The sequence below is a fragment of the Carettochelys insculpta genome, chromosome 29, assembly GCF_033958435.1.
Source record: "Carettochelys insculpta isolate YL-2023 chromosome 29, ASM3395843v1, whole genome shotgun sequence".
NCBI classification, from domain to species: Eukaryota; Metazoa; Chordata; order Testudines; family Carettochelyidae; genus Carettochelys; species Carettochelys insculpta.
The window spans coordinates 16,497,607-16,763,044 of NC_134165.1; the positions used below are offsets into that span (position 1 = coordinate 16,497,607).

At 47.4% G+C, this 265,438-nt stretch overlaps 5 protein-coding genes across 12 annotated transcripts; 1 reads left to right on the top strand and 4 right to left on the bottom strand.

Annotated features, from left to right (window-relative positions):
* The first annotated feature begins 5,295 nt into the window (after positions 1 to 5,295).
* CERS5 (ceramide synthase 5) lies at positions 5,296 to 61,165 on the top strand. Of its 2 annotated transcripts, XM_074980209.1 has the most exons (11): positions 5,311 to 5,513; positions 18,873 to 18,978; positions 26,344 to 26,474; positions 30,415 to 30,472; positions 31,361 to 31,411; positions 38,578 to 38,670; positions 49,349 to 49,477; positions 49,790 to 49,896; positions 53,489 to 53,645; positions 57,554 to 57,657; positions 59,773 to 59,933. In XM_074980209.1, the coding sequence occupies exons 1-11, from the start codon at positions 5,311 to 5,313 to the stop codon at positions 59,798 to 59,800; spliced, it is 1,167 nt and encodes a 388-aa protein (XP_074836310.1). In that variant the 3' UTR covers positions 59,801 to 59,933. The 2 variants fall into 2 exon arrangements, with proteins under 2 accessions (XP_074836311.1, XP_074836310.1); XM_074980210.1 differs by lacking the exon at positions 57,554 to 57,657 and having other exon boundaries at positions 5,296 to 5,513; positions 59,773 to 61,165.
* Positions 61,166 to 61,306: 141 nt separating this feature from the next.
* On the bottom strand, positions 61,307 to 62,171 carry COX14 (cytochrome c oxidase assembly factor COX14). 2 transcript variants are annotated; one of them, XM_074980211.1, is made up of 2 exons: positions 62,055 to 62,171; positions 61,307 to 61,949 (listed from the first exon to the last, which is right to left on the bottom strand). In XM_074980211.1, the coding sequence occupies exon 2, from the start codon at positions 61,939 to 61,941 to the stop codon at positions 61,762 to 61,764; it is 180 nt and encodes a 59-aa protein (XP_074836312.1). In that variant the 5' UTR covers positions 61,942 to 61,949; positions 62,055 to 62,171; the 3' UTR covers positions 61,307 to 61,761. The 2 variants fall into 2 exon arrangements, with proteins under 2 accessions (XP_074836312.1, XP_074836313.1); XM_074980212.1 differs by having other exon boundaries at positions 62,060 to 62,170.
* A 7,974-nt stretch (positions 62,172 to 70,145) lies between these two features.
* GPD1 (glycerol-3-phosphate dehydrogenase 1) lies at positions 70,146 to 80,854 on the bottom strand. 3 transcript variants are annotated; one of them, XM_074980428.1, is made up of 9 exons: positions 80,736 to 80,854; positions 80,113 to 80,290; positions 78,285 to 78,425; positions 77,669 to 77,807; positions 76,519 to 76,572; positions 73,314 to 73,426; positions 72,676 to 72,909; positions 72,111 to 72,217; positions 70,146 to 70,467 (listed from the first exon to the last, which is right to left on the bottom strand). In XM_074980428.1, exons 1-9 carry the CDS (start codon positions 80,840 to 80,842, stop codon positions 70,371 to 70,373), a joined length of 1,170 nt encoding a protein of 389 aa, XP_074836529.1. In that variant the 5' UTR covers positions 80,843 to 80,854; the 3' UTR covers positions 70,146 to 70,370. The 3 variants fall into 3 exon arrangements, with proteins under 3 accessions (XP_074836529.1, XP_074836531.1, XP_074836530.1); XM_074980430.1 differs by having other exon boundaries at positions 72,061 to 72,217; XM_074980429.1 differs by lacking the exon at positions 76,519 to 76,572.
* Positions 80,855 to 82,331: 1,477 nt separating this feature from the next.
* SMARCD1 (SWI/SNF related BAF chromatin remodeling complex subunit D1) lies at positions 82,332 to 96,137 on the bottom strand. 3 transcript variants are annotated; one of them, XM_074980424.1, is made up of 13 exons: positions 95,955 to 96,137; positions 94,665 to 94,852; positions 93,491 to 93,533; positions 93,264 to 93,386; positions 92,822 to 92,944; positions 91,469 to 91,585; positions 88,912 to 89,013; positions 88,624 to 88,785; positions 88,376 to 88,473; positions 87,546 to 87,681; positions 86,361 to 86,483; positions 85,957 to 86,058; positions 82,332 to 84,769 (listed from the first exon to the last, which is right to left on the bottom strand). In XM_074980424.1, exons 1-13 carry the CDS (start codon positions 96,108 to 96,110, stop codon positions 84,716 to 84,718), a joined length of 1,527 nt encoding a protein of 508 aa, XP_074836525.1. In that variant the 5' UTR covers positions 96,111 to 96,137; the 3' UTR covers positions 82,332 to 84,715. The 3 variants fall into 3 exon arrangements, with proteins under 3 accessions (XP_074836525.1, XP_074836527.1, XP_074836528.1); XM_074980426.1 differs by lacking the exon at positions 92,822 to 92,944; XM_074980427.1 differs by lacking the exon at positions 95,955 to 96,137 and having other exon boundaries at positions 82,333 to 84,769; positions 93,491 to 93,588; positions 94,665 to 94,797.
* Positions 96,138 to 106,798: 10,661 nt separating this feature from the next.
* On the bottom strand, positions 106,799 to 205,081 carry ASIC1 (acid sensing ion channel subunit 1). 2 transcript variants are annotated; one of them, XM_074979855.1, is made up of 11 exons: positions 204,717 to 205,081; positions 200,490 to 200,685; positions 116,620 to 116,770; positions 114,430 to 114,557; positions 111,983 to 112,133; positions 111,396 to 111,452; positions 110,287 to 110,440; positions 109,910 to 110,001; positions 108,799 to 108,878; positions 108,166 to 108,270; positions 106,799 to 106,903 (listed from the first exon to the last, which is right to left on the bottom strand). In XM_074979855.1, exons 1-11 carry the CDS (start codon positions 205,079 to 205,081, stop codon positions 106,799 to 106,801), a joined length of 1,584 nt encoding a protein of 527 aa, XP_074835956.1. The 2 variants fall into 2 exon arrangements, with proteins under 2 accessions (XP_074835956.1, XP_074835955.1); XM_074979854.1 differs by lacking the exons at positions 200,490 to 200,685; positions 204,717 to 205,081 and adding an exon at positions 126,244 to 126,870.
* Positions 205,082 to 265,438: the final 60,357 nt, after the last annotated feature.

Below are 265,438 nucleotides of genomic sequence, written 5' to 3' on the forward strand. Positions count from 1 at the left end.
GTACGTTCGTCTTCTTTAGGCTGATGGTAAGCCCAAAGTCCTTGCACGCTTTGGAGAACCGATCCAGCAGTTTTTGAAGCTGGTCTTCTGTGTGAGACACTACAGCAGCATCGTCTGCGAACAGCATGTCTCTGATGAGGACTTCTCGCACCTTAGTCTTAGCTTTCAGCCTTGCAAGGTTCAACAGTTTCCCATCAGATCTTGTGTGCAGCAAGATGCCCTCTGTGGAAGATCCAAAGGCATGCTTCAGGAGGAGTGCGAAGAAGATCCCGAACATTGTCGGAGCAAGCACGCATCCTTGTTTGACGCCGCTCCTGATTCTGAAAGCATCCAATAATGCTCTGTCATATTGGATGATTCCTCTCATGTTTTCGTGGAACGACTGGATCATCTTGAGTAACCGTGGAGGACAGCCTATCTTGTGGAGCAGCTTGAACAGACCATCCCTGCTGACCAAGTCAAAAGCCTTGGTCAAGTCAATGAAGGCTATGTAGAGTGGCTTTCTCTGCTCCCTGCACTTCTCCTCCAGCTGCCTTAGAGAGAAGACCATGTCAACGGTAGACCTCTCTGCGCGGAATCCGCACTGCGATTCGGGGTACACCCTCTCAGCAATCTTCTGGAGTCTGCCAAGGATGACGCGAGTGAACAGTTTACCAGTGACGCTTAGGAGGGAGATTCCACAGTAATTGTTGCAGTCGCTTCTGTCTCCTTTGTTCTTATACAATGTTACAATGTTAGCGTCACGCATATCCTGTGGAACCTCACCCTCTTTCCAGCACAGGCACAGTAGCTCATGCAGGGGTTCCAGGAGTGTGTCCGCGGCACATTTGATTACCTCTGGTGGTATACCATCCTGACCAGGGGCCTTTCCTGCTGCAATGCTGTCGATGGCTCTCTTCAGTTCATCCACAGTTGGTTCTTGATCCAGTTCATCCATTACTGGTAGGAGCTCGACGGCATCGAGGGCTGCGTCAACCACAACATTCTCGCGTGAGTACAGCTCGGAGTAGTGCTCAACCCATCGCTCCATCTGTTTGGATGGCACCTCTGAAATCTGATCTTAAGATATGAAAGTATCTATTAGCTTACTACTAACTGAGAAAACAACTGCTATCCAAGGTATAGAACACAAACAAATGAGCTGTTAAAGAGATGGTGTTTAATCCATAACCAGGAACACTAAATTGTTTAAATACAGGTACACCTCAACTATGAAAAAGAGGGCAGTTATTTTAGGAAGAATGCTGGTTTGATGTGGCACATTTCTCATGTTCATGTGCATAAAAATAGCCAAGTGTCATGTCAACAGATACAATTTCTACAGTCAATGCAATTATTTTATCTTATTTATGTATGTAGGTATTTTATATAGAAAATGGAATTTCTGTCCCAACCGATGATAACTTTCAAATTAGTTCTGATTAGGAAAGCAGTGGAGGTACAGTAATGGGTCTGAGGTGGAGAGAAAATGTTCCATAACTGCACATTTATTTTAGCTACTATTGCTTTTACAGAAAGGTAGAGTTTAAATGTCACAGTTTGAAAGAATGCAGTCTGGCTGAGCTCATTCCTTGTCCTCTTCAACAAAAGAGCAGAAATGTATCACTTTAAAGACTAATAAAATGATTTATTCAGTTATGAGCGTTTGTGGGACAGAATAAATCATTACTGAATAAATAAATTTGTGAAGGTTTTAACGTGCTACATTTCTGCTCTTTTGTTGGAGTAAAGACTAACACAGCGATTTGTTACTTTTCCTCTTCAGTAATCACTCATGTTTTCTTCCTGGAGTTGTGCTCTGAATTTAAATGGCCTAGATTTTCCTCTCACTATGGGTATGTCTACACCGGTAGATGTAAAGTGCTGGCATTGACAATGCTGTTCCTAAAGTGCTTCAGGAAACATGCTGTACATTCCTACTGTCAGCTGCCAGTGAAGTAGCGTGGCTACCCTTGGAGTGGCATTTGGAGCAGTGCTCTAGAGGCAGCTGTCTCACAGAGCCTCTTTTCCTCTTGTATCACTGAGGACTGTGGGAAGGGAAGGGGAGTGTTTGTGGGGCACCCTGTTTCCCAGTGCCCCATGGTGCATTGTTTCACATCTCAGCAACCCTTGGGCTTCTATTTGCGTGTGGTGCTATCTTTCAATGGCTTTCGTGCTGAACGCTGTCTCCTTGGTCTGCAAGATAGGAACCTGAACTTTCGAAGTAAATGCTGATGTCTCACTTATGTCATGAATGGCAGTTGTTATTCCTTAAGCTATAAAGTGATGGGAAGTCCAATATTGATCTTGCCACTCATTATAGCTACAATGAGATGTCTTCTTATGTTCAGGGATGTGCTGATCACAGTGGAAAGCCAGTCTGGGGCTCAAGAAAGCAGCACTGAGTGGTGGGATCCCATCATCACCCAATGGCTGTAGAACTTTCAGATGAGGAAAGCTACTTTCATGGTATTGTGTGATGAGCTTGTCCTTGCACTGCAGCATGAGGACATGAGAATGACAACTGCACTGCCAGGGCAGAAGTGCATGGCAATATCACAAGAGAAACAGACTACTCCACACAGCTAACGATCAATTGCTTGGAGTGGGATGGTCAACTACTTGACCTGTGTTGAAGGAATTATGCAGGGCCATCAATTGCATCATGCTCCAAAAGACTGTCTTGGGGCAATGTGTGTGAAATTGTGAATGTGTGCCAATTAGGGACAAGATTAGGACCAAAATATGCTGGAAGGGATAGGAGTACGCAGGGCGAACAGTTTCAGCTTCACAGCAGCAGAGGAGACATACAGTTGCAGAGCTGCTCTGTTTGCACCATTAGAAATGGCTGGAGTGTGTTAATTTGGTGCTCCATGATGTTTGTCTCTACTCCTTTGGTTATTTTTTCAGTAGTAGCAGCCTTCCGCATAACAGCAAGTGAAAGGTGCTTTCTTTTCCAAGGCTGCTTCCTTGCTCTTGGCAGCTGTTCAGTGAAGGGTGTGATCCCCAGGTTACATCTGTGAAGGCAAAATGCAACATTTGGAGACACCATTTAACACTAGATAGAGCACAAACAACCAATTTTAAATATATACCTGTCATGAGCAGACGTCCCAGGCTGAACACTGATAAAATATTAGGTGCCCTAAAAGGTAAGATACCATGGAGGTAGGGGAATTCATGGCTGCAGGGTCTTGGTGTAGTCTGGGCATAGGTGTCTTGGGCAGAGACAACACTATGGAGTCCTTTCCACAGGCTGTGTTCATCTCTGCAGATCTCACTGCTGCAGGTAAACAAAGGTGGGTCCTCTGCAAGATTGCAGGTTCCATCCTCCCCTATACAGGGCTTGCCTGTGTGCAACAATGGTCTCCTCCCACTGTAGCACAAAGGCATGGGATTGTTACCCTTAGTGGAACAAGAAACAAAGCAGCTATACCACAGTACTTGTGGAAGCAGATTGCCCAGTATCTGCATGAGTTTTGATGAGATCTGTAGGGTCAAAGTGAGAATCCATCACCACACTGTTCTACCGCTGACTCGGCCTGTGTCAGTACTAACACCATACCAACCCCCACCCCCACAACAATTCACTTCAGAGCTTCCAAAAAGCAAAGCCACTAACCAGGGGCATCCTCTGCTGTTTGTGCTTCACCCTTGTTTAACTGTTCTGATTGTCTAGCCTCTGCCACGGTAGAATATAGCTCCTGACTGCATGCAGTTGGGAGCTCACAGCCAGAGATTGATTGCATCCACATCACCCTCAACCACACTTTCCTCTTCCTTGCTCAGTCCACCCTAGGATGGAATCTGAGTCCCCAAAATAGCCACAGGAGTCTTTAGACTGGAGATGGGGTCCCCCCCCAGTATCTCATCCAGCTCTTAGTAGAAGTGGCAGGTCATGTGCACAATACCAGAGCCATGGTTTGGTTCCCATGCCTTGTAGCAGGTATTCCATAGCTCCTTCACTTTGCTCCTACACTGTAGTGCATCTCTTTTGATCATGCATTTTGATAACTGCCTGTAAACAGAATTCCTATGTCACAAGCACAGCTGAGATGGAGCCCCTCTCCCAATGCTGTTGAGGTCCAGCATCTTGGCATTGCTACAAGACAGGGATCACCTAACATAGGGTGAAGGCATGGTCACCTAGAAAGATGCACCAAGAATGCTCTATGGGTGGCCAATCAAACAGGAAAAGGACTTCCAAAACTCCTAAGGAAAGGGTGGGTTGCTTGGCAGTATAGCTGAAACCCATGAACAGAGAGGTGAGAACAGACAGCGTAGGACAGGGAGCAGAGGTGTCTCACAGCATTGTAGTACACAATGGCATCCATATTGGCATCCAAGTGCTGCAGCCACTGCACAGAAAGCTCTACACTGCTCGTTTAGGTTAATGCAGATCAGATCACGGCAAATGTGGACCTAATTTGCACTAAGTGCACTGCCACTGTGTAGGCCACAGGAATTACAGCTCTGGGGCTGATTTACTGTGCTGTAACCAGTCAGTACAGCTAAGGCCTTAGGTTTCCTCAAAGGACCACTCAGATCACACTACTGCCTTCTTGGGACAGGTATGGAGTGGCTGGACTTCCAGGAGAGGGAATAGAGCCTTCGTGCTCTCTCCTTGCGCTGCTGCCTGCTCAGGGTGGAGCAGGATCCACCTGAGACAATTCCTAACAGCCCTGCGCTGCTCTCTGAACAGGTGCATAGGGACAAGCTTAAGCACGAGCCACTGAAAGGCATTTGCTCTCTAGTCTACGAGCGCCCCGGGAAGCTGCCCCAAGCCCACTCGTCATCCTCGCGCCTGATCGCAGGACTCCGGAAACTGAGGTAAAACAAACGCCCGCGGGCGCGCGCCTGAGAAGTGAGGCGGGAAGAGCCCGGGCGGCTGTGCAAGAAGCCGGTAGATGAGAGCTGAGAAAGGACATAACAGCGATGGCGCCCAGGGCGACTCGTACAGCTGACGGCTCCCCGCCCCGCAGTCGCTGCTTTCGCGGCAATCTTGTACTAACCCTCCCCCACCCCAGAAGACGAAACGAGGCTGGGCGGGCTTTTCAACCCTGCGCGCCGGCACCAGTCATGTGACGTCGGCACGGGCACGGACGCCTCTGAGGCTCAGGAGAAGCAGCAATTGGCTGGTGTGGCTCCCGGAAGAGGCTGCTGCCTTGAGGGCGCACGCGTGGGAGTCCGTCACACTCTGGTGCGGCGGCTGTGGGCGTGGCACTTAGAGGGGCGTGTCTGAGCACCGCCTACCGCCCTAGCCCGTTAGCGGCGGTTGCTGCTGCTGCTATTGCCGCCTAGGGGCGGGTGGGGGGAGGCAGGCGGCGGAAGATGGCGGCGGCCGTGGCGGCGCTGCTCTCGGCCTGGTTCTGGAACGAGCGCTTCTGGCTGCCGCATAACGTGACCTGGGCGGACTTGGCAGGGGAGCCGGGCCCGGAGGGGGGCAGTGGCACCGAGTACCCCCGGGCTAGGCACGTCCTCTCCGCCTTCCCGCTGGCGCTAGGCATCTTCACCGTCAGGCTGCTGTTCGAGCGGTGAGAGCGGGGCCGCGCCCGGGATCCCTTCCCAGCGCCCGGGGCTAGAGTGGGCCGCCCGGGGCGGGGCTGGGGAACCGTTCTCTGGAGTAGCCCGGGGGGTGGAGCTGGGGACCACTCTCCCGAGCTCAGGAGCCTCTCCCCGCACCTAGGAACAGGCCTGGTGACCGCTCTCGAGGCATTTCCAGGGATTTGAGCTCGAGTCCTTTTCCAGCCCCCTCTCTTGGAACCTGCTGGGTCTGGGGACCACACTTTGTAGCATCCCCGAGCCTAGGAGCTGAAGTATTCCCCTCTTCCCAGTACTTTAGGCATCCTTGGGGGTATCCCCTGTGGCTTGAGCTCAAGCCCTTCTCCAGCCCTTCTCATGTTACTTCCTGGAACCTGCTGGGGCAAGGATGGGGATTGCTCTCCAGAGTATCTCCAGGGACCTCAGCTACCATCCCCCAGTACTCCCTATTGACAAGGCTGATGTCAGCTCTTTGGGTCTTCCCAGAGACTGGAGCTGGGCATGCCCAAGGCACCTCAGAGCCCCTTGGAACATATCTGGGGACTCAAGCTGAGGAGCCTTCTCTTTGCCACCTCTCCCCCACCCCTAGCACCCTGGACATCACCTTGGGATAAGCTGGGTACTGCTTACTGCTCTCTGGAGCTTTTTATCTCCACCTCCCCATCCAAGACCTGCACCCTGTCCATCTCTGGGGGTCAGGGATGGAAACTACTTTCCTGTAGCAACCCCTGGGGTCTAGAGCTGAGGAGTCAGGCCCCCTCCCTCAGGAACCTCTTAGAGGCAGGGACAGCTTTATAGAGCATCCCTGGGGACTGGAGCTGAGGAACTGGCTCCACCCATGCACATCTTCCCATGGGTAGAGGGATGGGAAGAATTCTCCAGCACCCCACAGAGCAGTGTTCCTAGACTTAAAACATTCACATACCCTTTTGGGACTTTGGCCTTATCAATGTATCCCCTCTCCCAGTACTATCCCAGTGCTTATTTCCTGATTTTTAGTAATTTCTTTCATGCGCGGTACCCTTTGAGATCCTTTTGTGTGCTACTGGTGGTATGTGTACCATGCTTGGGGAAACACACAAAGCTAGTCAGGAAGACCTTTCCAGAGCCCACACATTCCCCATTAAACTCATGTTGAGCTCATGCTTCCAAATCCTCTGGATCAAAGACCTGGGTCCTTAAAAGTTGTATTTCAAAGAATGGAAGAGGAATCTCTAGATGTCATACCTGAGGAAATCTACCCATCAGTAAGGTTCAGACAGTAATACCTGTGAGGTACAGGGAGATCTTCAGCTATATGGTACTATATAAACCTTATTTGTGTGTGAATGATTACCTTCTGACCAGACAGTTCATGACCAGTGCTTTCTGCAGTTCAGAAATACTGTTATGAGTCTGAGCAGCCATAGAGGGTGACTGATATCCACTGGAAAAATATAGCATAGGCAACAGCAGGTCAAGCTTCCCCTATTCTGCTGTTCCAGTGTACCTCAAATGTGAACTCAGGCTTCATTCAGTCCTGGGCCACTTTTCTCAGACTGCCAATCAGGGAGCCAGGTAGGCAGTCCAAACTGTGGGACTAGTTTTTGTGAGGCGGGACACCTATCCACTAGAAACTGATGGACACCCACCAAACTCACTTTGAATGTGTCACCAAATAGCCTTTAGATCGTTATGGCTATGTCTACACAGCAAAAAAAAAAAAGAGAGAGAGAGAGAGAGAGAGAGAGAGACCAGGTGCATCCAGTTCATTGCTGCCTGGGTCGACTGACTCAGACTCCTCTGTGGGTCTAAAAATAGCTGGATTAACTTGTTGGAGCTTATTCTGGAGCCCAGCTCTGAAACCCAGTGTGTTTGAGGGTGGAGGGGGGCAGGTCTGAGAGTGTGGCCCCCAGCTTCAGGCCAAATGTCAACTTTTCTATTTTTAATTCTGCTGCTTGAGCCCTATGAGCCTGAGTCAGGTGACACAGGTTCTGAGTCTTGCCGCTTTGTGGTTTTTGTTTTTCTTTGTTTGTTTTTCTTTTTTTTGCTATGTAGATGTGCCCCGCACTTTTGATCATTGACAACATGGCCTCAGTTTGTGGTGGTGTCCTTTAGCCCTTTTAGTCTCTCGTTAAAATATCTGTATGCTGAGGGTGGCTCTTTTTGCAGCATCCATATACACAGCATGTGTGTGTTTGGAATAGTTTCCTGTTTTCACTACTACTTTTATAGTTTTCATATTTTGAACAGATGTAGTTTTGATCCTCGTGTTTATAAAGGGCTTACTCTGACACTTGTAAAGACAAATTAAGATGCTTAATGATCTCTTCATACTGATGTCTAGGAGTTGGAGCTGCCAAGTTAGAGGTTTGGGAGACACTGGAGAAAATGTTCAGTCCATGCTTGCTAATAAAACAGATTGAAATTGAGTGGTGATATCTCTGGATTCTTAAATATTCTTGTAAATTATTGTGGATATGCACAGTACTTTTTTTTTGGTTCATCTTTGTGAACTTGCCATTTTTGAAATACCTCCCAGATTGAAAAGTATCAGAGGGGTACCCACGTTAGTCTGTATCTGCAAAAACAACAAGAAGTCCTGTGGCACATTACAGATTAACATATTTTGGAGCATAAGGTTTCGTGGGCAAAAGACCTGCTTCGTCACAAAAGCTTATGCTCCAAAATACCTGTTAGTCTATAAGGTGCCACAGGACTTCTTGTTGTACTTCTCAGATTTTGATTATTCTGTTACATTCAGTTCAGAGTTGGATGTGGGGCTTGTGGGATTTAATTCAAAACCATCTGTGCAAAAAAGTGTCTGCACGTCTCGGTTTGTAGTCTTAGGGGTAGCCACGTTAGTCTGTATCTGCAAAAACAACAAGAAGTCCTGTGGCACCTTAATGACTAACAAATTTATTAGATAATGAGCTTTCATGGGTAAGACCAAGTTCTTCAGATTGGAGTAGATAATAAGAATCCAGTGTTTAGATAGCAAGAAAAAGGGGACGGAAGAAGGGCAAAAGGCAGGAGGAATCACCAGTCATTAATGGGGCCAGTGGAAGAAGTAAATTAAGGCTCTGTCTACATTACCAGATACATTTGATTTTATAACACTGGGTTTTATAAATTCGATTTTGAGTATCCTCACTTCCCCACAGAGTCCAGTTAGTGCTTCCACACTGAATGGTCAAACATCAACTGTTGCAGGGGTGCATTGTGGGAACCTATCCTACAGTTCCCTCAGCCCTGCATTCTGCACCCTCCCCCTGGGCCCTGCTGCTCCCCGGCTGCCTGGTTCCTGGGTCCTCCCAGCTTGGGGGAGCCAGGAAACTGACCAGCACTGCTGCACCTCGCTTGCTGGAGCCGGGAGCCAGGTGCAGCAGTGCTGGTCAGTTTCCTGGCTCCCACAAGTGGTGGGGAGTCAGGACCCAGGTGCAGCAGCGCCTCTCAGCCTCTGGAGGCTAATGAATTCAATTCAAATACATGGTACTTCCACACAAGCCTTCATTCAAACTTTTAAATTTGAACTTGACACTACACCTAGCCATGATATCTATATTAGTGCTCCCTAAACAGAGTTAATGGTATTTACAGTGAAGACAGTCACTTGATACAATCAAGCTAACTGCCCTACATTTGGATTTATCTGATAGTGTAGACATAGCCGAAGTGAGATGTGTGCCATTCATGTGAATATCAAAGGTGGGAAAACTAACACTTGTCCCATGGAAGCTCATCACCTAATAAATTATTTAGTTAGTCTTTAAAGTGCCACTGGACTACTTCTTTGTTTTGATAGTATATAGCATGGCTATCTGTCTGTTATTGCCCTTGTAATGTATAAGATAATTGATATTTATGTTAAGTCCAAGGTTAAATGTGTCAAATTTGCAAATGAATTCCAATTCAGATGTCTCTCTCTATAATCTTGTGGTAAAATCCTTTTGTAGAAAAATGGCTACTTTAAAATCCTTTATTGAATGTCCAGACAGGTTAAAGTGTTCCCCTATGAGTTTGAGTATTCCAGTTCCTGAAGTTGGATTTATGTTCATTCATCCTTTGGTGCAGAGACAGACCAGTTTGTCCAATTTACATGGCAGAGGGGCATTGATGGCACATACATTAGTGGATGTGAAGGTGTATAAGGCCCTGATTACATCGCTGATGTGGTTAGGTCCAGTGATGTTGTCTCTAGTATAGATATGTGGACAGAGCAGGCAATGGGGTTTGTTACAATGATAGGTTCCTGGGTTAGTGTTTCTGTGGTATATGTGTGGATGCTAGTGAGTATTTTCTTGAGGTTATTTGGCTGCCTGTAGGAGAGAACAGGCCTGTCACCCAAGGCCTGTGAGAGAGAGTGATCGTGTTCCAATATAGGTTGTAGATTGTCAATGATGCACTGGAGGGATTTAAGATGAGGGCTATAGGTGGTTACAAATGGTGTTATTTTCCTTCTCAGTGCATGATTTAGGGTATGGATAATTGTTTTTACCACTTGGCCTGGACAACTGTGGCTTCTTCCCCACAGTTACTAATAGTGAAACTGCTGTATAGAGGTTAATACTGTTTAGCAATTCTCTTGTTAATTCTCAAAACTTATTGCTGCAGCTCTTTCTCTAGATCTAAGAAACTGAGAACTATAGGTGTAAACACAAAACATGAAAGCATAGAATATTATTCATATTAGTGTCAACTGCTTGAAGAAAGTGAAATAAACTGAACAGTATCTTAAAGTAATTTTTGAGATAACATCCAGTTAAGAAGGTTAAGACATTAAAAAAAAAAATCACACACTGCACTGTTGTGGTATGAAGCTTTCTCTCTGAAGGATGTGGGGAGTTTGCCCAATACCATTTACTCTATAAGGCCTGAGGCTTAGTCATTTCTCTTGATGAATGTTTTATGTACAGTAAATCTTAGTTAAGGTTGCATGAAAATAAAATGGGGATATTACATAACACTAGAAAATGTACTGCCAGGAGCAGCTTTGAATTAGCAGAGAAATGCACAACATGATCTAGGGCTTTTCCATCTCTGAAGTCTTGACATCCAGATGTGTTGGTGGTTCAGGAAAGCACTCTGAAAATTCAATTATCTTTTATTTCAATGCCTGTAAAGATAAAAGAATTGAAATTATAAAATAATCCAGGATACTTTATTTTGACAAGTAAAATGCAATTGCTTGCTGCTGTCCTGCGCTTAAATGTTTTGGGTGCTTTGTTCATCATTGCATCTGACCAAGGTTAATGATAAAAAGTGATTAGCTCTGACACAGTTTCAGTATAAAACTCACCAGAGGTAGAACAAATAGATGATTTGCCCCTCTTGTCTGCTACTTTGTTAAACTTCTCCTAGTTCCAAGAAAATAATTGCATCCGATGTTTCATCTTGGTGATTGGGGACTTGCATATCGCTTAAGAAACATTGGAATCTCTCTCTTCTCATCACAGATTGATTAGTCATAAATAATAGACTTCAAATTGTTCTTTCTTCTCATCTGGTACATGAGTTCCCTGATTGTATCTGTTGTACAGCTAAATGCAGGTCAGATTTTATGCACAGGTGACATGTAAAGGGGCGTTTAACACTTGCTCTTTCGGAAACAGCAAAGGGGAACTAACCAGGTCATTATCTGAAGAAGTGGGTCTGTCCCATGAAAGCTCATGACCTGATACATGATAGTCTTTCTGGTGCTCCCAGGACTGCCTTTTTTTTTTCTGCCCCCACCCCAGTTGTCTTTGATTCTTTCAGTAAATAGTTTGACAGGAGAAGACTGACTAGTGGTAGTTTCTCTGTGTAACAAGGGCAATGTCTCTCCAGGCATAACCCCAGGGTTCTGTGGAGTTAAATTAAGGGTTCCGCAGTCAGGAGTCAGCAACCTGCAGTTCCAGATTTGTGGCTCCGCTGCTGCTGCAGACTCCTCTGCAGCTCACTGCTTGCTGCTGGTGGTAGGGGAGTCAGATGGGTCCTGCATTGGGCCCTCGGGACTACAGTCGAAGGAGCACGGGTAGGCTTGTCCCCCATACTAGGTGAGGTATTTGGGTGGGTTTGGGGCTGAGAGGGGTTAAGCCTAAGGGTGGGGGGTGGGTTTGTGGAATGGGTGGGTAAAGCTTGGAGGTAGGAGCAGTTATGGGGGCTGAGGGTTGAGATGGGTAAAGCCTGGAGATGGGGTGAGTTTGGAGGCCTGGGGCGTGGAGCCTGGGAGTGGAATTCCATACAGTTTTCAAGTTTAAAAGGGTTCTCTGGCCAAATAAAATTGGGAAACACTGACCTACACTAAGGAACAAACAATGGCAAGAAATTGTGTAACAGAGATATTGCAAGTGTCAAGATGGAATCCCTCCTCTTCCCATGTACCATACTGAATAATTGGCTCGGACATATTACTTTTGGGGAAAAGTGCAAAACATTGTAACTTTCCTTTGAAGCATCGGTTATTAGCTGCTTGATAATTGGCAGAGACACAGAGTACCAGATTTGATGATCTAGTACAGCAGCTTCTGTTGTAACACTTTTCATCCTTTCTGTAATTTTTTGAGTTATATTTCCTGACTTTGTGGCACATCTGCATGTGAGAACTTTTCTGTATCTTTAATGAATGTTCTCATATCACTATCCAACCGTGGAGCAGGTTTATTTTGTATTTTGCAAAAGCATGTTGTGATCCTGATACCTGGCTTGCTTTCATTGGGTAACCCTTGGTCCTTGTACTTCAAAGGGGTAAATAAAACTGCCTTACTCACTTTCTTTACACCACTGATAATTTTATAGACCTCTATTTAATCCCCTCTTGGTAGTCTCTTTTTTAAGATAGAGTCACGGTCTTTAATTGCTCCTCACAGAAGTTGTTCCATTCTCTGATAATTTTTGTTACCCTTTCTGCACTTTTTGCTATCTTTTTTTAAATGGGGTGACCAGAACAGCAGTCATTATTCAAGGTATGGGCATACCATGGCTTTTTACAGTGTCTTGCTGATATTTACTGTCCTATCTATCCCTTTTATTATCCTTCCTAAATGGTTTCAGAGAATATTCACAGTGATTCCAAGAACTCTCTTTTTTCAGCAAATGGCTAATTCAGACCCCTATTATTAGTATAGCTGGATCTGTTTTCCAGTGTATATAACTTTGCATTTATCAACCCTTTTCCTCCTCCCAACTCACTCTGAACATGTCATAAACATTCACATTTATCTAATAAAATCCCATTGTGCACATGCTACCTTCCAGGCCTTGGGAATTATTAAATCAAATGGCTTCCTTGACACAAAATTGGCAGTAACACTGATGACTCAGAGCTTGAACTGTATTTCTGCAGTTCTTTAGCTTTTCTCTTTGTGGTTTTCTGCTTCCTCCTCTTGTTCCCCCATTAGGTCCTCAGCATGATGAGGAAGTGTTGATTTTCTTCCTTGAACAGTGTTACGGCAACACACAGGTTTGTGCTCTAACTGCATGTCATCTTGATGCAGAGAGCAGTTTAGGAAGAAATCTGTAAATCTTTGACTCTGAACAGGGAAGGATCTCCAGGGAACTGGGGGACCTGCAATGTATTCTTCTTATGATTTGCTTACAGTAATTAAAGCCATCTAAACTCACAGGTGCTTTTTAGTTTCTCCAGGGAACTGAGAGGGATCTGCAATGAATGCATTCTTGTTTGTCTAAGAAACCTCGCTGGACTTTTGATTCGTATGAAGCAGAGTTGAAAATAACATCTTGTCAATTACTTACATGTCTAATAGCATGAGCGTGTGAAGGAGAGAGGTTGCACAGAGGCTCAGTCTTTTATCTTAAGAATGCTGAAAGGTGCATTTGTCATACATTTTATAAACTAAGGAAGGTGTTTTTGTGTGTTTGTCTTTTCTTCCAAGCTGGGATGGGTACTCAGCAAACAAAATAAAATGTTACTCTGTGGGGGGACTGGATATGGGAAGTAGAGCTCTCCAGACAAGATATTTGTGATCTTCAAGAAGAAGACATCACTCAGTCTTCCCAACCTTCTGCTGTCCCCATTTTCTGCTTTGTTTGTCCATCTGGCAGACCAGGAGAGTCATTAACTGTAAAAGGCCATGTTGATCTCTTCCCCCTTCCCCCATTCTGTCCTAGTTCTAAAATCCATAGTACGTGGGTTGCTCTGCTTTGATCTAGCCTGCATTCACCTTGTGATATGCCTCCTGTAGCGTTGGGGGATGCCTACACTCAATGTAAGATAGCAGACCCTGGATTTGCTAACATTGTCCTTGAGCAGCAACTCTCATTTGTAACCCAAATTAGGAGGAGTGAAATCCTGCATGCTAATGAGGATGTCCAGCATATCCCCTCTGGGCTGCAAGCATCCATGTACTAGGCTTCCTACTACCCTCTCAAAATATTGTGTCTCTAGCCTTTTATTTGAGGGAAAGCTTCAGTGTTCAGTGGATGAAGGTAATCAGCCTGTGGGACTGTGTAATATTTTTAATGAACTCTCCGAGATTAATCTAGTGGGGCTGCATCTACACTGCAGAGCAATGGAGTTTGAGCCTTGGACACCAGCTTGACTCAGGCTCAGACCTTCCACTCCTGTGGAGGGTCTGAGAGCTGGATTTGCATGATTCATGCATAGATGGAAGGAGAGTAATCTCTGAGGGGTAGCCATGTTAGTTCGTGTTTTCACAAAACAAAGCAACCAGTCCTGTAGCACCTTAAAGACTAACAGTTTTATTTATAAGGTAGTGAGCTTTCATGGGAAAGACCCACTTCTTCAGATTCTGGAGCAGAACTGAGCGAACTGAGGAATCAATTAAATATGAAAATTTAAAAAGAATGGAGGGAAGGGAGAGGAAGAAGGAGGGGAATTTTCTTGAGGTTGGGTTCCTGTCTGTAGGAAAGAAGAGGCATGTCATCCAGGGCCTGTGAGAGTGAGGGATCATGTTCCAGTATAGGTTGCAGATTGTCAATAATACACTGGAGGCATGCAGGAAAGAGTAGCAGTCAGTGGGTTTCAGGTATAAAGTGGTATTAATTTGACCATCCATGATTTGTGCTGTAGTGTCCAGGAAATGAATCTCTCATGCAGAATGATCAGGGGTAAGGTGGGATGCAAATAGTCCTCATTTTAAACCCCTCCAGTAGCCACACACCATACTATAGAAATACCAACCCTGGAACCTTTCCATGCAACACATCCATTTGCCAGCTCTATCCGCATAGCTACACTAGAGTCACCATCACAGGACCTGACAATGTAATTAACGCTATCAGGGATTCATATTCTTGCACTTCCACTAATGTGATATGTGCCAGCAGTGCCTCCTGCCATGTACATTGGACAAAATGGACAGTTCCTACACCAAATAATAATGGATGCAAATCAGACATTAGCACTTTAACCTGGCAGGATGTTCCATAAATGACTTTAAGGCTTGGGTGTTACTATAAGGAGATTTTAACACCAGATTACAAAGTAGGGGTGCGTCTGAGTTGGAATTCATTTGCAAGTTTGATGCCTTTCTTTGAGGACCCAACAAGGATCTCAGTTATCTTATGCCTTACAAGGACAATTTCCTCACCTTTGATATTCTCAAGGATGGCCACATCCCACTTAATTTAACTCTTCCCAGGATTCTCTCTCACCCTCTCCTCCTCTCCCCCCTTTTAATTTTTATATTTAGCTGAGTCCTCTCAGTTCTCTCTGTTTTCTTGCAGTTCTGTTCCACAATCTGAAGAAGTGAGTATTTCCCAAGAAAGCTCATTACCTAATAAATAGAATTGTTTGTCTTTACGGTGCTACAGAACTGCTTGCTTTGTTTTATGGAAGGGAAGGTTAGATTTAAGCATGAGTTCCAGTCCTAGGCTTACGTGCACTGTAGACAAACCCTTAGGATGAGACACAGTAATAGTTGTTCAGAGACTTTTTCACATGCTGAAACTTCAGGTTCCTGGAATGCTTTCCTGTCCTAGTTTTGAACAAGTGACTTTTAAGTTTCCCTGTCTCTGAGGCGAAGTTAATGATAGTTAGTATGCTTTGTAATGTACTTTGAAATCCTCTAATGAAAAGGGCTGTTCAGGTTCAAAGTATGAAGATCATTGCAGTTCAGACATTTTACACTTGTGTTCTGCAGTGACCTGTTGTTGATACCATAGGTTTAGTTTATTGCAGGTGATTTTATGGTACTTATAATATACAGTTTGCTGCCATTTGCCAACAATAAGTGCATTTTACAGTAGTGATAACCCAATTCACAAGTATAGATTTGTGATGTTTAACCTAAAATCCATTGCATTTTTCTCTCTATAGTGAGAGCTGATTGTGTACTAGATTTATTGTTTTTTTTGTTCAGCATTCAAAGCAATTATGTTCAAAAGAGAAAAAAGTAATTCAGCTGAGAGAATTTCTGTGGGTTATAAGCAGATATGAGTTGTTGGGAATGGTGGGCAACAGTGTTCCTGTAAGATGAGCACTTGGTTGCCCATCCAAGAGAGATTCAGGTGTTTGCTGTCCAGTTGTTTAGCAAAGTGCCTATAGTCATAGGTGTGTGTATCTAGTGATGGTGGTGCCCATAACAAAAATTATTCTGCACATGGATGGTAAAACACTAGAGGGAGCGCTGTTGGGCAGGAGGACTGAGGACACTTCTAAAACATTTAGTTTTGATCTTTCACTCTCTCTCCATGTGACAATGAATTTACTGAGTCCTCACCCCCACCTAATATATGACAGCTGTGCAACACAGTTGACAACGTGATGAGTACCCACAAACTGGAACACTGCCATTGAATAACTAGTGATATTCGGTATCCAACTTGAGGTACCTTAACAAATTTGCGGAATGTGCTGAGCTCCTGTCCTTTGATAATCAGCTACCTTAAGTGTTTCCAAATGTGTGCACAAGACACTTCTAAAAGATCTAATTTGAGTATCCCTGGATCAAAACTCTTTAATGTATATGAGGCCTATACACATTAGGGCTTTAAAAAAGTGTCAAATTAAAATCAGTCTCCACCTTCACAGGCACCCATTTGAAGGAACACAGGCCCAGCATTGTTAATGCCTTAAACTCATGAGCAGACAAACTACTAGCTTTTGAGCAAATTGCAAGTGCTGGAGGTGCCTTGCTGAGAGCTCTAATCCAATCTTGAAGCCAAGTGGTGCTGTCACAAGGCTGTGAATGGCATATAGTACTAAATTGTGCATTTGAGAATCCACTCTTGGTGCCCAGGGAATTTTGAAGTGACACCAAGATTTTTTTCAGCTTGCTCCCACCATGTCAAAGTCTGAACATACAAACCTGTTCTCTTTTTCTTGAAAACCTCTGTCCAATAGCAAGATTATTTGTTTTTTCCAGGGTTGAGCACAACATATCCAACTGGCAAAACAGAAACTGTACTTGGAGCCATAATAATGTATTGTTAGACTGCTGATATATAAAAGTAGACATATTATAGATGTGTATCAAACATGCCCACTTTGGACAGGAAATTGCTAGCAACAGCCATGTTGGAAGATTGTTCTGGTTGAAGACGATGTTGTTAGCAGAGTTGTTAAAACATATTGTACAGACAGAGCCCACATGCACACTCTCAAAGGTGATGATGAATTGTTCTACAGGTATCACTGAGTGTCCTTCTTGTTTGTTAGACACAGCCTGCCTCTGCTGCGGTCTGTGCCCCATTTGCTAGTGTTTTCCTATCCATGTGCATTTTATGCACTCTGCTTTCCTGTACTACTGCTCTGTAGGCTTTCCGTGTGCTTGTCTGAGCAAGCCAAGGTCTGTTATAGTCATAGCCTTGGGCAACTTTTTATTCTAAATAGCCTTCTTACCATTTTTTCCTCAAATCAGCTCTTTTCCCTAGAGGACGGGTGGGGGGAGGACGGGAAAAACTTTTGTCAAAGAAGTCAGCTATCCAAGAATATCCTGGTACGCAGTTTTGGTAATAAAACAGTTTTGGGAGTGATATTTTTAAGGTTGGTAGCTGTATTATTTTATGTCCCAAAAGATTATTTTTACCCTTTTTGTGCATTTTTTTATGAGGAGGTAGTTAGTAATTTAATGGTTTGATTTCCTCCCCCCACCCCCTGTTGCATCAGATCTTTTAAAGCAATTCTAACACAATAGTGGTGAAGATATATAAGGGACCTGGGTAAGATTAAAACTAATATTTGTCTACACAAAATAAGCTTCCTTTCCTATCCAGCCAGGTTATTGCTTTCTACTTTTAAAAATACTCTGAATTTTTGTTTTAACTAACCAAATCTGTGTGCTTATAGACAAACTGAGGAGTCAACATATTTAATCTTAGCTTTGGGTTAGTTCTAATCAAGGATTTACATACAGATTACCACAATGAATAAAAACATTGGGAATCTTAAAGTTCCATATATATGCTATATAGCCACAATGAGAACTAGCTTGTTGTTGCTCTAACATTTCTTCATCCCACTGAAGAGGACAGCTGGAGAGTGATCAGATCAGAGAGTTGGTATGTTCAAGTAAGAACCACTGAGGTTCTTTTCTTAAGAATATGATATAGATCATGACTTCTCTGCTGGGGCTATTCTAAACCGTAACTCAGCTGCTGCTTGTTTTCTTGTTCTATTATATTGTCTTACTAAAATAGTGTTAAAATTTTAAATCATACAGTAATGATCTGATTGAAGCCTACACAGGCTTTGGAATTCAAACACTGGTATGCGTGAGTATTGTAAGGGGTCTGGGCATATGCATTGTAACACTAAGGCCCAGTTCCTACCAGTGGCTTAGACTGCACATTGACCAAGAAAGAACCAACTTTAAAGCAACAAGACTTTCCTTTCTTCTTTTTAAATTCCGGCTGTTGAGATGACTATGATATTATTTCTTTGGAGAAATTGAAGAAGGTAGGACTGTACTAACTAGACTAGCTATCCTTTGTCACAATATCTGGTAGTCGATTTCCTGAGAGATTATATAAAAGGTCATACCAGGAGAGTTTCTCAAGATAGATCATGAGATTAGTTGATGATTGATGCTAGTTTAAAAAACAAAACAAAACAGGGGAAGTGCTTTCTTACAGGAGTTCCTGGAGTACCAACTCTTGCATGCAATCTTTCCACAGGTTTTGCTTTCCTTACCTTCCTGTCCTCTTTAGTTAATTTTTTAGATAATCAAGTAATTTTTGGCTCTCTTCCTCTTTACTAAATGCAACTCATGCATGGTGTAAAGCAAATGTTCAGCGTTTATCATGCATTTCAGGAGCTAGAAATCTATTCACAGTATCTTCTGGCAGCCAGAAAACCCTCCAAAATCTGTGCTTTTTGTAAAAATGCATTAATTTTGCATATTATGTCAATTTAAATTAAAGATCAAAACTTTAAAATTTCTGCTCAAACACACTTACTTTTGGACTTTCAGGTTTATTGCCAAACCATGTGCCATAAAACTTGGCATTCAGGACAGTGGACCTCACAGAGCTCAGCCCAATGCAATTCTAGAGAAAGTGTTTACATCCATCACTAAGGTAAGTTGCTGTTCAGGTTCTGCAAGAGGTTGAGGCAAGTAAATGAGAACTGGGCCTCTTTTCTTTTGTCGCCTTAGGGAAATGCACTTCATAGCTTACATAATTCTCTGAGTGATGGGAATTCTACATTTTTCACTCTGTCTTTGGAAACTACCACTCTCTTCCTTGGGAATCAGTCTGGTGCTGGTCTTGCTGGTCAGTCAACAGATGCCTTTTCCAGATTACTTCTGTAGTGACAAGCTATCAAGTTTAAAGTCACAGAAGTCTAGTTGTACAAAGAAAGCAGTTCGGTCATAAATGCTAACAGAAAAGTCCTATTGAAGGATAGACCATGAAGGTTAACAATAGATTTGCTTCTAATTATTCTACTCAGCTACTCTTTCATTTCAATATTGCCTGTTGTGCTGTTTCACTATTGAATGACTGACTGCTGGGTGATTTTAAATCAAGGTGATTTAAATTATTAATTGTTATTTAAATAACCAAAACAGTAATTGATTTTAAATCAAGTTTCCCACTGATACAGCTTCACATTTCTTCAAACAATGGTGCAAATCTGATCACTAAATCGTGAATTTACAGCTCGGTACTCATTTTACAACATCTAAGAGAATATTCTTAGTGTAATTTTTTTAAACAGAACTTGATTTTTATTAATTTATGAAATTAGGACACAATACTCATTACCTGTATCAAGCTGCAAGTGCAGCAGCTGTACATTAGACATGGTAAGAACTAAATCGTACACACAAACACAATAGCGCTTGTGTTTATTAAATTAAATCTTAGCTATTTCACATTTGCAGTTGCAGCAGTCTTCCAAGTTGCTGGCTGATGGCTGTCCTTAAACTTTTTTCAGTTTTCAAATTTTATTAACTTTGACAAGTCCCTAGAACACTATGTTCTGAGGGAAACTTGCAAATGGCAGAGATGCTTAATGACTTCTTTGTTTTGGTCTTCACCGAGAAGTCTGAAGAAGGAATGCCTAACACAGTGAGTGCCAGTGGGAAAGAGGTAGGTTTAGAAGATAAAAGGAAAAAAAGAGCAAGTTAAAAATCACTTAGGAAAGTTAGATGTCTGCAAGTCACCAGAACCTGATGAAATGCACCCTAGAATACTCAAGGAGCTGATGGAGGAGGTATCTGAGCCATTAGCTATCATCTTTGGAAAATCATGGGAGACAGGATAGATTCCAGAAGACTGGAAAAAGGCAAATGTATTGCCCATCTATGAAAAGGAGAATTAAGAACAACGCAGGAAACTACAGACCAGTCGGTTTAACTTCTGTGTCAGGAAAGAACAGAAAAAGTAATTAAGGAAATCATCTGCAAACACTTGGAAGGTGGTAAGGTGATAGGGAACAGCCAGCATGGATTTGCAAAGAACAAATCATGTCAAACCAATCTCATAACTTTCTTTGATAGGATAACGAGCCTTATGCATAAGGGAGAAGTGGTGGATATGGTATTCCTAGACTTTAGTAGTACTTTAGTAGAGCTTTAGACTTTTGTACCCTGGGATGGATGGTATCCCTGCTGAAATTTTCAATGTGGCAGGACCAGTGTCACTTGAAGCCTTTCACAACATCTCGATCATCATCTGGGAAGAAGACGACATGCCCAAAGACTTTAAGGATGCCACAGTCATCTCGCTCTTCAAGAACAAGGGCAAGAGAGCTGACTGTGGAAATTACGGGAGCATCTCCCTTCTCTGTACTGCTGGGAAGATCTTGACTCGAGTCATCCTTTACCATCTGATCACCAGCATCTCAAAGGAGAACCTACCAGAGGCACAGTGTGGTTTTCGCCCAGGCGGCAGCACCATTGACATGACCTTTGCTGTTCGTCAGGTCCAGGAAAAGTGCATAGAGCAGAACTTGGATCTGTATGCCATCTTTATAGACCTGACCAAGGTGTTTGACACGAAGAGAAGCCCTGTGGATTATCCTGTCAAAACTTGGCTTTCTGAGAAGATTCATTAACCTCATATGCCTGTTCCACGATTACATGACTGGCTTTGTTCTTTCAAATGGCGAGTCCTTGGGTCCATTTGAGATACCCAATGGTGTGAAGCAAGGGTGCATGCTGGCCCCAGTGTTGTTCAACCTCTTTTCCACATGCGTCCTCAGCCATGCAGTTAGGGACCTGGACCATGGAGTCTACATAAAATACAGACTTGATGGGTCACTTTTTGACCTTCGTTGTCTGAATGCTAAAACCAAGACGCTTGAGAGGCTCATCCTTGAAGCCCTTTTTGCAGATGACTGTGCACTTATGGCACACAAGGAATCTGATCTCCAGCTCATTGTCAACAAGTTTGCTGATGCCACTCACCTCTTTGGTTTCACCATCAGCCTAGGAAAGACTGAGGTACTGTTTCAACCTGCTCCAGTATCTGCTGCTCTCCCTGCTTCAGTCTTTGTTGAACGAACAGAGTTAAACACAGTAGTGGAGTTCAAGTACCTTGGCAGTGTGATAGCCAATGATGGCTCCCTTGACAAAGAAATCAATGCCAGAATCTGCCAAGCCAACTGGGCTCTAGGACGTCTGAGAGCGTGAGTGTTGAATCAGCACAGTATCCGACAGTCCACTAAACTGAAAATGTACAAGGCTGTAGTCCTGACCAGTCTCCTGTATGCCTGTGAAACCTGGACCTTGTATAGAAAACATATAAAACTGCTGGAGCGCTTCCACACACGCAGCCTGAGGTCAATACTGCGCATTCGATGACAGGACAGAGTTACGAACCTGGAAGTCCTGGACAGAGCAGGAACCACGAGCGTCGAAGCCATGATTCCGAAAGCCCAGCTTCACTGGACAGGGCATGTCATATGAATGGAGGAGTCAAGAATCCCTAAGCAACTCCTCTACAGTGAACTCTCCCAGGGCAAAAGGAATCAAGATAAGCCTTGCAAGAGGTATAAGGACTGCGTGAAGGCCAACATTGCTCGTGCTGGTTCAAAACCAGGTCAACTAGAGCAACATGCAAAAGATCGAACAGGCTGGCGTGCTCTCGTACGACATGCATATGACAACTTTGAAGATGAACGATATGTATGCCTCACTGGTGCTCGTGAGAAGAAAAAAGCAATAGCAGCAGCTGCACCACTAGAGCCAGAACAGTTCCCTTGCCACACTGTGAACGCCCATGCTGTTCAAAGCTTGGACTCCTCAGCCACATGCGAGTCCACAATCGATGAGGCTGTGCAAGCTCAAGACGTCATTGTCAGACATGACAGACTACCTAGAGTAAGGCATTTGATATGGTCTCGCATGATATTCTTATCAATAAACTAGGCAAATACAACTTAGATGGGGCTACTATAAGGTGGGTGCAAAACTGGCTGGATAACTGTACTCGGAGAGTAGTTATTAATGGTTCTCAATCCTGCTGGAAAGGTGTAACGAGTGGGGTTCCACAGGATCTGTACTGGGACCAGTTCTGTTCGGTATCTTCATCAACAATTTAGATATTGGCAAAGAAAGTACACTTATTAAGTTTGCAGGTGATACCAAGCTAGGAGGGGTTGCAACTGCTTTGGAGGATAGGGTCAAAATTCAAAATGATCTGGACAAATTGGATAAATGGTCTGAAGTAAACAGGATGAAGTTTAATAAAGACAAATGCAAAGTGCTCCACTTAGGAAGGAACAATCAGTTTCACACATACAGAATGGGAAGAGATTGTTTAAGAAGGAGTATGGCAGAAAGGGATCTGGAGGTTATAGTGGACCACAAGTTAAATATGAGTCACCAGTGTGATGCTGTCACAAAAAAAGCAAACATGACTCTGGGATGCATTAATAGGTGTGTTGTGAACAAGATATGAGAAGTCACTCTTCTGCTCTACTCTGCGCTGCTTAGGCCTCAGTTGGAGTATTGTGTCCCATTCTGGGTGCCACATTTCAAGAAGGATGTGGAGAAATTAGAGAGGGTCCAGAAAAGAGCAACAAGAATGATCAAACGTCTAGAGAACGTGACCTATGAAGAAGAAGAAAAGCTGAAAGAATTGGGCTTGTTTAGTTTGGGGGAAAAAAAGAAGATTAAGCGGGGACATGATAGTGGTTTTCAGGTATCTAAAAGGGAGTCATAAGGAGGAGGGAGAAAACTTGTTCTTCTTGACCTCTGAGGATAGAACAAGAAGCAGTGGGCTTAAACTGCCGCAAGGGAGGTTTAGGTTGGACATTAGGAAAAAGTTCCTAACTGTCAGGGTGGCCAAACACTGAATAAATTGCCTAGGGAGGCTGTGGAATCTCCATTGCTGGAGATATTTAAGAACAGGTTAGATAAATGTCTGTCAGGGATGGTCTAGACAGTACTTGGTCCTGCCATGAGGGCAGGGGGCTGGACTCGATGACCTCTTAAAGTCCCTTCCAGTCTTAGCATTCTATGATTCTATGTGTACAATGTCCTTAAAATTTCTACAACTAGCTCTCATCTTCCCCGCTGCCACTGTCATTTTGATGCAGATCTGATTCTAAGTTACCAAAAAAGCTAAGACTGTGCTTACAGTGTGCTTATTTTGGAGTAAGCCTCTTTGAAAACAAGGGTAAGAGGAGGTTTCTTTGGGACAGCTGAGCTATGCTGAAATAAAATAGGGAATAGATATGTGGCATCACTGTTATGGTATATAGCCATGATAGTCCAAAATAAGGCACAATGTATTATGTAATATCAAATTAGAAAATGATACTCCATGGGAACTGGCAATTCTAGATTTCTCTTTCTGCAACTTTCTGTACTTAAGACTTGTGTGATGGATTCTAAATCTAACTAACTAACTAACCAAGCCATAAAGATTTGCTTAGCTAGACTTTTTTCTAGCAACATCCAACATAGCAAACAGCTTGGGAATTTACTTATTAAATCACACTTAAAATAAAAGACATAGAATCTTGAAGAATGATACATGTCAGGGATGGTCTAGAAAGTGCTTGGTCCTGCCATGAGGGCAGGGGGCTGGACTCAATGGCCTCTTGAGGTCCCTTCCAGTCCTACTCTTCTATGATTCTACATTGCAAAGTTGATGCACGTTGTTCTTCAGACATACCCACATCATTTTCTGTCAATAAGTAGTTTTTCTTATGATTCATTTTTTCAGCTAGACTGTGCATCATATTCTTGCACTGCTTACACGTATCATGTTTTCTTTTTTTACCCCGGAAACAAATTTCTTCAAAATATTCCTGGACAGGGTCTCTCATACCCCCAGAAGCCACGACAGTTTTCCTATGACAAAAGTGTAGGGAAATATAGGAAGCTGTGTGTGAGTGGAATAATGTCTTCCCTTTTGATTTGTAGAACATGCATTGTTCCTTTCTATGCTGCCTCTGTTCTTTCCTATATATTGTCTTTGTCATTAGAGGGCATCTTACCTAAAACTGCTGTGCTCGGCGTACAGATCTACCATCACATAAGCAGAGAACAAAAACAATCTTACACTGTCTGTCTTTGTGCATGTTAGTCTGCAGCAGCAATTGAAATTGAATGCCCAGAACTTTTAAGAAGCAAGAGCTGGTTCTGAGGCTGAAGAGACTAGAGCCTCTGATTCATTTTTAGGAGGCAGTAAGTGTAGGTGTAGCATATTTGTGATAAGATTTAATTGTAACTTATTTTAGATAAGAAGTATTATATTTTATTGATGATTTTAAAAATTATGAAAAATACAATTTAAATAAAATGTTTTTTTTTATTTTAATAACTGATTTTTATTCACCCTGGAATCCTGTAAGTTGTCCATCACTTGTTGAATACTGACTGTTAAGATGATAATGATAAAATCACAGAATTCCATGTAAGGAAATACATATATGTTCAAATATGGTAGCACTGCTAGCTGTTCTGCAAGAAAATCTTCTTAGTACAATGGTAGACCTTAGAGTGTCCCAATAAAAACTAGTCTCATTAGAGCTTAACATTGGGTGTCTTAACATCTGAAGTTGCTGTTGAGTAGAAGGAGATTTGTGGTTTGCCAGTGTTAAGGAGGGAGTTCGTTTATGGCTGTCCTTGAAAGTAATGTTTAGAATGAAACATGCAGCTATGGGGAGAAGGGGAAGGACTATGCTGTTCAGAACTTAAACACAACGTTGTTTGCCTGGTCTGCTATAGCTGTTACTTAGTATTGGATTAGAACTGGAGAATCAGCATGAAGAATGACATTGATGTGGAAAAACTTACCACCTCTTCTGAAACTAGGGTTCTATTGAAAAGAAGCCTTATGACTTTTAGTGGACTGCAGATGCACCCCCAATGCATAAATCTCCTTTTCAGGTAGCACAAGTCCCTAAAGCCTAGGTGAAAGGGCAAATATAGATGTGATGGAATTGCAGGAAGAGGACAGTAGTTATCATACTTGGCCATTAGAAAAAAAAGATTTTTTTTTCTGTCATTCGGATTATGTTGAACAATTTGTGGGGGTCCTTTTGCTGGTGCAGCACTATGCATATCAGTCTGGTTTTGTTAGTAAACTTGACTTGTGAAACTTGTTGATCATCTTTCATGTTTGTGGTAGTTCCCTGGCAGAACTTATTAAAAAGACTATATTAATTTGACCTGCCTCAGCAGTAGTCATTTGTAAAGGTTTGGTTAATGTTGTCTGCTTTTCTGTATTGACTCATGACACTATTAAAAAAAAAAAAAAAATCTGTGCCAGTAAAGTCCCCAGTCAGGCACTAGGCTATTCAGTATCACATTTTACAAATGAGAGAGGTGTTATATTTGTGAAATTATTAAAAAGAGCAATCTGTAGAAATGTCAACATCTGTGTATTATGCATGTGGAATTCATGAATACACAGGGCTCAGATTTGTCCCATTTTTATTTCAAATCAAGAGAAGTTGTCATGTCTTGACTGTCTACTCCTGCTACTCCGAGAGGATTCAGTTCTAATCATTCATACCAATGGACTGCTCAAGTTTCTATGCAGATTTCTCCTGACAGACCAGACCAGCTTGCAGAAAACCTCCCTGTCTCATGTTGTGGAATTCTAGTTAGCTGGTAAATTGTTTCCTAGATATCAGTGTTACTGTTCTTTGATGACAATGAGTAAATAGGGGAGGAAACATTGAATCCTCTTATTTTAAATGTATCTGAATTCTTGTTATGGTGGGTAATGTATCTGAAGGTTAAATATGATTTTTTTAAGTGGAAAATATTCAGCAGGATACTCCTACAATTGAATTTTTAGCAGATTATACCTTGCCTAGCATGATTTTTTTTTTTTTGTTGTGTCTATATCTCAATTTTGCGATTGGTCATGATTTAGAGGAGAAATTTCTCAGATGGAAGATTGGGGAGAGAAGGCAAACTCTCTCTGTGGAAGGCTGGGGAGGTGGAAAAGTCTGACTTTTGTTTCATTTCTTCTCAGTATCCAGATGGAAGAAGGTTAGAAGGTTTGTCTAAGCAGCTAGACTGGGATGTTCGAAAGATCCAGCGCTGGTTTCGCCATCGCAGGAACCAGGACAAACCCACCACACTCACTAAGTTTTGTGAGAGCATGTAGGTTTGTGCAGAGACCAAAATATGGCCTCAGTTCAAGCTCCAGCTGTGCAATTACATGTTAATTGACATTTTTGAATATATAATGTAATTTGGTGTCTTTTGGTATTTCAGGAAATATAAAAATGCATGTAGATTTCCTTGTGCCAGGGCATGGTGTTCAAGGGGAGTTTGGTCGTGTGTTGTGCCGCCCTCCCCCATTTGTCTGTCTTCACATGTCACTGAACCCCCATTCTAAGTTATCTTCCTTTCAAGCAAACATGTCCATGTGTAATCCAAAGTCCAAAAAACTCCTATCCTGTGGGTCCTGTGCTCAACTGTTTCCTGGAATTCCACTGCCTTTACCTGGCTCTGCTGTCAAGTAGTGTTCTGCCCAATTCAAGTCTTTCTGAGGCCTCTAGCCTCCAGCAGTCATAGAATCATAGCATCACAGAGCTGGAAGGGACCTCAAGAGGTCATCGAGTCCAGCCCCCTGCCCCAAGGATGATCAACTCCATCTAAGTCATCCCAGCCATGACCATGTCAAGCCAAGACTTAAAAACCTCCAGGGATGGAGATTCCTCCACCACCACCTCCCTAGGCTACACATTCCAGTGCTTCACCACTCTCCTGCTGAAGTAGTTTTTCCTAATATCCAACCTATTCCTCTCCTTCTGTAACTTCAGACCGTTACCCCTTGCTCTGCTGTCTGTCACCACTGAGAACAGTTTCTCTCCATCCCTTTTAGAGCACCCCTTTAGGAAGTTGAAGGCAGCTATTAAATCACCCCTCTGTCTTCTCTTCTGCAAACTAACCAAGGCCAGTTTCTGGCATGTCAGCCCTTCCCAGGAGATCCCCTTTCCTGTCTGTTCCCTGCAGCTTCTCTCTAGAGCAAACTCTTCAGCTAGTCACCCAGGCCTTATTACCTGGTCTTCTTTCGTCCCACCCTCTCTTGCTGACAAGTAACTAATTACTGCCCAGATGGAGTGACTGTGCCTAACTGGCTTTTAACTCTTTCTCACATATGGTATGGGTTCACAAGGAATAAAATGCCAACCTAATAGGTTTCCACCCAGACCAATAAAGGGACCATCGGAATGGCTGTCACATACTGTCATATCAGTTGATATGTGTGCCATGAGAAATCTGAACAGTTCTATAGAAACACTTTTGGTCTTGATGGCTAATAATCCCTTTCTAAAAGAGGCTTGCCTAGTGGACCATTTCTCATGTAAATGGTAACACTTTGTGTGTTCAGTTGAGTAACCCCCACTCAAGACAAGGGTGAGCTGTCTGGACTGTCGGGTTTCCTCGACTAGACTCTTTCCTAAACTGACTTCATGGCTCAGGCAGTGGCACATGCTGCACAGACATATTATGGATTCTTCTTTTGCTCGTTGCTTCTTTCTGCCCAAATACTTGCATCAATCTCTGTTGCTGTAGTTTTTCAACACCTTTCCCTGCTCCATCTGCTGTGGTTTCTCTCTTCCCCCAGTCACTTCCTTAATATCCTCATGTCATTCTTCCACAATATGCCCTCTCTTCTCTTTGCAAGTGAAGGTTTGTATACTTATAGGCACCAGATAAGATGGTCAGACAGGAATGGGAGGAGGACTTCTCCATATCTGTCTTAATTGGCTTGCAAGTGTAGTTGGAAACATATTATGTGTAGCAGGGCATCTGTGTGCCTACTGTCATAGTTCAGGAATGCTGCGCCTATATGTCTCCTTAGTTGCCTAAATGTGACACCCATTGTGAGGCGTCTGGTCCACTAGCCATGCCTTTCCTGGGTGGAGATCCTTATCTGTCTCTGCCTTGACCAGAGTATTTATAGGGTGAACAAGAAGGCTGAGAAGTTCCCAGCCTTCTCTTGTGGGTTTTTTTTCCTCCTCCCAGCCTAAGCAGGCCTGCTTAGTTTGTTCCTTGATAGGTGGTTCACAGTGTAATTATGGACAGTTATAAGTTACCATATAGGACTTCCTGTGCAAGTCTGTGTAATTCTTACAGTAAAAGCAAAGAGAGAAGATATTAAAACCAATAAAATGACCTATAGTCATTCTAATAAGTTTACCAGAGATCAACCCAACTGGCTTCAACCTGGTCTCAGGCAGGGGAGTCCTTCAGACCCCAGAAGATTCTCTTTTGTGTTCATAAATTCAACAGCTCTGAGTCAGAACTAGCATTCAGTTTCATGGTGCCCCAGTAGGCCAAGTTCTTCCAACCTTTCTCTAGGAATTGGAGTCTTCTGTGTCCCAGAGGTCCTGTCCACCTTCTGGATCGCAAGCAACATCCCAAGTCAGTTTCACTTAGGCTTTTTATTGGAAAATCTGTGTTTTGTCCACTTGGTCCTGGAGATCCAGGTGGGGTCTTTAACCTGTCCTCCTGTAACAAAGGATCTTCAGACAAAAGGTCACTTTTCTCAGGGTAGAGCCTCAAATGCTGAGTCTGTAGGTGAGGGTGTGCAACCCCCTTCTCACCAGTACAGTGAGGTCTCAGAGTACGCGAACTCAGAGTGCGCGACCCCGCTCTGACACATCTGACCCTGACACCCTCCACCCCGGCCCTGTTTAAATGACCTGCAAGCGGCTCTGGTTCAAGCCGCCCCTGCCGCCCCACAGGGCTCCAGCTCAACTCCCCTACTGGCTCACAAGCCACCCTCCCCCAACCTGCATGCCTCTGGCGTTGACCCCCTCCGCTGGCTTACAAAGCTGCCCGACTGCCTGCTCTCCCGCCCGTCCACCCTGCACGGCTCCAGCGTGACCCCCGTGCCAGCTCACAAGCCACACACACCCCCCTCCACCCCTTGCAGCTCCGGTGCGACCCACCCCACGTGGCTCCAGTGTGACCCACCCCCACCCCGCCGGTTCTCATGCTGCCCGGCTGCCTGCCCCTCACAGCTCTGACACGACCCCCCTACCGGCTCAGAAGCTACCTGCCTGCCCGCCTGCCCTCCCCTTGCGGCTCCAGTGTGACCCCCTCCCCACCCCCAGCTGGCTCACAAGCTGCTTGCCTGCTCCGCGTGGCTCCGGTGCAATCCCCCCTGCCGGCTCACCACCCAGGCACGACTCTGGTTCTGGCTCAACTCTCCACCCCCGGCAGCCCAGCTTACCACCTGTGCTCAGCTCCACCCCTCACGCCTCTGCAGCCCTAACCCACCCCACGCTTAGCTCACCCCCTCCCGCCCGCCTCCCATAGCCCCAACCCACTGCCAGGCTTAACCCTCCCCAACTGCCCCACCCAGGCCAGGACTTACCTTTCAGCTGCTTCCCTAGCTACAGAACATGTGTTCTGCCGGGGAAAAAAGCCAGACCTGAACTTGCACGAAATCCAGATTTACGTGAGGTGTGTGGAACAGAACCCTTGCATACTCTGGGACTTTACTGTACCTCTTAGCAATTCTTCCCACACGTTGTCCAAGGGAGTCATATGTGGTTCCTAACTCTTGCCAGAGATTGTATTAGTGAGCCCCTAAAACTGTTGCATACAGTTCCACACTAACACCTACATAATTTCATTTTTAATACAGTGGGCTCCAAAGTATTCTCTTAATTCAATAATGTTAATCTTTATTTCCATAAGGTTTGTCCAGGCTGCTGTCATCTTGCACTAGATGACAATGATTTCTTCAGAGTTGTTGCCTTTGCATTTGTACAAACTAACATGAATAACTTGGTATTAAACTTCATCTGTATTTCCAAAGCAGTCTGTAGAGTTTTTGGAACTATGCTGTTTGTATGATTCTTATACAAATATTTTTATTTTAATGGACAGATATTCCAAAATGCAATATCAGTCAGTTTGCTATGTATGAAGGATACATTAGTGGGTGACAACTCTGCTTCTGTAGCTGGCAGATTTGGTTCCATTTAGACTTATTCCACATTTTGCTACACAAATAACTGTACAATGCTCATTTAATTTCAGACATTTAATTTTTTCCCTTTCTTGTTTCCATTCCCAGGTGGAGGTTTACATTTTATTTAAGTATATTTTCTTATGGATTCAAATTTATCTGGTCGGTGAGTTTAGTTTTGTGTATTTTTTTTTCTTTCACTGCTTGCTCCAATTGTCATGATATGGGGAGTTCAGTAGCCTCAGGATGGTCTTTTGCTTCCTAGTCAGGACCCTTAGGCATTTTCATTTTGAGTCATGTCTTCACAAAACAGGAAACATTGTCAGAAATCCTAGAAGACTCTCTCTTCTGATGCCAGAAGTGAATGGGCATATCCACGTTAAGCAAACTCTTTCTCACTTGCAAAGACACAGATCCATCTCTCTAGGCTCTCCTTGTACTGACCTCTACAAAGCTCTACATTTCACCTTTAAATGTTTATGTGCACAGTGACATGTTTTTGCATGTGGTGGTGGGGGGAGGTTTTCATTCAGGGGTGAAAGTAGATGCTGGGACTTACTGGTGCACTCTGCGCTGGGCCTGGCATCCTTAGCAAGGGGCACTGTCTCTGGGTCCCCAGAAGGGGCAGGACTATCACCCCCAGCCAGTTCTCTGGGGCTGCAGGAGTACAAGTTGGGAGCCTGGGACTCTGGTGTTGATTTGAAGAACCTGTGCTCCTGGGCACTACCACAGCATCTGGGAGCTGTGGGCTCTTTCAGATCCTGGGCCCTTGGGCAACTGCCCTCTTCCTCGCCACCCCTTCCATCAGCACCTTGGCCAGTGCTTTGCAGCCAACAGGGGAGCAAGAAGTTGGCTGCATGTGCTGCACTGATCCCATTTCACCTCTGTTTTCATCTCTGAAACCCCAGAGTAGATATTGCTTGGACTAAAGAATCAAGGTGAAGACCTTTTGAAATAGTATTGTGGTAGGGATGGAGTGCTTTAATTGGCCAAGCACATAGCATATCAGGAGAAAAATGCTGGGAGAATAATCCTCTTGTTCTTTTCACTCTAGTCACCCTGGTTTTGGGACACACGACAATGCTGGTACAACTACCCTTTTCAGGTGAGATAGATATTATTTACTAAACTGAAAATAAAACACAGTTAGGCAAAGCAATTATAATGCCACAGCTGCTGAGATATGATGATGGTATTGAATCTTGTTTGGAATAACATTCAAAAAAGAACTAGGCTATGAGCCCAGGGTGAGCAGGGATGGTGTTGCTAGTTTCTGCTTGCCAGAAGCTGGGAATGGGATGGATCACTTGATTCCTTTTTCTGTTCATTCCTTCTGGGACACCTGGTATTGGCTACTGTCAGAAGACAGGATCTTGGGCTGACCCAGTATGGCCATTCTGATGTGTGATTCTCCTTTTTTCTGAAATCCCTCAGTTTTGAGAACTGAGGCCTTTTCATGACTCCCTGGTTATTCCAAGTGAATGGTGTCAGACTGGAGTTTGAGAGATCTAAATGCTTCTTATTGTCCAGAGAGCAGAGGCAGTACAGGCTGCAACAACGTAAACTCCAATCAGTGAGTCACTGCTCTGTTCAGGAAACTTCCCCTCTGAGTGTGGGGGTGGAGTTCTCCCCTGGCCCGGGCAGTTCTTGGCTTGTGAACTGAAACTGCCCACAAGGGAGTAGATTGTGAGGTGGTATTTTTCATGGTGTACACACTAGATTGATCACTAATTTGCGTTTTAAAGCAAATGTCCCTGTCTGGTATTTTGATTATTTAAAGTAAAGCAATTTTGCAAATGTAATTATACCAATCACTATAAATTCTTCTTCGAGTGTCCCTGTGGGTGCTCCACATTAGGTGTCGGGCTCGCCCGGCGCCGCAGATCGGATCTTCCAAGCACTTTCTGCCGGACCGCGCATGCTCCAGCGCGCGCCGCTCCCTTGCGCGCTCCTGGCCACGTGTGCGACTCGGTCCCCGCCAGTTCCTGTTAACCGCCGCCGGCTGCAGACGGAATCCGACTAGGCTACGGCCAAGTTAGCGTATTCAATGGTTTTAGCTGTTTTCTTTAAAGTTTTCAAGTTCTTAGTTTATTGTTAAGTTAGCCAGTTGTTATTTTCAAAAAAAAAAAAAACAAGAAACAACAAGCGGGACGGAATTCAGTCCAGTCCTAGTAACAAGCGGAGCATTGGAGGCCAGGAGCCTAGGGCCATTAGCCCTCCTGCCGCGGCAGGCTATCCGAGAGGGGGAAAACAGCACAGAGAAGGTGCTAAGTACCCCATTAACAACTAAAAGACTCACCAACAATGTCCTCTTCAGGATTCAAGAAATGTGAGTCTTGCCAAGAGGCAATGCCAGCGTCTGATGGGCACAGTCACTGTATAAGGTGCCTTGGGGAGTCCCATGTCACGCAGAAATGCTCCTTCTGTGCAAAATTAAAAGCCAGAGCAAGGAAGGACAGGGAGATGCAGCTTAAAATGCTGCTATTCGACAAGGCCCTCCAGCCAGATATGCTGGAGCGGCCGCAGCAGGAGGGACCCTCCGGGGCCCATAAAAGGAAAGCTGCCTCCCTCACTCCATCAGTGCAAAAACGGAGGAAAGTCTCCCCAACCCGATCCCTGCCGGCAGCAACAGCGAGTGGGACAGGAGGAGCGCACAGCCCCCAGCCGCAGCAACAGCTGATCGGCGGTGGCACGAAGAGCCACGTGGAGGCGGCTCAGCCTCCAATGATCAAACAGTCGCCCTGCACCGCAGGCAGGGCGGCGGCTAAACAAGCGCCGGTGGCAGCGGCACCGACCACCGGGGAACCGGCGGTGCAGAGCGCACAGGCACGCAGCCTGCAGGCACCGGAGGACGCCGCCCGTGCGGCACTGCCCATGAGCGTGCCGAGTGCGGCGCGGACGGGGCCGAGATCCCCTGCACGTCAGGGGGCAGAGCCACCCCCTCAAGGGAGGGGGAAGGCTGCACAGAAAACAAGGCACCGCAGCCCCTCTCCAGACAGGGCTGCAGAGTTGCTTTCTCTCAGCCCTCCAGAGTTGCTTTCTCTCAGCCCTCCGCTCATGCTGCAGACTCCAACTAGAAGGCAGGGGTCCCCCCTAGCCTACCCGGAGCCCCCGTCTCCATTTTTACAACCAGCCTCGCCCTGGCTGGGACCACCTTCACCCTTCTTGGGGTTTGAGCCACTGGAGTACTATCACAAATCGCTCTCTCCAGTGTCCCAGGTTTCTCGACGATCTCGCTCCCCCAGACGCAGGGGGTATGCACCAAGGGAGTGGTCCAGGTCACCTTCCCAAGAACAGTGCCCATGCTGCCATGGTCGTCCCTATCACGCAGGGCATAGACACCACCAGCAGTCTACCAGGGAAAGATCTCCACAGACTGTCCCGTATACCTGCAGGCAATCGCGAACGGGGACAGAGACTCAAGTATCTCAGGGGGAACTGGTTATGGAACCCCGAGATTTTCCCTTGCAAGCTTCCAGCGAGCGGATGTACCATCACCAACAGGAACCGGAAGAGTCCAGAGAGGCATATCCTAGTGGTTCCTCGCTCTCCTCCCTGGACGAGGCTACGGCCCCGGGGGACGTCCATCCTCTGGATGATCTCAAACAGTTTCAAGAGCTGTTTAAAAGGGCGGCCTTCACGTAAGGCATCCAGACAGCAGAGGTGCAAGAGAAACACCATAAGCTCCTCAAAAATCTGAGACCTCCGGCCTCCTCCAAAATAGCAATATCGCTTGACGAAGCACTCTTGGAGTCTGCCATATCACTATGATATGGCAGACCCCTGTGACTATTCCGCCTGTCCACAAGAGAGCGGACAAGAAATACTTCGTGCCGGCGAAGGGCATGGAGTTCCTGTTCAGCCACCCACAACCAAATTCCTTGGTGGTAGAGTCGTTGCAACAAAGATCAAAGACATCTCAATTCAAGACAGGGGGAACAGACAAAGATGCCAGGAAGCTAGAGCTGTTCGGCAGAAAGGTCTACTCCTCCTCCACACTACTGTTGCGAATGGCAAATTACGCATCTAGCGAACTACAATTTTGACAACTACACTAGGTTAACCTCCCTCATGGACTCGCTTCCAGAGGACAAGAAACCGGTGTTCAAGGCCATCGTGCAAGAAGGCTACGCGGCCTCGAGGACAGGAGTTCAGATCGCCCTGGATGTTGCAGACACAGCAGCACGCTCCACAGCTATGGCAGTGGTGATGCGAAGGGAGTCCTGGCTCCAGACTTCGGGTATACCGAGGGATCTGCAGGCAAAGATCGTCGATCTTCCCTTCAACTCGCAGAAGCTGTTTGCTGAATCAACTGACTCGGTCCTTCATTCCAGTAAAGATTCAAGAGCCACACTTAGAACCCTGGGGATTTACACCCCTCCATACAGAAAGAAAAAGTACTACCCTCAACAAAGACGGTACCAGTACCAGCAACGGTGTCCCCAGTACCACAGGGGTTACGAGCAAGGGCGACATCAACAGCACCAGCAGTACAGAACTCCCAGGTGACGTTCCCAACAGAGCCGTGCGTCCTCGGGGCAGGGCCAAAGGCCACAAGTTTGACACACAGATCCAGGGCTGCGCCATCACTACCATCGCACAAGGTCATCCAAAGCGGTTATTCCACCATCGCCTCCGACCATTCTACGACCAGTGGCAAAGGATCACCACAGACAAATGGGTGCTGGAGATCATAGCCACGGGGTACGCCATCCCTTTCCAGTCGCTCCCACCGCCACGACCTCCACCCAGGCCCCACCTCCAGGAGGCCTCCCACGTAGCGAGGCTCAAGCAGGAGGTAGACCATCTCATGCTCATAGGGGCAGTGGAAAGAGTGCCGGAGCAACTGCAAGGGAAAGGGTTCTACTCGAGGTACTTCCTCATGGAGAAAAAGACAGGAGGCTGGATGCCCATCTTAGATCTTCGAGGCCTCAACCGGTACCTGCGCAAGCAACGCTTTCGGATGATCACAATCGCCTCCATCCTTACGGCACTAGACGATGGAGATTGGTTCGCAGCCCTCGACTTACAAGATGTGTATTTTCACATAACTATCCATCCGGCTCACCGGCGATTCCTCCGGTTCATGGTAGACAAAGAACATTTTCAATACAAGGTCCTACAGTTTGGCCTCTCCTCAGCCCCCAGAGTCTTCACCAAGACCTTGGCAGTGGTGTCAGCCTACCTGCACAGACGGGGTATTTATATTCCCGTATCTGGACGACTGCCTACTCAAAGGGGCCTTGAAGGAGGAGGTACTACGCATGAGACGCGTCACAGCAGGCACGTTCTCTTCGCTCGGCCTGGTTATCAATCTGGCAAAATCAAAGATAGACCCCACACAGGACATAGAGTTCATAGGGGCACGCATAAATTCTATTACAGCGAGAGTGTATCTACCAGAGACACGCTTTCGGGCTGTCGGCTCCCTCGTGCAAGTCATCACCTTCAGCCCTACGGTGCCTATTCTGACGTGCTTACAGCTGCTGGGCCACATGGCAGCAGCGACGTTCGTAGTACAGAATGCCAGGTTACACATGTGCAGCATGCAGCACTGGCTGGCGAGCGTATACAAACCGGCAGCACACACCGTTCACAGGGTGGTGTCGCCCACAACAGAGGTGCGCAAATCCCTGCAATGGTGGGTAAACCCCAAGAACTTGCTAACAGGGGTACCCTTCCACCAACCACAAATATCGGTTTTTCTTACTACAGATGCCTCCCTCATAGGGTGGGGAGCACACATGGGTGAAGAGGTGACGCAAGGGCTGTGGTCCTCCACGGAGCAGTCACTGCTCATAAATACACTGGAGCTCAGAGCAGTGTTCAACTCCTGCAGGCACTTTCGAGATCATATACAAGGCAAAGTAGTCGGGATCAGTACAGACAATACCTCCACCATGTTTTATATAAATCGGCAAGGAGGAGCTCGGTCCCGTGCCTTATGTGCGGAAGCAGTCCGGTTGTGGAACTGGTGCATCGCCAACAATATAACCTTGAAAGCCTCGTACTTACCAGGCGCTCACAATGTGAAGGCAGACCAGCTGATTAGGCGTTTTGCACTCACGCACGAGTGGCAGATCCGTCCTGACCTGCTACGACCGATTTTTCACGCATGGGGTTTTCCCCAGATAGACCTGTTTGCTACTCAACACAACAAGAAGTGCCCACGATTCTGCTCCAGGGCAGGACTGGGATGGGGGTCCCTGGGGGACGCATTCGCGATCTCCTGGAGGGGCCCCGTGCTTTACGCTTTTCCTCCCACAGTGCTGATCCACAAAGTCTTGCAGAAAGCCAGGAGGGAAGGAGCCCGAATGATCCTGATAGTCCCAATGTGGGATTGACAGCAATGGTTCCCCCTACTCCTGCGCATGTTGGACCGTCCACCGATGCCCCTTCCGGTGGCGCTGGATCTGCTCACGCAAGCTCAGGGGTCCATAGTGCATCCGCACCCCCAAGGCCTGCGACTACAAGCGTGGTTAATCCATGGCTCAGCTCCCTAGAGAGCACATGTACGGACGAAGTGCAACAAGTCCTAGAAAGTAGCAGGAGGACTTCCACCAGGAAGACCTACAAGCAGAAATGGACTCGCTTCACGGCATGGTGTTCTACCAAACAGCTAGCCCCCCTTTCGGTGCCTATACCTGTAATATTAGAGTATTTACTGGACCTCAAGAGAGGAGGACTCTCACTATCCTCGTTAAAGGTTCACCTTGCCGCCATTTCGGCGTTCAGACACGAAGAGGAAGGGCACACGGTGTTCACCCATCCCATGGTTACCAGGTTCCTCAAAGGGTTGGTAAACCTATACCCCCCTCGGAAACTGCTTCCACCTTCGTGGAACTTGGACCTGGTGCTTAATGCGCTAACGGGACCACCGTTCGAGCCTTTGGCCATGGTTTCCCTCCGCCTCCTTACGATACAGATGACCTTTCTTCTCGCAATCATGTCAGCTCGCAGGGTGAGCAAGCTTGCGGCAGTTATGGCAACGCCACCCTGCACTGTTTTTTCCAAGGAGGCGGTAACCATACGGCTGCATCCAGCCTTTGTTCCTAAAGTTTCTTCTGAGTTTCATATTAACGAACCTATTGTTTTACCCTCGTTTTATCCAAAGCCTCATAACTCTAACAAAGAGGCGCGCCTACACCTCCTGGACGTGAGGAGGGCGCTAGCCTTCTATATAGACAGGACCAAGTCCTTCCGCAAAAAGGAAAGACTCCTAGTCTCTCTCGCTCCCAAATCGAAAGGAGAAGGTCTCTTTGCAGAGAATCTCGAAGCACATCGTATCCTGCATAAAAATGTGCTACGAACTCAAAAAGACTCCTTTACTGGCCACGCCCAGGGCTCATTCCACTAGGGCATTGGCGGCATCAACAGCCTTTTTCAAGGGCGTTGCGCTAAAAGACATTTGCAGAGCGGCGACCTGGTCATCCTATGACACCTTCGCCAAACATTACGCCCTTCACAGGGTATTCCAAGAGGATACCCGTCTCTCGACAGTGGTCCTCTCGGGGACAAGCTGCACATAATTCGATTACCCACCTCCTATCTTGGGTTACTGCTGGGTAGTCACCTAATGTAGAGCACCCATGGGGACACTCGAAGAAGAAAGAAAGGTTACTCACCGTAGTAACGGTGGTTCTTCGAGATGTGTCCTCGTGGGTGCTCCACTACCCGCCCATCCTCCCCGCTTCGGATCTCTGTTTAGTGTTTTGCAGGAGCATCCGAGGCGGTTGGTCAAGGAACTGGCGGGGACCGGATCGCGCATATGGCCAGGAGCGCGCAAGGGAGCGGCGCGCACCAGCGCATGCGCGGTCCGGCAGAAACTGCTTGGAAGATCCGATCTGCGGCGCCGGGCGAGCCCGACACCTAATGTGGAGCACCCACAGGGACACATCTCGAAGAACCACCGTTACTACGGTGAGTAACCTTTCTTTGCCTTTTCTTTTTGCCCTTCATTCAGCTCAAATAATCATAGACAGCCAATCAGGTTCCCTTCCTTGTTCTTCTACTCCAAAAGGAGATCACAGGTCTTAAGCTGTAAACACGGAAAGGGAATTTTACTCTTTTAAAAATAAATGTATATAGACATTTGTTGATTTAAACGTTTTTTTGTAAAAATATATAAATGTGAGACCTTACCACCTCCACTCTTTGAGCAGGCTGGGGCCACAGGAGAGGTGGATTGGTTTTTAGGGTTGGGGGAAAGTCTTATAATACACATTTTGGACTACTTTGCCTTTTAATCAAGTTTTCCTTTATTTTTTCCAGCCCCTCACATCCAGTCTTTACTATTATTATATCATGGAGCTGGCCTTCTATTGGTCTCTCATGTTTTCTCAGTTTACAGACATAAAACGAAAGGTAAGAGAAGCCAGAATTTCACTAAACACATGACCAGACAGGTCTTACAAAGTAATTGTCTTGCTGGTTAGTAAAAAATGCTGAAATATAGCTATAACTGCCTTTTGCTATCACTCATCTCTTTACATTCCATCTCCTTTTGCAGACTATACACGGGGAGACCTTCAGAGACAATCCTGATAAGCAACTAGGGCAGCACATTCCTACCTCCCTACAAAGGGAAGAGGGGAAACCAATTAGCATATCCCAATAGAACAGTTGATTCAATCTTTGTATAAAAAAATCTTTTAGTTATGATACTACAGAAAAGTATAGGAAAAAATTACCTAACCATTGACCAGATTTTCAAAAGGGTAGAAAACAGTTTTTTAGTTTTTGCAAAATAAAGATTGATAGTTCGTTATTCTTTAGAGAATGTAGCATCCAGCTGTGGCTGAGCTAGCCTACCTCTTGTGCTACAGCGAATTATGCTCTCAGTCTCTGAGCATTACAAGAAAAAGCCCCATTCTTCAAGAGTTACTTAGATGTGTAGGAACCTGAGTCCCACTGAAAGTATCATAGGTACTGCTGAAGAGGTTGAGTGCCAACCTGGAGTTTCACTCATAACTGTAGTCTTTTAAAGTTTTGGTTTTGGGCTTTTACTTTGAGATCTGGCTGTAAGTAAATAGATTGCAGTTTGTTGTGTAGAAATGATCTGTGATGTGACAAGACTGTTTCTCAGCATCCAAGCTAGCCAGAACACTAATTTGTGATTATCAGTGTGAAATGTGATATCTAAAGGGATGCTATCCATTTGAAATTAATGACTTCTAAAATGAACGTTTCCTGTTGCGAATAACTCTGTTTGAGTTTTAATATCATCTAGTCTACTTCTGGCTGCTAATAATAATTAGTCTTTGCATGGCACACAATGAAGATGTGCTGGTCAGGTTCACATTTTGTCCAGTCAGTTTCACTTACCATTGTTATTTCTTAAGTAGCATTTTGGGCCTAGTCACTTAAACTGAGAATGGACTGACCAGTCTCTGTTCAGACTGTGCTAACAAAGTCCCTATCAGACACTTTGCTGGGAGGGCCAGAAGCTTCATCTGACAATGGGGGTGAAAGGAGAGAAATCAAGCACTTGCTGATGGGGTATTATAAGGAGGGAGACAGAACCTAGGGGACTAGGCTTGGTATTGTGGAGGAAGGAGGTTGCTACAGATGGGTATTTTGAGAGGAGAGAGTGTTCTTTCTGCTGCTATTTTGGCTTTTTTGCCCTGGGTAGAGACTGACTCTCCAGCTATCTGCAGCATTGCCTAGAAAAGTTTCCTGGAACAGCTTAGCAGATAGGGAAACTTAATTAAAAAACTTGCATTGGATATTACTGGACTTAAGCAAGATCATAGGATGTTATCATGGGACTTGCTAAAAGACTCATCCTGTAACTATACTCCCCACCTCAGATGAGGAGGTTAGATGCAGCTGTGAAAAAGATGTGCCAAAAGAGCCCCATCCAAAGTGAAATGGGTTTCTTTCCATCACAGCTCAGTTGATAACATTAATCTGAGTGGCTCGGAATCTGCATGATTTCATTCACAGTTGGGTTGCATCTTCTCTGTGAGACCTACACTACACTAGGAGCATTTTGAGCAGATCTAGAGAAGTAGTTATTCCCCTCTATTTGGCACTGGTGAGGTCACATCTTGAATATTGTGTCCAGTTTTGGGCCCCCCAGTATAAAAAGGATGTGGATTTGCTGGAGCAGGTTCAGCGGAGGGTAACAAAAGTGATTAAGGGGCTGGAGCACAAGATCTATGAGGATAGGCTGAGGGATTTGGGCTTGTTTAGTTTGCAGAAGAGAAGACTTAGGGGTGATTTAATAGCAGTCTTCAACTTCCTGAAGGGGAGCTCTAACGAGGAGGGTGAGAAACTGTTCTCAGTGGTGTCAGATGGCAGAACAAGGAGTAATGGTCTGAAATTGAAGAGGGAGAGTTATAGGTTAGATATTAGGAAAAACTACTTCACCAAGCGGGTGGTGAAGCATTGGAATGCGTTACCTAGAGAGGCGGTGGATTCTCCATCGCTTGAGGTTTTTAAGTCCCAGCTGGACAAGGTCCTGGCTGTGATGACTTAGTGGGGGTTGATCCTCGATGACTAGATGACCTCCTGAGGTCCCTTCCAGCCTTATGATTCTGTGAGGTAAAATTGAATTTCAAGGCTTTAGCTTGATATTAAAACATGACTGTCTTCATACGTAATACTGTTAACTCGATTTAGTGAACCATAATGCTGATTACAGAATATTGATATTACGGGACGGGTATAGCATCTATCTCGAATCAAGGCGAATGTGGAAGCACCATGTCCTTAATTCAAATTTGTTAGCCTACAGAAGTGTCCCATATGTATCCCACAAAGCTATGCAATGACCCACTAAGTGTGGCTGCTTTGTTGTGCACTGCTGTCAGGTGTGCAGGAAGTCAAAGTAAGCCCTTGAAGTTTGGATTGAATTTGAATGAAAATTTGAATTGGAATTTAGCAGCCCAGCCCTGCAAATAAAAATGGTATCCATTATGAAAATATCCCTTTGCCCATCGCATTGCACTGCATAGGTAGCAATTATCAGTAGCCCTGTACTGCAGTCATGAGCACTCAAGATGGCGATCTGACTAGTGCTTCTCAGGCGCAAAAGAGAGCCCCAGCGTGGACCCACCAGGAGATTCTGGATCTCACTGCCATTTGGGGAGACCAATCAGGGATGAAGAGACTTTGGGTGGCCAAGAGAAATGCGGCCATCTATGAGCAGAAGACATGCAAGATGGCAGCCCAAGGTTACTCCCAGGACTCTGTGCAATGCTGGGTGAAGGTGAAAGAACTCCGGCAGCCCTATCAAAAAGTCCAGGACGCCAAACAGCAGTCGGGGCAGCTCCATGGACCTGCTGCTGCTATCAACAGCTCCACATGCTTATGGGGAACAACCCCACCACAGAGCCCAAACTGAATTACGATACTTGTGGAGGCTCCGGTATGGATTCTGGGTTCAGCCCGAAGGAACAGCATGGACCAGAGGAGGAAGGGAGCAATGAGCAGGGGACAGAGGAAGTTGTTCCAGACAGCCCTGAACTCTTCACCATAGACCTGGAACTGGGCCCCTCCACGCCAGTCCCCAAGCCCTTTGGAGCAAGCGGTTCTGGTGAGTCTTTATTCTGCGTGCTAGAAGCAGGTTGGGGGTGGGTATAGCTATAGGGTTTAGCGTAGGTATAGGTTTGCTAGCTGTGCTTCTGGGCCCCTCAGAACAGCATGTTAAATTCTTGGGATGGAGCGCTTCTCCTTTTTGGAGGTCTCCTCAAAGGCCTCTTCCAGGCAATCTTGTATTTTTTCATGAGATTCTTGGGCAGGGCCTGACTTCTTGTGGCTTCCACAGTAGCACACCTTGGCTCGCCAGGCAGCCAAATAGCAATCTGGTGTCATGACACCACACAGCATTTTAGCAAATTTTCCAGGCTTTTGGTCACACAGCAGGAGTAGCTGCTGTTTCTCCATATCTTCTGTAGCAACCTGTGGAAGTATGGGAATTGGCTTTTTTTTTTTTTTAAACATGCTTCCTGCCCCTTTACATTGGCTTGCAGCAGCTGGTGGGCGCTTTGTTCCCCACCCCACAGTGCAGTTTGTAGGCTCTGTGGGGGTTCTTTCACACTCACATGCACCCATGTCATATGGCTACTGGGCTCTGCTGGCCATTTCCCCTCCCATGTCACTTACCAAGCACCATTTGTTTTCATTTCTCAGGAATCTCCTCCCATGTCTCTTTATATCCAGCCTTCCTTTAGGTATTTTTTTCCTTTACATTATCTTTTATTGTGCATTGAAGCCCCATACACAGCCGTCCGTTTGTCACTGACACAGGATGCCTAGTGGCTGCCCCTGCTTTGCATACCTTCTCATTCCCACCAGAATAGGACAATTGCTTTAACTTACCATGTCCACAAAGCAGTGTGCTGGAGAAGAGATGGCAAGTGCGGTATTGTGAAGTGCACACTTACATCCCATCCTTAACCCATGTGTCCTTCAGAAGTATACTTTCAGTGATCGTATACAGAAAGACCCATTCATTGCACTTCCAAGCACATTATGTCAATTGTATATTAATTTTGACCCCAATTTTCCAGGCCCAGTGCCCAGTGTTGCAGAAAAAAAACAGGAGATGCAAGAAAGCGAAACAAGATATGATCGTGCAGCACGTGCAAGACACTCATGCAGAGTGTAAGAACCTGACAAAGGACACTGCTCAGTGGCATCGCAGTACAGCTAAGTGGCATCAAAGTCAAGTAAAATTCCATGAAAAAATGCTTGACCTGCAGCAGCAGCAGCAATTGTCCAAAATGAATGAGGTCACAGCAAAGCAGACTGAGGTCGCTGCAAAGCCCATAATGGCCGTTACTCAGCAGACGGAGATCCTGCACTCCCTGCTTGAGTTGCAGAGGGACGCCCAAACCAGCAGGACATCAGCTAATATCTGTTGGCTGGAGTCCTCTGAGGAGAGGGTGCCCACCCCCAGTCGTCATGGTCTGCACAATGAGTCACCTGAGGGGAGGTCACCCACCCCCCTGTCGTCGGGGTTCCTAAACACGGGGAGGGAGGACAAGGCTACCCTGCCACTCCATCCCCAAGGGCCATTGAAAAAAGGCTATTCAAGCACCCTTGAGAAGGCTTCTTTTCCTGGCCATTTAAACATCTCCTAACCCTGAAATAAAATCATTCCTTTGAGCTCAGTGTGATTTCTTTTGCTGTGGTGGTGGGGAGTGGGTGGTGAGTGCTGCTGAAGGCATAGCTGCCCAGTGATGCTCCCTTGTCCGAAGCAGATGTGCGGCTGAGGGAACTAGGCGGGAGGGTGAGAGCCATTGAAGGCACAGCTGGTCAGTGAAATTCCCTTGTCCACAGCAGATGTGTGTGACTGAGGGAACCGGGCTGTGGGGAAGGGGTAGAGGAGGAGCAGTGAAACTCTCTTGTTCCACCAAAAGAGAGCATTCATTCATTATCGCATGGTTGATTTATTGGCATTATGGCAGAGACATGCATAGGTACTATGTGTGTTACAGATAATTCATAAAGCTGTTTTTTAAAGCGTCCCTGATCGCTGAAGCCTGAGTGTGGGTACTGGTGGATGGCAGTGTAGATGGCTGTGAGTAAGCCCTGCCTATTGCCTCCACTTCAAAATGTCATGTAGATGGAGAAACTGTCCCACCTTGATTCACATATGTTGTGCAAAATAGCGCACTCTGTAATAATGGTGGGGACATTAGCTTTAGAAACATCCAGACAGGTCAAGAAACATCTGAACCTTGCTTTCAGACATCTAAAGGCACATTCCATCATCATTTTGCACTTGTTCAATCAGTAACAGAGAGAGAGCCATGCTAATCTATATACTATGAAAACAAAAAAGCAATCTAATAGCACTTTACAGATCGAACAAAATAATTTATTAGATGGTAAGCTTTCCTGGGACAGACCCACTTCTTCAGATCATAGCCATACCAGAACAGACTCAATATTTAAGGCACAGAAAACGAAAAATAGTAATCAAGGTTGACAAATCAGAAAAATTATTATCAAGGTAAGGAAATCAGAGAGCAGAGGGGCAGAAGGAGGAGGGGAAGTCAAGAATTAGATAAAGCAAAGTATGTATGTAAAATAACCCCTATAATGAGCTAGAAAATTGTCATCCTGGTTCAAACCACATGTTATGTCGAATTTGAATATAAAAGAGAGTTCAGCAGCCTGTTTCCAAATGGCTGTGAAAATTCCTTTTCAGTAAAACGGACTTTCAGGTCATTAACAGAATGGCCCACTCCATTAAAGTGCTGGCTAACAGGTTTGTGAATCAGGAGTGTTTTTATATCTGTTTCATGCCCATTAATTCTTTGTCTAAGAGAGTTTGAAGTCTGTCCAATATACAAGCATGTGGGCATTGTTGGCACATGGTGGCATATATGATGTTAGTTGAGGAACATGAGAATGTGCCCGTGATTCTGTGAATAACCTGGTTAAGTACAGTGATAGTATCTCCAGAACAGATATGTAGACAAAGCTGGCAATGGGTCTTGTTGCAAGGAAAAGTTCCAAGACTGGTATTCCTGTGGTATAGACTGTGGCTGTTGGTGAGAATCCTCATAAGGGTGGGAGGTTGTCTGTGTGGTGCCCATCAGGCCATCCTTGATTTGTACTGTAGTGTCCAGAAAATATATCTCTCACGTCGAGTAGTTGAGGCATATGTTGAGGGTGGGGTGCAGATTGTTAAAGTCTCTGTGGAATTCTTCTTGAGTCTCTATACATGGGTCCAAATCATAAAGATGTCATCAATGTATCTTAAGTAGAGGAGGGGTAATAGGGGACGAGAGCTGAGGAATCATTGTTCCAAGTCAGCCATAAATATATTAGCACATTGTGGGGCCATGCTGGTGCCCATAGCAGTTCCACTAATCTGGAGGTATAAATTGTCCCCAAATTGGAAATAATTGTGGGTGAGAATGGAGTTACAGAGGTCAGACACCAGATTGGTGGTGGTGACATCAGTGATGGTATTCCTGATCGCTTGTAATCTGTCTTCGTGTGGAATATTAGTGTACACGGCCTCTACATCCATGGTGGCAAGGATGGTGTTGTCAGGAACTTTTCCGATGTTCTGTAATTTCCTCAGGAAGTCAATGGTATCTCGGAGATAGCTGGGAGTGTTGGTGGCATAGGGTTTGAGGAGGGAGTCCGCATAACTGGATAGTCTGGTGGCAAGGGTGCCAATATCTGAAATGATAGGGTGTCCGCGGTTTCCAATCAGTAATTAAAGTTTTCCGTACTGGGGTCCAAGGCTCCTGTGCAGGATTTCATCAGACAGGGAAGCAGAGTGAGCGGGGTCACACACTGTTATATTGGGTATCTCCATGTTGCCAATATTGACTTTTCCAGTCAGGGGAAAAAAGTCCCATCTAGGAGCTTTCAGTACAGTCCCAAATTTCAGAATATTTGCGCATCATGAACCGTCCCTGACCAGCCAACGTTACTGTCAGTAAAATGACCTTTGTGATCTACCAACCCTGCATGACCATGGAGAAGTACCACTTGTGATTAATATTCTCCAACGCCAGGTGTGCAGGGGCGATGGAGATGTACGTGCCATCTATTGCCCCACCACTGTTAGGAAAGCCCTGGACAGCAAAGCCATCCACTATGGCCTGTACATCTCCCAGGCTCAGAGTCTTCCTGAGGAGATGCGAACAGATTGCATGGGCCACCTCCATCACCACGGACCCCACTGTAGATCTGCCCACCTCGATCTGATTTGCCACTGACTGGTAACTGTCAGGGATTGCAAACTTCCACAGTGCAATTGCCACTCATTTCTGTACTGTTAAACCCTGCCTCGTTTTTGTGTTGCTGTGCTTCTGAATACTGAATGGCATGGGATGGGTAGCTTCCCTCATTACATGCCAATGAAATGATCATGCAGAGATCTGATGCCTCAGCAGCTCCTTACTTGTCCAGAACACACAGCAAGTTCTGAACATTACCAGTGAGGACAGCACTACGTGAAACTTGGAGCTATGCCATTCAGATACTGAGCATCAGAACCAAGAGGGAAAGAGTCTGAAAGCTATCCTAGAACCAGAGAGCAGCCAAGGAACTTCCTAACCTATTCAACAAGAGCTAATTGTGTAGACTCAGGGAACAACAGCCAATTGAGGTGTTTAACAGCAAGTACCTGCTACCAAAATAACTGACAGTTCAGAGCCTCGTAGAAATAAAAAGAAAGTAGATCCCAGTTACCCAGGGTTGAAATGCACGTTTACCCCATACTGGCATCAGATCACCAGGTGACTATCTCCTCATCACCAAGAAGAGGATGACTGGCCCTTTCAAAGTGCTGGGCTGGGATAGAACCCTGTATAGTGCATATTCAACTGTGATTAAATTGGGAGGTGACCTAATTTTAGGGTTAGCAAACACTCAAGTCAGGAGGCTAGAAGGTGATCCATTAGTTTAGAAGAGACAAATGAGAATCCCTAAAGCTGTGGTGTCCAGCATGCTAGCTACTAGTCACGTGGCTGTTTGGCTGGTTGAGTGTGACTACTTGGCTTGAACAATAAATATATTTTCAGTATAATGTGGCTAGTTTGCTGTAGCAGTAACCACTATAGTGGCTGCTACTTCAGAACTGGTTGGATGCCATAGTCCTAAAGCCTTAAAACTCTGACCTGGGGGAGGGCTGGCTGCCTGGCTGCCTCCCTCCAGGGTTGCAATTATAAACATCTGTAGTAATTGATTGCTGGCCTTTTAGGAGCCTTTTCTGTTAGTCTGACTGATCCATTAGACAATGTTGCTTTTCTTTGCTAATGGAAGAAAGGGAGGAGTAGCACATGTTAAGCAGTGGATTGGTCATTGAGGAAAATGCTTCAGATATTATTCACTTTGTGATATTTTTTTTCCTTAACACTACATTCTGAATACCGTGCTTTGACCTTTTTTTATATGACAGCTCCTCTGGCATGCTGTATATGCTAGAAAAGGAGAAGCTGGGACTTTGTGCTGCCACTGCTGTTCAGCTGTACTGGAGTGAGAAGGATCTGAACAGAAATAAGGAAGAGATGAATACTGAATGGGACGGGTATACCCATGTACAGTCAAAAAGAATGAAGAGTCCTGTGGCACCTTTATAGACTTTTTGGACAATAAGCTTTTGTAGGTAAAATCCACTGTTAGATGCCCCTTGAAGTGAGTGTTTGCCCATAAAAGCTTATGCTCCAAAAAATCTTAGCCTGTAAGGTGCCACAGGACTTCTTGTTGTTTTTACAGATACAGACTAACACGGTTACCCCTCTGATACTTGTCTTCATGTACAATGCTCCTCTGGTGATGCTGGCACTTACCTTCACTCTCTCCTTGGGACAAACAGGCTGTGTCCCAGAGGCAGAGAATCTGACAGCCAGTTAATGTTAAAATGAAGGATATGGAAAGAAGAATCTTGAATTTGTTGAGTACATTCACAACATAGTGTTATGGCACAAAGGTCAGTGTAGTGTGTGTCTTCTAGCCTCCAACATGTCCCTGTGTGTTTTTAATTAAGTGAAGAACTTGTAGAGAGACCCAAGAAATACTTGAATTCCTCACTCCTGCCCACTTTCACTGTTTTGTCTTGGGGCAGTAGAAAATTCAGGCCTGGACTCAAGTCTGAAAACAACTTCCCAACTTTTAAACTTTCCTGACACTGTTTTCCAAATCCTTAAAATTATGGCATATGAGTAATAGTACTATAAATGGTTAGTACTGAACTGCAGAAGATTCCTCACATACAGGGGGCTGTTGGTTAGAGAAATAAATAAGATACTTACTTGAAAGAACCAAGACACTTTGGGTAAATTCTTTGAACAACTTTGATTTTGAAGCAAACATGTTTAACTAAATTTCATCTTGATCCATTAGAGGAACTTATCCAGAAGATTGTTCTTAAGGTTTAATTTGGCCAATCAAATGATGTGTGGTCACAATCTCTAAAACCTGACTCCACTTTGAGTTTGAGCTATTGGCTTAGTGTTTGTCCTTTGGAAATGAAACTGACAGTTCAGAGGAAACTCGTAGTTTATTGGTCTTGCTCCATAAACTGCGAAGTAGTTATCCCAATTGTTGTATGGACTTTGTTACTTCCCTCCCCTCAAATTAGTCTATAATTTCAAAATTTTTCTATCCTGAAAAATAAAAAGTCAAGCAAGCTACAGTAGATCATGCCACTGCTGAAATGAAGAGAGACAGATGAGCAATTGGGGCTCTGTTTTTTATTCATTTTAATAAAGAATTCAGCACTATTAAGGCTTTAAATGCCCTAACAAAGATGCAAATGTAGGCTATAGATATTGGGTGAACTATGTCAGAAATTAGGCACATTGTGCTATAGAATTTTAAAGCAGTGGGTTGTTTTTGTATTGCCAAGCATACTCTGTGCATGGATCATTTATGGCCTCTGCTTGCCTTATTTCTGGTGGACTTTTGCCAGCTGATAACAGTAATAACAAGTTTGTCTTGTTATTCATGAGAGTGATATCTAGAGTAGACTTTGAGGGTACCTCTATACAGCAGTTGAAATCCTACAGCAGCAAGTATACAGACTAAATGGCTGTTTTTACTGTGGTAGGTGTTTTTAGTTTTGGGCTGGAGCACATCCTCTGAAGCCCTCCCTCTCCTTGGATTTCAAGGCTCTAGCTCAAGTCTGTAGCCCAGGATCTGATACTTAGTGCTGCTTGCCATGTAGACATAGGGTAGCAATGCAGTTATCCCAAAGCAGGGAAAGTCAAAGTGCAGGCCAGAGGTTGGTCAGTTGAGTTTTACAGGTATGTACGTACTTATCTTTGCTACAGAGCTGCAGCCCAAGGAGACTACTATAGTCCCAGCATGCAGTGTTCCATCTTAATTGAAGCAAAACTGTTAATCATGATGCAGCATGCTAGAACCTGTAACCTCTCTTGTCTGCTCCTCCAAAGTAAAGATGATTGTGGTTGAAATCTGCTTTGCTTTATGTAAACAAGGAGCATGAGAGTCTGAACTAAAGTTGTCCTATGGCACTTTTTTGTCTGTCCTGGCACCCCTGTTCTAAGCCTGTGATCATTTGACTGCCAAAGATCCCTCACACTTCATCTTCTTCCCCTTTCAGGATTTCCTGATCATGTTTGTCCACCACTTGGCTACAATTGGACTCATTACGTTCTCCTATATGAATAACATGGTGCGGGTGGGAACTCTGGTGCTATGTCTACATGATGCCTCAGACTTCCTCTTAGAGGTGAGTTTGCTGCTTCCCACCTGAGCTTTGCATTCCTAATGACAAAGGAGCACGCTTTTGAGGCAAGAGGATAAAACCTAACCTCTCCTCTTCCACCCCTCACCCTCCCACACATAATACAGGCTGCATGTCCCATAAACACCCATTGCCAGTTCTACTCTACCCCCAGGACATCTTCCCAGTTGATAATACTTCTTTAATGTTCCAAACTCCTTAGTGATTGAATGGCTTGAGTGCTCCAGATATGCTTTCCATGTGGTTACATGCTTGTGTCAGGCAACTGCTGTTTTAACACTTTTTTTTCCCCCTCAGGCTGCAAAGCTGGCCAATTATGCCAAGTACCAGCGCCTATGTGATGCCTTCTTCATGCTCTTTGGTGTTGTGTTCATAGTCACTCGACTGGGGATTTACCCTTTTTGGTAAGTAACTGGATTTCTGAGTAGGGTCACGTATGTGTTCCTTCACTGTTCTAAAGGCAGTCATCCTATTAGAGATCCTCTTGCTCATTACAGCCAGCACCTCATGGCAGTAGGAAGCTGCAGCCCTCCCAAATATTGCATAGGAGCAGTGCTCTGAAGTTTTGTCAGAACAGTTTCTTCATTTTTTCAAAGTCCAGGAGTAAGGATATCCTGAGTCTGAACACAGAGTCTAGAAGTGCAAGTGAACTCCAGCTCCAGTGCAGGTTGAGGACAATGCTGATCAGCTTCAGCCTGCTCTACCAGCTGGTGTCTGCAAGATATTATACAAACTATGCTTGTCTACACAGGGAGCCAAAATGAATAACATATAGGGGTAAAGAAGAAAGGCTGAAAGAATTGGGCTTGTTTAGTTTGGAAAAGAGAAGATTGAGGGGGGACATGATAGCAGTTTTCAGGTATCTAAAAGGGTGTCATAAGGCAGAGGGAGGGAACTTGTTCTTCCTTGCCTCTGAGGATAGAACAAGAGGCAATGGACTTAAATTGCAGCAGGGGAGGTTCAGGTTGGACATTAGGAGGAAGTTCCTAACTGTCAGGGTGATCAAACACTGGAACGAATTGCCAAGGGAGGTGGTAGAATCTCCATCAGTGGAGATATTTAAGAAGAGGTTAGATAGATGGCTTTCAGGGATGGTCTAGAAAGTGCTTGGTCCTGCCATGAGGGCAGGGAGCTGGACTCGATGGCCTCTCGAGGTCTCTTCCAGTCCTACTCTTCTATGATTCTATTATTCTATAAAGTTAAAGCACCTTAAACCCTTTGTGGACTTAGAGGCCGAAACTACAGTACAGGCCACTTTACTTTTAACTGAGAGCATTCACCCTGCAATTTATTGTACATTGACTTTATCCTATTAGTAAATTCATCCAGACTTTCCTGAGTGTCCTTTGTAGACAAACCCATAGATCCAAAAATTTGTGTCCAGTTCTGGGCACCCCAATTCAAGAAAGATGTGGAGAAATTAGAGAAGGTCCAGAGAAGAGCAACTAGAATGATAAAAGGTCTGGAGAACATGACTTATGAAGAAAGGCTGAAAGAATTGGGCTTGTTTAGCTTGGAAAAAAGAAGATTGAGGGGGGACATTATAGCGGTTTTCAGATATCTTAAAGGGTGTCATGAGGAGGGAGAAAACTTGTTCTTCTTGGCCTCTGGGGAGAGAAAAAGAGGCAACGGACTTAAGCTGCAGCAAGGGAAGTTTAGGTTGGACATTAGGAGAAAGTTCCTAACTGTCAGGGTGGTCAAGTACTGGAATAAGTTGCCAAGGGAGGTTGTGGAATCTCCCTCGCTGGAGATATTTAAGAACAGATTAGATAGATGTCTATCAGGGATGGTGTAGATAGTGGTCGGTCCTGCCGTCGGGGCAGGGGACTGGACTTGATGGCCTCTCGAGGCCCCTTCCGGTCCTAGTGTTCTATGATGCTATGAAATGATATGTCTCTTGATTTTAAGAGCTTGTAAAAGTTGAGATGCGAGTGAAGCACACCCACCTTTGAGGCAAGATTCTCTTTGGTTATGTCTACACTAGCCCAAATCTTTGAAATGCAAATGGAAATGCAAATCGCCATTTCAAAGATTACTAATGAGGTGCTGAAATGCATATTTAATGCCTCATTAGCATGTCACTGGCCGTGGCTCTTCAAAATTGCCGCTTTTTGGTGCCGCGCAGCTTGCCCAAATGGGGGTCCTTTTTGAAAGGACCCCGCCAACTTCAAAATCCCCTTATTAGGAATAAAGGGATTTCGAAGTTGGCAGGGTCCCCATTTGGGCAAGCCGCGCGGCAGCGAAAAGCAGCAATTTCAAAGAGCCGCGGCCAGCGGCATGCTAGTGAGGCGCTGAATATGCATTTCAGCACCTCATTAGTAAACTTCAAAATGGCCATTTCGAAGATTTGGCCTAGTGTAGACACAGCCTTTGTGGCCCTTTGGTTTATGGTCATCTAAAGTACCTAGCTACTCTCACTCCTGTCCTGCTGATCTCAGAAGATTGCCTGCCCTGACTCCATCTTCTGAGCGCATAGAACCAAAAAATAGATATTGGGGTATTTTTGGATTTAGAAATCTTAACTAAGATGTTTATAATTAATCATTTTGCAATGTGGACAGTAATGCATGCTTTTTTTTCTTGTATTTGTCCATGTCTTATTTTTCTTGAGAAGGTGTCATGAAATCTGCTGCATCTGGGTTTTTGTCCTACATCCTTATTTTGTAACCTACTTTATCTCTCTCTCTCTGGGATGTATTCCTAGGATAGAATAAGCTCCTGTTCATCTTTAGTTTTGTCCCTGTGACAGAGGTACCAAAAGCCTTGCATAAGCATCCTGTTCTATTTGTATACAACTCCAAGCAACTTAAAAGGGTCTGAACTCTAGATAGGGACAATTTCAGGCAACATTCTAACACAAATAATGCTCCCTTCAGAGGGGCAGATGGTACTACTTTCCACTCACAAATGAGGCAGTCCTTTGTTCTTCACACTTTTGTCTACCATGACGCAATATGCTGACACCACCTGTCATTCAACATGTCTTATAAATTTGTAATGTGGTTTCCACTGGCTGTAATTTTATTCCTCATCTTCATAGAGAGAACTTGAGTCTCCAGTTGCATTTGAAGGTGCTATGCTATTCCACTCAGTATTAGGTTTCCTTCCCTGATCTGTGGTGTACTGATACCCCATGCCTATGAAACTGTCTGCTGACTCCACTACAAGCTGGTGCTTAGGTAACCATTTTTTTAATTGCAACTACAGTCCTAGATTCTCTCCCTGAAAATGAATTTCTAACTTTTACAATAAATGCTGAAAGCAAAGTGGTCTTTAAAATATGTCTCCACAGTTCTCTGCCCTCCCTCAGTAATTACTTTATAAACTCAGTCATCCAAAGACTCCATTAAATTCCTTAATTACTGCCAGTAAATCCCAGTGAAGAGAACAATGCCATAGCCATCTTCAAGGAGGAATGTGGCATTAGCTCACTAGTTGGTTTTTGATTCCTTTGACTTGGGAGACGCAACAGAGGAAAAGATTAGGAGCAAGGGAACAATAGCAGCTTCATTTCAAAAATGCTTCTGGTCCCCCTGGTGGCAAAATTCTTTTCCTGTCTTTTCACGTGGTCAGGTTCCTCTGTGTATGCCAGTAAGGCTCATCTCTCTACTCAACACCATGTATACATCCAAAACAGTATTGGTGTTCCAAGTAATTTCCATCTCTTTCCCTGAGGCCTTTGTGAATATTGATCATGCCCTGGAGAAGAGGGTGCAGAGTGAATTTTTATAATCAGCCTAATTGTTCTGAGAATATCCACATCATCCATTGCTGCTCAGTTCAAGTAACTTTAAACCAAGTCCAGCTTCAGGCCCTTCTCTGCTGTGCAAGGGACAGTAGATCGGGGCATCACACTATGAAGAGAACAAAGCAGTACAGGATAAATGGGACTGAAACTTATCCTCTGCCCAGTCAGCTCAGTTCAGAGCTGGAAACTGGGAATTCTAGTCAAGTGGTAAAGTGGGCAATCTAACAAGCTCTCCCATTTTCTTTCAGGATTTTGAATACTACTTTGTTTGAGAGCTGGGAATTGATTGGCCCTTATCCTTCATGGTGGCTATTCAATGGACTTTTGGTAATCCTGCAGGTTCTGCATGTCATCTGGTCCTATCTCATCATTCGTATTGCCTCCAAGGCCCTGGTGCGAGGAAAGGTAAGGGTGCCTGTGGCTGAACAGTGTCCTCTTCTCATAGACGTTGAGGGGATCTGGGCATCTCTTTGAAAATCAGAGGAAGCCGCCTGCATTTTTCAGTGAAGCCTTGGCTGGATCCAGGAAAAGGATGTCAAGTTTGCTGCTTTTGTAAGTGATTCGCTTAAGCTAGGGTGGTCCTGGTCAATTAGGTTTGGTAGGCTCTTGCACTGACCTGGTCCAAGTGTATACAGAGAGGGGCACCTGCTTTTTGATGATCTGGCCATACAAGTAAATAGTGGTGTCTGGCCTGCACTAATAAATGCTTTAATGACAGTTATGCAGTTCTATTTAGTTTTTGCATTGCTCTGTTTGTTGTGGTAACTTGATTAAGGTTTTTGCCTTTCCTCTTGTGACAACCTGAAGATCAGTTGCTCCACATGCAATATAAAGCAGGGACGATTTGCCTCCCTGGTTTAATCTGGAGCTGCTACTGGAAGCATCTATCTTTGGGAAATTGTGCATGTTACAAAATCCCAACTTAGCAACATTTAGGGTGACATTAGCCCAATATTTGGAGGTTGCTGCAGTAGTAACCAGTGTTCCCTGTAAGCTGGGCACTTGACAGCCACCCAGGAGAGATTCAGTGCCACCCAGCTGATTAGCAGAGTGCCCACATCTTCCTGTGGTCGGCAGCATTTCTATTGGTGGTGCACATTTGCAAATGCATAGGTATACATAACATTTATTTTGCTCATGAGTGGAAAAAGAGGGCACATTGATGGTAACCCAGGACTGAGGCTGCCTATGCCTATCCAAACAGTGCAACAAGATAAATCAGGTGAGGCTGGCAAGAGAGACTACAAGAAGTGTAATGGAACCTGCTGATAGTCAGTGGGATAGGGGGACTCTCTTTATAGTGTCTAGTTTGAGTGCAAAATGTTCCAGTTAGAATGAATTCCTGATGGATAAAGGAGTGTGGACAGCAGCTTTTCTGGTAAGCCGGAAAGGTGTTGCCCTCCGCTGCAAGCCAAGTTGCCTCAAGGTATGTCTACACTAGGAAATTAGGTTGAATTTAAAGTCGATTTTTAGTACTCAATTATGTAAAGTCAAGAGTGCATGTCTGCACTGGCACGTGTTGGAGTGTATCCTCATTAGGGTGGGCTGCTTCGACTTTGTCAGGAATGCACTATGGGTACCTATCCCACAGTTCCTGCTGCCCCATGGCCTTCTGCATTTTTTGTTCTAGTGTTTGACAGGACAGAAAGGTAAAGCGGGTGGTTCTGGATGTGTCTCATGAGCGTTCCTGAGCACTTGTCTCCTTGTCCTCACCTTGGAATCCAACAGCAAAAAGTGTTTGTGCCACTTTTACATATCCATGTAGACGCTGTTCCAAGGCTAACATGGAATCCAGACAGCTTCAAGCTATTTTGGCAAGTATTATGAGCACCTCACATGTACTGTGATAAGTGCAAAGCCTAAGTAGCCTCCAGAGTGATGAAGAAGATTCCAAGGAGGACTCAGACATATAAGAATGTGAAACACTGGAGAGGAGGAATTTGGGGGACAGGGGGAGATGCTGGCTGCATCTGATACTTTGTACACAGGGGAGTGCCAGTTCTGGTGCTGTAAAACAAGCTCAGACTGGTGTGATCACATTGCTCCATAGGCATAGCATGATCAGCAGTGCCTACAAAACTTCTGCATGCATGAGGCCACTTCCATGGAACTTTGTGAATTGCTTTCTCTTGCTCTGAACCTCTGCAGTAGCAAGTTCTGAAGTGAGTGTCAATAGCTCTGTAGAAGTTTGCAATGCCAAACAATTACTGGCAATCAATTTGGAGCATGCAAATTTACAGTGGGGGCTACTGTGTTCCAGGTAGCCAAAACAGTCAATACCCTTCTGCTATGAAAGATGGTGACTTTGGGAAATGTGCAGGACATAATAGTTGGTTTTGCCATGATGGGGTTCCCTAACTGTGGGGGAGGAGTAAGGGGTTGGAGGGAATGCACATCTTGGCTGCGTCTACACGTGCACGCTACTTCGAAGTAGCGGCACTAACTTCGAAATAGCGCCCGTCACGTCTACACGTGTTGGGCGCTATTTCGAAGTTGAAATCGACGTTAGGCGGCGAGACGTCGAAGTCGCTAACCCCATGAGCGGATGGGAATAGCGCCCTACTTCGACGTTCAACATCGAAGTAGGGACGTGTAGACGATCCGCGTCCCGCAACATCGAAATAGCGGGGTCCTCCATGGCGGCCATCAGCTGGGGGGTTGAGAGATACTCTCTCTCCAGCCCTTGCGGGGCTCTGTGGTCACCGTGGGCAGCAGCCCTTAGCCCAGGGCTTCTGGCTGCTGCTGCTGCAGCTGGGGGTCCGTGCTGCATATACAGGGTCTGCAACTAGTTGTTGGCTCTGTGTATCTTGCACTGTTTAATGAAAGTGTGTCTGGGAGGGGCCCTTTAAGGGAGCGACTTGCTGTTGAGTCCGCCCCGTGACCCTGTCTGCAGCTGTGCCTGGCTCCCTTATTTCGATGTGTGCTACTTTGGCGTGTAGACGTTCCCTCGCTGTGCCTATTTCGATGTTGGGCTGAGCAACGTCGAAGTTGAACATCGACGTTGCCAGCCCTGGAGGACGTGTAGACGTTATTCGTCGGAATAGACTATTTCGATGTCGCAACATCGAAATAAGCTATTTCGAAGTTGGGTGCACGTGTAGACGTAGCCCTTGACACCAGACCACTTTACCACACAGTACATAAATGGCTAGGGCTACTTCTCCATGGGTTGCAGGCATTGGTGGATTACAAGAGTCATTTCACAAACATCAACAGGAGATGGTCTGGAAAGATGCATCATGCATGCATCTTCAGGACCCCTGATCTGTTCAGACAGCTGCAGAACAGGACATTCTTCCCAGACCAGAAGATCACCACTGGAGACATGGTGGTGACAATAGTGACCCTAGTGATCTAGCTTTCCCTTTGCTTCCTTGGCTCATGAAGTCACACACAGACAGCCTGGACCACAGTAAGGAGCAGTTCAACTACAGGCTGAGCAAGTGCAGAATGGTAGTAAAATATGCATTTGGCTGTTTAAAAACCAGGTTCAGAAGCCTTCTGACTAGGTTAGACCTCAGTGAAAGCAGCATTCCCCTCGTAGTGGCAGCCTGCTGTGTGCTTCATAATTTGAGAGCTCGAAGGGGCAAATTTTTATGCCAGGCTGGAGGGCAGCAGCACATCACTTGTCCAGTGATGATTAGCAGCCAGACACCAGGGCAAACAGAGAGCAGGAGAAAGGCTCTGCTAATGAGGAAGGCCTTGAAATCTTCATTAAGAAGTTCACAGCTTCCAACAGCTCTTCAAACACAAGCTCAGCACATGGTATCTTTCAGGCAACCAACAACCACCAAACAAACTCACAGCCACTTATCTCAAGGGTCCCATAATTGCTTCTCCTTCACTTGGAGAACAACCCAAACAAAACTCCTGTTTCTCCTACTCCTGTTCACTAAGTTACGTGACATGGCTGAACATAGCTTCTTTCAGAACCACACAATGCTGTTTGATCCTCCACCAGAAGGGGTAGCTAGACAATAACACAGGTGTTTGTACCACTCTAGCTGTTTGGGAACCAAGCCTGAATCCCACTTGTGGCTGCATTTTCACTGCTTACAGAGTATTGGACTTGGCTGCTTGTAGGGAACTTGTTTAGAGGGATATTTGAAGCAGAGTCCTCTGATCTGTGTGGGGAGGGCTTTCTGAAGGGTGGGGAAGGAGCATGGTGAAAGGCATGTGTGTGGTCTATTATCATTTGTTACTGTCTTCCATGGCTGCTGCTAGTTTTCCAGTATAGTACCTATCCATGTAGTTGTCCCCCACACCTGAATATCTATATCTTTCTCCTCTCCTTGCTTTTCTCTCCTGACCAGGTGCCTTGCCAGGGGAGGACTAGACCCTGCCTCTGTACTCTCCACTCTTTCTCACTCCTTTTCTCTGTGCCAGATTGGAGCTGGACAGTTTCATCCCCTTGCATGTAAGTGTAATCCGTGCTGTTGCTTGTAGAGCGGACCGTGTGTGTGTGTGTCGTCTTCTGAGCTTTTGAGGCATAACTACAATACTGTAGGTCTGAAAGGGTGTTTTGGCTTCAGATGAGGCATTTTGCAGCATCCTTGAAACAGCCTGTCTCACTTTTGAGTTGTTCCCTGGTAAAACAAGGTGTGGCTACAGAAACTAAAGTGCTGGTTTGTCTAGTGGCTAGAATAAGTGACGGAGAGCCTGTTCCCAACTCTGACAGACTGTGTGACTGTTGGCCAATGTATGAAAAGGAGAGAACTTCAGTTTTTGAAACTCTCTGCAATCTGTGGGTGAAGGAGGCTGTAACAACACAGAATTATCATTAGTTCTCATTTAGAGAAAAATCAGATCAAATATTTTTCCCTCAAATGACTGTTGGACTAAAGCGGAACACTGTTTAGAAGGTTCTCCTTTCTTCCTGGGGCATCTGTGCTCCTAAAATGAAGCTTGGTAGGGGGAGGATAGGGAAGCTCAAACTACAGTGAGGTTAATCTAGCACTTCCTAGATCAAATTTACAAACCCAGCCTGGAAATCATTAACTGGCACTGGCCTCCTGCCAATTTTTTCCATTTGTCAGGAAAGTTCCTGACTCTGTGTACTCAACTCAGGGAAGACAGTACTGATCCTGATCCTGTAGCGTCCTGGAATTGTTGTTCACTGAGAAACTGCTTGCCTGCCATGTGCTTGGGGGCTGTTAGTTCCAGACTCTCAGGTACAGGGAGCTTACCTTGGGCTGGGCAAGGGAAGTGCTAATACAGGCAAAGAGGAAATAGGGATACAACTCAACTCTTTCAGCACCTGTAGCTGTACAGCCCTGTCACTTAGTTAATTACTGAGTTATTTATGGGTGATTGTGTTATTGGTGAAATCTCAGTGGATAAACTTCTGCAGAAAATTCATCACCCACCTTGTCTTTCATGATATCATGTATAATTTTGTCATTATGCTGATACAGTGCCCCCCTGTGGTAAAGTTTATGGAGCAAATACCATGAAATTGCATGGGTCTGGTGTTCATACTTTGTTCTGAAATTGTACATCAGGCTCTTCCTGGCCAATACCCTGTAAAGCAAATAGAGATTTTGGAGCATTCTAAGCATCACATGCAAACTAGACAGATCCTGTGATCAAGACCTAAGAATGGCAGTGTGTACACGTGCAAATTACAGAGGCACTTTGGTTATAGATGCTTTCTGCAGTCCTAAAGGATCATTTGCAGGACCATGAATTAACCGTTCCCTTCTACAGACCACCACTCAGCTAGATCTCAGCTCAGCATATATCTGTTTCTGAGAACGAAGGGTCTCATAACATTGGTAGAACATGCACTTGAGATTGCATCAGTGCACTTCACAATAGCTTTTTACAAAGGTGGTATGTGACTCAATGAAGCTTGGGAACTGACTCCTGGATAACCAATGCAAAGTGTAGTTCTCCATAAGCAGAGGCGCTAAAGAGGGGAGGCACCTTTAGCAAATGGTGACATGCTAAGTGTGGTCAGTTCCTTTTTAAAATAAAATACCAGTTGAGGAAACTTTTCAGCAAACATTATAAATAAAAGTTCACCCCTTCAGAAACTAAAATCAGTGCTGCTTTCCTCTTTCTGCTGATTACCAAAAGGTGTCCAAACAAGTTGGTAACTTGTTAAATATTTCTAACTTGTCATTTCAAAAGGCAAAACTTCATAATCTGCAAGAATTTAGATACTGGAAAAAAGATCAAACAGGGATATAGTGCTATGGGCTCCTTCCATGGATCTCTGAGCACTTACCTAATGTGAGACTGAAATTGGAAATGCAAAACTTAGCTTGGTGGAGTCTGTACAACAAATCAGATTGCTGAAAAACACTACACAGATCTTCTGATTTGGTTCTCTGTTCTGAATTCTCTACTTTGCTCCCTATATGGTTGAAATGTGAGGTTCAACTTTGATTCCAAGATTCCTAATGTAGGAGACATCTCTGCATTGGCTGGTCAGATAGACCTTTCTAATTGTTTCATCTTATTTTTTTCTCTCTCACCGCCCCCCCCCAATCTTTCCCCCCAACCCTTACCTTCGATTTCAAACTTTCAGGTATCAAAAGATGATCGCAGCGATGTAGAGAGCAGCTCTGAAGAGGAGGACATGACTTCAAATAGCACAAAAGGAATCTTCAGCACTTCAAGCAATGGTGCCAACCGGTTTAATGGTCATGTGGCTAGAACCCAATGGGTAGATGAGGAGTAAGGCCAGGGAAGGCTTCCAGCAAACAGACGTGTCTCTAAATATCTAGATGTTTCACTCCACATTCTTAAGTGATCTTTAATCTAGATACCCCTTCTCTCAAAAAAGTCCAAATCTGAAATGGGCGTACTCCAGACCAGTCTAAGGCTTCACATCACAGAAGGGACCGAGCCAATTATTAATGCAAAAACAAAGATGCGAACTCCACTTTTTTTTAAAGAAAATAAGCCATTTTGTATTTAATAGTCTCATAGTCCTTCTTCTGATTTTATTTGCAAAAGGATTTTTGCATCTGTGACAAACTGGTTTTTACTAGGAACAGCTCGAGCTTGACGGAATGAATTTGGGCTAGGATGGACACTGACTGTGGACTGGTCAAAATATTTTGGCCATTCCAAAAATATTTCTTGACTTGGTGCAGGTTCAGTATGTTTTTTCTGATGCACTCCATGATCCATGCAGATTATGTGGTCTAAGTATCACTCAGATACATCATGCTGTAATCTGAACAGGATGTAGCACAGATGTTTTTAAAATCAATTCTAACTTCAGTTCTCCTGTGACTGTTATAAGAATCAGCTTGTGATGGACAAAGCATGTTTTAACTTGCCATTGGAATGCTGTGGGTAGGGAGATGATAGTTTATAATCTGTGCTGTCAAGATGGACCAGGGGTATTTACTGCCTATCGTGGTACTGAAATGCCCATCCAAAGTCTTAAATAGAACCTAAAAAATGTTGCATTCCTGATCCTTATTTAGAAAATTATCAGAACACATCCATACTTGCAATTCATATTTAAAGACTTTTACAGGAGCTAGAGGATATGATTAGATGTAGAAGACAGGAAATTGGATAAAGATGGAAAAATGCTGGTAGGTTGTGTTAACTTTCCATGGAGACAGAGGTTGCAGCCCTGCCTGTGTTTTCCAAGACAGAAATGAGCATTGCTGTCCTGATTTTCAGAATTAGTGGCCAGGAACAGCAGCCACAGCAAAAACTTCACTTCTTCCTTTACTCAATGGTACTTCAGGGGGCAATGGAAGACACCTCTGTGTCATAATCATGTGCAGGACTTCAGAAATTTGAGTTTTTATACAATTGTTTTCTCTGATTAAAAAAAAATGCTTCACAGACTTGTTTGACTTGCTTCTTTTCTGTATTTTTCTTGAGGCAGCTGCCTCTGCTGTGTAAGCTTCTCAGCTCTACTTACTGAGCAAATTTGGCATACACAATTGCAGAAAGTAGGAGCGTTGCTCCTAAACTAGTGAACCCCCTAAGGGGCTAAGGATTGCTGTGTCACAGGAGAGAGAATAGTGACTGTTTAACATTCTGTACTTCATTTAATACCAACTCCACCACTGCCCAAATCACAGATACCTGACTGCAGCATAAGTCAAATTTTAATCAACTCATGCTCTTCACAATAATTATTCAGAAAGTTATTCACTGTACATAATATCACCACCTGAAGCATTACAGGATGCAGCTACAGCATGTTAAGTCCAGAGAAGACTCCAATCTTACTCAACCTGCAGTGACTGCTGTTGAGGCAGAGGAAAATTTTAGAAGAACAGATCCAGGCCTGACATTTTGCACTGTTGTTGATTAAATTGGCTTACTCCCCACTTAGGCCCTTCTAGTCAGACTGACAAGAGAAGACATAAGTAAAAATATTTAATTATCACATTATAGCAGCTGCGTACACAGGCCCCAGTAAACCTCTCCCACCTGCAGAAAACCTCAAGACACCTTCCGGCAGCAAGCAAAGCCCTGAACGCTGTAAGCTGTCCCGCAGCCCGGTCTAGAAAGGCTGCGAGCATCTCCAGCAGGCCTCAGCTCAGTCTTTCACGACACCGCTGCCGAGCTCGGACTGTTCCAGCTGCTTCAGGGCCTGCCGGCGCTGGTAGTAGCGGTACACGCGGGCACTGCACAGGTAGCCACCGTAGACGGTCAGCAGCATCATGGAGCCGGAGAAGGCCTTGTACCCAAAGTCGGCGAACTGCTTGGCGGAGACCATGCCTGTGCCTGAGAGAGCACAAAGGGGGCTCAGCCCCGAGTCCAACCATGCCAGGCGGGGACAGGGACCAGAGCTACGTGGCTCGCCCCTCGCTACCAGCAGCCCCCACGTACCTCACCTGCAGACGCCGCTGCCGGAAGCCGCGTAGCTGAAACTGGCGGTAGCCGGCTGTTCCGCCTCGCGCTCAGACCCACCCCCGCCCTGACCTTTGCCCAGAGGCGGGGCCCTTCCGGTCACGTGTCCCTAGCGGGCCGTGGACGTGAGGCTCCGGCGGAGTGCTGCATTCTGGGAGCTGTAGTCTCTCTGAGCGCCGCCCAGTGGATTAAGTGGAAGGGGGTGTGAGCGCGAAGGGTCGCAGTGAGGGGGCGACTACCAGTGGCCGTGTCACTGCCTGGGCCCCATGTTCCAGCCTCACGGCTCCTGGCACGTGTCCCACAGAGTGGGTGCGGCGTGGCTACTTCGTGCAGCTGGGGCAGCGTCTCCCCTCACCCCACTGGGCCCTGGGGTTCCCTCACGCCATCCTGCGCTGGCCTCTGCCACTGCTGAGTTTCTAAGGGGACGGGTCGGGCCGAGCCCTGCCTGACTCCCGAAGCAGCCTTGCAGGTGGACGGAAGAGATCGTCAGTATATCCTCTCCTCTCCCCCGTTAGGCTCTGCCATCTCCCCTTGCGCCTCAGTCCTGTAGTCACCCATCTCTGGCCTCCTGCCTCCGCTCTTTCCCTCCCTGCTTTTTCCCACTCATCTCCCACCAGGGGTGACAGTAAGTGGGTGCATCCTAGTGCTCAGCAAGGAGCTGACTGATCTGGGTTGAAGCTGGCAGAGAGATATGTGAAGAGCTGGCATGGACCCTGGTTGCAATAGGACCATTCGTGTATGAATATTAAGTTACTTTCACCCCTGCCTCCCACAATGGCTCTGCTCCCAACTCTTCCCTGCCTCCAGGGTAAGATGAGTTGCTGGCCTGTCAGCATGCATCCCCGTAGACCCACACCACCCATATTCGCCCTCCACACCTTTTTCTTGTATGTGCACCCCTTGGAGTATTCACATGAGCTGAATGGGGTGAGAGAAGGACAAGGGACCGTAAGGTCAGCTTGCATTGGAGGAGTTGTGCAGACCATTTACTACCAAAGAAGAGGTCCCTCTAAACTAGTACTCAGCAAACTTTTATCACCTCGTGGCACACTTCAGCACTTATAATTTCACAGCAGACCCAATATATATTACCGAATCCCCCCCTTTGGAGCCCGGCACTCCCAGCTCCTCCCCTTGCTCTGGCTTCATCCCCGGAGCCAGCCACCTGCTCTAACTCAGTCCCTCTCCCCTCGTTCAGAACCAGACACCCCCAACCACCACACCCCGCTCTAACTCATTGTCTGTGACCCACCATTGACACTGCTGCAGAGCCAGGGCTGCAATTGTGCTTTTCCTGCCAAGCGGTGGTGTGCATGTGAAAAATCAATGGATGGCACTCCCGGTGTGCAGCTCTGAGGCACATTAAGCACTGCGCTACAGCCCACCAGTCTGCCACAGCACACCAGTTGTGGTGCCCAGCGCTAAACCTACTTGGTCAGCCACCCAGGACGGATTCAGGTGCTGCCCATCTGATTAGCAGAGCAACCACAGCTTTCAGCAGTTGGTAGCATGAATTTCTACTAGTCATGCACATTGCCACATGCTTCAGTGAACGTAATTTATTCTGCACATGGATGGAAAAATTAGAGGGCATATTGGTTGCCATGCAGCTAAGGATGCTGACTGAGCTCCTCCCAAAGGCCAATAGCAAGGTAGGATGTTGACTGCTGCAAGCCCTGCAGCTTAAGAGCTTGCATATAAGAGCTGGCCTCACAAATGGTTGCTCTAATCTGAAAGCCCTGCTGCATGCACAAACGCTTAGACTGCTTCCCTGCTTGCTTGTTTCTGGGTCCGCTAGAGAGTAAAGAATTTCCCTCTTCTGTACGTGGGATCAGAACTGTAGCTCTTGGAGCAGTGCTGACATCCAGGGTGCCCTTGGACTGGTGCTGTGTCTGCAGAACATAACTCCAAATGGCAAAGGGGAGACTTTTTATAGCCACAAACAGCAGCTGGCCTGAGTAGGGGAGGTTTTCCTCAGGAGCAGCTAGGTTCTCAGAGGCAATTTCTGCTCAGCCTTACTCTGAGTCTGTACCTGTTGGGGGGGGGGCACAGCCTGTAATGCCCCCTATTGCGCATTTTTAGTTTTTCATGATCTTATGTATACAGCATGCCCTGAGAGGTGTCAAGGCTCTAATCTGCTGACGGTTGTTTAGTTGTATGTGTGTATCTTCAATGCATATGAAGTTATATGAATGTGTTGTATGGCTGTCACTAGAACAGGCTGTGAGTGGGGGAAGCAGCCAGCTGTTAGGCTCCCAGAGACACCAGCAAGGAGGGCAGCCAACACATGGGAAGGGTATCACCAGCCATTGGCCAATAAGGGAGCTACACTGCAATGACTCACCTGAATGAATCAACGTTCCCTGGAAATTCAGCAATGTCTCCAGATGCGTCTGGAGTTGTGCTTCCCCAGCACATGGACTGAGGGTATTAAAAACCAAACACAGGGGCCATTGGTTGCCTTTCTCTTACAACACCAAGTTGCAAGCAACAAGGACACACTGAAGATTTCAACAGACACGACTGGCCCAGCTTTCAGGGGAGAAATCTACTTACTGCTCTGTGAACTGCAATATACAGTGCTCAAGGAACCCACACAAGGCAGGGACTGACCTGTCAGAGGAGGGCTGCCCCACACCCAGTCTAGGCCAGCCCCCAGCCTGCTATGGCTGTGAGAGAGATGGCCTGAACCCAGCACCTCTCCCCCACCCAGCCAGAAAGCAACCACCAACATGGTGAACCGGCTCCAGAGCCCAGCCCTGGACCTCCTCCTGCCTCTGCCCAAGCAGGCTGGCCCTGGACACACTCCTATGCACTGCAGCCTGAGGGGCCTGGGGCGGGGGCATGTCAGCCTGGCTCTGGAGGCGCTCTGCTGCAGTCTGCGCTACCCCTGCACTAGAGGACCCTTGCTGCAGCTTGAGTGGGGTAAAAGTGCCCTCCCCCGACCTGCCCCGCCCCCGGTCAGCCAGTGTGGCCTGGCCAGGGAATCCAGCTTGCTGTGGCTGGAGTGGCCCAGAGCCACTATGCCAAGAGCAGTAACGACCAAGGACACCTTGCCTCAGCTCCATACTAGTCCTGACTGGAACCTGCTAGGCAGGGGCAAGGGGTGCCTGTGCTGCTGCCCCAGCCCTAACGCTGCCACACAGTGTGTGTGTGTGGGGGGGGGGGGGGCTGTGCAGCTGCAGCTGCCGTTCCCTCCCAGCACAGGTGTTGCTTTGAGGCGAGGCGGGCCGGGGGGCGGGGGGGAGGCAGCTCTTTGTGCAGTAGCCCTAGTGCAACCTGCTTTGTCCCAAACCTGTTCTCCACTTCAGAACCTGTACAGCCCCACCCCCCCAAGCTGGAGCCCGCACATGCCTGAACCATAAGCCTCTACCCCAGGCCTGAGCCCTCACCCACACTCCCTGCCACATGAATTTTGCTAGCATCGCCACTATGATGGTGAGGCATATACCTCCATATTGATGCACATAAAAAAATTCATTCCTCTGATGGCTGGGAAAAATTAGCAGGCATCCTGCTGGGTGAGGGAAAAACTGCTCTTGCTAACTGTTACTGTCTAAAATGGTGAACAGTTATATTTTCAGTTCATCTGTCATCAAAGCTGATTTTTTTTTGCCTAATAAATCTTTTTTTAGTCAATAAACATCTTTTACTGTTTAACTTTAGCACTGTGTTTGAATTAAGTGGGTGGGGGGCAAATCTGCTCAGGTGCATGTCCACATTCCCTGATGGAGTGGTTAACCAATTAATAAATTAGCTAGTATTGCCTGAGGTATAGTCCCGGGCCCTGTGGAGCTTTGGGTCTGGTGCCTTTACTCTGGGCAATTCATCAGTGATGGTGGGATCATTCATGCAAGCTGGCTGGCTGTGAAGGCTCCCCATGTGGTTGTTGTAATAGTGACTGGTGGCTCAACCTTGAGTTGCGGGGTTTGGGGTGGGGGAGGTGCAGGGGCAAACTGAAGAACATCCACTGGAGGGCAACAAATATGACTAGGGCTGGGGTACATGACATAAGGAGAAGCTGGGCTCAGTTAGGGCATAGACGCGATGCATGGGGTTGGGGGTGGGGATTTGGCAGTAGCCTGCAGTTACGTGAAGAGGGTGTGCCAAACAGGATGGGGGCCAGGGTAGTCTCAGAGGTGGCCGCTCACAGAACAAGATGAAATGGTCTCACGTCACAGTGAAGGTAGTGTAGGTTGGCTATTTGGGAAAAACTTTTTTACCAGGAGGGTGGTAAAGCACTAGAATGGATTCTCTAGGGAGTGCTGGGCTCCCAGTCCTCTGACAGTCTCATGGCTAGGCTTGATAATGCCCTGCTAGAAAGATTTTTTTTTCTGCCCCTTTTTAGCTTGGCGCCAGGGGAGGGGAGGGGGTGGCTTTGCTTTGAGGAGAGATGCCCTCCTGAGGACTCATCCAACCCTACTTGTCCTTGTGAGCAACACCCCAGACTAGCAAGACTTAAGGGGACACAATGGGTCTACACTTGTGGGCTGCAACCTGTGTGTGTGTGTGTGTGTGTGTGTGTGTGTGTGTGTGTGTGTGTGTGTGTGTGTGTGTGTGTGTGTGTGTGTGTGTGTGTGTGTGTGTGTGTGTGTGTGTCAGGCCTCTGGTCTGATGGTACAGCCAGGCTATCCATTGCCAGGCTGAGCACAAGTGCCCCCCCGCCCCAGGTGTGGGTGAAGCTACATACTGGCAGCATGCAAGGTCAGCCCTCAGAACAACCCCCGCCCCCCGGTCACCAGATGCAACAGAGCAACCTGGGAACCAAAGGAAGCACCTGCCTGCAGCAGCCCATCATTACACACAAGCGGGTATCAGGTACTACAGTATTGGGCACCATCTAGTCCAGTGCCCTGCTTCAAGCAGGTTCAACCCCCCAACTAAGTCATCCCAGCCAGGACCTTGTCAAGCTGGGACTTAAAAACAGCTAGGGCTGGGGAAAAAATGTTGTTGCTATGGTTCAGCCACAGTTTCAGGGTTCTAGTCCCAGAACTACTCCTAACTCACACAGCACATCTTAGAGAGCTGGAAGGCACCTTGGGAGGTCATTGTGTCTAAGCCCTGGCCCTCTTGGCAGAACCAAGTACCACCTTATTTTTTTCATCCAAGTGCTTCCCGCCCAAGGACTGAATTCACAACCCTGGGTAATGCTCAAACCACTGAGGTAGCTCTACACCACCACCCCCCGCCCCACACACACTGTGCAAGAGGATTGAGTGCTGCTTATGGGGCAGAATATAATGGATTGCAGAGATGGCTCCTCCTCCTCACCAGCCCCTGCAACACACAATGGTCCGAAGGTGGAATAATTCAGAGCTTGGCATGCCGGGGTGTGCGTGGGGGGGGGGGGGGGGCGGGCTCAAGCTGGAAGCAGGTGGTTGTGCAGTTGGACAGCGAGAAACCACACTTTTAAGGGGAAAGCACCACTTCTCTCTAGCTTCCTGCTGTGTACGTTCCCCTGCTCAGTCCTCCAGCTTGCAAGGGCTGTGTCTCCATCTGGTGAGTGGGGGCTGGGGGGGCTGAGTCCTGGAGGGGGCAGCTCTCTCTCTCTCTCTCTCTCTCTCTCGCTCTCTCTCTGTGTGTGTGTGTGTGTGTGTGTGTGTGTGAGAGAGAGAGAGAGAGAGAGAGAGAGAGAGAGAGAGGGAGAGAGGGAGAGAGAGAGAGTGTGTCCTGGAGGGGGCAGCTGTGTGTGTGAGTGAGAGAGAGAGAGAGAGAGAAGCTGAGCATCAGCTAGAGCGGGGTGGGGAGGCCCCAGTATAGTAAGGGGAGGGGACTGGGTCTCTGAGCGCAGCAACCTTGTGCAAAAAGACCTGGGCTTTGTGGCGCGGTCAGCTTGGCAAAGCAGCGGATGAAGCAAGTAATGCCCAAGACGGGCTGGTGAAGTGCTGGCCTGTCTCCGGTGCCTCAACAGGATCAAGGCCTGGGCATGTGAGGAGGCTGCAGCTGGCAGACTTCAATCCAGTCAGTTCACTCTAAAGGTCAGAGGCTATCTGGAGAGCATGAGCAGCTAAGAAAAGCCACAAGAGTCAATGCAGTGTCAGCAGAGTTAAGTTCCCACAGCGTCTGCTGGTGGGTGGGGGGGAGGCTGGATGGCTCACTGAGGACAAAGCAGGTTTTACAGTGAGGCAGTGCTAATGGAGGCATGTGGACAAGTCTTGCTAAGAGGAAGCAGTGGGCTCTTCGAGTGTGTGTGTGTGGGAGGGGCGGGGACGGGACATGGAGAGCACACCAGCCCGCAAAGATGTCGGTGGGGTGGGGAGGAATGGCAGAGCATGGGGACTGGGCTCTGGGGTTATGGACGCACAGGTGCCTTACTACATGGTCTCAGCCCCCTCCCCCCCCCAAAAAAAATCCCCTGATCCCACTTTTGGCGTGCATCACATACAAGAACCTAGGTCTCTGCCCAATCTCTTCTAGGCAGCAAGATCTTACTCTGCCCAGCTCCTGGGGGAACCAGCCCATCCAGCACTGGAAATGGAATCACAGCAGTCAGGCAAGCACCAGTTAAAACCAGACCTCCAGGAGCCAGCCCCACCATGCAGCTGTACCTGCCTCTCTATTCTGCACCGCCTCCCCCCCGCCCCCCCCCCCGATGTGGTACCCGCCACCATCACCGGGGCAGAAAAATGATTTTTAAGTCCTGAAAAGACTGCTGGGCTGCCCCGACTCCAGCAGCAGCATGAACAGAATGAGGCTGCATTCACACCCCCTCCCCCGGCCAATTAGTTTATTAAAGGTTCACAACTGAGGTACCTTCATGTTCAGCAACACAAGTCCAGCACTGGTGTGGAGGGCATTTGCCCTAGCACACCCATGAGCCCAGCCTGGGGCACTGGGAGGCTAGACCCTTGTGACAATGTAGCAAGAAATTATCTGGTTTTACAATGGGGTTAGTCAGTCTTGTAACAGGTTTGTGAGCTGAGGGTGGCCATTTTCAAAGGCACATACGGCAGCCACGTGCCTGTTGCCCACTGAAAGTCTATGCCCCCACCTCCCACCACCTCCCTGTTATGCTGGTGACAGTCTCATGTCTCCCTCCTCACCCCCAGATTAAGGGTTACGCTAGGGAAATTCAGCTCAGTTGCCCCTTGATGGTCCCATTATAGGGAACAGTTTCAGCCTCCTCACACTGGACCTGGCACAAGCCCAGTGGTGAGAGCTATAGGTACACAAGTAAAAGCAGAGCCAGAGCTCAGGATCACTGTCCAGATGCTCTGGGGGCCAGGGGGCAGCCCAAATTCTGATATAAAGCACCTTGGCCCAATTGCTCAAGATGATGCACTGCTAACAAGATTCTTAGCCAGCAACCCATCCAGTGGTAGGGGGAAACCAAGGTCATCCCGACATGGGGTGGGGGGGCATCAGTTTTGGCTTGCAATAGCCAGAAAGAGCTGCACAAAGCACAGAAGGAAGGACAAATCCATTGGAGCTTGTGAGGCAGTGGGCAAACAGTTGCTGGGACAGGACTGGATTCTGGAATCAGTGGAGTTTGCTTTGAGCTCCAGGGTGAAAAGCAAAAGAACTTCCTCTGACTGCTTCTGACAAGCTGCAGTGATGTAGCCCTGGAAAGTTGCCTTTTGATTCCTGGAGAGTTACCCTGGCATTAAAAAAGAGGCATCACTCTCACCACTCTGAAAGGCCAGAGTACCCCAGTGCCATGACAGCTAGTGTTGGGCTGGAACAATGCTCTGACAGACACTTTGGGAAGCAGTATTTCATGTGGGGTGCTCCATAGGCCCTGTGGCTTATGATACAAATGGGAATTGTTGATCCCTTTTAAAATCATTAAGTGTTTGGCTATGGGCAGATAAAAAAATGTGGCAGGGACATGCTCTGTCCCTTCCTGCAGCGAGGGTAAGTTAAAAGGGAGGTGTAAAAACCTACTCTTGCACCAAACAAAGAATCTTTGTCCTGCCAGGCAGTTTCTGCTGGCAGTGCAGCATGCAAACACAGATTTTTCACTCACAGCCAAAGCAACCCTGCATGCTTTGTCTGCAGACAACTCACAAAGAGAGCCCAGGTGAGCCCCACTGGAAACCAGACCAGTCGCTTCATTGAAGAGGCATGTGATGGCTGGGCCTCCCTCCAAGGGAGATGTTGTGGTGTTTAATTTGGTTCCTTCATATAGAATCAAGATAGCATTGCTGGGCTGAGCAGCCCTGGGCCATTGAAGGGGGACCCACCCTTCCCCAGGAGCTGTAATGGCTCGTAGAGGACCCTGTATATGAAGGCTTATGTTCCAGCAGTGGCGCCTTGCTCATCTCCGTGGTTCAGCAGCTGGGGCCCAACACCTGGTCACATGTGGGCAGGATGGTTCTGGAGGCACTTGATGAAGTCAGTGATGGGTTTGCCCTCGTAGCAGATCTGATACACAGCAGTGAAGAGGGGGAACCTATTGACAGATGGACAAAATTAAGTGCTATGTACCGCTGATGGTGGCAAATCCCTCTCTGTACATACAGAGCCTCAACCTCGGTAGCATCAGCTACAGGATCCCTCGAGATCCCTGAACCCCACTTCGTTTGCTTAACAGAACTGCAGTTTGGGACAAGGAATGAAGACTAGTGGATCCAGTCAAGACTGAAGAGGAGTTTTCAGGGCTGGCCCTACTGATGCTGCTGCCCAATGAGCCCAGCACTGGTACCCCACCTTCGGTGTGGTGGGGAGCTGTGGCTGAAGCTTTGGGGGAAAGGAGTTGCTGATTCTCCCAGACCAGAAACTATTTACTGTTGTGACAGCTGGTCTGGGAGAGTTGGCTGCCTGGAACAGGGCTCGGAGAGGGGGCTCAAGCTGGAAGCAGGTGGTTGTGCAGTCGGACAGCGAGAAACCGCACTTTTAAGGGGAAAGCACCACTTCTCTCTAGCTTCCTGCTGTGTAGCTTCCCCTGCTCAGTCCTCCAGCTTGCAAGGGCTGTGTGTCTCCATCTGGTGAGTGGGGGCTGGGGGGGGCTGAGTCCTGGAGGGGGCAGCTGGGAGATAGTCCTAGGGCAGATGGATGGCCTGGCAGCAACCAGAGACCATGGGCAGCAGCCAGCTGCACAGGGCACCATGAAATTTGGGGCACTTTGGTCCCCCACACAGCTGTGTACTTTAACTATCAGTAGAGACAGCCCTGGGGGGCTTTACAGAGGCAGAACAGATCTGCCATTGATAGAGCGCAGCCGGCATCCTGCCATTAACATGCTAACACCCATTGCTACAAGATCTTAATGACCACAGACATCTGGTGCCTCATTCAACATGTACCATGGCCTGCAACACAACACCTACCACACAGCTGCTAGGCATTAGGCTCAACACCAATCAGAGGGAAACGGGCCTCTAAGGAATCAGAACTATAACATCCAAGCGTTTCCACAGGTCTCCCCTACAAGTTCTGAGGCCTGATGGCCCTCCTTAGATTACAAGATCTCCACAGATACAGGCACTGGCTTTACACACACAGGAGCAAGGACTCTGGCATTGCACTGAGAGGTCACTGTTGCACCAATGGTCTCCTCTGGATTTAGCACCAGTTTTACCTGGCTCAACATGGCAGATGAAAAGCATCGTCTGCTCTAATTAAGCACTGTGGCTGAGTTGACTGGAGGAGAGTGGAGCTCCTGTCTCCACATGAGACATGGAGGGTGCAGTTTTGAAAGCAGGCATGCAAAGCAGCTGATCTGCAGCCTCAGGGCAGGCCTAGCCTCACACACACCAGCACCTACCCATATGGCTCATACATGATGAACAAGACTGGAAAGCAGTAGTGGTTGCAATAGCAGACCCCATGGTGCTTGAACAACACTGCAACCAGGGAGCCTCATAATTGTCATTTCCGAAAGACCTGTTAACTGGCTGCGATGTTTGCTGAGTTAGCAGGCTGATCCTCTGCCCCAGTGAGGCCCTTGATCAGACAATCCTGGCTTGGGGGCAGGTTCACTTCAACTACAAATGTAGGTGCAGAGCTAAGGCTTGGGACATGGCAGAAGGTCTGACCCACTCACAGGTGGCGCTTGAAGGGAGACTGCAGGCAGGGATGGGCAACAGCACTCACTTCTCCACCAGATTCTTGTGTCTGAGGATGTGGTTCAGCTCGGCAGATGTCTGGGGACCCTGCAGCTTCTGTCCATTCAGCATCTCCTTCTCCAGCTGCTCAATGGACTAAACAAGCCAAATACAACCCAAATGTAAGGTGAGCTGAGCCTGTTCACTCTCAGTCCCTGACCCTCAACCTCTGCTGGCTTCCCCACGTCAGACAACTCCATCATGAGGGAGGGCCAAATGTGCTGCTGAGAGCAGCAGTAGCCCAGGTCTGACCTACAGGCTCACTGCAGCACACCAACTGTGAGGACAGTGTGCAGGGTTGTGTCAGGGCAGTCAGTAATGCTTGTGGAGGATGGCACTTCCTCCAGCACTGACTGAGCTAGGCCAGATGGATACTGAGTGCTACTCTGATTCTCCAGGGAAGTTAGGCCACTGTACTCTGCTCCACCAAGACAGGGCACCTCTTGCTACAGCCCATTTACTGTCCAGCCCCATTCCCCCCGAGCCTCTGCCCATGAAAGACCAGGTGGCTCAGGTCTCTGTTGCCACCACCGTTTCCCCTCCCAGGCACGCACCTTCCCGGTCCTGGCAAAGGCTTCGGCTACCCTGCGGTTCCTGCCACCGTAGCAGGTGGTGATGAGGTCGGCAATCCCACAGCTCTCCAGGAAGGTGGCTGAGGTGACAGGGCCCTTGCAGAAGAGCTTGGCAAAGGTAAGCATCTCCACCAGCCCTAGGCGAATCACAGCAGCCTTGGTGTTGTCCCCAAAGTTCAAGCCGTCACAGAAACCAGCTCCTACAGCGACAACATTCTATGGGGGACAACAGCACAGAGGGGACTGTTACCATCAGGATTCACACTCTGTCAGCGCCATGAGCCACCTGCATGGTCCTGGTGCACTCAGGCACATCCCTGTGGGCCCTGAGGGCCCATACTTCCTCCTCCTGCTCAGAGCCTGTCAGGCCAGCACTCGAATGGGAGACTGCAGTGGCATTCTCACTGAATCCACTTGCCGCAGCATGGCTATGCTGCTGGATGGGTTTAACACTGAGCCCTACCCATTGCTTTCATGATGCTTTGTGCCAGCAAAGGCGCATTACCCTGGTGGCCCAGCCAAAGTGCACCTCAGGCATCTCCAGTTTGTCTCCCTTATTTCCCCTGCATAAGTGATAGTTCAGGCCTGTGGGTAACCTCATGACTTGTCCTTTCACGCACCTTCAGGGCCCCACAGATCTCCACAGTGTCAGCCTCTGGTACTACAGTGATCCGAAAGTTGGGTGTCTGCATCAGCTCCTTCAGGATTTGTCCATGCTCCAGGTTCTTGCAACCTAAAGAGAGTTGGCGGAGTGGAGGGAGGCATTTACTTCGTGTCTCCTGAAGAAGGCTTGTGCCCAACTCCCACCTACCCTGAACTCATGGCCCCCGCCCCAACCCTACTCCTGACAGCTCAGCCCCACTTACCAGGTGTTAGAGCTGGGGCCTTGCAGCCCAGTGGGGCAGGATTTGGTTTTATCCAGACTTGGGCAGCAGAGCTTACACATGGACTGGTTTGGCGCCTGTGCCTAGAGAGCCCTTACCCCCGCCAGCTTCATGACAGGACTCCTGTGTCCCACTGGCAAAAGGCAGCAGTGGTGCTTTTTCCAGAGCCGGATTCTCTTCCCTGGAACACAGCACTAACACACGTTCCACTACTATTCATGGTTTTTTACCGGTGTTCTCTGTAAGCTGTATGTTTGTGTGGCCATTGGAGAAATGCCAGTGACACCTGTTAGCAGAGCACCCACAGCTAGGCTTTGTGTTTCTATTGCTGGTACACATTGTGAACAAGACATGAGAACAACAAGAAGTCTTGTGGAACCTTATAGATGAAGAGATATTTTGGAGCATAAGTTTTTGTGGGCAAAGACCCGCTTCATCAGATGCACAAGTGGGTGCAGTGGTTTCAGAGGGGAAAACACCCCCCCGACTCATGCATCTGGTGAAGCAGGTCTTTGCCCAAGAAATCTTATGCTCCAAAATATCTGTTAGTCTATTAGGTGCCACAAGACTTCTTGTTGTTCTCAAAGCCACAGACTAACACGGCTACCTCTCTGATAGTTGTCACCATGCAAGACATGAGAAGACATTTGTCTGCTCTACTCTGCACTGGTTAGGCCTCAGCTGGAGTATTGTGTCCAGTTCTGGGCACTGCAGTTCAAAAACGATGTGGAGAAATTAGAGAGGATCCAGAAGAGAGCGACAAGAATGATTAGAGCATGTGACCTATGAAGACAGGCTGAAAGAACTGGGCTTGTTTAGTTTGGAAACGAGAAGATTGAGGGGGGACATGACAGCGGTTTTCGGGTGTCATAAGAAGGAGAGAGAAAACTTGTTCTTTTTGGCCTCTGAGGCTAGAACAAGAGGCAATGGACTTAAACTACAGCAAGGGAGGTTTAGGTTGGAGGTTAGGAAAAAGTTCCTAACTGTCAGGGTGGTCAAACAGTGGAATAAATTGCCAAAGGAGGTTGTGCAATCTCCATCGCGGGAGATATTTAAGAACAGATTAGACAGATGGCCATCAGGGATGGTTTAGACAGTACTTGGTCCTGCAATTAGGGCAGGGGGCTGGGCTTGATGGCCTCTTGAGGTCCCTTCCAGTCCTAGTATTCTATGATTCACACATGCCTCAGTGCACATAAAATTATTCCACACGGACAGAAAAAAGCTGCACATGGCTGGCAAAGATTAGCGAGATCATTTCATCTGTTCAGCTAAATGCAGGGGGGTAACTGGCTGGATGCCAGGTTTCCAGTTCCAGTGTTCCAACAAACCACTGTCTGATACCTCGTAGCCACACCCAGAGGAGCAGAGGAGGAACTGACATCCCATGGGAACAAATGGGTTCACTGCACGGACAACAGGGTTGGAGGGAGAACTTAATGCTTGTGAAGTGCTCTGAGCCTTGCAGAGCAGACTGGGCAGGAGAAGGGCAGTGTGTAAGCCCCACCTTCCAACTATAAATTAAAACAGAGCCCTGCTAGGTGACCAGGCAGACTGTGTCAGCCCCAGCGGGGTATCTCTGAATTTCATTTAGAACCCCCCCCGGGCACACACTGACAGTGCCCATGTGACAAGTCCTCAAAGTGTTGCCCTGGGAAAGCATCCATGAGCAAGGTACTTTAAACCTGTTGTCGAGCTGCTGAGCAAACACAGATGGGCTGAGTCACTAGCTTTGGTGGCCTTGGGCTACCATTCAAGACAGCTGGTCTATCAAGGGCTGGCAGCAGCAAGGGGTGTGGAGCTTTAATTTGTTGCAGTAGTAAAGGGAACCCCTGCTGCCATGTTTGCCATTACAAAACACTAAATACTAGTCCCTCCCCCTGCCCCAACCTGCACACCTACTGCCCTGCTCCAGGCTGCACCGCAGAGCGGTCTGGCAAAGGGTGCCTAACCACGAAGTGGTAGCAGACCCCTGCTGTTTATTCAGCTGGAGGCTGAATCATGATTTCAATGTAATAAGGAGCCTTTACTCATAGCACATCTGGCGTAACTTTAATATGCTGACACCTAATTAGGAACAACACAGGCTTGGTTTTCCTTGCCTGCTCAGGAGCTGAATGAATGCCATCATTATGTATGAGTCACTCATCTACTTGCAGGAGCACCACACACTAAGACATGTGACTGAGCCTCAAGTAGAGTGGCACCTGTATAGGTAGCTGCTGCGCCACTCTAATCCCCCTGCCAGGTCTCTGGGGTAGCACAGTGTCTGTGCGGCCATAGTGGCAGCTGGTCCCAAGCTGCTCATCATGTGCTGTGACAGAGGCTGCAGGGAATAAGTGGGCCCTCAGCAATCTCTTCGGCTTAATATGACCATACTTTCTACACTGCCTTTTTGCATTGGGAGGGTCCCTTGTGCTAGGAATGACACAAAGGCAAAGTGCACCACAGCCTCTGCCTGGAGGTCTAGATGCAGATGTACACAGGACTCACCGGCTCCAGTCTATATGACTGAGGCATGTTGTTTAGTAATTAAAACACCACCTTCCACAAGCTGGAGATGATGACCATAGCAAATAAGCCAGAGAAAAGATAATATGATGGTGTAAAACACAACTATTAGAAGCACAGACCCAGAACTGGAGATATGTCCCATAGGGCCAGACCCTCAGTTTAATAATGGACTGGGAATTAAAACCAGCGGCTCTGATTTTCAGACATGAGGGCAGGAGCCTAAATCAACATTTATGCTCAGTTGGGACCTGGCTTGAGACTCAGCAGCTCCAGCTCGTTTCAACAGGGCTTGACCTTTTTGGAGGCCAGGTCAAGGTTTAAAACCCCAAAATTTAAGCATCAAGGTTTGAAAAATTTTGCCATAATTGAGTTTAAAAAACCTGCAAATGTAACATGATATACAACCCATCCCAACTCAGCTTCTTGCTTTTCATGCTGCAACACCGCTCCTCTGCTTCTGAAATTCTGCCTGCCTGGAGCCCTGTAGGACAAAGACATGGTTGCTTTGCACAGCTGGGAAGTCCCACATGCAGGGTGACTGCTAGATAAATAAAGTAAAAACCCAACGAGCAGTTCCTGGGAGACCTGCCCAATGCCAAGACTCTCTGGTATAGCCAGCAAGAAATAACTGACATGGACCCATGCCATGGAAAGCATCTGTGAAGACTGCTAGCTCTTTGGGGCAGGCCTGCTACTCTGCGTGTGTTTGGGTAGCACTCAGTACAACAGGGCTTTGGCTGCTAGGCACCACTGTGAGTAGGACTAAGCACATGATAGGTTTACAACATTACAGCTCCTGCTCCTGCCTTTGCAGTGTCTTGGCAGCTTTTAAAACCAAACCTTATGCGCAGACAAGGTGCCCAAGACAGCCAAACTCAACAGAGCTGCTGACTGCTTTCTGTGTTTCACAGCTAAGCCACACAGATGGTCTGTCATCAGCTGAGCTTTCCAGCGCACTTCCAGTTCTGGTAGATGATCACCAGACAGGCCTCTGCTCAGCTCCTCTCAAGGATGCCAGCCCATTAGACGCAAGAGGCTTTGCCTCCCTTGCCAGTGGTGCCAAGGCAGAAAAGCCAGAGAAGTGGAACCCCAGCAGATGTCTGAATCCCTCACCAGGAATAAATGACTTGAGACTGGACTTGAGGGTTCTGTCACTAGAGCCCAAGAACACCATGACCCCAGGAAGCTCCTCACACACAGCAGCAGAGCTGGGTTCTGCATAGCCAACAGCGCCATGCACTCATGCAGGCTAACAATGGTGGCCAATGCTTCAAGACCCACAACAGGATGCTGGGGGGAGGAGGGGCAGGAAAAAGCACTTTTCTAGCACCACCCAACTGAGCTACAGCAGAACATGACTCTGGCAGCTGTGCCCTCAGCATCTAATACTTGCAATGGTGCCCCCTCCCCCACAAAGCCCTGTGCATGGGGTAGGCAGAAGGCAGGGCCCCCCCTGCCCTGGGAAGGTGGTGGTGGGGGCGCTGACAAAGCTCCGAAGTAGGGGGAGATATTTTAACCCGTTGTAGCACCCCCCCAGCTCCATGCTGAAGGGTGATAGTGGGCAGGTAGCTCTTTACCAATGGTCGTTTCACAGAACTTCGCCGCCGCCACTTCATTGGCGATGTTGGCCCCCATCAGGACACTCATCTCGATGCCCAGCCACTCCCGGATAACGTCCGAGATCAACTTCAGCCCCTCCGGGCCTTCATCCACCCCCTGCCATGCAACCAGGAATGGAGGTTATTCCTCCAGTAACTCCCAAGCACCCTCACTTACATGCCTTCTGTGTCCTCTATGCCCCATCTGCCCTTAACCCTACCCTATGTCCCACTTGCATACTTTAGTCTCCCACCTGATTGTCTCAATAGTGTCCTAACCTCTACCCCCATGCCCCAGCTCTATTAACCCTCCACCCGAACTGTAATGCCTGGTCCTTAGTTTCTCCTTGTTCCAGCCCATGCCCTACCCATATTACCCCTCCATGCTCCTCCAGTCAAGCACCCTGTTCATACACCTTCCCAATTACGCCACTTCTGCCCGTTATACCCATGAAAAGTCCCTTAACTCCTCCCTCCCCAGCATCTTCTCCACCTAGAGACCTGGCCAGCGCCAGCTGCTCTCATTGCTGCAAAGCTCAGAGCTAAAAGGCAGGCTCAAAAGCCAAGCCTCTAGCTGCAGTGCCCTGGCTCACACCTTGATGAGCGATACCCCAATGGCCTCTTTCTTCACATGGCCTTTGAGCTGCTCACAGAGTTTGTTGATGAACTGATGGGGCACCACGAAGATCAGGATGTCTGCCCCAGCAGAAGCCTTCAGCAGGTCTGGCACTGCCACCTGCAGGAGAACAGGCCCATCACCAAGGAGCTGTGGCCACTGTCACCAAGCTGTCAAGAGGGGCTTGTAAAACTCGACATTGCTAAGGAATGTAGTGGGGAATAGCGGCTGCTAGCAACTCTCCTGTGGGGGAAGTGTGGCCTGCAAGGATACAGCCCAGTCAGAAAACAGGTGATTGTCTCCTCTCGACCACTGGTCAAGCATGGTGGAAGGGGCCAATGATGAAGCTGGGGCTTGAAGATGGGAGAGCACTGACCAGGAACAGGCTCAGCTCATGGCCCAGATGAGAAGAGAGACCAGACAAGAGACGGACTTTGTGGAGAGTGGGGAGGGAAATGAAGCCAATAAATGGGGAGACCACATACTTATGTGGGAGTTTTAGTTATGGTTAGCCCTGGCCATCCCCCTGCTGGTACATGGTACTGTAATGGAGGACACCACCTCCAAAACATCACAGACTGACAGTGCAGCAGGGGCTTTTTGCAGGCTGGACACCCTTTAAATAAATAACTGAAGATACACATCTCCTAGAACTGGATGGGACCTTCAGAGGTCATCTAGTCCAGCCCCCAGCCCTCTTAGCATGACCAAGCACCATCCCAGACTTCTATTTGCCCCACTCCCTAAACAGCCTCCTCAAGGACTGAACTCGCTACCCCAGGTTTAGCAGACCAGTACTCAAGCTGCTGAGCTGTCCCTCCCACCACCTGCAGCCTAATGAGACATGCAGCTCTGTTACCATCACAGTTACCAAGTATCTGCTACCCCAATCAAGGTTGTAGTAGACCAAATGCTGTGAACAAGACACAGGGTCAGCCAAACAACAGGGATTAGAGGCAGAGGGCTGAAGAGTGGCACAGGGCTCACAGAGCAAAGTCACTGCATGAATGAGTAACTGAGCCTGCAAGCCATTCCCCCCAGTGGTTATACAAGCCCTTAGTCTGTCTCCTCGCATCAGGGAACCAGCTCAGATGCCTGGGGGATTGTTATTTATTACCTCCATCACTAAGGAGACAAACCTTTAAAACAGGCCAGTCCCTTCACCCCACCCCCACCTTGATCTTTACTCTGCTGGGAGAGACACCAGCTGGCTTCTCTATTCACAGCTGTGTTTTAGGGCTCTGCCATGGCAGGAAAGCAAGGCGCCAGGCCCCAAAGCGCCCCTGCCGTCTCCCCAGCAAAGGAGACATGCCTCTGCTTCTTTCTAGCCTGTGGAGTTATGTGACATTGCTGGATGCTGACAACCAGCTACTGGGGCCCACCCCAGCACTGGCTGCATTTCAGTGCCCCATTGAGGTTTTCCTAGCACATTGCACACCGTGGATTTTGGGCAGCGGAAAGGAATGGTTTACCAGTCTAAGTCTCAGATATGGAGTTGCTTCATTCCAATAGGGTTGGTATGTACTTCCCAGGGAGCTGAGCAGGAGATCCAGACACCTTTGGACACTGAGGCCATCAGGTCTTTGCCCAAATGCCATGCACTACGCAATGTCTGTTTGCTGCCCTGAAGCCCAGATGTGGCTGCAACCCTTCACCCTCCATGTGCTTTGGAACAACAGGTGCTAGTGAAACACAAGGACCCATGCATGCCTCTCCCCAGCCTGCACCTGACCTGACGGCAGAGTCTGAATGCTAGTGGAACCATGTCTGCCCCACAGCTCCCTGACAAACTGCACACTGGACTCACCACATTGTGCGGCAGCTTGTGCCCTGGCAGGTATTTGATGTTCTCGTGCTGAGTGTTGATGATTTCGGTGAGCTTCCTTCCACCCACCTCCTCCTCAAACACCCACATGTTGACTGTGGTGTGGAACTGCTCCAGCTGGGCTGCATTGTTGCCCACGATCTTGGCGATGGCTGAGCCCCTGCAGGGGGCACAGGAGAAAGATCTATTCTGGGGGCGCAGGCAGGGGGCACTCAGCACCTAGCAGGGCGTTTGGGGCCCAGGCAGCCGAACCGCAGAGCCAGCCCCCTCCCAGGGGCCCTACAGACGCAGGCACCCCGACACCCAAAGGGGTCTCGGTGCCAGTCACCCCCTTGACCCCCACTGGCGTTGAGGCTTTGCAGGATACCGGGCGGAGGGGTAGCAGCCGCGAGCCCCGGCATTGCCACAGCGCGCGACGGAGGTCCGGGCCTGTGGAGGGCGAAGGAGCCGACGGGTTAGCGGGGCGGGGCGCACAGCCTAGCACGGGCAGGGCTCGGAGGAGCAAAGCCCGGGGTTGGCAGCGGGACCCCCTGGCCGCACCGAGCGCAAGGTCCGCGGCAGGCTCCGGAGTCAGGAACTGCCCCGCGACTGCGGGGGACGCTCACCAGTTACCGGAGCCCACGATACAGACTTTCCGGCCTCCCATGGTCGGGAACGGGGGGTGGCGACTGAGCTGCATCTCCGAAGCTGGGCGCTTATAACGCCCCCCCATGCAAGGCAGGCCACGCCCCTCGCCAGGGAACCACGCCCACAGAGACAGCAAGTCATGCCTCTCAAATGGCCCCGTCGGGGGAGGAGGGCGTCAGCAAAGGCGGGCCGGGGGGCCAGTGGAGACTGGGACCTTTCTGCGCCCTTCCCCGCTGTGCCCATGCCCCCAGCACGCTCTTTGCCCATCGTTGCAGGCTTCGAGGGCTAGTGGAGACAAGCAGGGAGACTTGGTGCTGCTCTGGGCCCCGCTGTCACAAGCCAGGCACAGCACAGGCTGGGGGCTCTGGGCCTTTGATGAAGCACTTCAGTAGCATAAATCAGTACCTCTGAGTCAAAGTCCTGACCCTATCAGAAAGCAGCAGCATTTATAGGAAGAGACAAACTGCCGAGGCAGGGTATTGCCATTCGGAGCACAAGGTTGAGCCTGCTGCCAGGAGAGGCACAACAGAGGGCTTTGTGTAGCAGATCCCAGAGCCTGATGCTTGGCCCAGGGAAGCTAAGAAATAAGGCTGAAAAACAGTACAAGGTTGGGGCTGAGCCATTTGGAGCAGAGGCCTTTGAGGTTTGAAAACACATGGACTGTTAGTTGAGGGAGGTTGCAGGCTTATCAGTCAACACAGCCAAGACATCTGAGAACTAAACAGGCAGGACTCAGGAACACTGCTTTAATAAAAATAAAACCAGTTGTTTCAAGCCTGAGGATATTTTTTTCCTTTATCATACTGAAGTAACTTGCACCCAAGGTCCCAAGTAGCAGAACAATGAAGGGCAGAGCCTTGACTTCCTTATGCTCCAAAAATGAAGAGATAAGGTGTGGGAGGCTCTGGGCAGTGGGCTGCAGAATGTGGGTGTGCAGGAGTCAAGGTTGGGGTATAGGAGGTACTCATGGTACAGGACTGGAGTATGTACAGGGTGCACAAGTTAGGGCAGGGTGCTTGGGATGTCAGGGTTTCAGGAGTAAGGGTTGAGGTGTGTAAGGAAACCAGAACAAGGCATAAGGGCTCATGAACACTCAGAGCAAGGCCTTGAGATGAGGGGGCTGTACAGGAGGCAGGTCAGAGGGCTAAGAATGTGGGATCAGGTAGTGTGTACGTGGGGGACAGTGAATAACCCTGGGGCTGGATTATCTTACCTGGCTGCTGGTGTCCAGACCACTGGGGCCAGGCTGAAATTGAAGCTAGAGGCTGCTGCCATGTCTAGGAGTGCTGGAGGCTGCAGTTGCTGGGCCTGGGCTGCTACTGCCAGGGCACAGCCAACTCCTGCTCAGCTCTAACATCCCCCACCCTGCTGAGTCCCTCATTCCCCATGAGACTCAATCATTCCCCCACCCCCCCACAGGCCTAACACACCATTCCCCGTACCTCAGAGAAGCAGGGTTCGTTGGGCTGGGAGAGCTCAGCACAGTGCTGGGGAGGCAACCTTCTGCAGCAGCTGCTGCCATCACCATCCACCCCCCGCCCCAGGTAATCCCTGGACAGGCTGGTCAGTGAAGGGGCCAGGGTGGGGGACAGAGTGGCCCAAGGGTCAGGGCCAGCAGCACAGGAGGGGGTGCCTGCCACGCCCAACAGCACTGCACATGACCCATAGGGATGTGTGCAAAAGCACCCCCCATACACAGGCCTGAATAAACAATATTATCTCATCCATCTTGTCTGTGTAATGCCAATTCCATGGCTTTTTAAGTAGTTTCGTAAAAGTCAATGCAAATACTTAGGACCCTTCCAAATTACCATGTCAGTCAATTGCAGCCCTGGGATTCTAAAAATTGTAAATATATTTCAGCTACATAAAACAAAATGTCACAGTACTATAACTGTAGGGATCCTGTATGCATGTATGGGTCACAAGGTCATTATTCAGCTATCCATATTTCTGCAGTGATGCTGGCAGTGGTGCTGCCTTCAGAGCAGAGTAGTTGGACAGTAGCAGCTGCTGGCTGGGAGCCAAGCTCCAAAGGCAACATTTAAGTGAGGGTGGCAATACCCGCAACTAAAATAACACTGTGACCCTATTGCAACTCCCTTATGAGTAGGATCCCCAATTTGAAAAATGCTGGTGTCTCTCATGAAATCTATGTAATACACGGTAAAAGCACATAAAAGCTGCCATTTGCCAGCACATGAGGGCCAGCGACTTCCTTCATAGGAAGCTTTTATTAAAACTGCAACATCTACAAGGATACAGTACAAAAAAAATTGGTCCATGAAAAACCATTATCAGTTAATAAAAACAGAAACTCTGCACCAGCTACACTTGGCCTAGGCAATATCCAAGTATCCTTCACTATTACTTGCCCTGAGTAGCCATTGGTCTGCAATAACCAGGGCCAGGACTTCAGCCCCTCATGCTACACAGGGGCAATTCTTTAAGGGTCCAAAGACAGAAGGGAGGGAAGATTAGAAAGTGTATTACTTAGAGACATGTAGTGTCTGTCTGTCTCTCTCTCTCTCACACGCACACTATAGTGGCTCCCAATTTCATAGCAACCGCACACCACCCCTCCTGCACACTGCAAGGCTGCTTGTCAGTAACATTATTTTGCAGCAACCCTCAGGACAGGCACGATCAACTAGGTTCAGAGCCCATTCATTTTACAGGCTCAACAGGAATCTGAGCAGAGGTGAAGAGTGCTCCCCTGCCCCCACACATGGTCCTGAGGGCAAAAAGCACAAGACTGCCATAAATTCATTCATTAGTAATTAATTTCTTGGAGCAACATCTAGGCTGCTGCTTTCCCAGCTGGAGAAAACCCAGCTGTACATACTCGATCATTTGCCCTGTGACAGCCACAGAACCTAATCTATGACCAATCATGGAAGATGACAAAGCAGAGGAGCCTTCCCTTCTGCTAACTTATTTGTTTGGGTCTGTTTGGCAGAAGCCCAGGGTGCCGCCTCATATCCTCAAATATAGGCAAGGGAGCATTCGCTTCATCACAGGCAGAGACAAATTAGCATCATCAGCCTGCTCCAAGAAATAACCCTCAGGCTTTATGCTCCAGCATCATCCCACTGCAAGGAGCAGCTTCAGTTGCTGTATTCCCCACTCCCTGAAGCAGGAAGAACAAGCAACCTTTGGCAAGACTGCATTGCTTCTCAATCCTGAATGTTAGAGCTGTGTGTGCAGCTTCCTTGGCATGCAGTGGAGTTAACTCTTCATAGTGCTTTAATCCCTGTGCTGAACTAGTGTCTCCCTCATGCTCCAGGTCTAGGGAACATGAAGGCAGCTGCAACTAAGATGACAGAGACACAATGGGAAAAGCAATTCTCTACAAAGCACTGAAATCCCCTCTCAGGAGAAGAGAGTCCTATAGGGAGGGGCAGTACAAGAGCATGCCCTAGGAGAAGTGTGTGCGCCATAGTACAGGAGCTTGGCCTGCTGCATCTCATGGGACCTTGGTAAGTGAACAGCTACTGGCCTCCTTCCATGTGGCAGATTCAGAGGGACCCACGCTGAGAGGCTTGTCAGCCCCACATTCCCTGGAGTGCAAGAACTGGGGCCCAGTTTTGGAGAAGGGGATGTGGTAAATTCCTGAACTTAAGAAAAGTTCTGAGCCTGCAGCAATACTGGTTACTGGGGGCATTACAGGCAAGGTAGATAGAAAATTGGCTTGCAAGATCTTGGGGACTGAGAGGGCCTCAGTGAGGGAGGAAAGCAGGTAGAAGTAGGTGACCCTTTGAGCCTGTCTGCTTGTTACATCCTATAAGCCCTGCAGGGCTCTGGAGTCACACTGATATAGACACTGCCAGAGGTGAGTAATGGCTGCAAGACTCTATGCTGGAGTGGGGTTGTGTGGGCCTAAATGGTGACCCCCTGAAAGCACTCAGTCTCCACAAGTAGCTGTGGTGCCTTCTGATCAGGAGCAGAGTTGGGCAGCTTATGTGTTGCGGATTCCCAGTGCCTGCTCCAGCTCCTGCCGTCTCTGCTGTACCTGTGGGAGGAAAAGTCAGATCCCCTATTTTAATACACTTACAGTGCATGGTAAATCAAAATCTGACTACCAAATACCAGGCCTGGAGGGAAGGAAGGAAAGAAGAGCCCGGACTTATTCACAGGCCCTAGGGGGAAAAAACAAAACAAAACAGGACTCCTCCTTCAGCCTGGCTGTCTCCCCCTTGTGGCTCCAGGTCTCTGCCTCCTCAAGCCTGTCCATAGCAGGGTCCACAGGTTACAATTTGTTCCACAAGCCAGCGGAGGATGCACACACTGCACAGCAATGCAGGGAGGCTGCACTGTCTAATGCTTAGATGGACTGGAAGTCAGAACTCCAGGGTTCTAATGCAAGCTCTACCAGTCATTCATTGCAGGAGCTCGGACAAGTCTGTGCCCTGGTGCCCTCATTTTGAAGTGCAGTCAATACCTCCCTCCTTCAGGGCTTTGAGGTAATTAACGTGTGTGCAAAGCACTACAGTCTCTGACACAAAAGGGAAAAAAAAGGCAAAGAATCTTTTGTGGTTTGCTTATAAAGAAGCCTGTAGTGGGACAGTTTCAATTTCATGCAGGGGATTTTGGGGTCTGCAAAAGCTCTGCAGTAGCCTGTGAGCTGCTCCCATTAGAGATCTGAAAGCAAAGGCCAAGAGGGCATGTATCCCATGAGGGATGGACAGCCTTTTTCAAAGCCACACTGCACAAGGGACAACTAAGAAACAACTACATCCCGACAAGCCCGAGGACTATGGACCTGCTTGTCTGCATAGCAAACTGATTTAACTGGGAAGAAGGGGGCTAGGTAGTGGTGAGGGCTAACACTAGTATCAATCAACTTTGCATGACCTGGTTTTGAACCCAATTGGATATAAGACAGAAAAGAGTTAAATGTGGATTTCCAGCCCTGATGACTGGCTGGGGACAGGACAAAATGACCCAACAAAGTTGCATCCCCGTATCTGAAGCAGCAGGATTTGGAATAGTCAGATTGTGTCAAATCCAGATCTATGGTGCACAAAGGTGCTGACTGCTGGGGCAGAAATGCATCAGCAGAGCTATATGGGTGCAACTGTGCACCTTGCTACACTATGTCTAGCTACACTATGCCTAGCCTGAGCTTACAGAATCTCCCTGCAAGTAGCACAAGCAGCTGCCAGGTGTGGATGGAGACCCTCAAACAGAAAAGCTCACCTTGGAGTAGAAGTATCTGCAGACAGCTTCCTGGGCCCATGGCTGGAAGTAGAATTCAGCTCTACGCTCCTCTTCTGGGTTCCCAACTACATCAGTCATAGTCTGGAGGCACCAAGAGAGCAGCTTACAACCCAGAGTCATGAAACTACCCAATTTACTCTCGGAACCCTCCCCCTATGTCCTAGTCTAACAACAAGCACTGCCCCCAAGCAGGCTCCAGAAAGACCTGGCACAGCTGGTGCCATCAGACTGAAATCCTGGTGTTCAATTCCATTTGTTGCTGTGGTTGCAGACCTGCAAATTGTGCCCCTGCCTGGATCTCAACTGCTAACTGAACAAGGAGAGTCTGAATGGATGGACTGAGCCTCAGCTTGCCTTCCACACAAAAGGCAAAGCCTGTTTACCTTTAGATCGCGGCACTGTGACTGGAGCCAGTCATTGATGAAGCCTTGGGGATCACGAGCAAAGCTCAACATGAACTCCCGTTGTGTCTTCAACTGGTTAATGGTTTCTATTGTCTCATGGATCTGAGAGAGAAAAATACAGGGCTAGGGTATTGCTGAATCAGCCCACCCAGCAGAAAGGCAAGAGAAACCAAAGGGTTCAGCATGTTAAGGTAGAAAACACTCAGCATTCCAGGCTGACCCAGATGTGTGATATATGCCACCACACCACTCTTTCTTCAGAGACAGGGTGGTAGGTTTAACCAATGCAGAGACATGCAAACACAGGATATTCAGCACCTTTCATCCAAAGATCTCAAGTGGCGTTAACTACCAGCAAGCCTGACAATCCCTCCAAGACCTAGTTTTACATTACTCCAACTGTAGTGCAATAGACAGTGGTCCACAATGGAGCCACTTGCCCAAGGTCTCAGGCAGATGATCCAGGAAGAGGACTCAGCATCCTGATTCCCAGTGTCTTGTTCAAACGTAGGGGTCTCAAACTAGGGCCTGGGGGCCATCTACAGCCCAAGAAGTTCCACAATCCGGCCTGTGCGTGATTGCTGGCATGTGAGTCCCTGTGGCCTGGGGGTCTGTACCCTGTACCCTTCCTACCTAAGTCCAGCACCTGCTTTGCTCCCCTGCATTTTCCAGATCCTGCTCTGCCCTCACCCCCACCACTGCATCCTTCCCTCAAGCCCCACCTCCCCTCCACAATTACCAGGGACCTTGTACAGGGCAGCAGTAGGGTCACATCCCCCAACTGACTGTGGGAAGAGAATGTGCAGAGACCCCTTCAACTCTACAGAGCCTTGACAAAGGAGTGGGCCTGCTGGCCCGCAAAGAGGAATTGAAGACTAGCACTGGCCCTAAAGTAAACTGAGTTTGTTTTGTTTTAGCTGCTAAAGCAGTTTCCCTCTAATCACTCACTTTCAAATCTATTTTCGTAGTAAGTGAAAGAGATTGTCATCATCTGATTTGGTACCACAGAAACGTCACCCTCACTGTTCCCGATCCCAAATATAAAGTCACCAGATGAATCCATATTGAAATCTGCAAGGAAGATCTGCCCTGCAACACAGTGTCAGCCAACCTCATCCCCACACACAAACTCTCACAGCTGGAAGGGCAGGCTCTAGCTCCTACCTTGTTATCCAGGGCAGCGATTTCCTGCTGGCTGGCTGTGGACAGCAAGAAAGAATTCATCTGAGTTTTAAGAGTATCATCCACTTCCACATCGATGTCATAGCAGGCAGTTTTTTTCTGGTCATTTGGGTCAACACTGTGGACACCAGCAAAAGAACACCCAGAAAAAGCAAGAAGCCTGAGTCAGTGTTTGAATGCATCCTTTCTAGTACCCTAAGCTCTAGGGGTTGAGAGATGTGAAAATGGAAGTCAGTATCAGCTTATGCATTACATTTGGTTTTCGGTACGAGACAAAAGGGGTCAGTAACAACCACAAGGGAAATACTTTACTTCCCTAGGCACATATCATGCATGCAGCAAAGGGGACCAGGAGCTTACAGTCTAGAGAAGTGCAGAGCAAGGGCCTGAGTTCAAATACTAGAGTGTGAGCAGTGTGGAGGCGAGTGTTGGCAGAAGGATCTACAGAACCTGTGCTTGGCGAAGAGGGAAAAGAGGCTGTGGAATGCACATGGGGAAGAGTAAACAACAGCATGGAAAGATGGAGACGTGCAGGAATTTCAGCCACTACTGAAACCGACTATAACAAGGAACATCTCTCCATACAAGTCACACTCGCTCACTTTTAAAACAAAAAGCAGTCAAGTAGCACTTTAAAGACTAGCAAAATGGTTTATTAGGTGAGCTTTCGTGGGACAGACCCACTTCTTCAGACCATAGCTACTTGACTGCTTTTTGTTTTGATAGTGTATAGACTAGCACGGCTTCCTCTCTGTTACTATCACTCACTTTTGTGCCCTTCCCAACAAACGGTGCGTCTGAGCCAATCTCACCTGATCACATGGTTAATGATGATTGGTTCTGGGGGCATGAGCAAAGCATGCAGTCTCTGAGGAATCTCTGAGAACTTCATCCGCTGAGACTCAAATATCTGAAAGAAAAAGAGGGGATGGAGTTGAAAACAGTACACTGCTGGAAAAGGAGCAGACTGGAAAACTTCTGGTTCCCAGCAACAGAAGCCAAAGCCATCTCTAGCCCCAAACTCACTGCCCCAGCCACCCCATGCTGCAGACTTCTCTACCTGCTGGAGATACTTGTCACAGATGACATATTCCCGCTCATGGGGGTCCTGTAGTTTGTGGGTCTTGATGTACTGCCATAGTGCCTGAATAATAACTGGTCGGGTCTGGGTATGAATCCCCAAGAGACGAGCCAGACGGGGGTCAAGTTTGAACTGCGGAGGCTGAGGAGACGAGCACAGCAGAGGCAAGGATAAGGATGATGCAGCTGCAGATAAGGCTTCTCCAAATCACAAATCTGATGCTAAAGCACTGCTCACTCCCCACGTACACAGTACCAGCCTGCCTACCTGATAGTCCAGCATCAGGAGGACAGTACAGCGCACATTTACATCCCCAGGCCTCTTCACCTGGAAGCCATCTGTCTCCTGGGTGGTGGCAGTTCTGTGCCACTGGAAAAAAAAAAAGCAGTGGAGGTGGTTTAGGGACAGAGCCTCTCAGGTCATTTCCTCTGTGCCTGCTGCTTGCCAGGCACAACACTTACCTGTAATTGGAGTTTATGGATGACCCAAACTCCTTTCCAACAAAGATCATGCCCATTTGACAGCATGTGAGCTCTGCCATGTGTCTCTTACTATACAGACAGTTATAGTGGCTTTGCCAGCCCATCTGAAAGGAGGCTGGGACTCTTGTAGTGAATAGCGTGAGGAAGGTTCATCAGAGGGGCATGCAACTCCCCAGTTTTAAAGGTCAAGATTACTATTCTGGAGCATCAGGGGAGAATGAGATGGATGCAATGTGAATGTACGAGAGCCAAGTGAGTGACAAGTGTCTTCATTTATTTGGCATGGATCATGTGCTGTCTCAAAATACAATGGGCTTGGATGCAACAATTGCTTAATATATCTAGAAATAGCTGCTCGCTAATAGTTCTGCCTTAGCCTCTTTGCTAAGGCTGATGTTTCTTAGCTTCTACTTTCAAATAAGTGTGCAAGTGTATTAGTGTCTTCAACATTCCAGCTATGCTGCAAGCAAGCAGCACATATAATTGATCAGCTTCTTCAGGAATGATTCTCAGCATAAGCAGGTTGTGTGTCCATCTCTGCCATGGAACCAGAGGTGCAGACTTGCTCCAAGTATGGGTAACAGAAGAGATTGGCACTTGTGCGCTGTGTCTTTGCACTTCACGTAGGAGCATCCTTTGCCTAGGGCTTCACATATACAAATCATGCCAAGCTAAGGGACTCTGACACTGCTCTTATTCAACAGAATAGAGAAGAAAGGGCATAAATAAAAGTTTTCTTACCCATGAGCTTCTACCCCTCCAAGGCTATGTCTACACTAGCCCCCAGCTGTCGAAAGTGAGATGCTAGTGAGACACTTTGGGATATGCTAATGTGCTGCAATGAATATGCAGTGCCTCATTAACATAATGGCAGCCGCAGCACTTCAAAAGTGCTGCTTTTGATCACGTGTGGCTCATCTATGCAGGGTCCTTTTCAAAAGGACCCCGCACACTTCGAAATCCCCTTATTCCTATTTGGTTATAAGAATAAGGGGATTTCGAATTGCGCAGGTCCTTTCGAAAAGGACCCCGCGTAGATGAGCTGTGTGTGATCAAAAGTGGGGCAGCCGCCATTAGGCTAATGAGGTGCTACATATTCATTGCAGCGCCTCATTAGCACATCCCGAAGTGTCTCATTAGCATCCCCCTTTCAAAAGGGAGAGGGAGGCTAGTGTAGACATAGCCCAAGGTAGGTTAGCAGGATCCCCATTTCACAGAGACATACTGTCTTTTTAAAAATCCACGCTACACCCACATCTTGAATACTGCATGAAGATGTCACCCCAGCTCAAAAAAGAAACATCAGAATTGGAAAAGTTTCAGAAGAGGGTAACAAAAATTATTAAGGGTACAGAACAGCTGCTAGAAGAGAAGAGATTCATAAGATTTGGGCTTTTCAGCTTGGAAAAGAGGAGATTGAGGGGGGATATGACAGAGATCTATAAAATCATGACTGGCATAGAGGTTGTTACCGAGAAATGTTATTTACTCCTTCTGATATAAGAAGGAGGGGGTCACCAACTGAAATTAATAGGCAGCAAGTTTAAAACAGAGGAAATATTTTTTTCCCCTCACAATGCACAGTTAACTCATGGAACTCCTTGCTAGAGGATGTTGTGAAGGCCAACATTATGAAAAAGAATTAGATAAGCTCACAGAGGACAGGTCTATTAATGGCTATTAGACAGGATGGGCAGGGATGCAGCCCCTAGCCAAATGCTGGGAATGGCAGATAAGGGATAGATTACTTAATGATTGCCTGTTCATTCCTCCTGGGGCACCCGGTAGAAGCCACTGTCAGAAGACAAGTAGAGGCTAGAAGGACCATTTGTCTGACCCTGTATGGCTGTTCTTATGTTAAGAGGTGAAGTGATCTGCCCAAGGGCTCCTAGCAAATCAGTAACTGAATTGGGCTCAGCACGCGAGTTCCTGGCTCCCAGAGTGACATAGCTACCAGCAGTCTCAATTCCATTTGGATATAATACAACAGGGGTGCATAAAATGACGGGCAGAGGCGTGAAATTTCATAAGGGGTATACAGTGATTGGCTGCTGGGTGTCAGACTCATCCATTTCATTAAAATGTTGAAATATGTTACTGTTTGTATGTATGTGTATTCATGTTTTTATACCAATTAATAAAGCTTTTATATTTTACATGCTTATTTTCTTACACATGCCACAAGGTTTTTTTTAAAATATGAACGGAACTGAAATTTCCATTGGTGTGGATTACATTAGAGAGGATGGATGGGCAGGGGGTCCTGCTAACTGCAGGGATGAAAAGTGGGACCTGACATAAAAAGTTTGCTCACCCCCATGATATAACAAAGGATAGCTCACCTCCACCAGGTGATTGTCTGGGCCATACAGGTCCTTGTCCAGTTCAATCACCAGAGATTTGAAGAAAGAAGAGAATTTCCTTTTCTGTTTGGTGGCATCATATTTGGACAGAGCAGTCTGTGTCAGCACAGAAAGGAGGAATGTTAGTGCTGCAAAGGCCAGGAGGGAAGCACAGTGGGCATGTATAACAGCACTGTTAGGAACCAAACACTTTGACTCCCATTTACTGATACTAAACCCATGTCTCCCTCCAAAACCCTAACATTAAGCCAATGGAAAGTTTGCTGTTTACCCTAGCCTCTTTGCCATCTTGTTATAACCCTTCCCCTCCATTCTATGTCATTCATCCATTTTCCTTTCCACTTGGGGCAGGGGTTGTCTCTTTTTAGGAAACCCAGGGTATCAGAAGCTGTTCTCCTTTTTGTAGTCTGCCTGCCAGTCAGTGAGGCAGGCTATCCCTGACAGGCTAGAGTAAATAGATTCCTCAAGGGCATACACAGTGTTACCCAGAGCAGCAGTCCAGCACAAAAAGGAAGAATCCCACCAGCACAGGACAGTCCACAACAACCCAGGAAGTACTGGAACAGATTTTACATCCAATACGGATGTTCCCTGGGAAGCCCTTGCCAAGAACGGTAGCACAAATGTCATATTTGACTAGTTTCTTGCAAGATGGATTCAAGGCTTCCTCTGGGCTCATGGCAAACAGTCTTATTAATGAAGGAAGATTAAAGCCCAGAAACCCCTGTTCCAAAACTGCCCTAGAATTGCTGGCACAAGAGTAAAGACGTAATCAAACAACCCATCATAAACCCTGATCCTTCCCTTGAGTTTGCAAATCCAGCCTCAAAGCCAATTTCTCACAGAAGACTAGAGACTTTTTTGAGTGGGATGAATATACAGCACCGCTATGTGCAATCTGGTTTGCAATGTGTCTGGTTTCAGAGATAGGGAAAAGGAAGTGCCACGGATCTGCACCCATCATCAATTCTCTTAGCTATAAAGAGCTAAGTATTATTATTGTAGTGTCCTACCTCATGGGGTGGCCAACTGAGCCTTTTACTCTCTCCCACTTCTCATCAGACTCCTTGGGCAGGTACAAGTAAGAGAGGATATACTGAGACAGTCCAAGGCCCAGAAAGGATCATTGTGATCATCTGGGATAGAGGGCCCCTAATTCCATTCTCAGATATTAAGCAGTTGGTCTTCACCTCCAACTCCAGACCTTTGAAAGCATCTTCTTTGGTCAAAACCCAGCAAGGTTTAGGTCCCACACCCATTCAGCTCATCTTATCTGGAGAATTAGTGCTGTTCCCTCGCCCTTCCCTGAGGGACATTGTGCCTCTCACTCACATCCTCGAGCAGTCTCCCTTCCACCCGGAGCTCCCATGAGGCAACAGTCCCTTCCCCATCTTCTGCATCTGACTTGGCTGGATTGAAGGTGTTGGAGATAAAAATGCGCAACTTTCGCTTTTGCTAAAAGGAAAAGCATCCGTTAAATGTTAACAACAAAATGGAAAAGCCAGTAAACCTGCTCAGGCTACAGCCACCACCAAGCAACCTCAGAACCGGGACTCACTTTCACCTCCTGCACCTGAAAAACAGAGTGCCAGGCCAGATAGCAAGCCAAGCAAGAACTCCTGATGGCACTCTGATGCTAATATCCTAGACAGGACAACAACATACCCGTTACACTCCCAAGAACTTTTACAGTCCCACCCTAATGCTATGTAAGCCAGTCTTGGCACAGCTCTCTAATCACCCAGTGAGAAACCTGAGCATTATCCTCCTTTACCTTAATGGGTCGTTTCAAGGCCTCCTGGATATCAAGGCGTTTCCTCATGATTGTCTGGTCCAGTTTCCTTTCAAATGCCAAGAGATCCATATAGGCCTGAGACTCTGGTACCAGTTCCCGAATCTACAGAAAAGCACAAACCAACCGAGAATGTTGCTTCTCTTCCCTGAAACTGTGTAGAACTCAGAACTTCAGCAGCAAGACAGCACAAGTAAAACCATACTCACCCTCTGAGGCAAAATCTTGTCAGCCATTTTCTTTTTTTTAGCGCTGTTTAAAGAAGGATACACACATTAAGATAGCAACCAGTCTGTCCCTTAAACCCCTGGGAACACAAGAAAACAAGCAGAGGTGTGAGTTTATTCTCAGGCCTGGGACTCTACTATGCGGGGCACTTGCTCCTCAATATCTGTCTCAGTTTAGTCCTCCTCTCTTTCAAAGACTGCTTATTGTGACTGTTCCTCTCTACAGACACTTTCTTTACCCACCCCTTCATCTCCACAGCCACAGCAAGACTGAAGCTCAGAAGCTCCTGCAAGACTGAGACCACCTGATTGCTTGAACATTTCAAGTCTCCCAAGTGATATAGACAGCTGGGGTTGCCCCAAGTTTGGAGAGGTGTTTGGTTAAATATGATTTTGATACAAAGTGACTCCCAGGTTTGATTTAATATTAAGTTGAATTAGGAACTAAATAAAATATTTTAGGAAATAAAAAATCTTGTTCTTGCATAGGAGCTGAGCATTATTATCTGAAACTCCCATCACCCAGTGAAGTAGCTGCACAAAAAGTTTAAGTTAGTTGAAGTCAACCATCAAAACAATTAAGGGAAATCCAAGAGCCTGCAAGTAGCAAGAGAAACATATATGCCCCAGATGCAGTGATGCAAACAATAAAGCACTATGCTGACGTCTGACATCAGTGGCAAGTGTCTAAATTACTAAATATTAGCTAGTCCATTTTTGCAACACGGCCAACCAGTGTCCTAAGGGGTTTCTTTTGATACCATGGATAAGAATTTATGATTTGGTCCCTATTTTCTGGAGAGTCATAAATGGCCCATTTCAATTTAAATACCGCTTTCTCTACAAGCTTTCTTCCTTAACCATCTCAGATCATGTCTGTTTGAAGTCGACATTAGAGTATCCCTAGCACTTTTGCAAGGGTAGGTGGGGTGGATGCGCTAGTGCTTTGGACAAAATATGCCTGACCCTGAATGTCTATCTAGCAATGTGCCATGCACTAACTTGTTGCAGCCTTCTGCCTCAGAGGTGGCTGCATTTTGATAGTATTATAGTTAGATAACCTGTGAAGGACTTGAGTGTTCTTCAGGAAGAGCCACTAAGTGGTCATAGAAAAGACAATCAACCTCAGAACAAAGTGAGAAATCTGGCCTCTTACTTGTGGTTACGATTCTGGACCGCTTGCTGCTGGACCTGCTGGATTTGCTGAGGAGCTGGCCTCTTGCGGGACTGATCCATACCAGACTGGGCCATTCCAGGACGGACTGAGGGACTCCCACCATATCCTGGGGGACCCATGGAGGGCCCCTGAGGTGTCATACGGCTGCCTGGCAACATGCCAGGGCGCTGAGGAGAGAAAAAAAAGGGATCTGGTCTCCATTCAATCCAAACTCTGAAAAGATGGAGCCTTGCCAATAATGCGCAGTTAAGTCCTAAGCTCAAGTGGGCCACCAATCCATGTCACTGGCACAGGGCCATGACTCATGGATTTGCATGGATGGACCTAAATAGATCACCACAGGGTTAACTACTCCAGAAACAGATGCATTCAATCAGGAAAGAATGGGATTATAACAAAGAAATCATAAGCAACAGAGCTGGCTATGGTGGATGGTTCTTAATTTTACACACCTCTCCCCACTGCAGGCCTTGTGCTCTAACCCCTGCCTACAATTCTCCACACAATTAATCACCACTCCTACTGCAATCCCCACCAGATGCTCCCTCTTCCTACTGCTAATTCTCAACTCAATTATTTAGTCTAGGCTGCATCTCCTCTCCCTGCTTCAGCTCCCAAATCCTCTCTTCATAATCAATCTTTTCTTTAGGGTTACTTGCTATATTTTTATTCTCCCCATCCCACATGACATAGACTCAGGATTCTTATTTCTGCTCGATATTTGATGAAATGGGTATTACCCACAAAATATCATTACCTAATAAATTAAGTTGTTAGCCTTTAAGGTGCTATAGAACTGCTTAATTTTTATACCAAGAGCAACCCTTCTTTAGCATATCCCTGATTGCACTCCTATCCTGTGGTGCCCCCAATTTCACCCAAAATTTCCTCCTTATCTGCAAACACTCAGTTTATGAAATCACTTAATCGTGTATCTAGACCCCATTTCTCTCCCCCCCCCCCCCACGCTCCTGAGCCACAGCCCCAGTTTGCTGCCATTTCAACCACAGGGTCTCGTTTACCCGAGCCCCTGTACGCCCTGGGCTCCCGTGCCACAAAGACATGAGCGTGCTCAGACACAGAGCACCTCATTTACTGCCCGCTATCCAGACAAAGGCAGGTCCCAGCCACCCCCCGACTCCCACTTTCAGGAACCTTCCTCCCCGTTTCCGAAGGGGCTCCCCAGCGTAGAACCCTCCCCCAACTCCCTCTTTCTCCCGCTCCTGCCTCCAGCTCCCGCCTCCAAGCCCGCCACGCCCTCGGCCTTACCGGGTAAGCGGCACCCGGCAGGGGGGAGCGGTACAGGCCTTGGCCGGGAGCTGGGCCCATGCGAACTGGGGGTCCCGGGGTGCCCGGCCCCAGCGCTCCTGTTCCCCCACTGCCGCTGCTCGGAGTCACCGACTGGAAACCCGCCCGCGCCGCCATCTTCTCCCAGCACAAAGCTGGGGAGGGCAGCGGGACCGAAACCGGAACCGGACACAGACTATCGAGCGCGCGGGACAGAGCGGCGCCGGAGAGACCATAGAGTGCTCGAGGAGGGCGCACAAAGACGCTGTAGCGCCTCTGACTCCCCCTGCCTCCGGGAGCCCGGAACTGCAAGGTACCGCGGGCCGCCTAGAGCAGCATCAGGGACTGGGGACAGCGCCCACGGTTGGTGGGCGTGGGGCGGCAGTGCCCAGGAGGACGGAGCCGGACTCCCGAGCTTACCGGAGTTTTCCAAAAATTGGATCCCTTCTCCCTAGCTGCCGAGTCCGGGCGGCGCCCCCGAGCCCCTGGCTACAGCGAGGAGCCTGGTCCCTGCAGTTAAAAATACCTTGCTACAAACACGTGCAATGCAAGGGGATGGCTCCATGTGCAGCTGGGTTTGGACTAGTGACCGCCTCAGGGCTCATCCAACCCCTGTCCTACAATGGCGTTCTATGATTTTGTCCATCAGAGCCCAGTTTCAGGCATTTGTGGCTAGGGTGGGATTTGGGCAAAGGATCTCAAATTCCTTTTTGTCTCATCATGGCTGTGATACAAATACTTGCTGTGCCAAAAGGTTTGGGGAACGTGTCTGGCTCATGAGCCAAGCCACGCCATGAGCAAGGGCCCAGCCCAGCACTGCTCTGTTAGAGCTTCCAGGGTGGTTTCCAAGCCAGCTAGTTAAGTAGTCCACTGTTGATGTCTAGTTGTATTGAGCATCTGAGGTGTCAATTTTCTCCTCGATCACACCAGTGTAAATCCGATGTAGCCCCATTGAAATCTATGCAACTCGACAGGTTAGGAAGATCATCCCCCTTAATGTCTGGTGTATGAACTCCAGCTGTGATCACCTGTGTTCCTGCTAATGTTTTCCATCCATGGGCAAATCCTGTTAATTGCACCAAGGCATGTGCAGATGTGCACCACCACTAGAAACACATGCTGCCAGCTGTGGGTGACAGGTACTCTGTTAATCAGCTAGATAGTATATAGGGAAGACTGGTGACTACCCAGAGGTAACATGGATGTTTTTTAATATCTGGTAAGGGAAATTCCTTGCCAGACAGAAGACATCTCTACCAAACTAGCACTTTAGGCCACAAACGCACAGCAGCATGTGGCCCTTCCCAACTGGCTCAGCCAGCCTGTAATCACACCTGAACAGTCCCACATGGGGCAGTCTGCCTGGCTCAGGTCCTGGTCCTTTGGTGTGCCACTTACAGAGGCTGGAGTGATTACCCCAAAGGCCCATCATTGCCACATGGGGCCCAAATCATGTCATGGCACCTGGGTGCACAGCATAGCTTTGCAGCCTCTCTTTTACCCATCTGTTTCTAACTCCAGGGGTGTAGTGATATCACAATTTCTATGTCTGCTGGCAGCTCCATCAGTGAGTGACTGGTAACCACAAATTGCTGCCAAGGAGTGGGGGCAGAAGTGCTACAATGTCTGCTTGTGTTTATATACACTTAGCATGATTAAGCCTCACACTGCAGGTTCACCAGAGGCCTACAATCCACCGAGTGAAAGTGCTAGAGTGGCTGAAAGGGATGGCATGTCTGCCTGCAGGTGCCAGGGTCCAGGCTTCTTCCTTCCTAATAAGACTGAATCAGAAGTGTCTTCTAATCCCCTCTGCCTACTGCAACAGTGGATCAATTTTGTTCTTGAGACAAGCAGCTGGCTGTGTCCACAGAAGATTCTTAAATGAATGAGAGGGACCCCAGGAAGCCATTAATGCTACAGATCATCTTGAAGGGACGCTTGGGACCCTGTAATCTGCCTGGCTCCAGGCCCAGCATATCCAGTAGCAAATTTGCTGCTCACCATTTAATTAGGTAAGAGGCTAATGTGGTGCTGCTCTGTAGGGGCAGAAAACTCTTTGTTGCTGTGATGTCCTGGGCTTGTTTCCATATTCAGCTCAGTGCCCCAGTGTGAGACCACAGAGTCACACGGTAGGCAGTGCCATAAAACAACATACCCACTCCTTGTGCTTGTGCAAGGCACTGTGCATGAGAGACAAGGTAGTAACACCAGCATGCTAGCCAAATTTCCTGATGGCTCCCTGAAGCGTCCACTGCTCTTTGGTTTTGTGTTTGCTTCCTGACAAGCTGTTGTGTGGCGTCTGTGTGAGGAACCCAGGGCTTAGCTGTGGGAAGCCCAGCCCTGCATACAGCCTGAGATGTGGGGCCTTATGATGAAGAGTACCTTTTTACCAGGCCCAGAGCCTTTATGTCAGGCACATGAGAGCGGTGCTGGCCTCCAGACCATTTCACAAACCCTTCTGACTCTCAGCAGCCTGAGTCTTCTTTCGCACCTGATGCCCACCAACATGCCACATCTCTACCCTGGTGGGACTGGCCATGGCCTGAGATGAGAGAGAAATTCCTGTGGTCCACACAGCCCTTGGCCTCGTATGGTGTTACCAATAAAAGGGCTAAAGAGGGCTGATCTTGGGGTTTCTGTGACATCAGAACTAAATTGCCACCAAGTTAACTCAATCCATGGAGGGGCATCTAACAGCATCTCCATCTCTCCTGAGCCAGGGCTGGATTCAAGCAGGCAGAGACAGAGGGCTCACCAGTTGCCCGAGCCAGCAATTTGTGACCTGTGCACATTATATGTCACAGGTGGCTGGGCTCAGACTCCCAGGTGCCTTGAAGTTTGGTGTTGTTAGCTCCAGAACTGGACTTTGCAGTGGTCTGACACCCACTCCCAGCCCTCCTGAACTTTGGCTATGTTGAAGCCTGAGCACAGGATGAGGTGCAGTGGGTACATTTTCACTGCATCAGACACCTTGTTCAGATTCACTGTACTCCAACCCCCTTCCCATGATGATGGTTCAGCTGTTGAGCACTAGGTGCTAGGGACCAGAGCAGGCTGGCTTCAAGCATCAGGAGGAAACTGTGAAGAGTGGCAGCACATTGTACAAAGCTGAGAATAAGTAATTCCTTTGCTACAAGGAAGGCCCTGTAACTGTAGAGGCCACGTTTTACAGCTATTTAGCTTTGAGCAAGGACACAGGTTTGTTTTGTCACTATGTGGCTACTATGAGGCAGCAGTCCACTTGCAGGTGCACATTGGGGCAAGGCATTCCATGTGCTTTATGAAAATATGCATATGAATATGAATGACATAACTGGAATATGTTTTATGTGAAATACCACCTGTAAGATATCATTAGAAAAGATATAACCTATTGAATATGAATTTCCCATTTGAATGCATGCATCATCTTTGTAGATCAAGTTAGGATAATGGAATATAAACCTCTGTTATTGATGTAGTCAGGTTAAGAGCCATTGCGGAGTTATTAACAGTGGTTTGTAACCTATCCTTTAAATCCGCTTCGGTACCCAATGACTGGAAGACAGCCAATATAATGCCAATATTTAAAAAAGGCTCTAGAGGAGACCCTGGCAATTATAGACCGATAAGTCTAACATCAGTACCAGGCAAATTAGTAGAAACAATAGTAAAGAATACAATTGCAGGGCACGTAGAAGAGCATGAATTGTTGGGCAAAAGTCAGCATGGTTTCTGCAGAGGGAAGTCGTGTCTAACTAATCTATTAGAATTCTTTGAAGGGGTTAATAAACATGCGGACAAGGGGCACCCAGTGGACATAATATACCTAGATTTCCAGAAAGCCTTTGACACGGTCTCACACCAAAGGCTTTTATGTAAATTAGGCGGTCATGGGATAGGAGGAAAAATCCTTTCATGGATCGGGAATTGGTTAAAAGACAGAAAACAAAGGGTTGGAATAAATGGTAAATTTTCACAATGGAGGGGGGTAACTAGTGGTGTTCCCCAGGGGTCAGTCTTGGGACCGATCCTGTTCAACTTGTTCATCAATGATCTAGAAAATGAGGTAAGCAGTGAGGTGGCAAAGTTTGCAGATGACACCAAGTTGTTCAGGACAGTCAAAAGCAAAAGGGATTGTGAAGAACTACAAAAAGATCTCAGCAAACTGAGTGATTGGCCAGCAAAATGGCAAATGAAATTTAATGTGGGTAAGTGTAAGGTAATGCACATTGGAAAAAATAACCCAAATTACACGTACAACATGATGGGGTCAAATTTAGCTACGACAGATCAGGAAAGGGATCTTGGAGTTATAGTGGATAATTCTCTGAAGACATCCACGCAGTGTGCAGCGGCAGTTAGTAAAGCAAATAGGATGTTAGGAATTATTAAAAAAGGGATCGATAATAAGACAAAAGATATCATACTTCCCCTATATAAAACTATGGTACACCCACATCTTGAGTACTGCGTGCAGATGTGGTCTCCTCACCTCAAAAAAGATATATTGGCATTAGAAAAGGTTCAGAAAAGGGCAACTAAGATGATTAGGGGTTTGGAACGGGTCCCATATGGGGAGAGGCGAGAGAGACTGGGACTTTTCAGTCTGGAAAAGAGGCAATTGAGGGGTGATATGATAGAGAGATAAAATCACAAATGGTGTGGAGAAAGTGAATATAGAAAAATTATTTACCTTTTCCCATAATACAAGAACTAGGGGACACCAAATGAAATTGATGGGTAGTAGGTTCAAAACTAATAAAAGGAAATTTTTCTTCACACAGCGCACAGTCAACCTGTGGAACTCCTTGCCTGAGGAGGCTGTGAAGGCCAGGACTCTATTAGGGTTTAGAAAAGAGCTAGATAAATTTTTGCAGGTTAGGTCCATAAATGGCTATTAGCCAGGGGTAAAGTATGGTGCCCTAGCCTTCAGTATAAGGGCAGGAGATAAATCACTTGATCATTGTCTTCTGTTCTCCTTCTCTGGGGCACCTGGCATTGGCCACTGTCGGCAGACGGGATACTGGGCTGGATGGACCTTTGGTCTGACCCAGTATGGCCGTTCTTATGTAATGCTGTTTCAGGGCTATAATGGCCTATTAGTAGAGACAATGAGGTTTAGCCTTCCTGAGGATGTGTGGGTCAGCCTGTAACCTATGGACCTAGGGGCCTTGCAGAAATATGTGACCATGTCACCTGATGTGGAAACCATCTTAAACTATATACTTTTCCATGAATGGTTGGGAGTGTGTGGGTGGGGGGTGGTCAAACAAAGAATGGACCCCTGTCTTATGCAAATCCTATTTACGGGCGAGGAGTGAGGTAATCCAGGTCATCAATTCTCCTTGGCAACCCCACTCAAGATGACTGCTAGAAACGTCTAAACCTGAATGAGGGAGGAGGAGGAATAAAGCCATACTGAGAAGCTCTCCAGTCTGTGGAAGAAGCTTAGCAGAACAGCTTTGAGAGTGAAATATTACATGTAACCAGTTTCTTAGTATATCAAACTTAGCTTGTGTGTTCTGTTTTATTTTCTTTAGTGACCTATGATTGTTCTGTCTGGGGGCTTTTATGACCACTTAAATTGTCTCATATATACTTAATGAAATCACTTTTGTTTATTAATAAACCAAGTTAAGTAACTGTAACTGGGGAGAGTCTGTGCATGAGTCTGTGCATCAGTCTCTTTACCCAGAGAAACAGAGTGAACATGAGCTCATGCATCTGATGAAGCGGGTCTTTGCCCATGAAAGCTCATGCTCCAAACTATCTGTTAGTCTATAAGGTGCCACAAGACTTCTTGTTGTTCTTGAAGCTACAGACTAACATGGCTACCTCTCTGATACATGAGCTTACCCTGTATGACATTGTACAGAATAAAATGGAGTTATCTGGGTTTCAGGTCCCTTTGGGGCTGTGGCAGGTCCCTCTAGATGAGTCTGATCTGATCCCAGCGGCTGTATTATTCTGCAGAAGGCAGTGACCTATTGCTGTGTCTGTGCTGGTGATGGCTGGAGGGCCTCGATCAGCACAACAGAGTTGAGAGACACTCATGAGGGCAGGTAGGTGGGCTTGGTGGTAAGTCAGCATGTCAAATGGCACTCCCAAGGAGGTCTCAGTGACTGAACCCATCACACACATCACCAGAGCAAACCCAGACTGGCTGGAGGCTCAAGTCCTGGCTTGCATGGAAAGGGAGGGGCCTGGGATTTCATTGTGCTGTGCTCCAGCTCCTGTCTAAACCCTCAGTGTCCAAGCCCCGGACCAGCCCACTCATGGAAGGTGGGTCCCTGCACTTACCCGCATTGAAAGTCAGGTCCCAGGATCCATCCTTGCCTGCTCCATGCTGAAAGACAGAGCTGTGTTTGAGGGTTTGTAGCAGGATTCCTACTCATCCCAGTGTGTCTGCTCATGGCTACATGTGAGAAAGCAGTTCTCATGGCAACGGGGCCCACTTCTGCTCTCTGCAGTAGTGTCTCCTGGTAACATGGCCCTCTGGCCAGCCTATGTCCAGGGTTGCAAAGTCCAGCAGGACTCATGGCTAGCAGTGGTCTAACCACCACACTGGATTGCAGCCCAAGGGCCCTAAAATCAGTCATTCACATCTGTTCAGTTCCTGTCCCTTGGGTCCCTCCTACCCACTCTCTTCCTCCCCTTACCTGTTCATGGATTCATCAGGGATCTATACTGGCTAGTTCTTCCCCTTCTAGCCTCTTACTTAAGTCTTGATCCAGGGCAAAATCTCAGGGTTTACTCACTCCTGTACTTCTTGTATGTCCCTGACAAGCTTCCTTAGCCCAGATAATGATGCAGACTCCTGCCCCTGCCTGTCTCTTCTGGCTGTAATTAACCCTGGATTCCCTTCTTGCCCGCTGATGCCAGGTAACGTATCTGACTGACTTCTGGGGCTCTTGTTGGCCTATCAGGGCTGCTGGATGAGTGCACATCCCTTTGTAGGCTTGAAGCCACATTCAGGGCAGTGAAAGCTGTCACACAGTATGAACTATGGTCTGTAGCAAACCATAGTGGCAGTCAGTTCCAGCATGCAGTGCTTTGCTGGTGCAGTTCCCAGAGCACTGCAGAAGTCTTTGAACCTCACCTAGACTTTGGACAGTGTCTGGTTAATTTAAAATTCCCCACAGGGCTTGTAGCTTTTACTATTAATTATTTTCCTGTTCAGAGAGAGACTTCCCCAACTCACTCATGTTCAATAAAGCACCAGCTCTGGCCCAAAAAGGGCAGGCTGGGAGCAAGTCACAAAGGCAGGTGATAAGACTGATATTCATTCTACTGCCAGCTGCAGCTGTTCCTAGCATCAACAGGAACAAAGCCCCAGCTAGGTGAAGGGAGCATGTCTGGCCTTGTACACTCTGGCACACCACCTGCTATGCCTTGCTCAAATCTCCCTCAGGGACTGGCTCCAGACCTGTGTTATGGTGCTAAACTGCCAAATCAAACAGGTCCTCACCAGCCCTCACAAGGCAACTGAATTTCAGGTTTCTGTCCAGAGCCATGGAGGTGCAACAGTTGTGAAAGGTAGAGCTCACACACAGTCAACAAAGTAACCACAACAATGTATTTTCCCCAGATTATTTGGAAAGTAACTCTTCTGCTCTCTGGAATTTTTCAGCGGGGCCATCCCAAGGAAGCTGAAAACAGCCACATGAAATGGGCCTGTTCAGGTGATCTTCCTTCCTTCCTACCTCCTTGTCCCTTCAACCTCACAACATTCTCAGCCTCCCTCCTAGATGCCTCAGCTCATGAAAGCACTCAAGCACATGCTTAACTGTAAGTGTTGCTGTCAACGGGACTCATGCCACTGAAGTTAAGTATGTACGTGAGTCATTCCCAATTCAGGGCCAAAGCTTAGTTCTGCAACAGGTCTCTTTTTGGTCCTTAGTTTGAGATGTACAACATGAACTCTGTGGGGACTGAATGCAGCCCAGCTGGGGAGAAAAGGCATGGTCTTCATCCTGTAGCTCATCCATTTATAGTACCCTTTATATCATTGTTAAGAGTAGCAGGTATTGATATACAATGCATTTGTTATCTTATTGTGCTTCCTATGAAAATGTGTGTACATAGTACAGATACCAGAGATAATTCCACACTTTATACACTCGAAGGCATTCAGAGATTGGTAACAGAAAAATGGCACAATATCAAGGTCTAAAAGCTACTGGATGAGTATCTACACTGATATACCACATACAGAGAGCGAGATATATATATATATATACATATATATATATATATATGTACACACACATATATATAGTAATATATATTATACATAAGAGATAAAAAATGAGGATGATATAGTAAAAACAGACAAATAAAAAATTATGTTTCAACAGGTGAGCATCAAGATCAAATTCAAATCCAAACCCAAACCCCGTCTTTAAAAGGTTTAGCCTATGGGAGTGAGAATAAGCAGCAAAGAACAGGAAGGAAACTGAGCAATGGAGCCATAAAACAATGTATGGATGTGGCTGACCCATTTGTCTTTGGGTGAGTGCAAGATGCAAGGGCCTGACCTCGGTTCCTAAGTTAGGTCAGGAATTAAAATAATACAGTAAAATAAGGATTGGAAAAATAATAAGAAACATGACATTGTAGAAGCTCTTAAAGCTAACTAGCACTTCAGCCCTGCAGAGCTGTCACTTGATGGGCATGAGCATTCTGGGACTGTCTATGACAGTGGAACAAAAGGATGGAGGCAGACCAGGCAAGGTATGGCTCTGGAGACATGGCATGGCTACTAGTGGACTGGGTTTGTTACACACAAGTTAAATTGACCGCACAGCTCCTCTCCTCTGCGTACCAGTGGCCCATGAAGGGGCTATGACTGAGCTGTTTCTGGCCCCACAGTCCAGTCTATGGGCACTAGTAGCAGAGACTCTTGGACACAAAGGGCCATAGTTGGCTGTGAATGGCAGACACCAGTGAAAGGTTGAGCCTGGGGCCTGCCCCTTTCAGAAGTGGCAGCTGATTTAGGTATTCAATCTGGCGAAGTTGGCAGGAGTCTGTGGGCCATTTCTGAAGGGTCCCCAGAGGGGTCTGTGTGATGGTGAGGGGGGTTGACAGAGCTGAGGGCAGAAGCAGGGTCATGTGGACAAAATCTGTCCTGCTGAAAGCCTCTTTCTTTGGGAAGACAGCTCAGCCCATGGACACAAGCTTCCCGAGCCAGCTCTGAACCATGGCCTTCTCTAGTGTCAGGCTGTTTTGAAGCATGCCTAGCTTTTGGGTGGCTCCACAGCAAATGCAAAGCCCTCAAAAGCATCTGCCTGATGCATATGTGAGTGGCTTGGGAAAGCTGAACAGGTGCCCTTTAGAGAGGCATGGCTCCCCCTCAAAAATCCCTATGTCTGATTCTCCATAGTACAGGCTCCCCTTCCTGGCTGAGTCCATCTGCATGGGAAGAGGCAGCATGATCAGTGTGAGCTTCCCTCATCAGCATTTTCTTTGCCTGTCGTGCTCACCCTGATGCTCCCCAGAGCCCATCCAGACCCAGCTGCCAGGTTTGGCCAGCTGATCTGTTAAGTACTCTGTAACAGTGGGTGCTTATGGGTCGGGGATTCTCTCCTTCCTGCGCCCCATTAGCTATGAGGCTTCTGCTTTTGTGGAAAAGGAGGCCAAGGCCTCATAGGTTTTTTGGAAAGTCTTCCTTGACCCTGCAGCATGTACTGGGCTCAGTCCCCACCAAGTCTTTGGTGCTAACACACACAGGGCGCCTCTGACTGCCTCAGCATTGTGTGGATTCCAGATGTCAGAGTTTGGGCAGGAGGACTCTGAGGATCGGGGTGGGGGTCTGGGGAGCAAGGTGATGGTGAAGGGAGAAGGAAGATTATGTTAGCTGCCAAGTTGGCTATCATTGCCCCAGTTCAGCCCATAGAGCACCAACAAAATCATGCTGGAGGGGCACAGGAGCCAGTGGAAACATAGGAGCAATTGCCCTGGAGCTGAATCCACAGCCAGAGACCACTCCCAGGGACCATCATACTCAGCACTCAGTGCCACGTGGGTGGGGGAGACTAAGAGCAAAGCAGGACTGTAGCTGCTGAATGGCTGCTGTGCATAGGGGACACACAAGCAAAAGCATCTGTGATCTGGCTCTGTCAGTGTCTCCCATCCATTCTGGGGTGAAATGGTGGGGTGAAAGGGCCCAGGTGAACATGCTGCCTTAGCAGTGGGGCTCCTTGCTCAGAAGACAGGCACTGGGAGCTTCCACCTCTATGGATGTGAAAGTCCAGAACTAACAGATTCCCCTGCTCTTCAGATTGCTGTCTGGAGCTGAATACAGGGATCAAGCTTCCTTGTGCTCACTCCTAACCATTCCCACCACAAGGCTCTCCCAGTTGGATGTGTGGATGTGGGATAGACATGGAAAGCAGGTAAGTAGGCAGAAAGCTGGAATCGGAAAGGAGTTATTCCCCATGTGACTGCAGCTGGGGGGCAGATTTTTCTGGGTTATTTTCTCTTTTTAGTTAAAAACAAATTGGGGCTCCAAGGAGAAATGGGGCAGGTCCTGTGGCCCAGCCTGGTCTGTTTGTAGATCCTGCACAGGGTGTTGAGTCAGTGCTGTCTGTGGCTGGTGGGACTGGAACATCCAGGAGTCTCTATGCTATGGGGCAGGAGGAAAGGAGGAAGCAGCTGGCGCTAAGTCTGTACTCAGGGTCAGAAACTGACCCACCCGCCTGCCACCTGGCCCTTAACCTGAGGCCATCGCTCTTGTTAATGTCCCACTGTGGCGAGGAACAAGGCCCCCTAGATATGTCCTGTCCATGGACAGGGGCTATGCTCAGGTGGGCTTTGGTAGCATACGTTGTACATCCAGATGTCAGTTAGCAGGTGAAGTCCTCAAACGTGCCCCGGGCCGGGTGGTGAGGTAGGATGTTGGCTACATAAGTCATCCCAGCTGAGTGGCCCCTTATGCTCTCGCAGGGATTCTGGGAGAAAGGAGAGGAGGGAAGGAGAGTTAAACACTTTAGGTCCTGAATACAGGGAGAAGAGCAGGTGACACAGTGACAGCAATATGCACTGCCTTGATAGAGGCAACAGTCCAATCCTCCAGTAAACAGAGGCCCTGGCAGCACTTGAGGAGTCTGATAGCTCAGGCAGTACCCTTGCCTAGGGAGCCCCACAGCACAGGCCATCTCCGTATGCCTGGTGGAGCCACCCAACACTGGTAATCTCCTTATACCTGGCTGAGTGATGCCACCTCCTGTGAACAAAGGCCCTGCTTACAGATATGCTGCAAGGGCCAGGCCTCTGCTGTAATGGGGGAACCAGCATCCTTGGCCAAGCATCCCTGAGTGCAGGGGTTCTGTAGAGCTGGATCAGAACTCTCCGGCCCCAAGAGAGCCACAGCTGTCAGTGATCTGCAGCAAGCCATTCAGCAGGGAGCTCCAGCGCCTAAGTGCCATAGTGATGGTCACAACCTTCGCAGTTTTCTATCCTCTCCCTCTCCAAAGGCTGCCAGCTGCCTTTGCAGGCATGCTCAGAGGACAAGGGCACTGGATTATGGAGCCCTATGCTGGCATCCTCAGTGCCCTGCTGTGGATCCCAGCCATGCCCCATCACTGCAGGATGCTCCCCAGCAACTCCTGCAGCACTAAGTCAGTTCCTCAGCATCCTACTGGCTTTGTGGGTTCCTAACTTTGGCTTTCAAAGCAGCCAGACCTCTCTTAGTCCCTCTTCACTAGTGCAGATGTGGAGGAGCAGAAGTGATGGCTTAGGTGCTAGAGGGAAGGACAGAGATGAAAGCTGTGTGCGTGGGGACCTTGCCCAGCCTCTCCCTGCCCTACAGCAGGCTCTGGCCAGTGATGTGGGTCTGCCTGTCTCAGAAGAACTCAGCAGCCCATAATAGAAGCCTTAGCCCCACAGGGCTCACTGAGCAGCATAAGGCCACTGCAGGGCAGGGTGCTGCCCCCAGTGTTCCCTGTAAGCTGTGTGCCTGCATGGCCACTCCAGAGAGTCCAGTGCTGCCCAGCTGATTAGCAAAGCTTCCACAGCTAGATTTTGTTTCTACCGGTGGTACATATCTGCACATGCCTCAGTACACATAAAATTTATTCTGCACATGGATGGAAAAATTAATGGGAATACTGCTGCCCTCCACCCAATATAGGGGTCAGTGGGGCTGTCAGAGAGGCTAAATGGCATGTGGCCTAGGCCACAAGAAGTTGTGGGGTGTGGTTCAGGCACTTACATGGCGTTTCACATCATCCATGCTCAGGGCGACACCCTTGTCTGTGTTGTTCCTTTTGTGATTCTTTTTGCACTTGGCCCGGCGACAGAGCTTGTACTTTATGACCTGAAAGTGAAAGGAGTCCCTGGGTGGGATTGACCCCTCAGTGATCCAAAGCGCCCCGTGGGCCGAGGAGCCTGGGGCACCAGACACAAGGGGTTGATACTAAGGTAAGACAAGCCAAGGAACTGATGGAAATGACGAAGGCCAAACCCTGCACCCAGCCATTGCAAGGGAATCCAGAATGACTTCCGATTTTGGACAGGCTATAGGGGAACTGAGATCAGAACTTTGCCCTCAAAGTATGTAGGGGCTCACAGGTCCCCCATGGGCACTCAGGGCAGGGTGGGGAAGGGCAAGGAGGGCTTTGGGTCCCAGGGGATTAGCAGGAGGTGCATAAGGTTGGCATCAGCTGTGGGGAGATTTCATGCTGAGAGGGGAAGGAAGTGGCAGGTGAGACAAGGTAGGGAGCTGGAGGGGAAGTGATGTCCAGGGGTGAAGGGGAGCAAGTATTATGATGATGGCCTGAGGGGATCTTGGTGCATTGTGGGGGTTGTTTTCAGTATACCCAGCCATGCTCCCTCCTTCACTCACCTCATATGCATAATCGAACAGCTCCAGCACAGTCAGGATACTGGCCCCAATGAACAGCCCCATCTGCCCACCAATGTCGCCTGGAGATGAGAGGGATGAGAGTAGTCAGGGTGGGCTGGCAAGGGACGGGCACCACACAGCAGGGCCTACTTAGCTAGCTGCAGGCAGGATAGCTGAGGGATGGAGACAGGACAGAGGGAGAGCAGGAAGGAGAGGAAATGGCAGCAGCTGCACCTGCACTGGTGGTTCAGCCACCAGCAGTGAGAGGCCATCTCCCTTCCACCCCACCCAGAGTTCACCTAATGCTTTCTGATGAGCCTGTGAGACAGACACCCCCTGAACTCTGCCAGCCAAAGTTGGAGGCTACTGGGGAGCCTCAGCCTGGACCCCAGGCTGCAGCTTGGTGAGGAGAAAAGACAGGTACTTGTCTCCTGAGCCGGTGTGCTTCTAGACATGTTGCTCAGGCCCATTCCACAGTAGGTGGTGCCAGAGGTATGACCCTGCAGGGGAATGACCCTGGTGACCCTTGCAGTGGGGTGTGACACTCCTGGAGCTGTCTTCTAATATCTGGGAATGTCAGCATGGTATGGGCTGGGCTGCACCAGAGCTGGGCCTGAGAACATGAGGGGCACCAAGAGCAGCTTGACATAGGTCTTTTTCCTGCTGCTTATGGGAGGGCAGCAAATGGTCCTGCAACATCCTCTTCAGCTTCTTTGTTGGAGCCACTGATGGAGAGCAGTGTCATGCAATGACAGTACTGGAGGGGGCACTATGCACCAAGGCCATGGTGCTCAGTGCCAAGTATGATGGGAGCTTTGGGGAAACACTGGTACTTACATGTTGCTTCCCTCTCACTGAAATCTGGTTCACCTGCCAGACATGGATCGTACATGCCCCTGCCCATTCTGCCTGGGTTGAGGTGGGAGGCAAATCACTGAGATGAGAGTTCACAGCCCACCAGAAGTAACAGAAGGCAGCTGGGGCTCAGTGCTGTAGAAATCACCGGGCTGAATGGACCCCTTTCCCTAAGCACTTGGCACATCCTCTCAGCAATGACCACAAAGCCTGGATTCCTGCCTGCCCCTGAGGATGGAGAGAAAATATGGCTTACCTAGCAAGCCAGCCACCTCATAAGCCTTCTTCTGCTCAATCGTCTCATAGTTCAGGGCTTCAAAGAAGATATCCAGCACCAGGAAATTCTCCCTGCAAGAGAGGAAAGGAGAGTCACTGTGCGGGGCTTGCTCTGTAGGACAGCCTGGAGTCACTGAAGCACATTTGGCATGGGTGAAACCAGCTGGAAACTACAAGACCAGGGAAAGAAGGTTAGGTATTCAGACTTGGCACCAGGCATCCTGTAGGTCCGGAGGCTGGCCAGGTGCCCAGAAGGACAATGGGAATGAAACTCTTGTGGAACTGGCCATACACAAGGTATCTTGGTTCCATTGGCTCTGTGACCATGGCTGCCGTGCAAGCCTCCTTGACAATTACCCAATGTATTGCTCCGACTTGTTGTACTTCTTGGCCAGGTACTTGGCTGAGGCCTTGCTGGGGATTTTCACCATGGACAGCTCCTTGCCAAAGCGGGTGACGTTGCAGGGCATCTCACAGATGCAGTAATCATTGTCCTTCTCCAGCAGGAAGTCTGGCAGGGCAGGCAAGATGGAGGGGCAGAGAGAGAAATAGACAGTGGAATAAAACAAAAGCAGCTTATACTCTAATGGGGCCTCTGGACATTCCCCTGACTTCAAAGCTGTCCCTGGAAAGTGCCACTCAACCCACTGAACTGGAAAAGAGGGGAGAATTTCTGGATGATTTCTAGAACCCTCCCCTTCCAGTTCCCACTTTTAGAGCTATTCCCCTGCCCTACCTAAGGCTTTTGTGACATCGACAGAAATGAAGCAAACACAGGGTGGTAACAGAGCCAAAGCAAAGCAGGAGAAAGCAAATAGACATCTGAAAATGATGCAAAGAGAAACAAAAGAAGAGAGTGGGGCAATCAGTTCAGGGATCAGAGGGAGGGACATGGAAGAGAGAGATGAGAAATATGAGGCCTGCAGTCACGTGTTACGGAAGTCTTTAGAGTTGAGAGGTAGTCACAGGAGCACAGATACCACCAGGGTGAAAACCAAATAGGAGTCTCAAAACACAGCCAGAGTCATCTTCCTTCCTTAGGGCTTTAAAAAAACAGTTGAACCATGGAGAGCTAATACTCCAGCCACGCAGGGAGATCCTGATATGACCACAGCTCTGAGCTTCTGTGGTACCAGATGTGGTGCTGGACCCACAGGGACTGGAAATGCATGGCTAGATGGGCTGAAGGGCCTGAATCAGAAGCAGTAGATTCCCTTGGTGCTACATCCCTTCTTGATGTCTGGGAGACCTGCATGGGATTGTTGGCTTCCCCCTTAGAAACTGGAATGAGGTGTGAGTTATGGTAGGGAAGGGAACCTCCCTTCACACACACTACTGCAGCTGGGTGTGCCTCTTGACAGGCATGCACCTGAGAGCTCTGTCCTCCTGGACTGAGACGCACCCCAATGCTCTGCTCTAGCCAGAGGTCAAACCTGCAAAAGGAGAGAGTGGCAAGGGAGTCTCACCTAGAGCTGGGTCTGCACATTCCTTGTACTGCTCAGGGGTGCAGTAGGGGGCATCGCCTGCAGGGAGACAGAACAAATTTTCATTCTAACCTATGTGCTGGGGCTGGATTTAAGGTGAAGCAGCTGATCCAGTGCATGTGTCAGGGGAAGGGGTGGTTGACACCAGCCTACACTGGCCATTGGTTTGGTCCGGTGGGAGCTATGGGGATAACAGCCCATATGGGCTATTGGTGTGCTCAAGTGGGCACGTGGGGGTAAAGATACCAGCCTACATGAGCCATTGGTCTGGTCCAATGTGGGCTTGTTAAGGACACAGCCTACATAGGCCATTGGACAAGATGGATGACTGGCCAACTCTAGTACCAAAAGCATGAAAATGGACTATATCTACCAGCAGGATGAGGGCAGTAGTATACCTGGCAAAATGAACCATTGGGCTGATCCATGGCAGCAACAAAATGAGGCAGGGGGGTTGGGCTACATGGGCCCATTGATCTGGTTTGGAGCAGCAAGGAAATGCTCCAAGTGCAAAGGGAGTGTCCTGTTTGGGGCTGTTATGGGCTTCCCCTTCCCCACTCTGGGCTCACCTTGCATGTGCACCATGCGACAGTTGCAGTTTTCTACCAGGTAGCGGGTCTCACAGTCAATACGACAGGCTGCGATGCTGTAGGTGTCATAGAACTCAGAGTCCCTAGTGACGGACTGGCAGTCACCCCAGGGTGGGGGCAGGTAGATCAGCTGGGGCAGAGCAGGGAGGAATGAGAACAGGAGTCCTACCTCTTCTTTCCCCAGTTGGTGCTTTCAGAAGGCTCTTATTGAGCACCAAGATGGATCAGGCACACATCAGACCACCATAGGAGCAAGCTGAGAATCTCATCACTTAAATAGACCCCACAAGCCCCCCCATACCCATCCCACTGATTTAAACAGGTCTAATTTTAGCAGCTGCTGTTTAATGTCCTCCCAAGATATCAGAGGACTGGAAAACAGGTTATCATCTGATATGACTAGTTGATGTTTTTTCCCCAAACATGGAACAGACATGTTTATTAAACACTTCAGTCTTTTCTGCATCATCAAGAATTCCACCATTTCCACCTAATAATGCAATACCCAATACTATTGTTAGGATTCTCTTTGTGCCTAATTACTTTCAAAACTCCTTATTTTCCTTAGCTCTGCAGGCCACAGTTTTCTTCTTGTGTCCATTTTCTTCCCTTATCAATTTTCTACAGTTTCTAGAATCTGATTTATATTAATATCAATTTCCCTCATTATATATTGTTTTTTAAATTTTATAGCTGCCTTTGCTTCCCTGCTAAACGCAGTCTTTTTAATCCAGACACCCTTCTTCCTTGTGTGGAATGGTGGCTTTTGGAACATCGAGTGGAAGTGCTGTCAAACAATTTGCAAACACAACAAGGAGTCCTGTGGAACATTATAGACTAATGGATATTTTGGAGCATAAGCTTTCATGGGCAAAGCTCTGCTTCATCAGTTGCATAAGTCGGTGGGTTTCAGAGGAGGGTTCAAAGAGGGAGTCTGAGTCAAGGGGAGGGCCAGAGTTGACAAGGTCTGTTCAGTCACGCAGGATGTGGCCCATTATCAGCAGTTAATGTGAAGCTGTGAACATCAAGAGAGGATAAATCTAGTCAATAGAGTCAGGGAGGATGTGGCCTATTATCATTAGCTAATGTGGAGGTGTGAACATCAAGAGTGGAGAATCAGCTTTTATAATGAGCCAGCCACTCCTAGTATCTGTTCAATCTTTGGTTGATGGCCTCAAATTTGCAAATAAATTGCAGCTCTGAAGTTTCTCTTTGGAGTTTGTTTCTGATTTTTTGTTGTTGTAGGACTGGTACTTTTAAACCTGTTAGTGAGTGTCCAGGGAGATTGAAGTGTCCTCCTACAGGTTTTTGTATGTTATTGTTCCTGATGTCTGATTTATGTCCATTTATTCTTTCATGTAGAGACTGTCAAGAGTCTGAGAGGCGGTGGCCACATTAGCCCCTCCTTTCAGAAGGGCTAGGGTAATGTGGCACTTCAGAATATGCTAAGGAGGTGCTTCCATGAATATTCAGCACCTCTTTAGCATAATGGCAGTTGCACACACTTTGAACCTGCCAGTTTTGAAACACATGCTGTCTGTGTAGCTGGGGGCCTTTCAAAATGACCGCCCCCCCCCGATTTCGAACGCCCCTTCTTCCCATCTGGTTTTGGGAATAAGGGAGTTTTGAAATCAGGGGGTTGTTTCAAAAGACCCCTGGCTACACGGGTGTCATGCATTTTGAAACTGGCAGTTTCGAAGCATGCACAGCCACCATTATGCTAATAAGGAGCTGCATGTTCATAGAAGCACCTCATTAGCATCTGCTGAAGTGCCACATTACCACAGCCCCTCCAAAATGAGGGGCTAGTGTGGCCACAGCCAGAGTGGTTGGCTCATTACAGAAGCAATTTCTCCGCTCTTGATGTTCACACCTCCACATTAGCTACTGATAATAGGCCACATCCTCCCTGACTGAATTGACTTGATTTCTCTTCTCTTGATGTTTACAGCTTCACATTAACTGCTGATAATGAGCCACATCCTCCATCACTGAACAGACCTTGTCAGCTCTGGTCCTCCCCTTGACTGAGACTCTCTCTTTAAACCCTCCTCTGAAACCCCCTGACTCATGCATGTGACGAAGTGGGGCTTTGCCCACAAAAGCTTATGCTCCAAAATATCTGTCAGTCTACAAGGTGCCACAGGACTTCTTGTTGTTTTTGAAGATACAGACTAACACGGCTACCCCTCTGATACTTGTCAAACAATTCTCACTTATCTTTCATGCTTTTCTATTAAATTCTTCCTCCCAGCTGATTTGTCTCATGATTGTTTGCTGTAATTGTCAAGAAGTGCAATGGTGTAAGAACAGTCAGACCTGTAGTTCATCAACCCTCCTCCCTCACTTGGTGCATCTTCTTGGTCTATGTCAGGCTGAGGCAGCTCAGAGGGCCAAGCTACCCATTTGCTCTCCCTGCCCCTTACCCGCTGCTCCTGGCAGGACACAAAGGTCTGGAATCCAGGTGCCACCCCAAAGCCCAGCTGGTCAATTAAAGGAGGCTCATCCTGGCTGTGAATCTGCACTTTGATCCCAGCTTCAAAGGAGGTCTCATCTGCAACAAAGAGAAAAGTAGGGGCTGAGTACCTAAGAGGGAGGGGGAACCAAGCACCCTGGGGCTGGAACTCCCTCCAAGGATACAGGTGTCCTGGTCTGGTTCCCCTGTTAACCTAGCTTCACAGAGGTTGTCCTGGTGTCATGGTGCTTTGAATGGTGGAATTAACCCTGTCCCTACCAGTGTGAAAAGCCCTTTCAGACCTGGATGAATACAGAGACATGGGGCAGTATCTGGAAGGCATGAGAAATTCCAAGGATGAGGGGTCCAACTCCACACAGCTGGTACCTACAGCCTTGCAATGCACATATGTAACACTCGCTGTGGTGTGAATGAGAGCAAAGACCTTGTTTGGTCACATCTTGCACTCACTTTACACAGGCCCAGGTCATGGTGAGCCAAGTCCAGAGGGGAAATTCTGCCCTCTCTGATACCCCTGGGGCTGAACAAAGTCAGGATTCCCTTCTAACACTGGCCATACCCTGAGCTAGCTCCCCTGGCTTTAACAGACTTACTTCTGATTTACAGCCACATGAAAGCAGAACTAGCTCATTCCTGATGCCTCCTACCCAGAGACTCAGACTGACTTCAAAATATTTATGAACAGAGACTCAGGCCACCCTGGGCCTTATTCCTCCCATTTTATAGGTGGAGAAACACCATAGAGAGCGAAAGCAACCAACCCTGATTACAGAGCTGAAAACAGAACCCAGGAGTCCTGACGCCCAGTCTCCTGGTCTAGCCTCTAGAACACTCTGCCTCCGATCTAGGAACACAACCCTTGAGTGCTGACACCTGAGCTAACACTTGCCTTCTCCCTAAGCTTGGAGAAGTGACAGGTGGCACAGGCAGGTTTCTGTCTGGGCATGTCCCGCCTGCCCAGCTACCTGTGTAACTATTCTGGAAGGATGTTGAGAAGATGTAAGGGCTGTATGTATGACTGATGGGGCAGTGGCCAGATCTGCTCAGATTTGGGGTTGTTCATAGACATACCCTCTTCTCCAGCCACCTTTGGGGGTGTTTGTGTGTCTGTCACCTACATGACAATCTTTCCAAAGTCTGTCCTGGGAAAAATTTTGTGCCACTCCCCTCTCCACTGTATAACCCCTCCCACTGTCCACAGCTCCAACCCCACGCCATAGGCCCCTCTCTTCCCCCCTGCTCACTACACCATATACTGTAGTGAAGCATTGTTTCAGGCTAGATGAGGGGGGTGGGGCTCCTTAGGTTTATGGGATGTGCCATCCTGCCACCCACAAGTATTCCTTCCATCCACCCGCTTGTTTGCTTTCCATTTCTCCCTCCTGCCCCTTCTGTTCTCATTCTCTTCTTCTCCACCACCCTCCCACTCCATGGCCTTGGGAGAGCAGCAGGGAAGTGGTTGGAACTATTTATAGACAAGTGATGGCTACTTAATTTAAACTGGCAGGCAGTTGCCATGGCAAATAATTGAGGCAAGAGAAAAGAGGGAGAATAATAGATTGACAGCAAGAAAAATGGGAGGGTCTGAGGAGTTGGGAGCCTAGGGGTAGGTCATGGGGGCGGGAGCTGCTGAGAACGTGAATGGAAGACAATGCATGAGCCTGTATAAGGTCATGGCTGCCCCAGGAACCAGCTGTAAGTAGCCCTGAATGACTGTTCCTGCCCCTTCTCCAGGCCTGACACTCCTCCCCTCTGTTGCTGCTACCTCTGTTGTAGCTCAATAGAGGTGGTGCTCAGAGGCCTCAGCTGGACACTGCTGTGCCAAGAGACCCGCCCCCCCCCCACCGACAAGGCCAGGCCTCCCATGCACTGTGAACAACACCTCATGTGAAGCTGCCATGGAAACACAGCTTGTGCAGGAACCACAGGTGGGAGGCATGGGCAGAGTGGGGTCTGGCTGAGAGGCCAGGCTCTTGTCTAGACAGCTATCAAGGGAGTGGAGGTGCCCCCACATCATACTAGGGCAAAGTGTTCTGGGGTGGGGAAGCAGAGGCAACCATCTCCCCACAGGGTGTGGAGGGATCTGCAAGCACAGCTGCTCCAACCAGTGCTGCTGCTGAGGCCAAGGGGGGTCTGTTACCTGTCTCCCCCCACACAGGTAGGTACTCATCCTGCTGAATGTCTAGCATGATCTCCAGGCCGTTGCCAGTGCCGCCCTTCATGGTGATGCGCCTGGGCTTTCCATCCTGTCCGGAGTTGAATGTGTAGCACTTGCCATAACGTGTGAAGACCTGAGAGGGAAGAGATGGGTGGGTGTCCCACCCCCCATACTTTATGAGAACTGGCTTCTGTAAATGAAAATATATAACTCAAAGATGCTTTATGCAAAACAGATGATGTGATATGTCATTTGAAAGGCTGTAATCCACTGAGTATGTAGATCCTATTTGTGTGCTTGTATCTTTATTGCACACAAAGTTAGAAATATTAAGTAGAAACCTGTTTTATAAAGTCATGTATTCTACTAAAAGCCATCAGTGATGTTTTAGGAACTTAATGGTTTGGTGATCATGACAATGATCTGTGAATAGCCTTGTTTGCCCTCTAAGCCCAAACTGTGGTTGGTCCTAGAAGGACATGTGGCCAGGCCACCTCATGCTGAAAACAATTTGGATCTGTTACTTTTCCACTCAAAGTGAGAAAAGTTTGAACTGAGCACAAAAAATTCTCACCATGGGCAGAAGGGATATAAATGGGGGAAACCAAACAATAGGAGGAGTAGCCAGATGCCAAGAGACCCCCCTTCTTACTATTGAAGATGCCTGCTGGGAAAATCAGACTGAATAAGAGAAGGATGGGGCCCAAGCTAGGAGGCTACCTAAGCTTATGTAAGAGTTAATTATAACATGTGTTAGGGTAAGAATTTGCATGTAACAAGATTTTTAGTGTGTTAGACTTAACTAGTGTGTTTTGTTTATTTTGACTCATCAGCTGACTTTGGCCTGTGTTTTCACTTTTTCATAAAAACACTTTGGTTTATTAGTGTAAATAATTGTTTCCCCTGGGGGTGAGAGGACCAACCACTGTGCATATCTCGTTTCACTGATAAAGAGGGCAAACTCAAAAGCTTTCTCAGTGTAAAGCTCTTCTGCATAGTAAGATGGGTTCATTTGGGGTTTTGGTCCCTTTTGAGGATTGGGTTCTTGGGTGCTGTCAATGGCCCTATAGCTGAGCTCTCCTAAAGCTGAGCTGATTCAGCATGGGTGTTGCTCTGGGGTGGAGGGCGGTGGTTGTTATCCCAACTCTGTACCTTGGCTGGGGGAGACCAGATATTCTAACCCAGAAGAAAAGAGTGGTGGTGGGACCCTGAGGGCAGGTAGGCAGACAGCAGTGGCTTGATCAGCACATTGGGTTACAACCCAACGGGGGCCTCTGTGATCCAACCCATCACAGAGAGAATGGTTAGACACAGAGCTGAGGGGTTGATGCCATACCCCACTGCTGGGCTGGGGGCTCAGCCATCTCTGTGTTGACTGGACGGGTGACAACTCCTGTGATGTGCTCAGCCAGTCAGTGCATCAGGAAATGACAAAGACAGGATATCACTGATTGGAGTTCAACCCCCACCCCCTACTTCCCGCGTACCCCTCTGCCACTGCAAGGTCCCCAGCTGGGGATAAGCCCCACCTCCCATCGAAATGTCATCAACCAGAGATACTGCCCCACCCACACAGATATTCAGGCCTCATCAAGGCATGGACCCCAGGTGGGGATACTCTTCCCATTGTAGAGTCAGCAATCTGCCCCCCCTCACATATCCCCACAGCAGGGTCACCAAATGGGTGTGCCTTCTGGATACTTTGGGGACTCTTCTACCCCCATTGCAAGGGCACCATTCAGGGGCTATTGTAATAACTAGGGCCTGGTAATCCTATTCCAATTGTGAGCTCAACTGAGGGGAAGTGAATGCAGGTTTATGAAATGGTTGCATTGCTGATACCTAACAGTAATGGACAAAGGTACAAAGAGGGATGACCAACTGGGTTAGTGCAAAGCAATAGTAGACTAAGATTGTCCCAGGATTGTGTTAAAACCACATGTGCTAAACAAGAGAAACATGGGGCCTGAAGTCAATTGACCAAAATTGGTGTGTCAGAAGTAAGGCTTAACTGATGAACACAGTAACAAGGTGATGGGCTATTTCACTCATTATTCCCTGTGGGAGGTCCTTAAAAACCTTTGTGGGGAATATCACGTTGACTGCCTGGCTGTGAGATGGGTGGACTGCAACAGGGATCTTTACCATCATGGCTACCATCTCCTAGGGCATAAGTATCAACTCTGACATGCTGGGGGTTTTGCCATCCTGACCTGATAATGTCCTGACCAGAAAGAGGGACCCAGATGGCAGCATCACCTCCACCAGCTCCAGCTAATCTTCCACCACCACTGGCTGTGAGACTTTGGTTCCTGATGGCATCCTTTGCCCATGTCTTTTTGTTTTGTCAAAGCAGGGAAAGCCTGTAACGCAGACATGGACAGCAGACCTCTTTCCCACCAAGGACTGTCTGACAAAATAAAGAGATTCTAACCAACATCTCTCTCTGAGAAAGGGACTTGGATAGGTTCTGATTAGATTTATTCTGTATATCCACTCAGTTGTAATTCCAAAGTTCTCACGTCTTGTTCTGACACCTTTTCTCCTTGCAATCCAGATGAATAAATTGGCACGGATTTTCCAGGTTTTGGCCATGGGACTAAGCAGGTCAAGGTCTCTACACTCAAAGCCATGGAAGCAGAGATAATGGATGGTCAACAGGTTGAACTGTCTCCCTCGGCCTCGAGCCCTATTAAAATCAGTGGAAATTCTGTGCCTCTCAATATCAGGCCTTTGTGGTTAGTGTTTGTGCCAGTCACTTCAGCACCATAGACAGCTCCCACCCCAGGCCGCATCCAGGCTCATATCACTGGGACCAGCATATTCCCTGGGAACCCTGTCCCCCCATTATCCTCTGCTCCTTCCTCAGTATGCATTTGCCATAACCCTTATTTTTCTCCCCCAGGCTCCCCTCCTCCTCCCACCACTGTTGCCCTCATCTCTTCCTCAGCAACTGGGTACTCCCCATTTCCCTTCTTATCACCTCCCAGTGGGACTGGTGCTCTAACCACTATTCCTTTCTCCCTTCCTGTCTCACCAGTCCTGGCCCATAAGCCTCAGAATCAAGGGAGCAGAGATGAAGCTGGTGTCATACTTTAGCTAAGGTTCCCAGCATCTTCCAGAAGGGACGGCAGAGATGGGGAGCAAGAGAGGTGATGGGTTGAGATCAATTCAAAGCTAAGGGACTTCCAAGGAAGGGAGTTAAGCAGGTATGGACAAGACCTGCGAGATGCCACTACTGGTGCAGGGCAGGCCCTGCAAGGGGTTTCTCCAGCCTTTGTTTTCAATGTGCCAAGTTACATCCCCCCCCCAACTCCTGGAAGACAGTAGCCCCCTCCACTAGCCCAACATAACCTCTCTATAGAGCTGCCAGTCTCTCTTTTGCTATGCAGTCCCACCCACACCCCTTAGGGCAGGTCCTCCATGCCTCAGTGTGGGAGTAGTGAAGGGGTCTCATCTCTTCCAGTCATAGAATTCAAGGATGGGAAATATCCCAGAGATCCAGCTATATTAGAGATTATCTCTAAGCAATATGTAACTGTGACAACAGCCCTGGAACAAGCATGGAACAGAGGAAATAACAAACCCCTGAAACCTGCTCAAATGTGGGCTGTGTGTAGGATCCCTGTCCAGAGGTGATATGCCTCAGACAGCTTGCAGGTACATTTGGCTTGTTAATGTTTCCTTTGCAGGCACTTAGCTAATGGCCCATTAGAGAGGCAGACAGGAATGATTATAAGAAGGAACAGATGGAATGAGGCTGAGGTTCTCTCTTGAGTGGCTTTTATGGAAGGCATGCAAAGTGGCTTGTGAACATTTACAGAGCCAGTCACCACCTTACCTTCCTGCACAAAGCAAGACAAATCTCTCCACATCACCCAGGCTGTTTTTTTTTTGGGCGAAATGGTGTTTTTTTCAACAAAATTTGTGGGGTATCTAGATTCCCAAGGATGTTCTGTAGAGAGTAAGTTGAAAGAATGCAGCACTTTTGTTGACAGCTGTAGCCTGCTCACCACCAAGAAGAATTCTGTTGACAAAACGCCAGTCTGGATGTTCCAGGGGGCCTTCTGGCAACGGAAAGAGTTTTCAGGACACCGGGTTACCCTGTCTGCTGTGTGTCCAGTTGGCTGTTTTGCTGATAGAGCAGTTGGGCAGTCTGGCCACTCTCCGTTGACTCTTTCAATCCACCCTGCAGTCTGGCCATGATCTGTCAGCAGAAGTGTTGTTGGAAGCTATCTTCTGACAAAAACTTCTGATGACAAATACCTCTAGTCTAGACATAGCCTCTGAGGGGAAACAGGCCCAGGGAAGGAACATTTCTAAAGTCACACAGAGGAGGCAGAACCACAAATAGAATGATATTTCCTAACACAAACTGGGGATAGGACCAATGTTCACATTAATTTTTTCCATTCATGCATGGAATAAGTTTTGTTATGTACACTGAGGCATGTGCAGATGTGCACCAGCAGTAAAACCTGCTGCTGGCTACAGGTGCTCTGCTAATTAGCTGGGAGGCATTTGAATCTCTCCTGGGTGACTGCCCAAGCACTCATCTTACAGAGACCACTGGATAGGACTCAGGCCACGAATGCTCTAACCTTTAAACCTCAAGCTGTCCCAAAGGGATAGATAAAATCAGGGGCCTGGGCTCCCAGGACTCATGCTCTAACCACTATTCTCCACTTCCTTACATCAGTGCTGGACCAAAACTCCAATCTGCCCTTTCTGGATTCCAGGATGCATGAGGTGTTCTGAAGCTGGGAGGCTCTCTTTCCTTTGTTCTTGTAGTCTTGAACTTCCTGGTGTTCACACGCAATGCATGCAGGTAGTGGATGTGATCAGACAGCCAGCAGAGCAGCAGGGCCAACAGACCGGAAAAGTCAACACCCAGCACAGGCATGACACCTACCCTGAGAAGACGTACTGCTGCCCTTAGAACTTGCTCTGGTCCAGGAAGATGGCAGGAAAGTCCTGCAGGGAGCCTCTGTCCCTGAGAGTGGATCCATGTTATGTCGCCAGACCAGCCTGGTTCTTATCATCCTGGGGAGACCCTCAGGGGAAGGAAGAGAATATAAAGAAGCAGGAAGGAAGAGAGGAACCAGAGGCAATGTCTGGTGCTGGGAAAGCCTAAATCTGAAGCAGAATCTCTTTCTTTCCCTTGTCTGGCTTTCTTTACTGCATCCCTTCTGCACTCGCTCTGCAGAGAGCTCCCTGCTTGGCTCCCAGGCAAAGGGCAGAAGAAGTTGTCTCTGGAACCTGGGGTACAGAGACAGCTGTGTCTGTCAGGACCCCTGTGGTCAGGTAACTTCTGTTGCTCCAGAGCCACCCTTTGTCCCTTTCTCTGGGAAAGACAGATCCTTGGGATCCTGCCTGGAGCCTTCTTGGGCAAAAACTGCCAGCATGCTGGTTTGGGGTGCTGTAGGTAGCAGACATCATGGCAAGGGACCTGTCTCCCTCTGACAGTCACAGCAAGTGACTGCAGCTCTCCTAGCTTCCATGCATCCCCCTGGGAAGGAGGGACTGACTGTGCTTCTTGCCTCTGACCTGGACGAGTCAGAGAATGTGTACCTGGGGAAGAAAGAGGGTGTTTGAGACAGTGTGTGAGCCACAGAAGCATACATGCACACAGACTGCATGACAGTGATACAAAAACAAACGAGAGCAAAGACAAGACCAGACTTGCTGCTCACTTACTTTAGGACTGCATTTGTTCCCCAGAAAAAGCCAAGCAGTGACAGGGAGAAGTGCATGGGGCCCAGTCAGGCTCCCTGCCCTCTGCCCCATGTCAATTGCCAGGAGACACCCAACTTCCCCAGAATTTGAGCAGCCCCCACATACATAGTTATTGTTCCTACACCCCAGCTTTAAGGGTCTGCCTCACCAGGCCTGTCCTATTCATGGAGCAGAGCTTCAGCTGGCTCACAGAGGCTTATAAGGAAGTGGGGTTGATGCAGGCATGTCACAGATGGGGGTCCAGTTTGTAATAGTCCAGATGATGAAGGCTGTGCTTGCCATAGTGATGCTGGCTGTGAGAAGATGGAAATGGCTTTGTCCATTGCTTTCTTGCCAAGGCTCTGGTGACTTATCTCTTCTCTCAGATTCCTTCCAGCCTTTGTGAACACCCCCAACGCTCTTCATATTGCCTGGTTTGGCACGGTGCTACCACCTGGTGACCACAGTGAGAACATGCAGGTTCTGCAGCCCAAAAATCGAGAGAGGCTGAGGGCCCATTAGTAGGTGAAGGAAGGTTTTGTGCATACAGCAAAATCAGCCCCATTTCCTGTGAGCCTGTGCGTCACCAGGACTTGCTTGCAGGATTTCTACAAATGCAGTGGCTAGGCAGGGCTCTCAGGGAGCTCAGCATGGAGCCCGCATCTCCAGGAAAGAAGAATCAATCCTGCGTGCAGCCTCCTCAGGCAGTAACTTCCAGTCTGCTGGCTCCAGGTGCCTCAGAAAGGAATGATCATATTAGGGAGCTTTACCTTCAGTCCTAGACATGAGCCCCCACCAATGCAAAGTGATACAAAATGGTGTGGAGATTTAGCTCCTCAAGAACCACAAGACACTTAAAAGGAGCCAGATATTCCTGTAGACAACTCTGCTATGAGCACAGCTGCAGCCAGGAAAGCTTTGACACCTCCTTCCTGCTGCTCCAACACCCCCGGCCCCTCAGTCCCACACCCTTGCTCTAATCCCTGGTGCCAGACTCGCCAGAACCCCCAGCACATACTTTGTCCCTATCTGGCACACACAGCAGAACTCCTCCTAGATTCCCTGGAACAACCTCAGTCACAATTCCCAGCTTTCCTGGCCCCCCAGATACTACACAGGCCATAGGACCATGCTTCATAGGACCACACTAGCACAGATGGAATGCACAGGATGCTCTAGTGCCATCTATCTAGGGAACCCCCCCACTGTAACTTGCATCAAGTCACAGATGCCCCTAAAAATGTAAGTGAAGCGTGCCTCCTCTCCCTCCAATTGCCAGGCTGTGTTTCTTTTAGGTCTGCCCACCGGGGACTGTTGGGCAAAGCTGACCCCAAAACTACCTCTCTCTTATCCTCTTTTTCTCTGCCTGAATTCCACCAAATGTTTTACTGGCTGCAGACTGCCTCTCTTAGCCAGGTCTGACCTTGCTCCATCTTCAACCAACCATCTCAGGTGTCTGCTTTGCCCATGGAAGGAAAGCGTTCAGGCACACGCACCATAGGTAAATGGGAAGTGATTTGTGAGACGTGAATGAGAAGGCAAAGCCATTTTAAGAACTAGTCCAGATGCTAAAGAACAGGCTCATAGCTAGGTCAGAGACATGTATGTCCCTGAGAACAAAAGGAAACCTCCATGGATGAATAAACATACACCTCATGCAAACAGCTTGGCTCAGCAGCAATGTCTCTGGGCACTAAGATCCCATGGCACTGTTCTCTGTCCACACAAGACCTACCATGCCCAATATGTGCCTGGCTTTCTTCTCTGGTATAAGATTTCACTATTTAAAAGCAATAAGAGTGTTTTGAGCCTTTCTGGGTGGAAAGGAACTGATGCAGCAACATGTACGTGGAGACTGCAAAGAGAACCAAAATGCCTTTGCATCCTCATTCACTGAGTGGTGTGAGCTATTTTATTCAGCGCAATGGGTTGGTTACCTCTAAAGCCTAATGATGTCTGCTGAAATGGCAGCATAGTTAACAATCTAATTGGTATCAGATTTAGTAGCACTATATAGCTAATTCCAAACTGCCTGACCCTCATCTCCCTATGCCCAAAGCCCCCTACATGCCCTCCTTGGCTCCGAAGACCTCTGGCTTCCCTATCTCAACATCTGTGCTGCAGTTACATGCAGTCAGTGCATGGGGAGACAGTAAAATCAATGGAAATTAAACAGACACAGAAATCCTCAAAGAGCTATGCAGAGTTTGTTGTCTAGGGTTGGGGTGGGGCATACAGCCTGGGACGGATGACAGTAGGTACAGCTGCAACGAGTGTGATATTTATATCCCTACAACACCAAATTTCCCATCTATCCCAGAGAAGGCTTAGATAGGATTTTGGTCCCACAAACTGTCACCCTAGCACATGGAGCCCTGGCTGCATCCCACAGCCCTACAAAGAAGTTGATTGTAGTTGTTTGCAAGGATAGAATCTCAGGCTCTTCTGCTTTAAAAGCACAGACCTGGGCACCTGAGCTGAAGGGGACTCTCCATTTACTACTATTAACATAGGGGCTATGACACACAGCTGAGCTGCTGTTTCCAGCTAGCTGAGGTGCAATGATACTCAGACTTTTTTCCAGAACTGAGTTCCAGTTTCCCGGTACCTCTGCGAGTGTGGCCATCTCAGCACACCCTAGTGACAGAGACCCATGGGATCATGAGGCTGCTGCAAAGACAGGGCTTCCATAAACTGAAATATCCAACTGTCCCTGACTGAGCCAGGGAGAGAAAGCTCCTCTCATCAACTCCACTGGCCTAACTCATCACTGCTGCTCATACCTGAAATGGCGCAAGAATGTGCTGAAGGAGCCCAACCCCTGTGCTACAGCTATGGAATGAAGTTTGAACCCAAGGGGTTAAGACACTGAACCCTTCATGGATGCCCCATAGAAAGGTGTGGGGAAAGAGACATTTCCACATAGTGTTTTTACCATGAAGGTTGGTGGCAATTGGATATCTAACACTGTAAATGCCCAAGAAAATGTGGTCGGAAAAGAACAAGTTAAAAATTACTTAGACAAGTTAACCATCTTTAAGTCAGGACCTGATGAAATGTGACCCATAGAGCATTTAATTACAGCAAGCAGTTTGCTTGCCATGCAGGGAGCCCGTTAGCCCAGCTGGCACAAGTCATAGCACCAAGGGAGCAGCATGAGACATATGAAGGACCAGCCTGAGCCAGTGCCCTTGGCTGCCAGAGTTTAGAAAAGGAACTCTTAGCAGCAGCTAGCATGTGTGGCTGAGCAGACCTCACACTCTGGGGCAGATAGTTCCTCTTCCTTACCAGACCTGGTGGAACTGGTGGTTGAGGGTGAATAGGGCCTTGGGACCCTGTGAGGGATATACTGCCAAGGCACGTGGGCTCCAGGAGAGGGAGGGAAAAGGGCAAAACAGCTGTAACAGTCATACACACCACAGGGAGACATTCATGGAGCCAAAATTTCCGCTGAGGACCAGGTTTTCTCATGGCACATGAGCCCCTGAAGGGTAGGAATTAGCAACGAGCAAATCCTGGGATATATGAGCCCTATAAACACAGGAGGCACCAATCGCCATTCTGCAAACATCACTCAGCCAGACCCAGGGTCTGTTCCAGTTGCCCAGGTGCAAAGGTTCCTGCCAAGGCCCAATGGCACTGCCTTGACCCACATGGCACGGCCTGTGCACATAGGAACTGGTGCCCAGTGCTGTTCATAACCGTGGGGACCCTGACATAATGGCACTGGTGAGAGACAAACAGGCTAGCTGGGACAGGCCCCACAACAGAGACCAGCTGTGGGACCAAGCAGCCCAGCTATGAGGGGTCCCTTGTCTCCTTGCTGGGCTTGTCCTTCCCCACATTACTGAGGGGGGACAAAAACTCCTGTCAGGAGCAGGGCTGACTCACCACAGAGAAGTCCTCTGGCCCACACTCAGTCCCCCGATAGCTGCAGCTCAGCAGCATGTCCTCTAGCTGGTGGCAGGTGCGGTTGTAGAAGTTGTACATGTTCAGGGGCTCCTCAAAGGCCTCAGGGCTGAGCTGGGCCAGGGGGAAGCCTGGCTCCATCCAGCTCTTGTACCTCACTAGGGGTTCAATATAGAGCAGATCCTCCTGGCTGAGCTGTGAAATCCGCAGGTGGTTGATGTTGCAGAAGGTGATGGCTGGGAAGGTCATCTCAGGGCTATCCTGCTCATCCAGCAGTGTGACGTGGTGGTACTCCAGGTAATAGATGATGCGGTCAGCTACCTGGTAGAGGAACATGGAGAGGGAGAGCAGGAAGGCCAGTGCCCAGAGCCCCTGCCGCACCCTGAAGCCGCCCTCCACAAATATGTGGCTGACTCCATGCAGAGTGCAGCTGCTGGCAAAAGCCACAATGTCAGTGGCCATTCTCTCCTCCTCCTCCTCCTCTTCATCCTCCTCCTGACTGTAAAGGAATGCATCCACACTGTCTTCTCCTCTCCTCATGGTCCCATTGTTTCCAAGCCCCTCCTCAGTGGAGGAGAAAGAGATGGTGCAGAATATCTGGATGGGCATTTTGCAGGAAGGGGGTCCCCGTCCCTCCTGAGCCCTCTTTGTTCTGCTGTTAGCCACAGGGTCCTCTGGATGGACAAGAAAAGGAAGCTGAGAGAGCTAGGGAGGACAGAGGGAGAGAAAAAGTGAGTGAAAAATTGGGAGGGGAGGGGAGGGGAAAGAAAATGAGAGTGACCAGAGACACACAAGGGGAGGCAGAGGGAGGAGTGGAGAAATGGAGAGAAAAGGCTAAAAAGGAAGAGATTTGAGGCAAGAAAGGGACAAATGAGGCACTAGCAGAGCAGCAAAAGAAAAGAGAATCGAAGGAAGCTGAGGAAGCAGGAGTTCTGCAGGTGTCCTGCCCAACACCACAGGGCACTCAATCCAGATTGTGGCTGGGAGGACAGAGAGGAAAAGCTGCTAGTTCCCAAAGCTTTGCTGCTCAATTTGCTAACAAGTTGGAGCTCCAGACTCCCTGAGCTCTGAGCTGAGCTGCTGCGCTCTGATGTGACTGCCAGCTTCGGACGATTGCACGCGTGTGAGAGCGCGGTGCTATAGCCCAGTGCTGCAATCAGCCCCGGCCTGCTGAATAATTGATCAGCGTTCCCTGTCCTTGGAGCCTGTGGAGGAGGTAGTGAGGGCCAGGAGAGGGAGGAGGGAGAGGGACACAGTTCAGCCAGGCAGCCCAGGAGGGGCCAGTCCATCCAGGGCCCAGCTTTCCAATGGCAGGTAGTGTCCTAAACCCATCATATCTCTTTTGTAACACCTCATAATTGTTTAACAAGAAGTGTCTAGAGAGCACATGGGACCCACCAAGCCCAAATCACCATGTGTAGGGTTCATCCTGCCAACAATATGGGACACACCTAACTCAAATCACAGTGTGTGGGGTTCACAACATAGAGAATATGGGACCCACCCAGTCCAAATAACATTGTGTGGGGTTCATCTCGCCAAGAATACGGAACCTGCCCAGCCCAAGTCAGAGTGTAGGGTTCATCCCACCGAGAATATGGGACAGACCCAACCCAAATCACTGTGTGTGGGGTTCATAATGCAGATGGCCTCACTGAGCCCAGACCACATTGTGTGGTGTTCATTCCACAGAGAATATGGGACACACCAAGCCCAGACCACAGTGTGTGGGGTTCATACCACAGAGAATACAGAACCCATGCAGCCCAAGCCACTGTGCTGTTGGAAGTGGGATGGGGCATATTTCCCGCTATGTCAGTACTGAATGTGGTTAGGGTGCTCAGCTTCTGAACACCACTAGTGTGTAAGTCCTGGCATTTTGGCCCAGTCTGGGACCTGAGTTCTGCCTCTCTATTACCAATTGGATACCCCATTCTTACCTCCTTCCTGTCTTAAAGCATGGGACAGCCTTGCTGCATGCTGTCAGTTGCCATATTCTGTCCAGGAGCTATGAGGGGTAGAGTCATCACCACTCCTCTGGCCATATATAGATCAAATTGGTGCCTGATGCAGGCAAGCTGGACTTCTGCTGCCCTTGCAGAACATAGAGCATCTCAGTAGTGCCTTGGACTTTCCCTGTGCACCAGGGCTACCCATACCTACTACAGGCTGTCTTGGGGCTTGGGGCACCCCCACCCCCTGAAAGAAGGAAGAAGGTTGCTGCTAGAGGAGCACAGGGGGTCAGATGGCATGAGTCTTGGATGGCAGTTTTGAAGTGGATCCTCAAACGTATGGGGATGGAAGTGCAGGAGCTTGTGCTGTAAGTGGGTGGTGACAGGGCCTGGAGACCCAGCACCAAGGGAGCTGCAATAGCTGACTTGACAAAGAAGCTCCTTTCACTCCAGTCTATGCCTGCCTCATGGCAGTGCCTGCCCCACTGCAGAGCCTTGCCTGTGGTTTGCCTTCTCAGCACTCAGACCATTACAAGAGAAGGCTGTGGTGGCCACAAAGCAATCTGCAGACATTTCTGGCACCACCATTCCTGCTGCCTAATCCACGAGGGATGGGAAATTTCTAAACAGGCAGCACTTGAGGGCCTGAGCGAGCCGGCCAGGAAACTGTCTGTTTGGTTGATGCCAACTCAGCTTACAGTGGGCTTTCTCCATTCCTTAGCATCTGAGTAAGAAGGGCCTATCCTCAGAACACCTAGGAGAGGGACTGCACATGGAAACCCCATTCTGCTTTCTACTCCGGTCCCCTGCAAAGGGGAGAATGGTGGTGAAAGCCTTGGCTCTTAGACCGAACGTGCATCTGTTCACTACTGCCATTCTCTGAGCTGGGCCAAAGAGGGCTCATGTACATGCAGCGATCCGGCCCACGGGGAGTGAGTGGGTTGTGCCATCGAGCAGTGTCTGTGCAAAGAAATATCTCCTTCTGTGTCTCACTTTCCCCACCATGACTTTTAGAACATGAAGGTGAGAGTCAGGGTGCTGGGCTCCAGCTGAGCTCTGCCATGGGTCTAGTCTATATCTAGATTCTCAAGACAGCACAGCACTTGGCATCTCCCCTGTTCACGGTGATGCAGGTGGGAGCTCCTTACTGGCCCCAGGGATGCAAGTGAACAGGAGTCCTTGTCCTCAGTTTACCCTTCACAGGATGCATCATCGCTGGAGCCAGGTGAGCCATCACCGCTCATAGGATGACTTAATCAGGCCTTGGCACTGCTAGAGAGGGCCAACAGGGAGGGGAAAGAGGGGATCCATAATGGATGGACATGGTCCTCAAAGTGCAGCTTAGGGAGACCTCGGCTTTGAAGTCCCACTCCCTCTCTTTCCTGCGCTGTCAGTTTCCTGAGACAGCCCCTATATACTCCACAGCCTTGTCTGCTGAGAGGGAGGAAAAGAACCAAATTGGAAGCTCCTGCAATGAATTCTTGCACGAAAGAATTTTGTGTAAGTAGCTCTGAGTCAGGCTCCTGTCTGCCCTATTTGCAAGGACAGGATTCCTCCCCTCAAGTGTAGGTGCCAAGGCTGTGGGGCAGGAGGGGGAAAATAGATACTGGCAGCCCATTCCCTCTCCTATCTGGGATTGTGGCCTGGGTGTTGCGGGTGGGGTGGGAGGGTTCATGTGTTGGGAACAGCAAGGATGGCTCCATGGTCATGGCGCTGGGATTAAATCCAAGTTCAGTTCTCAGCTCTGCCATAGCCTCTCTGTGCCCCACTCTCCAAGCTGTACTGTAGCCATACCCTGCCTCCCAAGGAACATGAAAACTAATCTGTTACAGGCTGTCCAGCACCTGGACACCAGAGTAACTGGGCTTCTGTACACAGCTGAGCTAAGGGTTTTACCATACCAAAATGTGTGTGTGTGTGGGCAGGGGGGTCTGTTCTTTTTCTAGCAGGCAAGGCTTGCCCAGTTCACTGGCTCTTTACACTGAGACACTGATATGGTAGTGGGACAGCACCTTGCAGGCCTGAGGGGGTGCTACAGAGGATGGAACAATCCAACACCTGCAAACAGGGTGGATTTAATACCTTTTCTTTAAATAATTGAAAGGAAGACTCCCTTAGGAGCACTAGGAAGAGCCAGTGCTGTAATGAAAGCATTCCATCATCAGTGGGAGCCATTAACCAGACTTTCTATTCAGCTTAAACAACTCACAGAGAATTACTGTTTTCTGGGACAGACCTGGATTTACTGATCAAATGCCCCATGTGCACATGGAGAGGAGGGGAGAGGAAGAGAAGAGGTTCACAGCCAGTCCTGAAATGGGCTCCCTCAGACGGCTTCAGTCCTTCAGAGAACATGACCCAACTAGTCCCCAGACATGTGTCTTTCAAGCACTGGGCACTGCACAGGATCCCAGCCAAAAGTACTAAATTCTCCTCTGGCATATGCCACTCCCACACCAGTGAGCCTGCTGGGTCCTGCAGGGGGTGAGCAACCCTCTTTCTTCCAGGCCCAACTTACCCCTAGGGTAAGTTCACTCATAAACTTTGCCTCAGGGAGTCACATCCCTCAGAATGCATAGAGCTTCCTCTGTCTGTTCAAAGCTGCTCTCAGCGCAAGCCTTGCTGCAGCTAGGGCCAGAGGCAAGTTCCTCACCCCACCACCCCTTTTATTCTCTGACTCTTCTCCATCCCCATGCCCTGCCTTTGCTCATTTACCACTTAGGCTCAAATTACTCCAGACAAGAGGAGTGCTGACACCTGAGCCAAGCAGGAAGGCAAATGTGTGCAGCACTAAGGTGACCCTTGAAAGCTCAGCCAGACTTTATGGCAGAAGTATGCAACACCCCAGCTGACTCAGGCTCACAGGGCTACAAACGTGCGATACAGGCATTTGGACTGGGCTGGAGCCCAGACTCTGGGACCCAAGCCGGAACATCTACACTGCAGCTGTAGAGCCCCACAGCGCCTGTCAGCTGATAAGGGCCAGCCATGTGTTTTATTGCAGCATAGACATCTTGTAAGGCCTAGCTATCTGGAGTACTGAGCACCCTTGGCTCCCAGGCAGAAGGAAGTGGAGGGCTCTGACTGCCACACAAGATTGGACCCTCAGTGAGGGGCTCCATCTTGAACTAACCACTCTCAAGCCTCTTTCAGCTACATGTCTGCCAGGGACTAAATGATGCCAGACTGCCACCTAAATCCACCCAGCAGGGACCCAGTCACTTTGTAGCCCAGATCTAAGAACCCATGAATCCTTGTCTTGCATCATGGTACCAGGCCAGTTCACTGACAGTAGTTCCATTCAAAAACAACAAGAAGTCCTGTGGCACCTTATAGACTAACAGATATTTTGGAGTATAAGCTTTCATGGGCAAAGACCCGCTTTGTCAGATGCATGAATGGGAGGGTTTCAGAGGAGGATTTAAAGAGGGTGGCTCAGTAAAGAGGAGGGCCAGAGCTGACAAGGTCTATTCAGTCAGGGGGGAAATGGCCCATTATCGGCAGTTATTGTGGAGTTGTGAACATCAAGGCTACGTCTACACGTGAAGCCAACATCAAAATAGCTTATTTTGATGTAGCAACATCGAAATAGGCTATTTCGATGAATAACGTCTACACGTCCTCCAGGGCTGGCAACTTCGATGTTCAACTTCGACGTTGCGCGGCACCACATCGAAATAGGCGCTGCGAGGGTACGTCTACACGCCAAAGTAGCACACATCGAAATAAGGGTGCCAGGCACAGCTGCAGACAGGGTCACAGGGCGGACTCAACAGCAAGCCACTCCCTTAAAGGGCCCCTCCCAGACACAGTTGCACTAAACAACACAAGATACACAGAGCCGACAACTGGTTGCAGACCCTGTGCCTGCAGCATGGATCCCCAGCTGCTGCAGCAGCAGCCAGAAACCCTGGGCTAAGGGCTGCTGCCCACAGTAACCATAGAGCCCCGCAGGGGCTGGAGAGAGAGCATCTCTCAACCCCCCAGCTGATGGCTGCCATGGAGGACCCGGCAATTTCGACGTTGCGGGACGCGGATCGTCTACACGGTCATCAAAGTAGGGCGCTATTCCGATCCCCTCATGAGGTTAGCGACTTCGACGTCTCGCCGCCTAACGTCGAAGTTAGTGCCGCTACTTCGAAGTAGCGTGCACGTGTAGACACAGCTCAAGAGAGGAGAAAACAAGTCATTTCATCGGGATGATGTAGCCCATTGTCAGATGCTAATGTGAAGGTGTGAACATCAAGAGCAGAGAAACCGCTTTTGTAATGGGCCAACCACTCGCAGTCTCTGTTCAGTCCTTGGTTGATGAAATCAAATTTGCAAATTAGTTGCAGCTCAGAAATTTCTCTTTCCATGTTATTTTTGAAATTTTTGTTGTTGTAGGACTGCTACTTTTAAATCTGTTACTAAGTGTCCAGGGAGATTGAAGTGTTCTCCCACAGGTTTTTTGTATGTTACCATTCCTGATGTCTGATTTATGTCCATTTATTCTTTTACATAGAGACTGCCCAGTCTGGCCAATGTAAATTGCAGTGGGACATTGCTGGCACATGACGGCATATATTATATTAGTAGATGTGCAGGTAAAGGAGCCCCTGATGGTATGGTTGATGTTAGGTCCTGTGATGATATCGCTGGTACAGATATGTGAGCAGAGTTGGCAGTGAGGTTTGTTGCAGGGATTGGTTCCAGGTTTAGAGTTACTGTGTTGTGGTCTATAGTTGCTGGCAAGAATTTGTTTAAAGCTAGCAGGTTGTCTGTAGGCGAGGACAGGCCTGCCTCCCAAGGTCTGTGAGAGTGAAGGATTGTTGTCCAGGATGGGTTACAGATCACTGATGATGTGCTGGAGAAGCTTTAGCTGGGGGCTCTATGTGATGGCCAGTGGAGTTCTCTTGTTTTCCTTGTTGGGCCTGTCTGGTAGCAGGTGGCTTCTGGGTACACACTGGCTCTGTCAATCTGTTTCTTCACTTCGTTAGGTGGGTATTGTAGTTTCATGAAAGCTTGGTAAAGGTCTTGTAGATGTTTGTCTCTGTCTGAGGGATTGGAGCAAATGTGGTTGTACCTTAGTGCCTGGCTGTATACAATGGATTGTGTAGTGTGCACTGGATGGAAGCTGGAGGCATGTAGATAAGCATAGCAGTCCGTGGGTTTTCAGTATAGGGTGGTATTTATATGACCATCACTTATTTGCACAGTATTGTCCAGGAAGTGGATCTCTTGTGTGGACTGGTCCAAGCTAAGGTTGATGGTGGGGTGGAAACTGTTGAACTCATGGTGGAACTCTTCAAGAGCCTCCTTTCCATGGGCCCAGATGATGAAGATGTCATCAATGTAGTGCAAGTAGAGGAGAGGTGCTAGGGGATGTGAACTGAGGAAGCATTACTCCAGGTCAGTCAAAAAATGTTGGCATACTGTGGGGCCATGTGGGTCCCCATAGCAGTGCCACTGATTTGAAGGTATAACTTGTCCTCAAATCTGAAATAGTTGTGGGTGAGAATAAAGTCATAAAACTCCGCCAACATTTGTGCCTTGGTCTCATCAGGGATAATGTTCCTAACAGCTTGAAGTCCATCTTCATGTGGGATATTGGTGTGAAGGGCCTTTACATCCATGGTGGCCAGGATGGTGTTCTCAGGCAGGTCACCAATGAATTGTAGTTTCTTGAGGAAGTCGGTGGTATCTTGAAGAAAGCTGGTAGCACTGGTAGCATAGGGTCTGAGTAGAGAGTCCACATATCCAGACAATCCTGTACTGAGTATCATAACCTACTATGTGCTGCACTGCATTATGTCTGCCTGTGTGTTCTGGGCACATGCAATTGCTCTGTACAATGTGGTGCAGCAGGTATTTACTTGGGCCTGTGTGTCAAGACATCTATGGCATGCAGGAGAGGGTCTTGCTGGAAATATCCAGGAGTCTTGGGCTACATGCGTAAGTGTGTTCCTAATGTGAGCTGCAGGAGGAAAGATCCATAGATACCTTCCAGCTCTTCCCATCTCAGGAGCTATTTTTCCCTTGTTCAAGTAAGGTTTTATTTTATTTATTTATGGTAGGGGTGTGTTGGGAAGGTGTTAAAAATAGACATGGAAAAGAACCAGTGCTGGGCTCAGGTTCTGCATCAGCCAGAGCCCACCAGCCAAGGGCCTGCTTCTGCACTTCTGGAGCCACTTCCATTCCCAGCCACAGACCACTGAGCCAGTGCCCTTGGGGAGGGGGTGGAAGAGGCATAGCATGGGAATCACTGAGCCAGCCCTCCTGCAGGTAATTTGGGGCCAGGAAAGAAGCAGAACAGCTGGATTATAAGGTGGCTGCTGTGTCAGGAACATGTAGAGGCGATGCTGGTTCTGAAAGGCTCCAGAAGCTAATGTGACAGGAGAGAAGCAGCCAAATGTGGGAATCAAAGGAAGAATTTGTACTTCAATGTCAGCTTGAAAAGGCTGAATCCCTGCCTTCAACAGCCTGAGGTGAGTCCTGGCCAGGGATGAGGGGAGAAATCAAGAGCCTTAGAGGCCCAAGGGAGAGTGGCAGGTGGATGGGGCTTGGCATTCCCTGGGGTAGGTTGGAGGATTAGGGGGGCTTGACCTGGAGTTTGCAGGTTGGAAGGGAGCCTGGACCCATGGCTGAAGAAGCCTCAGATAATGATCTTTAATGACCAGCACACACTTCAGGTGGCTTGTCACTGAGCAACCAGCAAGGAGCTGGCTGGAGCTCATGACTCAGCCAGCAAAGAATCTCCACAGCACACCTTCAAGCCAGAACCTATGTGACTGAAGGAAGGCAGTAAGTTCAATAGTTGCAGCACTAGTCTGGGGCTCTGGGTTCAATTACTTGTTTTGCTGCAGATTCCTTTATGATCCTGGGCAAGTCATTTAGTCTCTGTGCTTCAGTTCCCCCCATGTAAAAGACATGGCTGAGTGAAGAATTGCGAAGATTGTTATTAGGGGACATAGAGGTCCTACACCTAAAACAGAAATCTTGTTCCCTTCTCCCTTCTATGCCAGGCCTGCCTGTCCCTTTACTCCTCCTCAAGCTAACCAGAATTCCAGAACCAAGACTTTGGAATGGCTCTGCTGACAAGACATGGCTTTCTTCTTTTCCAGCATGAGCAAGAGCCACTGAGAATGATCCCTGGCCATAGCTCTGATCAGAGCCTGTTCTGGTCATGTCACCCACTGCTGGCCTCACCCTAGGCTGAAAACGTTAGTAACATGAGCAAATAAAATGCTTCTCTCCACCATTTGGGCTGGAGGAGGTGGAGGTTAACCACCAGCTATTGGACACCATGCTTGATTTGAGCTCAACCTTGCTGGGAGACTGAGCAAGCCTTTCAGGAATGAGTGGTGGGAGAGACTGGGAGAAGAGCAGGGTTCTGGAGCCATCTAGACCCAGTACACCCTGTGCAGAACAGGCTGGGCATATGGGCACCACTCCAGTTGCTTGGCAAGGAAACCTCCCCCCAGCTATGGCACCTAACTGGTTCCACATCTGCCATGCTTGCCCAGATAAGGCACCCCCAGTCACTTTCCCCATGGTACAGACCTTCAATCTTTGCTGCAGCTGCTGGCCCAGTGCATCTGTGGAATGCATGGTGCCCAATAGCCCCCACCTTGCTGCCTGACCCCTCCAGAAGCAGTGTTACTCCCCTTTCCTGAGAGAGACAGTGCTGAGCTCTGGGTGGGCAGTGGTGGGGAGACACACTCCTGGTGCAGGAGCTGGCCCCATGCCAGTACCAAGGATTATTAGCAGTGCTGGCCACCCCACTACACATTATTGTTTGGCCCTGTGGCCACTCTATTGTGATGATGGGTGGCACAAGCCAAATCTGAGCAGTGCTGCAACCTCTCCTCATGCGCCCACAGATGACAACACTGATCACTCAGTTTTGGGAAATGGCAGCACCAGCGCAGACAGTGATTTGCCCAAGGTTACACAGATAGCCAGCAGCTGACTTGGAGTGAGGACTCAAGAGTGCTGGCTCCCAGGCCCATTTAAATCATTAGACCCCACTGTCCTCTGAAGGTTGGGAAGGGAACACAGGAGCCCCAGCTCTCAGACTTCTGCATCACCACTAGACTCATTTCCTTCCACAGCAGGCGAACTCCCTGATGTGTTTGAAGGTGCCTCTGTGATTATGATGAGCTGCCCCACAGTCAGGGGCTGTGCCACCTGCAATCCTGAGGCTGGGCTTAAGAAGATCTTATACTTACTGCTGTAAAAGGGCAGAGACATGCTCTGGCTCTGTAACCTGCAAGGCCACTCCCCATCAGGATGACTAATGGAAGGCTCTTTCCCTTATTCTGTCATGCAGTCCTGGTTGTGACCGTGGTCTCATGCAGCAAGATGTGCAGGGTTCATGGCTAGAAGCCACAAAGGGCTACTGGATGAGGCCTTCCTCCGCTGCCCCTCTCCAGGAACTCTGAACCCTGCTACCTCTTCCTTGGAGCTGCAGGGCTACAGGGAAGTGCGGAAAAATGAATCTGACAGCAGCAAGGGCACATTTCCTAGCCTCTCATGCTTTAATGGCAGGAGAGCTTACAGCCTGGACAGAGATATTCATAGCAGTACATCAATCCTTGAAAAGTTGGGCAGAAAACAACATGACAAGCACCACTGTATCCCACTCCTTCAAGCAGCAGCCACCCAATAGAAAATCACCTTTCAGAGCCAGAACAATTAATTTCATAACCAGGGAGCATAGCAAATACTCTCATCCTCCCTTCAATAGTATCACCAAGACCCAAAGGGCAAAAAGAGGCAGCAAGATCCTACAGCAGGGGATCAGAACGCAGGCCTCCTGGCTTCTCTCAAGAAGGAAGTGAGGTCTAGTGATTGGAGGGGGGACAGGAAGTACTCTCCAGTGGTTAACACATTCCCTGGCCTTTTGAGAGTTGATTAATAATATTCACCCTTCTTCCAAACACCGTGGATTTAGTGAGGTTGGTGGAGTGGGGTGGGAGAGCAGGGGCTCTCGGGATGCTGTTCCAGGTGGCGGTTGGCAGGAGAATGGTTGTTTCCTGGCCAGAATAAGCAGTAATCGGGTATGAGGGTTTAACATCTGGTCCCCTGTATTGTCTGAGTGTGCTCATTGTAATGGGCTGCATGGAGCAACTTCTCTCCTCCCCTCCTGCTCCCCAGGGGCTGGAATTGGTTAGGATACAAGTGAACAGCTGTCCAGAGTAATCAGGAGTGGAATCCAGGGAATGAATGTGATGGGGCAGCATGATGACACCAGGAGTCCATGGAGTCCTGCCTTCTCAGGCAGGCTCTGCCACATTTCCCAAGGCTTGAGAAGAGAACAGCCTGGAGAGTGCACTAGGACAGCCCAAGGTGCAGGGAAGGAAAACAGGCATAGTTCAGAACACACCAGGCCTCACTTATCCCTGAGACAGCTCCCCCATCCTGAGACCCCTGACCTGAATAACCCCAGGGTTTGGGAGATACTGGTTATATTGCAGCACTGGCAATTGCATTTGCTCTCCATAGATCCCAGCATTATCATTAGGCAGATATTTCACGTTCCATCCTAAAACTGCTGTGGGGATGTCAAAGAACCCATAGGCTCCAAACCAGAGATGGTCACAACGGTTCCTGACTGTATGTATATAAATCTGCAGTCTGTAAACACATGCAGTCCAAGATAAGATAGACTGACATTCTTTGGGGGTGAAAGTTCCTGCAATGTGATTTCTTAATTGTTACAACTTATTATTTACTTAAGACCTGCCAAAATCAGAGTTTGGAGCCTGACATCTCACACAAAGCCCAATACCCAACACACCAGGTCACACAGAGCCCAGTACCAGGTACGAAACACTGCCTGGAGCCCAGTACTTGGTATGGCATGTTGAACAGACCCCACATACATGTCATGTCACATGGAGCCTAGGACCCTATTCAACATGGCACAAAAAGCCTGGCACCTGACATGTCACACGAAGTCCAGAACCAGACATGTATGGAGCCTAGAACCTGATTCGACACATCCTGTAGTGCCCAGTATGTGACACCTAATGTGAGCATTACTCAGGAGATACTTTCTCTGTTTTCCTATGAACACCATAGGAGGGAGGGGAAAGAAACAAGTTGTTCCTGTCCCCAGAATTTATAGATCCTTCCAAAATCCACAAAGTTTGTCCCTTCCCTCCTCAGACAACCAAGCGTTACGCTGTTTAAGGAACGAGCTGGGGATGATGTAGCGTACAGACAATATCACTCAGCTTTGGTCATCCCACTGCAGAAAGGATGGGGGATTAGATAAGAAATCTTTCTCTAGCAGTATATAGTGCAACCAACAACTGTGTGGGGCTGGGGTGAATTCCCTCCAGAGTCTAAGGCCGTCTATAATTCTCCAAGAGGGGGTCCTTACATTCTATTATGGATGAAATACAGGAGGTTTGTGGTGGGGGTCCCAGTCTGATCCCCCACAGCCTTCTTGGTCAAGTCTGGAATGGGGTACGGGCAGAACCCAGAGCTGCTAGCTTTCCAGGTATTAGTGTCCTCCCAGACCATGGTTATTTTCTGACATGACTAAAGAAGGGCCAGTGCAGGAGCCATTTCCATGATGACAGTCTGAGCCGTTGGAGGTGGACACCAGGCCACATTAGCTGGGTAAGTCAGAGCCAGGGAGAACCATGGGGTCTGTCTGTATTCAGCTGTCTCAATTCAGAATCCTCTTCTCAGACATCTGAGACAAGTATTGCCTGATCCCAAGAGGGGGAATTGTGCTCAGCTCCAACTTCCCAGTCTCCACTGGCTCCCGGGTGGGTTCAGCTCCCAGCCTGAAAGTGACCACTCAGCACAAAGCACTGGGCAGACGGATGCTCCACTGCCTTCCTTTCTTCTGGACTTCCTCCCACTAGGCACCTGTTCCTCCAGAGGCCACAAGATGGCATCGTCTCACTTCTGTCTGCCCCAAAAAGGGTCTGCTGGGCTGGGGTTTGGGCTCCTGAACTAGCATGACAGAGTTCTGGGCTGGCACATTTAAGATGCTCTGCTGTGCAGCTAGGAAGCCAGTGAGAATCCCTGTATCAGATTCCAGCTGTGCAATTAGAGTTGCAGGGAAGGGCTGGGGGAATCCACTGTCCCTCCACTACTGCTAAGACCCTTTTGGTGCTTTAGCCCCAGGTGTGGCTGGACTCCTCACACCCTGTGCTTGCCATATTGGGATTAGGGGGAAATGACTGACTGAGTTCCCCCACTGAAGAGTAAACACATCTGCGGACAGTGAGAGACAGGGCACACTCTTGCATGGTACAATGAACTTACACTAGAGCCACTTCCTTGCCTTGGGACGGGAGGGGAATTCACTCTGTTCAGACCTTGGCTAACAAGAAGACATGAAAATACATGTTATAGGAATTGGGCTGGGAACAGCTCACTTATTTCACACCACCAGATGGCTTTGGGCACTAGTGACCTGAATTGAAACTTGTGCCCTAAAAGGAAAGTTCCATGGCTGGTTTGTACGCCAGCTGGGTGCTCCCTGCCAGGCCCAAGGTCTGCACTGCAGTGCCCACTGTCAGCACCTCTGAAGAAAAAAGCCAGCACATGCCAGTTGGCCCCAGCTGCACCCCTGGAAACTGCTTTGCTAGTGGTACAGCACAGGGGTTCTTGTGCCTTGGTGAGAGCTGGGAGCACACAGTGGAGCAGCATGGACTGCGCTGCTAGAAAGCGAGCAACTGTTCCAGCCTATGCCATCATTTCACATGGGGCTGTCAGAGAAACAGTGCAAAGAATCCAGCACTTGTTCTCTCTCTCCATCTCTCTCTTACATACAAAGTATGTCCCATTCCCTAGTGAGCTGGGTGAGGGTGGCCCTTGCTTACTGTGTTTGTGCTCCCCAGTCCTTCCATGCTTGGAGTTGACCCATCGCATCCCCTGACAACAGAGAGCTCTCTGGTGTGCTCGCTGGCTCTCTAATGCCAGCTGAGGGGTGTGCAGGCAGGGTGGGATCACCCATGCAGCTCTGATCAATGCTGGGACTAATCTTCTCTTGCTACCCACACCTCACCTCGCCAGCTCCAGGCTCCCTCTTATCAGATGCTGCCACCTTGCATCTGTTCCCTTCACTGGCTGAGCTGAGCATGTCTTGTGTTATCCAGCTCTTTATCCCCAAGATTAGATGCACCACGGTGGATTAGCACGTCACATTCTAATGCAGAAAAACCGATGATTAAAGAAAAGTTGTGTCCAAGTATAATTCACACCTCATCTCCTTCTACGCAACTTGTCTCTATGCACTCTGGGACTCAGGGTAAGCATCCTCCCTGCTGGATTCCATCTGTCCATCCACCACAGGTAGAGTAGAAGTAGCTTCCCCCACCCTCTGACACCCTGAATTGGACATGGAGTGGTTAATCCTAGTGTGCAGAAGGGCTATGCAGATGGACAGGAAATTGCCAAGGGAGGAACCCAGGAAAGGAAGTGGCCAAGACATGCGGGTGCCATAAATTCAGAGGGCAGGGACATTAAATGAATTGTACAACAGGGATAATCCCAGCCACCATCCTATAATAAGCTGAACAGTCTTTCTTGGCTTCCACCCCATAATGCCTTGGGGCAGCTAGCCCCCAGACATCCTTCCCTTCATGGATGGATTTAGCTGGTGAATTTGATTTACCTGGATGCAGCCACAGTGGCAGGCATTTGTACCCTAGCTTTGCAGATCCTCTGAGCTTCTCATCACTCCACTGAGAAGTGTTCAGAATCGATTTTTAGCCCAATTTTGCAGTTCTTCACAGTACATGATAAAGGAGAAAGCAAGAAAGCCAGCAAAAACTTCATGTTCATGGCCTGGGGAAGGTTCCTGCAGGAGCCTTGAGCCCCCGGAACATCACCAGACTATAGACACAGGTAAGAGAGCGTAATTGTGCTGCCATGTCATTCTTGGATCCTCAGGGGCTAAGCACATGACAAGACCTTGCAGCATTAGGAAAAGCAGAAACCCATCCAATGCCCACAGCCTCTGCATTTCTCCCGTCTAACCAAAAGAGATAAGGAAGAAGGGAATGCAGAGGGAAAGGTAGGGGGACAGACTGGGACTGCAGAGGTGGGGAGATGCAGGGGTAGAGATGGGGAACATAGAAGGTGAGAGACGAGACGCATATGGTTGTAGTACCAAGTATGTTTACTTAGTTCATGGCAGTGGTGGCGATCAAGCTCAGGTGCTGTGGAGGTGGGTCAGTGCTGGCTTGTGGACAGGACCAGCAGGGCACTCTGCGCTGATGCCACAGTGCTCGGTGCTGAGTTGGAGCACTGATCCATTGCTGGAGTGACTACCAACTCCTCCATCAGGAGTGCTTTAAGTTGGATACCACGCCCCTTTTCAGTCCTGGCTTGAAGGACTTGCAGATACGACATGTCACTTAAGTGCACTTCCCCCAAGCAACCAAAACAGCTGCTATGAGCACTGATGGGCATTGGCAGTTTGCAAATGACCACAGGGCTTAAAGTCTGGGGATCAGGGCTCCCAGGGGAGTCCCACTTGGGACTACCAAAGACTCTAAACTACGGTTACAGGTAACACATTCAACTCCCAACTACTGTAACTAATTATAGGTTCTACAGGGTCACAAGAACAGAGACCACCTAGCGCCAGCTGAAGCAGTGGATGTTCCATGCACCCTCACAGGTGGCAGGAAGGAACTGAGGGTGGGGGAGGTGGTGGCACCTCATATACTATGCCACTCCTGGGGGCTTATTTAACCCTCTAAGTTCCAAGTAGGGAGAGATCCATACATGGGCTCAGAGAAGATCCCATGTGTCCATACAACAGGAAGGTCGTCTCAGCATTCTTGCCATTTTGCAGAAAAACTAGACAGCATAGCAAAGATACTTTCAGCATGACAACATCAGAAAAGATGGCGTGGGCTCCAGTGACAGGTGTACCTAGGAAGTCTGGCAACAAGATTCTTACTAAAGCCTGGCCTACAGCCATGATGACCTTGAACTGCTCACAGGGCCTTGAATAAAATTGTAGAGTTTGTCATTATCAGTACAGTTGTACTGCACCTTTTGAGCTTGATAATTTGCCATCTGAAGTTGCAGCTTGGGCAAACAGTAGCTTAAACCAGTCAATGGGTGTCTGGTCTTTATGGGGAGGTATAGACTGAACAAGATGTTGACAGACTCTACAACTAAAAAATTTGGTGGAGGACGTAGAACAAAATTCAGGTAGTGAGAGATGAGATGCTCTGCTCCCATCTCTCCTTCAGCTCCAACCCAGCCCCTGCTCCATTCCTTCAGCCTGCGTGCTGCACAGCAGGGGTCCTGTCTCTTGCACTTGGATCTCACAGCAGAGCTTCCCCATGCAGGCCCTGGGGCACTGACCTACTGCCACAGACATGCCAAAAGGAGGAAATGTTCTAGACAGCCCCTCATGCCTCCAGCAATTAACAAAGGGCCTCAGCATGGCTCTGTTTAGCCCTTGCTTGGGTTATCAGCCATGGTGCCTGACATCGGCTGCAATAGACTTTAATAAAAGGCACATTATAGTGAGTAATGCATTAAGTGGACTTCATTATGGACTCAGAGCCTCCTTGGCTCCCATTGTTCTCTATTATTTCATATTAGAACAGCCTTATCGCCCCTCTGAATGCTTCCATTTAAACACCATTAATCTTTCAAACCCTCCCTGCTCTTCCCAGCCTTGCTGTGCACTTTCCCAGCCCTCCCCAATCCATCCCGCCATGCTGTCCGTGGCTACCTGTCTTCCCACTAAGCTGTGCAAAGCCTTCAGCACACAGGGGGTTATGCCTTACAACAAGTTAAAAGGAAGCTCCATGCTCCTATGTTGCTGACTTCCAATCAGAGTTGCAATCTCAGATTCCCCACAAAGTCCAGGGTGTGCTTCACCCCCTGCTAAGGCCCAGGCATTGCTGTCCAGCAGCACAGAGTGATGCAGCACAATGGCTCAGGCAGGATGTGGTATGGAAGGGCACCTGCCTCCACCTGTCCTGTCTGTGAGCTTCAAGCCTGTTGCCAAGTAAGCCCTCCTACAGGGCACATTCATGCTTCATTCTGTCTTTGGCCTTCATGGTGAACCTGGTGACAAGGGGGTTATTAGCCCCACTGGAGAGGTTTGGAGTTGGGCTGAGACCTGTCACACATTTCAAAAAGGTCAAAGCCATCAGATGGCAAGGATTGTTCATCTGGTTTTCACCCAGTGACTTAGATGCTAACTCTCCATATGACCCACAGTACCCTGTCCACTGAGGCCAGGAGCCTAGGCAAAACCAGAGCCAAGAAAGGGCTGTGTAATTTTCTCTTTGACATCCAAAGTGCCAGATACCCAATGTGACACAGAAATCCTGGCTTGGGGCTCAGACACCCACTGTCAGCTCTAAGCCCCAACGTAAACAGTTGCAGATGAGCAACAGACCCCCCCTACAAGCAAGGGGTTATCCTGCACATGGGGCTGCCCCTGCCAAGATATAGTAGTGCTATGTTATCAACAGCTGCAGCTTCCTCAATGAAATCGCTCTTTGCCCTGGGCCTTTGTTAAACACCCTGTGATCAAATTCCCTGCTATGTTTACTAAGAATCTACTCACATCAGAAAGTAATAAAGGGATGATAAAGAGAAGAAAGAGGCAGCAGGAGCTCCAGACCCTGACCTACTGGCTGGGTGGCAGGAGGGCTGTCCCCAGCACTTCAATCCCAGACCTGGCAGAGCCAACACAATGTCATTATGGAAGGAAACCAGTGTCAGTGTAATCACAGAAGAGAGAGGAACTAGCCCCCACCTGATCCCAGGTGAGCAGGACCTTGCTCCAGTATAATTCCAGTCTGACCAACAGCTAGGCCCAGTAGTAACAGTCCCGTATAACCAGTTAATCTGAATACATAAACCCTGTGCAAACAGACGCTAGTCCTCATATAAAACCAGCACGGATTCTAGACTGGCTAATGTTGTACCAGTATGAATCTTCCTCCTTCAGTTTCATCTGGGGTTCAGAACAAAACCACTATGGACAGAATGAAACCAGCCAAAAAAAGCAGATCATGGTATGAGTGATGTGTCACAGTATGCTAGCAGCAGGTTTCTCCCTGAAACCATCAGGACCCCAGCAGACTCCCTAGAAGCAGCAGTGAGCATATGCAGTATCAGGGTGAGGCCAGCTGCAGTCGGACTAAGTGTTAGTACCAAAGCAGGCTGGTCAGACAGCCTGTTACCCACTACATTAACAGAGAGACACAGAGTTAAAGCCAAGGGGAACATTAGAACATCTAATCTGACCTCCTGGTACCACAGGACAGCACACTTCTCTGTTAGCCCTGCACCAAGATGTGTATATTGTCTGGCATCTCTTCCAGAAAAGTATCCAGTATTGACGTGAAGACATCGAGAAATAGAGAATTCCCTTGGAATTTTATTCCAATGGTCAATCACCATTAAAAATTGGCCCTTATTTATAATTTGAATTTGTCTGCTTTAGCTCCTAGCCACTGGTTCTTATGCAGACTCTCTCAGGTAGATGAAAGAGCACTTTAGCATATGATGTATTCTCCCTCTGAATATATGCTGTGATCAAGTAAAAAATAAAATAAAAAAAATAAAAAAGTCACCTCTCATTCTTCTTTTTGATAAGATAAATGGGCTGAGCTCTGTACATTTCTCACTGTGAGGCATTTTCTCCAGCATTTGAATATTTTTGTAACTCTTTTTTGCATTTTTTCCAATTTTTCAACATCCATCATAAAGCACAGGTATTAAAACTGGATGCAGTATTCCAGTGTTGGTTAGATCAATGCAATATACGGGGTAAAAACCACCATGCCCGCTTCTACTCACTAGTCCCCTTTTCCTACATCCAAGGATGACTTTAGTTCAGACAGACACTCAGTTATTTTTGCCAAGATCCAAATTTCTTGTTCAAGGTATAGTCAAGGTCCAGACTCTTGGGAAAATAATTTAAAACTACAACAATAAAACAAGCTATAAAAGGATTTTGGGATCCATTCAAAAGCATATGGAAGTCTGGATTTGGCCCACAGGTGGTCTACTGACTTCCCCTGCATTGGCTCTTTTTGCCACAGCATTGTACTTGGAATTGATGCTGGGCTGCTTGTCTGATATTACCCCTAAATCCTGCAGAGTTTCTGTTTTCCAGGACATAGTCCCCCATTCTGCAGGTGCTTCTTGTTGCTAAACATATGCCTTTGTCTGTATAAAAACTCATTTTGTTTGGATGGACCCAGCTTATGCAATGACTCTGCTCACTCTCTCTAACTGCCCTGTCCTTGTCATTATTTACCACACTACCAATCTTTTTCAATTTTGTAAATTTTATCAGTAGCAATTTTATATTAACTTCCTGATAATTGATGAAAAAAGTTGAACAAAGTCCAGTACTGATCACCGAGAAATCCCCCTACAAATATCCTCTTTTGCTAATGAGTCCCCATTGACAGCACCTGTTAAGATCTGTCAGCTGGCCAGTGCTTAATCAAGTTAATATGTGCTTTACCGATTTCATACACTGCTAATTTTTAGATCAGAATGTTGTGTGGTAGTAACTCAAATGCCTTACTGAAGACTGCTGCATCTACGCAGTTACCTTTACCAACCAAACATGTCACCTCATCAGATTTATTTGACGAGACTTGCATTCCATTAAACCATGTTGATTGCCATAACTCATAGTCTCGTTTTTATCAGTTGAATCCGACATTAATTATTCCATTCTTGGGGCTGGGAATGATGCCAGGTTAACTGACCATGTAATCCACTTGATCTTTAAAATACAGGCACATTAGCACTCTTTCAGTTTTGTGGATTTACTTTGGTATTCCTAGAACTAGTAAAACTTAGCATCAGCGGTCCAGAGTTCGCCTTAGCCAACTCTTTTGTGAATCTTGTGTGCAAGACATCTGGGTCTTCTGATTCAAACATGTTTATTAGGACTGGACAGGACCCTGAGAGGTCTTCTAATCTTGTCCCCTGCACTTAAGGCAGGACAAAGTATTATCTAAACCATCCCTGACAGATGTTTGTCCCACTTACTCTCAAAAATTTCCATTGATGGAGATTCTACAACCTCTCGGGGCAATTTATTCCAGTGCTTAACCGCCCTGACATTTCGGAATGCTTTCCTAATGTCCAGCAACCTAAACTAGCATTGCTTCTTGTCCTATCCTCAGAGGTTAAAGAAAACAAATTTTCCCTTCTCCCTGTAATTAGTTATGTACTTGAAAACACCTATTGTAGTCCCCCTCAGTCTTCTCTTTTCCATACAGAACAAACCCAGTTTTTTCAGTCTACCCTCATAGGTCACATTTTCTGGACTTTTAAGCATTTTTTGTTGCTCTTCTCTGGATTCTTTCCAATTTGTGCACATTTTTCGCAAAATGTGGTGGTCAGAACTAGACACAATACTCCAGTTGAGGCCTGATCAGTGCAGAGTAGAGTGGAAGAATTATGCCTTGCTTATATCACTCCTGCTAATGTAATCCCAGAATGAAGTTTGCTTTTTTTGCAACATAACACTGTTGACTCATCTTTAGCTTGGGATCCATTATGACCACCAGATCCTTTCTGGCAGTATTCCTTCCTAGGCAATCATTTTTGTTTTGTATGTGTGAAACTGATTGTTTCTTCCTAAGTGGAGTTCTTTGCATTGGGCTTTATGGAATTTCATCCTATTTACTTCAAGCAATTTACCCAGATCATTTTGAATTTTAATCCTACCCTCCAAAGCACTTGCAATCAGTTTGGCATCACCCAGAAACATTTTACGTGTGCTCTCTGTGCCATTATATACATCACTGAACAGAACCAGACCCAGAACTGATCCCTGCAGGATCCTCCTCAATGTGCCCTACCAGCATGATGGCGAACCACTGACACCTACACTCTGGGAACGGTTTTCCAACCAAATATGCACCCAGGCCTGCCAACAAGAGGGAAAATTGGGGCAGTTGTCCCAGAGCCCAATAAGTCAAAAAGGGCCAGGACTCCCTGCTCCCACTTCCGCAGCAGTGGTGGGGGCCGCAGGCCTAGGCCTGTTAAATCACTGCCAGATCATCCCATGACAATCTGGGTGATGAAGATGACTGGGTGCCCCCATTCCTGCCCCTTCTGTCTGAGGCCCTACTCCTTCCGGGAGCATGGACCCTGCCCCGCCCACCTTCATCTGGGGCCCAGCAAATCCATTCCCCGCATGCACCCACCTTATAGTCACTCCATCTAGACAGCATTTCCCTAATTTGTTCATGAGATGGCCATGATAGACAGTATCAAAAGCCTTATTAAAGTCAGTATCTACCACTTCACCCCCATCAACAAATTTTGTTACCATGTCAAAGAAAGTTACTAGACTGGTGTGACATGATTTGTTCTAGACAAACCCATGCTGACTTATCACCTTCTTATCTTCTAGGTGTTTGCAATATCCTCCGGAGCTGCTAACAGCAGACTGTCACCTGCTTCCAGGAAAATACTTTTCTCTAACTCTCAGCGCACACAGTCAGTGAGTTATATGGACTGCTGGTGCCACAGCCCTAGGAATAGTCACCAATCAGTGCTCAGCTCCAGCAATGTTCAGAGACCTAGGTGTCTCAAAGTTTGAAAGCTGCTTCATGCAGAGTTGCAAAGGACCTTGGACATATCAATGCCTGAGGCAGCAGGCTCACAGCAAGTGATCCCTGACTTCTCTACCTGTGTCTCAGGAGAGAGAAGGGGAGAAGGCTGTGACATGATTGGCAGCCCCTCATTCCCATGTCCCTCCCCACAGTGAGCAGAAGATAAACCTTGCACTTGACCAACTGCCTGATAGGGCTTCTTGCGTGAGTGTCTTGCACAAGGCTAGCCTTAGGGAAAATGGACCCTGGGCAAATTTGCATTCGGTGCCCTGAGCCCCAGTGGCCATGTTGCCCACCATTGCCTCTTGCCCCATAGGCTCCCCACACTCCCCTTCCCCCTAGCCCTGCATATCCCTCCCTGGACTATGCCTCCTTTGCCACTAATGCCTGTACCTTCATCCTGTGCCCCATCCCTGTACTCCTACACCCTTCACCTTTGTCCTATGCCCTTAACCTCTGCATTGTGCCCGTTCACTCCTACCCCTTGCACCCCCCTACTGTAACCACATAGGGCAGCTGACCCACAGGGATGCACAAAGCAGTTGGCATTGCTGCTCATGGCTACACTGGACTAGTGCTCCTTCACCTCAAGCGACCCAGGGGGCACACAAGGAAAGGGAGGAGAATACAGCTGCTGATGCTTCAGAAACACCCAGGAGGGGACGTGACTTGAGTATTGGGTGCCCTGGTGCTGTGTACTGGGGTCGGTGAGTGTGGGATTGTTTCCATTCCATGTTTATGTTATTTTAAGACTATATATCAACTTATGAGATATGAGGCGGGTGGGTGGGTGGGGCAGGACTTGGAATCATTCTGGGCACCACCAAATATTATACAAAACTGCTGCTCCTGTCTGTACATGCAGTGGTGTACCCATGTTGATCCCAAGATATTAGACAGACAAGGTGGGTGAAGTAAAATCTTTTATTTGACCACCTTCTCTTGGTGAGAAAGACAAGCTATTGAGCTCTATATAGCTTGTGGCTCTCTCGCCAAAAGAAGTTGGTCCAATAAGAGATATTGACTCATCTACCTTATAATTCTCAATCTGTCAGTCTGCACTTAGTATCATAGTCAATGTTGCAGTGCAGTCTCTCCTGCACCCAGCCTAACAGTCTGCATTCTAGGGAAACTTCCAGCTCACTAAGACTTCCCACAGCTGCATGTACTGCATGCCCCTGGTGCTGCATCTCAGCTGTGGCTGGGCATTTTCTCCCTGCAATGTGAGCTGTTAGCTATCATCTTCCCCACTCCCAGTGTGCCAGAAAGCTGACCATAAACAAAATGGTGGGCAAGTGAATCAGACACCAGGAAAACTTCATAGCTGAAAAGAAACCAATTCCAAGGTAATTCTGCAGCACAGCTAGAATCTATTTCATGGTCCAGCTCTAGGCCACAGGCAGCTGGCATCTACCATGGAAAGCACACCTGGTTTGTGTGTGTATGGAAACCTGTCTAACTTCTATTTTTAATGCCACTAGGTCTTCTCTCTCTCCCTCCCATTCTCCTCCAACATTCCCATTGGATCCTCTATTTCTGCAGCCAGTTTTCTGCTATCAGCAAGAGGCCTCATTTTAGGTTTGTGGGGCACGCGAGGCTAACAGTGATGAGGGGTCCCAGGGCAAAAGGGGAAGAGGCTTGGCTTTATGCCCCCAGACTTGGCTAAATGGAACCAGAGCTAGATCCAAGGTGTTGCAGACTAGGCAGCATGAGTCTTGTGAACCCAATGGGCTGAGAGTAGAGAACAGGATGATACAGGGTGAGGTGCAGGAGGGAGACTCAGAAGGACTCAGAGGAAGAACAAGAAAATAGTCAGCCCTCAGACCCCCTCCCAAACTGGCAGAATGGCAGAGAGGCACAATGCCACTCCAGCCTTTGTGAACGGGTCCTCACAACAGTTCAAACACTCATATGGTATATGCAAACAAATTCAAGCTGACTTACATGAAGGGCTGGCCCAAGGGCAATTTTTCCCTTCTTGACCCCCACTATCCTCTAGGAGACTCAGAGAAACAGCAGAGCCAGAGATGCATAAATAAAGTGTCCTACATTCTGCATCCTTTTGGGCAGAGGGGAGGCAGGAGCCAATGTCCTGCAATGGTGGGTTTCTTGGAGGGGTGGCTTCTGCCCCCATGGCTTCCCTGCAAATGCCACACTTGGTATCTGCTTTCACAAGCTGTTGCTAAGCTGGGCAAGGACTTCCTCTATCCCTGGATGGGAGGCAATCCAGGAAAACCCAGGATGCTGAGGAGGCGTACAAACCCATCCTCAGTCCCTGGCATAGTTAAAAGTGATTTCCAAGCAACTAAGAGAACCCCATCTCACTTGCAGCCAGTAGCTCTCTCTCTGTTGTCTGGGCTCCAGTGGGTACTGATGCACTCTCTTCCCCTGGGGATGTGTGCCTGCCATCTGTAGGGAGAAATGAGGCACATGCTACTTGGAAGAGCAACTTCTGGGTGCTGCAGCCCTTGCTTCCTCCCATAGGTTCACTCACAAAACGTCAGATCGAGCAGCCCTTATGCTGAACATTTCCTGGAGCACAGGGTCTTCCCTCCCATCCTGGATGGCAACAAGGAGGGGTGAGGATTTGGCTCAATGGAACCAGAGCTAGATCCAAGGTGCTGCAGACTAGGCAGCATACGTCCTGTGAGCCCAAGGGGCCAAGAGTAGAGCACAGGATGATACAGGGTGAGGTGGGGGAGGGAAACTCAGAAGGAGTCAGGGAGGGAGAACAGGAAAATAAGGAGGCTCTGACCTCAGGGCAGCTGGAGTCTCATAGGCAATGTCTACACTAATGAGTTTTTTTGAAAAAGCCGTGGCTCTTTCAAAAAATCCCACACAGCACAAAAATGCATTCTTTTGATATTAAATTGGAAGAAGGCAGCACTTTTTCCAGTGGCCCTCTTCTTTTCCCAGATGAAGAAGAGCACCTTTTTCTGGAAAAGACAGTGTTTAGACGTCCTGGTGGCCCTTTTTTCAAAGGAGTAGTCCTCAGGGCAGACATTCTCTATCGGAAGAGTGGATTGATTTTTTCAATCTGCTTTTTTGTGAGTGGACATGCTTTTTCAAAAGAACTATTTTTGGAAGAGCTCTTCTGGAAGAACTACTTTCAAAGGATCCCTATAGTGTAGTGATTAACCCTCTCACAGGTGTCACCTGCATCACAAAAGACCTTCCCCTCTTTTCCCCAGGCTCTCAGGAAAGCAGGAGTGAGACCCCATTGCTGATAGGGCAGGGCTTCTGGAGAACAGAGGCTCCTTACCTTCCTCACAATACAGTAGTGGGGGGCAGCCTATGAAACTGAAAGGCAGAAGATACAGAATAGATCAAGCAAAAGACATACGTGCAATTAGTCAATAGAGCCCCCTGCCACAAGGTGCTACTGAGGCCAATGACTTAGCAAGAATCAAAAAGGGGACGGGATTTTTACTGATAACATGAATGCTCAGAGTTAGTGCAGTTAATGCTAAAGAGAATTTTGGAAAGAGTTCTCTCTCATGCTTCTGGGCTGAAGCCAATGCCTAGTGGTTAGAGATCAGGAAGAGACCCTCCTAGGGGACACAAGACATCAGCCTATTGCAGGGCTCTTGTGCCAGTCCCTGTCAGAGCTGAAATGCAGCACTAGCTGGACCATGGGTCTGCTCCAGTCAGGCAGTTCTCACATTGCTTTTGGGCCCTAACAACAGCCCAGTATGACCTTGATGATGTTCCCACTATGATGTATTGTCACCAGAGACAATGAAGCCCAACCTACACCAGACTTGGATTTGGGGTTTCCATTGAGCCCACTTCTGTGAACCCTGGGGATGGTTCACGGAAGAAACCACTGGCTGTGCTTGCTGGAAAAAGGGGACTGGTTTGGAGGAGCTCACAGGCTGTGCAGAGCCCGAGCCTACGCTCCACAACCTTTGGTGACCCCCATCTGATGTTGAAGTGCTATTGCTGATGGCTTCTCTCAGCTCTCTCCCAGCTGTGTCTCCAGAAGCAGCTGGAGAGCATTTAAGGGCTGATTGGGTTGGAAGGCAGCAAGAACCCAGTCCTCTACCAAATCCCACGATGTGTCTGATGTGACAGTTTCTGTAACTACATTGTCCTTCTTTCCATTAAACTATTTATGCTGCTATAATTGAAACACTTTGTATTACTGAGCCGGTTCTGCAACGATTTACCCTGTCATGGCTTCTCTTTCCACTGGGAGGGGAGTGTGTGTACATAGATTGGAGGAAGCGACCGGGTTTTAATATCGTCCCGGGCACAGTATCCCAGCTGCAACATCTAGTATTTGAATCTGATCAGGAGCTGTCAGGGATCTGGAGACAGCCCTGAAGTGCAGCTAATTCCAGAGCAGATGAGATTATTCCTTGAAAACATATTTATCCCAATGCCTTTTCTTGTTTTTTGCTGATTGCAACTTTTCCCTGAATGGGTCATGATTTTTTACTAACATTACTCACGTTCATGCACATACTTTATGCAAACAAACTCAAGCTGACTTTTAGTGGAAAATATATTCATATCTCATTTTCCTGCTGCATTCAGCCAGTTCTGTTCTACATGCCTCATGTTTTTCAAATCAAATCTAATCCAACATATAATGCACACAGCAGCACAGGATCTTTGTGCTAACATGCAATCTGCTTTGTCACATACTGATCCTGAGCAATGGACCATGATATTGTGCGTGTTTCTGATCTGTTACCCCACTGCCTTGTGGGTTATCCTGGAAAGGAGCAAGGCTAAGGGAGTAAACCCTGACAGAAAATCCGGAGGAGAGTCCTAAGGCGGTTCTGTGCCAATTTCTGGCATTGACCCGGCAACTCCTGCAGCTGAGCTGTACCAGACGTAGAGGTTATCCTCTCCTTTGGACTATATCAGTAAAGCCGAGAGGGGAACACTGGCGTCTGGGCAGCCCAGGGTCCCAATAAATCGCCCAAGCTCGCTCCTGGAGAGGTACTCCAGCATCGCTAACAGTGTTGAACCAACACGGGAGGTAACAGATAGCGGTTATAAGCTCTTGCTCGATTGGTGTAGAGAACGAACGCCAGGGGTTGCCTCCGACGGTGGAAGAGATCATCGCATCTCACTGGACAGTCACCGCCTGCCTCAAGCTGGGCAGCCCCCAGCCAATAGGGTACTGTCCCGCCACAGTTCACCTCCCTCACTGGGTGCGTGAGGCTTAAGGTTCCCAAACCTGACAAGTGACCTGAAAGCTGAGCACCAGGCAAACCAATAAGAAAATCAACAAGAAAAGGAAACCATCAAAGTTTTAAGCTTGCTTGCTGGAATGTGTGGACCATGCTGACAGGTCTGACTGAAGATCTTCAGGACATCAGTGACACCCGAAAGACCGCTGTCATCAATGAGGAACTAAAGAGGCTCCAAGTTGATATTGCTGCTCTGCAAGAGACACGTCTCGCAGATTCGGGATCTCTAAAGAAAAAGGACTACACCTTTTTCTGGCAGGGTAAAGCCCGAGAAGAACCCAGGGAGCATGGTGTTGGCTTTGCCATCAGAAACACCCTTCTACAAATGGTGGAGTTTGTCAAGGGTGGATCAGAAAGACTCCGTCAGGTCATACTTCAAACTCACGCCAGTCCTGTCCACCTGATCAGCACTTACGCCCCAACCCTGTACGTTGCACCGGAAGTAAAAGACAAGTTTTATGACTTACTTAGTGCTGCCATAGCACAAATACCTGCTCGCGAACAACTGTACATTCTGGGTGACTTCAATGCGAGAGTTGGAGCCGATCGTGACTCATGGCCTTCCTGCTTAGGCCACTTTGGTGTAGGAAAAATGAATGAAAATGGTCAGTGTCTTCTAGAACTTTGCACGTACCACAACCTGTGCACCACAAACACATTTTTCCAAACCAAGACACAGCACAGAGTGTCATGGAGACACGCCAGTGTTTCAAGTGTGGATCAGCTAGATGTGGTCATCGCTAGACGTGATAACCTCAAAAACGTCCTTCTGACACGCAGCTATCATAGTGCTGACTGCAATACAGATCACTTGTTAGTTTGCTCCAAACTCAAGGTGAGACCCAAGAAGCCGCACTGCTCTAAACCAACTGGAAGGCCCTGCATCGATGCCAGAAAGACAGCTAACTCAGAGAGAGAGCTGAAAAGTTCAGAGTGACCCTCGAGGAGAATCTGCGCAGCAACCCTGGGGGTGCCGATGTGACATCCAGACGGCAGCATCTGAGGGATACAATGTACAACACGGCCTTGTCGGTGTTTGGAAGAAGAGCTAGAAACACAAATGACTGGTTCGAAGCTAACTCCGATGAGATGATTCCAGCGATCGAAAAAAAGCATGCTGCGCTCCTGGAGTACAAACGTTCGCTGAGCCAGAATACCCTGCAAGCGCTCAGAGCAGCCAGAAAAACAGTACAGCAGACGGCCAGGCACTGTGCCAACAACTACTGGCTTGAGCTATGCAGCAGCATCCAGACCAGTGCTGACTTTGGTAACCTCAGGGGAATGTACGAGAGCATCAGGAAGGCATTAGGACCCACTCAGAACAAGATGGCACCTCTGAAATCCAAATCTGGTGATGTCATCACTGACAAAGCCAAACAGATGGAGCGCTGGGTCGAGCACTACTCTGAGCTGTACTCACACGAGAACACTGTGGTTGACTAAGCCCTCAATGCCGTCGAACTCCTACCAGTAATGGACGAACTGGACCAGGAACCAACTGTGGATGAACTGAAGAAAGCCATTGACAACATTGCAGTAGGAAAGGCCTTGGGCCAGGATGGTATACCACCAGAGGTAATCAAGTGTGCCACAGACACTATCCTGGAACCCCTACATGAGCTACTGTGCCTGTGCTGGAGAGAGGGAGAGGTTCCACAGGATGTGCGCAATGCTAACATCGTAACCTTGTATAAGAACAAAGGAGACAGGAGCGACTGCAACAATTACTGTGGAATCTCCCTCCTAAGCATCTCTGGTAAACTGTTCGCTCGCGCCATCCTCAGCAGACTCCAGAAGATTGCTGAGAGGGTGTATCCTGAATCACCAGTGCGGATTCCATGCAGAGAGATCTACCATTGACTTGGTCCTCTCTCTGAGGCAGCTGCAGGAGAAATGCAGGAAGCAGAGGACGCCACTCTATATTGCCTTCATCGACCTAACCAAGGCCTTCGACTTGGTCAGCAGGGATGGACTGTTTAAACTTCTCCCCAAGATAGGTTGTCCGCCACGGTTACTCAAGATGATCCAGTCTTTCCACAAAAACATGAGAGGAACCGTCCAATATGATGGCACATTATCGGGTGCTTTCAGCATCAGGAGCGGCGTCAAATAAGGATGCGTCCTTGCTCCGACGTTGTTCGGGATCTTCTTCGCACTCCTCCTTAAACACGCCTTTGGATCTTCAACAGAGGGCATCTTTTTGCACACAAGATCTGACGGGAAATTGTTTAATCTTGCAAGGCTGAAAGCTAAATCTAAGGTGCGGGAAGTCCTCATCAGAGATATGCTGTTTGCAGATGACGCTGCTGTCATGTCACACACAGAAGATCAGCTTCAGAAGCTGCTGGATCAGTTCTCCAAAGCATGCAAGGACTTTGGGCTCTCCCTCAGCCTAAAGAAGACAAATGTACTTGCTCAGGACGTTGCTGATTCTCCATCAATCAGCATTGCCAACTATACATTAGAGGTAGTCCATGAGTTCGTTTACCTCGGGTCCACCATCACTGATACCCTGTCCTTGGAGACTGAGCTAAATAGGAGGATTGGTAAAGCAGCCACAACTCTGTCCAGACTCAGCAAGAGAGTGTGGAATAACAACAAGCTGTACACTCACACCAAAATGCAAGTCTACAGAGCCTGCACCCTCAGTACTCTCCTTTACGGCAGCGAGTCTTGGACCCTGTACGCCTGCCAGGAAAAGAGGCTGAACGTCTTCCACTTGCGCTGCCTCAGGCTCATCCTTGGAATATCACGGAAGGACAGTGTGTCCAACACTATCGTCCTTGAGCAAGCTGGAATCCCAGCTATGCACACCCTCCTCAGGCAGCAGTGGCTGAGCTGACTTGGCCATGTCCACAGGATGACTGATGGAAGGATCCCAAAAGACATCCTGTATGGTGAGCTAGCCTCTGGCAAAAGACCTCCTGGATGCCCCCAGCTGCGCTACAAAGATGTTTGCAAGAGAGACCTCAGGGAAATAGACATCAAGCCAGACAGCTGGGAGGAGCTGGCAGACGATCGCAGCAGATGGAGGCAGGAACTATACAAGGGCCTTCAGAAGGGTGAGTTGAGGATCAGACAGCTAGCAAAGAAGTGAGCCCACAGAAAGCACAGCAAGGACCTGCCAGACACCCACTACATATGCAACAGATGCAGCAAGGACTGTCACTCTTGTGTGGGTCTTTACAGTCACAGTCGACGCTGCAAATGAGGATGCCAAACGGAACTACGAAGGGTGCGATCCATAGTCTACGTAGACTGAAGGAAGCTACTACTACTTCTGATCTGTGAAGGATTTAGTGTGACTCTGTGATAGTGAATGACTCCATGACAGTGAGCGTGTGATACTGTGTGTGCAGTCAGACTGGTCTCTGATACTGGGATGCTGAACGGTATGTCTCACATGCATAAGAAGTGGATAGGTGAAAGAGAGGGAGGGAGTGCCACTGTTTGCTTGTGTATGAAATATGATGCTGACTTGTGGGGGTCACAGAGTTCAGAGAAGACAGACAATTCTGGTTGGCAATCAGTCCTGTGGCACCTTAGAGACTAACAAATGTATTAGATCATGAACTTTAATGGGTAAAACAGACTAACACGGCTATCTCGAAGATAATCCTTTTTGGGTCCTACAACCTGTCTCCTCTGTCTTAGCCAGGCCCAGGCCCCCAAAGAGAAAGGCTGAATAGGATATTAAACTGACATCAGAGAGTGTAAAACTGGCCCAAGGCCCCTCACTGATGCTCCTGCAGTGAGTGCAACCCTCTATAAGGCTGGGCCACAGGTCTAACTAGATAGCCAGTTCCTGGGGCCCTCTACACAGGAGTGCAGCATGCTGGCTGCCCCCGGGGGTTTGACACAACAGTATTTCATACAGGAGACAGGCAGTTGGACCACGTTACCCAGATCTTTGAGCAGGACACACTGCAGTTTACTACAAGGTGGATCATGAAAGCCCCTAATATGGCTCCTCCATTCCATCAACAGAGCACAGGGAACACCAAACCCACAAAACAGCACCCCTACTGCCTCCTATCCCAGCCACACATCACTTCTCTGCCTCTTCCAGCAGCTCAACCCTGCCAGCTGCTGAGCTTGAAGTTGTGCATTACCAGCACATCACAGGATCAAGCCCTAGGTAAGGATGTGCATCCTCAGCGCTCTACCTCTTCCTTGCACAAGCCTCTCTCTGCCCATCAAGCACATAATGGCACATGGCAGAGCTGAGATGGGGCATACCAAAAGTTGAAATAGTTACAGGAATTAAGGCAGAGATAGTCTAGAACAGGGATTCCTGAAGCAGAAGTAGATCGTTTGGGGGCTGTGCTGGACGGCAGATGATAAAGGTGGCTAGAGTGCTCCCAAGCAAAAGCATCTTTGGCGCACGGTGGGGATTTGTCCTGTGTGAAGTCTTGAGCAGGTCAATCTTCTGGGTAATGTAGACATAGCCTAAGTATAGGAAAGTGTAAACCCATCACAAGAAGCTCTCCATAACATTTTTTAAAGCAAAGCTGGAGATTCTGCAACATAAGGCAGCAATTTGAGAAAGATGCCAGTCCTGTACTGTGTCACACTGATTATCCTGTAATCTGCAGCAAGCCTCCTAATTGTCTCCTCTTCCCCTCTCCTCTCTACAACCGGACTTTTGATTTTACAGGACAGTGTCCAATATGTTTGAACTGTCCAGCGCCAGGAAGTGGCACTTGTGAATTAAAAGTCTTTTATAAACACTAGTCCTCTAGTAGATGGGACTCCAGCAGCACGGGCATCCTCACACCAGCACCAGCTGGAATCCAATGCTTTGGATTTCCCTCCGGCACCGCGTGGTCAGGACCAGCTGAGACACAAGCTCTACACCCTTCCTCACAGCAGTGCCCTGTTAGCAAGGCTGTCCTTACTAAGACACAAAACACACTACTGCGTAGGGTAACACAAAATTTGGGACACCCAATTGCCATACATTTTGTGGGGTCCAAGGCAGTTGCATACTGTGGCATGCAGTGTTCTGGGCTTCCACATCTAGTTCCCATCCCAACTGCTCTCCCTCCCCAGGGGCTGTCCCCAACAGGGCCTTCCCTAGGGGATATGGGGCTTGGGATAACCTTCCACTCACCCCTGCTCTGCCCACAGTCCACTGCTTCCTTTAATTCCCTGCTCTACCCTGCCCCATTCCAGCCCCATGCCCCCTGCCCTGAGCAACACAAGCCAGGGAACCAGCAGGGGATCTGGAGGCTGGCAGCAGAGGTCAAGCCCTCATCAACAGTGTAAAGTGGAGCAACCTGGACTTTGGTTTCTTCCACCATGGGATTCTGTTTTTGGCGCAAGGATTGCTAGGAAGAGATGGGATCCATCTAACAAAGAGAAGAAAGAGCATCTTTGTGGGCAGGCTTGCAAACCTAGTGAGAAGGGTTTTCAACTAGGCTCGTCAGGGGATGGTAGGGTATTGGAAAGAAATACCAGGAGGAAGGGAAAACAAAAGAGGACTCCTGATTCAAAAGGTAGGCCGGCCAATCATCTAAGGTGTTCGTACACAAATGCAAGAAGGCTGGGAGACAAACAGGAAGAATTAGAAGCTCTGGCACAGTCAAAGAAGTATGAAGTGATTGGAATAAGGGAGACTTGGTGGTATGACTCGCAAAAATGGAGCAAGGTCATGGAAGGGTATGAACTGTTCATGCAGGAAAGGATGGGTAGAAAAGGAGGAGGAGTTGTGCTGTATGTAAGAGAGCAGTATGATTGCTCAGAGCTGCAGTAGATGCGGGGAGAAAAGCCAGTTGAGAGTCTTTGGGTTAAGCTTAGAGGCAGAAGCAACAGAGGGAATGAGGTAGACAAGACTTTCTTCAGACAACTAAGAGAAGCTTCCAGATCACAGGCCCTGGTTCTTATGAGGGACTTTAAATCATGCTGACATTTGTTGGGAGACCAATACAACAGCACACACAGGCGATCCTGGAAGTTTTTGGAAAATGTTGAGGATAATTTCCTGGTACAAATGCTGAAGGAACTGGCCAGGGGCTGTGCTCAGCTTGACCCACTGCTCACAAACAGGGAGGAACAAATAGGAGAAATAGAAGTGGGAGGCACCCTGGGCTGCAGCAACCATGAGATGGTAGTTTTCAGGATCCTGACAAAAGGAAGAAAGGTGAGCAGTAAAATACGCACCAGAGATTTCAGAAGAGCAGACTTTGACTCCCTCAGTGAATTGATGAACAGGGTTCACTGAGAAGCTAATATAAAGGGAAAAAGAGTCCAGGAGAACTGGCAGTTTTCAAAAGAAGCCTAATTGAAGGCACAGGAACAAACCATCCCGATGCACATTAAAAAAATAAATAAATATATGGTAAGCAACCAGTTTGGCTAACCAGGGAAATCCTTGGTGAGCTTAAACTGAAAAAGGATGTTTTTAAGAAGTGGAAACTTGGACAGATGACTAAGGAAGAGTATAAATATATTGCTCAAGAATGCAGGGGAGTTATCAGGAAGGTGAACACACAATTGAAACTGCAGCTAGCAAGGAATGTAAAGGGTTTCTACAGGCATGTTAACAATAAGAGGGTGATCAGGGAGAGCGTGGGGCCCTTGCTGGATGAGAGAGGTAACCTAGTGACAGATGATGTGGGAAAGGCTGAAGTATTCAATGCTTTTTTTGACTCTGTCTTCATGGACAAGGTCAGCTCCCAGACTACTGCACTAAGCAATGCAGTATTGGAAGGAGGGGGGCAGCGCCCAGTGGGGAAAGAACAGGTTAAAAGCTATTTAGAAAAGCTAACATATACAAATCTATGGGTCCGGATTTAATGCGTTCAAGGGTACTGAGAGAATTGGCAAATGTTGTTGCAGAGCCTTTGGCCATCCCTAAAGGTTTTTATGTCCCAGCTTGACAAAGTCCTGGCTGGGATGCTTTAGTTAGGGTTGATCCTGCTTCAGGCAGGGGGCTGGTCTAGATGACCTCCTAAGGTCCCTTCCAGTCCTAGGATTCTATGATTATTTCTGAAAACTTGTGGAGATCAGGAGAGGTCCTGGATGATTGGAAATAGGCAAATATAGTACCCATCTTTAAAAAAGGGAAGAAAGACAACCCAGAGAACTATAGACCGGTCAGCCCTACCTCAGTCTCTGGAAAAATCATGGAGGGCATCCTCAAAGAATCCATTGTGAAGCACTTGGAAGAGGGGAAAGCAATCAGGAATAGGCACCATGGAGTCACCAAGGGCAAGTCATGCCTAACTAATATGATCAGCTTCTATGACGAGGTAACTGGCTCTGTGGATATGGGGAAGGCAGTGGACATGATATACCTTGACTTTAGCAAAGCTTTTGATATCATCTCACAATATTCTTGCCTATAAGTTAAGGAAGTGTGGATTGGATACATGGACTGTAAGGTGGACGGAAAGCTGGCTAGATGATCAGGTCCAACAAATGGTAATCAGCGGCTCAAGGTCTGGTTGGCAGCCAGTTGCAACTGGAGTGCCCAAAGGATCAGTTCTAGAGCTGGTATTTGTTCAACATCTTTATTAATGACCTGGATGAGGGAATGGATTGCACTTTCAGCAAATCTGGAGATGACACTAAGCTAGGAGGACAGGTAGGTACGTTGGAGGGTAGGGATAGGGTCCAGAGTGATCTAGATAAATTGGAGGATTGGGACAAAAGAAATTTGATGAGGTTTAACAAGGCCAAGTGCAGAGTCCAGCACTTGGGATGGAAGAATCTCAAGCATTTTTACAGACTGGGCACTGACTGGCTAAGTAGCAGCACAGCAGAAAAGGATTTGGGGATTACAGTGGATGAGAAGCTGGATAGGAGTCAACAGTGTGCCCTTGTGGCCAAGGTGGCTAGTGGCATATTGGGGTGCATTAAGAGGAGCATTTCCAGCAGCTCTAGACAAGTTATTATTCCCCTTTATTTGGTACTGGTGAGGCCACTTCTGGAATATTGCATCCAGTTCTAGATCCCCCAGTATAGAAAGGATGTGGATGCATTGGAGAGGGTCCAGTGAAGGGGGTTGGAAAACATGACCTACAAGGGAAGGCTGAGGGATTTGGGTTTACTTAGTTTGCAGAAGAGCAGAGTGAGGGGCAATTTGATAGCAGCCTTCAAATTCCAAAAGGGGAGCTCTAAAGAGGATGGAGAGAGGCTGTTCTCAGTAGTGATGGATAACAGACAAAAGAACAATGGTCTCAAGTTACAGAGCAGAAGGCTGGTCACTCTTAGGCAGGTGCATGATGGGGGGATTGCTGAGGGAGCTGGGTGAGGGAAGTCCTTGACATGGCTGATTATGCTCCAGCCCCTTGGGGGTAGCAATTTCCTGCCCCAGGACCAGCCTGGCTGTGCTGCTGGCTCAGCCCAGCAGACACAGTTGCCTCCCAGCATGGCTGGCAAGTGCAGCCAGGAGACAGGATGCAGGGGAGTGGGTCTCCATTGGGGCAGTGCTGAACTGTGAGGTGGTGGGATGTTGGGGCACTATGGAGTGAGGGTTCTGGATGGCCATGGTAGGGCTGTTGGAAGAGGGGCACTGGGCAGGGGTGGTGTTGTGCAGGGTGCTGTGCATTTGTGGGGTTTTGTGGGGGAGCGGTGCTGGCCATAGGGGGTCTGGAAGTATGGCCACAGGGCTTTGTGGTGGGGTATTGAGTAGGAGAAGGGGGCATTGTGGGAACAAAGGGCTGGATAGGCCACTGGACATTGGGCAACTGCTGGTTTTTAAATAGTGCTCTTGCACTGGGCTGGGCAGAGGGTGGCCATCCCTGCCATGTAATGCCCCATTGTCTCTGGCTGGCCTCTTGTTCTGGGTACTGACCTCTCCACACCATGCCCCATGTCGCCCAACAAATATGTTTGGCACCAGGCCCACAAATGGTTTATCTAGCCCTGCTCCAGAGGTACAGCAGGAATTCTGGAGAGAGGACGGGCTCCTGAACCATGAAATTCTATGCTTCAGAGAGCTCTTTGAGCAAGTCTCTGGTAAATGGCCATCCTGCACTCTTCCCTCGAGGAAGCGGCATACTTCCTTGCTGCAAACAGCTGCATAAGCATATATCATTTGCTTTCTCCATTCAACAATCTGTACCATGCAGGCTGGATCTCCCCGCACCTCCACTGCTTCATTGTCTTTCTCACAGACGGACATTATCAGTGGGAGCCAGCAGGCTGTTATCTCCCCCTGCTAATGCCACTGCTGCACTGCCTGCCTGCACAGAGGGGGCTGTTCAAACCCTCCCTGCTTCTCTGCCCCGATCCACTCTGTTCCCCAATGCCCCAAATGGGCCAATTCTGAAAAGCTCCAGGTTTAGAAGTCAAGATTCTGGGGTTCCATCAGCATCTCGAAGTCCAGATGCCTTTGACTTGACAGTCCTCTGGGAGAGCGAGCCTGCAAAGGAGGAAAAAGCTTCCTTTTGGAGAGTGACCTTCGCTGGTCCCTCTGCTCCAAGCCAGCCGCCTGCTCTGTTCCCTCAGCCCGGCCAGCCAGCAGCTAGAGAGATGGAGAATGGCATTCACTGCCAACATAGCTGCCATTTTCTTGCTCACATTTTAGAGCTCCCAGGAACTTGTGCACTCTGGCAAGGGGCTGAAATTACAGGCCATCCATTACGGGGATGGGGCTGGCAGGCATTGAGGCCCAGCTGCAGCTCAGCAAAGATAGCTTCCCATTCACATTCATACCCTTAATCATCAGTTGGCTCTGAGCAAGGCAGTTGTCCAGCCAGGCATCACTGCAGTTGCCCACTAGAGCCGGCCTAGCACCATCCAGCCTAGCACCGCCCCAAACCCTACCAGAATCAGTGGATAGGACAGCAAGCTGTGCACCCAGCCTAAAGCTACTCCCTATTGCAACCACAGTCAGGGGGAAGAGACAGTGAACTTTCTGCCTCAGGGAGCTGTGTACAGTCCAGGCTGAGCTCAAACCCTGCAGCGTCTTCTGAGACCATCCTGCACTGCCTGCAGCCTCCACCTGCCCCAGCTGCCTTGGTGCAGCTATGCTACTTACACGCACCACATGGGGACAGGGGATGGCTCCAAGGCAGGGCTGGAGAAGAAACCAGAGAAACAGTTTCGACAGCAATGGGAGGAGGGTGCTTCCCACAGGGGGCAGGAGTCTGGCAGCTCACCTCCAATCTCTACTGCCCCTCCTGGGTGTGGAATTAACCAGGTCGGGTGCTGGAGCTTCAAAGGAGAGAAATGGAGGGAATAGCAAGGGGCCAGACACTGCTGAGAGTGGGAAATGGGAGAGGAGGTAAAGGGGAATATAGGATGAAGGGAAAAAGGGGGGATGGGAGGGCAAAGGGAAGGGGGATCAAGAGGAGGGAGCAGGATAAAGTGAGGGGTGGGAGCAGGAGAGAAAAACAAAGCAGATCAGATTGCCAGGACTGAGAGGAGAGGGTCTGTTTGACTGAACAAATGAGGTTGGGAACAGGTTGTAGCTCTCAGCATATGGAGTGAGCAGAGAGATAAGAACACCTCTCCAGCACACACACTCCCTTCAGTATCTTACAGCTCACAGCTTGCAGTGCAATCAAAGACTCCAGTTATGATTTCCCTGATAGGTGGGTTTTGGGGAATGGGAAACATTTGGCATGCATGAAACTTTAAACATTAAACTGGTGACTGGCAGATAATCCCCAGATAAGGCACAGCAGGGATTGCCCTAAACACGCTCCTCTCCTCAGCTGCCACACTATAGCCGGAATGGAGCCCAGACTGGGCCAACCCAGGAAACATCTGCATCCTGATACAGAGCTCACAGCAAGGCGATCCATGCCAGGAAGTAACTGAACCTGGCTCGAGGGACAGCACAGGGTGATCCATGCCAGTGAGTGCCTGGGCCCAGCTGCAGGGGCAGCACAGGGTGGCCCATGCCAGTGGGCACTTGGGAACAATGCACCCTCCCCCTGCCCCCAGCTTCATTCTAAATTCTGTGCTTGAATCTTAGAGACAGCAGAGCAAGGAAGCAAGGACCCAAATCAACCTTGCAAAGGCAGGATAGAAAGAGCCCTAGAGCCCTGCTCCTGCTATATACAAAATATGGCTGTAATAGCCAATTGTGAGGGCCTCATATAAATAAGTAAATGCCAAGATGGCGAGAAGCATCTTGAGTCATGAGTGTTTTCGGAATTGAGATGTTTGGTGTTTAAAGGGCCCAGACTCTGGCCAAATGCTCCATGGGCAATAAAACAAAGAAGGCATCTATAAAAAGCATGATAAATTAAACTCAAAGCAAAAGGTGGAGTAACTATTAATTTACTGGTTTCCAGCTAAACAACAAGTCCCTGCCTCCCTCATCAGCCTCTGTCCATCTAATGACATGCTCCTACCCATCCCGCAGCTCAGGTTCTGCATAGCATTAAACCAGCAAAGAGACAGGGAAAGGAATGTGTTTCCTGCGTGGGTTTGAAAAAAGAAAAGCAGCCTGGGGATATTCTGCTGTGGCTGGAATCACTGGGCCTCAATTTAGATAAAGAATAAAGAGAGATTAAGGAGGAGCAATTTGAAAAATCCTGTATAGTGTCTTATCAGCATGACAGAGGGCGCTCCCCCTCCTCCCACATGCGGGGGTAAGCCACAGCCACCTAGTAACACCACCTGCTGTCACACCTGCCAGGAGGGGCAGCATCTCTCAAAGAATGGGTGACAGCGAGTGGGATGGAGAGGCAGTGTGGGAGGGTTTGCGTGGGCGTGAGACTCAATGTGTGAGAGTGCAACTGGGGGGTTGCGTGGATAGGCTCTCGCATGCCTAGGTTCAGGCAAACATGTGGCGGGAGGGCACAGTAGGGAGGTAAGTGTTGGAGTTAGAGGCTAACAGAGTATACATAAGATGGACTGTGGAAGTTTGTGGGAAAATGTTTGTATAAGACTGTCTGAGAGACAAAAATTCTCCCTTGCCTTAGTTCACCCAGCTGCAGTGTAACATGTTTGCACTTGGGGAGGCCAGAACTGGCTGCAGCTTGGACTCACTTTGCACAGGTTGATGCAAAGTGCTGGGCACGGAGGGAATGAGGCCAATTCTGTGGATGTTTGCATGCACCAAGCCTGTGTTTGTATATGTTCCCTCCTCCATATGGCTCTGTGCCTCTAGTCTATGACAAATGCATGGTCCTTGCTGGCAAAGAGCTCACAGTGGGGTGCACACTGCTTCCTGGTACCAGGCCCTGCGCTCTTCCTCCATGGTTGTGCACACTCTGCACTAGTACATGGACCACTCCTGGCTGGCTTTGGTTTGTCTCTCAATACATCATTATGGCAAGGAAAGTGACACTAGATTAATTAGCTCCCGCTGTTGCCTCACTTCTGCTCCAGGTCACATATATGATCTCGAATAACACAAGTGTTTACTCTTCTCCCTGCAGAGGGTGACATGTTTGGGGCTGGGAGCTGAAGGCTACTGACACTCATGCATGCTTCCTGGACAGAACTGCCAGTTAAGTTCCTCCTGTTGCAGCTACACCAGCTAGATGTGGAGACAGGCAGTCAAGATCTATGGATTCTATTCTCAGTCCTGGTGGGGCAATGGGGTCTACTTGCTTAGCAATGGATGTGGGTTCAGCATCAGGACTCCTGAATAATTCTAGTTACATTTCTGGAATGGTAGTAGTGTCTAGTGCTTCACACTGGGAGGTTGTAGTTGGGCATCTGGAATCTGAGCTCTATTCTCATCTGTGGAGTGGGACTAATGATTAGAGCAAGTAACAGGACATCACGACTTCTGAGCTCTATTCCTGGTTCCACTGTGCTGTGAGGCCCTGAGAAAGCCACTTCTATCTCTGCCATAGCAATTCTCACAAGGCAGGCGATGGGGTTTTGCAAAGAGCTTTTATCTCCTCTTGCAGAAGGTGCTGGTGAAGTGCCATGTCTTATTATTGTATCTTCTATGATTAATCATTCATTATAAGTAATTATTCATAATAAGGAGTGGGAAGAATCCAGAAGGGCTTTTGGACCATATCTGATCTACTGAGTGCTCATCTCCATCGGAGTGGGCAATTTCAGGAGAGATATATTGAGTCAGTGGTTTTTCATTGGAAAGGAAGGGGAGCACACTGGACCTGCAATACCAGAAGGCCAATAGCTAAGAGGCACCCCAGTATCCACATTTAAGCTTTTGCCCCAAGAAAGAGGTCTGGAATTGGCCGAAGGAAAGTGATTTCCCCTTTGGCTTCTCTCTTGCACGCTTGATCCTGCATCTGGAGGCTTCATCTGGCTGATGTCAGTGAAATCAAAGAAACAGAAATCAATGTGGCTTGTTTGTAAGCCGTAAAGCTGTGGCTTTTGCCATACATAGAAGTATGAATCTGTACGCCAGCAGCCTGTTTGCTCTGAAGTCCCCAGGATCAGCAAGGCTAGCAAGGGGAAAAAGATGCACTTTCATGCTTGGATAGCTTCCACATATGAGATCTCTGGGGAGCAGAGGCATTTAATAACAATTACCCCTTGCATTGCTTGAACTTGTCCCACTGAGGAGTCCGTAAGATTTTGGGAGCTAGCAGAGATGATGTCCATGTAAGTACATGGATGAATTGGTAGAAAGGTCAGTCAATTACACATGGGGATATCTGGCAGAGATAAATGAAAGCAGTTATTCAAAGTCAGTCATGAAAAGCATCTATGCGTCCTGGCCCCATATAGCCCAACCCAACTAATACACAATACTCTGGGAACAGAACCCAGAGTCCTGACCCCAGTCCCTGGTCTTATAACACTGCCCTTTCTTCCTTACAATATAGTCAAGAAAATGAGCAGTTTTGTGGGGAATTGCGCAATTCCCTGCTGTCCCTACACAGGGGATCAAGTGAAGTTCTTGTTCTACTGGGGGCAGAGCAAGTCGATAAATGGATGGATGGAAACCACTGTCCCTGGGGCTCCCCTCTGAGACAGAAGACCTTGTGAACAGCTGTGCCTGTCCCACATTCCTCTCTCATTCACCAATATCTGAATCATTCCAGTTTTTTCAGAGACCACAAGCTAATGAGCCACCTCACTGGTAGCCACCTGTCAACTCAGTACGTACTGAGCAGACCCCACCCACATCAGTTAAAAGGCAGAGGTAGGGAATCATTCACATGAAAGGAAAAAAACACTGTGAATGCAGAGAGAGACTGCAAAGCAGAGAAAGCAGGAGAGACAATGATGAAGCCAAAGGGAAACGAAACCATTTGGGATCAGCCTGTTGCTGTGGCATCTGCATTCCCAGGGCACAACATCCTCGACAGTACACTGGCTATTGCCTCAGTGCTAACTTATCACTTGTCCCAGCCTCATACTAAATGAGCACCAGGTCACAACACAAGGCCTACACACACAGGATCATTACTAAAAAAACCAGTCAAGTAGCACTTTAAAGACTAGCAAAATGGTTTATTAGGTGAGCTTTCGTGGGACAGACCCACTTCTTCAGACCATAGCCAGACCAGAACAGACTCAATATTTAAGGCACAGAGAACCAAAAACAGTAAGCAAGGAGGACAAATCAGAAAAAGATAATCAAGGTGAGCAAATCAGAGAGTGGAGGGGGGGGAAGGTCAAGAATTAGATTGAGCCAAGTATGCAGACAAGCCCCTATAATGACTCAGAAAGTTCCCATCACGATTTAAACCATGTGTTAATGTGCCGAATTTGAATATAAAAGCCAGCTTGGCCGTTTCTCTTTCCAAAATGGTGCGATAATTCGTTTTCCGTAACACACATACCTTTAGGTCATTGACAGAATGCCCCATTCCATTAAAATGGGGTGGGGCATTCTGTCAATGACCTAAAGGTATGTGTGTTACTGAAAAGGAATTATCGCACCGTTTTGGAAAGAGAAACGGCCAAGCTGGCTTTTATATTCAAATTTGGCACATTAACACATGGTTTAAATCGTGATGGGAACTTTCTGAGTCATTATAGGGGCTTGTCTGCATACTTGGCTCAGTCTAATTCTTGACCTTCCCCCCCCCACCCCTCCACTCTCTGATTTGCTCACCTTGATTATCTTTTTCTGATTTGTCCTCCTTGCTTACTGTTTTTGGTTCTCTGTGCCTTAAATATTGAGTCTGTTCTGGTCTGGCTATGGTCTGAAGAAGTGGGTCTGTCCCACGAAAGCTCACCTAATAAACCATTTTGCTAGTCTTTAAAGTGCTACTTGACTGTTTTTTGTTTTGATAGTGTATAGACTAGCACGGCTTCCTCTTTGTTACTATTTAGGATCATTACTATTTCTCCTAAAGCCTCTTGCCAGCTCATTGACCCTCCAGGTGCCCAACAGGCAGAAGGATCTGCTCACACTAACTCAGCCTCACTCACTCTCAGAGGCTGGTCCTGAATAAGCTCTCATGAATCCGTTGCATGAAAAGTTGTAGGAGTCCAGGCTCCAGAAATTTCATGTGTAATCCATTCGTGTGTAGAAACACGTGCGAAAGTCTGTACATGTTCATACTGTGACAAGCAGCTGGGCACCTATGTCATCGCCATGGTCATAGCAACACCAAGGGCAGAGTTCAGATACTTCTGCTCTGAAAACCCACACCTCTTAACACTCCCACTAAAGGAGACTCGGTTAGCTTTCAGGCCAGTGACACAATTGGAGCAACAAGCAGTCCTGCAGCAGCTTACAGACTAACAAGTAGCTCTGATTGCAGCTAGCAAAGGGCATTGCCACACACACATGCTACCCAGTGCACTGCAACATAGCCATGTAACATATAAGGACTGCCCAGGGCTGCTTTTCTGCACTGAACAAGTTAGAGAGGTCCATGTGATTTATTATCCTCCTGCCAATTCGGAAAATATCTGGGTATTGGCGATTCCAAAATCTGTTCTCTCCAGCTGCGTTGGCATTGCTTCTTTCTCTGGCTCTATGATTATCCACTAACGCATCATTGCAGGAGCTCCCCTCTCACTGCAGGGCTCCCAGTGTGCAACTGCAAGTATTGACTCCCCAAGACAAGCAGCACAGACATTGGGATAGCTGGAGCAGAAAGTAGCTATGCTGTTAACTTCCTGATGGAGGCACCAGTAGAAACTGGGTTCCTCTGGTATTTCCTGAAGGTGGAGATTTTAAAATTAGTGTTTGAGAAGGTGAAAGCTGGGAAGTGAGGGGGAGGGGAGAGGACAGGCATTCCCTCTGTGCAAAGTAGTATGTTCCCATTAGTTTCTGCTCACAAACAAAAGGGACAAAAATTCCTGAGCTTACTTAGCAGCTGGGAGGGTGCATTGAAAGGCAGTGTAGAAGAGGTGTGCATATTGGAAAGGGGAAATACAGGAAGGTGTGGCTCGCATGGTGTTTATGCAACTCTAGTGTACAGAGGAGATACATGGTTTAATAATTGTTGTACACATCTGTTCCCTGGATGACTCAGCTGTACCACAGCCTGAGCTGCCTTGTCCTACCTGCACCAGCAATCTCACTGCAGCTTGTCATGGGGGAGCAATAGTGGTGGGGAAGGCACCAAGACAACCCAGGGAATATGCTTCCTTCAACTGCCTGCCTTTTGGAAATGAGATACAGAGCACATAGATACACAGCAAGCACTTAGCAGCAGCCGCCGTTTAGGCCAAGCCCATCCTTTTACCATCATTCTGTAGAGCCCTGCAGATCTGTGGGTTTCAGCTTTATATCTGTGGATATCTGCATCTGTTTCTGTGGATAGCAGCGCAGATGGGATACAAGTTTTGTATCCATGCTGGGTTCTGATGGTAACTGCTCAGCAGGCAGCTATGGAACCTCCACCTGCCCTGGACAGGGGGCCTGAGCAGCCTCCAGGTAGCTCCACAACCCTCTTTCCCCCGCTCCTACCCTCTCTGACCAGCATGGGACCCAACCTGGGAATTATGGGGAGACATGACCGACCCTCCATCTGCCTGCGGTGCAGGGGAAGGCAGTGGGCAAGGGCAAGCAGAAGGTCTGCAACTCTGGGCAGGCTCCCCACAGGGCTCTTCCCAAGCAGGCTCCAGATAATTTTTATGGATCCTGGATCGGATGCAGACACACATTTTGTGTCTGTGCTCTATCTTCTGGTAAGGGCTGGGCTGATCTACGTGGCTGCATAAACAGGGGCTCTCAACAAGCAGCTATGCAGCAGAAGGAGGCTGCACACACAGGTTGCAGAAATCTATACATCTCCTAAGTCTGGAGATGGCTCATGACTCAAGGAGACACTGCCATTCTAATGTCACTACTGAGACAGACTTGTTCAGCCAGAGTCCTTCCCTCAATCACATAGCTTCCTGCCAAGCAATCCAACAAGAAGAAAAAGTGAATGGCCCAAAATGGCAGATGTGCACATCCATATTTCACACTGGAAAATACATGTGCATTTGGTGGTGAAATCCATGAATGAAGTTCGCATAAAGTATGTGGAATTGACCTGACATCTAGTGAGCCAAGCAGAAGCATAGTTATCACAGTTGTGGTGCACTCTCACTCCACCACTCATTCTTGGCCTCGCTCATTTTTGAGCATCTGGACCAACATGAATGTAAAAGGTGATTTTGATTGTTCCTAAATGTAAACAACTGCTATTTAAAAATGAAAACTTTCCTCGCGGCAGGTTTGGCAACACAGACACAAAGGCTTAAGAGCCAGTCTGCACAAACAAGAAGCTAGTTGTGAAATAGGTTAATCTACTTTCATAGTCTCCAAGCTTTCAAAGAGAGGGCCAAAAAGTAGACATCACTATTTAAAGAATTAAAAAAAAAGAAGGAAAGGGCCTGCCCATTCCATGTGTCACTGCTCACACCTGCACAAAGAGTGTGTAAAACTCTGCTAAGTTAGCATTGGCATTTAATGACAACTGAAGACTGGTGCATGACATTGGAGTACTCCAGACCTCATCAACAGCCCAAAGCCCAGCAGCTTATAAGTTGTAGTATTATGCATATTACAATAAAGGACGAGGCCCACACTAGGCTGAATAGTATACATATATCCAGAAAAAGACAGTTCCAGCTCCAAAAAGTTTACAGGAGGGTGAAATTAAGTGGTGCTATTCTCAGTTTACAAATGTTACATACAAGCTCAGTTGCAGAGCTGGGAACTGAACCCTAATTTCCTGACTCCCTGTCCAGTTCCTCAACACAGTGGCACGAGGAGAGGTTTTGGGAAGAATTACAATATGATGCTGTTGTGTGTGTGTGGGTGGGTTCTCTCTCTCTCTCTCTCTCTCTCTCTCTCTCTCTTTTTTTTTTTTTTTAAATAAAGGACAAATGCCACTGGCACTGAGTGGTGAGAGATTTTTTTACATTCTTTCCATTTTAAGGAAAGGTGTTAGTTGATTAAAAAACTCAGATATCTGAAGCATGGTTTGTGCAGTGCCCACAACAACAGGGACCCAGCACCAACTGAGTCAACGAGTCATTACCACACTACAAATAAACAGAATAGCAAGAATCTGAAGGATATATCAGCCTGACACTGCCCTTTCAATTTATGCGAATTGGCTCCCGCCAATCTAGGCTCCCTCCATAGTCATAAATTATAACAAATGCGTTGGTTTAAGATGGAAAAGGAGAGATTAACTGCATGTGGGATAAAAAGAGACCCTCCCCCAGTTTTAATGAACTGTTGCCAGGTTGCAGTCTATCACCCAATTAAAATGCAACATCAAAACCCAAGACCTGAAACCACAACTTTTCCTTCTGCCTCTGATTATCTCAAATCTGAGCATCAGCACTTTCTGGCTTCATGAAATATTGAGCCTCTGAACTTCCGACCACAGCACATTCTTGTCAAGTCATTTCTGAGGGAGTGACACGGGTAATAAATATGCAGTAAAGGTCCACTTCTGGCACGTAATGGAGGAGGGGCTCATGAACAAACTAGGTGATTGACAGTGCACAAACTGACAACAACCCACTTGGCTTTCATCTTCTGTAGCCTTAGGCCCCAGCAAGAACAGGGCAATAGCCTTGAGAATATCCAGCAGCCTGTATCCGGGCTGCCTCCCGCTTCTCTAGAAAGCAAAGACATATGGCATAAGAGCCACACACAGCATTCATGAGCAAGATGCACACCCCACGTACCAGTGGCCTCTCCAGCATTACAGTCATGACCTGGGCCTAGGACAAGTGTGTGTATTTGCCTGGGACAGGCCCACAGGACAGTGACACCAGACTGACAACTCTGAAGACTGAGATACAGCCTTCACTCAGCCAACAGGTTTCTGCCTGGGTTGACCTGCAGGGATGCCTGAGGAAAGCCATTATTTAGATGCTAATACAGTTTGAACCTCTTTAATATGGAATCCTCTCATCCCGCAACATATGTAATCTGGCATGATGTTAGTTAACCGGATGACCGCTTATCACAGGTATGGCCAAGTTTCCTGTGGCCCCATAAAGTTTGTTTACAGCCGCCAGTCCTGGTTCACAGTGTTCTGTGCTATTCTTTAGCTCTAATTCACCCCTAAATGTCTTCAAAGAGCCCAGTAAACAGTGGAAGTGTTGGTAATGCTGCTAGAAAATATTGACCTCCCATGGCTTGGCGAATTCTCTTGTTCAACACAGGTCAGATCCCAAGGCTGCCAGACCAGAGAGGTTCAACCTGTATTAATTATCATCCTGTCATTAGGTGAGGGAAGAGAGTAGCAGCAGCAGCAGCGTGGTTTTTGGTGACAGCATTAGTGAAAACTGGACTGGAACCACAAAACACACCTCAGAGGGACAGCTTGTGGAGACATGGTTGGTGGTCAGTGATGAGTACCAGATTCAAAACAGGAAACGAGAAGCCAGAGAAGAGGAATCCAGCAGCCCAGCAGGAGAATCGTCAAGGCTTTTGCTCTCTGGGCAGCGTTATTGAACCTTTGGCATGTGCTTCCCACTAGCTAAGGCAATATATTCCCAACCCTGACTGGAGAGGAACCTGGGGAGAGGGTGTCAGGCAGACAGTGTCAGAGTCAGTCTGCACACATGATGTTCCATTAATCTAACCTCTTCATCATTCACAACCATTGGCCTGTATCAGAGGGGTGGCTGAGTTCCTATGAATCTGTAAAAACAAGAAGTCCTGTGGCAGCTTATAGACTAACAGATATTTTGGAGCATCAGCTCTCATGGGCAAAGACCCGCTTCGTCAGATGCATTGGCTTGCTCACAGTCATGGGCCAATGACGCTCCTGATCAGCCAATGTTAAAAAGGGAAACGTCAAGCTAACAGAACTGTCACTACTGCCTCAGCTTGCAGGGATAACAATGATCTAGAAAAGGAAGCCACAGGGAAAAGCTGGATTCAACTACCTAAGAAGAGCAAAGACCCTGGCCCAACTTACTGCTGTTACCCGTTCAGGAGCATGCTCCTTCTCTCCACCAGCACATCTACACTGTCTATCCTTTAATGCAAGGTACTACCCATACCCCTCCTTCTTGCTCAGCTCACTCCTGCAGACATCCCAGGTCTCCAGAGCAGCAGTCTTGGGTTACTGCAGAGAGGGAGCCAGGGCTGTGGCTCATGAATAATGAAGCACCAAGTGAGAAGCATTGATCTGAGCTTCTAATGAGCATCTGAGTGCAGGAGAGGCTGAGGAGGGGCACACTACCCTCCTTAGCCCCAAAGCAGGATGAAGCTAGAAAACCTTCTCCATCCCCAACTTCCCACAACTGCATATAGAGTGCCCCGGTACAGAGTCACTGCCCCTCTCCTTCACTCACAAGAGCGCCAAGCCAATGCCAAGTGTTTCTATCCCCAGCATGCTGGTGTGAATGACAGCAAATTTGACAGGGCCAATCCGGCCTCTATAGGTATGTCTCCACTGAAATAAAGAGACTCCGGCTGTCCAGTACTGGCTGAATGGTGCTCCAATCCTCCATTCTGTTCCTAAGCCTTCGAACATAAGAGAGGATCCCCAGGGAGCAAGCCAAAGCCAAGACTTGCCAAGTCCTGCTTGGACAAAGCAAATGAGTCACCGGTTCCTTGGCCCTTCTTTTGGTAATTAAGAGTGGAACAGTGGGGAGAGGAGCCAAGTAGCTGCCTCTCAAACACGTGTCACTTTGATATGATGTGCCCACAGCCAGAAAAGTGGCTGCAGGAGCAGTTCCTGGCAAATGGATCAGAAGGCTCCTTCCAGCTGGACCCTAGCCCACTAGAACACTTGCCCTAAAAGGCCTCCCCCTCTTTTGCTGACTCTTGTGATTAAAGGGCAAGTTTCAAGATATTTGCTGTTTTTAAGGCCCCAGCTTCTGGAGTCATGGGATTACTAAAGAATCTTGGCTTTCATTTGGAAAAATCCTCATGTTTCTAAACCTTAGGGTTGCACAGAAAAGACTGAAAATGTGACCCAGGTGTGATCAGGCACAGACACTAGAATGTAACTATAAAGAATGATCATGGCATTTTGTGGTTAAAATCTCATTCTCTCGACATCAATCTCTGGACTTACTCATGATTTTTAAACACTTGGGTTTAAACACTATACCACTCCTCCATCTTCCCCCAGACCCCCCTAAAACCTCCCACCCCTCAAATCCTTCCCTGCACCTATATGAAATCTGTACAGGTACCTGCCCACAAGCCCCACCCTATCAGCCCAGTATTCAGCTCTTGCACTGTTCAATACCACGCATGCCCAGCCTCAATTTCCATTAGGGTGAGCGATCTAAGAGTGCAGGTCTCCACCAGCATTCCCTCTCATTTTTTCAATCCATGATGTCACGGGGCAAACTCACTACCACAGCATCTCCAGCTGACTGACGAGGGAATTAGCTCATTCTCCAGCACAGCACCCCTCTGGCTGGCGTAATGGCTGCTGCTGCTCCCTGCTCTGCCTTGTGCTCTTTTCAGGAGCCATGTTGTTCCCAGGATTGATAGGTCCTCTTTGGGACATTGCCCTCCAGCAGTGCCCACAGCAGTCCCATCTCAGCAGTCCTTGTTCAGGGCATCCTCCAATCTGGCCAACTGCAGCCTCTATCTAGTCACTGCATCTCAGGGGCAAGCCGCAGCCCATATTGGTCACAGCTGGCATGGCTAGGTGTGGTGCAAGTGGGGAGGGAAGGGACTCAGACCCACCCACTAATTTGAACCCCAGTCCAGGAGCCCACTTGCAGCAGCCTTGTCTCACCCTCCTCCTCCTCTCTCCCCTTTGCTGTCTTACTTCCTGGACCACTTGTCCTGTGACCTCTTGCGTCTTCTGGGCCTCTCTATCAGGGCAAGCAGCCTGGCAGGCATCAGGCTGCAGCCTCTCCCTAACTCCCCTTGGCCTGTCCAGTACTCCTCTAACTGAGGTGCTTGCTCATACTGGGAGCTGGTCCTGTACCTTCCCTGGTCAGGATCTCACTGATGCACCTTACTGGCCCTGGGCTCAGGGCCAGCAATTTGCCAGGTGTCACACAGAAGCTTTTGGCTAACTCCTTACCCAGCACTGACCTGTGTAAGGTGCTAGCACATACTTAGATAATCATACACCTTCCTTGGCCAAGACCTAACTCACCCAGCTCTGCTGGGGCAGCTCCTTATATGCTGGGCTGCTCCAGCAAGCTGCCCTCTGATTGGCTCTCTCAAGCTGAACTTCACCATTGGCTGAGTATGTTGCACAGGTTCCCTCCAGCCTGCCTTAACCCCTTCCTTGCAGGAGTGGGGAATTCACCTCACTACACATGGGCAGAATAAATTTTATTAAGTGAACCCAGTCATGTGCTGATGTGCACCATCAACAAAAATACATGCTGACCACTGTGGGTGACTGTGTCACTCTGCTAATCAGCTGGGCAACACCTGAATCTCTCCTGGGCAGCCACCCAAGTGCTCAGATTACAGGGAACACTGACTCCCTCCCCACCACCTCCAGGCAGAGGGCTGTAGCCAGGATGAGAAGGAAGTAAACCTGCAATAACAGGACCTTGGGCTTCTATGCAAAGCCAGCATCTTTGGTGGCTCTACTTCTGTTTTGCCAGAGCTTTTTGGGAAAACTCCCAAAGACAAAGGATCCCCTGGAGAAGCCTGGGTCTCATGTGAGCAGGAGATTTATTATTATGACCACCCATGGTAGAAGAACAAGCCTTTCTGCTGGAGCTGTGAGCTGGTGGGGAGGCTGGGCCTAGACGCAAAACAACAGGCTAATCAGGTGTGATATGAGCAGTCTGGCAAGTGGGGACAGCCCCATCCCATGAGGGCGTGAGACCTGTCAGATGCAACCCGTGAGGGGTGGGGTTCACCCTGCTCACTCACATCACTCCTGCTGTGCTGGTTATGGTGCGGGTCCGGGCCCAGTCTACCCTGAAGCTATCAGGCTGCCTGATGCTCTGGCAGCAAGTCTCGTTCACTTAAGAATATTAATAAAAGCAGTGCAAACCCTGCACCCCAGCAGTGCAAACTCTTCTTAAAAGGGCCCACAGATCCCACGTGGACTTCTCATGCAAGCACAGCATTCTCCCACGTAGCACTAAAACTAGGAAAAGCAGCAGCATCTGCAGCCCCAGAGCCCTTCATGCAGGTTTCATACAACCGGCCCTCAGCAGAGACAACAAGAGCAACATAAACAGCAGCCCTGGAAACCTGGGGCACAGAGGCTGGAACTACATTGGTTAGTTCTCATCTGGACAACGTACAGCAGATGTTTGATCCCTGTGTTTCCAACGTGGCTGGGGCACAGCTCTGTGCTATTGGAGATCCCTTCAGATCCTAGAGCCTCACATCTCCTGGAAATCACTGCTGGGTTGTGTGCACACTCACCAACCAGCATGGGGTCCCATCTGCCTTGTTACCATCAGATCACACGCTTGTAGCAGCCACCAACACATGCCTGCTTATTAGGACAACGAGGGTCTGCAAGGACAATCCCAATGCTGCAGCTCAAGGCAGGCAACCTTTGCGCTGCATGGAGTTGGCAGCAACTCCTCCATCCATTCCCCTGAGGCACCTTCTGCTCTCCAGCTCTGTTTGGATAGTCATCCATTTCCCGCTTAGAGTGCCTGAGAAGTCCAATAAGATCAGGGAAGAGCTTCACTTTCTCTACCCAAGGGAAGGCAGGAGGCTGCATCCCCAGAGAGCCCCACTTTCCCACATCTGATGATATATTCATTTCCTTTTGCAGCAGTTACAGTTAACTATGCCCAGCCCCTGCTGCCCAGGGTCCCACGCTTTTCTACCCTAGCAAACAGGGAAGTGCTGGAACCTGAGGGAACGCTCCATAAGCATGGCTGTGAAATTACTTTATCTGAAGATTAGCCATGAAAAAGCAGGAGCAAGGCAAGAAGTTTTCACTTCTCACAGACATGGCTGTTCCCATGGGCAACTCTTTACACTGGGGCCATAGCCACCTCCCTGGCTGGTCACTGCTTGAGGCAGCAGGATGGGCTGTATAGATCAGTGCTGGAGGAGGAGTGTCAGCGTGATAAGCCACTATTTTCCCATTTCCGTCAAGTTTCAGCGCATTCCCACAAAGAGCAGTGAAAAGGCACCCAAAGCCAAGGTGATGGTGTGTGGGGGGCATTCCTTGCAGCCTCAGGTAGCCTTGATGCCTCTCAGAAATGGGACCATGAAGGAAGTGGAGGAGGGTATCCCCATAATTTTCATCCTCTCACTCGCCCAAGAAGGGGCAGTGATCTAACAACGTCTGGCAGTACTACAGCAAACAGTCCATCTAGTCCAGTAACCCATCTCCTGCCATCACAGAGGAGATCCTGCCTCATCTTCTCCAGCACTACCCAATACAGAAAATTTCAGCAGAAAGGGCTTTCTCCGCCAGTGCTCCCTCTAATTTTTAAAATCCATGTGTAGAATAACATTTGTTAGGTGCACCAAGGCATGTGCAAATGTGTACCACTGACAGAAACACATGCTGACATCTGCATTAATCAGCTGGGTGGCATCTGAACCTCTCCTGGGTTGTCACCCAAATGGTCAGCTTACAGGGAGCAACTGTTCTCTGTCCCATAATGCTTGTGGTCTATGGTGCAATGCTGGACAGGAGTTCCTTTTTGACCCATGACCTAGGCTGAAGTTGCTTTGAAAAGGCAAGAGATTTCTTTTTTCCCCACTAAATTAAATACCCAGAGTGGAATCATGAACTCCTGGAAACAAGGAGCATCTCCATGAACATCTGGGTACACCCTTCAGAAGCCAGCAAGTAGGTATCAAAGCTGAGCTGAGACAACGCTTTAAGACTGAATGAGCCAAGGCCTTTCTGGCACCATTACTGTGGCATCTCCCTCCACAGGCAAGAGGTTACTTACATCACTTCCGTTAAATTAATGGACAGATAAGAATCTATTAGAACAGCACATGGCATCAAGCCACTGAAGCAAGCATCTTAGCACCTGCAGGGCCCTGGAGGCAGTTTGCCCCCCACACCCGGGTACAGCAGAGAGAGGGGGAGTAGGATGCTGAGGGAAGAACTGAGAAGGGCAGTTATTGCACAGGAGGTGGGTGCTGAGGGCAGAACCTAAGCTGGAAGTGGGACTTACAGAGCTAGCTTGTACTGCAGGTGTGCAAATGAAGTAAGAGCGTGAGAAATCCAGACTGGCACTAATGCATGACACAGCTCCAGGACAGAGCCATGACCAGGAGTGGGGCAGTGCTTCCTGTAAACTGGGTGCTTGGGAGGCCACCCATGAGAGATTCAGGTGCCACCCAGCTGATTAACAGACTGCCCACAGCTGCCACAGCCAGCAGCATGTGCTTCTGCTAGTGGAGCACATCAGCACATGCCTCAGTGCGCATAAGAAAAATTATTCTGCACATGGATGGAAAAAATTAGAGAGAACATTGGAGCTGGGCTGAGAGAAGGAAAAGCCCAGGCATCCTCAGGGCAAACCCTAGTGGGGACAGACATACCCTGAGTGCCCACCATGCAGTCATACAAGGGGAGCCTGGCCAGCCAAGAATTTCCAGCCTGCAGCTTTTCCATGGTTTAGGGAATTCTGATCTCCCCAGGCAGAAGAGTGTGTGGAGGGGTAATGAGGCTGCTTGCAGCAGACACCAGCCATATGAACAGATTGCACCATCTTCTGAAAAGTATCAGAGGGGTAGCCGTGTTAGTCTGGATCTGTACCAGCAACGGAGGGTGCCACAGGACCCTTCGTTGCATCTTCTGAAAGAGATTCCATATCGTGCAGCATGATGCCCCACACAGTTCCCTGCATGGACTCTAGATCAGATCAGGAGCAGAATTCAGAGATATTAATTCTGCTTGGTGCACAGCACATGTGTGCAGGGCAGACTGGAAACACCATGGGGCCCATATCACCCAACAGTAATCCCTGGCTTCAGAGAGATGCAGAGATGGCCCCAGTGCCACCCTCCAAACCAACGCTAATGGATTCTCCAGCAACGTGGTAGTGAAAGAATGTGCCATGAAGACTGAGTGTCCCTCTGCATGACATGCCCTCAGACCATTCTCCTATTATGGGATGTTTGATCTGGGAGGTGCCTTCTTCTGAAGGTTTTCCGCTCCCCATCTTTTGTGCGCACTGCAGCAAACACATGCCAAGGGTCCACGACAATATCATAATAACTTTTGCCTTCAGGACTTGTATTCTGCAATACTGCAGCCTAGGCTGCAAAAAGTGGATGCACAGCACTGCAGTATGGGCATCTAAGCATGGACACAGCTCTTGGCATGGTGGATACTGCATGGCAGGCTCAGAGCATGGGTATCACCATAAGGCTACAGAGAACTGCTGGCGCCACAAGGTGGGTGCTGAGCACCTCAGGGCAGACTCAGAGCACCACAGGACAAGCATTGCACTGCAGGTGCCACAGGAAAGATGCAGAAAACTGCAGCCTGGGCATTGCACTGCTGGTGCCACAGGTCAGGTGCTACAGAGAGGGCAGAGATTGCTGTATGGCAGGCAGCATAGCAGGGTGTAGAGTAGGGATGGGTGTTGCAGTATTTTATTCCCTGAAGGAATGCTGTTCCATCTGCCTGGATCCCTGAAGCAGCCTCCTGGAGGCAACAGGTAGGAGGCAGCCCCTGCTGCCTTATCAGCTCCCATGGTTATTAAAATAACAACAGGGCCTCATTTGCACTCCTTGTGTCTCACCCAAGCGCTCCCTTCTGCTGGGGACAGATAACACAACAACTGTGATGCATGTCATGAGAGCTGCTGAGCTTGGTGAGCGAAGTTAGAGCTCTTCCTGTCTCCCTCGGCATACTGCTCCTTGACAGCAGATAGCCAGCATTTTCCCATTTGTTCTCAGCTGTTTCCCTTCCCCCGGCCTTCCTCCCACTAAATCTCCAACTCTCCCTACTTGGGAACAAAGGCACCAAAGTTGAATAGCTGCAAAAAGGACCAATGTAAAAAAGCAACAGGCCCTGTTGCCACAGCAACTAAGCCCAGCATCCCTGGCTGGGTGAAGTCAGGCTTCCAGGCTGTCTGCAGAGGTCTGTGCAAGTGAGGATTCACCTGGGATGCACACCTGCACAGAACCTCAGGGGATCAATCTGGCTCCAGCATGCTATGTGGCTGGATGAAATATCTCTCACTCCTCAAAGGGGTGACCCAGAACAGGGCAGTGCTCCCACTGCAGCAGCTGAGAAGATGGATATGCTTAGCATTACTGGCAGCATCCGCTCAGAACTCCAGGGCTGCAGCCGGGTTATGCTACTGTTCTGACCATAAGCCTGGTAGCCAGGACCTCTTGTGTCCTAATCCTAGCTCTGGATTACTGTACCTCACTGGCCAGCAAACATGGGAATGGGAGCCAGCTCTAAAATTAATACTTTTTTGTCATGCTAGGCAAGGCCTTTATTCTTTCTGCACATCAATTTGCAGATCTGTAAAATGGAGACAATAATATTCATTGGTAGAGCCTCTCAGCTGTTGGAAGATTGAATAAATGAATGCTCACAAAGCAGGAGGATGGCATAATGTACAATGCAACCATTGCTGGGAGCTCCCCAGCTTCCCCCAGTTCCCCAGCCACCCCCCAATTTCCACCCCCTGCTGGAAGAACTGGGAGCTGGACCCATGCCGCAGCTGCCCACCACCCCCAGCTTCCCTCTGCTGGGGGAACTGGAGCAGCAGCATGGTGCCCCCCGCCAGCTGGTGGAAGACAGGTGCTTCACTGGGAGGGTGACAGCCCCAACAGGGCAGCCACCTCCTGACTCCCAGACAGCGTGACCATCAGTCCTGTTTTGGCCGTGATGGCATCATTCCCCTTGTCCTATATGTGGACAGGGGAGATATGGTCACCCTATGGCTCTTCCCTATGACCCTCCAGCCAGGATACAATCAAAATCTTCCCATTCTGGGATAACAACATCTGAACTCAAAGGAACAGAAACAAGTCTATCCTTCCCAGAATCAACCCTCTGCATATTCTTCACTGGACTCTGCTGAGCTCCTCCTTATTCTGTCTCAGCGAGCTGCCTCCCAGGCCTTTTCCCTGGATGCCCAACTCCTCTTGTGTCCTTGATCCTCACGTCTACCCTGATATGCCTCTCCCCCAGCTCTCCTTTAGGAGTCTCCTCCCCAGCTGTCCTTGCCCTTTAGAGATGGTCTCAGAAGCAGAGGTCTCCTTCAGGCCTTTCTATGGTCCTTTGCCCTTTAGTCTGGTCCTTTTTCCAAAGTTCAGCTTTCCTTTTTTTGCACTTCTTGAAGGACTTCAATCCCTTTTTGAAGCCCTCACCCAGTCCTGTCCTCTCAGGGCTTGCTTGCTCCTCCAGGTACTCCCTACCCTTGCAGGTCAGCTTTTCTTCCAAACCTTCTCTCAGGGTCCCTGTGAAGGGCTGTTCCCTTCACCTACAGGCCAGATTTCTGAGGCTTTTCCAGAGCTTCCTCTCTAGAGTGAATCCAGGGTCTATGTAACTCCAGAGGCACTGACACCACCTACTAGGGAGAGTGAAGTCTTTGCTCTACAGCATGGGTGTCCAACCTTTTGGCTTGCCTGGGCCGCATTGAGTGAAGATAGTCTTGGGCCGCGTACAAAATATATAATATAGTTAATGTATATAAACCACATAATAATGTTAAAAGTTTACGATCTTATGGGGCTGCATTACTAGCTGTCCAGGGCCACATGCGGCCCGTGGGCCGCAGGTTGGACACGCCTGCTCTACAGCCTTAGCTGACAGCCAGCTGGCTTTTAGCTCTTGTGGTAGAGCACAGAGCTTTAGCCTCTAAGCTCGCAGGTTCAGTCTCTCTTGCCAATGACCCGCATGCATCAGTCTTACACTCACTTTTCACATGTTCCTGCACCACCTCCCAAGCCTGAAGCTCCTTACTTACAGTAACCATCAAAGCCTCTCCATTGGTTCTGGCATCTCCTCCCGATGTGCTCTGTCTCTCTCTTATCCCTCACATGCTTGTGGGGGGTGGGGTATTCCCTGTCACATCACCCTTCTAATTAACTTAATTCTGCAGTACTATCCCATGCTTTCTGCTCTGCTGATGATGATCCATTTATGCCCTGAAATGTGAGGACTGAGGACTCTTCCCCTTCATTAATTCCAGCTGGTTCAACTGAAGAGGCCGCCCTACAGACACTTCATCGCCTGGAGTGAAATCTCCTAAACTATGTGGCCCCTCGTGATCCTGCTGCGGTGAGTGCCACAGGTTACATATACATTGGGCAAAGAAGCATTTCCTTTAATGGCCCTTTGTTTGATGTCTTTTAGGGTCCTCTGCTCCCTCTTGTGCTCCTATCATGGGATATAGAAAGCAAAGCACCTATGTGGCCCTGGCCAGGGCAGTTTATGATGACAGACCTTGTCCACAGCAATGCAGAGTCTAGCGTTCCCTAGAGCAATTATCATCACACTGCTTCTTCTCTCAAGGACCTTTTCTGGTTTCAGGTGTCTCATGGCTATTGAGGAGAATGGACAAAACAGCAGAAGCTGGAGGCTGATTCTGTAATGGGTGGCGAAGAGACCCCCAGCAAGCACAAGAATACCTAGACCCACAGACCATTGGAGATCACAGAGGTCCCAAAAGCTCCTCCTTGGGAGAAACAGCGCCTTAGAATGGAGGGAGCAGAGGTGGGTCTGGCAGGTGACATGCAAGCGAGTGGGAGCTGGCCTCTCCTGGCAGTGGGGAAAAAGGCACAGGACAGACACTAGAAATCTCCAGTTGTGCTGAATGCAATGGGAAGCAGAGCTTGACCTCCTCTTTCCCAGACAAAGTGAACTGTGGGAGGGAGAGGGTACTCAGCGTACAGGAGAGGAGTACGGTGTGGTCTCTGGTGGAAGCAGGGTCCACATTAAGGGAGCAGCACCTGGAGCAGAGATTGCTCCTTTCTTTCTCAGAACTTGGGCCTTCCTGCTGCTGCTGAAGTTGCTCAACTGGTAATTCAAATGGGCTGAGTCAGCAGAACAAGCTTGGAGAAAGACTTATCAATGCATTTAGACAGAAGAGAAAAAGAAGAGAGCAAGTGAGCATGCAAAAAGCATGAGAGTACAGAGCAGGAGCATGCAGGAACAGCAAGAACTCAAAACAAATGAGCCCAGAGGATTCAAGGTAGGGGACATTGGGAGCCACCACTTCTGGGTCTACCACTGTCTTGTTGTATGATCTTGGTCGAATCACTCCTCTCTCTGTGACTCAATTTCCCCATCCATTGTAGAGGATAGCTGAGATCTCCCAGAATGGCAAAGTGTTTGTAATGCTTCATCTAAGTGCTAAGCATTGTTAGTATGTTGGCTCTGTCCTCTTGCTTCAGCTGCTTCTCTCTGGCACTATCTGACAACTCAGATAAGTGCACAGCAACATAAGAAAGGACCAGGGGTGCTATTGCGTGTTTGCAATGCTGTTAGACACATATGCTGGCATCTGCAATTGGTCCATGCTGTGGTTAGAGCAGGAGCTTTGACAACTCATGAAGCAATCTTGTTTCCCTGACTTCTTTGCTCATGAAGTGCATTTCCAAGCAGGGCTTTGTGTGTCTAAGGAGCACTTGTCTTAAGATGTAGCCACCAGGAAAATCAGAGCATGTCAGGATGTTTCATGAACAGATAGCGAGAATCAGGTTGACAGAGAAGCAGCTTGTCAGCCTGGTGCACCATCCCCTGTAGTCCTATTTGAGACCATTGGTTCATCTGCTGCAACTGTTATTCATCATGGACCTGAAGTTTACAAAAAGGCTCAAGTTTAAAGGGGTTGGCAGGGAAATCTTGCTATGTACAAGGGACTCAAAGAGGAAAAGGTACATTTCTGAGGTGAGGACCTGTAAAACAAGGTATGACTCACTACTGCAATTCCTCCTGCTGGCCAACTTGAGAATTAGCTCAGTCCAACATGCACCTTCCTTTAGTGGTGTCTTGCCCGTCATCACTTCTGCTATCCCTCTGGAATTCACATTGTTTCCCAGATTGTGGTGTCCTCTTTTGAGCACAGCCCTCTGGCCTTGCCCCACTCAGTTCCTTCCCTGCCTTCCAGGGGATCAACAGTCCTCAGTCCAGCCATGTGCCTTGTTAACAAACTGCATTCTCCATTCTAGCAACTCTCTTTAAGGGCAGACTGTAGTTCATACACTCTCCCCTCTCTTCAGTGGCAAGTCTGGGAAAACAGCATCTTCCTGGTCCTTTGTATCAGGCAGTCCTCAGGCTAGAGCTCCCTATTGCTCCCCTGGTCAGCACCATGCTCTCTAAGGTACTGCTCCAAGTCATCAGTCCTTTTCCCTTGCATGACAGGGAGACACTGACTCTCCTTTGCTGAGCAGCCCTTCATATATGGCCCTCCCTGGCTGCTCCAACAAGCCCCCTCCTGATTGGCTGTCTCTAAGTCCTCCTCTAATTGGTTGGATTGTGTGACCTCCCTGATGACTGGTTTCACCCTTCATCTAACTGTAGGGAGCAGCTGCCATGCTACAGGACCCTGCATGTCTTAGCTGTATTGAAAAATAATTTCTCTTTCAAAATGTGTGCCATTTCACAATTCCATGGAAATACACTTTCTGGGTGCTAAGAACATGCTTGAACAAAGGCATACAAGTAGTTGCAAATACAGCTGCCAAGATTTTCTTGTCACATTTGAGCAATTTTATTAAATGTAGAACATTATTTACCACAGTATGCTGTAATGTCCCAGGGACACTAATTCACACCTTGTCCAATCCCCTCTCCTTCCCAGCCCAGGATTTGGATTATCCAAAGACCCATTTCCTACAGACACGAATACATTTGTGTGACTGTTCAGACAGGTAGCCCTATTGGAAGCAGCAGAGTTTCTCAAGTGTGTTAATTATTTGCAGAATTGGAGTCAAAAGAGAATAACTGTAAAGAATCCAGGTGGTTTCTAGACTGAGTCCACTAAAGGCTGGTGCAGGAGTTTGGAAATTTAACCAGTGTTATGTGGATATTTAAGCAGTTCACAAATACTGACCTCACTATCAAACTTCAGTGCTTTGATCACAGTCACTTCTAACATAAGCTGAGCTTGGAAGATAATTTACCCTTGAATTTGTCAATGAATGTACTGTGACTATGTGCATGTATCTTTTGCATTTGTTTTCCCAGGAAGACCTCTGTGAACAATCCCAGCCACAGCTGGTTTTAAAGGAATGTTGGGTCAGTATTCTCAGACAGGGAATCCTGCATCTCAAGCATTCAGAAGGGAGCCTGACTGTCAGAGTCACACTCACCTGACTCATGTAATACCATGTAACCTATGTGTCTAATCAGCAATAGCTAGGCTATCAAATGCTTGTAACCAAGGAGTTACTAGCAAAGAATTCTTTGGCGAATTTGGAATGACAAAATAAATACAAGAAATTGAGACAACTTCGTCTACAGCATGGGTGTCCAACCTTTTGGCTTGTCTGGGCCGCATTGGGTGAAGAGGAATTGTCTTGGGCCGCATATAAAATATATAATATAGTTAATATATATAAATCACATAATAATGTTAAAAGTTTACGATCTTGTTGGGCCGCATTACTAACTGTCCAGGGCCGCATGCGGCCCGCGGGCTGGACACGCCTGATCTACAGGAAGAGGCAAAATGCATCTGTTAAAGGAATTAGAACAGATACTTCTCCAACTGGAGGAGGATAGAGAAGCTCTGAGCAAGCAGAGACAGGGAGGTATGCACTCGTCCCCAACTCAGACATGAAAAATTCAAAGATGAGGGGAAGCAGAGCTCTGCAAGAGGAGCTTGTATCCAGACTTGGGGGTCTGAAGAGTGGAAAGAAGGGAACCAACAACACAAGAGGAAGAAAAAGGATCAGGAAGAGGAGGGGTTATGCAGGGCCTTGGAAGGAAGAGCAATGGTGAAGGGATCTGGAGCCCAGCACACTGTCTCTGGGATACAAGGAAGGTGCATCCAGCCTGTAAGAAGAAAATTGTGCAGAACTGTACATGGGGTGCTGGTCACTACAGGAGACTGACTCTAATTTTATTTATATACACACATACTCTCTAAGTACTTCCTGGGTTCTCTGGCTCGGTGAGCGTTTATACTCCAGGAGTGCAGCACGCTTCTTTTCAATGACTGGAATCATCTCATCGGAGTTAGCTTCGAACCAGTCGTTCGTGTTTCTAGCTCTTCTTCCAAACACCGACAAGGCCGTGTTGTAAACTGTATCCCTCAGATCACCGAGCCAGAGTACCCAGGAAGCACTTAGAGAGGCCAGAAGAACAGTACAGCAGACAGCCAGGCGCTGTGCCAACGACCACTGGCTCCAGCTATGCAGCAGCATCCAGACCTGTGCCGACTTTGGTAATCTCAGAGGAATGTACAAGGGTATGAGGAAGGCATTAGGACCCACCCAGAACAAGATGGCACCTCTGAAATCCAAATCTGGTGAAGTCATTGCTGACAAAGCCAAACAGATGGAGCGCTGGGTTGAGCACTACTCCGAGCTGTACTCACGCGAGAATGTTGTGGTTGACGCAGACCTCGATGCCGTCGAACTCCTACCAGTAATGGACGCACTGGATCAAGAACCAACTGTGGATGAACTGAAGAGAGCCATCGACAGCATTGCAGCAGGAAAGGCCCCTGGTCAGGATGGTATACCACCAGAGGTAATCAAATGTGCCGCGGACACACTCCTGGAACCCCTACATGAGCTACTGTGCCTGTGCTGGAAAGAGGGTGAGGCTCCACAGGATATGCGCGATGCTAACATTGTAATGTTGTATAAGAACAAAGGAGACAGAAGCGATTGCAACAATTACTGTGGAATCTCCCTCCTAAGCGTCACTGGTAAACTGTTCGCTCGCGTCATCCTTGGCAGACTCCAGAAGATTGCTGAGAGGGTGTACCCCGAATCGCAGTGTGGATTCCGCGCAGAGAGGTCTACCGTTGACATGGTCTTCTCTCTAAGGCAGCTGCAGGAGAAGTGCAGGGAGCAGAGAAAGCCACTCTACATAGCCTTCATCGACCTGACCAAGGCCTTTGACTTGGTCAGCAGGGATGGTCTGTTCAAACTGCTCCACAAGATAGGCTGTCCTCCACGGTTACTCAAGGTGATCCAGTTGTTCCACAAAGACATGAGAGGAACCATCCAATATGACGGCGCATTATCGGATGTTTTCAGAATCAGGAGCGGCGTCAAACAAGGATGCGTGCTTGCTCCGACATTGTTTGGGATCTTCTTTGCACTCCTCCTGAAGCATGCCTTTGGATCTTCAACAGAGGGCATCTTGCTGCACACAAGATCTGATGGGAAGCTGTTTAACCTTGCAAGGCTGAAAGCTAAGTCTAAGGTGCGAGATGTCCTCATCAGAGACATGCTGTTCGCAGACGATGCTGCTGTAGTGTTTCACACAGAAGACCAGCTTCAAAAACTACTGGATCAGTTCTCCAAAGCATGCAAGGACTTTGGGCTTACCATCAGCCTAAAGAAAACAAACATACTCGGTCAGGATGTTGCTGAATCCCCATCAATCAGCATTGACAACTATATGTTAGAGGTCGTCCACGAGTTCGTTTACCTCGGGTCCACCATCACTGACACCCTGTCGTTGGACACTGAGCTAAATAGGAGGATTGGAAAAGCAGCCACAACTCTGTCCAGACTCAGCAAGAGAGTGTGGAATAACAACAAGCTGTACACTCACACCAAAATGCAAGTCTACAGAGCCCGCATCCTCAGCACCCTCCTTTATGGCAGCGAGACTTGGACCCTGTATGCCCGCCAGGAAAAGAGGCTGAACGTCTTCCACTTGCGCTGCCTCAGGCACATCCTTGGAATATCATGGAAGGACAGAGTGACCAACACCGCCGTCCTCGAGCAAGCTGGAATCCCAACCATGCACACCCTCCTCAGGCAGCGTCGGCTCCGCTGGCTTGGCCACGTCCACAGGATGACTGATGGAAGGATTCCAAAAGACATCCTGTACGGTGAGCTAGCCTCTGGCAAAAGACCTCCCAGATGCCCCCAGTTGCGCTACAAAGATGTCTGCAAGAGAGACCTCAGAGAGGCAGACATCGAGCTGGACAACTGGGAAGAACTAGCAGATGACTGCAGCAGATGGAGGCAGGGGTTACACAAGGGCCTTCAGAAGGGTGAGATGAAGATCAGACAGCTAGCAGAGGAGAAGCGAGTGCACAGAAAGCACAATAAGGACTTGCCAGACATCCACTACATCTGCAAGAGATGGAGCAAGGACTGTCACTCTCGTGTGCGTCTTCATAGTCACAATAGATGCTGTAAATGAAGTCCTCAATTGAAACTTTAAAGGGCGCAATCCATAGTCTATGCAGACTGAAGGATGCCTACTACTACTACTACTACACACATACATACATACATATTATATATATATATATTCAGATCTTAGCATGCACAGTGCCATAAATGAGCCTGCTCTCCTCATTGCTGCAGGCAAGAAAAGAAGGCTACTGCTCAACTCCATGATACTCTGGGGTCAGGGATGATAGATGGTGGTGTGGAATCCCCAGAATCTAAAGCTCATTGGTGGCCACAGTCCATTGCAGTGTTAGATCTCACAGGAAAGGCTCCTGAAGACGGCCCCCAGCACAAACAAACCAGTTCTTTTAATGCAGTTGAGGTTGCAACTGCCCATGCAGAAAGAATCCTGTGGCATCAAACCTAGTTCAATACAGCTCTGATCCAAGCTCAGAGGAGGGAGACAAATTCAGCAAAAATTAACCTTTAAGAAAACCTCTTTAAAAGCCTCTGGCAGGTTTTTTCCATTTTTTGCACTAAAAAACAAACACCCCTGAATGTTCCTGATTCTCATGTCATCAAAAACAAAAAACAAAACCAACTCACTCCTTTTTTGGATTACTGCTTTTTTTAAGGCTTAATACAAAGACAGACCCTGATGTGGATGCTGTGGGAAAAGCCTGCCCAGGGCTCATTCCAAGATAATAGGATATGAACTACAAACTGGATAAGTGGCACTAAGTAACACAGTGACATCACAATCCCCTCTCAAAACAAAAAGCAGTCAAGTAGCACTTTAAAGACTAGCAAAATAGTTTGTTAGGTGAGCTTTCGTGGGACAGACCCACTTCTTCAGACCATAGCCAGACCAGAACAGACTCAATATTTAAGACACAGAGAACCAAAAACAGTAAGCAAGGAGGACAAATCAGACAAAGATAATCAAGGTGAGCAAATCAGAGAGTGGAGGGGCGCGGGAGGAGGTCAAGAATTAGATTAAGCCAAGTATGCAGATGAGCCCCTATAGTGACTCAGAAAGTTCCCGTCCTGGTTTAAACCATGTGTTAATGTGCCAAATTTGAATATAAAAGCCAGCTCGGCTGTTTCCCTTTGAAGAATGGTGCAAAAGTTGTTTTTCAGTAACACACATACCTTAAGGTCATTAATAGAATGCCCCATTCCATTAAAATGTTGACTAACTGGTTTGTGGATCTGGAGTGTTTTGATGTCTGTTTTGTGCCCATTAACCCTTTGTCTAAGGGAGTTAGAAGTCTGTCCAATATACAAAGCATCTGGGCATTGTTGGCACATAATGGCATATATAATGTTAGTAGAGGAGCATGAGAAAGTGCCGTGATTCTGTGAGTAACCTGGTTAGGTCCAATAGTAACAAAGAGGAAGCCATGCTAGTCTATACACTATCAAAACAAAAAGCAGTCAAGCAGCACTTTAAAGACTAGCAAAATGGTTTATTAGGTGAGCTTTCATGGGACAGACCCACTTCTCATGTTCTGGTCTGGCTATGGCCTGAGGAAGTGGGTCTGTCCCACGAAAGCTCACCTAATAAACCATTTTGCTAGTCTTTAAAGTGCTACTTGACTGCTTTTTGTTCTGGTTAGGTCCAGTGATGGTATTTCCAGAAAAGATATGTGGACAAAGCTGGCAGCGGGCTTTGTTGCAGGGAAAGATTCCAGGACTGGTATTCCTGGGGTATAGAGTGTGGCTGTTAGTGAGGATCCTCATAAAAACTTTCGCACCGTTCTTCAAAGGGAAGCAGCCAAGCTGGCTTTTATTTTCAAATTCGGCACATTAACACATGGTTTAAACCAGGATGGGAACTTTCTGAGTCACTATAGGGGCTCATCTGCATACTTGGCTTAATCTAATTCTTGACCCCCCCCACCCCTCCACTCTCTGATTTGCTCACCTTGATTATCTTTTTCTGATTTGTCCTCCTTGCTTACTGTTTTTGGTTCTCTGTGTCTTAAATATTGAGTCTGTTCTGGTCTGGCTATGGTCTGAAGAAGTGGGTCTGTCCCACGAAAGCTCACCTAATAAACTATTTTGCTAGTCTTTAAAGTGCTATTTGACTGCTTTTTGTTTTGCTAATGTATAGACTAGCACGGCTTCCTCTCTGTTACTACTCACAATCCCCTCTGAGTGTCTCCAGTGAATTATGGCAGCCTTTAAGGGTTTTTTCCCCTTCTCTGCAGATGGGTATTTCCCAGCACAGATCTGTCACTACTTGAAAAACCTCCTAGGAGAATCAATTTGCGGGCTGAGTGGAGAGAGTGAAAAAGAAAGCAAGATGAGGTAGATGAAAGTTGGCGGGGGAGAGACATGGAAGGGGGAGAAAGAAAAGGTAGGAACCAGTTGATGCGTGAGAGGCTGGGAGAGAAGAGAAGAGAGAGTGGGAAAGAATGTGAGTGAAAGGAGGATGAAGGAGAGAAAGGGGAGGAGTTGTAGCATATGGGAAGGGAGAAATGGACTGCCACATCATCTTCCTCAAATGAGATGATGTTCTGAATTAACACAAACACCCCTGACAATACCCCTGGCGTCCATGTGCAGGGAAATGTGGCCAAATATGTCATAACTAGTTCAACAAAAAGGGGCTGCAGGAAGTGCCGTGGCTGGCAGCATGCTAACAAAGTGCTGAATATTAATTTCAGCGCCTCATTAGTATTCTCTGATTTGGCCATTAGCATGGCCTTTTTGAAGTTTTGCCCAAGTGTAGACATAGCCCTTGTCTCGTACCTCTACTCATTTTAACGCAGCTTCCCAACTCTCTACATGTTCTCACTGCTGCCTCTGCATTGTCACTGACATCCTTCAACAACTGTTATCAGCCTGCTATCCACTCCGTGTGACTCCAACACTGCCCAAGTCACTTTCTGATCTGTACTGTCAAATGCCTTCTGAAAAATCGATGAAGCAATTGTAGATGTTCTCGTTCTTTCATCAAGCTTTCTTCGCTATCAATCTTACTGCCAATATCTGCCGTATGGCACTTCTATGTTTCCGGACTCCTGCTTGCTCATTTGTTAGATGTTCTTCTATCTGTGATCCCAGTCTCTCTGTCAGTATCATCATCAGCACCTTGTCTACATGACCTATTAGGGCAATTGTTCTGTTCTGTACTTCTTGCACTCCAACATGCTTCCTTTCTTGTGTACCGTCACTAGCATGTATCTTGCCCATTCCTTAGGTGCCTTCCCTTCTTCCATGCTATATTACATAGTCGGTGTATTTCCTGACTCATACTTTCTTCACGGTATTTGATCATCTCGCCCATGATCTTATCATTTCCAGGGCTCTTGTTGTTCTTTAGTCATTTCACTGCTCCTTCTACTTCCTCCTTCAAAATATCAGTCTCGCTCTCGATGCTCGGCGATATCATCTCTTTCATTTCTTCAATCAATCTCTCTGAGACCCTCAGGCTCAAATGTGCTTTATACAGATCAGTGCAATACCTCGTCCATTGCTGCACAACCTTCTCTTTGTTCTTGAGCACTTCATCATGAGCACACAGGTCCTTTCATAATTTGTCACCACCTGCTGCAACCTATGTGACAGGCACCATAAGTTTAGCACCAGATTCCAAAATCTCCTTTTGTATTTGTAAAATCTACTGTCAGCTAGAAACCAACATCTAGGATGGCTCCAAGACCAGCACCCCAGTGCATCCTGCTGAGAAACTGACAGTCAGAGGCAACTTGTACTGCCTGCTTCTGGGAAATCCAATCAATATGCCTAAACTCTTGGAGATCAGGGGAGATACCGGATGACTGGAAAAAGGCAAACGTAGTGCCCATCTTTAAAAAAGGAAAGAAGGACAATCCAGGGAACTATAGACTGTTCAGCCTTACCTCAATCCCTGGGAAAATAATGGAGGGAATCCTCAAGAAATCCATTTTGGAGCACTTGGAAGAGGGGAAAGTGATCAAAAGTAGCCAACATGGATTCATCAGGGGCAAGTCCTGCCTGACCAATCTGATTAGCTTCTATGATGAGGTAACAAGCTCTGTGGACATGGGGAAGTCAGTGGATGGGATATACCTTGACTTCAGCAAGGCTTTTGATACAGTCTCCCACAACATTCTTGTCCATAAGTTAAGGAAATATGGATTGGATCCTTGGACTATAAGATGGATAGAAACCTGGCTTGATGGTCAGGCCCCACAGGTCAACGGCTCAATATCTGGATGGTGGTCAGTTTCAAGTGGAGTGCCGCAAGGCTCAGTTCTGGGGCCAGTGTTATTCAACATCTTTATTAATGACTTGGATGAGGGACTGGATTGCACCCTCAGCAAGTTTACGGATGACACAAAACTAGGGGGAGAGGTAGATATGTTGGAGGGTACAGAGAGAATCCAGAGTGACCTAGATAAACTGGAGGACTGGGCCAAAAGAAATCTGATGTGGTTCAACAAGGAGAAGTGCAGAGTCCTGCACCTGGTGTGGAAGAATTCTAAGCACTGTTATAGGCTGGGGACTGACTGGCTCAGCAGCTGTACAATGGAAAGTGACCTAGGGGTTATGGTGGATGAAAGGCTGGATATGAGTAAACAGTGTACCTTGTAGCCAAGAAGGCTAATGGCATACTAGGGTGCATTAGGAGGAGCATTTCGAGCAGATCTAGAGTAGTAGTTATTCCTCTCTGTTCAGCACTGGTGAGGCCACATCTTGAATATTGTGCCCAGTTTTGGGCCCCCCGTATAAAAAAGATGTGGATTTGCCAGAGCAGCTGCAACGGAGGACAACAAAAATGATTAAGGGGCTGGAGCACAAGACCTATGAGGATAGGCTGAGGGATTTGGGCTTGTTTAGTTTACAGAAGAGAAGACTTAGGGGTGATTTAATAGCAGCCTTCAACTTACTGAAGGGGAGCTCTAAAGAGGAGGGTGAAAAACTGTTCTCAGTGGTATCAGATGGCAGAACAAGCAGTAATGGTCTGAAGTTGAAGAGGGAGAGGTGTAGGTTAGATATTAGGAAAAACTACTTCACCAGGAGGGTGGTGAAGCATTGGACTACCTTGCCTAGAGAGGTGGTAGATTCTCCATCCCTCGAGGTTTTTAATTTCTGGCTTGACAAAGTCCTGGCTGGGATGACTTAGTGGGGGTTGATCCTGCTTGAAGCAGGGGGCTGGACTAGATGACCTCCTGAGGTCCCTTCCAGCCCTATAATTCTTTGAACTGATGGAGAAGCGAAGCTGAGATTCCGTAAGTCGCTTGGAAATTCTCAGTTTGGAGCTGCTGATTGTGATCATCGACTGTAAAATGGAACAGTTTACACTGGAGGGTCTCAAAACCCCTAACATACATAATAGAGTTAGGTATTATTAATAACACACTTGAATGTCTTCTGTGTCACAACCATCCTCCTCATACAATGTAGGCAAATGTGAAATATTCTATTTCATAAATGGAAAAACTGAGGCACGGGCAAGGAAGAAAGTACCCAAAAGAGTGTTACAAGGAAGAAGGAGAAAAATTGTTCTTCTTGACCTCTGGGGATAGGACAAGAAGCAATGGACTTAAATTGCAGCAAGGGAGATTTAGGTTGGACATTAGGAAAAACTTCCTAACTGTCAGGCTTGTTAAACACTGGAATAAATTGCATAGGAAGGTTGTGGAATCTCCATCACTGGAGATATTTAAGAGATGTCTATCTAACCCACTGTCAGGGATGGCCTAGATGGTAACTGGCCCTGCCATTATGGTAGGATACTGGACTTGATGACCTTTCGAGATCCTTTCCATGCTCAAAACTTTTCTGTTAGTCTATAAGGTGCCACAGGACCCTTCGTTGCTGTTTCCAGTTCTAGTGTTCTAAGATTCTATAAAGTTGCCAAGTGTCAAAACAAGATTAGTTTTTAGAGCCTGGAATTCTCTGCTCCACCTACAGAAGACATTACCTTAGGTGTACTAGAAACATGTGAAGAACACTCAGACAAAGTGGCTATCTGAGCTGCTCACTGCTGTAAGTGCGGCTTAGGTCACATTGGACAGATCCCAACTCCTGGCATGAGGACGCAATACTGAAAGCTTGAGGCTGCAGGAAACACCAACCACCACTTTCCACTTGTGTTGTTCCTGCCATCCAAGAATATGTGTCTCTTTACAAATTGAAATTAATTCTCACGGTATCCCCATGAGAAAGGAAAGAGACATAGAAGGATTGTTTCACCCTCACTGGAAGTCAGCCATCTCTGGGGTGGAACATAGCTGCTGTTTAACAAATGAAACAAAACAGCAATTAATGAAGCAGAATTTTGTATCCAACTGAAGCTTTAGAGAGGCTATATTCAGGAAGAATGGAATAACTTGGGCTAGAATGTGACATGAGCAAAATGTCATGGGACTTCTAATGATCATAAGCAGGCAGTACCTCAGCTTTCCGAAACAACAGTTCCTCATCTCATTACCTTCCAAGTAGGCCTCCCATAGATTCCTTCTCCCCACTTGTACAGACTCAAGAAACAAGAGTGCTACCTAGATTGTCACAAACAGGAAGTTCTGGACCATGAAAGGTTTCACAACCAAGTACACTCATCTCTCACTATGACTACGTCTACACGTGAAGCCAACATCGAAATAGGCTATTTCGATGAATAACGTCTACACGTCCTCCAGGGCTGGCAACGTCGATGTTCAACTTCGACGTTGCGCGGCACCACATCGAAATAGGCGCTGCGAGGGTACGTCTACACGCCAAAGTAGCACACATCGAAATAAGGGTGCCAGGCACAGCTGCAGACAGGGTCACAGGGCGGACTCAACAGCAAGCTGCTACCTTAAAGGGCCCCTCCCAGACACAGTTGCACTAAACAACACAAGATACACAGAGCTGACAACTGGTTGCAGACCCTGTGCCTGCAGCATAGATCCCCAGCTGCCGCAGAAGCAGCCAGAAGCCCTGGGCTAAGGGCTGCTGCCCACGGTGACCATAGAGCCCTGCAGGGGCTGGAGAGAGAGCATCTCTCAACCCCCCAGCTGATGGCCGCCATGGAGGACCCAGCAATTTCGACGTTGCGGGACGCGGATCGTCTACACGGTCCCTACTTCGACGTTGAACGTCGAAGTAGGGCGCTATTCCGATCCCCTCATGAGGTTAGCAACTTCGACGTCTCGCCGCCTAACGTCAAAGTTAACTTCGAAATAGCGCCCGACGCGTGTAGCCGCGACGGGCGCTATTTCGAAGTTGGTGCCGCTACTTCGAAGTAGCATGCACGTGTAGACACAGCTTATACGAGCACAATTGGTTCCCAAATTTCTGCTCGTAGGTGAAAACTCATAAGAGCGACACTAAATTCCCATTAAAATACATGTAAAAGTCTCCAGTTCGTTCCAAGGGCTTGTAACTTGACATAAATCAGTTGAGTTAAGGTACTTTTCTGATGTATTTGAATAGTTTAGAGCAAGGATTTCCAACCTCTGGATCCGGACTCAAATATGGGCCCCATTAGATTTGTTAAAGGTCGCCAGCTGGGCAGTTTCCAGCTGCATGTGGCTGTTAAGAAGCCATTTGTAGTTTCTTAATACTGCTGCCTCAGGCAGATATCTACCAATGGCGAGAACTGCAGGGGATGGCAACTATCACTATCACTAGGGATAGCAAATACCATGTGCCTAGGTGCTGAAACCTTAACACTTGAGTTAATTGCTGGGAGCAGGAGGGCTCAGGGAGCCACCCAGCCTAGCAGCCCCAGTGATGAGGCTGCAGGAGGAGGAGCAGTGTCTAAGGCTGGGGCTGTTGAGGGATGCGGGGGGTGGGGATGTCTAAGACTGGGGGAAGTTTGGGGCTGCAGGGAGAGTCTAAAGCTGAGCCTGGAGATGAGCCAGACGCAGGTCTGCGGGTCTCCCTGGCCTGGGACCCAACTCATATAAGTGGAAGAAGTTCACTCATATAGTGAATAAAGGTAGGTATATAGGTTCCTCATTTTAGCGAGTACTCATAAGTAAAGTACTCATTAAATGAGGGATGAGTGTACCAAGCCAAGCACAAGCCTCTATCACTTCTGGATGTGGGTGGGAGGAAACTACCCTGGATTTGTAAGTTCTTCCAAGACCCACAAAGCCAGAGGAGTAGGATTATGTTCTATTATCAGCACCACAGTTGAGCCTGTTCTCAAACAAAAGTGCCAGCTCTCTCCACTGAATTTATTAGCCAACTTTTATTCTGTATATTTTGCAGATGAACCTAAGAGAGAGGGAGAGAACTATCATAGAGGCTCTAATATGTATCAGAGCTATATGTCTGCATGAACAAACATTGCGCAATACAGGAGATGACAAGACTGAGAAACATAAATAGACAGAAAACAAAGGGTTGGAATAAATGGTAAATTTTCACAATGGAGGGGGGTAACTAGTGGTGTTCCCCAGGGGTCAGTCCTGGGACCGATCCTGTTCAACTTGTTCATCAATGATCTAGAAAATGAGGTAAGCAGTGAGGTGGCAAAGTTTGCAGATGACACCAAGTTGTTCAGGACAGTCAAAAGCAAAAGGGATTGTGAAGAACTACAAAAAGATCTCAGCAAACTGAGTGATTGGGCAGCAAAATGGCAAATGAAATTTAATGTGGGTAAGTGTAAGGTAATGCATGTTGGAAAAAATAACCCAAATTACACGTACTGCATGATGGGGTCAAATTTAGCTACGACAGATCAGGAAAGGGATCTTGGAGTTATAGTGGATAGTTCTCTGAAGACATCCACGCAGTGTGCAGCGGCAGTTAGTAAGGCAAATAGGATGTTAGGAATTATTAAAAAAGGGATCGATAATAAGACAAAAGATATCATACTTCCCCTATATAAAACTATGGTACGCCCACATCTCGAGTACTGCGTGCAGATGTGGTCTCCTCACCTCAAAAAAGATATATTGGCATTAGAAAAGGTTCAGAAAAGGGCGACTAAGATGATTAGGGGCTTGGAAAGGGTCCCATATGGGGAGAGGCTAGAGAGACTGGGACTTTTCAGTTTGGAAAAAAGGCGATTGAGGGGCGATATGATAGAGGTATATAAAATCATGAATGGTGTGGAGAAAGTGAATATAGAAAAATTATTTACCTTTTCCCATAATACAAGAACTAGGGGACACCAAATGAAATTGATGGGTAGTAGGTTCAAAACTAATAAAAGGAAATTTTTCTTCACACAGCGCACAGTCAACCTATGGAACTCCTTGCCCGAGGAGGCTGTGAAGGCCAGGACTCTATTAGGGTTTAAAAAAGAGCTTGATAAATTTTTGCAGGTTAGGTCCATAAATGGCTATTAGCCAGGGATAAAGTATGGTGCCCTAGCCTCCATAACAAGGGCAGGAGATGGATGGCAGGAGATAAATCACTTGATCATTGTCTTCTGTTCTCCTTCTCTGGGGCACCTGGCATTGGCCACCGTCGGCAGATGGGATGCTGGGCTTGATGGACCTTTGGTCTGACCCAGTATGGCCATTCTTATGTTCTTATGTTCTTATGACACACAGAGGCTCTGTGTTTGAATGGAATATAATTTCCAGTTGCTCGCTCAAGTTTTGTCATTTGTCTTACTCACTCTCCCCAGATTTTCTCTTTGTGGCATCTCATTACAGTGCCAAGCCATGGGAAAGAGGCCCCAAAACAGAGGGGCAGGGATCTAGGGAGTGGTATTTCCTCTTACCCAGTGACAGGCTGCACTCCTTGGGCAGACACTTGCTGAGACTGTGCCAAAGACTGCTCTTGAGAAGGGGGGTGGTACAGAGGACATGCTAGATAGTTCACTTGCTGTGGATGTGCTGACGATTAGTATTCTAAAATTTAGCACTAGAGAGAAAGAATCTATAGAGAAACAAAAACTGATAAATGGAGAGAGACAGGAGCGAGGTCAAAAGCAGAAGAGATGCACACAGATTGACAGAGAGAGAGGTTAAATACAAAGCCTACAAAGAAGCAGGCAAGATTTGAAATGTGTTACTCAGAGCAAGGAGCTCCATCAAGGGCCATGGAGTAGGCACTAGCTTCCAGTGCCAGACTTCTGAGACAGAAGCCTTTTAGTTTTACTGTCTGTTGCCTCTAATACCTTCCCCAGACCAGCAGTTGAGTTAAGATCTCAGTTACTTGCCATCTGCTGCTAAGTTCCTCAGCCAGGCAGTGGTTAAGCTAAGCAGCAAATACAGCCTAGGAATCCCCATTTTCAGTTTGGTTGGATACCCAAAAGGTATGACATTTATCTTGGGAAGCCTCCAACTGACAGGCTCTTCTGGCATTTGGGAGGGAAGCCAGAAATGGAAACCGACAATTAGGGTTTGGAAACTCTGGGAAGGTGCCAAAACTTGGCTTCAGTTATGGCAAATATTTTACCAAAACTCTCTTCTCACACATGCATCCTTAGCAAAGACAATGCTGAGCCAGGGGACAACTTCGAGCTCTCTTCCCCTCCCACTACTGGGAAGAACAGCTTTGCCTGAACTAAGGGTCCTTTACTTTATCAAATGTAGTGTCAGCTCCTCCTGGGTTCCCATGCTAGGCCACATCCCTGTGTCACAGCATGTTTTAAAGCAGGGATGTCATGCCCTGGACGCCTCCTGGCACAATAGCCTGCTAGGTGCTTCATCTGGCCACGATAGCAATCAGATTCTGCACAATCCCAGCTTTTGTCTTGAGAACCAAATTTTATCCCTCATCTTACAAATAATATTCTAAATGTGACCCATCTGGAACTGGTGCAGTGAGAGCTGCACAGAGCTTGAAACAGGGGACTGGTCCTGCTTCAATCTCTCTGAGTTGTTAGCACTAAACCCTATTGATGGATCTTCAATAATGTGACTATTAACTATTGAACTGTTGCTCATGTTAGCGGAAGGAGTGGTAAGAAGAGTGGGAGGAGGCTAAAGCCAGGAAATATCACCTGTAGGTGGCAGCTCCCTGCCTTCTTGGGCATGTCAACCCAAACACACAGAAACCTGGGAGACCCAAGTTGTGTTCACGTAAGTCCCCTCCTCATACTACCAATGGTAGCTGTCATGACTCCCGTGACTGGAGGTTTTAAAAGACAGGTTAGAAATACACTCGACAGGGACAGTCTAGCTATTCTTGATCTGATCTCAGTGCAGGAGGATGAACCAGATCTCATGCAGTCCCTCTACATTTCTATGATTCTTTGACATGTCATTCTGCTAAGCAAGAGCCTCCCAGGACATGCACATCCACCAGCCCAGAAACACTGCAGTCTCTTTGTGCCAGCCACTCTGCCTCCTCCAGCAGAGCATGACTCCTCTGGTCAGAAGCACTCGAACTGTCAGTTATAACCAGGGTTTGCCCATCTCCAGGACCTGTCCTCTCAGGGCTGAAAAAGCTGCTATGATATATGGGTATGTTATTATGGTGTGCCCATCTAAATCCATATGAATCACATACTGTTCAACTACAGAAATATCTACATAAGAGCCACAGAAATACCTGTCAGAGGGTAGAAAATATCCACAGAGAGCCTAGGTGAATACAGATCCGAACATATGCCCCCTTGCAAAATCCCTCACACCCCCCTTTGCACCTGCTATTTGGTGCCAGCCAGTTGTTTCCAAAGGCAAAGGATGTGCTATTCAGACACATAAGAAAGCCTGAATAGCCATTGACAGAAAAATTATTTGGGCCCTTTTTTCAAGTCTTCCCTCCAGCAAGTCACCACCACAGACATACCCATACAAGACTATACTATGCCCACAATAATTCCCATCTTAGAAGGTGGCCACAGAAATGTTCATCACAAAGAGTCTATCTAACGTGGTGAGAGGGTGCCCATGAGCAGCACCCACCACAGGCCGCCCCCTTAATGTCCCATGTCAATTCCTGTTGTGCTCATAACAATGTTATGCCTAGCATGATCGTGTCCAGCCACAGATCCTACACACAGTGTAAATTCACATGACCTCAGGATAAAAAACTCTAGATCAGACAAGCAGTGGCACAGTCCAGATTGCTTTAGGCACAGCATCATTCCAAAGGACCAGGAGCAGAGGACACCTGAAGCTCTTACCACTTTGAAGTCCTCTGAGTTGCATGCCTCCCCACGAAAGAAACAGGACAGCAGCATTTCCTGGATATCATGCCCAGCACGATCATAAAACTCCAGCATGTTGAAGGGCTTTGGCTTGAAGTTGCGGAAGTTGGCCTTATCCTGTAGGATTTCCAGCTGCTTCTCATCAGCCATCTGGGTGTCTGGGATCTCATACCTGGAGAAACAGGGCACAGAGACTTCATAATCATGGTTGAAGAGAGTCCTGCCCTCCATAGAAAACTGCAACTTTCACTAAGCTAATCTCCGCTCTTCGTGTCAACAATTACTTCAAAGGAGTTATTTCCACATTGACACCAGTGTCATTGATAGCAGAGCTGGCCCATTAACTTAAGCAGGAGCAGTGTCTATAATTGAAAGACAGAATGTAACTTTGTATTACAGCACCAGTGCCCAGCATCCAGGAACCTGTGGTACTGACACCAGTCTGTCTCTCCTCTACTGTAAAATAGCACAGCACCCTGGAGCCTTCAGCACTGAAATATGCCTGTGGCCCCTCTGTGACAAAGGAGTACATGGACTAGACACAGATGCCAAGTTTCATGGTGCTCTGCACATGGTAATTTACAAATATTACTTAATCACATGATTTACATATATGCAAATAGTTTTCATCGAACCATGAATTTCAGCTTATGACACCACCCCAAGCAGAATGATTAGCCGTGAGAAGGCCTTAGCAAAGGGCATAGTCATCACTGGCAGTATTTCAATCCAGGCTAGATGATCACCGAGGTGGCAGGTCAGGGAGCTGGACAAAACTTGCCTTCTGTGGTGGGTGCTGGGGATACTGAACCTGTTGGTAGCATGGGTGCAGAGGAAGGAGGCCAGGTCATGCTGGAGTAGCTGATGGTGCTGTCTAGCGCACTTACCTAGGGAAGCTGAGGGCAAAAGATCACACTCCTCATCAGTCTCCACTCCTTCTTCCTAGTCCCAGTCCCAGACGCAGACCCAACCAGCAGGAAGAGCAGCAAGATGCGAGTCACAGAGGCCACCTGGCTGGCTGCCAGCACAGTCACCACAGTGACCCCATGGGACAGGAAGATGCAACTCCAGGCAAATACCTGCTGCTGGTAGGTCAAGGGGTTGCCTGAGTGCCACAGGAGGTACAGGAAACTTGGTAACCCTGAGTCAGGATTGTACCTCCTCTTCCATGTTACAGGCCCGTTATCAAGAACTTCAGCCAAGCACTGAGCTGCAGTTGGCAAAGCAGATCACACCTGCCATTGCGCTGCAAAACCCCTGGGCAGGAGAACCTGTGTCCAGCTAGGCTACTCCTAGACTGGAGGTTTCATGTTAGAAGAAAGATTAGGGGGACCAGAAATAAAGGGGAATGGAAGGGATTCCAGAGAATAAATGCTTAGTTTAATCTCTGAATACGAAATACCTGCCCATCCCCAGCCCTCTTCCACGTCACATCTCAAAGTCATGGATAACCAGTAACTACGGACACATCTACACTTACTAAAAAATCAACATGGTGGTGGTGGATCTTCCAGGGTTTGATTTAGTGCATCTAGTGAAGCCACGCTAAATGGAACCATTGGGGCTCCACCATTGACCCTGGTAGTTCTTACTGTCATGAGGAGTAAGGAAAGTCGACGGGACACTCCCCCCCATTGACCTCCCATGTTGAGGACGGCACAACAAATTGATTTCCAATATGTTTACTCCAGCCACATAATTCAAATCACTGGAGGAGCATATCTTAAATAAATTTTTCATCATAGTGCAGACCCAGCCTTAGAAGGTTAAGCAGGGGTCAATCATTCCCTCCTGAAGTGCAGCCAGCCTGCATTTCATCACAGGAAACCAGGACATGAAGCCAGATGGACCCTAAGTCTGAACCAGCCAGACCATTCTGATGTTCTCTTGGGCAATATGAAGACTGCTTAATGACAGCCTTCCTACACAAAAGGCTGGGACAGGAAATGAGGAAAAAAACAACTATAACTGGGAAGTGGGATTTGTGAAGAGTGAGGAGTGCTGGTACAGCTGCAGACAAAAGAGATTTTTGCCAATCACCTTTAAGGTGCAGCCAGTGGATATCTCCTTGCCCCTTTCCCTGTCCTCATTCACTTACTTATCCCAATTGCACAGCCTTTCTTTTAGTCAGCAGATGAAAAGGTCATTTCCTCTGTTGTCTGGGAACAAGGGACTGCTTCCATTTTTACATCAGTGTGTGTTTTCCTGTAGACCTTAGTGGAATCAGGATGGGGCATTTATTTGCATGTACTAGGATCTGCTGAAACACTCCTGGGGACTCACATAACAGGTCGGATCAAATCTACAGCCATTTTGGGCTTGTCTACAAAGTACAGCAAAGTACACCGCAGAGTTAAAACTTGGAGAGAGTTCTAATGTGTTGCGTTCTAACTACATTGCACACTAACATGGACTTTAGAGTGCACCAGTAGGGTCTAACAGGGCAGTTGGAACACAACACAATAGCATGCTGCAAAAATCACAACCTTGTAGATCACTTTGTCACACCATGTAAACAAGCCCTTAGGGTTTGATGTCTGTACCTGTGTAGCTGCCCACAGGCAGATTCAAACCTGGGACCTCTACAGCTTAATGCAGGCATCTCTACAGCTTAATCTGTACAGGATGTTTATTCTTTCTCTGTGAAGTGGTCTAGGTACCCCTACATGGGACCATTAACCACACGTAGGTGTGTGGGTTACACTTGTGCTACACACAGTGGCCTCAAGGATCTTCATAGCAACAGCCAGGGTATTACTGCAAAGCAAAGGCCCATGCCATCAATTCATTGCAGTAGTGGGTCTAGGACACATGGGCAGGCAGTTCCAATTCTCTCCAGCAGAGGGCAAAGCTGCATGCATATTACTTACACACACACACACACACACACACACACAGAGTGACTATCATATTCTGCAATGATGTGCACAGGGATCATTATTTTTCATGCTCTCAGACATATTACAGAGGGCAGCTACAACAGCAGTCAGATCAAAGAGCAGGAGCTGCTGCCAGTTTAGAATGGCCAAGAATTGTCACTGATAAAGACTGAGGAATGGCCAGAGAGCTGCCACCAAAACAGCACAGATACTGGATAACACTGACAAGCCCAGAAATGGAAAGCAAGTGCTTTATGGGAAGAATCCACAGTGACCCATGGGCTCTGTACCAACAATCTACTGGCACATGGACTGCATGCTAATATGAGGAAAGTACATATGAGCCCTTGGTTCTCATACTAATGTCTGGCAGAAGCATCTATGGGAATTCTTTCCTACACAGTGTGGGCATCCAGGCATTATATCAAAGTCCCCGCTGGCCAAGGGAGTGCACATTTCCCTAAACTATAGCTAAAAACACAAAAGCCACCTGCCCTGTTGCATCCTTGTGATACCTTAGAACTGTCTGCACATGCCACTCATCCTGTGGCCAAAGAGATTAGCCAATACGTGCAGAGCTACTTTGCTTTGCTGCAGCCAACCATCCAAGCAAGCCACGCCACACCCTCTCCAACATACCCACCAGGGCTATCAGCCATGCACCCTGTGTAGCTCTAGCATCTGAGCCTCATTCTGAAGAGCAGCATGTTAACAGGATTGCTTTGGGACCCTGCTCTCCATCTTGTCTTTTGATGGCAGAGGCCAGGAGGACCCGAAGACAAATTCAGCTGCGGCTCTTGACTTCATGGGTGTTGTGCCCATTCTCCCATCCTTCACTTGTATACACACAAAGGAGCTCCCTATTAAGCAGACATAGCACAGGGCTGCTGGAGATGCCCACAGGACCATGCTCTCTCCCCAGCCACTCACACAAGTGGCTCATCTTTGTTTCCCTGGGGACAGTTTGATTCAGTGCTGGTGGTGGAGTGGTCATGAAAGAGACATGGGTACACATGTTGTCTTGGGCACGCAGGAACAGACAGGCATGCATTGCAGGCCCGAATAAATACTGGAGCATCACATCTCCAGGAATGTGTGCATGGAGGCATATATTTAGCGTGTGTGTGTCCATGTGGTACATGAAGCCACTTGTAGCTCATCCAGGTGCATGGTGTATTTCTAGTGGCAGAGGTGCACACCATGCTTTCCTGGACTGGTTGTGCGCACACAGATGGCTGCCCATTCACACCTATGGTACTTTACTGTCCTACCAGCAGTGCTGAGCACATGCAGCACTCTGTAGCCTTGGCTTCCCTGGACCCACCTGTTATTGAGCAGAGCGAGGAGCTCCCCAGCATGGTACAGGTCATTCTTTGTCACCCGGCTGAAGCGGAATTCATTGAGATTGCAGAAAGTGACAGCTGGGAAGGTCAATCTGGTTGTGGCCACTTCATCCAACTTGGTGACATGAGGGTAGAGGAAGTAATATTGGATCCTCTCTGTGCAGACATAGGCCAACAGGGCCACAGAGCCCAGGAAGCAGAGAGTCCAGATGATGCGCTTGAAGGAGAGCCTTTCATAGGAGATGATGTGGGATAGGCCATGCAGAGTGGAGCTACTGGCAAAGGCCTGGATACTGACTGGATGGCCATTCTCCACCTCCTCCTCGTCCACTTTCAGGTCCATCATAGTCAGGGCTGAGGTGCAGAGCGGGCCACTCTATGAAGAACACAGGAGCCCATTACTCCCAGTGCAGACACATGGCCAGGCCAGCCTGGATGCTGTTGCTCCTCCCAGGCTAAGGACCTCAGCAGGGACAGCAAAGATGCCATAGGGGGAGAGGCAGTAATGAAAGGTGTGTTCCCAGTGGACTTCCTCCCAGGAAATGGAGTGAATGCCAGGAATCCTGGGAGGATGCTCCCAGACGCCGATGAGGGAGTCTATCCCATGCACTGGGTCTTTTAACACAGTCCCTCAGATTTATACATGCTTCCCACCCTGCCTCTGTCACTGTGATGTCCATACACCAAAGCTAGATACCAGTCTCCCCTAAACAACTCTTTCACAGGCTTACCAGACCCTCCCGCTTCCCTCCTTCCTTCCCCCAACCCCCACAGCACTAGCATGACAAGAAAGAGATCACAGAGAAAAGAATCCAAACCTGAAGGCAGGGTCAGTGTCCAGAGCTGGGTCCACACTGCACCTCTAGGGCTGGTCCCAGCAGCAAAGAAGACAGGTCCTTGCACTAGGTTAGACTTCCCTCCTCCTCTCACCGTCTGGATGAGAAGAAGGGAGTGAGGGGGGCGCATGCACGGAAGGATGTGAGAGCCACAGAGACTGGCAGGTGGAGGAAAACCAGAAAAAAGAGAGGAAAAAAAATCCTAGCCTCTCAAGTACCTTAGGAGGGAGGGTGCAATCCTGTGGGATCGGGGCTGCACCAAGGAGCCAGTTCACTGCAGCTGCCCAGGGAAATCAAAGGAGATCATAGCTGGAAAGGCAGCAGCTGAAGGGAGAGAAGAGCAATTGAGAAAGAGAGCAAGCAAGCAAGCAGGCGTCTGTATCCCTGCCAAACACATGGATACCTCCCCTTGTGGCTATTCAGAAGCTTGTTATTCCTTCAGATGCATAATCCGCATGAATTTGTTGTCTCTATGCTGGTGGGGCCCAAATGGCGAGTGGACGGGTCCTGCAGGGGCTGATGGGGAGCTCCGTGAGAGTGAGCGAGGGAGAGAAAGACAGACCGGGGAGAGGAGGAGGAGAAAAAGAAGGAGGAGGAGAGCAGCTCTGGAGGTACCGAGGCAGAGATTGCAGTCTGGCTGTGCTATACTAGCTGGCAGAAGCTGTTGATGCTGATGCTGTGTGCATGTGGATAATGTGTGTGTAAGAGACTCTCCCATCCCCCATTGCTGTCTTAATCAGTGCTCCATGGCTCTCTCAGCAGATGCCACTGCCTGCCACAAACAATCCATGTCCTGGTCAGGGAACAATCTGCACTGGCCAACGCACGAACACACTGATCCAAATAGGTCTTTGTGATTGAGAATCCTAGGAGGGAGAGAATGGCTGTGTTACCAATTCATTGCAAACTCAGAGGCAGAGTCTGGTCTGTAACAGCAGCACTGCTGTGCCCAAAGCAGTCTCTCTGCTTTTGCCTCTGTACAGTCTTTGAGATGGATCTGTGAGTCTAGGGTAAGAAGGAGCTGAATAGCCACTTGTCTAAGAACCTCTCTCACTCCAAGGCTGGAGGGGCAAGGGTGCATCTCAGAGATTTATTTCTATCCTCCCAAAACCTCTGGGCCTTATTCTCTATCCCCTTCATTTTATGTCATCACTTACTTCACTGTAAATGGGTGTAAAATGCTACCAAAATTGGAATGGACATGCACATTACAAGGAAAAGGGCTTGGAATCTCAAGCCCTCTTTTTTCCTAGCTCTAAAAGTTCAGTCATTTCCCAGTCATGCAATTCCCCTTCTTCCCTGCCCTAAACTTGCAAAAGAGTCATGAAATTTCCCTCCCCAGCTCAAAAGCCTCCACATCTGCCTTGACCATGGGGACAACAGAGGAATGAAACCCCAAAAAGACAGATTCACTTGATCATAGAAAGTAACACAGACTTTCTCCAGGTGAGCAGCCAAGTGAAATTCTGCAAGGAAGGCAGAATGGAGGTGAAGGAAGCAGATTGGTGGCTCATGATTCCTGGATTCTCTTTGCATCAGTGAAGGTATTTTGGGCCCCTAGAGTTCAATATTTTCATGTACATGCCCATGAAACTGTGACACCTTTCACCTTCCATCTGCTGCACCTTCAGATTTTTAAGTTCTCTCTCCTTTCATAGGGTTCAGCAGACATTTTGTTCTCCAATCTGCCTCAGACCATTAAAAAGAAGTCATCCACACTGTGCTCTCTCTCAGGGAGACTTGATTTTTACACTTTGTTAAGGATGCTCTTTTGAGGCATATCCACACAAGGAAAAAAGGTGTATTTTAGCATATTACCTAAAATCTGCATGCAGACATGGCAGCTGGAGTTTTAACACCTGTTAGTAGGTCATGGTAAATGCTAGCACACCTCTGCACCACCCCCAGTCTTCACCTCAACCTGCTCTCACACACAAACGACCTTGTCTTCATGAACATTTTATCCCATGCTAGTTACTACAGATTAACTACTGTGAAGGTGAGATAACACCCTTTCCTAAACAAGATTCATCCCGATTCTTGGACAGATAGGACTGTCTTGTTGAAAGGATCACTGGCCAGCAGGTAGTAATGATTCCAGTAGGACAGAGGGGCTGATTTGTTTTCATTCTGGAAACTTCAGATTAATAGTAGCAAGTTCTTCCTCTCCATTTCTCTTCCAGAATCAGGGCTGTCATGAAAGGCAGACCCAAAAAAGGAATAGTCAAATGCTAGGGGGTAATGAATAGCAAGGAGGGCTTAACAGAGCTTTCCCAATTCTATTTCTGGGATTGAGCTCAATTTTCACATCTTCCAGGAGAACACGCAATCTGCAGTGGTGCTGGTTTAATAGCAGCTCTTGGTCAGGGGTAGAAAGTCAACACAGAACGGGAGACAGGAAGAAACAGAAGGTGACAACCATACCACTAGCTTGGACTTTGTTTTCATAGCCATCTGTGTAACTCGAGATAACTGTAGGTGATCATGGGTTAATATGTGCATGCAATTGCACTCACAAAAGTGTAAATGAAACCGAGTGCACAGCTTGCAAACCATGATAACATATGCACTCAGGATTTGTATGTGCAAATCCCTGATTTGTACATGTAATAACACATAATGGCATACTTATTTTTACCCTAGCAGTTGGGAAAAATCTACCCTATAAAGTCCCTAGTTTTCATTCCTGATGCATCAGTCTCCCTCCCTGGGAAACAATGGAAGCTTCCCCCAAAGAGACACCAAATATGTTAAAACCCTGAATATGCAGGTGAAAAGCTGCTTTTGCAGTGTTATGCTGTCTTCACCCTGGCACTTCAAAGCCTCATTGGCTTCTGGCCTCTTGCCCAAGGGTCAGAGCACAGATCCTCTAGTGATCTGGCAGCACAAGAGGCCTTTCAAGGCAATTTAGTCGTTCCTTCATCCCACTTACTGTCTCATCCCAGGAGCTCAGTTATGGAAGGCACAGCTGTAACTGACTGATGTGGTGATAAGGAGCTTGGGCTATTTCCCCGTAATGCTAGTCACAGAAAGGGGACTGAGTAACAGTATGCAGCACTCCATCAGGAGTTAAAGTGGACTAAACCCCAGTGATGGACACTTGGAGGCAGAGGATAGGTCACATATAGCTACCCTGCTAAAGAGTGTGTGCAGGGGTAGGACCCCAAATGTCCAGATGAGCACAAATGTGAAGGGAAGCAAGTGCTTCATCCACAGTAGTGCCACCTGTAGAGGGATAGTCCCAATTTTCACATTTGTCCACTTTTATTAAGTCCATCTGGGATTTACTTCAGGCTGTACATTGGCAGTGCAACACCACAAAATGATGGGGATAAGTGAGTGCAGGAGACCCCAGCACCATTGGAGGCGGCCCCTCATCTTCTGGCTATGGTTGCACAATGGGAGTAAGGCCTTCATAGCCCTACTCCATACCCTTGGATGAAGAACTCCAGCTGCATGCCTTAGTTTACTTGTCTATCCAGAGGGGATGCTTTGTTTCTCAGGGAGGTACAAAGAGGCTAAAGTCATTAATGCTAGGAAAGCACAGCAGATGCGACAGATGGAGAAAACATCCTAACAAATGTGAGACTAGCACAGTTGTCTGTCACTATGTTATTTCCTGTGGCCTGTCAGAACTTCATAGTGACTGCAGGCATTGAACTCGGACCCTCCCCTTCCAAAAGCACGGATCTCTACCACTTAAGCCAAAAGAGAATCTTCATCAGGGCCAGCAGTACAGGGCCATGAAATACAGTTGAATATTTCTGATTCTAACCAGGCAGTGGCATGTGTGTACACCCACACACTCTGTCTATATTGGTTAGATATACATTATGGCTATATCTACACTAGAAAGTTTTGTAGCCTGTACACACAAAATGTGCTTTGTGGACAGAAACTGTCAACAGAAAAGCTGTGTAGCTGCTTGCAGGGGGGTGCGGGGGTGGTCGTATTCTGTCGTCAGAGCAGATCAAAAATCTATACCCATTTATTTGTATATGTGATCTGTTGACAGTTTTGTCGGAACATCTCTTCAGACAGTAACTTTTGTAGACAGATGTTTAGTGTAGACGTAGCCCATTAGTGTGATTTCTTTGCTTGAGCACACATACTCACACAAGTTTTTATTGAGCTAGTACAAATGTAAGTAGCAGTGTAGCTGCTAAATCACAGACAGTTGTGTACTTGGCACAAATAACCCTTACCTCCACTCCTGCTACCTACGCTATGGCTGTTACGCTGTTTATACTAATGCTAGTTTGATGAAAGTAAGTATATGTGAACAAGGGTATCACACTCCCTGCTCATAGTGTAACTGTAGCCATTGGAAACACATGTGGGAAACAAAAACCAACAGGAAGTGTCAAGGCAGCAGGCCGTTGACATGCTGAACAAGGAGGGTTAGAGGCTGGGTGAAAGAGGCCTCAGTGTGGGCATCCCTTCCTGAGGCCTCTGACTGTGACTTCCCACTGCAGGCCCTCCTCTGCTAAGACCCTCTTAAGGGACAGCCTTTGACCTCATGGAGTAGAGATCAAGCTGGCAGGAATGATCCCTGATGTATTCCCTGCAGCTTTCCTTGGAAAAACAGGAGGCTCAAATTCACCCACCAAAGGCAAGTCACCATTCAAGACTTTCTGAAGGGACAGCTGGAGACAAAGAAGCCAGTTGTGAAGAACAAATAGTCTTGAGATTGCTCTGTCATGGGAAACCTGAGCCTCTCTCACCCCAGCTCATGGCACTAGAAGGAGGTGGAGCTTAGCACTTCCAAAAAAACCCCAACTTGGTCAACAAATCAAACACCGCAAATTAAAGACCACTTGAAAATCTGGGCCTTAGCTGCTACAAAGTTCAGTAACATAGTTGCATGGTTTAGGGTCTTTGTATGTATTTCAACATATGAAACATATAAGAGCACCCTTTTCTGTCTCCCTGCAAGCCCTACTATGGGTCACAGAGGCCTTAGTTTGTAGTCTTGGACCATGCATTGTATTATTTGATATGCTCGGTGGAATGAATTCAACTTCTTTGACTAACGGCCTGCCAGGGCTGCCTCTCCACTCTGACACTGAGTACAGAAGTTGGGGGCCCATAAAAACCTTAAAAATATCTTGTCTCTACAGGCTTTGCTTACGAAATCTCCCCAAGATCACAGATTCCTTGACTCTGGATTAGTAGAGTGCCACCACCTAGGTGAGAAAAATGAGAGAGATGGAAAAATATCAAGAAAATAACTATACATGCTTAGTTACCACATGTAATAAAACAACTCAAAACATTCTGGTTGCAGCACAGAGAATCACTTCCCTGGGATTCAGCTTAGAAGTTAGAGAGTACAGAGGAAGAACAATCACTAGCCAGCCTGAGGAGTCCCAATTCCAAAATAAACATAGCCTGATTGCATCTAACTAAACATTTCTTTTCTATTGCTAGATCTATGGCTGATTATGAGAGGGCCACGAGATTTACTAGATTCATTCAAGTTGCTTAGGATCAATCATACCTGTCTTCTCTGCATCAGCCATACAGACAAAGACCCCTCAGACTGCAACTGCTCTCAGTTTAGAAGAATTTCTCTTCCTCCCATTGGCTTACCTCACCACCCCCGAAAGAGAGATGCCTCTAAGGGTTATCCCTTTACTGGCATTCATTCATGACACAGTCTCTTGGCTGATTCTGGCTAGAGATTTTTAATTATGTTTGGCTAGGAGGTGGCCACCCTTCCTTAAAGATGGACCTCCCTGTTATAGCCCCAGCCTTTGCAACCCCCAGGCTGAGTCTCTAACACACAGAGGGGAAGGACAGCTCAGTGGTTTGAGCATTGGCCTACTAAACCCAGGGTTGTGAGCCCAGCCCTTGAGAGGGGCATTTAGGGATCTGGGGCAAATAGATTAAAAAAAAAAAAAAGCAGGGTGGGATGGTGCTTGTTCCTGCCACAAGGGCAAGGGACTGGACTCAATGATCTCCTGAGGTCTCTTCCAGCTCTATGAGATCTCTCTCTCTCTCTCTCATAACACAGTACATTTGCTAAATAGGGCTGCTGGTGAATGTCACTCAAACTTCAAGTGGTGCAGGGTGCCTTTGCCTCTCAGGCAATGAATATCGCAGTCAAAGTGCATGGGCTTGCAGTTCTAAACAGGTGTTCCCTCTCTCACCTCTGAAAACAAGAAACTATTTGATTTTTTTTCAATAGAGCTTCACTGTTTTGCACTGTGAAATCAGATCCCTTCTCTCTCCTTGAATTCTAACTCAGCACATGAGTGCAGCTGGGACTCAAACAACAGGCATTAGCTCAGTGTACTGCAGGACAGGTTTCTCAGCTGTGGAAATTTGTTTCTCCCCGGTGATCTGACAAAGTCTGAGTTTGCTGAACTTCAAGACACTCTGCAAGGCTTTTGCTCAGGCTTTATCTGGGGATTCAACTGATGAACCAGGATCTCAGCTACAGATGGCTTGGGGATTTTATTGCTGAAAACTTATATTTACAATACAAATTCACACATCTTACATCTTATAACCAAGAATCTCACTTCCCTTGCCAGATGCCATAAGATAGGGAAACATATTTTACAAACCATCACGCTGTGATGCTATGTGACTTACCCCGAAGGTCATATGGCAAGGGCCCAGCTTCCCAATCCTTGCATTAAGCCCATGAACCTACTTTCTAAACTGGCAAGAAAAAGCACAGCCAACTCTATCCAAGTAGCAGCTTAGCGCAGCTGATGAAATGCAGGAGTGCGCAAAAGAAAGCGGCTGCTCTGTGAGGAACAGAAATTGTGGCTTTAAAAAAAATCAATTTAAGGATGCAGAAGCATTCGAACTTTTATTGTATGTATGTCAGCCTGCTCTTTGCTGACCTCAGTGGGGCCACTAAAAAGAGCTCCAACCAGTAGAGCATGTTGTAACAGAGCCTCTTGGCATTTGTGATGAATAGCAGGATGCATCCAAGCACATTATTCTGTACAGGCGATGCACCAATCCTTCTCCTCCTCCCTCTCAAGTTTCTCTGAGCCAAGTCTCCCCAAACTCTTGGCTGAGTCTCTCACCCAAGATCTTCTCTCTTCCTCAGAGTAGTAACTATTTTCCTGCTGTCCAAGCGGCCATCCATCCACAGTGCATCCTCCAGTCTGTTCAAAACTTAGCTACTAAGAGCCTCTTCCTGACCTTTCTCTGATCTCATCATCCCCTTAAATCCCTCCATTCCCTCCCCTTTGCCACAACATCAGGCTCAAGCTTCTGCCCCTCACCCTCAGGGACATGCACCACTCTGCCTGCCCCACCTTCCCCCATCTACCATCGCCTTTTACTGAGCCCTTTTCCGTACTCCTCCCCACAACCTCAATGAAATGCCTTGCTGAGCTGAGTTATAAGAGCAGTGTTCTCCCTCGTCCTTCAGATCATCCCTCAAAACCATCATCTTCCAGGATGCCTTCACAGAACTCACCAGCTAGCAACTGATGAATTGAGAGGCAACTGATTATGGCTGACACTTACTGATATTGCAACTGCCTCCTTCTACCCTCTTTCACTTTCCTTCTGTCTTCTTAGATTAAGTTCTTCAAGGCAAGCCCCACAGTGTGCTCATGTCCAGTACTGGATGCAAAGGGACACTAACTGGCCTCCTGGGTTGCAGCTTCAGTGGAGCTACAAACGGACAAATGGACTATAGAGACTCATCTCTTGTCACACTCAGAAGGGACTTCTCTGTCTAATCTCTGAGGCACACTGGTCTGAAGAAGTGGATCTGTCCCACAAAAGCTCACCTAATAAACTATTTTGCTAGTCTTTAAAGTGCTACTTGACTGCTTTTTGTTTTGGCAGGGAGAGCTTGCCCTGGCAATCACCATACTGCAGCAACCACAAAGTATTCAGTCTCCAGGGCTAAAAATCAGGACGCTTTTGTGGGTGCGAAAGTCACAGCCTTTCAAAAATATGATTTTTCTTCTGGGCCAGATGCCTCGCTGGTATAAATCAGCATTCCTTCAACAAGGTCAACAGGGCCACACTAATTTACACATTCTGAAGATTTGTCTGATAATCTGGACATTCAGCATTCCAAACAGTTTTCAAACCCTTCTCTTATGTTGCTAGTAGAAAGTGGTATCCCTGTTTACAGATGCCTTTACCTTCTTCTGCTCCATTTTGTACATGAAGCACATTACCTAAGCAGGAGAGCTGATAGCTGTCTATATTAAGTTTGCTGATGCAAATTTAGAGAACACAAACATTTTTTTTCTCCTCTATAGTTTTGCTGGTTTTAGAGTCATATTTATTTGTTTTTTACAAACAAATCGTCCTCTGCTGTATTTTAATGACAGTTTCCCAGTGGTGAAGCTGAAGAATTGGGGCATATGTTGCCAGACATCAGAGCACCCCACCATGCCTATGTGCCCTTTTCCTCTTGTGTATGGATTCTGAATGGCTCCTGTATGTAGCATAAGCCCTATATTAGCAGCTAATAGAGAATCTTCTTCACATCTAGTGGTGAGTTCCTCTGGTTTTAGAGTAGGAGGACTAAAGTTCTCTCCCCATTGCTGCCATAAATCTCCAAGAGCCACAAAGACTGCTGAACTTTGGAGGTGCCAGGTAGCCACAGGGGTCCTTCCATCAGCCTGACTAGCCTCTGACTATCATACAGACCTCACACACATACGAGTGGGACTTTAGTGACATGGGATGGCTTCACACAACCCCTCAAAGTTATCTTGCCCTTTCTGTGGAGAAGAACAATTGGGTTTTTCTCTAAAGGGAAGGAGATCAGCTGCCTCAGGGAATTGCATCTGCAAGGAGCTCTCTCTTTCTGGAGAGTCATATCCTTGCTAAGGGGGATGCTTCCAGAAGGGCATCCTCCTTCTGCAGGGGATGCAATCCCTAAGAGAACAGCACATACAAGTATGGAAAAACTATATTCTCTGCTACTCCCAGCAGTAGGTCTAATTGGGCCTGTACCCCACCCCTATTCAGCTGCCTTAAAGTATCAGGCCTGGTCTTTAAAGTGCTCTATGGCCTGGGCTCAAGATAGGTAAACGACCATCTAATGCTCCAGGATGAAGACTGTGATCCATAACAACACTCCTATGGCATAATGGGGGTCTGTTAAAGCTTGCTATGCAGGACACACTCTGTGGGCAGTATAAGACTGCAGGAATGAAGAACCATCACAAACTACACTACCTTCTGCTCTGCAAGGCACATTTCTTTGAGCTGGCTTTATTTCTGTTGGCTCACAGGGCCATAGGCCTACAGGTTTATGCAATTTGCTTCAACACAGACTCGATTAGGGAAAGTTTACTTTTTAAGCTTACTACTTCACTGCTATTATAATTAGCATACTTTAGCAAGCAAAAGCATCACAGAGCAGTGTATATAAGGAGTAGAAGGCACTTGGAATGCTTACGCCCCTTCTACCATGAGGATTCCTGTCCTGGTTGCCTTACACCTGGGCCACGGTGGACGTGGCTCCAGCTGAGGAAATCCAGGGCACTTCTAAGGTTGAAGTCCCTGGTGAAACTCACCAGGGGTGGAACATTGCAATGATGTTATCCCTTAGCTGTTTATTGGGTGAGTGTGCACTAGCTCAATGCCAGTTTTAGCATCCTTATGAGGCTGAAGCCAAGATTACCCTGTTCCCTCATGTATCTGATGAAGCAGGTCTTTGCCTACGAAAGCTTATGCTCCAAAATATGTTAGTCTATAAGGTGCCACAAGACTTCTTGTTCTCAAAGCCTGTAGTTTCCCAGCTAGAGATGTCCAGCCTGTAACTGATAAAGCTGTTGGAGCTGTCTGACAAACTTCATCTGGTGTTTATGTCTGCAAGGTTCAAGGCTGTAACATAGGGGCGGGAACTTGGTTGTACTACAGTAATGGAAACTTCCATCTTGGCCCTCAGGCCTGCTTATGTTTTCTTATAAGACAATCTCATCCACATAGCAACAGGTATATTTATTCTTTCAAAAAAGAAACACACTTCACTGCACATGCTTCTTCCTCTAGGGAGCAGATGTGACAAACTACACAACAGATGTGTAATCATGTGGCTTAATACAGTACTACTGGAAGGCATCAGATACAACAGTGACAAGCACAGTATAGAAAACCTACACAGAATGGAACAGAGTAGAATTCTCTCAGCATCTCACTGCTGCAGGCTTGCAGAGAAGATCCAATTAACAGGAAAAGAGTAATCAAGAAAAGGTGTTAATGTGACAAACGGTGATTAGGGTTCTTAGCACTGTTCTTAGGAAGCAGGTGGGGAGGGATGTGCTGAAGCAAGGGTGAAGGCTTCTGGCTAAACGTATATGAGGCAATGAGAAACTTCCATGGGCATATGGTTCAAAGTCATTCCTCCAGCACAATGGCAGGTGTCACAGGTAACCACGTTAGTCTGTTTCAACTACAACAAAAAATCCAGTGGTACCTTAAAAACTTAACTTTATTATGGCACAATCTTTTGTGAGCTGCAACTCAATTCAGATGCCTGAAGTGAAAGAAAAAGAAACAGATGGTAGGGAGACAGCGATGAGAGAGTTACATCAGAGCTAATTCAATCTGATGCAACATTCCCATCTCTGTAGGATGATCAGTTAGGGTGATTGTGCCCAGTCTTTGTAGCTGATGGGGACCTTTGAATGTCCATTGAAGGGAAAATTCTCAGTGGGGTAGCTGTATTAGTCTGTACCTGTAAAAAAAAATTCCCCTCCATGGACACTCACATCTCTCCATTAGCTACACTGAATGGATACAATCACCCTGACTGGTCATCCTAATTTACAATGGAGAGTAACATCTTTCTTTTGCAGTAATTTTCTTACATATCTACCTGCCTTTGCCTTTCCACTCCAGTCCATCTGATGAGGTGGGTTTTACCCACAAAAGCTTATGCCCCACTAAATCTATTAATCTCTAAGATGCTACAGGACTCCTTGTTTTTACACAAGAACATTGTTAGCCTTTAAGGTGCCACTGGACTCGTTGTTCTTCCTGCAGCAGTAGGGCACATTAAAACAACTCCCTGGGCTCTGGCTCTTGATTCCATTCCTCACTTGCCTCTCTGACCATTTAAGCAATTCAGGGCTTGAATGGGGACCCATGTGACCTCAACTCTGAGCTGTGGCCTGTTCTACATTAAAGTGGGGTGGTAGAGGCTTGTCATCAGGCAGTGCTTCCTCCAGATTCCAGAATACACACTGCCACACCTGGGCTCTTTCAAGGAGGTTTCTCCTTTAGTACAAGCTGGTGAACAAACAGAAATCCAATCCTGACTTTTGGGTTTCAGTTCCACCCCTCTTAGGAGTCTCCGGCAGCTTCCTAGCTCTGATCGGCTCTGCTCCCTCTCTGGGACAGCAACCTTGGAGCTGTCCCTTTCCCTTGCCTCAGGAGACTCAAAGGCATTAGCTCCACTCTACTGGAGCCTCTCTTGCATAAACACAGCCTGCCCCCAAACAATTCCTCCTTTTCCTGCCCTGGTTCCTCCCCCTCTCTGCCCCTCCACCCCCAATCCTTTATAGGCCCTGATGTAGCCTGAGTCCTTTGAATTTGCTGGATTGGACTCACCTGCTCTGCTCCACAGGAGGTGGGCCTGATCTAGCCACAAGGATCAACTACCCTTGGACAAGGCTCAGATACATGGAGGTGCCTGTCAAGGCTCAACATAATTCTTCTGTAGGCAGGCTAAGTCCTCCCATACTTCCAGAGTGCCTCTCCCCACAGAAATGTGGGCTGGAATTGGTCTCTGAAGAGGGACATCTCTACCATTTCCATCCTTGTGGAACACTTTGTGTGGTCCCACCAACCAGTATCCCAAAAGGCCACAATAAGGGAGCAGCAGGAAGGCACCCTCCCTCTCCAAAGCCTTTGCTAGGCAAGTGTCAGCAGAGATGCCACAAAGCAGTGGATGTGAGCTATTGTCTCAGGCTCTTTGCAGACACAAGCAAATGTTCTTGTATCAGTTATACTTGGGTCACATTTGCAAGGTTTTCTCCCAACCATGAAACAGATTTTTTTTAAAGGAATGTTTAGATCATGTCACCATCACATTATGGAAGGAGCCAGGGTCTTATGCACATGCCCATTCTGACTATACCGGAACACAGCTTTGCTTAACTGTTATTTAGCCTGAAGACTTTCTCCATTGCAGGCCCTAAGCATTCCCTTCAAGTTCTCACTCCAAATTGCTCCCCAGCACTCACCCTAAAAAAAATCCTCAGTGTTCTTCTTCCACCGCTCCACAAGTGCTTTCCCAAAACCAGCTCCTGTCTGAGTGGTCTGGGAGATGACACAAAGCACTCCTTCTGGAGCGTGCATGTAAAAGTCCTCTCTGAGAATCACAGCAAACTTACCCAGGTGCTCACCCAAAATCATTTTCCTGGATCTCACTCTGAAGAGCTCTTCCAGGGATCATATTACACCACACCTCACTAAAGAACTCCTCCGAAACAATTTTGCAGGTGCACAATCCAAGCCGCCTGCTATATCCTCAACTTCATCCTGTACCACAGTTGGATACTCATTCCTAGGAACAGATAAGTGTTCTCCACCAAATTCTCCTTGATAGAATCAGATTAAAGCTATCTGGGGCACAAAGCATGACCACACAAAGAGACTTGTCTGAGCCTGGTCTCACACCATGGCCCTGCCTTATTTGTGATAGTGTCAAGGGCCATTCACACAAAAGCCTTTGGCTGGAGGTTCCGACATTACCCCGCTATGACCCAGCTAGTACACACCTTTCAGTGTGCCTGTGTCATGCTGTCTGAAGACTCAGGCAAACACTGGAATCTGATTTACTTGAATCCTGTCTTCAACAGTGAGGGCTAGAACCATAATTTAAAAAGGAAAACAACAAAGATGCTAACATTATACTACGATGCCAGACATATACTTACTAGCTACGTCTACACGTGAAGTGTACATCGAATAGCTTATTTTGATGTAGCGACATCGAAATAGGCTATTTCAATGAATAATGTCTACACATCCTCCAGGGCTGGCAACGTCGATGTTCAACATCGACGTTGCGCAGCACCACATCGAAATAGGTGCTGCGAGGGAACGCCTATACGCCAAAGTAGCACACATCGAAATAACGGTGCCAGGCACAGCTGCAGACAGGGTCACAGGGCGGACTCAACAGCAAGCCGCTCCCTTAAAGGGCCCCTCCCAGACACAGTTGCACTAAACAACACAAGATCCACAGAGCCGACAACTGGTTGCAGACCCTGTGCATGCAGCATGGATCCCCAGCTGCAGCAGCAGCAGCCAGAAGCCCTGGGCTAAGGGCTGCTGCACACGGTGACCATAGAGCCCCACAGGGGCTGGAGAGAGCGTCTCTCAACCCCTCAGCTGATGGCCACCATGGCGGACCCCGCTATTTCGATGTTGCGGGACGCGGATCGTCTACACGTGCCCTACTTCGACGTTCAACTTCGAAGTAGGGCGCTATTCCCATCCCCTCATGGGGTTAGCGGCTTCGACGTCTCACCACCTAATGGTGATGTTAACATCGAAATAGCGCCCAACACGTGTAGCCGTGACGGGTGCTATTTCGAAGTTAGTGCCGCTACTTCGAAGTAGCGTGCACGTGTAGACACGGCTACTATGTCCACTGGCCTAATGAACTGCCCCCCCACCCCATATCCCCCATGATCTAGCTTTTTCCCATTCCACATTTGCTTAACAAGCTCACATCTTGATGCAGTCTCATGCCTCATTCCCCTACTGAGCTGACAATCTGGTCTATCCAAAACAAAAGTGTAAACATTTCCGGTAAATATACTTAATATAAACTTGATTATCAAGGGTTGTTGCCATCATCCTCAATAATTAGCAAGTGCTCAAATGAGGAAAACACTGGAACAGTGATGCCTCCCCTCTGTTGGAACCCAGGCTTTAAGGGCACAGACTGGATAGAAGAGAGATTATCTCTTTGAAATAACGGCCACATTCTCAGGGGCAAAATCTCTCTCCAGAGATCTGGGTTGATGACCCTTGCAGTCCAGTCTAAACCTATGTCTTTGGCCCTCGCATCCTCCTTGATCTCCATACATCCCTGTCCTAAGCATTCTGTGATTAGCCAAATTCAAGAAGATTATCCATAGGAAAATGTGAGGCTGGTAGGAACCTAACTCCCACCTTGGTGGACATAGTTTTACATTTCTGCCTAATGCATCAAGTTCACCTGTGCTACAAAGGCTGAGGCAGCAACCCTTCCATCCAACACCACCCAGCCATCTGAACTGTCTGCAGATTTATTTGCTTCAAGGGAGAAAAAGTCACGAGTGTGTTTCCATCCTGTGCAACTTCACAATGGTAAATAGCACAGTTAAAGATCAAGATTACCTCAGTGAATCTCCAGAGAGCTGGCACAGAGGAAGATACCTGTGCACAGCCTTTGTGTTGTATGTGTTTACTGCCCCCACCAATGCATCCATTGCATGCTTGACCTGCTGTCTATATAATCGCTGCAGATCCTGTGTTTGGAGGGTCCTTCAATGCAGGCTCTTACGAACAATAGTTGAGCTACATCATTACATTGAACTAGATGTTGTATTTATACTTGGTCCTTGTATTGTGCAACCATTGAGGATTCAGTGCACTACCCACACCACCACTGCTGGAGCTTCTGAGTAACCCTTTGTGTGCTCAATCCTGCAAGGAGCACCATACCCTCAATTACTAACAAAGCCCTTTGCAGCTGAGTCAGGTGTTCACTTGTTCTGAGAAGAAATGTAGGGCAGGAAAGCAGTTACTTTGGGCAGGCAGCAGATGGCAGCACAATCAGCATAGTAGAGTATTACATACAGGGATGCATGCATTCCAAATATTGCAACACCACGCTTTCTTGCCTGGGGTTCAATGTTGCTCACCTCCTGCATGTGATGAAAATAAAGGCTGTTCTCCCTTGTTGCAATGCCCAAATCACTAGACATTAGATGCCACACCAGGCATAATCAACAATAGAGTTAGCAGTTTGGTTCAGGAGTCTGTTATGTTAGGAGAAGGTAGTTTGATAAAGAGTCCCTGGACTACTCCATCCTGTCATGCACCGACTCTCAGTCAGTCTCTGTTTCCCACTCACTCCTTTGGCTCACTACTAGGATGACCAGCAAGGACAACACATTGGCAGCCCTGAAACAATCTGCCAGCAAATGGCTTGAGATCCTCCAATTTGTTCCAGATGCCAGGACAGCAAACAAGTAGCAGACAGAGACACCCTTTCTCTCCCTCTCACACGAGCAGGAATTAGGGGTTGCTCCACTGAAGTTACACTGATGTGAGAGGACACGAGTCTCCTTATTGCTGTAAGTCTGAGCTCAGTTCAGTTGGTTGTCCTGATACTGAAAGCCTCCATACTCTACCACACAAGTCTTAGAGCCATCACCACTGCCCCAATACTTTGCTTCCTGCCTTTAGAGTTGGTTCTTCAGTGTTTTGGGATGCCCCATATTCTGGTTTTAATGATTCCAGCTCAGTTCTGATGGAGACACTCCTGAAAGCCTGAACAACACTTCCATACAACTCCATGGTTACCGTGGCTCTATCTTAGCAGACTGCAGCATGGAGACATTCATGCTGCACTGTCACAACAGTGGGTCATTGTGGTGTGATAATCAAACAGCCAGGCAGCATGAACCATCGGCTGTCTCAGGGAACAACTCTTCCCAGAAGCCCATAAACCATGCACTTCTTTGGAACATAATTTTCGTAGACTAGGCAGCCCCCTGTTTGCAAATTGCTTCTTTATCTGGAACCACAGTCCATCTGTCGTATCCGAGGCAATTTAATTCGTATTGGTCTATTAAGTGCTGTAGTCGCTGGAGGTTTTTCCATCCTAACAGTCTAAGACACTTACTAAAGCATTTGCATAAAATGTGACACCCCTACAGTCACACAGGGCTGAAGATGGTCACTTAAATGCTAGCTATTCAGAATAGAGCCCTCAGCGTTCATGGCTGGAACATTTAAAGCCTTTGAAGCAATGTGGGTTGCAAATGGCAGCAGTGCCTGGTCAAATTTGGGAGAGAAAGGGTCTAATTTCCATAGCCCCAGGAAGCTCGCACAATATCCCAGTGTAGCCCATAATGTATTTGGTATCCATTTTTAAGGTCTAGTCTGCAACCATCTCCATGGTATTTCGATAGGCTGCTACTGAGGCAACATGAGGGAGCAGCACCAGATTTTAAAGGCAGAAGCCACCTAAACCTGATCTTTTGCTGCATTAAGTGGTTTAAGCGCATGTAGGAAGCAAAGGATGGGTTTGGATAGAAAATAACTTTGTTGAAGACCAGCAGCAGGAGTCTAGTGTTCCTGGCTGAGAAGAGCTTTACACATTGCTTTGCAGAGAAGTTCATTCAGATCTGGGCTGAGCTCTCGCCACATACTCCAGGTGGATCCTTTTGTGGCAGTGGGAACAAACAAAACTTTCTCTACTTGGATTTCAGCCCAGGGCATTTGCTGGAGCTCTCTGCAGATGATGGGGTATGTTTGGGGTCATAGGGCTGCATTGTATTACTCCTTTTATACCAAAGGCTGTAGTAGGAGGTGTGGTTTGGGAAGAAATATAGGTTCCAGTGTCTTTTGTATGCTGTTGGCACTAGGCCTCTATTTCCATCTCTTCCCAGAAGGGGCAGAAAGTCTTTGAAGATGGGATGGATGAGAGCTAGGCAGCTCCAGCTCAAGCCAGGTAGGACTGTGATGATGTACAAATTGCAGAAAATGGCAGTCACTCTGTGTGATGAAGCATATAAACCCTACACTTTTGTGTAAGAGGGTAAGGAGCTGATTTGGGGTGGAATGTGTGTGGTTTTGCTGACAAATCACACCAAGACTGGATGAAGACTTAAAGAGATGGAACCAGGTGAACCCTGGGAGAAGAACAGATTGGTGAACTTCTCCAACTCTGAGTAGGGTGACCATATCACCCTGTCCCAAGTACAGGATAGGGAGATATGGGTGGGAGAGGGAGGAGCAGCTCCTCTTGGCTCCACCAAGTCCCAGGGAGCCGAGAGGAAGGCGGCAGCTGCCAGTCTTCCCCAAGCCACAGAAAAGCAGCCGCTGCCGGCTCTTCCTGGGAGCCTTGGGGAAGCGGCAGGGACATGGCAGTTACCGATGCTCCCCCTGCTTCCCCGAGGCTGTGGGAAGTGACCTATGTGCTCTCTACCTGTGCAGCTGCTGGTGGAAAAGGTCAGCAGGCCAAATATGGGACAATTAGTCCCTTTTAAAAAATGAGTAGGGACTCCTTTTTGGCATTCCAAATCCAGGACCATCGTGCCAAATACAGAACAGATGGTCACCTTAGCTCTGACGGAAAGAGCGCACAGAGCGCCTACAGAGTCCCTCCCCTCACAGAACCCCTCAGGTGAAAGGGAAAAGAGCTGAAACTTGTGCTAAAGCCTGCAGACACTGGTACTCTCACAGCTCCTCTGAAGTAAAATGCCCCAATCTTGAAGTTTTGCTCTAGCTTGCACTGTCCACGGGCCATACTGCTCCAGGAGTTTCCAGAAGCATCACAGCAAGTGGGGGTGCTGCGGGAATGGGTGGAACCTTGAGAGGTCATCAAGTTCAGACCCCCCCCCACTCAGGCCGCCCACTCAAAATACTGCTCAGTTGGTGGATTTTTTACTCTCCAGCCTCTCCAGCCATCCCATCCATGGGATGGTTTGCGGCAGCTGCCTCTTGCCCCATGCTTAGGCAGCCCCCCCCCGCCCCCGTAATGGCTACCTTAACCATCCTATGGATGGGAAGGACCCATGGGATTACCTGAGGGGCCTGGCACAGAGCAGCAGCGAGAAACAGAACCACCCAGCAGCCTACTCCACTCTGCCCTGCTGCCATCTCCCAGTCTGCTGTACTCTGCTCCACTGCTGCTGTAGAAAGCCTCCCACCACTCAGTGAAATGGTGCACAGTGGGCTAGGAGAGGGCAATAGGTGGAGTGGAGCAGGCTTCCAGATTGCTTTAGTTCCTGCCACCATGGTGACTGCATGGGGAGGGGAATGGTCAGGTGAGTAACTCCTCCTGCCATCCTGCACCAGGTCTCCCAGGTAATCCAAAATCCTACACTGCTTGTGGGAGGGGATGTTGAGCAAGGCAGTGGGAAGGGCTAGGGGAAGAGCCAGAGCCTGTGCTAGGGGTGTTGTCTGGGGCCCTGCTCCTTGGGGTGGGGGGTTGCTCCAGGCCCCATGCATCCCTAGGAATGGTCATAATTGTAGTACAAGGTTATACTGCTGCCCCTCAAGCTGAGGACATTATGGACTTGATTGTAGAGCCCTTATTCATTGGTGCAATCCCACTGACTTCAAGACTGCTTCTGCAAGTAAGTGCTCTATGTCAACACCAATTTGGGCTGCAGAATTAGGCCCCATGGTGGGGGATGGAGGTGGGAAAAAGGCACCTCATGTTATTGCAGGGCACAGGGTAGCTGCACCAGCTGTCAGTTCATTTCCAGGTAAAGCTTAAGTTGTTTGCTTGGATATTTGAAGTCCCAGGCCTGTGGACAGCTATGTAAGACTTGTGTCTCTTGCTCCCTGCAAGCCCAGGATCATCATCATCATCATCATCATCATCAGCCTCTCTCACTATTTCCTTCCATCTTTCCCTGTACAGTGTGGAGTGGCTTAGTTTCTGTAGACTAGCTCCCCAGCAGTCTACTAGATCACGTACCCATTCTGTGTGGGGTCTGCCCTTCCTATTTGAACTGTCCATTATGCTTAATCCCAGGGTCTTGATTTATCGTTCGTCATTCATTTTGCAAATATGCCCAATAGCTGTAACTTCCATTGTATAACCTTCTGCAATAGATTCTGAGAATAGGATGGATGCAGAAGGTCACCAATGAGGAATTATATAGGAAGATATAGCCAAAAGAGAACCTTTCTACAAGAACTCCTTCTGAATGCCAATAGTCTTTTTTGAATCTTTTGTTAACGCACATCCGTACAAAATACTGCTGAATACACACTTTTTCAAACTCAGATCCACAGCCCCTGCTGGTGAGAAAAGGAGGCACATGGTGAAAGAAAGTTCTGTCAGGTCAGGGTTCAGCAACCTGCAGCCCTGGAGCCACACGTGACTGGCTGTTTAAGGAGCCTCTTGCGGCTCCAAGAGCTGCCACCGCTGACTCCACTTGCAGCTCTGGAGGCTGCCGCTGCTGTTTTTTCTTTAAGTGGTGGGAGCCTCCGGAGCAGCTGAGCAGTCAGCTGCAGCGGGAGAAAGCCAGCAGGGCAGGGACCCCCATAAGAGAAAGCCAGCAGGGCTTTACATGAAGGAAGTTAGCCTGCAGGAGAGCTGGGGAAGGGGCATCCGAGCCTGCCCTCTCGGAGCTGCGCGGAGGAGGTGGCAGCGGGGCGTGGAGCTTGTCGGCTGAGGCAGGTAAATCCTGGGGTTGAGGGGTATGCATAACCCCGGACTGATTTGTGCTGAAGAACTGCCTAAGGTGGAGATTGCCCTTGTCCTAGGTTTGTCTTTAGAATTGGTGCTCTGATCCCACCAGTTCTGGGTGCATGTATGCTCCATAGTATTTCATAAACACTTTTGGGGTACACACTAACTTCGAGTCACCATTTTGGGAGGGGTGAATTTTATACCTATCCATGGCCCATTTTGGGACTCCTCTCCCCATCTCTGCTTTGCCTTCTTTCTAGGGTGCAGGTTTCCATTCCTGCCATCCCTCCTCTCCAGCTTTGAGGAGAGGTGCTCCATCTCCCTTATCTCCCCACTGGCATTTTAAGTAGTGCTATCAATTCCAATAAAAAGGAGGGAAAAAAAAACCAGGCCCCCTCTCATGAGGGCTGAGTGACATGTAAAATGTCTCATTTGAGGATGCACCCTGCTAATGGATTGCAAATTGCTTCAATCAGCTTTGATATTACAGATTGCTTGTCTGAAATTGCTGTAAGGAGCTCATTCCGGGGGGCCAAATGCACTTCCCAGCTTGGGAAAATAACCATCCCGTGGTGGCAATAGTAAATTGTATGCAAATGAGGCCCTAAAGCCCCAGCAAGGCCTGTGTCAGACATCCCCTTCAGTTCTGGCTAGGAGGTGTTTGGGGACCCATACACACTCTTTCTGCAGTACTGGGCTTGGATATCAGTTACAGATTACAAAACCAATTGCTGTGACAGCTGCATAATTCCACAGTAAATGTAACAAAGCAGCCCTCCTGGACTCAGAACATCCTCACCCTGTAATCAGCGGAAGGCACTTTTCAAGTCTGGCAGTGGGACAGCCCTCCTAAAAAGGGAGGAAAGTGAGGATTTGGCTTTTTGTTGCATGACACTGCCTGCCCACTCCCCAGTGTACATGGATTTCTGGGTAACAGACTAGGCCATTGGCTCCAGCTAGAGTTGAAGGGCTGTGATTAAACACCTGCTTGAGGTGTACCCTGTTGCTTGTCAGAAAAGAGGAAGCAGGTACTTGAAGAGGGCAAAGGCCAGTGGTTTAGGGAGGTGGTTGCAGCAACCTTGACATTAGGGCAGTTTGTACATAAACACTTGACCAGTAGAAATAATCAGAGCATCCAATAATCATTCAATCCAGTTAGCAAGTGGAGACAATCGGAATGAGCACAGGTGCAGGAGTGAGGGAGGCAGAGACAGACCCTGTCTGTACTTACAAACCACTGGATAGGCACTTTGACTATGCAATAGAATCATATAATTCTCAGGCTGGAAGGGGCCTCAGGAGCTCCTCTCTTCCAGCCTGCTGCCCAAAGCAGGATCAACCCCAACTAAATCTATCAAAACAAAAAAGCAGTAAAGTAGCACTTTAAAGACTAACAAAATAATTTTATTAGGTGAGCTTTCGTGGGACAGACCCACTTCTTCAGACCATAGCCATACCAGAACAGACTCTTCTGGTATAGCTATGATCTGAAGCAGTTGGTCTGTCCCACGAAAGCTCACCTAATAAAGTTATTTTGTTAGTCTTTAAAGTGCTACTTTACTGCTTATTTGTTTTGATAGTATATAGACTAGCACGGCTTTCTCTCTGTTACTACCCAGCTAAATCTTTTGGGCATAGCTGTGCTATGTCTCACAGCCATCCAGATGTTCTTTGTGCATTGGTCATAATGGTTATTTGCAATACCCAAGACAAGGTCTTGCAATGAAGCATGTCTGAACTGCTGCCTCCTACAGAGGTTTCCTCCTGACTTGTATAAGGTGACACATGCACTGGAGCATTACTTCCTTTAGTATTACCCCATAGTGCCGTGGCTTGCTTGTGTTTTTACCCAGAAGCCTGTTTCTAGCCCATCTTACCTGTATGGTGGATTCTTCATCTTACAGGGAGAAAAGTACACCTGCTGCTTATTTCAGGAATTGGGAAATAGGCAGGGGGCCTGGTTAAATATCTCCCTCCCACGTCACACAGGCTGTTGGGCATCACAGATCTTCCTGAGTCTGAAGGGACAAAAGAAGATATACAGCCAAGGTAACAATTTACAGGCTAATGTACCTGTATTGAACCCTTGAAGAAACCTGTCCTTCTTGATATTACACTCATGCCATATAAAAATACTGCTGGCAATGTGATTTCCCACCTATGTGGCATCTACCTTGTAATATGTCCACTCACCTTTAGTCCATCCTGGCTGTTCCCCTCAATTCATATTCTCCCAGTGAAAGGGAAAGATGCAGCTGGGGAGAGGGAAAAGGGCCTTTCACAAAGGTTATAACTGCTCTTAGAATAGGGGAAGTAGCTGTAATGGTTAGAGCAAGAGTCTGGCTAGCGGGGCTTCTGGATGAGAAAATTATGAATTATCTGCTGGAAGCCAGAGCTGGTGCATCTTTTTGAGACTATTGTCAGAAACTTATTTGTTGTAATTACTGGTTCTGGCTGAGGTGCAATGTTTGTTATGATCTCAGACTGAGCCTTAGCAAGCTTCGGATGAAGGGTAGTTATGCTTCTTATTTTTAAAGCAGTAGTCCCTGACAACAGTGCCTGGCCACTTTAAGTCTCAGAGTGAGCATTTCTTTTCTATCTCAATATTAAATGGGGCTCAGATCCTGTAATTAAAGCTTTATCTATTTATTTATTTGTTTGTTTGTTTTAATTTAACATCCGAGTGAAAGTGACATTCGAATCTCTCCAGTGGCCCCACAGCTGCATAGCTTACAGGGAACAAAGATAGGCAGTTCCCATACAAAAAAGTGCCCTTCCTCAAGGGCCATCCAAACTAAAAAGACAAAGTCCAATGAAAAACAAAGTGTATTATGCAGGTAAAGTGTCAGCTCAAGTATAGGCGCCTGACCTTGTAAACCTATTAAATTGCCTTCCCTCTACAATTCAACATTTGTTCATTTCTTCTGCATTAAATGTAGTATTCTTTTTCAGAGCAAGGGAAGCTGGTGATATGGGTTTTAAAATTCAGTTTTGTTTTTTCTCAAAATTGCCACCACCTGCCATGGCACAGACTGACTCCTTCCTCAAGAATGCTCAGTCCACACTCTAGAGTCGAGATCTTCTCTCCACAGCTGCCCCTCCCCGCCACTCTGTGACATTCAGCTGCAGTGACCAGTCATTTGCCTTCATGAGTCAGCACTTCCCAGTACCTACTAGCCCTTTTCGCAGTATGCCCTGCACTGGCTAATGGAGACACTCATCTGTGTCATAGCACATAATTTCTGTTCCCTGACTGCTTATTTCATATAGAGTTTCCAAAATGGCCACACTGAATATTTGTGCAAATATATATTCATGAGTATTTGTGTTACAAGACTTCCCTTATATAAATATCCATGAAGAGCAAACAGAGTTGCTAGTAGTAGAGTAAACACATGTGCTGTATTCAAGCAAATAATTGCAATTTCTGTCACGCACCCCAGATCTCCATATTAATAAGGAGAGGAATGCTCTGGCTGCACACTGGGCCCAATCAGCAAAAATCCCCAAACAAGTCACATCTCTAGAGCAGAGTTTTTTAGAGTCTGAATATTCCCCATCAGGAGCTCTGCATGCTAGGGAGACCAGATGGAATTTAGGCTCTTGATTGGAGGAACATTAAGGCATTAATTCAGTTGTCAGGCTGCATCTAAGATAACCGTGTGCAGAACATGGAGATAGTAATAAAGGCTGCAGTAGGGGCTGGCCGGGGGCCTCAGAACATTTTGGTAGTTTAAGTTCAGCATGGGGTCAGCAGCCAAAATCTTAAATTTGGCTAGTCCCCAAAATTCAGCTAAGAGTACCAGCTCTCTGCACTTCTAAAGGACTCTGCAAAATATGATTCTGACTCTGGCATGCAGATAGCCAGAGAGGACTGAATAACCTAGAGATGATAGGAGGAAGCGAATACGAATGGAGACCTAAATGTAACTGTAGAGTATAATCAGACCCCTAATCTGAGGCTATTCAGCATGATGACCTTATTGGGTGGCTGAGGCTCCTCCCACTGTCTGCAGTCGCGCACATTCCTTACTGTCCTTAACTGCCAACAGAGCTTGACAGACAGTCAACTTCTCGGAAGCCTGAGGCTGGAATGACAGCTTCTACTTGAATCTGGCCTCCCTTTGGGAACAGCTTGCATGATTCTAACGATAGTCCATGATGAGAGGGTAGAAAACCAGAGGTGGGACTAAGTGGCTATGGTGAGACTAAGGGCACATCTATATTTACCAGAAAAATCGATGCACTGGCAGTTGATCTTCTAGGGTTCAATTTAGCATGCCTAACAGAGCTGCACTTGATCAAAACAATCAGTGTGCCCGCCATAGACCATAGTACTCCTTGCAGATATCAGGAGTAAGGGAAGTTGACAGCAGAGTTTCTCCCAATGACCTCCTTCTGTGGGGATGGTGGCAAAAAAATCAATTTATGAATTGCTAAATCCAGGTTTACAATTTTCATAGATGGAGTAGCGTATCTTAAATCAATTTTTTTTCTCCTAGCATAGGCCTGGCCTAAGATTCAGCGAGCCCCCGATGTCCCAGAAGTTGTGAGAGTTGGAGCCCTGGGTTCTGTCCCATTTTGATAGAAATCAAAAGGGACTGGGGATGCAATATCCCAAGGAATTGATAATGAGAATTATCAAAAACAGGAAAACTGGGTTTTTTCATCCCCAAAAATCCAAACCTCAGAACCTCTTAAAAATACCTCTTATTAATCACTCTGCAGAAAAACTTGGATAGAGATTGGCAGAATCCAAATGGCTCATGCACCTCTTATTGCTGTGTGATACGCTATTATTTAATATTGGTGTTCCAATGGGGGCTGGAAATCCCTTTATAGCTTGTGTAAATATTTTATGCTTGTTACTGTAAATAGAAAAGCTTATGAACCAGCATGGAAGAGAGGGATGGGAGCTGGGCTCTGGACTTGCAGCACAAAGAGCACCGTGTGTGGATAATTCAATGTGCCAGTATCAGCTGCCTATGAGCCCCACAACAGGAATGGAGAGATTTTGGTTGCTCTTTCCTGCCAGAGCACAGAGAAGAAAGAGATGAGGATGCAAGAGGAAGAGCGACTTGATTAGCCAGGCCACTGGGGAACATTCTCTAAGAGCACCTGGGCTTCAATGGAGTTGGGGTGGCTAAAAGATGATCTACATATATGCAGCTTCTACACCCCAGTCAACTCCAAACTTAGAGTGGACAAACTTGACTCAGTTCCAAGGTGTTTGTATTAGAAGAGAGTTTATTCCCCTAAATTTGGGGGCTAAGAGTGTCAACACCTTGATATGGCTATAGGTGCATCCATTCCAGAAGAAAACAACAAGAAGTCTTGTGGAACTTTATAGACTAACAGATATTTTGGAGCATAAGCTTTCATGGGCAAAGACCTGCTTCATCAGATGCATGAGTTGGGGGGTGGTTTCAGAGGGGTATTTAAAGAGTGGGGTCCCAGAGCTGACAAGGTCTATTCAGCAAGGTGGAAATGGCCCAGTATCAATAGGGAAAAAACAAGTCAGATTAGACAGGGGGATGTGAGCCCTCGTCAGAGTCTAATGGGGAGATATTAACACCCAGGGCAGAGAAGCTGCCTTTGTAAATTGCAAGCCATTCCCAGTCTCTGTTTAATCCTTGGTTAATGGAGTCAAATTTGCAAATAAATTGCAGCTCAGAGATTTCTCTCTCCATTTGATTTTTAACAGTTTTTTGTTTCAGGACTGTCACCCTTAAATCTGCCACTGAGTGTCCATCCCTCTTCCTGAAGCAGGTCATCTAGTCCATTCCTCTTCCTGAAGCAGGCTCAACCCTAACTAAATCATCCCATCCAGGACTTTGTCAGGCTGGGACTTAGAAACTTCTAGGAATGGAGGTTCCACCACCTCTCTAGATAAAGCATTCCAGTGCTTCAGCACTCTTCTGGTGAAATAGTTTTTTTTAATATCCAACCTACACCTCTCTTGCTGTAACTTTAGACCATTACTTCTTGTTCTGCCATCCATCACCACTGAGAACAGCCTCTCTCCATCACCATAAGAGCCCCCCTTCAGGAAGGTGAAGGCTGCTATGAAATTGCCCCTCACTCTTCTATTCTGCAAACTGAATAAGCCCAAGTCCCTCAGCCTCTCCTCATAGGTCATGTGTGCCAGCTGCCTAATCATTTTCATTGGACCTGCTCCAATGCATCTGTATCCTTTCTATACTGGGGGGCCCAGAACTGGACACAGTATTCCAGATGAGGCCTCACCAGTGCTGAATAGAGGGGAATAACAGCTTCTCTAGATCTGCTGGAAATGCTTTTCCTAATGCACCCCAATATGCCATTAACCTTCTTGGCTATAAGGGCACACTGACTCATATCCAGCCTCTCATCCACCATAATCCCCAGGTCCTTTTCTGCTGCACTGCTACTTAGCCAATCAGCACCCAGCCTGTAACAATGCTTGGTATTCTTCCATCTCAAGTGCAGCACTTTGCACTTGTCGTTGCTGAAACCTCATCAGCTTTCTTTGTCCTAGTCCTCCAATTTATCTAGGTCACTCTGGACCCTATCCCTCCCCTCCAGTGTATCTACCTGTCCCCCTTGTAGCCCCTAAAGCCTCTTTCTTAGTCTGGTCCTGTGCATCTCAGGCCATTTCCAAGAGCGATGGGTACCTATATCGCAGAAAAGCCATCAACAAAACTACATGTCCCCCTGTTACCCATTGCAACAAAGCAGCATCCAAAGCAGGTCTGAGATGCATGGAGAGGTTGGTGTGGAGTGCAAGTTTGCTACCCATAGTGCAACCATGTTATGGACAAAGACAGGCCTTCAAACTCTGGGGCCATCTAGCCAACAGTGTCTGTCACCACCAGCATTTTTAAAAACCAACCTCAGCACCCCAAGAGTGGTATGAGGGGCCTATAGAGGTAACATACAGCATCTCTAGGGAGAGAAACAAAGCTGACATAGCTGTAATCTGCAGCATCTCCCCCCAGAAAGTAACTAATGGGATCTCCAAAGGGCATGTTACCCCAGCCCAGTGAATCCAGGGCAGGGGATTTTAGTAGCCTACATAAAGTACTACCCTTTGCCTGGTACCTGAGAATAGAGATTGCAGCTGGTTTTTCACTTCCTACATGAATATGTGATCTCAGGGCATGAAGTGAAGGGGAAAACTTCATAACAAACAGAAACAAACAGCAGGCCCAAGGGCCCTATTATGCATATGTTTGCAAAGTGGAATGGGGCTGTGATGCCGCTGGGGTCTTTAGCATATTAAAAATCAGACTCCAAAGCCTGTAAATAAGTGAAGAGATCTGCAAGTTTGCAGTGTAGCATGGTGTGGTGGTGAAATCCACAAATCCCTCAGCTACGGCTGCACATAACTCTCCTCCCTCTGCCCCCATGCTTTTTTCCAATGAAACTCCTCTAGGGGTCTCCACTGTTGGAAAGAGGCTGCATTTTCCCACACCAAGGGAAGTTGCGGGTGGGATGGAGTGAGCTGCTTTCACTAACTTAGATCACAAAACTAATTCTTAATGCTTTCAGGTAAGTGTTCCTGGGAGGATCTCAAATCCTTGAAATACAAACTCATGAGCTCCCAAGGGGAGCAGCGAAAGGATATATTAAAATACAGGGATTGCTTCACCAACTTCTGAAATACAGCATCCCCTGGGGAGGGATGCAGCAGCTGCTCAACAGTGCACAGTACTACTACACAGCAGTTTGGACCAGGATGTGGGAAGGAGTGCACTTGAATAAAACCAGAGGAGGGATTTAAATCAGATGGAAGGAGTTGGAATCTGGCCAGATGAACTACCCTTTACATTATGGAGAGATGCTACAGAATCAAAGGGCTTAGGGTGTCTCAAAGCCCAGGTCTGCAGACTGACTCAGACTCGTGCCCTGGTGCTAAAAATCAGCTGGGTAAACTTTCATCCAAAGCCCAGAGATAGAAGCATGTTTCAGAGTCTGTGCTCCACGTCAACTACAACATCTACATAACTGTAGTCATGGCCCCCCTGTGCTTTACGAAGGCTGGCTTATGTGCCTAACTCAAAGATGCCTTAGGTAAAACAGGTCATGTAGCATGTCATTTTAAAAGTTGTAAGCCAATGAATCTGTATATCCTACTTTTGTCCATGTATCTTTCTTGTATATGAAGTTAGAAATATAAAGCATGAATCTGTTTATAATTTTAAATGTGCTAATGAGTTATTAGAGATACTGTACTTCAGAAACTGAATGGGTCAGTCATCCAGTCAACTACATGTTAACAGTTTTGTTTTTCCCATAAGTCCAAACTGTGGTTGGTCCTAGAAAGACACGTGACCATGCCTCCTGATATTGGAATCTGTCTTGAATCTGGTGTTTTCACATGGGCATGGGGAGACTGAACAAGGATTTCCGACTTGTGGGAAAGTCTATTTAAAGGATAGAAAACAGTCAGTCTTGTCTTCAGCTGGCTTTGGAAATCATCTCCCCATTGTAAGAGGATACACATGAAAAGACCTAGAAACAGAACTGTAGGGAAAAGGAAGGTGACAAAACTGCTGGACCAAGGACAGAAAAAGATCAATGCTGACCTGAAATAAGAAGGGCAAGAAACAACTTCAGTGTATTTAACTTTAGCTGGTGTGTGTAACCCCAGAGGCACTGAGACCATGTGCTTGGGAGAGAAAAGTGTCTGCTATACAGCCTTGGCTGACAGTCAGCTGGTCTTAATCTCATGTGGTACAGCACAGGGCTCTAGTCCCTATGGGTGCAGGTCCAATCCCTTCTGCTAACAACCCATTTCTGTTGGTCCTATGCATGTGTGTTTTGTTTACTTAAATCTTACTTTTTGTATTTAACAAAAACACTTTTGTTCATTATCAGCCTCCATGTAAATAATTGTTCCGAGATGGGAAAAGGTAGCAAACACCATGCATCTCTCTTCCACTGGTAAGGTAAGCCCTCTTTATGATCTTACTCTTGTGTATAAGTTTTACATAGATTAAGTTAGCTTTATCTGGGAGTTTGGTCCATTTGTGGGGTTGGATTCCTGGGTACCATTAATGGTCTTATAGCTGAGCCTTCCCAGAGCTCTGTTAGGAAACTCTTACATTACCTCTGCACCTTGGCCACACAATAGTGTCTGCCCAGTAGGACAATGTGGTGGGAAGCTCCAGAGGGCAAGAAGGTGAGCTCAATGGCTTGATCAGCATACCAGGGGACAACCCCAAGGGAAAGCTTGTGACCCAACCTTCACAGCTGCTTTTAGCCCTGTACTACAGGCCTCGCAAACAGGAGTTTGTAGACTTGGGCTCTGAGACTCACTGCTATGAAGAAGAAGAGAGACAAACCTGATTGCCCACAATATTTAGGGACGGCACTGAGGTGAGTGAACACCAACTGAGTCACAACATTTCTTCCTGCAGCACCCATGAAGACTGTTCAGGAACATTGCAATCTAAACTTAATTTAGAGGCATCTAAAAGTTTCAGAGGGACCACAGAGCAGAGATTAAACCAAAGCCATTAGCACAGAAGTAAAGTTCCTCTAATTCACTTTATCCTTATGAATCAACAATTTTAGTCAAAGCTATTAAATATCCAGTGCCACACAATTTCCAGTGTATTCTCGTTCAGGAGATGGCTAGGTCTGCATAGCACCTGTGATAGTAAAAAGAGCTTGAAACATAAGGTCTCATACCAGAGTCCTGTTGCGAGGCTGGGTCTAAAGTAATGGACAAAGCTTTGCTGATATAAAGCAAAGTGAGGTTATGAACTAAAGGCAGGGCCTAGTCACAAAAACTGGCAAAAACAGGCCTAGTACTGTTGAAACATGCATTGCTAAGTACAAAATACTCAGACATTATTGGAGGGAAGTACCAGAACATCTCAGCACCAAGACTGGCACAAGTATGGTCCCCATAGGTAAGAGGGGTGTGTTATCCCATCTGAAAGAGGTCATGATGATGAATAAAATGCTTTACTCAAACCAACAGGTGCAGGATAACAGTAGAAGCTAGTCACATCCAGAAGGTAGCAGCTAAATATGTCAGAGGGGTAATAAGCAACTTGTTTGCACTGGGGTACAAGATGAGGTGTTGGGGTGTGGCTGAGGGGCTAGTGGGAAGTCTCAAGACTAATAAGCTTGTCCATTGTCATGGTAATCACTGAGCTGCAACGTTGGCAATAAACTTAAGAGTTCCTTTGCTGAAAAAACAAATTTGTGAACTTATTGGGTAGTTCAAAGTCTGCTGTCTCCATTATCCACCCAGAGCTGGGGCAGCACACAAAAACCCCCATGTGCACCTAAGTGTCTGACATCACAAGCCTGCAGCCATGTGTTGTAATGCAGCCCGTGTCACCAAGACTGTCAATCAGCTGTAAATGGGATGAAATGCAAGTTCTTCTGCAGCCATGGCAGCTGGTCATACTTGCAGCCTGAATTCAGAGAGCCCACTGGGTCCAATTGCCCCTGTAATCTTCCCCTGCTAGAAATAGTCACCTAAGTAGGACACCATTCAATTTCCAGTGAGAGCTCCACTGGAGCAATCTCTCTTCTTGGTCTCAACAGGATGCATGTTAAGATCCTCATTCCAGTGCATTTTTCACCTCCAACTTAACAACAACAGTGACTTTACCATCTTTGGTGCCAATGAGGCACAGATTAGGAAGTCCCCACTGGTTTGAAGGCAGGCAGAATATCTGGTGTATACACTTCCAGACAGTCGGATGGTAACAGCATCTCTGGGATAGGAGTAGGGAGTTGGGAATGCCTCAGGCAGTTTGTCTTTCTTAAAACTATAGTTAAGGATTCAAATCGCTACCCATGGGGGTAACCTTAACAGTTCAGGAGTACAAGCGGTGAGCCAGAGCAGGAGTGGGAGCCAGGTCCTCTGGGTGAGTTGCCAAGACCTCAGGGATTTCATGTCTCTGTGCCTCAGTCCTTCTATCTGAAGCACAGGAAAAACACTAATGAATGAGCACTGCCCTGGACAAAATTGGAAAACCTTCAATTGCAGGGTCCAGAACTAGGTTCCCAAGCACTTTTACAATATATTATTGATTTGTATTGCTAATGGAAATTCTTCAATAGCTCAGAACGAAGCCACATCTCTCATGTTGCTTTCAGTTACACTTTATTCCTGCCAGGCACGGAACAAAAAATCCCAAATAGACAGGTGCCACAAAGCAAGTTACAGCAGAGCTTCCATGGCACAGGGTTCTATTGACTGAGCTACTGGAGACTTTCCATTATGACATGGAAGGCTGAAGTGGGACCATGGGAGAGCTCCATTTTTAAAGCTGGAATTCCAGGCAAGGGATGGAGCTGTGCTGAATGGAGAAGAGCTGTGAATCAGCTGAGGTGAGGGGGTTACAGAGAGATGAGAAAGCACATGAATCCTGGCTGAGCATTTGCTTTCACCTTACTATGCTCTGCACTAGCAATTCTGGTGAATTACACAGGCTTGTCTGGAGTAAATACAAGTCATTAAATAAAGCAGCTAGATTGATAAGGATCTTGTCAAACAGGTACGTACTGACCAATCAAATCACCCCTCAGCTGTCTCTCTAATGAGCCATATAGCTTTGAGGGACTTAATGAAGCATGATCATTTTTGTGGCTCTTTCCCAAACACTCCCATTTTTCAACATCCTTCCTCAATTGTTGACAACAGAACTAGACACTATTCCAGCAGCACTTGTGTCACGACTGGATTTTTATATTATATATGGAAGCCATTTTATGTGCCCAGTGTATCTATTAGCCCCAAACATTGCGCTGTGTCCATGCCTCACTTCTCTGCAGTAGCAGGAAATGGAGTGCCCATCCATATCCCACCATCTGCAGAGAAGCGAGGTGTAGCACGCCAGGAGGGCAGCACAGCAGAGCTGAGCAGGCTATCAATCTCACTCCCTGGACACTTAGTGGCAGATTTAAGGGTAAAAGTCCTGAAACAAAACAATTTTAAAAGTCAAATGGAGAGAGAAATCTCTGAGCTGCAATTTATTTGGAAATTTGACTCCATTAACCATGGATTAAACAGAGACTGGGTGTGGCTTGCAGCTTACAAAGGCAGTTTCTCTGCTCTGGGTGCTAATATCGCCCCATTAGACTCTGACAAAGGCTCACATCCCCATGTCTGATCTGACTTGTTTTTTCCTCTTTTGATAAGTACTGTTGATACTGGACCATTTCCACCTTGCTGAATAGACCTTGTCAGCTCTGGCCCTCCCTTTTACTGGGACCCCACTCTTTAAATACCCCTCTGAAACCAGCCTCCCACTCATGCATCTGATGAAGCAGGTCTTTGCCCACGAAACCTTATGGTCCAAAATATCTGTTAGTCTATAAGGTGCTACGAGACTTCTTGTTGTTCTTGAAGCTACAGACTAACATGGCTACCTCTCTGATACCTGTGTAGTGAGTGTCAGGGGATAGGGGAGGTGACTCCTGCCACTTTCACCTTGCCTAGCCTTCAGCAAGCTGCAGCCCCCATTGCCTGGGGTGGGGAGAGGATAAGGGACAGGATGGAGCAGCGGTGGGGCTGGACAAGGCCTATGGCACTGGGGGTAGGAGGTGTGGCCCTAGGCCCTAGCCCCATCTTGGGACAGGCCTGTACAGAGGTAGAATAACCTCTTTACTCAGTGCTTAATCAGAGGGAACAAGGCTACCTCCGCACTGCAACCCACACCCACAGCTGACCAATGTCTCAGGCTTGCTGTGGATAAGGTGGGAGGTTATAGTATTGCAGCATAGATGTTCAGGCTCAGGCTAGAGGCCAGGCTTTGAGATCCAGTGAGGAGGCATGTCCCAGAGCTCAGGCACCAGCCCAACCCTGCACATTTCATTGTGGTTTAATAGTGTCACAGCCTGAACCCAAGTCACGGATGTTTTATTGCAGCCTAAACAGGAACAGATCACACCTGCTCAGTGATTCCCAGTTTCTAATTACCGTGGAAGGGATCCAGCTTATTAGGGCTTGAAAATCAAGTCACATGGAACCAAAGCAGTTAGTTTGTGGCACTGAGAAGGCAAAAACGGGCCCAGATGAAAGGCCCTGGTGAGGCAGCACTGAATGAGATGTCCTGTTTGGGGAAGATGAAACAACATCTAGAGATAAGTGCTGAACTGATTAAGGTTGCATGACAACAGCAGGAAACTTGGCTGGTGATCAAGGTGCAATAGGAAAAGCTGGGGGTGGGGGAGGGTTGGGGGAGGGAGTGGGGGAGAGAATGAGATAAGCTAGACCACCACCTTCAATCTGACAGAGAGGAGACTCCAACCTCACAAAAGTAAAGAAAGCCCTAAATACTAAGCTACCAACTCAAACAACATTAGGCATCTTTGTAAGTGGTGGAGCCTGAAGGGTACACCTCTCACCCACCCCAAACACCAGGACCCTTTGGAAGCACAGGAGTCACTAACAGGGACAGCATAGAGAGACAGCCTCATCTGAGCTGCACCTGTAAAAGGCAAGTCTACACTTAGGGGAAAATTGACTTAAGATGTACAAGTCCAACTACATGAATAGTGCACCTGGAGTTGACATGTCTTTATGCAGCATTCCCACAGTAAGAGGACAATGGGAGAAAGTCTCCCATCAACTTCCCTTACTCCTTGTGACTCTGGAGTAATAAGGGCAGGGTGTGTGTGGGTGTGGGTGTGTGTGTGTGAACCACAGAGCTAGGAGTCACTGATTTAGCACATCCCTACTAGACATGCTAAATCAATTCCTGGGAAATCAGTTAAATGTAGACAAGTGCCATGAAGACATAACAGACCTGGTTTACTGCCACACTCGCAATGCCAAATGATGGTGCCTAGAGGTTTCAGTAAGGATTGACATTTCTTCTGTACTATGTGGAAATATATCTCTGTTCTCTCACAGTGCTTCTCAACATCTCCATTCTCAGTTTCTTTCCACTTATGTCCTTAAGACAACACTTGGCTTCTTGTTGCAATCCTGATTCCATGTTCCTGTGTGCTCAGAGAATTCGGATCACAAGAAACCTACATCTGATTTTGGAAGTCACTGGGTTCTTAGAAGCAGGTATTCAGGAATTAAGAGATGGTCTCTCAGTTCCTGGAAGCCTTTAGGCATGCTCCCTCTAGGAGAGGCCCAATTAGCATTATGTCACAGGTCTGCAAACCTTGATCACTAGAGCAATGCACAGATGCAAAAGTTTGGATTTGCATCCAAGACACAAAGTTAGTTTATGTCCAACCTGCATTCCACTTTATTAATAGCACCACATAAGCACATTAGTGTTAGAGCCCTGCATATATACAGACAGTTGGAGCAATAGTGGATTTACAAAAATGGTGAACAAAACAACCACATCCACAGATGCAGATGTCCACAGATTTGCAGGGGTCTACTGATTACTTCTTTTGACGGTGTGTGGGGAGCTCACGTACATCTGGAGACATGACTAAAGTGACCGAGAGTTAAATGATTAAGTCTCCCACAAAGTCTAATGGTATATATCCCGCCAGACACCTCTCCCACATCGCCAGGGATACTTTAGCAATATCCTAATTTCCTCCCCTTTTCAGGACCCATTCAAGAACTTACTCATTTCAAAAGGTGATTCTAACAAATCCTGTCTTGGGGGAAGGAGTCCTGTTTGTTGAGTCCTCCAGTGCACACAAGCCTTCAGACAATTTAATGTCTCTTTCCTTATTAATCAAAAAAAACCAACCAAACAAAAAATCCATGCAAACTGACACTCATCACTCCAGGCCTCCTAGAGTCCCTCCTAAGTCTCTCGACCCAGAGCATTTCTCATGCTTTTCCCCTATTGACTCAGCAGTCACCTTCTGACTCCCAACAGAATGCAACATTGTGGCTATGTCTACACTAGGGGAAAACTTTGAAATGGCCATGCTAACGGCCAAATTGGAGAATACTAATGAGACACTGAAATTAATATTCAGCACCTGATTAGTATGCTGCTGGCTGTGGCACTTCAAAAATGCTGCATTTCATCTTCATGGTGGTCCTTTTTGAAAGGACCCTGCAAACGTCAAAATCCCCTTATTATCAGCTGATAGGAATAAGGGGATTTCGACATTTGCAGGGTCCTTTTGAAAAGGACCCCTGTGTAGACAAACCATGCGCAAGCAAAACGCAGCACTTTCGAAGCATCGTGGCTGGCAACATGCTAATGAGGTGCTGAATATTCGTTTATTGCCTCGTTAGTATTTTCCATTTGGCCATTAGCATGGCCATTTCGAAATTATGGCCAAATGTAGACATGGCCTGTGACTCTAAATACCCCAGCTGCAGTGGCATATTCTGCTGTTTTTATCAGGTGAGCACCTGATTCAAACTAAATGTAGCTCATCCTGTAATCAGGTCTGACTTAGCCCCAAGGCTCTCCAGCTCATGGAGCAAGACACCCTGTTACAGGGTTGAAGGAGGAAAACATCTTGCATCACTGAAGGGTCCCACCCAGAGCTGGGAGCATGCAATTCAGTGCTCCATGTCATTCCCATGGGATTAACTAAATTCTCAAGGGAATTGCTGGAGAGGTCTCATGTGGCATATTTGCTATCCAAATACCTCTGCTCATTGAAGGGACAAGCTGTTCGGGGAGCTTGTAAGAATGGTATGAAAGCTTCCATCTGCTAGCCTTAAAGACATTACTATCACTGTGCTCCGGGTGGGTAAGTAAATTAGACAGCCAGTCCTCTGTTCCGGCCTTTCCTCCCACCATTCATCTAGCTCAACAATTATCCTTTGATACCTTTCTACTAAGATCTGCAGAACATTGCAGGATAATTGAGAAACTAGATCTCTCGATTAACCACACATCTCACTGAGCCAGCTGTGGGGGAAGAGAGAGAGCCAGAGAATGAAAAAAAGGAAGACGATGGCTCAAGCATCCCTCCAGCTGTCTGCAACAGAAACCATCCCCAGGAACCAGGAAACATCTGCTGTGGAGAACCTAGGGCATTCTCCTTACTGACAAAGTATTGGGGAGAGGGAAGAAGCCGCACTAAGGTATATTAGTATGAGTTGTAAGGAAAAGAGCATATTATTTCCTGGACTTCCCTCTGGGTAAGAGAGGTGTTCAGTCTACATGACCCGTTCAGTCCTTGGTCTCTGCCATCAAGGGGCCCAAGTTAGTGCCAATTGTGATGTGGAGTCCTGTACGCTAGCAAGTAGGCCAAAATGACCCCAATTCACTTCACACAGGTGGTCACTGAACAGACATGAGATGGGAATGACATTTGTTCAATACTGACTTGGTCCAGCTTTTACTGGTGTTGTAGAAATGGCAGTTTTGTCTAATTGCAGTAACATAGTTCCCCAGTTCATAAATCCCATTTTGTCTTGTTCCTTCGGCTGACAGTACCTCACTTGTTTAATCATTCATACGGAAGAGGCATATTAACTTTGATAGACATGGCCAGGGGCTAGGCTGACCTAAAGCCTTTTTGCTCACTCTGAAAGGCCACAACTGCATCATGATGCGGACCATTGCTTATGTGCAGTAAGGTTTTGTAGGAGGCCCAACAGGTGGCTTAGTACTCTCTCACAGGTATGGCTGGTTTGTCTGTCTCTCTCTCTGCTAACTTTTGGCTGGACCTAAATAGATAAATGCTCTGCAGACAGACACTGCCAAAATCCACCCCCAGGATAGGGTGATACACTGGGGTTATCAGATGGATTCTTGACTCTCAGCAGCAGTTGGCTCTCCCAGGACTAGGAATGAGTGCTATTGAAGGATATATAATTTGGGAATCCCTATGGATGGGTGAACATTGAGGATTAATTCCCTACTTGTGTCTGCAGACAAGAGCCCTCAAGCTAGGGCCAGGTCTATGCTGGAGCAATGTCTGCAAAAGCTTGAGGCTGACTCAGTCACGTGGTAAGCAGTTTGTGAACGGCCAGGATCTGTGTGAAAAGTCAGCTGTTACATATGCAGCAAAACAGGATAGTGTAGAGGATTTCATTATTTTCTACCATATATGGGGACTTGGTCTTGTTGGCTACGTCTACACGTGAAGCCTACATCGAAGTAGCCTATTTCGATGTGGCGACATCGAAATAGGCTATTTCGATGAATAACGTCTACACGTCCTCCAGGGCTGGCAACGTCGATGTTCAACATCGACGTTGTGCAGGACCACGTCGAAATAGGCGCTGCGAGGGAATGTCTACACGCCAAAGTAGCACACATCGAAATAAGGGTGCCAGGCACAGCTGCAGACAGGGTCACAGGGCGGACTCAACAGCAAGCCGCTCCCTTAAAGGGCCCCTCCCAGACACAGTTGCACTAAACAACACAATATCCACAGAGCTGACAACTGGTTGCAGACCCTGTGCATGCAGCATGGATCCCCAGCTGCAGCAGCAGCAGCCAGAAGCCCTGGGCTAAGGGCTGCTGCCCACGGTGACCATAGAGCCCTGCAGGGGCTGGAGAGAGCGTCTCTCAACCCCTCAGCTGATGGCCACCATGGCGGACCCCGCTATTTCAATGTTGCCGGACGCGCAACGACTACACAGTCCCTACTTCGACGTTCAACTTTGAAGTAGGGCGGTATTCCCATCCCCTCATGGGGTTAGCAGCTTCGACGTCTCGCCGCCTAACGTCGATGTTAACATCGAAATAGCGCCCAACACGTGTAGCCATGACGGGCGCTATTTCGAAGTTAGTGCCATTACTTCGAAGTAGCGTGCACGTGTAGACACGGCTGTTGTGTGCTTTGCATCAAACTATGTTTTAGCCATGTTTCCACCCCAAAAATCACAGACTTCTGAATGTGCTTTCATGCTGTAGGACTCTAATATTGGTGGAACAGCTTTGTCCCATCTGTATTCCAAGACTGAACTGTGTTTTTACCACTTAATCACAACAATAAAAGCTTTCACCTAAGGTCCAGCACTAGCAGATTTGCTCATTTCAGACCCCTCTTGCAGTGTCCAGTGGGCTTCCTGCACATGTGGTGTTTAAAGACCACGCACAATCTTTCTGCACCTTACTGGTGTATGTTCATACTGCTAGGCTCTTCCTCTCTTCTGCCCATTAACTGAGCAAATGGGATTTGGGTTCACTAGGCATGTAAATGTCTTCAAATTCAGTTGCCCTGGGCTGGCATGCAGCTCTGATAAGAGTGGGCAAGTTTGCAGAAAATCTGGTGTTGCCCAGAGCCCACACTCCTCCCCTACTCAACTTCCCCTCCTCTCCTGCCTGCCTAAGTCTCTGGAAGGGAGTTTGGATTGGGGAGAGGTGTAGGGTCTGGGGTGGAGTCTGGGTGCAGGCTTTAGCACAAAGGGGCCATATAACTCACTAGCTATGGCTCTGATGATCCCCACTCCTATTGCTAGTCTTTCTGGCAGATAAGGTTGGAAGTGGCTTTAATTGCTCACTATGCCTTGACTGCCAGCTCTGCTGCCCATTCACCCTAAATAAAGGCTGTCCAAGTATTGGTCTGGAGCTAGGTCTCCACCAAATCTCCTTCTCCCATCCTTTTCATCTCATTTCTCATCCAATTTGTTAGATAATCAACCTGCTGCAGGACAGCACCCTTTCCTTTTCCTTCCCCCAACCTCCACCCCTCATGTTAAAAGCTCTGAACAAACCTTCAAGAGCAGAACCTAGGCTGGATGTTGAGGAATCAAAAAGTCTCTAGCAGCTGTTACTGAGCCCTGAATTGCCATTAATCAACCAATCAATACCAGAGGCTGTCTCTGCTCAATAAACCTTCCTGTGTTTGTGGCATGATCCTGTTTTCTGGGCTGCTGCTGCTGCTGCATGGAGCTGTGGTGACATCAGCATCCCCCCGGGTGACTGCTGGGTCCATGCCAGGGCATAAAGAGACAGCACAGAAACATGGGGTCTGCCTGTGTCCAGCAACCTAAATAAAGAATGCCTTTTATATTCTCTTTTTTCTTCCCCACTGCATGTAAGGGATGGAGCTGGGGTTGCAAAGGGAATGGCTTGGAATCTGGAAGCCTTTACTGAGATAGCAAAGCTTCCTTTACATCTCTGCAATCCAGTATTCCATCAACTAGTTCACTGACATACTGAAAGCAAGCCTATGCTGTGAAGGTCAAGACTATCCCCATTTAACAGTTGCAGAAAATGATTCACAGAAAGTTTAAGTTCTTTTACCAGTTCCCAGAGCAAGTTGGATGCAGAGGTAGAAGTCTAAATCATACTGTTTCTCAAAGCTAGCAGTGGAACCTTCCCAGCAAAAGAACCATGATCAGAAGCCAGTTGCTGGAGTTTGCTTTTCCCTGCTCTAACAACTAGGTCATAGAACCTCCCTTTATCATTGTCTTAATGCAGTATATTGGATCAAGTTTGTATTTCTTACCCTAATGTAGAAATTCTCCTTGATTAGCTCCTCTTTGTCCCCACATCCAGTTTGGGTCATTGTATGGGGGGCTGGCAGGTAGCCTCCTGGAAAAGGCAGAAGAGCCATGAGAGTTCCAGGGGCAGCACAGCAGTTATGTAATGAGAAAACATTAAAAACAAAGGGCTAAATTGTCATTCCAGTTGTAGCCCAGAGAGAAGTTTACTTTATAGCCTTAGCTGAGAAACAATTGGCTTTTAGTTCATGTGGTAGAGGCACATGGCTTTAGCCCTTGAAGTCACAGGTTAAATCCCACCTTCAGCGTTTCCCCTTACATAGTGATTCAGTAACACAACTTCAGTGGGGTGCAGGACTGGAACCTTAACCATTTGCTAACTTTTGTTGTTTTTAAGAAGCAGCAACACAGGGCATCCTGCTTTCTTAAAAAGGGATGGGTGCTCCCAAGTGCTATAAATGGGGATCTGTCAAGAGTTACTGTAGTGGTGCTGGGCTGATACTTGCTGATAATGAAGTAGGCTCGAATGTTGGACTCTTTGGAAACAGCCACAAGATCTAAAAGAATCAGAACAAAGTAAAATAAAAATTTTTTTAAATGGTGACTTTGGAGTCATGCTGTCGCAAGGGGATTAGCAGAGCACAGGAGCTAGCTCTCCCACCGTAGTGCTTGGGTACGCTAGGCCTGTTGACAGCAGATGCTGTCTGCTTAGTTAAGCAACCTTGGGTCTCCTTAGGAAGGGATTTTCCACACCTCTGCCTGGAAGTTAGCCTTTCTAATAAGCCTGTTGTTTAAGCTGCCACTTTCTCCTTAAAAACCTGCTTGCTCTTTATTCTAAATAGACAACAGATAACACCAAACCAACATTGGCTGGCTGAAATGCATCATTCACCCCCTGCAGTGATGGTCACATTCCAGGCCATGACCAGGGACTTCAGAAGAAGAGAGATGATTAAAGTATAAAACAAGGTGTCAAAAGCACTTCAGTTCATAACTTAGGTCTGTCGCTGTTTTTCTGTGTGACCCTAGGTGAACACCTGCTGCACCTAAGTTTCCCTCTCTCTAAAATGAGTTAAGATCAGGAAACCAATCAATCTAAATGAGGGGTTATGAGGCTTAATTGAGTGATGTGTGTAATGTGCTTTGAAGATTCAGAACCACAGCCATCTGTAATGTGAGCAAATCAGGGAGTTACAGCTGCTTATGCCGTAGAGGAATTTGGCCCAACTCATAATATCCAATTATTGTCAGATTGGAATCCTCTCAGCCCCTGTGACAGGGTGCCTAGTTTAAAGGACTCATAGCCTCCTCAATTCAAGGCTGCTTTGGGGAATGTTGTTTGATCACAATCACTTCTTTAGGTATTAAAAAAAAAGTTATCTAAGTGCTACAAATAACCCACTGATTTATCAACCAGCTCTTAATGCTACTCCCCAGAGACAGCAGCCTGTGATGCTTCCTTGGGGCCATATCATAATCACCCCAATTAGCCCCACACAGCAGTTGTTAAGCTCATGGCATCACTTTAATTTACAAAACAGAAATAATTAAGCAGGTGCCTGTCATAATTGTGGCTGGGAGTGACTATTTGGATGCTGACCAAGGATATTCTATGCTTCATGGTAAGGGAAACTCATTTGCAAGAGATTCTACCACATGTATGAGGCAATGCCCCTACAGCACTTTGTCACAAAACCAATGGATAATGAGCCAAAGCAAATGTAATCAGTTGTTAATGTTGGTAGTTGTTGATCCTTTGCACATATTTCTCTTTCATTCAAACACACTGATCATTAGATGTGTGGAGGCTCAAAATCTGGACCTAAACCCAGTATTCATAATTGGAACTTCTCTTCACAGGTCCAGCTGGAGTTTGGTAAGCCTTTTTCTTGGAAACTGCTATCTTCTGCCTTAGAATTTATTATAACTTTTTATTTTAATTCATTAGCCCGTCTGCTCACAAAGATAACCTTCTAAATGTGACTTGAGTGTCTACCAATGCCTGCCTCTGCAGACAGCCTAAAATGCTAGCTCTGAAAGAGATGTGAACTGATCCTAGTTATATCAAAGGCTATTTAAGCCTGGAATCAAATTATGCTAATTGAATGTCTATATTGATAATGATTTAAATGATCAAAATCATTTGAGAAAGGAGGGAGACAGTTATATTGTGAGAGTTTCTGTGTAGAGTCTGGGTTTGACTTCCCATAATTCCATTTTTATTTTCTCTCTCTGATATTTTGGCTAATTTTGAAGCATTTGAAAAGGTACTTCAAGCAATCATATTGAGGGAAGAGGCAAACCTCTCTCATGTGCCTGGTGAAAATGTAACACATTCCAGAAGCATTCCTTTCTGCACCATGATGACTGTGGTTTCCTGTCTGAGCATGCTTGTTGTCTCTTTGCTATGGCAGTCACAGGAAAGGTATTAACTGTTGTACAGTGCTTCACATAGACATCCACAATAGGTTTATGGACTGTGGAGGTCACAAATTGTAATCATGTGGCTTGACCTGAGTCAGCATGGCATTAAATTAGTCTGAATTGGCACAAGGCATGAGGTGAATGGGAAGTGTTAATTTAATGGTCTTTGGTATTAAAACCCCTATTTGGTCTAATCTCAACCATTTGTCAGCATATGTCCATCCATCCAGTTACGTTTTTTTCTATCAGATCTAACATACTCTATTTCTGCATTTCTCTTTATCTAGGCATTTATACTACATTCATCACTGTAGCATCCCCAAGATTAGACATCCTCTCTGGTGGCATATCATCCCATGAATTCCAGAGACTGCAGAGAACAGGGTTAATGGAATTTGCAACTCTATCATGACAACAGGCCAAAACCCTTAGACGAGATGAAGCAACAAAGAGGTTTAGCTGACACCCCAGTAGATATGTAAAAGGGCATTATGGGTAAATGCTTCTGAATGTCTGTCTCACTCCACTGCTGTACTTTGAATTGGAGCATCAGCTGAGAGTCTCTGGGTGCCCCTTGCTGTGTGTTTTGTTTTATTTTCCCCTGGTGTGGTTCACACTCTATAGTTTTACATACTTGTTTTTCCCTCCTAAATGGCTCTGATTTTAAATATATTCCTCTGCACTGGATCCACAGGGAGGTCTGCTCTGCTCTGCTCCTTTTACTTCATGTGAGCACAGATGGCTAATCTTCATTGTGTCACATCCGAGGATATGTGGTGTCAATGTGTTGTCACCAGTTGCGTGGGGAGGTTTTGCCAACCCACAGAAACAGAGAGAGAAGAAAAAACAGTGAGAAGACAAAGAATATCCAGCTCCTCCCATCACAGTGAAACCCTCCAACTTAAATGGATTCCAACCCTTCATGCTTCAGAAGAGATGTAGATTTTTGCAAGTCTTGACAGCAGTATTCATTTAGTCATTCATTCACTTGTAGGTGAAATGAAATCTGAAACTTGTGTACGGGTCCCTCAAGTTCACGTAAGCAAACTGACCAGGATCCAGCCATGTTCGAGATGTCATTTGTAATATACATAGGTTTTTAATTCTATCAGACCACCTTGAGAGGCTGTGCATCATATGTTCCTTCCCTCTGCCCCATCAGTGCATGTTCTTTACTCCCTGGTCTTTGTAAGTCCCAGAGGCATCTCTAGAAGTTTTCCCATAAGATGCTCCCATGAGAAGTGACGCTGCAGTTCTGTTACTTGTACTTCTGTGGCACTAAGGCACCATTTCTCACAGTGCCCCCTGACAGGGACAGTTGCAATGCAGAGGGCTGACCCAGCATTGGATGCAGTGGGCTTTGTGCTGACTCAGCACTGCCATTGAATGAAACATAGCTGTGAGCTGACCCAGCACTACATCTATGATTAGATGTAGTGTGTTGTATCTTAAGAAGTGAGCAAACTGTAGCAACAAAATGATTTATTATGCAAAGTTTATTGAATCTTTTGGATTTTCAGTGCTTCCTTCTGTGTCACATGGAAAAGGAAGGTCCTTTATAACAGCTTGCATATGACAGGAATATAGTCAACAGTCTATATTACTGCCCTTATCTGATGGACACTGTGCTTCCAGAATGTGAATTGGATTGCTTGTACCCAATACAACCTGTGAATCCATGGCAGGGGTCAAGGGATTGCTTTGCTTTTGCAGGCATCCCTCTATCCTATAAAAGGATCTTACATTTTTAGATCCAGGGGAACACAGTTGCCAACATTCACATGGCTGTAAGCCCAAACACAGCAACATAAATCAACATTCTGACATAATCATAACCGCACGCCAATAAGGACAATAATGAACATGCACACAATCACAGCCTGTCACATTCTAGCACACTTCAAGAGTCTTACGCTCTCTCTGACATCTTCATTCACAGTCTCACGTGTGCATACATACACACACTTGCATCAAAAGAGACACAAACACCCTCACAATTCCTGAGGAATTTCAATTACTTTAGGAGTCAAACAGTTAAAACAAAGATACCAATGATCTGGATGCTGGGACACAGAAATAAGCCTGTGCAGAAGCCGGAGGAGGTGATGCGTCATGAATTATGCATGATACAGGAAAGCCTTTATCTGTGTGGACAAAGGCCTATGCCAGGCAGCTAGGCTCTCTGTCGTACCTGTACTTTCCTTTTGCTTGTACTTTATCTCTATTTCCAGCTTGTAATTCAGCACAAATATCAGAGGAGGCTGGAAGATTAATTTTCTCCATTTGCATGGAATAGGGGCGGGGTGGAATCTCACTCACTCCAGACTTCCAGCTGATTAATCCCCAGGCAGGCATTGCGGAAGAAAAAACCGCAAAATTCTATAAGCATTGGAAAGAGGAAAAAAAACCAAGGCAATTTCATGGTTTAGGAAGCGATGTTTGGACTCTGGCACTAGCCTCATCTCAATGTGCTTTGCAGATGGCAGCTACCTAGCACTTATATGAACATAAATGACATCCTGTATGAGACAGTTCATCACAGACACGCAACGCCTGCCTTTTCTGTGCTGCCTTCCTCTCTCAATACTTCTTTGGCATACTTGCTTGTGAGCTAGCCCATACCCACTTTTCTAAGTGCCTGCGTGGACCTTTATTTCTCCTCTAGTGTCTGGATCTCAAAAGGGGATAAGTGCCTATTACAGCTGGCAACTTAGAGAGGTGTTCTGTAACTCAAGTGTAGAGGCTCATGTTTAGGCCTGCCAGCCTTCCAGGATTGTCCTGGAGTTTTCAGGAATTACAGATTAATCTGTAACTAGATGAAACATCCAGGAATACCTCCAAACAAAATTGGAAACCTTTCTCATGTTGTTGAAGCAGATCACTAAGTACAAACTCTGGTATTGACCTAACTATGGTTGCGAAAATGTACATATGGGTCACAAAATGAAATTAGTAGGCAGCAGGTTTAAAACAAACAATAGGAAATATTTTTTCACACAATGCTGTTAACCAGTGGAATTCCTTGCCAGAGAATGTTGTGAAGACCAAGATTATAGTAGAGTTTAAAAAAAGAACCAGATAAATTCGTGGGGGATAGATCCATCAACGGCTATTAGCCAGGCTGGGCATGGATGGTGTCCCTCGCCTCTGTTTGCAAGAGGCTGGAAATGGGTGACAGGGAATTGATCACTTGATGATTACCTGTTCTGTTCATTCCCTCTGGGGCACCTGGCATTGGCCACTGTCGGAAGACGGGATGCTGTGCTTGATGGACCTATGGTCTGACCCAGTGTGGCCGTTCTTAGTTCAAAGTGCCACTCCTGTGATTTGGTAGATAGGTGCTTTTGCTATGTTGCAAGCTGCTCGCCTGTGACAGTGACTGTGTCATTTTCATTTGTTTGGCCTTGCCTGTGCTGATTAGGGGAAGACTCATGCCCCAGGCTTGTTTTTTTTAGGAAGAGCTTTAATGAAATGTACTATTAATACCATAATGAAATGGTTGGGAGTACAGGGCTATATATACGTGCTACTGCTTCCTAATGGACACACTGTGAATGGGTATTCTTATGATACACGTATTGGGTCTGAACTGTCCTCTGTTCAGTCCCTTATGGCCTTTCTGACAGAGGTCAGTGCCAGATGCTTCTGAAGGAACTAACAGAAGAAAGCAATTATCATGTAACCCATCATTATCAAGACCTATCATCGGGCACTCAGAGATTTAAGGACACACAGAGCCTGGGGTTGCATCTCTGACCATCTTGGATAACAGCTACTAATGTACCTATCCTCCATTAACTGATCTAGGGTTGATTTTTGCCTTTACAACATCCTCTGGCAATGAGTTCCACAGATTGACTCTGTATTGTGTGAAGAGGTATTTCTTTTTGTTTGTTTTAAATCTGCTGTCTATGAATGTCCTTTCATGACATACTTGTTACGTTCTGACACACCAGCATGATTTTGTAAACCTCTATCATACCCTGCCTAAAGTGTCTTATTTTTCACAGCTGAACAGTCCTAATCATTTAACTGTATTCTCCTACTGAAGCTGTTCTGTGCCCTTAGTAATTTTTGTTGCCCTACTCTATATCTTGGGCAAACCATGGATTTATATTGACTGTCCTATTTCTTTTTCCTAATAGTTGCAAACATTGTTAGCTTTTGTGACTGCTGCTGCACATTGAGCAGGTATTTTCTGAGAACTATCCACAGTGACTCCAAGGTCTCTTTTTTTGAGAAGTGACGGCTAAATTAGATCCCCTCCTTTTCTGTGTATAGCTGGAATTTCATTTTCCAATGTGCATTACTTTAAATGGGCCCTATAGTGCCAATAGCTAAAAGAGATTCTCCATTAGCTCAAGTGATAGGGGTACAGAGCCGTAGAAAGGGTGTTCTATTCCTTTTTGCTCTGTGAAGTTCCTAGTGCTATGGTGTGCAGCATGGTGACTTTCTGAGATGGTCACAGATCTATTATAATAATATATATGGAGGTTTTTAAAAACTGGTTTTAAACCTTCTCCACTCTTGCTATGCTTGTGACTCAAACATTGCAGTGTTATGCCAATGTAAGACAGCTAGAAAATGTAATTGCAAATGGAAATTAATCTATTTGTGGTGTTCAGTGTAAATGAGGAAGCAAATATTAAATATTGTCATGTTGAAAATGGTTCTCTTACTCTCCCCTTCCAATATAGTGCAATTTGGATTAATGATGGACAAAGACCAGGGATTATGAGAGTCCTAGAAACAGCAACCAAGACTGACTTGTGTGGTGTGTTTGTACAATGTCTAGCACATTGAGAGAGTCCCTAGAGTGAAGAGTCTATACTCTAAAGAGACAAAGAAGGAATTTGTAGAGATGGAGACACGACTTGCTCAAGGTTGCAAGGGAAGCCCATAGTAGTGCTAACAATTTAACTGGGATTTCCAGAGTACCAGACTACTGCCTTAGCCACAATACTATCCTTTCTTTCTGTTTCTTAGAGATCACTGCATTTCATTAGAATTAAGACTATATCTACACTAGCACTTTTATTGGTAAAACTTATGTTGGTCAGGAGTGTGGGGGGGAGGGGGAAACACATACGTGATGGACAAACGTTTCACCAACAAAGTGCCACTGTGGACAGCACTATTGGTGGGAGATGCTCTCCCACCAACATAGCTACTGCTGCTCATTGGTTGTGGTTTAAGTATGCCACTGGGAGAGCTCTCTCCTGCTGATGTAGATTGGATACAACAGGAGTCCTAGTGTCCATGAAGCTGTGGAACTGCAGCAGTCCCACTGTAAGGTGGCCTAAATCTCACAGAACCTTCTAAGTGGCACTATCACCCCCCATTTTACGGAGCAGAGGGACATCATTAACTTAAAAATCCCCAGCCAAAAGTCAGGCTCATGGCTAGGAATCAGCAAGTTCAAAATATGAATCCTGCTGCTTCCACTTGCTGCCTATAGGGTCCCAGAAAAGTCAGTTCCAACTCACCATTTGCAAAGTGGAAATAATGGGACCAGTGCATCATGCTGACAGGAGTACTATGTGGATGAATTTACAAATGCACATGCAATGCTTTGAAAATCCAAAGCACTATAAAATGCAACATATAATTGTCTCTGTCTGAAAATTTGTGCGCAAGTGCTATTACACCTAACTTCTGCAATGACTAAAACCAAGTGAGATGATAGCAGGGAAAAAAAAGATCTCAGTTTGTGTTTGTCTCCTTTTTTTGTACAATCTGTTTCATTGTTTACCTTTGTAGAGTCAGTTTGTCCTGTGCAGGGGGAGGGGGGAATTATGAACAATGACAGCATGGGAAAAATATTTTAAAATACATAAATTGTAAAGGATTACTTTAAATTTCTGGAACATGCCTTTTAAGGGGGCTCTCTCGGAAGATGTCAGTGTCCCCTTAATATGTACTTGAGAACAGTGCACTTGTTAAGACACATCCTTATGTAGAGATGATGATTTGTGTCCATAGATTCACATTAAAGAACTCATCCTTTCATACGTGGAAATTTCAGTATGCATTTGTACTTGCAGAGTCATTGCAGTCACAAGCACAAAATAGAAGTCAGGAGCCAGACTCTCACACATCAGACACTCCTGCATGCTTGCATGCACACATTTAGCAAACAGCAACCTCCCACATACTTACCATACAGCACAGACACCTTTGCATACACTCTGCCACATAAATAATGTGCCAGCACATGTACACAATTGCATACGTGTGCAGTACACAACAGCCAGCAACACACATCATAAACAAACCAAATGTACATACAGTAGACCCCTGACTTACATGGAAGTTGCATTACTTGGAGGAGCCAGTGCTGGTCACTTTTTCCTGTCTCCTGTGAGATGTGGGCAGCCTAGAGACTAACTGCCAGCTCTCTGCCACTCACAGGAGACAGAAAACTGACCAGCGCTGCACCACTGGTCAGTTTCCCCATGCCTGTGAGTGCTGGGCAGCCCAGAGCCAGGCTCCAGCTCCCCATCACCCTGAGTCGCTTTAAACCAAGATACGTGCAACCTGAGTTGTGCACATCTCGGGGTTCTGCTGGACATGTGCGGGCACACAAGTTGCATACACAAACAATTTACAAATTCCCTTGTTCCTTCCGTTTCTGTCAGTTTCTGGCCTTTCCTAGCTAAGCATCAGCAACCCCTTCTTCCTTCAGCACTGAAGGCCCCAGGTGAGAATCAGTAATTTATGCAGCTTCTAATCAATGCAAAATGTGAATTTTTAATCCCCCTGGCTTTCCCACAGGAGTTACCTTCTCTGATCTTGGCTTTCTAAGAACAGAGAGGAATACATGCCTCAGCTGTGGAAAATACCATATGGGCTGCAGGCACGCACACCTTCCTGGCGATGCTTCACTGACTAAGCCAGCACCAGCTGATCACTGGCTGAAAGGCCAAATGAGAAAGTGACAGGAGGCTAGAGACTTCATTGGGATACCTACATAAACAATTCAGGATATAAGTGCTGTGGTTTTCAGGAGCCAAAGGGTTTTAAGGTAAAATCCAGCCCTTCATCTTGGGGGTGCATATATTTTCCTCTGAGTGGAACCAGATACAGTTCTACTGTAGAAGTGTGGAAGTATGCACAGGTGAGAAGCACTAAATGTGCTAGGTCAGTCCCTACAGGAGCTTTCTGCATAGCAATGTCTAAGACATGGTGAGGATGGGGGCAGGAGAAAGGGATTCATATTTTAGGACCCTTTGCCTAACACTGGTGAAAAAAGGATTAGTGGGATTAGAACCTTTTGAGCTAAAGTTAGCCTGGCCTTAGTTATGTAAAAAGAGAATTTTCTACAAAATCAAGTCGTTGCTTGCCTGGATACTCCTAACTGCTGGGTCCTGGGACTCCTCAGACTTGACCTGTCATCATTTACCAAGTCAGAATTCTCCATTCACTCATCCCCTAGAAGCATCTTTCACTCCCTTTAGAGAGGTAGGAGTGCCTACCTTATGCCTTGTTAAAACTAGGGCATAATTTCAAAATAAGGCCCCTTATTTTGGAAAAAACAAGCAGAGTGTGCACACTATCATGCCTGTTGTTTTGAAATAATGCGTTGCTTATTTTGAAAAACTGGTAGTGTGCATGGGTAATTCCTGCTGATATGAAATAATTGACCTCCAGAGGCCTCCCACAGCTGCAGCCCTGACCACTCTGGCCACACCAGGCATCCCTACTGCTCTCCTCCGCTGTCAATCAGGCCCACAAAGGGAGCAGGGCTGCTTGCACGTGTCTAGCTGCAACAGCCCTACGCGGGACACCACAATCTGAGACTAGCATGACTGACCCCAGTGCTGCCTCTGATCCCCTGATGGCTGCCAGCACTCCTGCAACTCCCATGGCAGCCACTGTCAAGGATGCAGGAGAGCCCTGATTTGGACTTATGTGGAGATCCTGTATATCATTGAAGCCTTGGAGGAGGCAACCAACCCCCAGGATCTCTGCACCAAGAAGCACAATGCAGCTATCTACAGCTGGATTGCTGCCAGCCTAATTTACAAGGGGTGTGCCTAGAGCTGGTTGAAAATCAAGGGGCTGCAGCAGGTCTACCACAAGGCCAGAGAGCAGAGCAGGTGCTCTGGGACAGCACCACAAATCTGCTGCTATTATCTCCAGCCTGATGCCATCTTGGGAAGGGGCCAGTTGCTTTCTCTGCCATCATTGTCGAGTCAGGCCAGCACATGTCCGGCAACAGTCTGCAGAAAGAACTGGTAACTAATGATTATGATGATGATGAGGAGGTGGAGACCAGCCAGCTGACCATGCCCGCCAGCCAGGAGCTGTTCTTGACCCAAGAGCTCGTTCCCACTCTCCCAGGCTTCCTCACCACAAGGACCCAGGGAGGGCACCTCAGGTTAGTTCCATAACTTTTCCTAGCCATTTCTCTTGTCTACTGTGGTGTATGATCTACCCTTAAAGCTTTACAGCAAAAGCCCATGAACAAGAAGGGCTGCCCACCTCTGAGGGGAAAAGTGGTGAGCCAAAGTCCTCTTCTCAGTATAAGGTTAGAAGTCTTGATGGTTCCAAGGCCCTGTGATAAATGGCAGCTTGACTTAAGCCAAGTGCAGATGAGTTTATTAGCTGTACACTGCATTTGCAAGCACTAAGTAAGATTAAAAAAAGAAATAAAGAAGTGTGACATTTGCTACAGAGGCTGATTTAAACATTTAAGTTCCATGCTGCAATTAGCTCCATGCTTTCTTCTCCCCTCAGGCACAGTAGTCTCCCTGTTGTCCCGAACAACATCCTGTGCTCCTTTCTGCACAGTTCCCACAGTCCCTATGATGTTGTAGCCACTGCTCTTTTTGTTAAATCTCCCCTCTTTGTTGTTACTCCAGACAGTTTTTAGTTTCCCAGGTGACATTTTAAAACATCTTTGATCACCTGATGAATGGCAAAGGGACCTCTCCTCAGAAGAGATGGCTAATTGGCAAAGGACCCACTGAGGAAAGCCAGATTTTTTTTTTTAATCCTGGTTGTTCACTCAGTGCCGGTCTACATTGTGGGACAATCTCAACCTAAAATATGCCACTCTTTCTACACAAATAGCATAGCTGGAGTTGACATACCTCAAGTTGAGTTGTTGTGGGATCTCCACTCTGGGGATGGGGGTGGGTCAAGAGGAGTGTTCTGCTCTGTTCTTGATCTGGTGGCATACCAAGCTGATGAGAGATCAGGTCAAAGGTCAATTTAGTGGGGTTTCACTAGACTTGCTAAATGACTCCCTAAAAACTTAAGAATGACCATACTGGGTCAGACTAAGGTCCATTTAGCCCAATATCCTGTCTTCCAACAATGGCCAATGCCAGATGCCCCAGAGGCAGTGAACAAGACAGGTAATCATCAAATGATCCTTCTCTTGTCATCCATTTCCAGCCTCAGACAAAGGATAGGGACACCATTTCTACCCATCCTGGGTAATGGCCATTGATGGACCTAACTTCTATGAATTTACGTCATGCTCTTTTGAACCCTGATAAAGGTCTTCACAACATCCTCTGTCAAGGAGTTGCCCAGGTTGACTGTGCACTAAGTGAAGAAAAACTTTCTTTTGTTTGCTCAAACGTGCTACCTATTTGTTTCCACTCGGTGACACTAGTTCTTATGTTATGGGAACAAGTAAATAACTTTTCCTTATTCACTTTCTCCCTGCCAGTCATGATTTTATAGCACTTTATCATATCTCCCCTTAGTTTCCACTTTTCTAAGCTGAAAAGTCCCAGTCTTTTTAATTTCTCTTCATTTGGCATCCATTCTAAACTCTTGATCATTTTGTTGCCCCTTTTTGAACCTTTCCAAAGCCAATATCTCTCTTGAGATCAGGCAACCACATCTGTACATAGTATTCAAGTTGTGGCCATACTATGCGTAACCCTTCTGCCAGAAGGAGTTGGCAGCAACCAGGGCCGGGTTCAACATCTAGGGGCTCCTTTTCCTCCATCTGACACAGAACCAGCTCAAGCCCCCACCCAGTAGCCTGGGAAATTCACACACCCTTGGGCGCCTCAGAGAGGCAGTGCTTCCCCACTCGCAAGCACAGAGTCTGAGTGTAGAAAAGAACTTCTAATAAAAGAGGCAGAAAGGTCAAGTAACATAAGATTGGGAAAATACCACACCCAGAGTTCATAACCAATCCTCAGGTAACTGTCCCAGCTCAAATGCATTGCGCAATGTCCTTGGCCTCTCAAGCTGACGAGTCCAATACTGTAAAAAGCCAATCCACACACTCAACTTCCTCTGCACCCCCAGTTCAAATGCCCCACTTACAACCTGGTCCAGTCCATGCAGGCACTGACACCTTATGCTGATGCATTGCCTCATGGAACCTGAGACAATGCCACCTTTGCGCTGGCCAAGCATTCTGCTTGTTCCTACTGGCTGTCTGCTGGTCACGCTGTCTGTCCAACCATCCATCCACTGGTCACGTCATCCATCCATCCGCCGCTGCTCCTACTGTCCGTCCGTCAGTCCACTGCTCCTACCGGCCATCCACCGGTTGTGCTGTCCATCTGCTGCTCCTCCTACTGGCTGGCCACCAGTCACGCTGTCTGTCTGTTGCTCCTACTGGCCATCTGCCGGTTGCACCGTCTGTCTGCCACTGTGGGTTTGGCCTGAGGCAAAACCATGTGATTTCAGCTTTTAGTGGCCTTAGCTGCTACCCTGTGATTTCAGCTCACAGAATCTGCCAAAGTAGAATCTCATACAAAATACAAACACTAATATCCAGCTCTACCTTTTAACAGGTGGGGAGGGCTAGTCAAACCAGGCTTATACTTATAGGGCCAAGGCTTAGGCAGGGCTAAAGCACTCAGCCAGCTAGTTCAACCCACATCCCTTCCTTTCTCCTTACAATGTTTTAAACCAGGGGAGCCATGTGTAATCCATGTCTTATGCAGCTATGATGACTGCCCTGTCCCCCACAATGACTTGCAACATTAGTGAGATTTCACACTTCTTATACTGAGTGTTAGCATAAATTGTGATTTTTACAACGTGTTTACAATAGACAAAACCTCATTTCTTCCTTGCAGCCCATCAGGCTTTCACATATATACGCCTTTGCATTCTCATGTAAATGATCTCTGGGAGATACATTCCTCCCAGCCTTCAGCAGCATTGAGTTCCTGCTGGCACATTCTTTATATCTCTCCCCCCCCGCCCGCCCCCAGCCGAGAATTTGTTGTCCCAGCAAATCACACTTCTGAGTACACCATCCATGTGAATTCCCTTCTAAGGGTCTGAGAAAACCCACTATGGCTTCCACAAGTCTGTGTGCCAGGTGTATTACGTCATCCCCAACCACTCCTGGTGCCTTGTAAGTTAGTCTGTTTATGGACTTTATCTCGCCTATTGAGCGTGGGCATAACAGGGGCTGTGGGAGCCTCTTCTGAGGACATGAGCAAGGGTGAGCCCTCCCAAGGATTCCCTTTGTACTGACATAGGCCCTTGTATCTCTTGCTCATTCACAGGGATGTCCTGGGCAAAACATCTCCGTCTGCTAATTGAGGTGTATCTACACATGCTTGGTTCTCCTCCAGACTGTCTGTAAGTGGGACAATTTCATCATCCCAGGCTAGTCTTGTTGTGGGAGGAGGGTTTCCAGCCACAGGCCTAAACACTTCTGCCTTGGGATTTAACCCTGAAGATGTTGAACCCAGCCCTGGTTGCTGCCAACTCCTTCCAGCAGAAGGGTTAAATTTTTGGGGGCTTGTCTGGGATGATGAAATTAGGATTTATATAGAGGCAATAAGATATTCTTTGTCTTATTCTTTATCCCTTTTTTAATGATTCCTAATTTTTTTTTTTTTTTTTGCTGCTTTGACTGGTGCTGCACATTGAGTGGATATTTTTCAGAGAACTATCCACAGTGATGCCAAAGATCTGTCTAAAGTGGTTATAGTTAAATTAGTTCCCATCGTTATGTATGTATAGTTGAGATTTTTCCAATGTGCATTAGTTTGCATTTATCAACATTAAACTTAATTTGCTATTTTGTTGCCCACTCACCTTCTTTTGTAAGATCCTCTTGAAGCCCACAGCTAGGTGTTTGTTTCTACTGGAGGTGCACATTAGCACATGCTTTGGCGCACATAAAAAGTTTATTCCACACAAGGATGTTAAAAACCTGCACCTGGATAGAAAACGTTAGAGGGAGCATTGGCTAGGATTGGCACTCAGCCACCACAAGCATGAATGCGTTATAGAAAAGAGAACTGGGCTCCGATGAAAATCCGTACAAAGCTTCATATGGCTATAGATGTATGCACCATATAAATGGGTATCTCTGACACCTAGATGGTTCTATGTGGTGATAGCTAGCTAATTAAACTGAGCGACAACTGCAGACGTTTTGGTGCCCACTGAAATTGGTAGGATCGCTCGTAAAGTATGCCACAGTTCCTTGAGGATAAGGGTACAAGACTGGCCCTATGTGTATTTTTTGTGGCTTTGCTTGTGCCTCTTTCATGTTCGCATGTCATAGAGATTTGTGCATTTGAGTTTCAGTGGAACAGACATTTATCTAAATAGGGTTTGCACATCCATCTAGCCAATAACAGAATTGATATTGCTCTTTATATGAGCATTAAAGGCATGTTTACACTTGCCATTTAAAGCAGAAAATGTCCCTTTTTTGTGCAAAAACCATGGGAGTGTCTATACTTGCCAATATAAAAAAAATTCAGATACATATCTCATAGAACTGGAAGGGACCTTGGTAGGTCATCAACTCCAGTCCCCTGCCCTCTTGGCAGGACCAAGCACCATCCCTTTTTTAAAAATCTATTTGCCCCAGATCCCTAAATGTTCCCCTCAAGCACTGAACTCACAACTGTGGGTTTAATAGGCCAGTGCTCAAACCATAGAGCTATCCATACCCCTAAACGACTTTTTGTGGTGAAAGTTTCACCACAAAAAGAAAACCACCTCCCCGAGACGCATACAGCTCTTACTGGGGATGCTTTTGCAACAATATGTAAGTGAAGACACATTATTGCTGTTAAGAGCTTTTTTATTTACAGCCCTTCCATCTCAGAAGTGAGTAGTGCCTAGAAGGCAGTTATCTCACAATGACACTCTCTCCATTTTTACAATAGGTCTTGTGGGAAAGGGTAGCGATTGTGAAGGCATCCTGGGTCCCTGCACAGCTCCCTCTCCAGACATTTATAAGCTCCAGTAGCTCATGATTGCTCCAAGCAGGAGATCATTTGGTCTGTAAAGCAGGATCTGTCACCTAGCCAGATGATATGAGCGCTTGCTAAGAAAAGAGAAAGGAGAGATTCAACGTTCCCAGGGGTTTACAGGCAGAGGAGTGGAAGTCTGTTTACTTGGCATCGGAGCAGCAGAGGTGCTGACCAGAAGAGTTGTCTTTGCACTCCCATGTTTATACATATCCCTGCCAAACTGTAGTTTCCACTTCATGCATCTGACGAAGTGGGCTCCAGATAATGAAACTTATGTCCAAATACATTTGTTAGTCTTTAAGATTTCTTAGGACTCAGTCTGTTTCAGCAAAAACTAACATGGTTACCCTTCTGCAACTTGAGAGAAGAGTACTTCTTTTGGGGGGCAAGTGGCAGGCATATTTACACCGTGGAATTGGTGTTTTATAATCTGTTCCTCTATACTGCTAATGTTGGCTGCAGATATAATGCTGATATTAGTGTGTTATTCTGTACATGGATGGAACAAATCTGCATGCCGATAGTTACCCAGGTCTTGCACCAACAGAGAAGAGTGGTGATGACATCTGCCTGGTAAACCAAGACCTCGATGCTAAGAGCTATATTAGTCCCAGTGATACTACATTTATATAATGCCTTTCATCCACAAAGATCCCAAAATGCTTTGTGGATTGTGTATAGAAATCACTTTGCTCACCTCTGAAATCAGACATGTCTGTGGTAAAATGCAGTAATGTTAGCTGCTGAGGAGAGGAATAATATTGTATGCACTTGAAACAACAGGCTTTTTATGCCTAGCAGAACATAATCTCTGAAACTTCAATTTGGTCGGAACATGGCTGCTAATTCTCCTGCTCTTTCAAAAATATGTGCTATGGATCCTGCCAAGAATGTGCAACGAGTATGTGAAATAATAGTCCAGGTTAAGCTATGTCATTTGCATGATGGTTCCTCCTGCAGGACAGTCTTCCTAGAACTATACTGGAGCATTGAGGTCAAGACTACCCCAGAAATATCAGTGCATTTTACTGTCACCTATTTAATTTTGTGTATTAAACACCCATTAGCAGTGGGACATCATTATTCAGGTAAAAAGTGCCCCCTACTGAATCACCAGTATCACGCTACAGAACTACTGCTGCATTGTGGCATTGGAATCAGTACTATCTCTAAGGTTTGATCTGAAGAAGTGGGTCTGTCCCACAAAAGCTCATCACCAAATAAATCATTGTGTTAGTCTTTACAGCGCTACATTTCTGCTGCTTTGTTTTGTTGGAGTACAGACTAACAGGGCTACCTCTCTAGCTCTAAGGTGTTAGCACCACCTATGCACACCCTGCCCTACTGCAAAGGGCACCCTACTAGTAGATTTGGTGTGGGGCTTTCTTCCTACTTGGAACAGGGGGATACCCTCTGAACCCTCTTTACCTCATTCTTCAGCTCTGAGGATTTTTCTGGAGATATCTAAACATCAGAGCATACTTCAGTCAGCTTCTGAGACTTCCAGCGTCACAGCCTCAGTTGCTATAGCTTCTAAATATTTTGTATTCGTGATGGGCATCCCTGAATACATCATTATTTGTTAACTACTGTTTGTTACAGTAGACCCCCAATTTATGCAGAGATTGAGTTAGTGTACAACCCCACATGAGTAAAATTTCGCATTACTCGGGGGAGCCAGGAAACTGTATCAATTCCCCACCACCCTGAGTCACGTTAAATTGAGATACGCGCAACTTGAGTGTGCGTATCTTGGGATTCTACTGTATATGCAAAGAAAACTGAGTAAATATGTTCAAATAGGTAAAAAAGCCTTTGGAGAGGATGGATTTAGATGGTGCATATAACAAAGTCAGCCTGTTACAGGTTGAACCTCTCTCGTCTGGCACCATTGGGACCTGGCCGGTGCTGGATGAGAGAATTTGCTGGATGACGGGAGGTCAATGTTTTCTAGCACATTACCAACATGCCCACTGCTTACTGGGCTCTTAGAAGACATTTAGGGGTAAATTACAACTAAATAACAGTAAAGAACCCTGAGAGCCAGAACTGGTGGCTGTAAGCTTTATAAACAACAAGAAATCCTGTGGCACCTTATAAACCAACAGATATTTTGGAGCATAAGCTTTCATGCGCAAAGACCCACTTTGTGGGATGTCTATAAGGTACCAGAGGACTTCTTGTTGTTTTTGAAGATACAGACTAACTCGGCTACCTCTCTGATACTTGTAAAGTTTATTGGAGCACAGAAACTTGGTCACACCCGCAATAATTGGTCATCCAGCTACCTAAAATCGTGCCGTATTGCGGAGTTTCCCAGACGAGAGAGTTCCAGATTAGAGATGGTCAACCTGTAGTACTGTTCTCCTGCTTGACTATGTCCACTTTGGACTCAGCAAAAAGTGAATGATCCGTGATCAGTGTCCAATTCAGTTTGAGTCAGTCAATAAAACATACTAAGTCCTGGTTTTAATGAGTTTTAAACTCTGTGTGGGTATGTACAGCATCATGATGGATTTATTTTTCTATAATTCTTTATCTCGTTTAACATGTTAAAATATTGTTCCAACTTACAGTGCAAACAGAAGTTATGGGCTTCCTGCAGAAATTATTGGGTGAGGTTTCATGGATTTTGTTATATAGGTCAGACTTGCTAGATGACCATAATCATGCCTTCTGCCCTTGAAATCTCGTAAGGGCTGTGGGAGAGGGGGAGCACAGCATTACTGGCTGCTGGGTATCAGGCTCATCCATATCATAAAAAAAGTTGAAGTATTTTACTGTTTTTAAGTATGTGTATTCTCATTTATATACCAATTATTAGAGATTTTTCATTCTACATATTTTCTTACACATTCCAAAGGTTGTTTTTTTTTATATGAACATTAACAACGTTTCTGTCGGTTTGGATTACATTAGACAGGTTTGGGGTTGGGGACTGCTAATTACAGGGACAAAAAATGGGGCCCAACGTAAAAAGTGTGTATCCCTGCTGTAGGGAACAAGCCAGCCTGAAGATTCATATCAAGGACTGTGGCACCCCCTAATGGTCTGTAACAGAAATCACCCTAGAAAAAAAGGTGAATGAAACTTTTCTGTTTTCTGTTTGTCTATAAGGTGCCACAGGACCCTTCATTGCTGTTACAGATCCAGACTAACACGGCTACCCCTCCGATACTTGAAATCAGGCAAAACTCATGGGGTGAAACCATTCCAGCCAACTGAGCCTCATAATTTTAAAATGTTTGTTGTGTTATATTCTCAATGGGTTGAAAACAAACCTAAATAAACATCTCTGTTTTGTTAATGTCAATTTGATTAGTATGGAGTTCAGCACCCTCACTTGTGTCTGTAAGGTTGCACCTGAGTGTAGGACTGTGCATAATAGTGTGTTTATTGAAGGGGTGCTCATGAGATCTGGATAACTGCCTAGGCTTCCACCTCTGAGCTTATTTATAAGAAATCAATTTAGATCATAGAAATGTAGGGCAGGAAAGGATCCTAAGCCATCATCAAGTCCATAGCCTTGTGCAGAGGCTGGACCAAATCAACCAAAACAGTCCTTGACTGGTGTTTAATCTCATCTGTTCTTAAAATCCTCTAGTACATGGTTTCCTGAGAAATTCCAGCAGGGGGAGTGAGGAGACCCGTTCCCTCCACCCCCTTTGTTTCCCCTTCTTCAAGAAAGAGCCAGCCTTTGCTTCCAGTTCTCAGCCCCTGCTATTTTACATGGACAACCTGGTGCAGCTGCTATAAAAAGCAGGCTGCTGGCAAAGACCCGCATGGAGCTAGCTGCCTCCTGCAAAGGAGCGTGGGTTGTGGGGAGAGGGGGGAGGAGGAGGAAGATAGGGTTAGCTGGGGGGGGCTGGGGGAGCCTGGCTTGGGGGAGGGGAGAGAGATGGGGTAAGAGTGGGAGGCTGGTGGTGCATGGCTTTGGGGGAGGGGAGGGTCTCAGGCGGGTGGCTTGTGGGCCTCAGGCAGCGGGCCTTGGCTTGGGCTGGTAGGCAGGCAGCTGGCCCCAGCAGCGCAGGGCTCAGGTGGCCAACCCGCTGTTTGGGTGGGCAGCTGGCGGGCGAGCAGGCAGCTCTGGCAGTGCAGGGATCAGGTGGGTGGGCAGATGATGTGGGCACCTCTGGCAGCTGTCACAGGGATGAGGCAGCTGGCCAGCTGGGACTTCACCACGCATCCGCAAGGTGGAGGCTGTGCCGTTAGCCTGGCCGGTCCATAGTCGGCCTCTGGGCTGGGCTGGTGCCAGCACAGTGTCTGGCACCCCAGTCAGGGCTGCAGCTGGTTTCTTCAGGGCCCAGGCCATGCATGCAGCTCTGGGGCCATGCCAGCAACCTGTTGCTGCCTGTGGCTGGGCTGGTGTCAGCCCAGCAGGGGTCAAGGTCCCGTAGGAGGTAAGGGGGACCCAGGGCTGGCAGGGACCACTAAGGGTTCCACAGTTGGTGCGCGGCTCGTGGCGGGGCAGCACAGCTCCATTGAATTTGCTATTTTCCAAACAACTTTTCTGGCAACCCCATTCACAAATTAGTAAGCAATCCATTCAATGTTGATGTTGTTACATTGCCAGAAATGTTGCAAGAACAAGCACTCAAAATAAAATATTCAAGTGCAAAAGAATTTCGAAAACTTGGACTTGGAGGAATTTTGGATAAAATACTTCCCAATGTACTTGAAAGATGGGGAAGAAGTGCTACATATTATTCCTCCGTTTTTGTAAATCTGCCCCTGTGAAAAAAGCTTTTCAAGTTTCTTCACATTAAAAACAAAACAAAGAAATTGACTGGATGTCAAAAACAATTTGCATTGCGCATTTTCATCTTTCAAACCTAGGATTTCCCACTTGTGAAGAAAATGCAGCGTCATTCTTCACATTAAATTAATTTTCTTTCTGCTGTTAAATAAATTTTTGGGCCAAGAAAAACTATTTGTGTTTATTTTTAATTTTAAATAAAATTTTTATAGCAAGTTTTTGCCTTTATTTTAAATTTTATGAATTGAGTTGTTGGTTAAAAGAGGGGTTGGATAATGCTAAAGAAGAAGTGGGGACGCGTGGAGGTCTCTCAAAAATGAAAAACAGGGCATGATGCCGAAAAGTTTGGGAACCACTGCTTCTAGTGAGAAGGATTCCATAACTTCCTTTGGAAGCCTGTTTCAGAATTAACTGCCCTTGTGTTGAGAAAATTGTTCCCAACAGCCAACATATATCCCTCAAGCTGCAGCTTAAGCCTATTACTACTTGTTTTATCTCCAATGGACACGCAAAACAACTGATCACATTCCTTTTTATAATAGCCTTGACTTATTTCCCCCTTCAGTCTTTTTCTTCTCCAGCCCTGGCCCAGTTTTTGTAACTTTTCCTCATAAGTCACAGTTCTCTAAACTTTTTATGATTTTATAATTTTTGTTTCTCAATTTTGAATTCTCCAATTTATCTACATCTTTCCTAAAGCATGGGGCCCAAAACTGGAAAAAGTACTCTCTTCAGCAATGGTGTGGCTTCAGCTAAAGTCAGATAATTACATCACGTCTTACATACAACATTCCTATTAAC

Excerpts from the sequence above, each read along its gene's own strand:
- ASIC1 (XM_074979854.1), bottom strand. The coding sequence starts at position 126,870 with ATGCCCATCCAGATATTCTGCACCATCTCTTTCTCCTCCACTGAGGAG. Across the intron at positions 114,558-116,619 it reads ACCTGTGTGGGGGGAGACAG|ATGAGACCTCCTTTGAAGCT; the intron begins GTAACAGACCCC and ends TCTTTGTTGCAG. Across the intron at positions 110,002-110,286 it reads AAGTCGGAGCAATACATTGG|GGAGAATTTCCTGGTGCTGG; the intron begins GTAATTGTCAAG and ends CCTCTCTTGCAG.
- SMARCD1 (XM_074980424.1), bottom strand. The coding sequence starts at position 96,110 with ATGGCGGCGCGGGCGGGTTTCCAGTCGGTGACTCCGAGCAGCGGCAGT. Across the intron at positions 94,853-95,954 it reads TGCCGGGTGCCGCTTACCCG|CGCCCTGGCATGTTGCCAGG; the intron begins GTAAGGCCGAGG and ends TTCTCTCCTCAG. Across the intron at positions 93,387-93,490 it reads ACAAGATTTTGCCTCAGAGG|ATTCGGGAACTGGTACCAGA; the intron begins GTGAGTATGGTT and ends GCTTTTCTGTAG.
- CERS5 (XM_074980210.1), top strand. The coding sequence starts at position 5,311 with ATGGCGGCGGCCGTGGCGGCGCTGCTCTCGGCCTGGTTCTGGAACGAG. Across the intron at positions 5,514-18,872 it reads GTCAGGCTGCTGTTCGAGCG|GTTTATTGCCAAACCATGTG; the intron begins GTGAGAGCGGGG and ends TTGGACTTTCAG. Across the intron at positions 18,979-26,343 it reads TGTTTACATCCATCACTAAG|TATCCAGATGGAAGAAGGTT; the intron begins GTAAGTTGCTGT and ends ATTTCTTCTCAG.
- GPD1 (XM_074980428.1), bottom strand. The coding sequence starts at position 80,842 with ATGGGGGGGCGTTATAAGCGCCCAGCTTCGGAGATGCAGCTCAGTCGC. Across the intron at positions 80,291-80,735 it reads ATCGTGGGCTCCGGTAACTG|GGGCTCAGCCATCGCCAAGA; the intron begins GTGAGCGTCCCC and ends TGCCCCCTGCAG. Across the intron at positions 76,573-77,668 it reads GTTCTGTGAAACGACCATTG|GGCTCCAGGCAGGCAGAATT; the intron begins GTAAAGAGCTAC and ends TTTGTCCTACAG.
- COX14 (XM_074980211.1), bottom strand. The coding sequence starts at position 61,941 with ATGGTCTCCGCCAAGCAGTTCGCCGACTTTGGGTACAAGGCCTTCTCC.